General features: G+C 47.8%; 86 protein-coding genes across 86 annotated transcripts in view; 47 read left to right on the top strand and 39 right to left on the bottom strand.

The window, feature by feature from the left end:
• Positions 1 to 195: 195 nt before the first annotated feature.
• On the bottom strand, positions 196 to 1888 carry LY89DRAFT_694671 (MFS general substrate transporter; the record flags this gene model as incomplete). The annotated part of the gene is made up of 5 exons (XM_018216721.1): positions 196 to 522; positions 571 to 1002; positions 1035 to 1378; positions 1429 to 1759; positions 1850 to 1888. The coding sequence occupies 5 exons, from the start codon at positions 1886 to 1888 to the stop codon at positions 196 to 198; spliced, it is 1473 nt and encodes a 490-aa protein (XP_018075373.1).
• Positions 1889 to 2701: 813 nt separating this feature from the next.
• Positions 2702 to 4525, top strand: LY89DRAFT_778647 (uncharacterized protein; the record flags this gene model as incomplete). Its single annotated transcript, XM_018222225.1, has 5 exons — positions 2702 to 2907; positions 2958 to 2997; positions 3053 to 3789; positions 3843 to 3859; positions 3906 to 4525. The coding sequence occupies 5 exons, from the start codon at positions 2702 to 2704 to the stop codon at positions 4238 to 4240; spliced, it is 1335 nt and encodes a 444-aa protein (XP_018075374.1). The 3' UTR covers positions 4241 to 4525.
• A 4999-nt stretch (positions 4526 to 9524) lies between these two features.
• LY89DRAFT_665486 (uncharacterized protein) lies at positions 9525 to 11717 on the top strand (the record flags this gene model as incomplete). The annotated part of the gene is made up of 3 exons (XM_018212847.1): positions 9525 to 9532; positions 9583 to 11469; positions 11519 to 11717. 3 exons carry the CDS (start codon positions 9525 to 9527, stop codon positions 11715 to 11717), a joined length of 2094 nt encoding a protein of 697 aa, XP_018075375.1.
• Positions 11718 to 12152: 435 nt separating this feature from the next.
• Positions 12153 to 13848, top strand: LY89DRAFT_638790 (3-isopropylmalate dehydrogenase). Its single transcript, XM_018211593.1, has 5 exons — positions 12153 to 12415; positions 12476 to 12496; positions 12580 to 12651; positions 12720 to 13443; positions 13492 to 13848. Exons 1-5 carry the CDS (start codon positions 12365 to 12367, stop codon positions 13731 to 13733), a joined length of 1110 nt encoding a protein of 369 aa, XP_018075376.1. The 5' UTR covers positions 12153 to 12364; the 3' UTR covers positions 13734 to 13848.
• A 521-nt stretch (positions 13849 to 14369) lies between these two features.
• On the top strand, positions 14370 to 14777 carry LY89DRAFT_729824 (uncharacterized protein; the record flags this gene model as incomplete). Its single annotated transcript, XM_018219412.1, has 1 exon — positions 14370 to 14777. The coding sequence occupies one exon, from the start codon at positions 14370 to 14372 to the stop codon at positions 14775 to 14777; it is 408 nt and encodes a 135-aa protein (XP_018075377.1).
• A 552-nt stretch (positions 14778 to 15329) lies between these two features.
• LY89DRAFT_577174 (endoribonuclease L-PSP) lies at positions 15330 to 15841 on the top strand (the record flags this gene model as incomplete). Its single annotated transcript, XM_018208875.1, has 3 exons — positions 15330 to 15491; positions 15545 to 15694; positions 15764 to 15841. The coding sequence occupies 3 exons, from the start codon at positions 15330 to 15332 to the stop codon at positions 15839 to 15841; spliced, it is 390 nt and encodes a 129-aa protein (XP_018075378.1).
• Positions 15617 to 16805, bottom strand: LY89DRAFT_638795 (uncharacterized protein). Its single transcript, XM_018211594.1, has 3 exons — positions 16591 to 16805; positions 16438 to 16540; positions 15617 to 16372 (listed from the first exon to the last, which is right to left on the bottom strand). The coding sequence occupies exons 1-3, from the start codon at positions 16628 to 16630 to the stop codon at positions 16036 to 16038; spliced, it is 480 nt and encodes a 159-aa protein (XP_018075379.1). The 5' UTR covers positions 16631 to 16805; the 3' UTR covers positions 15617 to 16035.
• A 1462-nt stretch (positions 16806 to 18267) lies between these two features.
• LY89DRAFT_665492 (uncharacterized protein) lies at positions 18268 to 19296 on the top strand (the record flags this gene model as incomplete). Its single annotated transcript, XM_018212848.1, has 1 exon — positions 18268 to 19296. The coding sequence occupies one exon, from the start codon at positions 18268 to 18270 to the stop codon at positions 19294 to 19296; it is 1029 nt and encodes a 342-aa protein (XP_018075380.1).
• Positions 19297 to 19437: 141 nt separating this feature from the next.
• LY89DRAFT_681653 (MFS transporter-like protein) lies at positions 19438 to 21698 on the bottom strand. The gene is made up of 2 exons (XM_018214344.1): positions 21036 to 21698; positions 19438 to 20984 (listed from the first exon to the last, which is right to left on the bottom strand). The coding sequence occupies exons 1-2, from the start codon at positions 21416 to 21418 to the stop codon at positions 19601 to 19603; spliced, it is 1767 nt and encodes a 588-aa protein (XP_018075381.1). The 5' UTR covers positions 21419 to 21698; the 3' UTR covers positions 19438 to 19600.
• A 319-nt stretch (positions 21699 to 22017) lies between these two features.
• Positions 22018 to 23913, top strand: LY89DRAFT_729830 (tubulin nucleotide-binding domain-like protein; the record flags this gene model as incomplete). Its single annotated transcript, XM_018219413.1, has 5 exons — positions 22018 to 22089; positions 22138 to 22337; positions 22386 to 22827; positions 22878 to 23500; positions 23655 to 23913. 5 exons carry the CDS (start codon positions 22018 to 22020, stop codon positions 23911 to 23913), a joined length of 1596 nt encoding a protein of 531 aa, XP_018075382.1.
• Positions 23914 to 26410: 2497 nt separating this feature from the next.
• Positions 26411 to 27815, top strand: LY89DRAFT_423255 (uncharacterized protein). The gene is made up of 5 exons (XM_018207422.1): positions 26411 to 26814; positions 26887 to 27062; positions 27153 to 27276; positions 27366 to 27493; positions 27540 to 27815. Exons 1-5 carry the CDS (start codon positions 26662 to 26664, stop codon positions 27772 to 27774), a joined length of 816 nt encoding a protein of 271 aa, XP_018075383.1. The 5' UTR covers positions 26411 to 26661; the 3' UTR covers positions 27775 to 27815.
• Positions 27816 to 31638: 3823 nt separating this feature from the next.
• LY89DRAFT_770248 (uncharacterized protein) lies at positions 31639 to 32115 on the top strand (the record flags this gene model as incomplete). The annotated part of the gene is made up of 1 exon (XM_018221841.1): positions 31639 to 32115. The coding sequence occupies one exon, from the start codon at positions 31639 to 31641 to the stop codon at positions 32113 to 32115; it is 477 nt and encodes a 158-aa protein (XP_018075384.1).
• A 1129-nt stretch (positions 32116 to 33244) lies between these two features.
• LY89DRAFT_577492 (actin-like ATPase domain-containing protein) lies at positions 33245 to 35065 on the bottom strand (the record flags this gene model as incomplete). The annotated part of the gene is made up of 3 exons (XM_018208896.1): positions 33245 to 34456; positions 34505 to 34950; positions 35005 to 35065. The coding sequence occupies 3 exons, from the start codon at positions 35063 to 35065 to the stop codon at positions 33245 to 33247; spliced, it is 1719 nt and encodes a 572-aa protein (XP_018075385.1).
• A 125-nt stretch (positions 35066 to 35190) lies between these two features.
• On the bottom strand, positions 35191 to 37227 carry LY89DRAFT_423544 (uncharacterized protein). Its single transcript, XM_018207423.1, has 2 exons — positions 36195 to 37227; positions 35191 to 36142 (listed from the first exon to the last, which is right to left on the bottom strand). The coding sequence occupies exons 1-2, from the start codon at positions 36973 to 36975 to the stop codon at positions 35487 to 35489; spliced, it is 1437 nt and encodes a 478-aa protein (XP_018075386.1). The 5' UTR covers positions 36976 to 37227; the 3' UTR covers positions 35191 to 35486.
• A 47-nt stretch (positions 37228 to 37274) lies between these two features.
• LY89DRAFT_681659 (DHS-like NAD/FAD-binding domain-containing protein) lies at positions 37275 to 38930 on the top strand. Its single transcript, XM_018214345.1, has one exon. It carries the CDS (start codon positions 37480 to 37482, stop codon positions 38707 to 38709), a length of 1230 nt encoding a protein of 409 aa, XP_018075387.1. The 5' UTR covers positions 37275 to 37479; the 3' UTR covers positions 38710 to 38930.
• Positions 38754 to 39439, bottom strand: LY89DRAFT_577543 (uncharacterized protein; the record flags this gene model as incomplete). The annotated part of the gene is made up of 2 exons (XM_018208901.1): positions 38754 to 38941; positions 38992 to 39439. The coding sequence occupies 2 exons, from the start codon at positions 39437 to 39439 to the stop codon at positions 38754 to 38756; spliced, it is 636 nt and encodes a 211-aa protein (XP_018075388.1).
• A 205-nt stretch (positions 39440 to 39644) lies between these two features.
• Positions 39645 to 46279, top strand: LY89DRAFT_778661 (uncharacterized protein). The gene is made up of 3 exons (XM_018222226.1): positions 39645 to 42931; positions 42977 to 44496; positions 44549 to 46279. The coding sequence occupies exons 1-3, from the start codon at positions 39708 to 39710 to the stop codon at positions 46180 to 46182; spliced, it is 6378 nt and encodes a 2125-aa protein (XP_018075389.1). The 5' UTR covers positions 39645 to 39707; the 3' UTR covers positions 46183 to 46279.
• Positions 46280 to 47662: 1383 nt separating this feature from the next.
• Positions 47663 to 49745, top strand: LY89DRAFT_423576 (TPR-like protein). The gene is made up of 2 exons (XM_018207424.1): positions 47663 to 48380; positions 48431 to 49745. Exons 1-2 carry the CDS (start codon positions 47768 to 47770, stop codon positions 49594 to 49596), a joined length of 1779 nt encoding a protein of 592 aa, XP_018075390.1. The 5' UTR covers positions 47663 to 47767; the 3' UTR covers positions 49597 to 49745.
• A 702-nt stretch (positions 49746 to 50447) lies between these two features.
• Positions 50448 to 54356, top strand: LY89DRAFT_638819 (Exportin-T). Its single transcript, XM_018211595.1, has 3 exons — positions 50448 to 50738; positions 50856 to 52407; positions 52455 to 54356. Exons 1-3 carry the CDS (start codon positions 50727 to 50729, stop codon positions 53978 to 53980), a joined length of 3090 nt encoding a protein of 1029 aa, XP_018075391.1. The 5' UTR covers positions 50448 to 50726; the 3' UTR covers positions 53981 to 54356.
• Positions 54357 to 54854: 498 nt separating this feature from the next.
• On the bottom strand, positions 54855 to 58416 carry LY89DRAFT_704976 (uncharacterized protein). Its single transcript, XM_018217417.1, has 3 exons — positions 57649 to 58416; positions 56983 to 57597; positions 54855 to 56925 (listed from the first exon to the last, which is right to left on the bottom strand). The coding sequence occupies exons 1-3, from the start codon at positions 58223 to 58225 to the stop codon at positions 55004 to 55006; spliced, it is 3114 nt and encodes a 1037-aa protein (XP_018075392.1). The 5' UTR covers positions 58226 to 58416; the 3' UTR covers positions 54855 to 55003.
• Positions 58417 to 58569: 153 nt separating this feature from the next.
• Positions 58570 to 59637, top strand: LY89DRAFT_778665 (uncharacterized protein). The gene is made up of 2 exons (XM_018222227.1): positions 58570 to 58935; positions 58986 to 59637. The coding sequence occupies exons 1-2, from the start codon at positions 58602 to 58604 to the stop codon at positions 59522 to 59524; spliced, it is 873 nt and encodes a 290-aa protein (XP_018075393.1). The 5' UTR covers positions 58570 to 58601; the 3' UTR covers positions 59525 to 59637.
• A 104-nt stretch (positions 59638 to 59741) lies between these two features.
• LY89DRAFT_715327 (uncharacterized protein) lies at positions 59742 to 61476 on the top strand. The gene is made up of 3 exons (XM_018218196.1): positions 59742 to 60125; positions 60173 to 60514; positions 60563 to 61476. Exons 1-3 carry the CDS (start codon positions 59837 to 59839, stop codon positions 61234 to 61236), a joined length of 1305 nt encoding a protein of 434 aa, XP_018075394.1. The 5' UTR covers positions 59742 to 59836; the 3' UTR covers positions 61237 to 61476.
• A 72-nt stretch (positions 61477 to 61548) lies between these two features.
• On the bottom strand, positions 61549 to 62511 carry LY89DRAFT_577171 (uncharacterized protein; the record flags this gene model as incomplete). Its single annotated transcript, XM_018208874.1, has 2 exons — positions 61549 to 62283; positions 62401 to 62511. 2 exons carry the CDS (start codon positions 62509 to 62511, stop codon positions 61549 to 61551), a joined length of 846 nt encoding a protein of 281 aa, XP_018075395.1.
• A 412-nt stretch (positions 62512 to 62923) lies between these two features.
• LY89DRAFT_681667 (uncharacterized protein) lies at positions 62924 to 64534 on the top strand. The gene has a single exon (XM_018214346.1). It carries the CDS (start codon positions 62980 to 62982, stop codon positions 64270 to 64272), a length of 1293 nt encoding a protein of 430 aa, XP_018075396.1. The 5' UTR covers positions 62924 to 62979; the 3' UTR covers positions 64273 to 64534.
• An 810-nt stretch (positions 64535 to 65344) lies between these two features.
• LY89DRAFT_729845 (uncharacterized protein) lies at positions 65345 to 68065 on the bottom strand (the record flags this gene model as incomplete). Its single annotated transcript, XM_018219414.1, has 2 exons — positions 65345 to 66997; positions 67175 to 68065. The coding sequence occupies 2 exons, from the start codon at positions 68063 to 68065 to the stop codon at positions 65345 to 65347; spliced, it is 2544 nt and encodes an 847-aa protein (XP_018075397.1).
• A 2239-nt stretch (positions 68066 to 70304) lies between these two features.
• LY89DRAFT_681669 (uncharacterized protein) lies at positions 70305 to 71349 on the bottom strand. Its single transcript, XM_018214347.1, has 2 exons — positions 70986 to 71349; positions 70305 to 70900 (listed from the first exon to the last, which is right to left on the bottom strand). Exons 1-2 carry the CDS (start codon positions 71313 to 71315, stop codon positions 70778 to 70780), a joined length of 453 nt encoding a protein of 150 aa, XP_018075398.1. The 5' UTR covers positions 71316 to 71349; the 3' UTR covers positions 70305 to 70777.
• A 140-nt stretch (positions 71350 to 71489) lies between these two features.
• LY89DRAFT_423912 (uncharacterized protein) lies at positions 71490 to 74386 on the top strand. Its single transcript, XM_018207425.1, has 2 exons — positions 71490 to 71506; positions 71764 to 74386. The coding sequence occupies exon 2, from the start codon at positions 71921 to 71923 to the stop codon at positions 74021 to 74023; it is 2103 nt and encodes a 700-aa protein (XP_018075399.1). The 5' UTR covers positions 71490 to 71506; positions 71764 to 71920; the 3' UTR covers positions 74024 to 74386.
• A 548-nt stretch (positions 74387 to 74934) lies between these two features.
• Positions 74935 to 76624, bottom strand: LY89DRAFT_715332 (UAA-domain-containing protein). The gene is made up of 3 exons (XM_018218197.1): positions 76228 to 76624; positions 75365 to 76173; positions 74935 to 75303 (listed from the first exon to the last, which is right to left on the bottom strand). The coding sequence occupies exons 1-3, from the start codon at positions 76470 to 76472 to the stop codon at positions 75068 to 75070; spliced, it is 1290 nt and encodes a 429-aa protein (XP_018075400.1). The 5' UTR covers positions 76473 to 76624; the 3' UTR covers positions 74935 to 75067.
• Positions 76625 to 76730: 106 nt separating this feature from the next.
• LY89DRAFT_681672 (cofilin/tropomyosin-type actin-binding protein) lies at positions 76731 to 77514 on the top strand. The gene has a single exon (XM_018214348.1). The coding sequence runs from the start codon at positions 76904 to 76906 to the stop codon at positions 77342 to 77344; it is 441 nt and encodes a 146-aa protein (XP_018075401.1). The 5' UTR covers positions 76731 to 76903; the 3' UTR covers positions 77345 to 77514.
• Positions 77515 to 78336: 822 nt separating this feature from the next.
• Positions 78337 to 79514, bottom strand: LY89DRAFT_578196 (putative RNA-binding protein rnc1; the record flags this gene model as incomplete). Its single annotated transcript, XM_018208931.1, has 2 exons — positions 78337 to 79049; positions 79103 to 79514. The coding sequence occupies 2 exons, from the start codon at positions 79512 to 79514 to the stop codon at positions 78337 to 78339; spliced, it is 1125 nt and encodes a 374-aa protein (XP_018075402.1).
• A 1348-nt stretch (positions 79515 to 80862) lies between these two features.
• LY89DRAFT_715335 (RabGAP/TBC) lies at positions 80863 to 83389 on the bottom strand (the record flags this gene model as incomplete). The annotated part of the gene is made up of 6 exons (XM_018218198.1): positions 83308 to 83389; positions 83136 to 83253; positions 82924 to 83082; positions 82348 to 82874; positions 82155 to 82297; positions 80863 to 82115 (listed from the first exon to the last, which is right to left on the bottom strand). The coding sequence occupies exons 1-6, from the start codon at positions 83328 to 83330 to the stop codon at positions 80863 to 80865; spliced, it is 2223 nt and encodes a 740-aa protein (XP_018075403.1). The 5' UTR covers positions 83331 to 83389.
• Positions 83390 to 83527: 138 nt separating this feature from the next.
• On the top strand, positions 83528 to 85694 carry LY89DRAFT_609404 (uncharacterized protein). The gene has a single exon (XM_018210517.1). It carries the CDS (start codon positions 83770 to 83772, stop codon positions 85495 to 85497), a length of 1728 nt encoding a protein of 575 aa, XP_018075404.1. The 5' UTR covers positions 83528 to 83769; the 3' UTR covers positions 85498 to 85694.
• A 2706-nt stretch (positions 85695 to 88400) lies between these two features.
• LY89DRAFT_665514 (uncharacterized protein) lies at positions 88401 to 89382 on the top strand (the record flags this gene model as incomplete). The annotated part of the gene is made up of 2 exons (XM_018212849.1): positions 88401 to 88848; positions 88883 to 89382. 2 exons carry the CDS (start codon positions 88401 to 88403, stop codon positions 89380 to 89382), a joined length of 948 nt encoding a protein of 315 aa, XP_018075405.1.
• Positions 89383 to 92851: 3469 nt separating this feature from the next.
• LY89DRAFT_568306 (ankyrin) lies at positions 92852 to 94975 on the bottom strand (the record flags this gene model as incomplete). Its single annotated transcript, XM_018208566.1, has 2 exons — positions 92852 to 94407; positions 94540 to 94975. Coding segments are annotated over 2 exons (1992 nt in total), but the record flags the coding sequence as incomplete, so codon positions are not given.
• A 944-nt stretch (positions 94976 to 95919) lies between these two features.
• On the top strand, positions 95920 to 96728 carry LY89DRAFT_577470 (calpain; the record flags this gene model as incomplete). The annotated part of the gene is made up of 2 exons (XM_018208894.1): positions 95920 to 96048; positions 96102 to 96728. The coding sequence occupies 2 exons, from the start codon at positions 95920 to 95922 to the stop codon at positions 96726 to 96728; spliced, it is 756 nt and encodes a 251-aa protein (XP_018075407.1).
• Positions 96464 to 97692, bottom strand: LY89DRAFT_424051 (3-oxo-5-alpha-steroid 4-dehydrogenase-like protein). The gene is made up of 2 exons (XM_018207426.1): positions 97169 to 97692; positions 96464 to 97122 (listed from the first exon to the last, which is right to left on the bottom strand). The coding sequence occupies exons 1-2, from the start codon at positions 97683 to 97685 to the stop codon at positions 96734 to 96736; spliced, it is 906 nt and encodes a 301-aa protein (XP_018075408.1). The 5' UTR covers positions 97686 to 97692; the 3' UTR covers positions 96464 to 96733.
• Positions 97693 to 97821: 129 nt separating this feature from the next.
• On the top strand, positions 97822 to 99533 carry LY89DRAFT_424133 (GTP binding protein-like protein). Its single transcript, XM_018207427.1, has 7 exons — positions 97822 to 97923; positions 97979 to 97999; positions 98047 to 98858; positions 99005 to 99113; positions 99185 to 99279; positions 99388 to 99413; positions 99477 to 99533. Exons 1-7 carry the CDS (start codon positions 97903 to 97905, stop codon positions 99494 to 99496), a joined length of 1104 nt encoding a protein of 367 aa, XP_018075409.1. The 5' UTR covers positions 97822 to 97902; the 3' UTR covers positions 99497 to 99533.
• Positions 99534 to 102951: 3418 nt separating this feature from the next.
• On the top strand, positions 102952 to 104968 carry LY89DRAFT_424139 (uncharacterized protein). The gene is made up of 3 exons (XM_018207428.1): positions 102952 to 103558; positions 103609 to 103630; positions 103684 to 104968. The coding sequence occupies exons 1-3, from the start codon at positions 103060 to 103062 to the stop codon at positions 104867 to 104869; spliced, it is 1707 nt and encodes a 568-aa protein (XP_018075410.1). The 5' UTR covers positions 102952 to 103059; the 3' UTR covers positions 104870 to 104968.
• Positions 104969 to 106806: 1838 nt separating this feature from the next.
• On the bottom strand, positions 106807 to 108522 carry LY89DRAFT_424384 (uncharacterized protein). Its single transcript, XM_018207429.1, has 2 exons — positions 107939 to 108522; positions 106807 to 107888 (listed from the first exon to the last, which is right to left on the bottom strand). Exons 1-2 carry the CDS (start codon positions 108417 to 108419, stop codon positions 107038 to 107040), a joined length of 1332 nt encoding a protein of 443 aa, XP_018075411.1. The 5' UTR covers positions 108420 to 108522; the 3' UTR covers positions 106807 to 107037.
• A 2368-nt stretch (positions 108523 to 110890) lies between these two features.
• Positions 110891 to 114383, bottom strand: LY89DRAFT_729859 (Pkinase-domain-containing protein; the record flags this gene model as incomplete). The annotated part of the gene is made up of 2 exons (XM_018219415.1): positions 110891 to 111165; positions 111218 to 114383. The coding sequence occupies 2 exons, from the start codon at positions 114381 to 114383 to the stop codon at positions 110891 to 110893; spliced, it is 3441 nt and encodes a 1146-aa protein (XP_018075412.1).
• A 656-nt stretch (positions 114384 to 115039) lies between these two features.
• Positions 115040 to 116139, bottom strand: LY89DRAFT_424490 (uncharacterized protein). Its single transcript, XM_018207430.1, has one exon. It carries the CDS (start codon positions 115749 to 115751, stop codon positions 115173 to 115175), a length of 579 nt encoding a protein of 192 aa, XP_018075413.1. The 5' UTR covers positions 115752 to 116139; the 3' UTR covers positions 115040 to 115172.
• Positions 116140 to 118596: 2457 nt separating this feature from the next.
• LY89DRAFT_665520 (putative F-box/LRR-repeat protein 2) lies at positions 118597 to 120711 on the top strand (the record flags this gene model as incomplete). Its single annotated transcript, XM_018212850.1, has 1 exon — positions 118597 to 120711. One exon carries the CDS (start codon positions 118597 to 118599, stop codon positions 120709 to 120711), a length of 2115 nt encoding a protein of 704 aa, XP_018075414.1.
• Positions 120712 to 122843: 2132 nt separating this feature from the next.
• On the top strand, positions 122844 to 123349 carry LY89DRAFT_729861 (uncharacterized protein; the record flags this gene model as incomplete). The annotated part of the gene is made up of 2 exons (XM_018219416.1): positions 122844 to 123083; positions 123140 to 123349. The coding sequence occupies 2 exons, from the start codon at positions 122844 to 122846 to the stop codon at positions 123347 to 123349; spliced, it is 450 nt and encodes a 149-aa protein (XP_018075415.1).
• A 593-nt stretch (positions 123350 to 123942) lies between these two features.
• Positions 123943 to 125130, bottom strand: LY89DRAFT_681683 (uncharacterized protein). The gene is made up of 2 exons (XM_018214349.1): positions 124855 to 125130; positions 123943 to 124721 (listed from the first exon to the last, which is right to left on the bottom strand). Exon 2 carries the CDS (start codon positions 124674 to 124676, stop codon positions 124197 to 124199), a length of 480 nt encoding a protein of 159 aa, XP_018075416.1. The 5' UTR covers positions 124677 to 124721; positions 124855 to 125130; the 3' UTR covers positions 123943 to 124196.
• A 165-nt stretch (positions 125131 to 125295) lies between these two features.
• Positions 125296 to 128361, top strand: LY89DRAFT_778685 (uncharacterized protein). The gene is made up of 5 exons (XM_018222228.1): positions 125296 to 125623; positions 125677 to 125906; positions 125961 to 126625; positions 126712 to 127070; positions 127373 to 128361. The coding sequence occupies exons 1-5, from the start codon at positions 125448 to 125450 to the stop codon at positions 127962 to 127964; spliced, it is 2022 nt and encodes a 673-aa protein (XP_018075417.1). The 5' UTR covers positions 125296 to 125447; the 3' UTR covers positions 127965 to 128361.
• A 1340-nt stretch (positions 128362 to 129701) lies between these two features.
• Positions 129702 to 135571, top strand: LY89DRAFT_577797 (acetyl-CoA synthetase-like protein; the record flags this gene model as incomplete). The annotated part of the gene is made up of 4 exons (XM_018208914.1): positions 129702 to 129761; positions 129894 to 129916; positions 129988 to 134655; positions 134704 to 135571. The coding sequence occupies 4 exons, from the start codon at positions 129702 to 129704 to the stop codon at positions 135569 to 135571; spliced, it is 5619 nt and encodes a 1872-aa protein (XP_018075418.1).
• A 613-nt stretch (positions 135572 to 136184) lies between these two features.
• LY89DRAFT_681687 (uncharacterized protein) lies at positions 136185 to 138523 on the top strand. The gene is made up of 2 exons (XM_018214350.1): positions 136185 to 136513; positions 136773 to 138523. Exons 1-2 carry the CDS (start codon positions 136469 to 136471, stop codon positions 138210 to 138212), a joined length of 1485 nt encoding a protein of 494 aa, XP_018075419.1. The 5' UTR covers positions 136185 to 136468; the 3' UTR covers positions 138213 to 138523.
• A 1359-nt stretch (positions 138524 to 139882) lies between these two features.
• Positions 139883 to 142140, top strand: LY89DRAFT_424672 (uncharacterized protein). The gene has a single exon (XM_018207431.1). The coding sequence runs from the start codon at positions 140019 to 140021 to the stop codon at positions 141801 to 141803; it is 1785 nt and encodes a 594-aa protein (XP_018075420.1). The 5' UTR covers positions 139883 to 140018; the 3' UTR covers positions 141804 to 142140.
• Positions 142116 to 144180, bottom strand: LY89DRAFT_638871 (histidine acid phosphatase-like protein). Its single transcript, XM_018211596.1, has 3 exons — positions 143686 to 144180; positions 142415 to 143558; positions 142116 to 142362 (listed from the first exon to the last, which is right to left on the bottom strand). Exons 1-3 carry the CDS (start codon positions 144024 to 144026, stop codon positions 142249 to 142251), a joined length of 1599 nt encoding a protein of 532 aa, XP_018075421.1. The 5' UTR covers positions 144027 to 144180; the 3' UTR covers positions 142116 to 142248.
• Positions 144181 to 144262: 82 nt separating this feature from the next.
• LY89DRAFT_609438 (uncharacterized protein) lies at positions 144263 to 147022 on the top strand. Its single transcript, XM_018210518.1, has one exon. The coding sequence runs from the start codon at positions 144318 to 144320 to the stop codon at positions 146919 to 146921; it is 2604 nt and encodes an 867-aa protein (XP_018075422.1). The 5' UTR covers positions 144263 to 144317; the 3' UTR covers positions 146922 to 147022.
• Positions 147023 to 147128: 106 nt separating this feature from the next.
• Positions 147129 to 148172, bottom strand: LY89DRAFT_577222 (uncharacterized protein; the record flags this gene model as incomplete). The annotated part of the gene is made up of 2 exons (XM_018208878.1): positions 147129 to 148052; positions 148110 to 148172. The coding sequence occupies 2 exons, from the start codon at positions 148170 to 148172 to the stop codon at positions 147129 to 147131; spliced, it is 987 nt and encodes a 328-aa protein (XP_018075423.1).
• Positions 148173 to 150791: 2619 nt separating this feature from the next.
• On the bottom strand, positions 150792 to 151836 carry LY89DRAFT_770268 (uncharacterized protein; the record flags this gene model as incomplete). The annotated part of the gene is made up of 2 exons (XM_018221842.1): positions 150792 to 151569; positions 151626 to 151836. 2 exons carry the CDS (start codon positions 151834 to 151836, stop codon positions 150977 to 150979), a joined length of 804 nt encoding a protein of 267 aa, XP_018075424.1. The 3' UTR covers positions 150792 to 150976.
• Positions 151837 to 153731: 1895 nt separating this feature from the next.
• On the bottom strand, positions 153732 to 156091 carry LY89DRAFT_694704 (uncharacterized protein; the record flags this gene model as incomplete). Its single annotated transcript, XM_018216722.1, has 3 exons — positions 153732 to 155698; positions 155748 to 155915; positions 155965 to 156091. 3 exons carry the CDS (start codon positions 156089 to 156091, stop codon positions 153732 to 153734), a joined length of 2262 nt encoding a protein of 753 aa, XP_018075425.1.
• A 1174-nt stretch (positions 156092 to 157265) lies between these two features.
• On the top strand, positions 157266 to 159633 carry LY89DRAFT_424934 (uncharacterized protein). Its single transcript, XM_018207432.1, has 4 exons — positions 157266 to 157991; positions 158044 to 158343; positions 158397 to 158548; positions 158693 to 159633. Exons 1-4 carry the CDS (start codon positions 157498 to 157500, stop codon positions 159349 to 159351), a joined length of 1605 nt encoding a protein of 534 aa, XP_018075426.1. The 5' UTR covers positions 157266 to 157497; the 3' UTR covers positions 159352 to 159633.
• Positions 159634 to 160113: 480 nt separating this feature from the next.
• On the top strand, positions 160114 to 164182 carry LY89DRAFT_704998 (uncharacterized protein). Its single transcript, XM_018217418.1, has 3 exons — positions 160114 to 160366; positions 160445 to 160863; positions 160912 to 164182. Exons 1-3 carry the CDS (start codon positions 160210 to 160212, stop codon positions 163933 to 163935), a joined length of 3600 nt encoding a protein of 1199 aa, XP_018075427.1. The 5' UTR covers positions 160114 to 160209; the 3' UTR covers positions 163936 to 164182.
• A 73-nt stretch (positions 164183 to 164255) lies between these two features.
• LY89DRAFT_704999 (uncharacterized protein) lies at positions 164256 to 166027 on the top strand. Its single transcript, XM_018217419.1, has 5 exons — positions 164256 to 164617; positions 164680 to 164763; positions 164813 to 165464; positions 165495 to 165680; positions 165720 to 166027. The coding sequence occupies exons 1-5, from the start codon at positions 164277 to 164279 to the stop codon at positions 165957 to 165959; spliced, it is 1503 nt and encodes a 500-aa protein (XP_018075428.1). The 5' UTR covers positions 164256 to 164276; the 3' UTR covers positions 165960 to 166027.
• A 69-nt stretch (positions 166028 to 166096) lies between these two features.
• Positions 166097 to 167082, bottom strand: LY89DRAFT_715356 (uncharacterized protein; the record flags this gene model as incomplete). Its single annotated transcript, XM_018218199.1, has 2 exons — positions 166474 to 167082; positions 166097 to 166319 (listed from the first exon to the last, which is right to left on the bottom strand). The coding sequence occupies exons 1-2, from the start codon at positions 167016 to 167018 to the stop codon at positions 166097 to 166099; spliced, it is 768 nt and encodes a 255-aa protein (XP_018075429.1). The 5' UTR covers positions 167019 to 167082.
• A 258-nt stretch (positions 167083 to 167340) lies between these two features.
• Positions 167341 to 169360, bottom strand: LY89DRAFT_778698 (phosphatidylserine decarboxylase-like protein proenzyme). The gene is made up of 3 exons (XM_018222229.1): positions 168863 to 169360; positions 168682 to 168813; positions 167341 to 168629 (listed from the first exon to the last, which is right to left on the bottom strand). Exons 1-3 carry the CDS (start codon positions 169288 to 169290, stop codon positions 167498 to 167500), a joined length of 1692 nt encoding a protein of 563 aa, XP_018075430.1. The 5' UTR covers positions 169291 to 169360; the 3' UTR covers positions 167341 to 167497.
• Positions 169361 to 169633: 273 nt separating this feature from the next.
• On the top strand, positions 169634 to 171943 carry LY89DRAFT_694708 (uncharacterized protein; the record flags this gene model as incomplete). The annotated part of the gene is made up of 2 exons (XM_018216723.1): positions 169634 to 169909; positions 169964 to 171943. 2 exons carry the CDS (start codon positions 169634 to 169636, stop codon positions 171941 to 171943), a joined length of 2256 nt encoding a protein of 751 aa, XP_018075431.1.
• Positions 171944 to 172632: 689 nt separating this feature from the next.
• LY89DRAFT_609458 (phosphoglycerate mutase-like protein) lies at positions 172633 to 173891 on the bottom strand. Its single transcript, XM_018210519.1, has 3 exons — positions 173840 to 173891; positions 173029 to 173792; positions 172633 to 172978 (listed from the first exon to the last, which is right to left on the bottom strand). Exons 1-3 carry the CDS (start codon positions 173873 to 173875, stop codon positions 172897 to 172899), a joined length of 882 nt encoding a protein of 293 aa, XP_018075432.1. The 5' UTR covers positions 173876 to 173891; the 3' UTR covers positions 172633 to 172896.
• Positions 173892 to 174451: 560 nt separating this feature from the next.
• Positions 174452 to 175766, bottom strand: LY89DRAFT_578129 (L-asparaginase; the record flags this gene model as incomplete). Its single annotated transcript, XM_018208928.1, has 3 exons — positions 174452 to 174721; positions 174849 to 175549; positions 175598 to 175766. 3 exons carry the CDS (start codon positions 175764 to 175766, stop codon positions 174452 to 174454), a joined length of 1140 nt encoding a protein of 379 aa, XP_018075433.1.
• A 778-nt stretch (positions 175767 to 176544) lies between these two features.
• LY89DRAFT_778702 (uncharacterized protein) lies at positions 176545 to 177666 on the top strand (the record flags this gene model as incomplete). The annotated part of the gene is made up of 4 exons (XM_018222231.1): positions 176545 to 176807; positions 176862 to 176886; positions 176935 to 177400; positions 177471 to 177666. Exons 1-4 carry the CDS (start codon positions 176670 to 176672, stop codon positions 177664 to 177666), a joined length of 825 nt encoding a protein of 274 aa, XP_018075434.1. The 5' UTR covers positions 176545 to 176669.
• LY89DRAFT_770286 (uncharacterized protein) lies at positions 177654 to 181851 on the bottom strand (the record flags this gene model as incomplete). Its single annotated transcript, XM_018221843.1, has 3 exons — positions 177654 to 179186; positions 179371 to 181453; positions 181605 to 181851. The coding sequence occupies 3 exons, from the start codon at positions 181849 to 181851 to the stop codon at positions 177776 to 177778; spliced, it is 3741 nt and encodes a 1246-aa protein (XP_018075435.1). The 3' UTR covers positions 177654 to 177775.
• Positions 181852 to 182096: 245 nt separating this feature from the next.
• LY89DRAFT_681694 (uncharacterized protein) lies at positions 182097 to 183913 on the top strand. The gene is made up of 3 exons (XM_018214351.1): positions 182097 to 183026; positions 183073 to 183730; positions 183779 to 183913. The coding sequence occupies exons 1-3, from the start codon at positions 182144 to 182146 to the stop codon at positions 183807 to 183809; spliced, it is 1572 nt and encodes a 523-aa protein (XP_018075436.1). The 5' UTR covers positions 182097 to 182143; the 3' UTR covers positions 183810 to 183913.
• Positions 183914 to 186932: 3019 nt separating this feature from the next.
• LY89DRAFT_665541 (uncharacterized protein) lies at positions 186933 to 188126 on the top strand (the record flags this gene model as incomplete). The annotated part of the gene is made up of 1 exon (XM_018212851.1): positions 186933 to 188126. The coding sequence occupies one exon, from the start codon at positions 186933 to 186935 to the stop codon at positions 188124 to 188126; it is 1194 nt and encodes a 397-aa protein (XP_018075437.1).
• Positions 188127 to 189515: 1389 nt separating this feature from the next.
• LY89DRAFT_577205 (SPRY domain-containing protein) lies at positions 189516 to 191053 on the bottom strand (the record flags this gene model as incomplete). Its single annotated transcript, XM_018208877.1, has 3 exons — positions 189516 to 190384; positions 190435 to 190740; positions 190807 to 191053. 3 exons carry the CDS (start codon positions 191051 to 191053, stop codon positions 189516 to 189518), a joined length of 1422 nt encoding a protein of 473 aa, XP_018075438.1.
• A 1406-nt stretch (positions 191054 to 192459) lies between these two features.
• On the bottom strand, positions 192460 to 196636 carry LY89DRAFT_694715 (putative ubiquitin carboxyl-terminal hydrolase 2; the record flags this gene model as incomplete). Its single annotated transcript, XM_018216724.1, has 9 exons — positions 192460 to 192556; positions 192624 to 193489; positions 194492 to 194689; positions 194917 to 195684; positions 195738 to 195774; positions 195827 to 196054; positions 196120 to 196419; positions 196476 to 196550; positions 196602 to 196636. The coding sequence occupies 9 exons, from the start codon at positions 196634 to 196636 to the stop codon at positions 192460 to 192462; spliced, it is 2604 nt and encodes an 867-aa protein (XP_018075439.1).
• A 5823-nt stretch (positions 196637 to 202459) lies between these two features.
• LY89DRAFT_426166 (uncharacterized protein) lies at positions 202460 to 203504 on the top strand. Its single transcript, XM_018207436.1, has 2 exons — positions 202460 to 202695; positions 202747 to 203504. The coding sequence occupies exons 1-2, from the start codon at positions 202671 to 202673 to the stop codon at positions 203223 to 203225; spliced, it is 504 nt and encodes a 167-aa protein (XP_018075440.1). The 5' UTR covers positions 202460 to 202670; the 3' UTR covers positions 203226 to 203504.
• A 3565-nt stretch (positions 203505 to 207069) lies between these two features.
• Positions 207070 to 210029, bottom strand: LY89DRAFT_694716 (ARM repeat-containing protein; the record flags this gene model as incomplete). Its single annotated transcript, XM_018216725.1, has 3 exons — positions 207070 to 207171; positions 207222 to 209852; positions 209928 to 210029. 3 exons carry the CDS (start codon positions 210027 to 210029, stop codon positions 207070 to 207072), a joined length of 2835 nt encoding a protein of 944 aa, XP_018075441.1.
• Positions 210030 to 211518: 1489 nt separating this feature from the next.
• Positions 211519 to 212155, bottom strand: LY89DRAFT_681702 (uncharacterized protein). Its single transcript, XM_018214352.1, has 2 exons — positions 211946 to 212155; positions 211519 to 211894 (listed from the first exon to the last, which is right to left on the bottom strand). The coding sequence occupies exon 2, from the start codon at positions 211863 to 211865 to the stop codon at positions 211668 to 211670; it is 198 nt and encodes a 65-aa protein (XP_018075442.1). The 5' UTR covers positions 211866 to 211894; positions 211946 to 212155; the 3' UTR covers positions 211519 to 211667.
• Positions 212090 to 213655, bottom strand: LY89DRAFT_681703 (homoserine acetyltransferase family protein-like protein). The gene is made up of 5 exons (XM_018214353.1): positions 213537 to 213655; positions 213258 to 213444; positions 212610 to 213212; positions 212415 to 212562; positions 212090 to 212353 (listed from the first exon to the last, which is right to left on the bottom strand). The coding sequence occupies exons 2-5, from the start codon at positions 213394 to 213396 to the stop codon at positions 212197 to 212199; spliced, it is 1047 nt and encodes a 348-aa protein (XP_018075443.1). The 5' UTR covers positions 213397 to 213444; positions 213537 to 213655; the 3' UTR covers positions 212090 to 212196.
• Positions 213656 to 213835: 180 nt separating this feature from the next.
• On the top strand, positions 213836 to 215124 carry LY89DRAFT_609490 (flavo protein-like protein oxygenase). Its single transcript, XM_018210520.1, has 3 exons — positions 213836 to 213914; positions 213978 to 214794; positions 214843 to 215124. The coding sequence occupies exons 1-3, from the start codon at positions 213877 to 213879 to the stop codon at positions 214987 to 214989; spliced, it is 1002 nt and encodes a 333-aa protein (XP_018075444.1). The 5' UTR covers positions 213836 to 213876; the 3' UTR covers positions 214990 to 215124.
• A 278-nt stretch (positions 215125 to 215402) lies between these two features.
• On the top strand, positions 215403 to 216563 carry LY89DRAFT_705016 (NAD(P)-binding protein; the record flags this gene model as incomplete). Its single annotated transcript, XM_018217420.1, has 3 exons — positions 215403 to 215521; positions 215572 to 215886; positions 216085 to 216563. The coding sequence occupies 3 exons, from the start codon at positions 215403 to 215405 to the stop codon at positions 216536 to 216538; spliced, it is 888 nt and encodes a 295-aa protein (XP_018075445.1). The 3' UTR covers positions 216539 to 216563.
• A 9-nt stretch (positions 216564 to 216572) lies between these two features.
• On the bottom strand, positions 216573 to 218086 carry LY89DRAFT_609495 (N2227-domain-containing protein). The gene is made up of 3 exons (XM_018210521.1): positions 217957 to 218086; positions 216822 to 217747; positions 216573 to 216773 (listed from the first exon to the last, which is right to left on the bottom strand). The coding sequence occupies exons 1-3, from the start codon at positions 218043 to 218045 to the stop codon at positions 216595 to 216597; spliced, it is 1194 nt and encodes a 397-aa protein (XP_018075446.1). The 5' UTR covers positions 218046 to 218086; the 3' UTR covers positions 216573 to 216594.
• A 125-nt stretch (positions 218087 to 218211) lies between these two features.
• LY89DRAFT_681706 (Poly(A) polymerase-like protein) lies at positions 218212 to 220940 on the top strand. Its single transcript, XM_018214354.1, has 6 exons — positions 218212 to 218426; positions 218532 to 219270; positions 219319 to 219898; positions 220004 to 220115; positions 220185 to 220293; positions 220411 to 220940. The coding sequence occupies exons 1-6, from the start codon at positions 218278 to 218280 to the stop codon at positions 220468 to 220470; spliced, it is 1749 nt and encodes a 582-aa protein (XP_018075447.1). The 5' UTR covers positions 218212 to 218277; the 3' UTR covers positions 220471 to 220940.
• Positions 220941 to 221112: 172 nt separating this feature from the next.
• Positions 221113 to 224335, top strand: LY89DRAFT_705019 (actin patch protein 1; the record flags this gene model as incomplete). Its single annotated transcript, XM_018217421.1, has 2 exons — positions 221113 to 221219; positions 221598 to 224335. Exons 1-2 carry the CDS (start codon positions 221159 to 221161, stop codon positions 224333 to 224335), a joined length of 2799 nt encoding a protein of 932 aa, XP_018075448.1. The 5' UTR covers positions 221113 to 221158.
• Positions 224336 to 224909: 574 nt separating this feature from the next.
• On the top strand, positions 224910 to 227455 carry LY89DRAFT_681709 (uncharacterized protein). Its single transcript, XM_018214355.1, has 4 exons — positions 224910 to 225603; positions 225697 to 225719; positions 225767 to 225824; positions 225873 to 227455. The coding sequence occupies exons 1-4, from the start codon at positions 225305 to 225307 to the stop codon at positions 227128 to 227130; spliced, it is 1638 nt and encodes a 545-aa protein (XP_018075449.1). The 5' UTR covers positions 224910 to 225304; the 3' UTR covers positions 227131 to 227455.
• A 2315-nt stretch (positions 227456 to 229770) lies between these two features.
• Positions 229771 to 230800, top strand: LY89DRAFT_770312 (L30e-like protein; the record flags this gene model as incomplete). The annotated part of the gene is made up of 2 exons (XM_018221844.1): positions 229771 to 229793; positions 229958 to 230800. 2 exons carry the CDS (start codon positions 229771 to 229773, stop codon positions 230448 to 230450), a joined length of 516 nt encoding a protein of 171 aa, XP_018075450.1. The 3' UTR covers positions 230451 to 230800.
• Positions 230801 to 233450: 2650 nt separating this feature from the next.
• On the bottom strand, positions 233451 to 234632 carry LY89DRAFT_694732 (uncharacterized protein; the record flags this gene model as incomplete). The annotated part of the gene is made up of 1 exon (XM_018216726.1): positions 233451 to 234632. One exon carries the CDS (start codon positions 234630 to 234632, stop codon positions 233451 to 233453), a length of 1182 nt encoding a protein of 393 aa, XP_018075451.1.
• Positions 234633 to 235872: 1240 nt separating this feature from the next.
• On the bottom strand, positions 235873 to 236739 carry LY89DRAFT_578121 (uncharacterized protein; the record flags this gene model as incomplete). Its single annotated transcript, XM_018208927.1, has 1 exon — positions 235873 to 236739. The coding sequence occupies one exon, from the start codon at positions 236737 to 236739 to the stop codon at positions 235873 to 235875; it is 867 nt and encodes a 288-aa protein (XP_018075452.1).
• A 7624-nt stretch (positions 236740 to 244363) lies between these two features.
• On the top strand, positions 244364 to 246913 carry LY89DRAFT_729900 (1,3-beta glucanase; the record flags this gene model as incomplete). The annotated part of the gene is made up of 4 exons (XM_018219417.1): positions 244364 to 244669; positions 244771 to 244950; positions 245001 to 245159; positions 245228 to 246913. 4 exons carry the CDS (start codon positions 244364 to 244366, stop codon positions 246911 to 246913), a joined length of 2331 nt encoding a protein of 776 aa, XP_018075453.1.
• A 270-nt stretch (positions 246914 to 247183) lies between these two features.
• On the top strand, positions 247184 to 248552 carry LY89DRAFT_638949 (uncharacterized protein). Its single transcript, XM_018211597.1, has 4 exons — positions 247184 to 247419; positions 247488 to 247559; positions 247643 to 247755; positions 247813 to 248552. Exons 1-4 carry the CDS (start codon positions 247406 to 247408, stop codon positions 248343 to 248345), a joined length of 732 nt encoding a protein of 243 aa, XP_018075454.1. The 5' UTR covers positions 247184 to 247405; the 3' UTR covers positions 248346 to 248552.
• A 181-nt stretch (positions 248553 to 248733) lies between these two features.
• LY89DRAFT_681715 (Phox-like protein) lies at positions 248734 to 250290 on the top strand. Its single transcript, XM_018214356.1, has one exon. The coding sequence runs from the start codon at positions 248893 to 248895 to the stop codon at positions 250024 to 250026; it is 1134 nt and encodes a 377-aa protein (XP_018075455.1). The 5' UTR covers positions 248734 to 248892; the 3' UTR covers positions 250027 to 250290.
• A 1954-nt stretch (positions 250291 to 252244) lies between these two features.
• Positions 252245 to 253593, bottom strand: LY89DRAFT_705025 (putative aromatic peroxygenase; the record flags this gene model as incomplete). Its single annotated transcript, XM_018217422.1, has 3 exons — positions 252245 to 252889; positions 252970 to 253223; positions 253272 to 253593. 3 exons carry the CDS (start codon positions 253591 to 253593, stop codon positions 252245 to 252247), a joined length of 1221 nt encoding a protein of 406 aa, XP_018075456.1.
• A 505-nt stretch (positions 253594 to 254098) lies between these two features.
• On the bottom strand, positions 254099 to 254395 carry LY89DRAFT_426736 (uncharacterized protein). Its single transcript, XM_018207437.1, has one exon. The coding sequence runs from the start codon at positions 254346 to 254348 to the stop codon at positions 254151 to 254153; it is 198 nt and encodes a 65-aa protein (XP_018075457.1). The 5' UTR covers positions 254349 to 254395; the 3' UTR covers positions 254099 to 254150.
• Positions 254396 to 257580: 3185 nt separating this feature from the next.
• LY89DRAFT_577963 (uncharacterized protein) overlaps positions 257581 to 258119 on the bottom strand; it is a gene marked incomplete at both ends in the record, with an annotated part of 1134 nt that continues 595 nt past the window's right edge. Inside the window, one exon of the mRNA XM_018208922.1 lies at positions 257581 to 258119. This exon is cut by the window's right edge and continues 145 nt beyond it. Coding sequence (XP_018075458.1) covers positions 257581 to 258119 — 539 coding nt within the window.

Genomic DNA, 258119 nt, shown 5'->3' on the forward strand with positions numbered 1-258119 from the left:
CTAGCTTTGGCCCGCTATAGCAATCGCCGTATTATTCCGAGTATTTGGTCTGTACAAAATTTCCCAACTGACAGAAAGCTGACTTTGCCATGTGAATCTAAACACCCTGCAGTTGATTTTGCGTCAGTCACTCGATGTAGCTCGTCCCCCAGGTACACCATCCCCTTCAGCCTTGATATCGACACCGGCCCGATTTCACAACTTAATCACATACTTCTTTCTTATCGCGCCGCCGAAATTCCAAAAGTAGTAAGGCAATGGGACAATTGCCAAAGCAATGAAACCCAGCAATGAATTCCCCCACCCAAGGCCTAGTGACTTGTACATTTTGGGGGCAGCAAGTGGTAGGAGTGCACCGACCAATGATCGGGAAACAGTAAGAGCTGCCATTGCTGATGCCGCGTGGATTGGGAAGGCATCGATAAGATACATCTGGACCGGATAAAGGATGCCTAGCATACCAAATCCAAAAGGTACAAGGGCGACAATTGGGACGATCCAGTGAACTCCTTTATCAACCGACTAGCTATACCAGAAGAAGGATATTGGGACGAAAATTGCCAGAACGACCATTGGTGGGAGCCGCATTTCAGGTTCATAGATCCCATTGTTCTCTTTGGTCAATTTGATGATCAATCTGTCGCTCGTTGAACCGATCACCACTAAACCAAGGAAAAAACCTAGCCCAATGCCGAGAGACGCAAGACCAGTGAGCTCGGGTGACCAGTGATATGTATTTGCGTATACTGAAGGGATTGTTGTGAGAAGGAGGTAGAGACATCCGTATATCAAAGAAACGTATGCGCAGAATAGCCCGATGATTGGAGAGAGGAAGAGCATTCGAAGTGGACGTGTGAAACCCTGTTGAAGCTTCTTAAATGTGGTATCTGGAGTCTCCTCGTCATCGTAGCAAGATCGGAGGTCTGGGCGAGCAAGCTCCTTCGATAATCTGGCGGTCTTCCTCGTAATCAGAACCGGAGCGTAGCTTTCTTTATTGAAGATCTCGATCAAAACGCTGAGCGTGCCACTCAAACAAGAAAGCACCCAAAGATCCATCTCCAGCCAACCCTTTGGGCAATGAAACCCCCAAGCAGTGGACCAACGATAGGACCAAATATGACGCCAAGAGCGGCCAGAGCATTGGCAGTCCCGCGCTCTTCTGGGATGAACAAGTCTGCTGTTACCCCGCCATTCAAAGTCATGGCCCCAGCACCGCCAATTCCGGCAAGAAATCGAAAGGCTATCAATGATCCAATGTTCGGCGAGACCGCACAGCAGACCTGCCAGATCACAAATGACCAGTTTGCGAGCGAAAGGACGGGCCGGCGACCCCAAAGTTCGCTCGCAGGTGCTAGGAATAAGGGACCGATGACATATCCTAAAATAGATCTCAGCTTTTGCGAACCGACCCAAATCTACGTGATCTACCAAGGATATAGACTGAACTTGTTAAGCTTGACAGAAGGGCGTCGCTATTGTGGAACTCGGTATCCATGAAGGAGGCTCCCGGTGCAAAAACCGTGGTCGCCAGCGGGGAAACAAACGTGATTGCTGAGATTTGAGCAAGGATAGCCCTTTTGCGACCCGGGGAGAAGTTGAAGGGCATCGAAGGGTCATCTTGGCTGTCCCAACCAACGATGCCTCTATCGAGATCCGTTTCGGGGAGAACAGGTCTCCCGATGTTGGTGAGAGGCTCGACGCTGACATTGGTACTCAGCTCTATGTCTTTGTCGTCAACGGTCTTCCGTTCCTGAGAGACCTGTGTAGATGTCGCCAGTATATTTGTATCCTGGGCCGTATAGTTAGCAACCGATAAAAATTTATTCGTCGGCTATCATACTTCACTGACCGTGGTCTCACTCTCTTGCTTGCTGGTTATGGCGCTCATTTCGTCAACTTCTGAAGATCGAAGATCGATTGAGAGAAGCAAGGCAAGGGAGACGGAGGTATGTGAACGGAATCTGGGAAAGGCAACAACCAAGCGCTCGACCGTAAGAGATAACCAGTTTCCGCTCCCTACAGTAGATTACCTTACCTGCCTCCCCAAGTTCAAGTTTTGCTCCGTCTGCGCATTCCGCGGTGGTAGGGCACGTACTGTACTTCGATTGTCTGAACTATGCCTATGCCGGAAGGAGGCACAGCACCTGCCCCGTGTGCCGTGGTGATTTCTGTACTGTACCTGTATTACCGCCGGCAGTAATATTATTATCCCGTACTACGCTTTAATATAAGCTAGTATTATTTTATACGCAGTACAATAAAATAACGATATTATCGTAAATATCGGAGCCGAAGCTTAACCTTAATAATACCCCCGCTCTTCTCGCTTAACCTGACACACCGCACCGCCGTCGGTAGGTAGGCACTGACTGTATCGGCATTCTCACACCTTCTTATAGAATGTCAAAATAGTCATGATCTCTTACGCCTTCCAACTCAGCATGATGGATTTGCTGATTTCTGACAACTCAAGGCTATGTCATTCCAGTGCGTCGGCCGGTCGAGTGCAGAATGCACAGTAAGTACGTCAACCTGAGGTATGGTAACAGGGTCTATTCCCGATCCCAATGACTGATCGAGTTGGTGAAATTTCCGTCTTGGGTAGCGTTCATGATCCCTTACTCCTGGCACTTGGCTTCAAAGTTCGAAGTTACGGTGGCTTCCTTCCAAAGACCCGCTCGAGTGCGCACTCTCGGTCGCAATGGCGGCACTGACATCGTGGAGATATCAACCTATATTGGCGAGAAATAGCTCAGATGGGAGCCCATTCCCTCAAGATAGTGTTTACAACAGCGATGGTGATGATGATGCCCGTGTCATAGTGGTAGAGACGACTGGTGAAAAGTTAGATGAACCGGCGTTGAGGGCGACTTCCTACCTCTTCGTTTTATCATTGAGCTTTGGTGCGTGAGTCCACTCTGTGAAGCTTGCCTTCAGTTACTGATCTAATCTTGTAGATTACAAATCGTCTTTGCAGTCCTATCATCGTACGGTTCTGTGAGTAAATGAAACCCTCTTTCCCAAACAACAAGACTAACATGTGGCATAAAAGTCCCAATTGTTATCAGTTGGCCTCAGTAAGACATCTGTCGGCCTAACATGGCTTGCTGGACCACTCGTAGGGACTTTCGTGCAACCATATATAGGGATTCGTAGTGATAGATGCCGGCTTCGTTGCGGAAAACGAAGGATTTTTGTTGGTATAGGGGTTGGAGGGATCATTTTCTGTCTCCTTGGCCTAGGATGGGCACCAGACTTGATCTCAACCAAGGACGAACAGACGATAGGCAAGACCCAGATGATGGGATATACCCTATTATGCAAGTCAATGACCCTGATTTGTATGGTCGCTTTACAAATTGCTATTCAGCCGGTCCAAGTCGGGCTCAGAGCTCTCATCATCGATACCTGCCCCTCACAGCAACAAAGTAGAGCTTCAGCTTGGGCTGCTGCAGCAATGATTGGCATAGGAAACATCATTGGACAGCTTTCTGGGGCAACCGACCTCCCAAAGCTGTTACCCTTCCTCGCCAACACACAATTCAAAGATCTCTGTCTTGTAACATTATTTGCTTTGTTGTTGAGTTTATCTGGATTGTGGCTGTTCATCAAGGAAAGAGGCCCCGAGAAGAGCGTGAATGAGATGGTTGAGTCAACCTCTTGTCAACCAAGCGATGGGAGGAGAATTGTATCAGCGATGTGGAATTTACCTCAAGATGTTCTAGAAGTGTGGAAAATTCAATTCTTTTCCTGGATGGGCTGGTTTCTGTTCATCTATTACATTACCATGTAGGTCTCTTTCTTCCGAATCATTTGCAAGTTTAGTAACCCGTGAATTTTAGATACATCGACAAGATCAGTAAGAAGATGCGTTCTATCCAAGCCATTGTACTAACTTATTTTAGGTTTAGATCATTTGCTAACAGATGATAGGCAGCTGAATGGCCTTAAAGGGCTGAAGTTCGCCAAGAATGAGTCGCTGCGATCCGGGCCGAGGGTAATGCTTCTTTATTCTTGCATCTCACTTATATCGAGCACGATATTCCCCTATATAATCAGCCCTTCTAGTAGCTTGGTCTGTTCTGGAAAGTTTATGGATCGCATTTGGAAGTCAAAATTAACATTTTCCAATTTATGGACGGGTTCCCAGATCTTGTTTTCAATCTGCATGTTCAGCAGCTGCTTTGTTTCCACAACAGAGGCTGTAACAGCTCTCGTCGCAACGATGGGTGTTAGTTGAACCTGTACGTGTTGGATACCATTTGCTCTAGTCGGTGCGGGGACAGCAGAAAGGATGCTGGAGCTGACTTGGTCTGCTGGTGGAGAACAGACTCTAGGGCTAGGCTTATTGATGAGTTTGCACAATGTTTCCATAGCGGCTCCGCAAATGCTTGCTGCTTTGATATGTAGTTTAGTATTTTTCGTCTCGGGAGATAACGGGACTGGCATCGCTTATGTGTTGGGGCTTGGTGGTCTCTCTGGTCTGGTTGCGGCTTATCTTGCGAGCACCCTGAAAGTATCCGATTAGATAGATATTCTTGCGGAATAACAAAGGTCTTTGGTCACAAAATTCTCATTTCAGGCATTAAATGACAGGAATGACAAGTCATCATTGCATTATTGTAGTATTTTAGTGTTTATTCCTGAGAACTGGAAATTGTCAATGTTCTAGCACGTTAAATAAATCGAGAACTATAGAAATTTGTTTCTATGGGGAGCACGTTTGTCCTTGCTGCTGCCCCTGTGAAGAAGAAGGAAAGGTTTAAAACTGCGTTTGAGACGTTTGTATGTTTCTGGAGTCTGAAGTCCGGATAAGAATATTATACAGGTCGTTGAATACCCCCTAGCTAGGACACTCTATGATTATCGCCACATTGCAATTTGGTCGCCCATGTTGACAGAGTAGTCTCACAATTATATTGTATTACTACTATAGAAAAACTTTGTTCTCGACTTCTTACGCACTCAGGGACCGGGAGGTAGTAGACTCAAAGCAGGGCAACCAGTCATCGAGGGCTTGGGTAAATAATCCAAACCCCGCTTCAAAGGGACTAGGTTCACCGTCAACCGTTGTGTAAAGTGAAGAAAGCAAATCCGAAATATGAACCTAATAAGCATGTTAGATATTGTAATCTTTCCAGCTGAAAAGGAAATTTGTGATGGGCGACTAACCTGTCCTGGATACACTTGTTATAACAGTCGTCACTGCAGGAACGGTCACGGTCTCAGCGTGCTGGTTCAAGTCTGTGAAGTCTGTATTGTTGGTGCGTCTCTGAAGAGCTGAAGTGAGGTTCTGAGGATATAAATATGGAAGGAACCAAGCTAGTACACGTGACCACCCTAACACGCTCGCCAGCTTGCAAACTCTCGCCCACCCTCTCTCACACGCTCGCCCACCCGCTCGCTCCTCTACAAACAAGCAGCCACCCCAGCAATCAAAAGCATAGCCCACGAAGCCTTCCCAACACTCCCCGCACCCGAAGCCGTAACCGCCGTAGGCGACGGAGAAGAAGTAGCTTTCGCGGTACTAATCCCCGCACTCAACGCCGTAGCTTTACGAGAGCATATTATATAGCATTAATCCAGGATTTATATAAAATTCTTGGATTTTCATGTTACGGATCACCTGGCTAGAGATCACGTGAGCACTTAGGTAGCCTCCACGTGATCCTCCCTGGGAACGGATCGGACTGAGAGCTTGAGCATGTTTCACTCTGGCGTATATAAGCTCTGGCTCTCCCACTCCCTTCTTCTTTCTTTACTTTTAGATTCTAAGAGATAGCCGAATCGATTCTTCGTCTACGTACTGTGACGGACCAGATCAGGTTGAGATGCAGAATACTAAGGTGAAGAGCTCGGAAGAGCTCTGAACCGAGCTTATATACAGGAATGGGGTCACGTGCTAACCACGTGACGGTTTCAGACTGGTTTGAAGAACCAGAACTGTGACACGTACTGAGCTTCCAACCGTGCTGTCACAGTAGCGAATTACGTAGAAAATTTAAAGATATTTGCGTTAAAAACGCATATTTAAATAGCTACGTAATTTATAACTAAGTAATTCGTAATAAGTAGCCGATATTTAATGCTAAGGCCTGAGGCTGCGAAAGGATCTGAGTTTTTAAGATAAAATTCGCACGACTAGGCAGACAGATGACGGAGATTTCAGCCCAAGGTCAGAACCGATGCTGTCCGAGTTGTCTAGCACACTACTAGTTTTGTTCTGATATAAGTGTCATCCATATTCTAGTCCGTTTCTTGACCTCCCCTCCCTCGCAACAACTGCTCAACCCGACACGTCGGGAATTGCTTTCAGGATAATTTGACCTTGCCGTCGTTCTCGATTTTTTCTCATCAGCCGTCCTTGACTAGAAACAAAGAGACCCCGACTTCGGCGAGTCGGTATTTGGTTTTGAGTTTTGCATATGAAAGATTTTTATCATCCTTGCTGATAGAAACTTGAGATATATTGTAACACATGACACGGAAGGAAGTTGACAACGGAAAGATATGAATGTAACCCAAATGATGCAACCCTAATATCAAGCTGTTGCTACGTTGTAACGTATAGAGAGCAAATGCGATAATGCTCGTCGTCAGTAAGTGTAGTCACGTGACAGCGGCATGCGATCGTTGCTCTAAATTCCTCTTGACGTTGCGGCTCTCGAGTTGGAATGGTTCTAAGACGACTTGAGAGAAGCGTGCAGCTGTCAAGATGAGAAGTATCCGAGTAAGATTGCACGGTTTTCTGGCTTGAAAGCTGGATCGTCTCCTATCTTTTTTGATTGGGTGAGACGGGCACTGCAAATGACGGTATTATTTCATGCATCACCTCTGACGAGTCGGTTGTTTCTCGTCTGCTTAGCGACCTCCTTTGGCGGGCTGAAGCCTGTACGAGCGAGAAGTTGGTCGTTTCTTCAGGAGACCGACGCTCAGTGAGGGGCAGTTGTGATTCGTTGCTCGCTGGTGGAGGGGAAAAACTGGTTGAATCAATGAATACCGAGTAGCTCTTGTATTTCTTCTGGCTCAGGGGTCGACCTTGGGAAGAATGGGATGGGCTACTTGCGCTTTCACTGCCGACCAGTCAATCGTTGTGTTCTCGAGCCTCCTCTGACGCATAGCTTGCTGTACGCTGTACTTAGGTCTCGGAAAGATGGTTGGGACGATGTCTGGGTGAGAGATAGGATACCGATATCCTTTTATGAGAGGGGTCGTTGTTCCGTGGGGCAAAAAGCCCCTCCATCGAGAGACAGTGATTCGATGACATCTGATCTGGCTCGCGACATCCAGGTCCAACCTTAAATGTAGCTGCTGATCGATTGTTCTGGACAGACAGGAGAGACAACGGACAATGGACAATGGACGATGCTTTTTCGCTGGTGGAAATCAGCAGTATGCGGAGGAGAGGGGCTCTTAGGGCGGTGAGTAATATCCAGTGGCCTTTCTGCGCTCCGAGCTTCCTAAATCAGATGTCTGAACTTTTGAGGGCGTCCACAAGGCGAATCTTGAACACTCAGTCATATGCAGGTCCCGTGGTCAGACCTGTGATGTTGAGTGTGGTTGTGCATGATGCGGTAATGCAGCTGTGAGAGGAAAGAAATTGGACACAAGAGGGTTCTTGACCTTTGCAGAGCAAACGCAGGTACGAAAGACAGAGTGATGCTAACATGATATTGGGGAATGGTCCTCGTGCGCTCGGGACCATGACCAAGAATAAATATACTCCGTACAAATGACGAGCGGGATTGTTGGCGTTGGTAGTCGATCTTGAAGTAGTTAGGATCGCTGGCAGAAAAGATGGCGTTCCTTCCAATGCCATGCATGCCTTGGCCTTGCCTTGCCTTCCCTTCCATGCCATGCCATGCCATGCCACGCCCATGCGAGCTCTGGCCTATTTTGAACGATGCAAACCAGGTCGAACCAACCCACTCTCTCCCACCCGCCGTGCCTCCTTCTTGCCTCAACGCATAGGACAATATCGTACCGTATCATACATACAATACAAGTCTACTCGGCCAAGCTCTCCTCCTCCCCTCCCGCCTCGCTGACCACACATGTCCTCGGATTCCAAGTATCCAAGTCTTTGTAGACGCCGTTGCGTAAATTCCATCTGAGTTTCGGAGTTGCTTCCTCGGTCGGCAAAACCATCTATCACTCGGTCGAACCAGATATCATAAGCGTCCTCTGCTATCATTTTCACATCCGCCTGGCGTGCCCGCTTGTTCAGGCACAATTAAACATTTCCGTACTGATCTGATCTGATCTTCAACCCCTCGCGGACTATTGACTAACTGCTCTGCCGGTCCCATACGAGTGAGAGATACGGGTTTGAGCTCAATTTCGTGGCCCGCAAAAACCCTTTCAGCTCCTCACTCGACCTTGATTATGGATTGCGCCGTCTCCCACTACTTTGTCGAAATGAGCTCCTGCATTCCTCCACAACTACTACGATAAAAAAAAGCGCTTGGGTAACATAATAGTTTCCTCGGACCAGGAGCTTGCGTTTGCTCGGGACCCGCATACGGCATCAATCCTGGTATTTTCTGCGGTAGCACTTCTTCATGTTACCACGAAGAATTCCATTTTACAAAGCATCGTTCCCGAGACGAACTTCAACAGCGTCTTGAATACACGTTGATTATTTTTTCGAATACAGTCGGCTTTCTTGTCTTGCATTATCAGTGCACTGCGGGTAGTCTAGGACAGATCAAGGAACGTCCTCGATTGTCTGAACGTGCAGGTAGACCGGACATTTGCTTACCACCTTTGGCCTGAACCTCCCTAATTTTGAGTCTTTGCTCTGTCTCCGTCACTTCTGGTAGTCCTCCCTTCTCCAATCCTCTTGATTTCAGAGACTGACTTCATGAAGTCGCAGAAAAATTGTGCAGATCCTACGAATTTAAGCTTGGCATGCTGTGAACAATACCTCGCCACCAAATACCAAATTGCTCCCGCAACTCCCTCATTCCTCGACAACGCCAAAGCCTGATATACCGTTGAGAGGCAATTGTTGGACCAGGCTAGACTTTGGAGGAACGAGAAGGCGGTAGTGGATGTTGGCTAGAGCTCCGAGGAAACTTTTCGGAGAACGGTCTTGCATAGGCAACAATCCTGTTTTGGGTTTCTGCTATACAATAGCCAGTCAACTCTGCTATGAGTTGGGACACATACAGGTAGTTATGACTCTTTCTACCGTACAGACATTTCAGGCTAATCAATAATCTTTGAAGCCTTGGGAACCAACCCCCGACTCCCACGAAAACCCCGACGGCCGCTCAATTCTCTAGCCCAACCTTCCAAACACCTAGAAATAATTCGAATTTTGAGGAGCAAGAGCGTGGTGGGTGGACACCTCGGTTTGCCGAAGAATATACTGTATGGCAGATTTTACTTGCTCTCCTCCCTTGGCAGAATTTAGGATTTGTGCGGCTTAATAAGGAACCTCCAGCTTCTGACATGTTCGGCATTGTCCGATTCTGTCATGCACACCCACAAAAGCTCCTGAAAGAATATGGACCTTAGCAATGAAAAAGTATGCTGATTTTGTTAGGTCTTCAACTCTACACCTGGACGCCTAACTAGCTCTCACTTTGGTGAAGCTCCAACGCCCAGACCTACCACCACTTCCACCCAAGACCGGCGACTTTCCACTGTTGGAGATATTACAGCTGAGCTTTCAACGCATGTGCACCATTTCTCACCCCATCCGAGCTTTCAATTACCTCCGGTTGATCCGTCGATCCAACTTCCATCTTCCCCTGGACCATATTCTGCTTCACAAAGTCATTTCGATGACCTATCGCCTACCAAGGTAACTCCTCGGAAGCCCAGAAAACGTTTGGAGGAAGCTTTCAGTGGACAAACGGCAACGCCTCCAGCATCTCAGTCCAAGGGAACGAGGAAATTGGCACCAAAGATCTCAACAGAAACAATGCAGAATGATCCTCGGGATGGCCACTATGGCGCATCGCAGACTCCCACACATACTAACCTTATGCCATTTCCTTCCAACGCCGGGGATTTCTTTAGTTATCCAATGTCGGCTCCGGCCACTGCTCCGGTTTTCAGTAATACCAAACCGTTCTGGGATCCAGATGCAAGCATGAGTGGCATGGATCTTGATTTCAACACTGATGATGCGGGGATGTTCAACATGAGTTCGCATAAAATTAGCAACTCTTTCGATTGGGGAAGAAATAATCAGATGTTCCAAGAAACTGTGAATGCAGCACCGACCCAAACCCAGAATGCACCCACTCAGAAGGAGCCACAGGTCACTTCTAAACGCCAACGACCACTAGCTCCCAAATTACCCATCACAACATCTGGACTTCCCACCTCTTTACCACCGTTCGAATTCAACAATAACTCTGCATCCGATGATCCTTTTTCGGCAGTCTCAATGGGTGGAGTAGATCCAGGTCTGCTTTTTGGGGACACCAACCCTATCCCCATGCCTTCAGAGTTTGCAGACGTGCCTCTACCAGCAACACGTCCAGTAACAAGTTATGCTGAGCTGAAACCATATCAACACCAGCTACGAGAATCAAAGAGGGATTTAGAGGAATTGCAGCGATCTCGTAGTTCGAGGGAAGGTAGCAAGGCCAGACGCATCGATAGAGGGACTGTGAGTTCTCCTGTCAAAGGTTCTGCGCGGCCAGGACTGCAGAGGAGTGTGAGCGACAGTCGTGGCAGAAGGACTCAAGGTAACTCCTTTGGCACTAGCTTTTATCAACCTCGACTGAGCTCAGATACAGACCGTGCTGTCTCCCGCGGTGGTCGAGTATCTCCTGTAAAGCAGCAACGTCCAAGTACGCTGAAGTCGATACCTGAGATGTCAACACCACGAATGCGAACTGAGTTGAAGTTCACTATTGATTCAAATGGAAGGGCAAAAACGGAGAGAGTCATCGTTGGGGAAGAGCCAAGGACGACTAGAGGAGGGCCATCTACGACGCACGAGGACTGGGACTCCTCACACTATGAATCTTCGTCAGATGATGAGCCCATCCTGGTCCCAAGCCGCAACACTTCATTCTCACTACCGCAACCAAGCAAGGCACCAAGGCATAGTAGACTCGAGGCATCCAATCGTGGCTCAGACATAAGACGACACAGTGCCAGTGGTTATAGCCAGTCTGAGTCCTCGAGCCAACATTCATATGGACGAGATAGTGTCGAAAGTGAAGCTGAGACTGTCATGGATGGAGACGATGGAGATGCAACACGAGAACTACGGAAGGTCATGGAAAGCCGGAAGCAGAACCAACTAAAATCACGAAATCCTCGCCACCATCATTATGGATCAGATGCCACTCCTCGAGGCAACTCATATGGAAATTATGGCTCCTCAGCCAATTTATCCCCAACTACGCTTACGGACCCCGCTACTACTCCTTCAAGTACGAGGAGTGGGACAACCCGATGTGTCTGCAATAACCCTGATAGCGAGGGCTTCATGATTCAATGGTATGTATCAAGCAGAGCTTATAGGTAACAAGACTAACGAGCGTGGTAGTGAGGCTTGCGAAAACTGGTTGCATGCCGAATGTGTAGGCATTGATCGTCGAAGTCTTCCACCAGTATACGTTTGTGCCTTCTGTGCTCAGACTCCCAATATGCGAGGAGGTCGAATCCGCGAGACAAACAAAGCAATTACGCATACTCGTATGGGCTCTTCACCTCTCGCACACAAGTCTTTCAAATCGTTCCGATGAAGACTGTTTCATTCTCTCCATCCTTAATCACGTTAATCACGACCAAACCCATACATCCCCACGATCTCGTGCTCGGACGCACTGACTGAATGGACACCACGAATTACCATATATGGCATACACAGGCATTTCTTTTGTTTTTGATACCCTTCTTGTGTAGACATAGTGAACACTGGTGCATAGCGTTGTATCTCGTCAAGCAATAGCAGACGAAACTGAAAAGAGTACTTGTGGGCATAGGTAGCAAGCAAAAAAATAATTACTGATATATCAAAAATTCCAGGTTTCTATCTCATGCTGTGTGACATGTACAGCAGAAGTGGGGTACTACTTTACCCCGCATTCCAAATCTTTGGTCGCACAAAAATAATCAACTGTGATAACTTCTCGACAAGAAAACACCGAAACTCGATGAGGTTTTAGGGGGGTAGATCCTGTTATTCTGAGATATACTTGGTCTAGTGAACGAATCGGCATATCTAAGCACTAAGTAGAAGTAGAAGCCCGATCAGGATGAACTTATGATCCGAGACCACCTCCTCCCGGTATCGGAAGTGCGGGGCAAAAACAAAAACAGCTTCAAGTGAAAGCTCGCGTGCATTTCCACACACAACCTCATTGCAATCTTGACATACGACTCTTTCAAGATGACAACTCACAATATCGTCGTCTTTGGAGGAGACCACTGCGGTCCAGAAGTGAGTCCAATCAACGCCCAATTGGCTAAATACGACAAGCCAGCTGACAAATGAATCTAGGTTGTAGCAGAGGCTGTTAAGGTACCTTCCCCGCCATTTTCCCTCCCATTTTTGCGGAAGAAGCAATTATACTTCGATCGGACAAGCAATTAACAAGGACCTAGATCCTGAAAGTCATCGAGGCAGAGCGACCGAGTACTGGGAAGTTCAACTTCCAAGAACATCTCCTTGGCGGGGTAAGTATCCTCATACCCTTGACTTCCCCACCTTCACACACAACACTGCTAAGAACATCTGCGACCAGTGCTCGATCGACGCAACCGGCGAACCTCTCACAACCAAGGCCCTCGAAGCCGCAAAAGCAGCAGATGCCGTCCTCCTAGGTGCAATCGGTGGTCCAAAATGGGGAACAGGCAAAGTGCGGCCCGAGCAAGGCATCCTCGCTCTCCGCAAACAGATGGGCACATATGGCAACCTGCGACCGTGCAACTTTGCCTCCGAATCCCTGGTCGAGATCTCGCCTCTCAAAGCTGAGGTTTGTCGGGGCACGAATTTCAACATCATCCGTGAGCTGACGGGGGGTATTTATTTTGGGGACCGGAAGGAGGATGATGGGGATGGGATTGCGTGGGATATGGAGCCGTATTCTAGAGCGGAAATTGAGCGGATTACGCGGTTAGCTGCTCATCTTGCGCTGCAAGAGGATCCTCCGGCTCCGGTCTGGAGTTTGGATAAGGCGAACGTGCTGGCTACCAGTAGGTTGTGGAGGAAGACGGTTACGGAGGTCATGGCGAAGGAGTTCCCGCAGTTGAAGATCGGTCATCATTTGATTGACTCGGCGGCTATGCTCATGGTTAAGAACCCGAGGGCGTTGAACGGGATCGTTGTTACGAGTAATCTGTTTGGGGACATTATTAGTGACGAGGCGAGCGTTATTCCTGGTAGTATTGGTTTGCTGCCTTCTGCTAGCTTGAGTGGTGTTCCAGATGGGAAGAGTAGGTGCAATGGTATCTACGAGCCTATTCACGGTATGTTTGACACTTCCGACTTTGTGACCAAGAGCTAACAGTTGTTAGGTTCTGCACCAGATATCTCAGGTCAAGGCATCGTCAATCCAGTTGGCACGATCCTCTCAGTCGCTATGATGCTCCAGTACTCACTTCGTCTCCCTGCCGAATCAAAAGCCGTCGAGGAAGCAGTCCGAAGAGTTATTGAAGCAGGCATCCGAACGAAGGATATCGGAGGAACATCAAGCACCGTCGAAGTCGGAAACGCCGTTGCTGCAGAACTTAAGAAGGTCCTTGCGGAGCTTAAGTAGATATTCTGTTACAGCAGGAAAAGTTAGGAGCGTGGAGTTACATATCCGTGCTAATTACCAGAAATTCTACGGCTCTGGCTGATCACGATGAATATTACGTTTTTTACAAGCTCAGAATTTCTGACTGATGACATCTATCTATTTCTTGTGTCTTCAGTATGCTATCGTCATGAGGAGAGTCCCGGGGTGCATTAGTTCCCGCCTTCCCGTTCTCCAACTTTGGGAATAGGTCGTCATGATTTCTATAAAAAGCAACCGATATCGTCAATCAGCCCTATGCTTTCCCTTTAAGGCTTTAAGGTCGTCCCTTCTAGATTTACTTAGACTGGTTTTGGATCTAGAAGCTGTCAAAAGTTTGGCATGTGCTAAATTGGTGACTCTAGAAAGGGTCATATCATAGGTCACCCCATCAGACGTCATTTCGAAAGGTAGGCAACAATTTTTATTTTTCGTCATGGAGCTTTTTTATTCGAATATATTTCTGTTCTCTGCGAGTTTCTTCACAATCAAGTCATACGTCAGTCACAGAAACCGGGCATCTCAAACAGCAAAAGCAGTAATAAGAGTTCACACGCAGAGCTTTCAATCAAATACACAAACCTTACCCTCAAAAAGTGTACAACCTCTTCGACCACCATGGAACACGATTCCTTCTTCGCCCCCAAAGTCTGGGACTTCGCGTACCCCAATGGCCACGCCCCTCCACCAACCTCCCCCGTCTTGAAAGCCATCGACAAGCCCTGCTTCATGCACTCCGAAACTCCCTCCACAGTTTCTTCTCGACGAGAATCAGATTCCTCTTCTTCTTCGTCTTCCTCTTCCTGTTCCGAGACAAACCCATCAACCGCGAACCAACCACGAGGCCTCACCTCGATGCCAGCATGGGCCCGAAACCTGCCTAAAGAAGTATTCGGCGGCCAGAAAGATGGGTTCGTGTTGTTTCCCACAAGGTCTGTGCCGAGGGTGAATGAGAGGAGGGGTGGGATTAGGAGGCCTGGACATCCGGTTTTGAAGTTGGAGATTGGGGAGAGGGATAGGGTTTAGATAGGAGAGAAAAGGGGGGGTGTGCATAAGGAGTACAAGAAAGGCATAGCGATGGTGGGAGCATTGTTGCTGGCGTGGAGCATTCTGGCGTTTATTTTATGGCGGCATTCATTCTTTCTCGGCGTTAGATAAGGGGAAACGTTTGTGAGTGAGGGAGAAGTACTTACTTCTGAATCACTGGAGATACTTCTGAACGTGATCAGCGAAGAATGGTAAATTTGCAAGCCTAAACAGTACTCATAAACTTTCGCAAATTGACCCAGAAGCGGAAATTCCTCTCACGTCAGCAGCTAATGATTTCTCATCTTCATCTGCTTAGAGTACATACACACGCACATACAAATACATAAACCACAGACTACCCAAGAAGCTTTTCCCGAGCACATATACTAAAATCTACAAATTCGAGAACCACAGGTTACCCGGGAAACGTTCCCCCAGTGCATATTCAACAAATCTACACCACCAAGCACCACAAACTACTCAAGAAACTTTCCCCAAGCACATATATATCAAATCTGCACAATCAAGAATAGTACCAACTACATCAAAATGGCCACCGACATCCAAGAAATACGCACAACCAACGCTCCGGCCCCTCTCCCCGTATTCTCCCAAGCCATCAAAGCCAACGGCATGGTTTTCGTCTCCGGAAACATCGGCTTTAACGTAGAGACGTGGACACTTGTCGAGGGCGGGATTCAGGCTCAAACGGTATTTCCACAATCCCTTTCTCAAATTCCAGGAAAGATTGACTAAGGAAAAAGGACCAAACGTTGAAGAATATCAAAGCCGTACTCGAAGAAGCAGGGTCGAGCTTTGAGAAGATTTTGAAGCTGAATGTTTATATCAAGGATTTTGGGGATTTCAAAGCTATGAATGAGACTTATATTACTCATTTTCCGGGGCGGAAACCGGTATGTTTGTTCTTTTTCTGGTGTGAGGACTTGTGGATTGGAAGGGAGACTGACTAGGATATTGTGTAGGCAAGGACTTGCGTTGCGGTTGCGGACTTGCCGTTCAACGCTATTGTTGAAATGGAATGTACTGCTCTTTGTGATTAGGTGTCTTGATCCGATGGAATGAAATATGACTCTGAAAGTCATTGAAATTGGCCCCGACATTCTGCTTTTGTGAATGTGCATGACGCCATAATCAACGCCGAAAGATGGACCGTGAACTCCAATGTCCCAATCCCACCCAGCCCATAACGCCATTTTGATGTCCTGTCCCGCAAACTTCAATAGCTTGTCCGTCCTCAATTCTCCTTCTTAGCCACCTCCTCTTTCGGAACCGGCAGCTTCGCAACATCGCCTCCGGTAGCCTTAACCACCATCTCAACATCGCTCCTCATCTCGGGAAACACATTACACATCTCCTCAGCGAGCACATCTCTAAAACTCCCAAACGCCTCTTTCTTCCCCTTCATCAACTGATTGCCCTTCCGGCCCAGCTCGACGAATTCTCGCGTGTAGATGTCCGGGTTCCGACCGTTGTCCACGTATTGGATTAGTTCGGGTGGGATGTGCGGGAGGTTGACTGTGGGGTTGTTGGCGGTTTTGTAGATTTTTAGGAGGGAGCTGTGGAGTGTTTTGCTGGGTGGGTGTTAGCTGTGTTCTTGATCGAGGGGGGCGAGGGAGAGGGAGGAGGGGAGACGTACACTGAGTTTTGGAGGACGGTGTTGCTGGAGTGGGTTGCTGTGTCGTAGCTATTCACCTGGACCATAATCTGGAAGAGGTCCTGAATGACATCTCGAAGTTGTTCTGCAGCACGTCAGCATTGCGCGTTGAAAGGCCCAGAGATTGAAGCATACGTTCGACGACCATGTGGTCGGGCTGGCTGACGGGCGCCATTGTGAATATGTTTGCGATGGAGAAGCGCACGGGAATGGAGGATATATCATACAGCCTTGGGATAGTATTACGGTTGGTGGGAACGGCTAGTGCCGCAGGGGCCCAGCCTCGTCTGCAAGGCTATGGTAAACTTTTCGAGTCGTGTACCTACCTAGGTAAGTAGCTTGTTTTGAGGCGAAGAAACAATCGACAGTCTGTGGAATGAACACGATTGTGGCACGTTAGGTATTTGTGAGTGAAGCAGTTTGACAAAGAAAAGTTAGCTAGAGCTTCCTTATCGTTAGCCTCGTCAAACGGTCAAGACGGATATTTGACTGAGACTTGGAACATAAGTAATTTAGAATGAGCAGCTCTCTATGTATTGAAGCACAAATTCAATGTATGGATACTCGTCTGCTAGTCAGAAAGTTGTGCATTGTCGGCTTGTAAAGCAAATTTGTCATAACACTACTTAGCAGATCTCGAATGTCCAGTATTATTATGTCATTGGTTTCATTCATGCTTCAGCGAGGATTAGCCAAGTTGTAAAGCTGAAGTTGTTTATAGCGATGGAGGGAAAATACTTATTTCGGGTAGTTCTAGGAGAATTGCTTTTTGCAAGGATGTTGGCAGGTAACGGTTACATGGTGATATTCCACTTTTCTGCAGTGTTCACCTTCTTGAGAGGATGTATGTATCTCGCTTCCACTCAATACACCAGCAGAGCCTCTATACCTTGTATACTTCAGACTGAGGACAAGGTATTTTGGCTGAATATCCGCTTTCTCCACCACCGTCACAATGGTCATCGATTCTCTCATTCCTTCGACCCAGCTACAACCACAGTCCCTTCTTCAGTACGGTATTTCGTCCATAATTTCTTCCTTGCCTCATTCAAACAATACTCATTGTTCCCCATAGCATCCCTCAAGTGATCCAGTACGCCTTCCAACACACTCTCTTCGAAACTGTCATCAATCTCTGTCAAGAGCGCAGAACTGATTTTGAGATATTGCTTTTGTAGGAGTCCAATGACATTAGAGTATTGGGATATGAGGAAGTCTTCTTTCTGCTGTGTATGTTGGAGGTGGTGTTTATCGAAGTCGATGTGATCCCGAAGGGTGCAGATACAGCTGTCTGCAGCGTGTGCCATCGTTCAACTCGGCTTGCTTATTGGTGCTAGGTAGGTTCAATTGATAATTGAAGCCTTCTTTGCGCACACGGAAAAGCTGGTGAGGTTTAACGGTATGCTCGATTAGCAACCAGAAGGTTGGCAGAGGAAAAAGACTCGAGGACTTGGGCTTGAAGACAAAGGAAATTCCGCATCGGGATTCGCAACTAAGAATGCTAACTAACTTCAGCAGAGTATAAAATACAAAACAAAGAAACAGAACAGAATAGCAGAACAGAGGCTTTCAAATGTTCGTCGATGTCCTTTGTGTGGACAATGTGTTTGTGAGCGTGCAAAATAAAGGCACTACAACGGATGAAAGTGGGCCAAGAAAGCAAGAGCAGCAGGCTAGTTTGTTCTCGGGATAGAACAGTAGCCCCAAATGGCTGAATGCAGGATATAAAAGCACAATGGAATCCCAATCAGAGCAAACATCATACACAAATTACACAAACACTTGCTCAACTCAACAAAACCTACAACAGCCATGTCTACTTTTTCCAACACCGGATGCAGCTTTCGCCCATTCCAACTATCAAGCCACTGCCTCACCTGCAGTGTCATAACCTCGAACGCAGAATACACAACGATGTCAGGTACATCGGACTTCCCAGCTTCTGCGTACCCCGAGATCGATGCAAACACACTGGCTGGACCAACTGCATTCGTCACCACACCAAAGAAAGTGTCTAGATTCCAAGCATTTTTCGAGAAGCCTCGCGCTGTCACAGAGCCAATCATCCTCAATACCTTCACAATCTCAAGAGACTTCCACCCAGGACAATCTCGGGCCGAGGAAGAAAGCGACTATCCCGAGGGGTTCGCCCTAGATGCTGAACCAATTACCCTAAGAACCTTCTACATCTCAAAGGACTTCCACCCCGGACAGTCCGAAGAGAAAGATGTTCCTTACACGGAGCGATTCGCACTAGATACTGAAGACGAAAAGGCGCCAAAGAGAGAGGCAGTCAAACCCCAACGCAAGCTTCGAGCCAGGAGGAACGCCGTCGCTCCTCTGACTGTAGCTTCCAAGCGGGCTACTCGAAACAAGAAGACAGAGGCCAAGGCCCAAGAAGAGTCAGAGGAGTCAGAACTTGAAGGAGACACGATCGTCGTGGACTGCCAATCCGACTCTGAAGACGAATCACCAGATCCCATCCAACAAGCACGAAAGCGACTGCAAGCCGCACAGGACCAACTAGTCCTTGCACTTCTCGCAGAAAAGAGCAAGAAAGGAATACCCGCACGTGCTCAGCAAGCAAGTGCAAGAGCCACGAAGGACATCGACTCAGAGGAAGAGAGTCCTCGCGGCACAAAGCGCTCAAGACCAACGGCTGAATCTTCTGACGAAGAGCCTCTGGCTAAGAAGACCCGCAGCTCCAAGAGAGCCAAGGCGAGCGACAGCTCTAACGAAGAACCTCCTCGCAGGTCTTCTCGATCTCAGACTAAAAAGACAAAGACCAACACCGTAAGACGATCTCTCCGAATTCGCTCCTCGGTAGGTGGTCGAGAATAGAGTATCTAAGGTATGAAAAGAGCAAATCGGCTCTCTAAGTTGATTTGAAACTTTGTACAGAATGAACAATAAAAGGGCTGGTCCCGTAAACCAATAACCATTTCCATCCATGCAACGTGCAAGTGACACATCCATTGAAGACGCGGATTTGAAACTTTTAATTATATGCAAGCATTAGTCTAGAAAGACTACAATGAGGCCAACACGGGCTCTCTATCCTAGCCGCTTGGAGGTATGTATGTATGTACATTCGCAGATATGCAAGACAAATTTATGCTTTTTAGGACTATCCGTAGATACAGGATTATTTCTTTCGTGTCCGGATCTCCCGGTAAACACCAGCACCAATACCAACGACTAACAAAATGGCATTGAAAATCGCCATCATGTAGAAAGGTGCACCTGTTGATAGACTGTCGAATAGAGATCCTCCGAGCTTTGTAAGTAACAGGATAGCTGCACCTCCCGATAGTGAATAAACTCCTGCGATCGACCCTTTGAGATGACTCCTAGACCCAGTCCTTGTCGGCTGAGCAGCGACGAGTGGTGCGGTTTCCACAGCGTCGTTACTTGACAATCCGTTACTGGTTTGAGCATCGTGTAGTTGACCTGACAAATTGTAACCACCTTCGTCTCCTAGTACGCCACGACCAAGAAGCCCCAAGCTACACACAATAGCTCCGATTTGACTTATTCCAATCAGTGATACAATAAGAAACACCGCAGGACTGCCTCCTCTCCCGTTGATATCCTTTGGTTCTGGACTCTGGAGCTGAGCAAAAGCAGTATAACCCGCTATGCCGAAAACGCTCGCAACGAGAAGCGGGATATTAAACCGCCGATAACGATCCGATAGGAACCCGAATAGAGGCGCACAGAGCAGAGCCACCAGTTGTGAGACTCCTGTGAGCTCAGCAGCAAGCACGTATGCTGCCCGGCACTCTTTCTTGAGCTCCGGAGATGGATCATTGGGTGAACCTTGGCAGAACCCATTTCTGATGAAATAGGCATTGATATATAGAGGAATGAAGAGTGAGATACCCACCGAAGATGCTCGAGCAACGAAACCTCCCAGATATCCAAGGCCAATCTGGGCATCTTTGAAGCCCAATATCGTGGAATCAAGCAGCAGACGCCAATATGGTAGGAACGGAGCTCTTGTGGTAGGTGCTTGTTCCTCGTGAGAAGCAATTGGCGAGTATTCGTGTGAGGGAGTCTTGCCCAAAAGCAGACGCCAACCTTTTCCTTCCTCGCCGTGGAGATTTCGAAGCCCAATAAAGCAGGCAACTGCTACACATATTGCCACCGTCCCAACAACGTAGAAGCTATCCGCAACCGCTTGCCCTTGTGTTACTCCTTTCAAGTGTGAAAATTGAGCTGGAAGCGGGAGGAATATAGCCAAAGCTACCAGTGCGCCACATCCAGTGAAGACACCCACTAACCCAGCAAGACGTGGAGGGCTAGATGATGATTTCGTAGTCGACTTGTGCGCAGTTCCGTTCGTTGTGGGAGGCTTCGGTCTTCCATTATATCTCGCGGGTGTAATGGTAGCTTCCGAGTCTAGAGATGCCGCTACACTGCTCCTGAAGCCTGGGTTACCTGGTTCTCCTACCGCTTCGCCGTGTGTAGATTCGTTTTCTCGACTATTTCCTGTCATCGAAGGTAGGATCGCTGTCACCATCGTTGCACTGCCGTCTTTGTTAACTCCGATTCATGATCTGGGGATGAACTAGACTTACGTAGCAGCGCCACCCATACTGAAAAGAATTCTGGCCAGCAGTAATTGTGGATATACATTTCGAGCTTGGACAAAGAGGAATAGGGCCAGCCCGACAATCGTATATCCAGCTACGCAGACAATCCGGACTCCCAGTCTATCTGACAGAATTCCCCAGAGCGGGCAGGCGAATAGAGCCACCAACTCGTCCACGAAGCCCAATGTTCCGACCAAGTCTCCGACTCCTTCTTTGATGCCAATAAGATCTGTAATGACAAAGGATACGCTGCTGTTTAGGAAGACGAGGAATGAGATTGAGAATAAACAAACGGCAAAGAGGTAGGCGCATGCTTGAGTCGCTGTCGTCGACGACGCGAAGGGAAGCCACCTAGAAACCACAGACATGGCTGCTATGGATAGGAATAATGGGCGAACTTAATTGGCATCAACCAGCATAACTGTCGCGCTGCGGGGCGTTTTTTGTGAGTTGCGATGCAAGATGGAGATGCTCTAAATGACACTAGTAACTAGCTGGTGTGGTTCTATCATGAACAGAGAGTATTATCATGGAGTGAGGGGTGGAGATATTAAGATTCTGGTGTGCGTGAATTCAGCCTGCGTCCCTGAAATTCCATGGCACTTCAAATCTCCCGGGGCCCGGTTGTGGGGAAAGCTGTGAAGCTCTCAGCCGTTATCAAAAGCCTCATCCATTGCAAAGTACTCGGAAGAGTAAAGACTTCTTTGAGGTTTGAGCACGTGATTATAAATCCGCTAGAAATTGTCAGGCAAAGACAAGCCGTTTCTAAATGAGCAGGTCTTTGGTTTGTCTCAGATTCACACAACTTAAACCGTCTAAAACGCTTTTTGAAGGTACTGATAAGCTGGTTATCATTCCGACCCCAGCAATCAGCACCATCAGAGTTGCTCAGTTGCGCCAACCAGCAGCTCTTGCCTTATCCATCTCCAAGCGCTTTTGGCAAGAAGACAAATCTTGAAATCTCACCATGCATGAAATAATCACTCTGCAGCTTGGTCAACGGAGCAATTACGTTGCCACGCATTTCTGGAACACTCAAGTAAGGGCATTCTCTGCATTCCTCCGCAATGCTGACATTCTTTCTCAGGAATCATATTTTACCTATTCAGCGGATCAAGAATCTCTAGTTGACCATGACATTCATTTTCGACCCGGTATCGGAGCAGATGGCAGCGAAACGTTCACTCCAAGAACTCTCATCTATGATCTCAAGGGTGGCTTTGGGACTTTGAAGAAGATCAATGCATTGTACGAGATAGATGAGCCTGCTGTATCTCATGGACTATGGTAAGCAAGCTGGATTGTCTCTGTATTGCGGCCGTTAAAGATATCTAGGAATGGACCAGCAGTCGTTCAACGACAGGAAGTCATCCAGCAAAATGCTTACCAGCAAAGTCTTGAGGAGGGACTTGAGCCTCCACCACTCACCACTGAGTCCGTTAGATACTGGTCAGATTTCAACCGGGTCTACTTCCATCCCAGATCTATTGTCCAACTGAACGAATATGAGCTGAACTCATCGCTCATGCCATTCGAGAATTGGTCGCTGGGAGAAGAGCTTTTCAACTCATTAGACAAGGAGCATGACCTTCTGGATCGTGATCTGAGGTCTTTTGCCGAGGAAGCTGATCACATGCAAGGGATTCAAGTAATCTCTGGTGTTGATGATGCTTGGGGAGGCTTTGCTGCCAGATATATGGATCGGATCAGAGATGAATATGGAAAGACAGCAGTTTGTGTTTGGGGCGTCGAAGACAGCATCAAATCTATCCCACGGGTACGTGCTTTCCAAATACAAGGATTGCGATCATCACTCATATGTCATAGGAAAAACGCTTTACCCGGCTTTCGAACACTGCGAGATCAATCTCGGAGATTGCTCCACAGGCATCACTGTTCATCCCAATTACGGTTCCGACGGCCAGAGTACCTTCTTACGTTTCAATGGACACCCGTTCCCAATGGCATGTATCGGCGCTTCTCGCAACCGCCTTGGAATCTATGACGTTGCCATCGAGATTGAAGGCTCAGGGTCGAAGTCGTGAGACGATAGATCAGCTTATCAATGCGCTCAACGTCAACGGAAATCAAAATATAGCTAAACTGCGAATGAGCACAGACCAGAAGGAAGCGCTGAATGGGAATTCTCGACCCGGGAGATTAGATGTGCCTACACAGGATAGAGACACGAGGATGCCTTCTCAGGATAGACACTCCGAAGAAGTTCACGAAGACAAAGAGGATGAAGTAAGCACTTTTGATATGGACTTCTTCCCTCCAGAGAGCCTCGAGCAAAACCGAGGACGGCGCAACATCAAAAAGCCCCACGTGTTCGGACAAGCTGAGAGCCACCGAGTTCCTGAGGATGACACTACGAATGAGACCACCGAACAAGATGAGGGGTTTGAACGGGCGCGGCGACGAGCAGCCGGTCTACCAATCATCCAAAAGTTAGTTCATCCATTTTCTTTCTGGAAGGTTTTGCAGCAAACGTTTAATATCGTGTGCACTATTTCTCGTATTGCTGCAGATCCAGCCAAGTTTTTCACCCGTTCCAAGCCTTTTCGCTGGTCAGAATCTTGCTTACACATTTGGCGCCTGCAGGTCGAGAACACCCCTGCCATTCCCCTTACTTGACAGCTTTCCCCACATCTTCGCCCGCACTAGCTCAGGCTCGTCGCTTGGAGTGAAAACTTCTCTGTCGACTGACACGACAGTTGCCGCGAGAATTAAAGAATTGCAGAACATCGTGAATAGAGCTATTAGTGTAGATGAGCGTGAAGCTCTCAGTAATTCTCTTGGTGAGATTGCCGAGGCATACGAAGAAGGATGGGATAGTGGATCGGATGAAGATGATGACTGAAGCAATATCGAGGCTCCCGTTACGGTGTGAGATTCCTGCCTTACAGATCTGTACGAAGCATATCAGACGATGTTTGCTTCTTACTGCAACGTCCCGAGGCATCTACTAAGGCCCCCAAGAAATAGTATTGGATGACGGTCTGCGAGGTTGGTGGTGCAAGAAGCTGGATCCTTGACATTACGAGAATAATGGCACAACCTCAGTCACGCGATACTCGTGTGAGCGGAACAAGAACCGTAAAGACAGCCCATACTGGCTTAAGTGGGAAACTTAGTTTCCACCAAGTCTGAAATTTATTCGCAAAAGATGCTCTTTTTTTTCTCTTGAGTTCTGCATCACCTGTTGGTTGAATCTCACCACGATCGACGCACAAAGCTCAAGGATAACAGATGTTGCAGGAGAGGCCGCCACAACCTGCACCCAGGGTCTCACGGAATACCCGTACGGTGTATGGTCAGTCAGATGCAGCCGCAAGAAAAAGCGTTGAGCGTTGGCGAAAATCCTCTGAATTCGAAGGCGGCTTGAGTAATTCTAACCTAAAGCTTAGGGCTGACTACGCCACGATTAAGCTTCAATTGTAAGCTTTAAAGTTATATACAGGAGCGCAAAACTCACTTTCGCATTAAAAGAATGACGCATTAGGTTCGGTACTGTCATGAGGCCGCTATCCGTTGTGGTCTTTGGAGGGGAGAGACTAAGCGAGCATACCCCTGACTTCGGCTAGGAATTGCAAAGTGGCGTCTGGGAAGGATTCTATTTTGGTTGTCCACTCGGCAACGATGCACCTTGTCCCCAAGGTTGGGACACAAAATCTGGAGAGGTTGGTTGGTGCCAGAGTTGAGGGTTGAGGGACGCCGAGAAGAATCGTCTGGACTCCCTTCGAAGTTCCGATGGATCAGAGATCTCTCAAGTTAGTCGTCCCACATCGAGCACCCGAGTCCGCACAAAGTTGCAAGCAAACCATCCTTTCGATGTAACGCCGTACCTGATTCGGCCAGCAACCCATCCCAAAATTCCAACTTCTTCTAAGGCCGACCAACTTGACTCAAGCTTCTCACCATTCCTTCTCTTCTTTCCGCTGGCTAAGAGGATCGAAAGAGCTGACTGTACGAAGTCCACCGGATATGCAGCCGACGGACTTCCTCTCGTTCTCGTTCTCGCATGAACAGCTGAAAACCCCTCAATATCGAGCACCGGATGTCGTCTACAGAAAGCCTCAAAAATCCTATGTCTTACTGTTATCATCGGGCAGCTGTCAGACATGAGGATTTTTTTCTCAGTTGTGCCGTGTAATTAATTGCTTCTCATCCGAAGTGGGAGGTCGTGCAGCACAATTCGAGCTCGCACCAACCTCGTCATTCCATGATCCGCCACCGCATGCAGAGCCCGCAAACCTTGAGAGCTGTGCGGGCGTACTGTATCATTATGCACAGACTTTTCAGCGACCGGGGTCGACCCATGCTGATGATGTCGAGCTCTGGTAAACGAGGTTGGGAGCAGGGTGAGGTTCCTGAGGAACCGAGCATGACATGACAAAAGTGTGAGCGACGTGCAGAAAGGCTGTCGCCGCCTTTGCTGACCAGTACTGGCTTCTGCTGCTCCTGTCCTGACTACTGCAAAGAGACTTAGCTGCTTGCCCGAAATCACGAGTGACATCAATACTTCCCGCCAAACGGTACAGAAATAGACAACATCGTGGCCAACACGAGAGAACGCTACTGTAGTGGCCGTTTGCTAGTCAGTCTTTTCCATCAGATTGGGTAACTCGCGCACATCTCATTTTCCATTTCGTCGAGTAGCTGCGGGGGAAACTTGCCTAGCGTGGCAATTCTCCTGGCTACTCGAGCACAAGAGACAGCTAGGCTACTCTGGATGAAGCTTAAAGGCGCCCAAAAACAGGCTTTGGACGGCCTGAAGCTGGGAGGCCAATGATGCAGCGTTCTCCGGATCCGCGAGCTGTTTCAGGGCATCGATTGGATCAGTCGATCGACGGGTCTGACGAAGAAGGCGGGAAAAATTCAGAAAGATGCAGGTCTGTTGAAATGCGCATGCTGGTCGTGCAGAGCAGAGCAGGGAACATCTCCAGTCGACAGGATTTCGCATGCTTGCCCCCCTCGGCTGTGCCCCTGGTCGGATCTGCTAGCGTCGACGCCAATCAACAATCGAAGATGCTTGGGCCACCAGCACGACGTAGCAACCTCATGCAGGGCATTGCCAGAACAACCAGCCATTCATCCTCACCATAGAACCAAAAAAATATTACGACAAGCGATGACAGAGAGAGAGACCGACGTCAGTCCCTTTCCAGCAATAGTTGCTGCTGCTACTGCTGCAGTCCCTTCGCGTGCCCAGCCTTGGAACTACCTCATGCTGATCTGGCCGCCGCCGCCGCATCTCACCGGTACTAACTCTCATGTGAGGATTCCGAGCCAGCGAGCCAGCCTACCAACCATGCGTGATGGAAGTCCATGGCAGCAAGCTGCATGCGGGCATGGGGTTGCTAGGTCGAGGTCGGGGAGGTAGGACCAGTCTCCTCTATTCTGCTGCGTTTTAAGAGTCCCGGTTTCCCATCCTGATTGTGTTTCCTGTTCTTCCAAGCAAACCAGCCTTCTTTAAAAACAGCCTTGCTCTCCAACCTCCAGCAATAGGTAACTCCTTCGCTACGGTTACTTAACACCTTCGTTCTTCGCGCGAACAAGTCTAGCCCAACCAAACAACTTTCGCTATTCTTCATCTCTCTCAATCATCATGAAGACCTCATTCTCCTTGTTGGCATTGGCCGCTTCGGCCTTTGCTTCAGATCTTGCCCCTCGCTGGTACTCAAGCACACCTGTCGAGACAACAACGATGACAACATTCACCACGACAACTTACTGTCCTGTGACCAGCACTTACACTGAGGCAAGTCTGCCAGAAACTGGGGCGAACCTGGCTCTTCTAAGGTCTTGTAGCATCAGCTAACTTATCCTACAGAAGGGTAAGACATCAATCGTTACCACCATCGCTACCTCTACCATTGTGGTCACTTCGTGTGTTGGCGGATGCGGCTCTGGCGGCGTGGTCACTGTTCCAGGCCCAACCGGCGTTGTGTCTACGACCACTGAGGTCGATGTTACATACACCACTACCTGCGCGGTAACGGAGACAGTGTAAGCATCCTCTCGCAAAGCTCTTGAGGGGCCGTTCAACAACATAGGATGGCTTCATCTGCTCTTCGATTGAAACTGACTTTTCTATAGTACTGCCCCCGGCACCACCTACACGAACGTCTACACTACCGTCTCTACTGTTGAGACACTTGTCGAGACTACTTTGTACGCAACTGTTACAAGTCCAGCACAGACTACATACAGCGAGGAAGTGGTAAGAGACCCCTTTCGGTTCTCGCTTAGCCAATGCGCTAGCTCTGAGAATTGTGAAATCTTGAGGAACACAACTAACTGAATTTGCAGATTACATCCACAATTACATCGCTTTGCCCAGTCACCGAGACTTCGACCATTTCTGGAGAAGAGGTTACCTTGACATGGACAAGCACGTCTTTGATCGAGACCATCATCCCCGAAACTATTGAGGCATAGTAAGCCGTTCTATCTCCGTTTGATGTTTCGTACTAACCGAAATAGCACCACACTCGCTGGCGCGACCACCACGATCGAGTCGATTGCTTATTCCACAATCACATCGCTCTGCCCCATCACCACTGTCTCGACTGTCAGCGGGCAAGAAGTCACGGTTGTCTATACGTCGACTTCCCTCATTGTTCAGGAGATTCCTACCACTATTGTCGAGTACTCGACTTATTTCACTACTCTCTACGAGACAACGGAAGTCTACACCACGGAAACGTGCTACACGTGAGTCCTCGAAACTTTTGTCAACGATATTTCGTAAATGCTGACCCGCTGCTTTAGGACTGCTTACACCACCGTCAGCTCAGGAGAAACCATCACAAACTATGAGACAATCACGAACACAGTTGAAATTACCTCAGCATACACCGGTAAGTCCTCGTCTCGCGTCTAATAAAAGAAATGAATGCTGATTGATTCGCAGTGACTTCTACATACGAGCCACCTACCACCAAGGCGACCATCTACGTCCCAATCACTCTTGCGACCAGCGTAGCAGAGACTGAGGTGGTGACCTACCCGTCTGAAAAGACTGCCACATCATCCGGAGGAACCGTCTACAGCACTGTTCCCTACACGGTTGTCTCCACCTATGTACCAACATACACGCCAACAACAGCGACGGTTCCAGGCACTACCGTCATCGTCTCTACCCCAATCCAAGTTTCGACCACCCCAACGCCAACGCCATCCCCATCCTCTACCTCCTCCGCTCCTCTCCAGATCAGCAGCAACGCCGCCGCTACCAACGGCCCCGTTGCCTACGCAGTTGCTGGTGCCATGGCTCTCCTCGCCTTCGCATAAAGCACACACACACACATAATTAATATTCTTCTCACCAACTAGGGACACATGGTTTTGGAACACGCATGATTCAAACAAGGGGAAAATCGGGACCCACGAAAACACGAAACGTTACGAACACATTAACATACACACTCCTTTTTAGCGCTGCATACACAGAAATATCTGGAAACGGGGACAACAAAATTGTCTGGTGTTCTCGGAGGCTAGGAAAGCTTAGCTTTGCTTTTTTGAATGATTAGCATGAGATGGTGCACGGGGTTTGTGCGTAATGGGGATGGAAGGATGGATGGATAGTTAATTATTCGTTGTATATATAGATACCCTGGCCTCCATATAATGAAGAGCTTTATGATAGTACCTACAGTCGAGAAGTTCACGGTGCTTTGAGTGAGTGAGTCTGGTGTTTTGGAATGTTTGTGATATTTTGAGAACGTATGCCTTCATGAAATCATGTTCTTAAGTGAGACAATTTTGGTGTTGTAAGTTCAGTTCACTTTTACAGAACACGTGCTTGCGTTAAGTCTTCTACTCAACCCAGTCATTCTAGCATCATCAGTTTACTTCGCTCCTATAAGACATACGCCTTCTTTCAGGCCCCTTCTCAACCCAATCATTCTGGTATTGCTATTTTGATTCACTTCTTAAGAAATTCACCTGTATAAAAACTCGAACGGTGAAGTGATTCGAAAACTCTATTTCCAGTCAAATCCATTCGCCATCTTTCCGTCCCCGACCTTGTCAAGAATTCAGAAATAGCGTTGAGCAAGAACTACAAAAGAACTGGAGAGCTCCAGAGCTCTCATTATTTCCCAGAAGAATACCAAAATACGAAGGAACCCGGCTTCCATTTGCCGAGCAACTTGATCCGGGGAACCACACAACCGTCACATGTGCTTTTCCCAGATAAGTTCGTCTATCTGAAATTTGATTGCTGTCAACTCCATCCTTTTGTCAAAGATTTTGGCTATGGTTGTCACGCCTTCCCTGCTGTCAACCATCTCCTGTACATAACTGTATTAATCTATGAAATACTAAAAATACTGCACAGAAAGCAGATCACAAACATCTGCATCCCCAACAAAAGCATTGCTTCCAGGCGCCAAGCCCATGCTTGCAAGAAGTAGGTCATGGATTGTTTAGTGGAGGCTGCGAGGCCGCGAAAAGGAAGTATTTATAGACATGGAGAGGGGTTTAGGACCAGTCAATATTAATTTTATGTGTGAATTGACGCTCTAGCGCGGAGGTGCTGGGAGTGCACTTGCATGTGATTCACTATTTACTTGAATTGTCGGATTATCACGCAGAAACTGGAAGTGACTCGGAATTGGACTTAGTGAATCGCATTACGAGTAGCAATTGTCGGTTTATCACGCGGAAACGGGATTCAGGCCAAAGTCGGACCTACAGTCTACAAATATTGCAATTCACTATTCGCTTCAAATTGTACATTTTAATTTCTCGGGTGTTTTACGCGATTCACTGTTCGCTTCAAGTTGCCTATTTAAACTCTATAGCCGTCTGGTCTTGTATGAATACAATCAAGAGATCGAAAGTTCAACGCGCTACCTTTTGGCTGGGGATCTTGGAAGTCAAACTGAGCCACCATGATTAGTAGGGTACGGTGGTGTTTAGATATTGGGTTGCAGACAAAGGATGTAGATGGGAAGCAAGGAAGTGGTGGCGGTGTTGACAACGATAAACAAATGTTGACAGTAATCAAAACAATTGATAAGTGCTACTCTCCCCAACCCTCGCCTCCTAGTAATGAGATAAGTCCTTCCATCTCAAATGAGGAACAAATATAAAATTCCCATTACAAGCGTGTAGTTTAGTGATATCTTTCTTTATGCTGCAGTGCATAGCGACTGCTTTATATCTGTGGTGGTTCCAGGACTTATCCCATCCACGGCAAGTGTGAAGAGGACACCAAAAGTTCGTTTAAACACTTGAAATTTCCCAAACAAGTAATGGTCGTTTAAGTACAATATTAGTAAGTTCGTGAGAGACATATGGGGCCTTTCTAGTAGTGTCTTTATGATAGACTTTGCAAGAGTACTGCAAAAGAATATGTAAATATTTACTTTCACGTGAAATCTGCCCTATTCACACCCGCCTTAGATAAGATAAATGTACAAAGTAATGTGTTTTGTTCATTGGTAGGAACCTTCTCCATAGTTCTGAAAAAGCTACTTCCGATGCTTAGTGCTTTGTGCTTAGGCTATACTTTAGCATAAGCTTAAGATCAGCTCTTGGTTTTTTATCCTTCAGCTCCATAGCTTCAGGATCGTGGTTTTGAGTACCTTTAGCTAACTATGTACTACACCTCAAAAAAAGTAATTCTCCGAAAACAGTTTTCTCTTCGGAAAAGTTTTCTATCCTTATTACGCAAATGCAAAAAAGAGGAATGTTGAATTCCGGAGTACTATACCTTTATTGTAGTTTGCTAGCTTTGAGACTATTTCAAAACTCTCTTCATTTATCTCATGCACTCAATTTATACACACCACTACACAATAATAGTCTACTCTATAAGTGTCCTCACTTTACTACGTAAGGGGCGAATACTTTAGCTCTTCTCTTTAGCTGAACTCTACTCCTTGCAGACCTCTCACAAGAAGCTAAGCTTGAGCAAAAGCTCTGACTTGCAATACAAGACTACTCAAACAATCGTGTTGTAAATCAGATATGAATGAATGACGTTCATGAATCAGTAATGTTACGTGAGAACACGGAGGTATTAGACTCATTCGACAACAATATTTAGCAATCTACTGATTCAAGACGTTTACAATAGCGATAACGGCCGGTATATATGTGTCATGGAAGAAGGAAGGTTGAACATTTCTGGTAAGCCAGCATTTGACGCCGAAGTCCTTTTTACACTTATCGATAACTAGCGGCAACGGGATAACTTCGGCTTAAATTTGATGCCTTTCTCGGCTCGGTCTCTAAAGCCTTTTGCTCGTTCTCGTTTCGGCTTAAAAATATACACACTTTTTCCTACTTCACTAACGACCACACCAACTCTCAGATCGACAGCAAGATGTCGACCACAACAGCATCTCTGGTCGATCCGACCTCCCAGTTCCTTCTGCAACCTCCTTCCGCGAGAATGAGCACAATCGTGTGTACTTGTTGGGGATGTGAAAGCGAAACCTCTGGTTGCGAGAGACAAAAGCGAATCGATCTGCACACCAAAGTAGTGGCTGCTATGTAATTCATCCCGTACCACAACTAAGATAACAAATCTGACCGCATATTTCTTAGTCTCCAAACTCGTCCAGCTATGGCAACCCTTCTCGTTGGCCCCAAGCAAGTCAAAATCGGCTGTCACAAAGCTCTACTTGGCTACTTCTCCAACTTTTTCTACGGAGCCCTATACGGTGGTTTCAAGGAAGCCGTCACTCAAGAGATATCCATGCCCGATTATACTCCCGATCAGATCGGTGTCTTTGTTACTTGGGCTTATTCCGGACGCATCGAGACAACCTTGTGTGCAGAAGAACTCTGGATTCTTGGAGATGCGCTTCAAATTACAGACTTCACCAACGAAGCTATGCACCTCCTGTTCAGCATCTACGGACATCGGGATGGAGAATGGCTCACTGCATCTGCTGCCGATTATGTTTGGGCAAACACTCGATCGGAGTCGACACTTAGAAAGTTCCTCTTGTCGTTGATGATTCATGATGGTCCTCTTTGCAACAGAGCTTTGGGCAGGGTAAAGATCCAGAGTCGAGTAAGAAGGATTGGCATGGTTTAATCAAAAGGGGAGGGGACTTGGTTCTGGATGTCTGCCTTACAGGCACCTCCTTCACGAATGACGATCCTCATTACAGTCCGTATGAGGAGCGTTATCGCCACAAATACCTGCTCCAGGAGGAGGAACCACGTGCTCTAGAGAATCTTTGATCGGGATACTCAAAGTTTTCCTCACTGATGCAGCTGGCTTCAGGGCAGTAGATAATAAATTGGGTGGGTGGCGTTAGATGGGAACTCTGAAGTAGGAGCAAATACAGAACTGGAGACGCTATGCTTTTCTCACATCTCAAAGATTTCTCAACTCTTTTTGCACTGGGAATCCCCTAAATGCTGAAAATTGACTAAATTCTCATCGCTGTCAACCATTATCTAGTTTCGCGGTTCGAACTTAGCTTCCCTTTCTGATCGACTTAAGCTTTCGCTTAGGGTCTCGCTTACTGAAAAGGGGCAGTTGCATCCCTCGAGATGATGAAAATAGAACTCGTTCTTTTGGTCAAGATGCTTCTAACAACTCCAAATCCGTGTACCATCATCGAGTGTTGTCAAGGACTTAACAATGGTGACAATCTCACCACACACATCTTCAAGATGGATCAAACCAACGATGTCCTAGTTCGGATAACCTTAGATAGACTATTGAATATAGGCACAAAATGAACAGTTGCACGCTGAATGAGTGAGCCTTGTTCAAAATATATACAAAAAGAGCTAAAGCAGGAAGAGGAAACAAGAAAGGGAAAGCAAAGGGAAGCAAAAGCTCGGACCTCGCGACCGAAGTGGGGAGGTCGTAGAAAACTTGCTCGGTGTCAATTGCAATTTTGAAGGTCGCGTTTTGTTCGATATGGCGATTTTACAGGGGAACTACCCGGCCATTGTCTATTGTAGCCCGCGATCTGGCCGAACTTTTGGCGAGGGGGAAATGCTATCACAATTTGAAGTTGAGCGAAGACTGAATGCCCCCATCGGCTGCAGAATGCTTCCTTTGGGTACCTATGCGCAACACAAGTTGTATGCAATTGCCGACAGATATCAATTAGCGAAGTGATCGATGTTGGATACTGTAATGGCTAAGAAGTTCACAGGGAGTGCCACAACACTAGTGTAATAATGCAAATATTTACCATACCAGACTACTTCTTATTTCTCTCCTCCCCTGCTAGCACTCGCCACTCCATCTCCTCAAACGTCTTCAACACATTTCCATACCTATGAAAGACATCTTCCCGATAACCATCATCGACTTTCTCCACCGCTTCGCTCTCCCTCCATCTGCCTCCAATCAAGTCCTCAAAACTCTCTCCTTCTTTCCTTTCAATTGCCCATACAGCTTTATACGCACCGCCCAGAGCGCAAGCATTTCCACCTACATCCAATTTCCATACTCCTTCAGCACCGCCCAAGACATCACCAACGATCCTCGCGATCGCAGGATTCAGCGATCCTCCACCAACAAGGTATATCCTACCTGGCTGCGGAGGAAGTCCCTTGGCAGGGCTATGAACAAGTTTTTGAGATCGCAGACGAAGAGAGAGGATTTGAGACTCGACGATCGCTCGTGCATCTGCTTCCTTGCTCCACATCTCGTTCGATTCTTGGAGATTAGAACCATCGCTTGAGCATGTGTAGCGCCACGTTCCGGCTCTGACGTTTGGCACGATTTCGGGAAGCGGGAAGAAGAGACCTAGTTTTGCGGGTTCAGAGCTGGATTTTTGGTCTAGAGGTGGGGTGTCGAGGGCGGCTTTGTTGAAGTTGGACCATGAGTCGGCGGTTTCTGATTTGGGGAGGGCGTCTCGGATCTTCTCGCGTGCAAGACCGCCATTTTTGTAGCAGAGCATGAACATGTATAATCCTGCAGTAGTGGGGTGGTTGAAGAAATGGTATGCTGGATCCGGAACGTATTTGGGTGTTGACATGAGAAAGGTGGTCGAGGTACCTAGCGAAACTATTGTATCGAGTGGCCTTAATGGTAGAGCGAGAATTGTGGATGGATTGTCGCCTGTAAATGGAGCAATGCCACAGTCAGGCGCGAAGTTGTAACGTTTGACGAAATAGGAAGAGATTGGGCCCATGCTGCCGCCACCGTCTTCTCGTACGGAACCAAGCTTCTGCTTGAGAGATTCAAGGCCATCTTCTCCAGCTGCCAAAGTGAGAAGAGGCTCCGACCAGGCTCCGGCATTAATATCCCAAAGGTTCATGCCGCACACGTCGCTGATGTCGAAATCTGCTATCTTGCCTAGGAAGACTGAGGCCAAAAATGAGGACACCAAGGTAATTCTGGATGTAGCACGGTATACTTCGGGATGATTCTTATGCATACGCATGATTTGAGGTCCCGTGAAGCGCTGAGAGTATCGTCAGTAGAATTTATGCCAAGCTTAAACACGACTTACATGATGAGCTTTGCTTCCAGTAATTTGAGCAAGTTGTTCTGCTGAGCCAAGCTCCGCATCGAATTTATCACATTCCTTTTGGGTACTACCATCTTGCCAGTTGGGACTGAAAGGGTGTGCAAAGGCCTTCTTCTCAAGCTGAGAAACTAAAGTCTCTTCCGGATTCAAGCTACCCAATAGCACCTCACCAGTCTTACTCCAGTATACACTTCCATGTTGTTGACCCGCTCCAGAGATACCTTTGATTCTATGAAATGGTGTTCCTTTCTCTTTCAATCTTTGCAAAACTATGTCCACTGCTTCCAGCCACATAGCAACTGGAGCATAGACTTCTCGCTCTGCTTCATTGACATGAACACCCTTTTTGATGCCATATTTTGAGAGATCTGCATCGAAGTCCGTCTTGGCTTCATATAGAACCTTCAATTCGGACGTAATCACAATTGCTGGAAAATCATCAGCGAAGGTTTCAGCAAAAGGAAGTGTTCACGTGGTATCACCTTTTAGCTGCTGGGTTGACAGGTCAAAGCCGAGATAGAGCGGTCTCTCTTGTGACGACATAGCTTTGTCACTTGCTGTCAGGTTGATCTTTGATAACTTCCCTGCAGATTCTATTCCTAGAAGAAGTTGAGATTATACGCAGGAAGAATCTTTCATGGTGGGGGAAGTTCTTGGGGAGATGATTTAGCAGGTAGGGTAGGGGTAGCTCGATTTAGGCTAAATGTCCAAGTGTGGCTTGTGGTGGAACTGGGGCGTTCAACTCAGAGAAGGTTATGCGCACCAATAATGAAGACTGGTTTTGCTCAGAGCGTTTCTATACAGCACATCGTGGTACAGTGTGTCTAAAATGCATCAGCCCACCGGAACGCCATCTTGCTTCGCAAGTCATCCAAAAATCTCAAGAGATTTCCTCCCCCTCCATGTCCAACGCCAGTCCTCGAAGCCAAATGCAAAATCCGCTGTTCTGGTATATACAAGGTGTCTATTGAATCTTTTTACCGTTACCGTTACCATTCCCGTTGGGGTGAGAGTGATCATGTTCGTGCTCGTGATCGTGATCATGGTCATGATCATGGTCCTCAGGCTCTGGACTTTCTCGTGGACTAACATCACCACTGATGAATTCGTTGAAGAGAGACGTCGTCGTGTCATCCTTGGGTACGAATCGAATCTTCACTCGACGAACACCTCGAACCTTGGAACCGATAACCTCTCGAACAGCCTCTTCTACCTCTCGCACTTCTTCCACAGTCCACGATTTTGGAACGGCCAATTGCAAGTCCACCAAGTAGTTTTGCCCCGACTTAACACCCTCTACTTCTCGAAGCTCGACTTGGTTTCCTTCTCTCAAGTTTGCAAAGCTCTTCTTAGCTGCTCGCGTGACCGATGCCTTGATTTCGCTGTCGATACCCTTGTCTGCTAATTCGTATAATGCTGAAACAGTATTTCCCCAGCCCGCCTTAATAACCAACAGCGATATCAGGAATCCTCCAACAGGGTCTAACCACGCAGCTTCGTGTAGGAAATTTGCGCCGAGAATAGCAAATAGGGTCACGATTCCGGTAAGAGAGTCGACACGGTGATGGATGGCATTCGAGGCTAAGACGGACGACTTTCGTTCTTTGGCGACTTTCATAGCTGTGGGCAAAAGTGAGCATGTGGGTAGCATGAAGGTAATATGCTTTCTTACTTGCTTGGTATAACCATTCCTTCAGAAGCACCGTTCCTGCAGCAAGCCAGGCCGCATGGAGACTCGGTGTGATCTCTCCGTGACTATGGCTGTGGCCGTGTGAATGCATTGCCGCTTCCGCAGCTGCATGGGCATCCAAAAAGAAGTGTGCGTATAGTATTTCACAGCTGTTCAAGCACATGAAGCATCCACCGAACAGCAGCATACCGCTAACTCCGAGGGAACCTAAACTCTCAACCTTGCCGAATCCCGTGGGAAACATTGCTGTAGGAGGTTTTAAGCTCCATGATACGGTCGCCAATGTCAGAATATCGCTGGCCAGATCCGTCAGACTGTGCCAGGCGTCTGCGATCATTGACTGCGAGTTGAACATGTAGCCTCCGACCCCTTTTGCAACCGCCATCCCCAGGTTGGAATACAGGCCTATTCGAGTTATCCGCACACCTGCATCGTTCTTATTTGTCGAAGTGAGGTAAGTATTATCATGGTGATGGTGATGCGAATGGCCGCCATGAGAGCGTGTCTGTGTCTGGGTAAGGGCAGCCATTGGACGGTGTCGAGGATTGAAATTGTTGGTAAACGATTGAAGGCTCGGGAATGATCGTAGTGGGATGTAACCCTTTGAAATAGAATTCGGTGCTACAGAATCGAGGGCGGCAGTTTGGAGGACTCTGGATTGTTGTGATTGATGTGTCCTAAAGTTGCTGCTCAGCCTCAAGGACAGTGTGACATTGACAGGCTTTAACGAGCGCGCCCCGTTGGAAAAGCAGCGGAGAGGCATAAATAATGGATGATCGAAGAGTCCTAAAGCCGGGGAAAGACCTCTGACAGGTCACCCTGCGACTCAGGACGCGTGTTTAGAGAAATTTAGCATCAAACGTTCAAGCAGTTCTATAGAATTTGAGGGTCGCCAAGGGACGAGAAACGCAAGCCGAATGACGAAGATTTGACCATTCGCAGCTCTGTCGTCGCCTTTTGTTTTTTGGACAGGGCACAAGGGAACAATCGGCTCTTTTTGGTGCTCCACTCCCACTTTTCGCAGCCTCTCTCGAGTCTCGAAGGGCCCTTGAAGCGGGAACGCTGGAGACAAGACCCTCGATGTCAGCAAATAGGATTCGGTTGCTTCGTCTCAACTCTGGTTGCTTGTTACTAAGCCCCGACGCCCCTGGGGTCTACGAGTAATGACGCGAATATATTCTTGGCTTGACGAGGCTGTTCAAGAGTCAAATCTTTAAGCTTGTCCACCTCGTTTCATACCGCATCCACAGTCAATGCTGGCTCTTCGATGCGAAAAGCTCCCTTCATAAGAATCCCCTATACAGGGCCACTACCAACCCCTGAATTGTATCCACGCAATGCAAATTCCACCCCAGGAGCGATCGCCGCTCTGTCGAAGTTCCTCACAGCCCCGCCATCGCCATCCCTACAGAATGGAGTTGCAGATCCGCAATCTACGGTAGTCCTGTCAGGAGCTGGCATCTCAGTTGCATCCGGCCTGGCAGACTATAGAGGGACGAATGGCACATACAGGCAAAACAAGGCATATCGACCTATATACTATCATGAATTTCTAGCTTCTCATGAGGCGAGAAAGAGGTATTGGGCAAGGAGTTTTCTTGGATGGACGAATCTACACAAGGCGAAACCAAATGCTGCACATTACGCTGTCAAAGATCTGGGAGAGATGGGGATTGTTCGGAGTGTGGTAACGCAGAATGTTGATTCTTTCCATTCAATTGCTCATCCCAACCTTCCCACCCTAGAGCTCCACGGATATCTGCGGGCGTTGGTATGTGTAAGCTGCCACAATGAACTCCCAAGAGGAGTCTTTCAGGACTCGCTTGCAAAATTGAATCCAGCATGGGCAGCTTTCCTCGAGGAGGTGATTCGATCAGGAGCGCTCGATACCGAGAATCCGGATGAGCGAAGGGCAAAAGGCATGAAGACAAATCCAGATGGTGATGTTGATCTTCCAGGCGCACCGTACACGACCTTCCGGTATCCCGCATGCCCACATTGCCTCGCAAATCCACCGATAGCTGGTGACGGTACACAGACAAGAGTCGAGGTTGACGGAGAAGGAGCGTGGAGTGCAACCAGTACGGCTGGCATTTTGAAGCCTGCGGTGATAATGTTCGGAGAGAGCATACCAAGCAAGGTGAAGGACACGGCCGAGCATGCAATTGATGGGTCTGGTAGATTGCTGGTATTAGGAACATCTCTGGCAACCTATTCAGCATGGAGACTGGCGAAGCGAGCACTAGAACGAGGTATGCCAATAGGAATTTTGAATCTAGGAGGTGTGAGAGGAGAAGAGGCTTTCTTCCAGAAACTGCCAATCGGTCAGACTGGAGAAGCTGGTGTTCGAGTCGAGTTTCCAACAGACAAAATCCTGCCCAAGCTTGTTGATCAACTCCGACAGGCTGGTTTTGCCAAAGTAGCTGATGCAGGCATGGCAAACGCGGCGGATGAGCAGCACGCCAATAGTAAAATATTCAAAGATATGCTATCATAGACAGCTGTATATGTTGTACAAAAGTATAGATCCCATAGATGGCATTAGTAGAATCCTACGGGAGCTTTCCTTGTCGAATCTCCTTTGGCTTCTGGGGCTTTAGGTATATCCTTTGCTTCGGGTGTTTGTGTTATTGGTGTGTTGTCCGTCGATTCAAGATTTCGGCCGTGTTTTGGCTTCGTTCTCCGTGATTGCTGCCATTCTTGGTCCTCCCTCTCAATGTCCTGTAGCACTGTACCCGAGTATCAGCATTTTCCTTAGTAGACAGACGAAAAAGCCTACCTTCTTCCCACTCTTTCTCCATCTCCTTGTCTCCAGAGCCCAATAATCCCTCGACGTCGACCTCCTCGCCGTTTTGGATTCTCTCAATGATCTCTTTCAGCAAGCCAATTTTCGCATCTGCCCTTCTGGTGAAGGCGGCAGATTCATTTTTCAGTGCTATCATCTGAATAGACATTGATCCTATCAGCAGGAAAATTATGATGAAAAACGTGGCTGGATTCCATTCTTTCGACTTGGCTTTCTTCTTCAGCGCTGCCCTGGGAGAAGATTTGCGCAGTGGTTTAGGGATCAGACTGAGCCAGAAGGAAGTCTGGGCAACGTTCGGGACAGAAGCGTATTGTCGAGCAGAAATTGAGTTGAAAGAGGTTCGTGAAGCAATTGGGAGGAGCGAGGTTCGGACGGCGGGTGGTGCCAGAAGAATCCGACGTAATATAGCGGATCTGAACATCACTGATGGTAGAGTGCTCAAGAGATTCCCAATCACCCAAAGGAGTACAATTTTCTCGAGGCCTGCGCTCTTGACGCCGATGCGGCAGGAAGTTGCACCCTTGCAACTTTCTGCCGCGGATGAATGTTGCTAGGCCAACCGAACATGGAGCTCTCGAAGCTCGAATTCGCACATTGAAAGAATAGTCATCTTGTAGCGCATGCGGTTTTGTATAATGTTTGATTTTCAATAGCATTGCGCCTCTTGCTAAATACTGTTCAACATCATAATGAGTACGGCACACGCATCTGCCGAATCGATTCGCGCCATTCTGTCGTCTCCATCAACATGCACACCAGCGACATCAACAATACTCAGCGACCTTTTACTCCCCAAGTCCAGCACTCAGAATGCGCCTGCGAACGCGAAATCCAAAAAGACCACAGCTGCTTCGGCCAGAACGAAATCGACAAGACCGCCAGCAGTCAAGGCAAGAGCTAAGAAAGGTGGCGAAGATGGCATATGCGAGAATGAGGTCGGATTGTCGCCCAAAGAGGCTTTCACTCTGGCCACTGAGGTTATCAATGCTACATTGAAATACCTGACCGATGCAATTAAAGCCCCTCTTCAGACCTCAGTCCGACGGCAATCGTCCTCCAAGGACTTGGTAAAAGCTTCAGCTAGGAAAACACTCAGACGGTCGAACTCACTTCCTCAATCTCCATTACAACCTCGGTCATTGAATCGAGTTGCTAGCTCTCCAAATATTAGAGAAAGTAGATCTTCATCGACAGCCTCAACTACCACTTCAACCCATCGACCAATGGCGGAATGTGCTAGAGTAGGATTCGCTTGCTTGAGAACACTACAGGCCTCGAAGTCAGCAGGAACAGAGCTGCCACCACTTCAGCTCGAGAATGGAATGTCTGTGTTGGTCGGGAAGTTGATAGCCTCGGGCTTGGATGACTTGGCTTTGAAGGAGGTCAGAATACTGAAACGACGACTAGAATCCGGGGACATATCAAAAGCGCCTAAGTCAATCGCAGGAAGTAAGACAAGCACCTCAACAGCAGTTCCAAGCTTTGCTAGTCTTCTCGACTTCGGGGATGTTGAGTTCGCAGGTGCTAAACTGGGGCTGGTAATAGCAACTCAGTTGCAAGTCTTACGAATCATGACTTCGTGTCGCAAGCCCAAGCAAGTCGAAGATACTCTTCCGATTTTGAAAATGGACCACCCGTCTTCCCCAGCCAGACTATTGCTCATGGCAGCCAAGGGAAGCCAGTCAGTCAAACAGACCGAAAAGCTTGCGCGACAATTTCAGACTCTCTCAGACCTGTTGTTGTCGTTATGTCCAAGTTTATCCACATCGGATGATTCTCTTGCATTGGAACCCCGCCTCAGCGTCAATCCAGCAATAGCTATTCAATTGCAAGCTCTGGCATTGCATGATCGATTCTTATGGTGGGGTCTCGCAAAGCATCAAGGAGACCTGTCGAAAGAAATTTACGACCCCTTTTTGCGATGCCTCTCTGCCTTTGCACGTCGAAGTCAGTGCGGAGCCCAGGACACCTACGACTTAGCCCTTATGGTTGCAGAGGATCTTTTGGTCTTCCAATCCGACCACACTAAGCATCACCCGCAGCCACTGAAGACGACTTTGAGTGGAATCTATCGATTATTGGGATCTTTGTCAAAGGATGCAGATCGTATCGAGGACGCCATCAAGTGGACCAAAGATGTCCGAGGATTGCTGGATGCAAAACTTGACTCGGATGCTAAACGGTGTTCTGTCATTGCTAGACTTGTAGGACTTACTCTCCGAAGCGATTCAGCACTCGTTGAAAGCGAAGAATTGCTCTTTGCTCTCCTTGAAGAGCTTGAGAGACCATTCACGGGCGAATCTTCCGAGGTAGACGATTTGATGAATGAGATATCTGGTGCTCGAAGATCTTCCATCGGTGTTCTTGCACAATGCAGAACATCTTCCGAAGCAAGCACTGGCAGATGCTTGAGTGATGGGATGCGCCAGATGTGTGAAACTCTTGTGTTTCTGTGCCCACGGTTAGCGTTGAGATATCTCGGAAATTCACCTGATGCAAAGTCTTCAACCAAAGATGTTGTTCGCCATGAACAGCGACGGCAATTTATCACCAGATTAGCATTACTTTCCATCGAATCATCCCTGGTTCTCATCAAAATTCTCGTTGGAGAAGATCAAATATCATGGGATCTGGTAGACTCAAAGCTCCAAGACTGTATTCTGCTTCTCGATCGGCTTGGCTTGAATGGTGCAGATGCCTCAGCAGACAACACTAGCTGTTCAGCGTACTATACTCGAATATCATATCTCTACTTTACTCAATTCCTGAATATGAGGCGAAATCCGGAAGCCAAAGATACCCAGCAGATGCGATCTATTCGACGTTCAATCGATTGTATGCGGAGTCGACCAAAGCATGAAAAACAGTCTGCCCAATTTATCATGAAATTGGAGCGAATGGCAGAGCTCTGCAAAAATATGAACCGCTATGATGAGCTCTACCAGACGCTCTTACTGGTTCGAAACGAGATGATCGAGGATGGTGTGCTCTCTACCATTGTAGATGGTGCCAAGTCGAAAGCACTGAATGTAGTCTGGAACGCAAATGATCAGTCAAGGATGTTTGGACGAAACCTTGAAACCCTGATGAAAGTTGACTTGAAGTACCTCAAACCGGCTGGCCAACGAAATCATGTGGAGGAAACCTGGTCGGAAGATGAGAAGGCAGCTGTCCTCGAGTATCAATTAGAGATACTTTGCAAGAAGCCGATCGACTCTGTGTCCGAGAGCACACTGATTTTTAAGCTTCTTTCGCAGTTGCTCAGCATATATCATCACGACCGGTATCCCTTACGACGCTTGCGGGTGATTGTTAAGCTTCTCAGCCTTGATTTTGATCGTTCAGAGGAAGGGGCTCAGCTTTTGGAGCACGATATGGATTTTGCACGGGTTGAGCAACTCGTTGTTGAAGAGAGTTTCGATGAAGGCTTACGACATTATCATGCTCATTTTAAGACTCTGGCGACTGCTTTGTTGCAGCTTCGAGAGCACCAGCCCAAAGTTGACGTCTTCAGCGACGTGATTTCGTCATGGTCCAAGTGCAGAAGCCGCTGCCAAACTTTGACTGCATTGGAGCAGGAGGTTGAAGATGTGCCTAGACTACTTATTCAACTGCAAACTATTGCAGAGTACTTAAATATGAAAGGCCAGGTTACTTTAGCCCTCGCAGTATTGCGTCTCAAGGTCGATCTCAACGAGCTTTGCGGCAGTCTTCTTCATCCGGATGATCCAGTCGTTGATCTTGTACACCTAGCTGGCCAATGGCTTCAGTTGGGATACACAGGAAAGGCAGGGTTAGCACTAGACAGAGCCGCAACCTACTCAAACCGCAGCGGAGTCACGTCATACACCAAGTTACAATACAAACTCACTTACTGTGACTATTTCCTTGCTCTGGGGAGTTTCGAGAAAGCGTAAGGGCCTTCTCTACAAGCTTTTGCTTTACTAACGCTTTACAGGCAGGAAAATATGAATTCCGCTCAGGAAATATACTCCCTGGAAATCGCAAATATACTGAACTCGCAGTCACAATCAGACCCTCTAGAGCAGACAAGGCTGGATATCTTGTTATCTCATTCTTATATCATTCATGCCATGCTCGCCTACGAACGTGGGGCTGCTCATACGGCCCTGACCCAAGCTAAACAAGGGGTGAGAATTCTTCAAAACACCTGGGCGATCGTTGAAAAGAGAGAACGCAGAAGTCTATCTAGTGCTGGCCTGAAAGCCCAGACCGACGTAGAGAAATTGACAGAAGAGGTCTCGCAACTCAATGTCTCGACAATCTCAATCGCGGTACCCCAACATTCTGAAGAAGTTTCCACCATCTCCGGTCTTTGGCCTCTGGTTCCGTCCTTATTCCAAGGTTTGAGCTATTTGTCTCAACTGTACGCACATAATGGGATGTCCCAGGAGATGATTTACTATGCAGAGCAAGCAAAGAAAGTTGCTGAAATGGCTGGCTCGGAAGCACATATGGCCATTGCGTCGATGAACTTAGGAAGTGCATGGCTAAGATCTGGTGTCTTGGATAAAGGATCCGATTGTTTGATGAAAGCCAACAAAATGTCCTTGCTGAACTCTATGAGCCGAGAGGGTGCCGTTCTCTCTTATCATCTAGGTCTCATGCATGGGCTCCTTGGGGATTCCGAATCAGAAATCGAGGCTTACAACACGGCTGAGAAAATCTTGAAAACTATCGCTACAGCAGATCACATCAAATCGCTCGATAAAGTCACAGAAGACTGCGATATTTTGGAAGGCAACATGTCACGACTGACCATAGCCAAAAAGAAGACGAAGACTGCGGCACCGCGGAAGACGGTTGGTCGTGCAAAGCCCATCTCGAAAGCGAAGGCGATCACCAGAGCAAAGTCACCTGTGGAAGCTGCTCCATCGGTAGCCGAGGAATGCCACCAACTCAACTCGTTCCTGGCCACCGTCCTCAGACAAAAGGCCCAGTCTCTTATGACTGGAAAAACAGACATATCCATTGACATGATTCTGGAGCAAACCGCCAAGTATGCTCATACTCAGATTGAGGTCATTCATCAAGGCCTTGTGACTGCGAAACGATGGGTTCTCGACAGTCTCGAGCAGATGGATGCTGATCCAGTCTATTCTGTATTGCAAGATTCCACTATTTCTTTCCCATCCGTTTTAGGTCAGTTCAAAGCCGATAAACTGGGAGAGAGGCTATCTGTGGGTAAAACTTCACCACCACAGAAAAGTCAGATAGGCAGAGGCAACAAAGATCGCAATATTACCAGGAGTCCTATTCCTGGAAGCTTTTTCGACAAACTCCGCCAAGCCCACGAGCTTCTAACAGACATTCACGCTACAGCCATTCACATTGCACCTTTACCGGTAATCAACAAGACATCAGCATTTCTCAATAGCGTTGCGATCTTGCTGTCTGCGATCAATCAAGCAAAGGGGCGATCACTGTTATCTCCAGGACTCGTAAGTAGTTCAATCGGTAGGCGATCTCTTCCAAGCAATGACTGTGTTCACGGGCTAACATTATCAAGAAACCACGAGAACCCTCGCGCTTCGACGAGAACGAAAAACGATCCTGCTCGACCCATATCTGGCGTTGCGTTCAAAGGATGTGGTCTGGCCACAGACGAGCTTGCGCGAATTAAGACGATCAAGTATTGGACCTTCTTGCGATATGTCTCGCTTCCAGAAGGAATACATAGATATCATCCCAAAATCTTGGACAGTAATCTCGATATCTCTAGGCGACAATCGACAGGAACTTTGCATTTCTAAACTACAGTCTGGCCTTAATCCGTTCATCCTTCGTCTCCCACTAGGACGACATAACTCAATGGATGCAGACGAAGAGGTCTTCGGGTTTGAGCAAGGTCGTGCTGAGCTTATGGAAATCCTTAATCTGGCAAACGAAAGTTCTCACGATGCTGCTACTCGTACAAGTCGAGAAGATAAGACGGCTTGGTGGGAGGAAAGGGAGTCATTAGACGCGAGGCTGCGAGATCTTCTCGAAAACGTCGAGAAGGTCTGGCTAGGTGGCTTCACCGGTATCTTTTCGCAGCATGCTAGACGCCCAGACCTCCTGGCCCGTTTTCAGAAATCATTTTCGAACATACTGGATAGACATTTGCCTTCAAGACGAAAGAAAGGAAAAAGGCAAGCCAGCCCGCGCATTACTTTGGATACCCGAATCTTGGATCTGTTCATAGGTCTAGGAGATGCCTCGGACGAGGACCACGACTTTTCAGAGCCTTTGACCGATCTGCTCTACTTTGTCGTCGATGTGTTGCAATTCCAGGGAGAACTGAACGCATATGCCGAGATCGACTTTGATTCGATAGTGGTGGAGACCCACGATGCTCTCCGCTCGTACCACGCTGCGATTCATTCTGCTGGCCATACCGAAGAGAACAGACACACCATATTGGTGCTGGATAAGGCCTTGCACTCGCTGCCGTGGGAGTCACTGCCCTGTATGGATGGCCTTGCAGTCTCTCGAGTCTCATCGCTTGGATGTTTGCGAGACAGAATTCTTGCTCAACAGAAATCCGGTGCTGTCGACGCAGCGGAAGGTCATTACATTAGCAGAAGTAAAGGGTCGTACATTCTTAATCCTGCAGGAGATCTCAAGAACACGCAGACAACCTTCCAGAAGAGCCTCGAGAGACTTGAGAATTGGCAGGGCATCACCAACCGCGGTCCATCCGAAGAGGAATTCAGAGAACAGCTAGTCACCAAAGATCTGCTGTTGTACTTTGGACATGGCAGTGGAGCACAATACATACGTGCTAAAGAGATCAGAAGACTTGAGACTTGTGCTGTTACCATGCTCATGGGTTGTAGTAGTGGTGCTCTCACAGAAGCAGGAGAGTTCGAGCCTTACGGACCCCCAATTAACTATATGCATGCTGGCTGTCCTGCATTGGTAGCCACGTTATGGGATGTGACTGACAAGGACATTGATCGATTTGCCAAAAGCACATTCGAGCATTGGGGGCTTCTTGAACCAGAGATTCCAGGAAAGGGAAAGGGTAGAAAGAAGGTTGAAGAGACTCAACATCATGTGTCTTTGGCCGAAGCAGTGGCGAAAGGAAGATCGGTTTGTAATTTACGATACTTGAATGGGGCAGCGGTATGCATTTATGGTGTTCCGGTGTACTTGGAATAATCGATTGAGGAGGCGGCGTTGGATGATTAGAAGTGTAGAGTAGCATCAGACAGGAGTTAACAGGTTCTCAATATCAGCAGCAAATTCGAGTCGCATCAAAGACACATTTCTCTCAATTTGTTGCCGGCATGTTTATAAACAACACGTCACTGTCGTACACGATCAGCTCGAACACTTGCTCGTTTTGGAAGGAAAAATCGGCGAGGTGTCATTTGTCGACACAGCGAAGCGTTACATTGACGCGTATCCAATAATCTGCTTTTCTTTGTATCTATGCCAACGGCTTCCAATCAATTGCTTCGTTATTTGGGGTCATTGCCCAATCGCCTAGAATCAGACTTGTTTGATGATCTTGGGATGCTTTCGTTGGTCGACTGGAAAGGAAAGAGGCTGGGACGAAGCATAACATTGCTTCGTGTCAAGGCGAAAAACAGAGAGAGTTTCTGGCTCTCTTGAACATGTGTGGAATCATCGGTTTGTTTGTGCCAGTCTCTCTTTTCTGCAATTATCTAGAAAAGGGGAAAAAGTAAGATCTTACTTTGGAAATAAGCTGCACATCGGGTATATAGGAAGAATAGTACCCCGTTTGATATATCTCATCAACCACAACAATCGAATCTGACATCTTGGACATCACAACTCACCTGTAGCTTTATAATGAGTTAAAAGCTGCCGCGTTTATCGTCATGCATCAGACCACTTCTGCGGTAGCGGATTCTGCACGGTCTATCCTGCTGCAGTGGTTTTAAATGGCAAGGCTGAACGATAGGCTTGCTTTTGTTGATGGCTAGGTAATCAATTGCATCACATGATGTATTACGGAGTGAATATTAGGTTGGTAATGAGAAGGGGATACTTTTTAAAGAAGAGCAGTTGTTATTGGATGGGAGATTGAGAATGCACGCTCTACAATGTCCATGAAATGCTTGATGCACCCAAATGACGTTGTCACCTTTCGTCCACGATGTACTGTACAATGTTCACCGGTGTGTCTCGGATGCTTCTCAAATTTTTATACAACTTTAGAAGCTTCCAGAATCTCGAGAAGGAAAGAAAAGGGTCTGCAACTCCGATAATAATTTTGTGGCCAGCAGCGCACGTCCCCCACCAGCAGCCCATGTCCGGTAGGCCAGGCAGAATCTCCCCAGTGAGCGAGCTCGCTGAAGCAGAAGAAACGATTGGAAAGCTTCGAAATTTATTGACGCCCGCAGCAGCAACGATCCTCTCTGCATCAGGCTCTCTTTCTCTCCTCTCTGCCTCTCTGTCATTCTCACATTTCTCACTCACTCACTTTTCTCCCGCACACAACCTCCCTGCACTTCCCCGTCGGTCTTTGGATTTAAAGTTCGGCTTCTCGCCGTCCACGCATAAATAATACGACTCATCGAAATCTCTTTGTCCTAGGAGATAGAGATAGAGATAGCACAGGCAGTAGGATAGCTCAGTTTCCGGGTGCATGGATTGAGCCAACCATACTTCATCCATCCTCCACTACAGCGGACCGGTTACTTGCCTACTACACACACGACCAAAGCACCGCACCAAGCACCACCACCACTTTTTAGACCTGCGGGAGCTATTTCAAATGCACATCTTCTCCAAGTCACCCAAAAAACCTCCTAAGAAGCCTTCGAACAGCGACGAAGAATCCACCTCCTCACGATCGCGCTCGCCCCCCAAGAAATCCGTCTCCTCGTCCTCCTCGAAATCCGCCAGAGCAGCAGCCAAGGAAGAAAATATTAGGCCTGGGCAAGGATCTGCCGCCAGGAGCAGCCGCAGTTTTCAAAAATCTGTCCCGCACTCACCCCGTCATCCCTACGACCCGAATTCTCACCCTCTCAACCTTCCACCAGACCAGCTGCGGCGGCTCTCTGCGCTCTCCAGCATGTCTGACCCAGACCGTATGGATGTTGATACTGAAGGTCCGGTGGCTGCACCGACCTCACCCCCAACACAGCCAAATCTACCACCAACCTTCGAGACCCCAACACCGAAAACAAACGGCACGAATGGTCCTGCAAATGGGCCAAAGGAGAAGGAACAAGAGGGACCAACGCCCCCACCGCACAAGTCGACCCCTACCAGTCCTACACCGGCACCTGGTCCTGCGGTGGATGAGGCTGAAGCCTTCAAGGCCGCCGGCAATAAGTTTTATAAAGCAAAGGAATACAAGAAGGCAATCGAGGAGTATACAAAAGGCAAGGACACTTCGAAATACTTTGCAAATACTGACTAACTTGATTCATAGCTGTCGAAGCACAACCTACTTCAGCCACATATCTCAGTAATCGAGCAGCAGCTTACATATCCAATGGTCAATATATCAATGCATTAGATGACTGCACTCGAGCAGACGAACTCGATCCTCAGAATCCCAAGATCTTACTCCGACTTGCTCGCATATACACAAGCTTAGGCCGTCCCCAAGATGCCCTGGACACCTATGCTCGTATTCAACCGCCTGCATCTGCGAAGGATATTGCTCCTGCTAAAGCCATGCTGCAACATGTCCAAGTAGCCGAAGATGCTCTGCGGAACGGCACAACTGGATCAATGGCGTTACATGCACTGGACCAGGCCGAGAAATTGCTCGGTCTCGGAGCCCAAAAGCCACGAAAGTGGCAGTTAATGAGAGGAGAGGCCTACCTGAAGATGGGTAATGTTAATGCTTTGGGAGACGCACAGAATATTGCCATGTCTCTGCTACGGAACAACAACCAAGATCCTGAGGCTTTAGTATTACGAGGTAGAGCACTTTACGCGCAAGGAGAAAACGAAAAAGCAATTCAGCATTTTAGACAAGCCCTCAACTGCGACCCGGATTACAAGGATGCCGTCAAGTACTTGAGGATGGTCCAGAAGTTGGATCGAATGAAAGCTGACGGTAATACTGAATACAAGGCTGGACGATTCCAGGCAGCAATCGACAAGTACTCTGAAGCCCTTGAAGTTGATCCTCTGAACAAGGGCACGAACTCAAAGCTGCTGCAGAACCGAGCACTGTGTCGTGTTCAGCTCAAAGATTACAAGGGTGCGGTTTCTGATTGTGAGAAGGCCATATCTCTGGATCCTACCTACACAAAAGCCAAGAAGACCAAAGCTACTGCGTTGGGACAGTCGGGTGATTGGGAGGCAGCAGTTCGTGAGCTGAAGGAGTTGCAAGAGCAAGATCCATCAGATGCTAGCATCGTCAAGGAAGTACGAAAGGCTGAATTGGAGCTGAAGAAAAGCAAACGAAAGGACTATTACAAGATTCTTGGAATCGATAAGGATGCAGATGAGAACGCCATCAAGAAGGCTTACAGAAAGGCAGCTATCATTCACCACCCAGATAAGAATCTGGACAATGAAGATGCAGCCGAGATATTCAAGGACGTTGGTGAGGCTTACGAGACGCTAAGTGATCCCGAGTAAGTTTGAATCTATAAGAACAGTCTCGAATAGTGCTAATGAATTTACAGGAAGCGTGCACGGTATGATAGTGGTGAGGATCTTATGGACCCGATGGAAGGATTTGGCGGAGGTGGAATGGGAGGTGGTATGAGCATTGATCCGGAGATTCTGATGCAGATGTTCGGTGCCCAGATGGGAGGAGGTGGCCGAGGCGGTGGAAACTTCCACAGCTTTGGAGGGGGTATGCCAGGCGGAGCGCGGAGAGGTGCTCCACAAGGGTTTCCTGGAGGTTTCTCCTTTCAATGACAACAATCAGAAGATGAATACGAACCAAACCAGCACAAGGAAAATGGGAACCTCAGCCAGGATGACCGTTCCTCGAAAGCTCATATCTCAGATGCTAACCTACCATGGTTGCGGAGGATGGGAGCAGGGTTCTTACTGGCAGCTGTCTTCGTTCCATTTGACCTTTTGGTGATATTGACCATCATGGGTGTCGGAGTTTTCATGAGCATCAGAGCTTGTCTGTATTTACGTGACAGGTTGGCGCTTCATAGATGGGTGGGATAGATCGATCTCATTGCCGGCGTTCCATGGCTCTTCACCTAGCACTTTTGATTTCCTGCTCATATTCATCACCTTGGTGGAGGGGCTGTATTGAATGAACAATAAAAGTCATGTAGACAGAACTTTGTTCCTCGTGAGATTATACAATGAAGAAATCGTCACATCAAAGCAGGCAATGTGATACATCGAATATCCCAGGTGTCAAGGAAAAGGAGGCTGGCGGCACGCGACAGCGCTAGCGGAAAGGCTGTGAGGTGAGGGGCGTATGTCGAGCGTGCCTGACGAAATTAAAATACAGACTGCAACAGCATCAGAGCCTAAATAAAATTTACAACAGCCGTTCACCTCCAAACTCGCATCAGTCAAGACAACCAGATCCATTCACTGCACTGTGATCCTGAACCCATAGTCCACAAGTACAAAGCCTTCGTTCCCGACCGCCTAAAAAATATGACTCGATAGCGGACCCCTTCAGAGCATGATATATGCAGCAATACCAGTTTCTGCCACTACCATAGCTGCACAACCGCTGTCTGCCGAAGTTGTCAGCACTCTTTGATCTTGTTTCCTGCAAGTGGACCATCATGGACACCCAGGTAAGTTTGTCACGGTGGGATAAATGGCGGGCATGGTGGGGTAGTCTTTTCTGTAGACACATGCCCCACCAGCTCTTGCAATTCAAGCAGACATGCTGACGGTCTGCTACTTGTCAGGTCGAGAATGCAATCGAAATAGCATGGAACCCTGCCTCCGACCAAAGCCTCAAAGCTCAAGCCTTCGAGTTCCTGAACCAGTTACGCTCTGATCCGTCTGGTCAGCAAGCTTGCATTTCCCTCTTTACAAGAAATCCCAAGTGCTCTGATGTCGTTCGACTGGTGTGTTTGGATGTGGTCAACAATGCTATTCAAACGCAGCAACTAGACAACCAAAGCTTGAGCCATGTCAAGGAAACTCTGCTGGAGTATGTTAGGCGGATCTATGGCTCGGGCAGTAGGGATCAGATGGACGCTCCTCACCTCCAGAACAAGCTCACGCAGACTCTCACGTTCCTCTTCATGGCTTCCTATAAGCAGGGTTGGGAGACCTTCATCGACGATTTTCTGGCGCTGACCAGTATTCAGAATAGCGGAGCAAGGGATAATCTTCTGGGCACGGTTCTGTACCTACGGATTCTGTCTTCTATACACGATGAGATTGCCGATGTCCTTGTCAGTCGATCAAATGAAGAGACTAAGCGCAATACGGAGTTGAAGGATCTTCTGAGAGCTCGGGATGTCCAGAAGATAGCTTCGTCTTGGCAGGAAATCTTGACACAGTGGACCGACCGGGACGATATTGCGGTAGCAATGTGCTTGAAGAACGTTGGCAAATGGATCAGCTGGATCGACATCTCCTTAGTTGTGAACCAAGACTTCTTGAACATTTTGTTCCAGCTTGTGGGCAGGTCAAGCACTGTGGACAGACAGGACCGAATCAAAGATGCAGCAATCGACACTTTCACAGAGATTGTGGCCAAGAAGATGAAGGCCTCTGACAAGATCGGCATGATTGTGTTTCTGAACTTAGGAGAAGTCATCACACAGCTTGTTGCCACCCCATCTCTCAACGAACTACGCACCACGTCAGAATATGACACGGATCTTGCTGAGTCTACTGCTAAGTTGATCAACAATGTGATCTTTGCCATCGTCAAAGTCCTTGAGGATAACTCGGTGGATACACAAACTCGAGCACAAGCCGAGCAACTCATTCAATCCTTCTTACCCCTCCTCCTTCGCTTCTTCTCAGATGAGTACGACGAAATTTGCTCTACGGTCATCCCGTCCCTCACCGATCTTCTTACATTCCTACGCAGAGTACAGCCACTTCCACCACAATACTCTGCTATGTTACCACCCATACTCAATGCCATAATTCAGAAGATGAGATATGATGAGACGTCTTCGTGGGGCAACGAGGACGAACAAACTGATGAGGCAGAATTCCAAGAACTACGGAAGAGGTTACAGGTTCTACAGAAGAGTGTAGCTGCTGTGGATGAGAACTTGTACATCGAAACTCTCAGCAATGTTGTGGGAAATACCTTCCAGAGGCTCGATCAGCAGGGTGGGCAGATGGACTGGCGCGATTTGGATTTAGCTTTGCACGAGATGTATTTGTTTGGCGAGCTTACGGTTCCTAATGGTGGTCTTTTTGCCAAGAGCGCACCTTCTAGTGTGGCAGCTGGGCGATTGATCACTATGATGTCGAAGATGGTTGAGTCTGGTAAGAGAACAACGACTTCATGGGGAGCAACTGCTAATTCGTGCAAGGCATTGCATCTTTTGCTCACCCTGCCATTCAACTCCAGTACATGGAAATCTGCGTCCGTTACAACTCCTTCTTCGAGACCGAAACTCGGTATATTCCACAAGTCCTAGAACATTTCGTTCGTCTTGTGCACCACAACCACATCAGAGTGCGAACACGCTCTTGGTATCTGTTCCACCGATTCGCCAAACATCTTCGAGCTCATGTCGGCAATGTTGCTGAGACTGTAATCCGTTCAATCAGTGATCTTCTTTCCATCCAGGCCGAACAACCAGACGCCTATGTCGCAAATGAAGATATGTCTTCTGATGAAAGCGATCACTCTGCGGATGCTACATTCAATGGCCAGTTGTATCTATTTGAAGCTATTGGAAGTATTTCATCAACTTCTACTACTCCTGTCGAGACACAAATCCTCTATGTCCGAACTATCATGGAGCCTCTGTTCTTGGAAATTCAGAAGAGTTTACCGCGAGCTAAGGCTGGTGATGAACAAGCTGTCTTGCAAGTCCATCATGTCATCATGGCTCTTGGCACGTTGGCTCATGGATTCTCGGATTGGACTCCTGGAAATGCCGCAACAGCAGGTAACGCTCCTCGCAAAGAGATCTCCGAAGAATTTAGTCGTGCAGCAGAGGCGATCTTGATTGCTCTTGAAGCTTTGAAGAGCTCTTTCGATGTTCGGACAGCGGCAAGAGCTGCATTCTCTAGAATGATGGGAGTTTTGGGAATAGGCATGCTTCCACTTCTTCCTCAGTGGATTGATGGATTGCTCTCAGAGAGCTCTTCTAAAGACGAGATGGCTATGTTCCTACGTTTATTGGATGCAGTTGTCTTCGGCTTCAAGAAAGAGATCTACGTGGTCTTAGATTCGCTCCTCACACCTCTTTTGCAGAGAGTCTTTGCAGGCTTAGCAGAGCCGATTACTGGGACCGACGACGAGATTCAGCTTGCTGAGCTCCGCCGAGAATATCTTACATTTATTCAGATCATCCTAAACAATGAGCTGGGTGCGGTTCTAGTCAGCGAGGTGAACCAAGGCTTCTTCGAGTCCTTGATAGAGTCGGTAACTGGCCTAGCACGAAATGTCACAAATGGCCACGGAAGTCTCGGTGCTAGCAGACTTGCATTTTCTGTCATCACACGAATGGCAGACCTCTGGGGTGGGCCAAACATTGCAACTCTCGGACCGCAAGCAACTTCCTCTACACTTCCTCCATCACCAGCATTCCCAGGCTTCGACCGTTTCTTAATCGAGAGATTCCACCCAATCTGCTGGGAAGTCCTAAAAGAGCCGAGCTTCCGCCCGGCAACAGACGCCCAAGCAAAGCAAGTCCTCAACGAGATCGCGGGCTTGGAACAAACGATCTACACCAAGACTGGACAAATGTTCCTCCAACATCTGCAGCAAGTGTTCTTCCCCTCGATGGGATTCGATGGCACCGATTTCATCAAATCCATGACGATTTCCACGGATAGGAAAGGGCTCGCGGGGTATCTACAGGGGTTCTTGAAGCAGAGAGGTTGATGGTGATATGGGATGGAAAGTGGTGCATTTGGGAAAGGCGTTTATTCATCATTGGGATTATACCACGATCTTCGTGTCAAACAAGCAAGGCATTGTGAGCCGGTTTGGTGGTGGCTTTAGCGTTTGGGTTGTCATGGCTAGCTGGACGAATGGGTGGATGGGTTGGCGGTTTCTTGCTGCTAGATAGAGAATGAGAGAACGATATCAGTGATAGAAGGAATGAAAAATATTTCGTCACTGCATCTATTTGATTTTCTGGTAGCTCTCTTCCCTACAATGACTTCTCAAAATGATGAAGTTAAGGAGAGGACTTAAGGAAGGCATATGTTGTCTCAATATTACAGCGCTTGTATTTTCCTAGTATAAATAAGCTGAGAAAAAGATTTAACGAAGGCATATGTACTCTGAATATTACAGACAATTTCAATAAAGGTCTTTAAATCAAGGACTTTACAAGAGCAAATGTTCTCCGACCGTGACAGACAACATCCCATAAATTTTTGAATATTTCAAATAATTTCTCATAATGATTGAGTCGAAGAGAGCACTTAACAGAGGCTTATGTTCTTAGTGTATTACAAACAATATGGCTCTTAAATTCTTTGTAGCTTTGTAACTTAGAATAATATCCAGAATAATTGAGTTGAGAAAAGGACATAATAAAAGCAAATTTACTCTACATATCACGGACAATGTACTATATTAAAGAAAGAAATTTAAATTAAGGACTTTAGAAAGGTGGATGTTCTCTGGCTACTACGGACAATACCCCGCAAATTTGATGAAAATACTTTACATAGTTTCCAAGACGATTGTGGGACTTAACGAGCGCGTATGTTCTCTGACTATTATAGACATTTAAGTTGATGAATTGCTTCTGAATTTGGCATTTATTCGTTCTAATCTACAGTACACAAGGGTATCTCCTCCAACGCCTTCAATGCTGCTCATATTGTCCCTCGCTATGCAGGAGATTTGAAAACAACGCCGAAAAAGAAAAACGAGAATACGCCCTCCTCCCCCTCAGTCTCTGATTCTGCTCCCTCCAGCATTGCACTGACACTTACACTCCGGAGTCGGACACTCATTGTGCCTCTCGAACCAAGCAATCGAGTGATCCATGTGGGTCACATGCTTGCACTTCAGACAGAAGCTTGGGAAGTTGGCCATACGACGTACCGCAGGATCCGAGCTCTGCTCCGGACGATCAGAGCGCGGGACGCCCACGATCTCCATGCAGACGGCGCAGCGGGGGAGGTGGGAACCGCACTTTGGGCAGCACAGTCCGGCATTGACTCCTGATGCCGCTAGGGGGTTGCGGATATCTGCTGTTGCTGAGGCAGGGACGGAAGCAGATCCTTGGCCGGCGGCAGAGAGGTCGTTGGCGGCGTTCATGTCACAGTTGAGACAGCGGATGGTGACCTGGCGGGGTGGAGGCTTGATGACATGAGATCCTTCCCGATTACGGCTCTTCTTGGCAGTTTGTTGGTCGTATTTGACTCGGAGAATGAAGAGCTTATGGCGGTTGAGGTAGTCTCGGTACGCGTTTCGCCAGGCCGCGCAGCGGTCATCGTCAATATATCGGGGGTGGCAGAAGGACATGATCAATGTCGGGGTTTGATAGTCCATGAATTTCACGATATACTTCTGGAGAATGTTGGCCATTGGATCGGTAATGCCGGCAAGAACAATGCCTTCAATGTCCCCAAACCGAACGGCCTCTTCCATCTCCCTCGATAGCCAGTACGTAAGTTTGTCGTCGTCAAAGTTGCGCAGAGCAACCCATACTCGATCGCGAAGTGGAAGAGACTTCTCATCTGCAACGGCCTCCCAGCTTCCGGTCGTCATGTAGCGATAGATAGCGCGGAGATAGGGGTCCTCGGCCATCTGTGGGTGGCTTTCCAAAGCTTTCTTCCATCCAGTATTGTCCAGATCGAGCGAAGCATTACTCTTGAGCTTGATATCCAGGGCCATAGCTGCAAACAGAAGATCGGTACCGCCGTTCTTCAAGATTTCAACGGCACGGTTCAAATGCCCCTCGAACAAAGCCCAAGCAGCGGCCTTCGTATACATCCCATCCAGTTGCAATGCCTTTAGGTCATCTGCGAAATCTTCAGAATGCTTCAGTTGACCGCAGATTGCTAGACAAAGCTGTCGATGACGGGGCTTTGCAGTCTTGGTACTTGTGAAATCTGGACGATTTGCGAGTTTGTTGATTGCTCCGATCAGATGCTCCAATTGAGACGAATCCGGGATGACGGTATTATCGATCAGTCGAGAGCTAGATTTCTCACCAAGTGAATTGGTCCATATGGTGAACACGCCCATGTAGCTGAGATCGAGCGGCATTGAGATCATTCCACCGTCCTTAGCGGCGTCTTCGGCTTGTGCGATCCAACCCCAGACATCTTGGAGCCAAGGATCACCCTTAACTATAGCTTGGTTCTTCGCGCAGTCAAACAGATAGCCATCAACGGCCCGTTGCAGCATAACGTGGTCCAGCTTATCATGGGTATCTTTGTCTGCAGGAAGAGGGGCGAGTGTCGCATAGTGGGATTTGTCATGCAACTCTCTGCTAGAATAGGCTTTTGAGATTTTCGAATCATTTGGGATTTCTTGACTTTGTGAAGCCTTCTTGTCAACACCTTTGTCGACGCGCAATTGAGAGAAACTGTCTTCCATCGACTCGATAAGCGGGGCTTGCTGTTCGACGGTCTGATTACTGGACTCCACCGGGGCAAGCTCATCAATCACCGGATCTCCTCCTGACTCCAAGGCTTTTTTGATAGCAGTATTGAGCATGCGTTTGGTTGCTAGAGAACTGTAACCATCGGGTCCAAATACTGGCACCTCAGCCTTGGCAGCAGTGGCATACAGCGGTCCAAGCATCTTTTCGCGTTCCTTCGGGTCCGAGAAGTTTAGAAGAGTCAAGTACGGGTCACCCACTGATAATATATTAGCAGAAGACATCACGAGATGTCGGCAATGACAAAGAAACTTACAGCGGTGAGGAGGTTGCCAAGGAATGAGTTGCGAGAGTTGCATGGCCGTCGTTGCTGGCATTTGCAAGATCTCAAAATCGCCAGTGGCCCTCAGAGCTACCACACGAGGCGGCAGGTCTGTAGTCCCAACATTGAGCCAATCGAAGGAGACAATCCGATGCTCTTGCTTTCTCTTATGATCAGGATCGAAATACGGATATTCCAAAACATACGACTTCCTAACTTCAAGTAACTCGGGGCTTCCAGCTACCTCATCAGGAGAGCCTGGCTCAATGAATTCTTTCTTAGTTTGCAGAACTTGTAGTTGACCGGCTGTGGAAAGAACACCAAGAGCGCCCCGTTGTTCGCGTGAGTATCTAAGCTGTTTGATAAACACGTCTTTGTCGACCTGAATGGCTCGGTCTAGCTTCAGTACAGCACCCCAAGGAATCTCATCTTGATCGAAAGACTCCAGATACATGGGTGATGCACCAGAACGGGTAGACACGCGACGATCCCAGACCATCAATCCGGGTTGGTCTAGACTTGAAGAAGCGAAGTAGTTGGAGTCCATGTAATCGATGGCAATATTGTTGTTACACCTGGTCTGAAAATTGATTACGGTGGAGTTTGGATCTGTACGAAATCAATAAGTGGATTCTTCCAAAGCCTGTGGAGGAAACTCGCCTCTAAGATCATGAACTCGGACGCTTTGGTTCTTCACGCCACATACTAGAGTTTGAGGTTGATCTTCGAAGAATCTAATGCTCGTAATCGACGTGCTTCCTTCCAGCTTCTTTCTCGGCTCGATATTCATGGACGGTACGTTCCAGCCGCTTTGAGTAGAATCCCATTTTGCCAATCTCTCGTTGATGTCCCAGACTTGCAAGCACGAATCATTGCGTACTCGATCAAGACCAACAGCAAGAAGGCCGGTAGTGTTGAAAGCCACAGATTGGCAAGGTCTTTGAAGCTTCAAAGGAAGTTGGATGGTGGCATTTGAGTTGTCATCTACTCTTAGCAAGAAGACGTGTCCTTGGACAGTACCGATTGATACCAATCCCCGAATTGTTGGGGACCAGTCATAAGTATTGATAGCGGGGATCTCTGTGTGCTTCGACGACTTCTTGAAGCTAAATCGGCCAGGTTGAGCATGACCAGTAGCTTCATAGAGATGAGCGACTCGGTTGTTGAGATTGAATACCATGAACTCATCGCGGGATACATTCGGGGACCATCTGACAATTCCCTCATTGCGATCCATGGCTCTTCCAAATTTGGGGACAGTCCTCTTGGAGGTGGATCTAATCAGGTGAATTCGAGATCAGCGCTGTCAGATCTGCATAGACATTCGCGCAAGATAGCTTGAGCATAAAGATCTCATCAGGTTTGATGATTGTATCGCGAAGTACAATCGATCGCCTTCGAGAGTATGGGAGGTTTGCGAGATCGAAAGGTAAAGAAAGAGGGATACTTACTCCTCTGGTTTATCCTCCATCTTGGGTTAGCCGCAAATTGCGAAGCGAGGGCGGTGTGCTGTGCGATTCTGCCAGAGCTAGGAGAAGAACGTATTGTGTGGTGTGAAAAGCTCCAAAGAAATTCTTTGAAGAAACGAACAAAATATTATTCGCAACGACACAATGGGTCCGAAAAGAAAGCACCAAGAGTCAGAAGCGCAAGGTGATGTGCACGAATCTCGTCAAGCGCAGGTCTACGGTAACAAACCTCGCCCCGCCAAAAAACCACGAAATTCCGAACCTGCCAGAAAACAGCTTCATGCTTCGAGTGTCAACGCCATCAAGAAGAAGATCAGAGATGTGAGCAGAAGGCTAGAAAGATCTGAGAATGTCCCTGCAGATGTTAGAGTCCAGGATGAAAGAGCTCTTGCTACATACGAGCAAGAATTAGCAGAGGCGGAAGCAGAGAAGGTCAGACAAAAAATGATCAAGAAGTATCACATGGTACGATTCTTTGGTATGCAATATCTATCTACCTCTATGAAATTTTGTCTAATGGCCATGCAGAGCGTCAAAAGGCTACACGACTGCTCAAAAGGCTTCGAAAGCGACTTATTGAAGCAGATAGTACTGAAGAAGTTGAGACATTGAAGACTCAGATGTACGTGGCAGAAGTAGATCTGAATTATACTCAGTACTGTCCTCTCAGTCTACCCTATGTCTCGCTTTACCCTCCGAAAGGCACAGTTACGAAAGATGAGGACGAACAGGTCGAGGATACAAGACCAAAGCCTGAGATGTGGGCAGAGGTTGAGAAGTGTATGGAACTTGGAACTCTTGACAGGCTTCGGAACAGGCCACCGAATACACCTGCCAATACCTCCAAACGATTGGAAAGAAAAGTTCCTAAACCAAAACGAGTAGAGTTAGTGGATACAACAGGCATGAACCGGAGGGAGAGGAGAAGTCTACGGGGCGTCAACAAGGAAGGTAAAGCCAAGAATAAGTCTACCGGATTTGAAAAGAACAAGGCATTTGGTGCCACTTTAAGTGCAAATTTGGGCGAGACCGAGGAAGATAGTGATGGAGGTTTCTTTGAAGAATGAGTAAGGGATGTTCTCCGGGTGACATCGTCATGGCATTGAATGGAGTCGGTACGAAATGATACCCCTTGTAGCGTAATTTGCCTTCAAAAAACCTCTGAGAGACCTGCAGATTGTGAAATCAGTTCTCATTCAAGATTGTTTGCATATCCACGTGACGGGTCAACCTCGCACCTTCCACTTCTGCATTCTCTCAGCCTTGCCTCTTCCACCCTTTCCTGAAAATCTGGGCACACGGTAGAAGTACCAACACCTGCACAACTACTCGTTCATCATACACCAACGTCCGACAGGGTCTCGATCAAGACAACGAAAATGGAGAACAGCGGGCCAGCCATGGACATGCTCGTAACAGACCTACACCCTCCTCAACCGGCTCAGGTTATCAAAGTTGAGCCCGTCAAATACATATCAATGGACGACTGGATGCAAGACCAGATCGAACGAGATGCACTACAAGCTCAGGAGTCCCGAAAGGAGAGCGGGCCCCCACCAACTAAGAAGCAGAAAAACTCCATCCCCAGCCTGGGCCCAGAGATGTTTGCGGTCGAAGAAGAGGCCAGAAAAGCTTTAGGAGATGAGAATTGGGTTGGCTTATTGCAACGTAATTTCACAGTCTACATGCGAATTCATGATAAGCTAATTCTGTAGGATATTGTGATGTAAATCCTCAACATAAAGTCAAACACGAGGAACACACTATCAGCCAACCATTGCCAAGGTTCCAATGCATTACCACGTTAAAGGGAATTTCAGAAGAATTTGGAGCTGGCGATCCCCAGACAGAATCCCATCTTGTTTCTTTCAGCAACAAAAAGATTGCCAAGCAGTATGCGTCTAAAAAAGCTGTGGACTGGTTGATAGCAAACAAGTATATGCCAGGAGATGGTAATGTGACGTTTGCCATCCCGACACTGCTTCCTTCCGAATTAGTTTCCGAGCAAGAAGCTTTGAAGACTTTGGCTGATGAGAATTGGGTTAACCTTCTGAACCGTGAGTTGCATAGTTCTTTTGGTTGACCGTAGTCACTAATCAGCACAGAATACTGTCAAGCAAATGGGAAAAGGATCCCCAAGTACGAGGAAACAAGTGTTGGCTCAAAACCTACCAGATTCCAATGTACAATCACTATCGAAGGACTTCCAACATCGTTTGGATGCACCAATTCAACAGACCAAGAACTCCTCACCTTCTCTTCCAAGAGACCTTCAAAACAATATGCTGCTAAGCAAGCTGTTGATTGGCTTATTGCAAACAATCATATGCCCGCTGATGGTACTATAAAGTTCCCCAAAGTACCTCAAGTACTCCAACGGACTGCTACTCCTACAGCAACGATATCTACATCTCCCAACCTTCAAGGTACACCATATACTGCACAGGTTCCAGACTTGTGCTACCGCCTCAATATTCCAGCTCCTTCTTATGTGTTGAAACCTGCTGCTGCTGTCCCCAATTGTCCTCTATGGGACGGCTATGCTGATTTCGCTGGCCATCCACGGTTTGGCGATGAAGGCAAAGTCGGGAATGTCGCAAATGTTGTTGGGAAGAAAAATGCTAAAGAGGCGCTCGCAAAACAAGTATTTGTCTTTTTAAAAGGCATTGAGGCGAACCGGCTAAAGCAATATGAGGAAGAGGATAAGAAGAGGAAGCGCTCGCCCGCCAGTTCACAAACTGAGGTATCGAGTGCTTCTGCGGTTGGGGTGCAAGCCTGATGCGTCTGTTATTTACGCCGTCACTTGGTGATTGTGTCTGTGAGAGCGAGTTATGATTTTGGAATTTCATTCGGGGCTTGGGATATCATGATATTCCGGTACAGTAACGAAATTATGAGGTTACGAAGCTATGGGACCATGAGATGGTACGGGAAGTAGGCATAGAAAAGTTGTAGCGGCCACTTGATAGAATTTAGAGCTCATTATAGAGTTATGCTGCGGTTTAAATTCTACTAGGAGGCTTCTTTTCCCTGAGCGTCTTCATATGTTGTGATAGTGAGGAATGGCCTAAGGGTTGGTTCATCTCAACAATTATTCGGTACCTAAACCATCCCCTCCGCCAAGAACATCTAACTCCTTCATGGGCTTGCCTCTTCCCTTGCCGCCGTTTCCTTTAGGTTTCTCATTCTCCCTCCTGCCCCTTGGTCCCTTGCCGTTGGGTGCTTTTCGATTCCTCACACTTTGCGGCAACTCTGCAACTTGCTCTCCATCTTCCCAGAGGACTCCAACATCTTGTCTCCTACCCTCAGCCTTCTTCCAATACTTTGTCAGGACAAGCCCGTTCTCGTCGCCTTCTGTCAGGATAACACCATTGTCACTAATCCACCATAATGTTTTATCTTGTAAGCTTTTTTGAATATCGATATAGATCAAGAGCTCGGCATCTTTCCTCATTCCGCTTATAACTCCTCCTTTATCCTCTGGTAGCCCGGTACTGAAATGTATGTGATTTCTGCTCATCTTTTTCAAGCCTCCGGATGCAAGGATTGGTTGGTAGAATGCGTAGTAAGTACCATGAACAACTATATCTGGGACATTTCCAGCTTCTATAGTGATGGGTATGAGAAGAGCTGCAGAGTCAATGGCTATGCTGTGACCTTGATTGGCGCGGATTACCCAGTCAGAGGGATTTTCAGAAGCTGGATCGGGTGGTGTATTGAGGGATGGGTTTAGTTTCATTGAGAAGCGTTGCTTGGCGTTATCCGTTACTGCAGTGCGGATGTCTTCGAATGTTGGCTGAAGAGACTGTAGACGTTGCCATTTGAGCTAGGAAGGAGTCAGTACCACTCTTCAATTCGTAAATCCCACGTGTGAGACACGTGATGGTATCAAGGGAGGAGTGTTGCGAGTTGTGCAATAGCCATGAGGGGTAGAATGGCTTACCACTTGATCTAGAGGTGTATATCCTTCTGCGTCAAGCTTTAGTCCAGCTTCCTCAGCAGCGTGTCTTAACAATTTCGACAATGCTTTTGATATAGCAACTTCCCTGTTCATCTGGCCGCCGCCTCCTCCACCTCTCCCACCTCCTCTTCCACCCCTACCGCCTCTTCCTCTTGCATTTCTACCTCCTCGACCACCTAGTCCTCCATCTCTGGATCTGAAATCTAGCTCTTCTGCTCTGTCCACAAAGTCGTCATCCATGACGTTCGAGTTTCGAAGGGAAACGGCTTGCTGAGTCTTGCTGGAACTCGCCGGGGAGTTTTGAAAGAGTCGCAACTTTCTCTGTAATTGAGGGACGGTCAATTGAGCTCTTGAGGTGTATATCTTTAGCATAAATATATCGTCGAGTTTGAGGTTGAAGTTAAGATATATATTTTGTTCGGCTAGTGTAGGCAGTTCAACAGGTTCGCTTATTTTTAACGAAGAGTCATGCCGGATCAAGATATTCACTTAGGCATCCTTTCGTCTGACAACTACGCATGAATAATAAGGCTGAAAGACAAGGCTCACTTCAGGATCAACATGGCGAACACTCTTCCCCACGAGATCAAGAGACTTATCTTCGACCATGCAGACCTTGAGACCGCCAAAGCTCTCCGTCTCGTCTCGTCTTCGTGGGCAGTTGTTGGCCTCGACATCCTATTCCTCCATACATTCGTGATCAAGTCCTATCCCACCGATCTCCAACGTCTCATCAACATTGGAAATAACCACAATACAGCTGTACAGGCAGCCAAGATTATAAATACCTTGGAATTCAGAGACAAAGAATACGACCCCACCATGGTACGAACGATCTTCTGCTCTCGCCATGTCCAAGTTGCCAGTTTCCAGAAGACGGATTTCGTCCCAAATCAGTTCGAGAACGCGTCACTAGATGAAATCGATACTGTCATTGCGCAGAGAGATCAAGACGACAGTTTCATGAATGAAAAGGGAGAAACATTCTTGATCGAGGCCTTTCGAAATGTACCTAGGGTCGAGACGATCAAGTTCACCCATCCAAACCCGTTTGAGCAGCCTCTATTGAAGAAAGTCTGGGCCGAGTACGATTTCCAATTATACGATCATAGACCCGTGCCCAAATGTCTACAGCTATCATCTATATTATCGGCACTGAAACACTCTGGAATGAGAATCAAGCATTTTACCCACGGCCGTTACAACTCCAACCTGTTCTCCCCAACTACAGGACTCCGCCTATCCCAATACCTCACCGAGCTCAGAAGTCTAAACCTATCTATCTTCGACCTCAACAACATCCATCCAGACTTAGAAGACCAAGAAACAGGCGTCGGCGCCACCATACAGAATATACTCCTCGTCAATCCAGCCTTAGAAGAACTCCGAATGAGCTTCGACTGCGTCGAGCGACCACACATCAACTCCCTCCCAACCATCTCATCTAGCCACCTCAAGACGCTCGCGCTAAGATCTATCGCCATCCGCGCCACCGACCTGCTCTCCTTCCTCTCCGCCAACGCGGCAACGTTGCAACGCGTCAGCATCTCGCACGCCGAGATGATCGACTCGGATTCCACCTGGAAAGACTTCCTCGAGCAAATGAGAGCAAACAGCGATTTTGCGCTCGAGAAGTTCCAGTTAAGTGGTTTGGTCAGGAGTATGTCTGAGACGTGGCTGCTGTGGCCGATTTACGATGCCGAGTGGAAGGAGTATGAGAATTTGGATTGGGCGAAGGTGAGGGGTGTGGAGGGGACTTCGCACTTGACGAGGGCGCTCGAGGGGTTTGTGATGCGGAGTGGGGAGTGGCCGCGTGAGTCGCTGGAGATTAGCCCGGAGTTGGGACTGACTTGAGGTGGAATGGAGGCTATTCAAATAGAAGGGAACGGTGAGCAGCATCTTGAAGTCTCAAGCGCTATATTCTTATAAAATTCGACTTCAATACATTTAAGCTTGGGGCTGGAAGATATAGCATAGTCAAATCTTTGGGACGCTGGACGTCCCGAATAAGTTGAGGACATGGGTAAAGAACTCGAAACCCGGGCAATGGGATATTCCTGAGAGCGCAAAAGGAAAACATATCAAAGACAAAAAGACAACCCAGAATAGAGCATCAGAAATACATTAAGTGCTATCATATGAAACATCACTCCAAAAACTCACCTTCTTCCCTCAATCACAGCTCCATGTTCCACATACATCTCATGCAAGCCAATCGTAGCAACGATTCGCTACGACTCAGTGAAGTGACTCTCTTAGGAACCTTTTTCAAGAAGTCAAAAATGATGTTTGGACCTGACAACCGAAAGCCGGCCTAGCAAGGAAAGGGGGAAAAGACAACGCTTGACATAGATTGAGGAAAAGTAATTGAGGAAGCACCATGGATTACAGTACGATACCACTTACCAAAGCAAAGCGATCACCGCAAATCAAACACCACAATCAGAACACACACTAAAATATCATACATTTCATCACCCGCACTTTCATCCATCTCCTGGTGCGCACCACAGAACAAGCGAACCTAACTAACGTAACTGCAAAAAACAAGGATATGAAGTTGTGAGTAATTCACAAACCCGCTTGTCGTAGCCATATGTACATTACAGCTTTTCTTTCCAGGCTTCTCTTCCATTTATCATTCCGCAATGCAATGCCTCAAATCAAAATCATTGATCATGCCGTCGTCGTCGTGTTCATGTTTCTGTGTGCGTTCGTGTGTGTGTCTTTCTTTTGGGTATCTCGAAATGCCCCTTTTCCGAAATTCCGGGTCGGCGAAAAAATATGGTATACTTGGTCAAATGGAAAATGGAGAAAACGCTTCCATCCTTCCTGCCAAAAAGACCAAAAAAAACAAATCCGACGAACTCCAAAATGCAATATTTAATACAATGTATGGCGTGGCCTGACGTCGTATTAGTAATCCTTACTGGTAGCCACCAGCCTGGCCAGCAGTAAATTCGCTGCTAGTAGGTTGTCGATTTCTTCTGGTTAGACTGCCAGTTCGTCCAATTGGGAGGCCAGAGCCGATAGATGACTTTCTCTGTGAGCGATCTTCTGCAAGTCGTCCAATGACAGTCGAGGTGTCTCGTTCTGGTGTTGACCTTTCCAGGTATCTCCTGTTGTTAAGGGCTGACACTGGCGGCATTGGTTGTGAATTCGTCAAGCTTGTCGAAGCATAATGTCTTCTGACGGGCAAAGAAGATGTGATAGAAGATGATCGTTCAGGAAGTGGCTGTTGAGATGTGTATTCTCGAGGCGATTGTCTCGGACGACCAACTTCAGTAATGGCTCTGGAAGGGGCACGGAACGTATCGTCCTCCTCTGGCTCTTCTGTTCCTGTACGTCGAGTTCTAAGGAATAGTGACGTTCGCCGTCCCGTTTGTGTTGGTGTTCCAACCTCAGATGGAGCATAGCGAGGACTTGGTAACGCGCTCGTAGCAAGTAAGCTACTTCGTCGTGCTTCTAGTCGACTGAGAGCTCTTGGACTCGACTTGACTCTGTTGAGATCGGTATTAACAATCTGACGAGTATTGTTCGTTTCAATGCTTGGAAGAACCTCAGTGTCACGAGTCCTAGGTCGTTCCAGTGCCTGACTAGTAACAGCTTGTGCAGCCTCGTTCTTGTTTTCGGACAATGCCAAACAAAGTTCAGTCAAACTTCGACACATACTATCAGCTTTGCGGCGGACTTGTCGGTCAGATACGCCAGCATTTGGTCCTCCAACCGTTGATTGAGAGCTTGAAATGGGTCCAGGTTGGCCCGAGGTCCCCATCATTGACGAGATTGCCAGAGCATCTGAAGCAGTAGCTTCTAATGTCTTGTATATCTCGGCGTTAAGAAGTGGCTTAGCTTTCGCTAAAGCAGCATGCAAAAGAGGGTGAGCTTCAGCAGGTGGCTGTTCTACAACGACAGGAGGTTCGACTGGTGATATGCTAATCCCCCGCCCTCGTTTTGGCGAAGAAGATAAGGTGGTTATGGTAGTCGTCGCCGTTGGTGGTCGATCCGCCGATGCCCTTGACATAGCAGCGCCAGATGTAGGTGGTAGCTTCCCCGTCAATTCCAATCTATGTATTCGTGACTTCAGTTCATCGAGCTCGTCCCAGACGGTCGACGGTGCAGTTGTCGATACTGTTGATTCTGTTCCTTCCGCTCCTCGTGGTGTCTCAGGCGTGTCATGCAGGTCGGTTGTGCGGGATACTAGTGGTGATGAATTGTAGATTCGAGGTGTCGAATATGACAGATTTGACTGCCGGTAGGAGGCACGAGGAGGCAAGATGGCTTCTGGTACTGACGGGCGGCGTCCCCCGTATTCTTCAGGAGAACGTTCTCTGCTGTCAGTCGCCCTTGGGGTGGTCGGTGTTGAGCGTGAGTTTTGTCCAGCGTATCGAGTTCTATTAAGATCTTCCAGCGCAGAAGGGCGATCCCTGCCGGCTGGACGGTAGGTCAATGCCTGTGCGATGCTTTCCTGGCCAGCCATAATAGGTAAGCCATTCGAATTATCTTGATCCGATCCTCGACGGCGAGCGAGAGCAGTTGAGTTGAAGAGCAAGCTGGAGGGACGTTGTCCGATTCGGGACTAGGATTTGTGTTAATAAAATGACAAGCCACAAGTCGGACATGGCTTATGAAGTTTAAAACCCCATGTGAAACTGAAATAAGGAAAGTGTGTGATAATGTTGATACCATGGATCTGGAACCTCGGGATGTACACCGCAGAAATATGACGAAGGGATGTAGGACCAGGAAAACTAACCCTTCTGCTGTCCGACCGACTTGGAGAATCTCCATTTGTATTAACATTATTTTGTTGCGCCAACTCCTCCTCGCGCGCAGCTCTCAGGAATAGATCACTTTCATCACTGTTATGCTCATCCTGCTCCGACTGACGGGACCGGCGGTGTAAATTCTCGTGGGGATCGTAGACTCTGACGGTGCTATCCAGCTCCTGCGAGAAACGGCGCGAGGCCATCTCTGCACTCTTTCGCGATGATTTGAATCCGCGGATGGGAGCGACTTTGATGGGAGGTCGTGCGGATGCGCTGTCTGCAATGGATCGTGGTGGTTGTGGTTGAGGTTGAAGTTGCGATTCTGGTTGTGGCGGGCTCGAAGGAGGCTTTTCGTTGTTGCTGGCAGGTTTTGGACTAAGAGCCGATTGTTGTGCGACCCAATTCGTTGTAGACGTTGTAGTCGAGTCTTGTGTATATCCACGTGTGATCATGCTGAGTGGAGGATAACTGGCTCCATTATGATTCTTTCGCGTTACAGGCTGTGCATTCCTTTTGGTCGCGAGTTTCGCGGCGGGTGTGTTGGTCGCAGAGGAAGGCGAAGACGAGTCCGCTAAAAGGTTGACCGGTCGTGGCTGCGAAGAATGATCTGTAGGGAAGCTTAAATGCCGGGATGCCTTCAGCGATGGTCGGATTTCATGAGTCGTGATGATGTTGCTGGTCGAATTGTTTCGCATATGAGGTGGTTTGATATCGTTCCTGGGACCCGCCTGTTCTTTGCTTTCACCGTGCGTTAAGACTTCTGCTCGCTCTGACAACGCTGGGTCACGGTCAAGGTCCAGCTTCTGTAGGTCAACATGACGGTAAGTGGGGAGCCTCGATGCCGTATGCTCTCTGAGGTCCTCAGATGGATACTCCATAGTGCAATTGGGGCGAGGAACCTTGCCTGCGAAGGAGAGAGAGACAGAGAGAGCAGAGGAGAATGGGCTGGTCTTATGAGGCTTGTCAATCATATTAAACTTCTCCATTCATATTGTGCCCAAAGCGTTTTCCCGCATGCAAGTTTCGTCACAATGGACCCGTGAAGAGGAGAGGGGGATGCGAAGTTACAGAGGACATTTACAGTAGTTTGCATTAGAGAAGAGTAAGACTGAGAGCCCATTTTGCTACGTTTTGTCACAATGTTCCGTAGCGTTTACACGGTTTCTTCAAGTCTGAAGATATTCCCCATAAAGGGAGCTTGACATGTGGATATTCTAGCTTCGAGATTACTCCCAGGGTCCCCCGCAAGAATCCCCCCTCGACACAAACATCAACAGTTTCAATGTCCCCCAATGATCTCGCAAGCCCGACCAGACTGGTCAATCAAGAGGCCGTGGACATGGACCAGCAGTTCAACATTTGATAAAGAAAACATGTTCAGGATGCTGCGGGACTCAGGGGAGCGGGACGTGGTTTCTAGGAATCCTCAATTCGTTCCTTCGGTGGACCTGTATTAGGATATGCTGGTCAGTTTGATAGCACTAAGTAGACCGGCCTATGATTGTGGATAGATTCCGATTGAGACATCCCGCAACGTTCGAAAACTAATACGAAATGGCCTCGGACCGGATCCCTTAGCCATAAATGAACCGAGTGCTCAAAGAAGATGGAGAGTCATGATTGAACTTGGAAGAACAGTGCACCAGCGGTGCTTGGTACTACTGTGCGTTCGTGCGTTCTGCAGTGAAGAACTGCACGGGAGTTTCAGCACTCCCGTCGCTCCGATGTCGATTCTCCAAAATGACTTTCCTTTCTTTGCTTTTTGCTACAGTACAGTATTCGTGCCGCAATCCGATAGACTTTGCAGATGACCACATCCATCATCCATGGTCTAGGCAAAAGTCCACGACGATCCGTTCATAGGTATGGAGGACAAGAGAGACATCGACGCATCGTCAACGCATTTCGACGTCTCGTGCAGCCTCGAGGGCTTGGGCGCCTGCAGATGCAGCCAATCTTTGCTCGTGTCATGCAGCTTGGTGGGCGAGGCTGGAACGCAGTGGCGAATCGACATCGCTCGGACGATTGCCAGCCCAAAGTCGCCATACCGTCCCCAATTCCAGTTAGAGCGCAGAACGATGGCAGTTTGCCACCAGATTTGAGACGAAAATGCAGCTGAATGCTGATTGTGGCCGAATTTGTGTTCGAAACCCTCGTTGGAGTGGAGCGGTTGGCATTTTGTGTTTCCTTCACCGCGCGTAAATAAATCTTTTTCAACCGCGCCAACACAGCCAAAGACATAGTTTGGTCTTGGACCAGGCCAATTATTTCATGGCGATGGCGATGGCGAAGCAGAGCGTGGAGCCATCCACAGCCCTCGTTCGACCAATCATGAATATTCAGCCGCACAGATAGACAATTTCAGGGTGCTCCAGCCTCCAGCAACCCAGAAATGCCACACGAGAACCCCTAGCAGCGGCCAGGTCAGGGCATGAAGACGAGAAAGTTTATGCTCCCTCTTTGGTCCAAGACTTCCAAACCCTCAGCCTCATTGTTGACAGAGCATAGGCGTCATTGCTCGAAATATGAGACGAACTCGAGGCACGCATATGATGAATCATGCCCGCCGTACTGAACGGTGGACAGGTGCCATGCTGGCCTCGAATACTTTTCAAAAGAAGAACCGCGTCTATTCTATACATAGGGAGTGGAGATGAGCAGCAGCAGCCAGATTGCCAAGTCCGAGCTACCTAGGTAGAGGTAGATACAATATTGCTATAAATACGCACGTGACGCAGTCAAATGAGGGTCGTAACCTCATCTCCGCGTCTTGTCGTTCTCCCCATGCTTGTGTAGGTAGGTATCGAAATAGATGATGGGCGTGGGCGCGAGTTTGCCATCAAAATTGCTGCTGCAAAGGCAAAGAGCAGAAAAACTAGCGTTTCAGGATGGCCAGGACCCTTGGTCGTCCGTCTGCCAATGGTAGCGAGGTGATCAAGGGAGCCAGGCATCAACATCACGGCAAGGCACGCACATTTCCAAACCCATCAATCACTCAAGTCAACAATCTTTCCACAAGCATTCCAATTCTTTTCTCCTCTTCTAGCCTGCGTTTTAGTTGAGATCCTCGAGAAGGGATGATTCTCTAAGTTCAAAACTCTGCCAAGAGGCTTCCTCTACCACCTGTGCTGCATTCAATTGCTAGCAGACGCACTCCCCTTGAAGTTACCGGTCGCAAAGTACTGCAACAGCATTTCCTTCCCTCGGCCGATCAACCCTCTGGACGAAGTATACTCGAGCGGAGCAGATCGTTGCAACATATTCTGGGACGGGAAAGAACAGCCGCAGATTTGTTTGTCTATTGTTATTTTCATCTGGTCCCGTCAAGCAGGAAAGCGGATTTGGGGCAATCACGACCCGGCCATCTATACATAAACACAACGCGAAACCACAATCCCTCGTCTCCCAACACCTTCGCACACTCCGTAATCGATAATTCCTTCGACCCCTCGAGTCTTTGGCGCTTTTAGCCAGTCGTCTTCCTTGTCATTCATATAAGGTTCTTTGTTGTCCCTGGTGGAATGCGCGCAGGAGAGCAGTTGGACAATTTCAGACCCAGATCACCAACATCCCTAAGCACACGCCCACACCTACACCTTCCACCGACCACACACACGCCAGATCATAACGGCCAGTCGCAGCGGGAGGCGTGTATTGATTCCCGGAATCGAGTGCAGCTGCTGATTTGCTCTCGACCCTTCTTTGGATCGTCGGTTAGTCAATCTTTCTCTTCGCTCCTCATTCGCCCCGGTTTAGGCGCTTTCACCCTTCACCTTTCGGTATTGATACTATATTTAGCATCTTGCGTTTTTGTCCCGCCTTCTGACTGGCTGCATGCAGAGTAAGAGCCAACAACCCTTGGGGAGTCGCCAAACCCCGTCGAGACTCTCTGTCTCTTCGTCTTGAACCTCGATTTTCCATTTCGTCGTCGTCTTCTCGTCGTCTTCTTGCCCTTCGGTGTTTGTCCTCATCCTTTGCGACAACTCGAGGGCTCAGCGGGGCGAAGTCCATCAGCGACAAGGAGATTTCAATCACGGGCACTCCGTACAACGTCAAATTGCGGCAACTTTCGCCTGTGCTGCCCTGCGACACACATTTAGGTTGGCTGTTGAGGCTGGTCTCGAGCATCCTTTGTGGCAGTGATTGCCCACCAATCCTCAAACATACTTCATTGCAGCCTTACTCGAGCATATCCTGGGAATTATCGACCCTGATTTGGCCTTTCAATAAGCCAGGCGCATCGACTCGAACACTGTTGCGGCGCTAAGCTCGAAGTCTGCCATTTGGTCAGCCGGCTCCGAAGCGCCGCAGAGGACCTGGTAATTACTATCCTTTCATTCTATCACTCTTGTCTCTTATTTCTTATACACTGTGTTGCGGATCATCTATCTCTGAATTGAACAAAGTGCATGCAACCCGTTGGTGTCTGGCAACACCCCGGTTGTATTTGGTCCATGTCTGAACAGAGATCATGTCTTCACAGGAACATTCCTTCCATAGTCATTGCAGATCTCAGCGGTCCTGCGATGGCTCCGTTGTCAGATATTTCAAATGCTAATACTCGAACCTTGAAGAGATCTTTCAGCGCAGTCGCGAATACTCCACTATCTCACCGGCAGACAACATTATCGTGTCCGATCGAGCATCGAGCAAGGAAATCCAGACAACGAGCAGACGGGGTTCTGGTGCAGGCAACAGAAAGGAAAGGGTATTCGCAGTGTCAGACTTCCAAGATGCCGTCAGCAGCCGGTCCCAGAATGTATGAGAACCACATACCGTCGTTCATGTCGGTGTATGATATGGAGCCATCATCAGATAGTGTCGCGCTGGATCCTCCCAAACTATCGGGATCATTACATACGATCAAAGAGACACAGTCGAGACAACAGTCAGAAGAGGATACTGAAAACGCCCACACTCAAATACATTCACATCAGCACCGAGAAAGCACGTCGACTCAAGCTTCAGACTCAACCGACTCATCACCTACAACAACAATATCTACCATAGACTCGTCATCATTATCAGATCCATCTCCCAGCTCGTCACCAGAGTCTCCAATAACCCTTGTCCCATTATCTTCCTTCTCTGGAACGACCTTCGGTGGTTTAGATTCCTTCCAAAATCTCAAGATGGTAGACACAAACCCGCTGCGATTACCTCTTAGCGATGAGCGACCCATGACATCGCCTTCACCCCGGAAATCGAAGAATCCCAAAAGTCTTGCCTTGAATCTGAACTCGAGTGTTGATAGCTTAAATCAAGGCTCCGAACCCTCATCGCCATCATTTATAAAGCCACCGACACTGAAGGGAAGACGGAAACCAAGTCTTTTGAGTTTGAACACAGGTGCTGCAAACAACGTCTCGCTGAATTTGGAAGCACCAGGATCACCATCCGTACCAAGCATGATGCAACGACGAGGTCTCAAGCACTCGATTTCGTCTCCACAAATATTGTCGACACCAGGCTTTGGGCCCAGTGGTGGCATGACATTCGGTGAAAGAAAGCCTCCACTAGGCGCTTCGAGATTCAAAGAATCGAACCTTGCCATGAATACATTCACCATCGACGAAGATGTACAAGAAGCCCCTGCTGGTGTTCAAATGGCCACCCGGATACCAGGTGTTGCTGTTGGTGGTGACTCTTTTGATCGGCCACATTCCGGAGAAGACGCAAAATCTCCTTCCTATCCGGAGGGGCCAATCTTGATGCACGAACCCAGTGTTCATCTCTACCTAGAACCGAAACTCGAAGAAGCTATGAAATTCGACGTCATCATAAATGTTGCAAGAGAAGTGAAGAATCCATTCAAGGCTTTAGATGAAGAAAAGACATCGAAAGAATCGGAACCAGCAGCATCAGAACCGTCGAGTAATATTCTAAACACAAGTGACATAGCTCCTGATACAGCCATTTCGATGATGTCGTTCAAGACAGCTTTCGAGGTCCAGCCATCCGGCTCAACAGAATCATCACCTACAACGCCCAAGCCTGCGCCAGACAAAAAGGTGCCCGAGTATATACATGTACCTTGGGATCACAATACTGATGTGAAGGATGAACTGTGGGACCTTTGCCAAACAATCGAATCGAGGACGAAGGAGGGAAAGCGTGTTCTTGTGCATTGTCAACAAGGTGCAAGTCGATCAGCAACTCTGATCATTGCATACCATATGTACATGAACCAAGAGTTGGGGCCCAACGAGGCATATTCGCTTGCACAGTCGAAATCACGCTGGGTGAATCCTAACATGTCCCTCCTTTTCTCTTTGAACGACTTCAAAAAGGTCATCGAGGCAAAGAAATTGGAGAAGAGTAATGCTGCCCGGAAACCCACAGTGAAGCACAGGCCAACATTATCAGCTGATGGCGTAGAACCACCACCAACACCTTCAAGAGCTCGAGGAAACTCAACACCCAGCATCTCGGCTCGCGACAATGCTGTTGCTAAGGCTGACGAAAAGTCAGTACCTCCGACTGATTCAGCCGTCGAGCGGTTGAGTGCGTTCGATTTTGGCTTTGGTGGTATGTCGATTAGCCATCAACCGATTCAGAGGAGTCAGAGGAGCCATGAATGGGAAGACTTACTGTCACCGCGATTGACGGAAATGACTACCAACCCAATGCATGACTTCTCACGCAGCTTTGGTTCCACCCGCGAAGAAGCCCCCACACCCGAACTCTTTTCTCCACGAGCTTTCGAGTTTCCACGATCGTCCTTCTTCCCACCTCCTTCAGTATTCCGAAATTCCCTCGCCGTGGATGACGACCCAAGAAGCCCACCAATGAAAGGTGAGGCTCCCATAACGCGGTCCATCGACAATTTCCTATGAACACGAAGTAAATAGAAGGCATTTGATTTGAAGGAACCACAAATCCAATAATCAGGATGGGTAGGCGATTTGGACTATATGGAGCTGCAAATTTGCATCTATACCGCATCACTTTGATCCGGTTCATGGTTCAGGGGCATTTGAAACTGGGGACAGCAAACTATTCCTTTTTTTTATATCATCGGGCGTTTGCAAGCAATACATGCTGTGGATGTCGATAACGATGAAGGGAACAACTATCCAGGCGTTGCATCGGTTGGCGTTTTTATATTTTCTTTTTATCTGCGCGCGTGGGTGTGGGCTGGTCTTCCATCCATGGACTTCGATCGTGGATTCGGAGTAGATCGCTCTCAAGTGTAAAATGTAATGATTAAGGACCGGATGGATAAGGGAGGGATGAAGAGCGAGAGTGATATAGGCAGAGGATTATCGAAGAGAAGGCTCTAGCGAGAAGAGTGAATGAGAAATGGAAACGATGAATACCCCGTCCGCTATCTATCTTTTGCGTGTTGAAAGTTAAGTGAAGTCAAGTCGGGCGTAAATGTAGGTCTTTGTGAAAGTGACTGCGTTCCAGGTGAGCGGATCGGGAAGGACGTACAAAAAGTTCATCAAAAGTCCTGGAGGATTATCTGCAGGACTGTGGGAAAGCCGGGAGTTGGGTTTCGTGCAACACCAACGAGGGAATTTCCAATCTATGTGATTTTCCCGAACATTGAATCATTAATATGAGGGGAATAAGGATTTTGATATTATGTTGGACGATGATCTGGAGATTTGAGGGATATGTCATGGGAGCGGGAGGGATTAGGCTTACGACGACTGTTGATGTATGTATGCCGACGCATGCGGCTTCGAGGCTAGGTACTAGTACAGGTACCGAATTCGAGTTTCGTTTACGTTCAAATTTAGGGAGCTGTTATTCTAGAATTTCTTATTTGTATCGTAGCCTATCTATCTAGATGATGGAATGGTATGTATCAACGCCCAATGAACGCCTTTTATGCCAATATGCCAATTCTTTTCTCTGTTTTTCTCATATCTTGCTCATAGCTCCTTCTTGCTAGAAGAAGAAGCCAACTTTGCCTTCTCCTTAGCTGCTTTCTCTCTTCGTTGGATGACACCTTCGGCTCCAATTCCGCCAAATACTAGGCCAACGCCCATCCATTGCTTGCCGCCGAGGGTGTGCCCGAACCAGACGACGGAGAGGATCATGGTGAGCATTTTGCGGGTTACGGTTATGGTTACTAGGAGCAGGGAGGAGAAAGTTGAGAGGGTGTAGACTGTGAGGTGAAATGGTTAGGGGTTTTTAGGTAGTTAATGGGAGGAGGAGGGACAACTAACAGATAAACACCTGTCCGACAGCACCACAAGCTGCAAAGCCTAGGACATCGTACCAGACGCCTGGATGCCTCTTCATGAATCCTAATGCGGCGGCGAACTCGCCTCCACCACCAGACGCGAGATCCATGCCTAGATACTCGCCAATGCCTGTATGTACCAGATACGGACTTAATGTCAGGTAAATCAGTGTGAGGATCGTCATCATAATGTTGTTTGCACACATCATCTGTGGTCCCTTATATGGTTGAAAAGTCTGGAAAATGTAATCTTGCGTCGTATTCGTCAAGCCGTCAAACAGCAAGTTGATACCCAGGAGGAGGAGACCCCATGGTACATTCCTATCTGGATTCAGTGTCGCTTTCGAGGGTTTCTTATGTGCCTTTTCAGATCCAGCGTGGAGGGTGAAGACTGCTACACCAGAGGTAACGGCTAGGACGACCAGGTATTTGTACAGCGGGTATCGTTTCTGGAAGAGCGTGATGTGGAGGAACATCACCGGGAGGAGCTTGCATGATTTGGCGAGGATGAAGGTAATGTAGTCGATGTGTGCCAGTGATGCGTAGCCAAACGGGGAGGCGAGCGAGGATGTTATGGCTACGAGGAGGAGAGGGATGAGGATGCGTCGGTTGGGTATTATGGGTGAGGTGGCTTTGCCTCGAGTATCGTATCGTAGGTAGAGATATCCTGTCAAAGCTGCGAAGAGCGATTGTACCGTATTGAGAAAGACGGGAAACTTGAATTTCTCTGGAGATGTTTCGGGGCCGTAGGGCGTGGTAGTGAGTCGTTCTTGTAGAAGTGCCCATGTGAGACTATGGTTGACGATATTAGAAAGTTAATCTGGCGCTATAGGTGGATGTACATACAAGGAACCATAGATTCCACCAACTGCGAACAAGAGCTGCAGAATTCCGGCATCTTTCTTCGTCTCGGGCGGTATAATGGGTCGAACCACATTTCCATTGGCATCCTCCTTCGTAGGAAACAGACTCTTGCTTTCCCTATCCAAATTCCTCGCACTGCGACTCGGTGACCCATAACCATCAGCCTTGCTAGTATACTCACTAGAAGGCTCTCTCCTCAACGGCGTAGCTTGTTTCGTTCTCGCCATATCTACTTCTAAACTCTGTAATGAACGACTGAAGAAATCCGCGAATGTAGATAAGAAAGAAAAGGACTCGCAATAGCAAAATAATGAGGGAGACAAGAAAGCTGGTGATCTAAGGCTGATCTTTCGAGTAACAAGGTGTCCACAAGAAATAGACTCGCGGACCCTGACGCCTTTCCCTTTCCGGTCGCGGATCAGTCGGTGAGGAGCGGCAGGCTATCGGTTCGACTTGCGTCGGAGGCTGATACGCACAGCTTGCGACTTTGAATCCTGAAGTCTGCCCTTCCTTTCAATTGCCTCCATTTTACCTTCAACCTCTTTCTCGGAGTCCAAAAAGCAAACCTCACTTTTGCAACCTATAAGTAAATTCAACACTCAATCTCTATCCGCAACCCCACCACTCCAACCCCGCTACATACAATCCATCCCTCAAAATGTCCGGCGCCGACTCCCCAGAAATCCTCGCCGCCTACGACGCCGTCCGCTCCGACAAAGACGAAACAAACTGGCTCATCATATCCTACGCCTCGGCCGTAGGCGACAAATTAACCCTCTCCTCGACCGGGACTGGCGGGATCTCCGAACTAGCAGAGAAACTGGACCCCTCACAAGCACAATATGCCTACGTGCGGGTAGAATACGCCAATGACACCGAGAGCAAGCGGGTCAAGTTCGTGATGGTGATCTGGATCGGCGAGGGGACCAAGGTGATGCGGAAAGCGAGGGTGAGTATTGAGAGTGGGGCTGTGAAGAGGGTTTTGGGGCATCATAGTATTCAGGTTGATGCGAGGGAGAAGTCGGATTTGAAAGAGGATGATATTGTGGTGCGGTTGCGGAAAGCTGGGGGCGCGGATTATAATGGTGGGAGAGGATAGATGTGTGTTGGGAAAGAGGAATTGGGCGTTATGTTTACATGGAGGAGGGGTGGTTGATTGCAGCATTTGCGGGCGTAGTGGGATCTGTTAGTCAGATACTTCTGGTCTCCATCGAATGTTAGATCATGTTCAAATGATATACCTGGTAGACATTACTTGGCTTAGTGGTATGTCAAAGTCTATTGTCAATTGGTTTTGTGATTGTGCTGGTGGGCTCATGTATAAAGGCTGAAGTCCTGTGTCATCAAATTGTCCAACCAATTGGTTCATTTTGTGAAGGCTATTGGTCACATCGGTCACATCGGTCACTCGAGATCATGATAGAAGGCCAAAAGACTGCATGGTCAGATTTGTTCATTGTTCATGTTGCCAAGTCTAAGTCTAAATCCTTCACCTAAATCTCCTCCGAAGATCGAGACGTGTCGACATGACGACTGTAGACAGGGCAATTGATGAACTGAGTAACGGCTATTTCGGTGTAGTGGGGATCGAGATTTGAGAGAGCGAGGTTGACGAGTGTCGGGGATGTCCAGTAGGTATCTGGTGGTGGAGGCAAAAGAGTTTGATGGGTCGTGATTCGTGACTTTATGAGAATTTTGGTCATAGCCGCATGAATGACGAGATTAGGGCGATTCTCGTGCGTTCGATGAAGGACGTCGGGTTGGCAGAAATGATCGAAACAGGGTGTCGGTGTCTCGAGTTGTTAAGTGTCAAGGCGAATCGTCTGTGTCAATATCGAGGGGGAAAACAGCTGAGAGGCGCTACCTGAAGGTGCTGCTGTGACCGTAAATTCGTTAAAGTCCGTCATAAGAAAGAAATTTCGTAAAAAGAAGCCAACGCTTTTGTGTGAAGGGAAAACGGTCCATTAGAGAATCATTGCAGACTTCCGAAGATTCATCGCAGCATCAGCCTTGCGGCAAGTCAGATCTGGAGAACCTAGAATATTTGCCCGCATATAAAGAAAAAGAGAAGTCCAGAATTAGGATAGCTTCTTATTCCTGGGGATTGCCTTGGCTGCGGCGCATCTTCTCAGCCTCGAGATTCTCGTACAAAAGGTACAAGGCGCTCTCGTTGGCCTTGGCGCTGCCCATGATAGTGAACATACGCTCACCAGTATCATCGTGAGGAGCCTTAGCAATACTGATGCGTGCACCAGAAGTCTTTCGGATTTCACTGATCTTGCTTCCAGCTCGACCAATGATACATCCAACCATATCGGAAGGGATGCTGATGTTTTGGGTTTGCAACTCCTCGCCGTTCTCGTCGTGGGTTGGAGGTCCACGCTGACCGGCATCAGAGTCTGATCGACGGTTGTTATAAGATCTTGGGGCATTTTCGCTGAAGTCGGCTCCGTTGCCAGTGCGGGTGACACGGTTGTTGTTATAACTGCCGCGCTCGTTTCCACCACCAAGACCTTGATTCATTCCGGGACCACCACCTGGTTGGGTTCGTACAACTGGGTTGTAGAGGACGGTTCCGGTGCCTCGTTGCCAGTCATCGATCAAGCATTTGCAGATCTCCCAGACGGCCTTCTGAATACCATCTGGTCCACCTTGAACCTCAACAATTCGTTCGGTTGATTGTGGCAGCATTTCCTTTTGTGCAACCATGCGAACTCCGGAGACATCCTGGATCATCTTGATTTTACCACCTTGTCGGCCAATGATGGTGCCCATTTGGTTATGAGAGATCAAGAGCTTGATGGCTGTTTTAAAGATCAGTGATGTTCTATGCAAACGCGTGCCTGGATATACTCACGATGGGTGCCATTATTCGATACCACTCCTCCCATGCCCATCTGAGGAGCGCCCTCAAGAAGGGCCTTGGCTACGATGGCATAAGCCTTTGAGATGGCCTCACAACCACCAGCGATCGTCAAAACGCGGTCATGAACACCCTGAACGACCTTGCTGACACCTGCCTTGACCCCAGTCTCATCGCGAAGGTCGGCTACATTCTTGCCTCCTTTGCCAATGATGACACCGGCCTCCTTGGAAGATACAATAGCACGAAGAGTCAGTTGAGACTCAGCATACTCCTCATCGGTCTTGGGTAGAGGTTGGCCATCAGGTCCTAGGCGATCCTCGTCGCCAACATGGAGATTGTTCATGCTATCGTTTAGCTCGTCGCCTTGTGCGCCACCGTCTCTGTTGTCTTGCGGTGAAGACATCCTGAGTGTATGGTTGGGAAGAAGAGTATTCTTTGTCTCGGTGCAATTGGGTAGTTGCTTGAGAAGTAGGGTGGTGACAGGAATGGTCACTGGGCCTGCAAGACATGCGCATCAGCATTGAAAATCACAAATCATATGCGAGAGCGGGGCAAAGGCGAACCCCATTCGCGGGGTAGATATCCAGGACACAACAAGAGCAGAAAAGAGCTTGGGACTTACTATTGAAGAAGAACAATCTAGAAGAGCGCAGATGGCGATTGTTCAAAGTCGAAAAGTAAGTGGGGGTGGGTAGAGTCGGAATGTCGGAGCGGATGTAAAAGAAACGCGACAAAGCGCGAGGAGGTCGACGAGATGGAGAGTGGAAGAGGTAGAGGAGGATTGGAAGAGGAGGGAGGTATATGAGGAATGGATGGGAGTCGGAGTGGTGATTGACGAAGAAGAGTACCAGAGGAAGTCGTTGCGTGAGTCGGTAGGAAGAAGGTAAGAGGGACTGTTTTGAAAAGAATGAAAGAGCTTCTTTCTGGGCAGGTGCGATTTGCGCTAGCATGGCGGGGACGGTCGCTCGCTTACCAGGCCGACCGATCCACTATCAGACCCCGGCAGCAAAATTGCATGGCCAGTCGAGACGCAGAAAGTGAAGGGCTCATGCACGAGCATGAAAAGACGCGGCCAGAATGGCCAGCTTGAAGCAATCACGAGTATTTCTCTCCTTCTGCACCGCTGATTCGCGGCAGCCTCCCAATTTTCAGCCAACCAGCATGCGAATCCCTTCCTTTTCAATGTATTGAACGACGGATTTGATCCGGATGAGGGGTATTGCTTTCTCCACGATCGCCTATCAGACGGTCGACTTTACAAGACTGTGGAACATACCACTATTGAAAGAAAAAGGAAATATCTCCATTCACGCTCAGCAAACACAGACACAATTCAAATTTAGATTCACAGCTTGGTCATAATCCTCAACGGATCGTCCGGTCGCTTATCACATCTGAGTGTCCCAGAGGATGTGGTGGATTGATGCAGTAGCTTGCATTTGTCTGCGTGGGATGAGCATGGATTTTCTGCAGTAGCCTCCTCACCTTTCAGCAACACGGCCGCAACCCACATGCTCACACGCCAGCCAGGGCTTGCAGACCTACTCCAGTCTCATCCGTTCACACCATCTTTGTGCTGGATTGCTCCCCATGGCACACGGCGAATCCACTCGGAATCGAAACACATGACTGCTGCACAACATCTCTCGCTCTTCATCCTTCGTGGGGTAAGCTTTGAGCCAGTCAAGATATGGTTGACAAAAAGTTGGGTATCATTTTGCATGGAACCTGCTCCATTACGTCTCCCCCCATCACTCCGTATTGTGGCCTTTAATGGTACCTAAGTTGAAACCCTCCTCCACATTGCCTAAAGGTAGCCTGCCAACGCTCATGTTGGATTCTCCTCCGTCTTCACCAAAAAGGAAAGCGGCCTTTTCTCTGTTCGGCCCCGAAGTCGGTCGTCTACTAGATTTGAGGAATGGAGATCCGGATTTAGGAGGTGAGGACTTATGAGTAGAGCCTAGAGAGACATCTGGTTCCAGCATCCATGAAAAACTTGATTGTGCAATGCTGGATCTGGTTGGCACAGGCGCTTTCGGTCGGATTGCTAAGCCTCCCTCTACTGGTTGAGTTATGTCTTTTAGCACCTCTTCTGGCAGGTCTATTTGGGGAGGCTCGGGCTTGGAAGATTGGTCTGGAATTGGGCTGGGTTGAAGTGGCGTGTCCGCAACAACTGTTGTGTTTTGGGCTGCTGGATTTGAGGATGGTGAGCCCGGCGGCTTAGGCGTTGTGACTTGTAAAGGATCTGGAGGTGGGGGTTGTGGGGTGGTGGTTGGGAGTGGAGGCGATTGAGTGGGATGTGAGGCATCCTCTGGCAGAGGGATGGTTGAGTCCTCCAGGTAAACTTTTACAAATTCAACCTTTGCTATCGCAAGGTCTATCGCTTTCACGTACTTGTCTGTGTTGCCATCTGGTGAAACGGACACCGCTCGAAGATCGATCATGGCCTGCCCAAGCATGACGGCTAACTGTTGGTTTCGTGCATTGATGGCGGCAATGGTGACTCTCGGGGATGGAATTGACTTTCCTTCATCGAGCGACCATCTGTTGGCATCCGAGGGTGCTCGTCGCCCAGAATTGCTTCGTGAAGCCTGCAGACCCTGCATGTTCTTCTTTACTTCTCCCACAGCGTCGCGGACGGCTTGATTAATTCCAAGCCTCTCACCACGATCAAAGACACCTTTGGCGGCTCCTTGAAATAGAGCTTCGACTCCTCCTTGCTGCTGCAAGAATCTGGCAGGGCTGGGTAGCGGGGACCTCGTGCTGCGTTTTGGACTGAGGGCTTGGCCAAGAGGTGTTGAAGGTCTTAATGATGATGAGTTCATGGGTGGTGTTTTCCCACTGTACTTGCTGATTATATTTGCCCCTCCAATGGCACTGAAGTTATCACGAAGATATGTGGCGTCATCCGCGAACGACTTGGGTCCGTTTGGAGCCTCTGGGGAAGGATACTTGAGCAGTAGCATTAGAGCGAATGAATAATTTGACTCGATCACTTTGATGACTGTTAGTGAAATTCGCCACCTTCTAGGTTCTGACTTACATTGCCATCGGATCCTCAGAAGCATGGCCACACAGACCATGTCGATAAGTTCTAGGCCGGGATCTTCTGCGAATAACGTATCCCATAAAGCTAATAATTCATCGAAAGGAAATTCCCGCCCAAACAACAGTCGAATCCACCGTCTAAATCAGATCAGCTACCTGTTTTTGTGGCCTCTAGAAAGAAAACTTACATGAGAAAAATCTGTGGTAGCACTTCAATGTCTGACAGATGTTTCGCAAGCTCAGGATCCAGTCTGGCTAAATAAACCTCATGAATTCGCTTGCTCCTCTCAACAATAGGAGAAGCGCCCTGCTCTGGGCTTTTGCCTCCTCCTAATGGAGTGCTCACTCTTCGATCAGGCTCCGCTAGCTCATAAAATGATTTCGCTGATCGCATAATCAAGGATAGGAGAGTGAATGCATCATGCTCGATATAAGTAGCATCCAAAATCTGCTCCATTACAGAGTTCTGATCCTTTTGGGGAGCGTTTTCAATGGCATCTTGTTCAACAACCCATAGAATAGGTGCTAGGACTTCGTGCATGCCTTGCCGATAACCGACATCTTGGTTGATTTTGCAGAAGATGAATAGAATGTCTAGTAACATTCTTTGCGTTTCTGGACTTCGAAAATAGGGTTCTTCCGGCATACATCGCTCTACATCCTGAAAGATTTCGGCTCGAATCTCTTCGTCCTTCCTCAAAGTATGCCATGGAGACTGAATCTCTCAGTAAATGCAGAATGCAATGGAAAGAAAACAAGCTCACGTTCTGATCATCGTCCAAGGGATCTAGAGCAGAGCCGAGCTCATCTGGATTCTCGATATATCTAAGAAAATGCTCTCGAAGTGAGGCGTATGCACTCCGAGAGTCTATCAAGGCTCGCGACCATCCCGTGACCTCGGTACTTTGGAACAACAAGAAAGCCTGGACGATAGGTATCTGTCAGAGTCTGTGGTGTTACAGTACACGAAACTTGCCTTCCAGCAGACTGAACGGAGGCCTGTTACACACGGGCTCTCATCTCCATCCTTCTTGAGCGATTTCCTCAAGCCATCGAGGCTTACAGCGTGCTTTATTGTAAAGTCCCATCGTTTCCTCGAAACTTTGTTAGCAGTGTGAAGATAACTTCGAGGTATGGTCAAGACGAACCTTGATTCTTCCAACGATCGCATAACTATCGCCGTTTACACAGACCTGGGAAGACTCGAAGGCCCTTGATGTTGAGGCTTCTTCATTCCAGTATCGACTTCCATTTCCAGTCACTGCCTTGGTCCATGCATGCATATTTTAGCGCCATATTTACGAGCCAATCCCAGTTGACATCAGCCTTCTTCTCCTGAAATAGCCTCGCCTGCATCATCGAATGGATGTTGCTTTTTCCTTCCTCCTTTCTGCCACGCTGAAGAGGGACAATCCGCGAAACGCCACTGAGAAATTCAAAACTGCTTCGTAACAGCTGGGAACGACACGTCCGACGATTCTACGATGTTGGACAAAGAAAAAGGTGCTCGGGCAATTGGATAGGAGGTGAACTTGCATCTGCCAGATCATTATTTCAAGCGCTTCCTCTAGGAAGAAACCTCGAGACACACCATCCTCGTACCTGTCACAATGTCGTCCGATCTGCTCGCAGAATTCGACAGCTTCTACAAAGCTCCAGGAACTACGCAGCCAAACTCGACCCCCTCATCGAACGATCTCTTCTCCTTGAGCAGTCCGGATCAAGGTGGAAACACATATCAACAGCCAGCTAGTACATCACAATGGAACACTGCTGCAGTACAACCTGCCGGGGCTATATGGGGGAGTTTTGGAAATGCTCAGCCCGTGAAGCCTCAACAACAACAGCAGCAGAATACATCACAAGATGATATTTGGGGTTCTTTCGAGACAATCACTCCTCAGCAATTGTTGCCCTCTACCACGAGACAAAACCAGAATGCGTTCAGTGCGACAACTTACAATGGATCAAGACCCAGCGGGGTACGTCGATCGACGCTTGATATGTTTGCAAACAACATGAAGGACCCCGACTCGCCTCCGCGCACAAATCTTAAAACGAAGGAAGTTCCTCCTTCGAGGCCAGTTCCGATACGGAAGAGTTCCTCTGGGGGAGATATTCTTTTTGACGCAGCCGACGAACTCTCTGGTGACCCCGAAGACGATGATGAATTTGGAGACTTCGAAACGGTCACAGTTCCTAAACCTCAAGCATATCCACCACCTTCAGAGTCTTTGAACGAGCTGTTCAGAGCTACAACTATTGAACCCAAAACGTCAAAGAGACCTAAAGAATTACTTCCTACTCCTAGCATGCTGAATGCAGGTACTCTTCCATATCCACAGGCTCCAAAATCTCCGTCTTTCAAGGAAAGGAATCCGTTCGGTGATCTAGGTCTAGCTACGAAGCAGATATCCGTAGTGAAGAAAGAGGATAAGCCAAAAAGTGCCTCGCCTGTCACAGCATGGCCCTCATTCGAAGCCCCAAAGCCGGCGCCTTACCAAGATTCTCCTGCAGTACCTGATACATTGGACGAGGAATGGGGTGATTTTGCCGACTTACCTCCCGAAACACCTGCAGTGCCGTCTGCAAGACCAACTTCTGGCATCGAGGCAGATGCTTGGGCTTGGGATTCAGTCGACAAAGTCACAGAAACTGCTCCATCTGTCGATACAGCCGCTCCTCCTCCGTCAAACGTCCCACCGCCTTCCGTGCTACTATCATTATATCCAGGCTTATTTGACTTACCACAATCGACTTTGTTCAAGGCAGTAGCAAACCAGCCTTTCTCACTCAAGAATCGAATCATTTCAGATCCTTCCACCGTTGAGTTCTTGCGAGCATACCTCCTTATTGCTACTGTTGGCGCACACATTCTTGCTGGGAGAAAACTACGTTGGAAACGAGACACTTTACTCTCACAAGCCATGAAGATAGGCCCTGCGGCCGCTGGGGGGAAAGGTGGCATGAAATTGACAGGTGTCGACAAGTCAGAAGTTACCAAGGAAGACCGAGAAGCAGCAGACGTGGTGCGGATATGGAAAGAGCAGTTGGGACGATTACGATCTGCCATTGCTGTTGCAAACCAGAGCATGCGCGAAAGCTCCAAACACTTGGTCATACCCGAGATTAGTGAAGCTATGCATGTCAAGGCTCAAGACGGGGTTTTAACAGCACCTAAGCCCTGCGTCATATGTGGGTTAAAACGAGAAGAGAGAGTTAGTAAAGTTGATCTTCAGATCGAAGATAGCTTTGGCGAGTGGTGGATAGAGCACTGGGGTCATCGAACTTGCAGGAACTTTTGGCAGGAGCATGAGTCGAAGTTGAAGCATCGGTGACAACTTACTTGTAGATCTGGTATATAGGTCACATATGAAGCGCTGGGGTCTTTGATACCTGGGGCATATGAACATAAAGCGAGGAGTTGACTATATACCGCATCCTCGGGCTCTTCAAAACTTCTGGAAATCATCTTTCTCTGTTTCTTTTATAACTTTTGAGTTGTCAAAATATTCAGGCTGTATAAATCTTTGGCCAAATTGCTCCAAATCGTCCAGGACAAAGAAAAATCCGTTTCCAGCTCTACCTATTCAACACTCCCAAAACAGAGTTTCCTTTGTTATATCCCCCATAAAACGACCTCCCACCCCGAATCCTTCAACCCGGAAGTCCGCCACTTCTCATCACATATATACCTAGCCATGTGCGAAAACCACATCATAAGCTTCTCCTGCGGTCACTATCCCCACAGCATCAAACTCAAGTCTTGCACACTCTCTAAGGTGGGCAAGGAATGCGTCGTTACAGTTATCGAGGGAGAGAAGTTGGCTACGCTTTGTATGGCTTGTAAACGGAAGCTTTTGGATGCTGGGGATAGGGTTAGGAGGAAATTTGCTTCATAATTATTGTTGACTTTTTTCCCCGTTGCTGGTGTTTTTGAACTTTGAATTTATGATTTTGTTGAGACGTTTAGTTCGTTCTTTGTCGTCCTTCCCGTATTCTTTTACTCGAACCAAGCATCTTCCTCCCAAAAGTCATTTGTGTAGTAGGATGTTCCGTCTGACAGTCTGCTATGCGTTGATGTCCACTACAATGTCGTTCTTGAACTTTAGCACATGCACTGAAATCGTTACTATTTCCACGCTTTGTTATATTATTCAATTGTATTGCACGTTCCAAACTTGAGATGAATCTTTTTACGTTTGATAGTGTATTATTTTGTTGCTTACAAGCAGTCAGGAGTCAGGACGCCTGGAGCGCGAGTCTCGCTCATCACTCCTGGGAAGGATAATACTTGGTTGACCACCAAGATAAACGCTTCGAGCGCGTACAGCGTGGACAGCGCGGACAGCGCAGGTTGTGCAAATCGCGCAAAAGTTGCATATTGCGCCTCCTCTCTCTTCACCAAAGCGTATGTGAGTCTGCCTCTGTGTCTGCGTGCTTGTCTGAGAAAAACCTTCTTTATGCATTATTCTTCCACTGTTTTACTACTGCGTTTGAATAATTCATGGCAGCTCTCGCATTATTCATTTGAGTTTCATTATTCATTTGAGTTTCATTGTTCGTCTGATTTCTGAAGTTTTCATGCTCGCTTCTCTGGTCCAAAAACCCAAGTTCCATTGCTAGATAAAATCACTTCACGATTGCTACATTACCCTTGGACACGTTCAAGAGCTTAGTTGCTACATGGGATAAAACTTCATTCTTTCTTCTTAACCTCCTCAGCACGACAGCTATACCTCACCAACGCACTTCTCGCCATTGAATCTCTTCATATTGACACCGTTCGATTTCTTCACCTGCCAGTCTTTCTGGCACCCAGATCACGATACGAAATTGAGTAGGCTGAGGTCCATGATGCCGAATCCTGAAGTTGTTGCCAAATTTCCTGAGAAGCATTCTTGTCAATTTCGTCTCGCTGATACAGGGCTGGTTAATGACTTGCGGGAGAAGAGGACGTGTTTTTGAGCTCATGATATCGTTTTCGCTCGAGTTCTTGTATATATAAAAGCCAAATGAAGTTTTGAGGAGAAGAGCTGGAGATGACTGATCTCGACCTTATATTCGTTCTCGCGGATCCTGACAACCAAGGAATCTGAATAGCTTCGGGTTCCACATGAGGTGAACCAAGGATGAAACTCTTCCTCTATCACATATTATGACAAGTGGCATTGTGTGAACAGTGTATCTCGAGGCTCTTTGTCCGTCGTTGTTAGGACGTCTGAAATTGCAGACAAAGCAAGCAAGTGTGTGTGGGGGTGCTCACGATCAAAAGTTCACATAATCTTTTTTGTACAGTTTTAAGGGGTCAATTTCTTTCATTCTAGTGGCCTATGATTCATGATGTCTCTCACACGAGTGGCTTTAAGCCCCTCTCAAGTCTCCATTCCTTACAGAGGCATCTACCAGCCCGTTTGCGTATGCACGGTCCGGACCTAGTCTCGATACCTTTCAGGCTTTCCAGTCACTTGATGGTCAACCCAAGCCCAAGGGTTGGGGCATAGCGAACCTCCACACGGACCCTCTTGAGCTACCCACTTGACACTACTTGGAGGTTGTCTCCATGCCTTTTCCAAGTCCGCAAAGGCATATTGTGCAAGTGTGCATCTGCGCTCACGCAGGACACAGCCACAAGATCTGACGGTGCGTGTTTCCGGATAGTTGGGCCACATCTTGCTTGGCTGTTCTTTTGATACTCTTTCAAGAATTTGCTTTAGATGTTAGCTCTGTGGAGTTTGGTTTTGTTGATGCTGAGTATTTGTTACGAAGTGTTGATGATGGACGAGAAGGATGAGATTTGGCGAGAAAATACTCTGTGAAATGCCCTTGTTCTCTTGTTCAGTGGTTTAAAGTGTCTGTTTGAAGACAATGGCATTGTCCTCAGGTATGGCCTATCGCTTGTTTATCTCGAATATGTTGTCTCTTTGTATAGCATCTAAAATGCTGGCCCATTTGAACAACAGAGCCATTTCATAACGATCAACCATAGTCTCTATATGTCTCCCAACTTGTGGTCGGGCTCCTGAACAAGCTCATTCATTTGGTACACACTGTTCTTGTGTCGAACAGATGATGGTAGAGGTGTATAAGTTCCGAAGGAATTCTGCTCTTCATTCTTCATTACAAACACAAACTCTGATACACCAAAAACTATTCGAAAACCAATCTTCGAACTTCTTTGCACACAAAAAACTTCACAGAACCAACTTTCGAGTAACTTAAGTACCAGAACAACCATCAAATGTCGTCTTTCACCCCCAGAACCCGAATTGAGACTGCTGCTGGTCAGCAATCTCAACATACTTCAACCATTGTCCCAAAAACTGCTACCATCAACCTCCAAGGAGGCCTGGCAGCATCCAAGTGGGCAGAAGATGAAAGCAACTGGAACACCGTGTCCAGAGCGCCAGTCACTCCTCCAAAGCCCGCGGCTAAGTCGAATACATGGCGGGCCCGCTCTAACTGGCGCGGTCCCGAGGTTTCTGCATCTGGCTCAGCAAAGGGTTCTTCCTCTTCCAAGCCAGCATCAGCCTCGGCTGCTGCGACCAAGAAGAAGAAGGCTCGGGCTCCTAAGCCCGAGACTACTCCCGTGCTGGAAGAGTCACTTCCGGTACCGGTATTCGTCCCTGCAAAGGTTCCAGCTACCTCAGCCTGGGACCACACTGGGGCCAGCCCTCACCGGCACCACTGTAACTCCAGTAAAAACTCTAAATAATACTTCAGTCAAGGTTCTAGTCAAGACTCAAGTCAACGCTCAAGTCAGCGCTCAAGTCAAGACTCCAGTACCTGTAGCAGTACCAGCAAAGGCAGAGCTCGTCTCTAGCCCAGCCAGCTTGGCCGCGCTTCTCAAGCCCAGCCCTCGCTTCAACTGGGCCGACGAGGTGGAAGATGAAGAGGAGACCGAGACAGTCGCAACCGTGACCGCACCACTTCAACTAACTCTTCCCAGGGTGGAGAAGCTCGAAGAAGAAGTCAAAACTACTCCTGCACCTGTAACTGCACCACTTCAACTAACTCTTCCCAGGGTGGAGGAGCTCGAAGAAGAAGTCAAAACTCTTGCACCTGTAACTACACAACAACCTCGACCGACTCCTCCTACACAGGAGGAGTTGGTTAACAAAATAGAAGTCTTAATCAAGCAACTTTCCGGGCAAGAAGCTCGCCGAAAGGCGCACCGACGAGCACTGCTCACCAACCTCCCTCCTCTACACCCGGGAAACTGATCCGAATAGATGATCAGTAACATATGAGTCTGGCTAGATCAGACTCCGACCTCCCTATCTACACTCAAGAAACTGATCAGAATAGATGACCAGTAACAAGAGTCTGGCTATGACCAGACTTCAGTAAACATACTATCTATAAGAGCATGTAGACACACTGTAGACCAAATTGAACTAAAAGACTCTTTTTCTCTCCCGAAATCAACCAAATTCCAATAATGCAAGTGATACAAATATCCGATTCAACATGCACCCAAGAACATGATTTCCATTTCGAATAACTCGTAAAACCCTATATACTCGAAGAAGAGTGGGTGCCTTAGAAATCAACAACCTTTACCTACTGCCTGCATCTACCATCAAGAGTGACGCCCAGTCGCTTAATCTTCTTGCCCCTTTTCTGCCTTCCGACGAATGGGCTTTGGAATGTGGATATAAAATTATAGTCAAGTTAGGTAATATTTTAGTACTATTTAAGAGTTCTAGTGCAGATTTGAGGTTGCGTGCTACGGCCCACAATTGTGTATATCGAGTTGGGACTTTATTTTTAGTCGATGCCTCCTTTGAAAACCACCTTCGAAATGGTGGAGAGTAGGGCAGCTTCACAATCCAAACAATTGTCAAGTTGCATGTTCAGACAACCACTGGATTATTATGCCCGAACATTGCAAATATCAGAGTCAGATTTGGTCACAGACAATCAAAGACAAGATCTACGATTCCGTCTGTAAGCAAGCCAATCTTCCATTCGGTCGATTACGGATATACAAGCCCACCCAAGTAACCGTAGACTCCAGCAAGGACCTGTCAGGATATCCTTATTTGCTTTCTGCCTCCCTGTATTGTACATTCACTCAACCCTAAAAGTTTTCCGTGCCAAACAACAGCATGTTTACAACAAAATGTAACAGATGCGCCCAGATTTCCGTTCCGCTAAGCCCCTTTAGCCATGATAGCGCCAGTTGACCCGATTGTGATCATTTCTCATGATAGTAGTGAAAGCTCCCATGTTGGTGTTGATGATCGAAACGCATCAAAACCACAAATCTATGAGTCATTTGAACAGTGAAAAAGAAGTGCCGCTAAGAGATCATAGCAGGACTGGCATCTCCATTACTGATGCCGTTAGTAAGCACTTGAGACGTGACAGATTCTGATAAAGACGTCCGATGTGGACTGCCACCATTAATCGATTTAGACTTGTCGGACATTGGCGGTGTGATCCCATTGACTCGTTCGTTATGTTGATCAAGATCACCCAGGTGTGGGTTGTTGGAAGAGACAGGCGATTGATAACTGGGCAGTCTTTCGTAAAGGCCTTGTTTTCTGCACTGTTCTTCATAATCCGGATCATCTTCGTGGACTCGGGTGATGCCTTCGCGTCTGGGAAACTTATCCAGAGGAGGCGCCTTTGTGAGAATTCTCGATTTTAGCACTTCGCCTTGCCTGACGAATTCTCCATTGAGATAGAATCGGGATGTAGGTGCCCAGGTCTGTCCTGGAACTGTCTCTGGATCACCCTTCCATCTCATCTGGTTGAATAGTTGGCCATGATTCATGTGGGATTGCGGCTCGCGAAGCTCCTGGTACTTGACTTCCATTTCTATGTTGCGCAAATGTGGGAAATTTGGGACAATAAACATGAACTCCGAGACCTGTCACTGTCGTCAGAAAACGAGCGATAAAAGGAATGCGAGGAATCGAACCTTTAGGAAGAATAGATCAAGACCGAGGAAGAGCGATTTATTTTTCTCAATGATTACATGGCCAGGCTCATTGTGAGTGGGAAGTTGCTTGCGCAAGCTAGTCAATGGAGGGCTGTAGAGTGAGTATAAGCCGTCGTTACTATTGTTCATCCAGACACCAATCTTCTGGGGTAGAGACAAGTGGATGCGGTCCCAGGCAGTATCTTTTTACATAGTTAGCGCGTGCTTGAAACTTATTTTGTTGGAAACTTACATCGGGAAAGCTGAAGGTCTTTTTCTCCAAGCAGTAGAGCGGCATGGGTGTTGAGCATCCATTGCTCTCGACCACTTGGATGACCTTGCGCTTCGGGTTTGATAGTGTCGTATCGATAACCAACAATAGTCTTGAAGAGATTTGCAACTTCGGGCGATTTTGGCTCATTGACCATGTCCAACCATTTCAGCAAGAGTGGCAATTTTGACAAGCGTTCCTCTCTCTTCTCCTTCTCGATCCTCGCGCGTTCGGCGCGCTGCTGCTCGGCATGAGCCGCACGTCTTCGTTCGGCTTCTTCACGCTTGAGTCTCTCTTGCTCTTCATAACGCAGCCGCGCCTCCTCCGCAGCTCTGGCCTGAGCTTCGGCATCAGCTATTCTTTGACGCTCTTTCCGATCGTTTTCTTCTTTCTGTTGTCTCTCTTGTTCTTCTTTTTCGGCCTGTTCTCGAGCTAGGCGAGCTTGTTTCGCAAGTTCGATTCTCTCTCTCTCGATTTCCTTTTCCCTTTCCCTCTCCCTTTCCTTTTCCTTCTCCCTTTCCTTTTCTTCCTCCAGTTCCTTCAGGCGAAGGGCCTCTGCTTCTTTCTTTTGGCGTCGTAATTGTGCTTGCCGTTGTGCCTCCTCTTCATCTGAGTTCGCGGACGCCGATCGACCACTGACGGCTTCTTCATTCTGCCGTTCGTGGACCAGCTTTGGCTTCTTGGTTGGAACCTCAGGAGTCGAGTTTGAGGTCTTTACTTTGGCCGGACGGCTGGGTGATGTTTTTTCGAAGGAATCAGAGCTCTTTGCATCGCGTGGTTCAGCGGGCTTCCGAGTGCTCCGTGATTTCTTCGGGTCTAAGGTCGGCTTGTGCTTTTCGTTAGACACAGTAGACTTCGCAACAGAGGTGCGATGCTCCGGTGATGAGCCAGATGTATCTTCGTGCTTCTTGCCATTGGATTCTCCATCTAATTTGCGACGTTTCTTGGGAGCTTCGCCAGAATCGTACGCTGCAGTGACTTCTTGCATGCCTGAGCGTGGAGGAGTTTCGCTTTTCCGAGGTCTCTTCACTGGACTTTCACTGCGAATTGCAGTGAGTCTGTCTTTCGAATCGTCTCTTTTTAGTGAACGTGCCCTGTCTTTGTCGGAAGACTGTTTTTCTGCAGCCAACTCTCGTTCGTTCTGAGATGCACTGGAACCCTTTGGAATTCGAGGCAAATTTGGGCTGGATTTCCCGTCAGACTTATCCGATTTCGCATCGTGTGGTCCGCGGTCGCGCTTGTCCTTTAGAGATGCGGTAGAAGCATTGGAAGCGATGCTAGCGCGTCTTTGCTTCTCAAGCTCCCGTTCATCTCTAAGCTCTCTCCCCGACACAAGTTTCCTTCTTGGCTTCGCAGTGGGCTCATTGTCTGAGGCTTGTGTCAAATCAGATTCTGATTTCTTGGGTTGAGACTTCTGCTTAGGTGGCCCAAGAGGACTCGTTTCGCGGTCAGATAACGCATTGGACGCTGCACCATCGTCTTTTTTGGGCCGACCGGGCCCTCTCTTGCCCGTACCGTGTCCATCTTTAGACTGTCCAACTGATGAATTGCTCCGGTGCAGGTTCTTGGTCAGCTCTGAATCCTTCGTCTTGGGGCTAGATGTACTTCTTTTATGGGTACGAAGGCCTTGAGCATCATCAGAACGGATGGATTTCTTCGTGTCACGGTCTGCTTCTCTCCCATCCCGTCGCATACCGGGAGAGCGGGGCTTGCTTGACGATGGTTTGTGTGTCTTCTGATAAGCCTCGAACGCACTTTTGAGAACTTGCTCTTCTTCCTGCCAATTAGGGCCAGCACGTCTTTTTGCCATCTCAAAATAAGTTTCACCCTTGATGCGGCGAGTTGGGTCGAAATCGGAATTTCCTATAAAGAGTTTAAGGACCTCCAAGTGATCATCCTTGCCAATGGTAGCCAATATCGGAGTAGCTTGTTCGTGAGGTAATCCATCCAAAGGGGCGGGATCTGGGTTGAATTTGCCAAGGGCAAAAAGCAGATTGATGATCGCATCGTGGCCTCCTCTAGCAGCGTTGTATAGCGTTCTTGGATCGTTGACATCAGATTTGACTTGAAGAAATTGGTTGATGAACTCTACATCCCCTTCAGTTGCAGCAGCTCGTAATTCTTCTATTGTATAACCCATCCATAAAGTGCGGTCCTTCGTCTTCATCAGGGAGCGCGCTGTTCTACGATTCGTGGGTCCACTGGCTAGCGATTCATGTGCTGGAGGAGTCTGTCTGGGGCTCTCTTTCGGGTGGGATTCGCGACCTTCGCCATGATCGTGCATCTGGTGGTCTTCCGAGCCACGTCGAGCATCCATGAATTTCCGCTTTGCAGCCAGGATGGCTTTTCGCATCTCAGCAATTTCCAGTTTGGCAGCTTCGCGTTCATTTTCATCTTCGTCGCCGTCTTCTCCGTCATTTTCGTCCAGCATGAGATCTAACAATTCTAGAGGTTCATTCTGGTTTTTGTTCGGTATGCTTGGATTTGCTCCAGCATCGAGGAGTAGCTTGACTACTTCAACGTGTTTGTTATCAACTGCATCGTGAAGAGGAGCATCCCGATCCAAGTTGATCGGATTGAGTTCGCAATGTCCCGTATCAATGAGAAACTTGACAATGTCTGCACAACCAGCCAAGCTCGCAATATGTAGAGGTGTGTTTAAAGCGTGGTCTGGAATATTCAGATCACCAGGACGGTCTTCATATCTCTGCTTGACAGCTTCCAATTTACCACGATTGCAAGCGATTGCTAGTTGCGTCTGACCAGAAGAGTTGACATGCTTCTTGTGCGGAGCCATCTTCGCCGGCGATATGGTTGATTCACCAGTGATCGGAGCGGCGAGGCTGCGTAAACGTGAACTTCGTGGATGGGAGTTACCGCTTGCAGAAGACTCGTCAGAATGATATTCTGTAGACAGCAGCGGTGCTGGAACACGCTTCTTCTTGTGGCTTAATCCATGGGCGGATTTGGCAGGTAGCTGACTGGAGATACTGCGTTTGTGAGCTCGTCCATGAGGGGAAGTTGACCTGGTTCTCTTGCGAGGGGTGGCTTCAGTATGGTTTTTGGTCAAACGACCGTCCCTGTTCGATTTGTGATCTCCGCCTGGATTCCGCTGTTTCCCGAATCCCAATGTCCCAGCTTCGTCTTCGTCTCCTGAGCCAGAAGCGTAGTTCTTGCGACGAGGAAAGGCTCTATCCACAGATTTTGCCTTATCGCGGACGGCAGAACGAGAACGGGAGCGTGGCGAAGGCGATTTTGATATCTCAGAATCCGAGGCTGCTGGTTTCGAGAGAGAAGATCGCGTTGTCGCAACGGGAGAGGTAGGCACTGAGCTGAGTCCGCTGGAGTTCCCCAAGTGTGAATTATCGTCGTTGGCCACTCCATGTTTGGATCGTTTTCTCTTTCCCAACATAGAAGCTGCGGTGGTCGACTCGCTTGGATTGGGCACATCTTCATGGTTAGCATCAACACCATTGTCAACATCAGCATCTCGACTGTCGGGCGCGTCTTTCATTTCGTCGTCCTCACTCCGGTCTTCGTGTTTGATAGATTTGCGAATCTTCGAGGGCGAATGGCCACCTTTTCCAGGAAGGACAATGGTCTCAGCTTCCGAGTCACTCTTGTCTGCCACCTCTCCAGAACCACGAGGAGGATCTATATCCATCGCAACATCTGCTGCTAAGACGGGCGGCGATGATCGAAGGCCATTTGGAGTGCCTGACAATGCGCTTTTCACCCCGTCAGGCTCCGCAACAGATACATCGGGCGAGTCGCTGCGTCTCGAGGCAGCAGCGTCCACAACACCTTTCGCATCCATGTCATTCAGCCCGAGTATCGCTTTATCCTGTACAGCATCGTGGACCGGTTTATTGGGAGACACTTTGATCGTGTCGATGAGAAAGGACAAGGAGGATCATCCGAGTCCTATCGTGATGGGGAGAGAAGGTTACAATGGGGGGAGACGGTACGGTTAGGTGGTCGAAAGTCTAGGATGGCTCTGCACATGCGACACAGCAGAGGACTGGAATATTCGTGGAAATCGTGAATCTTGAGGCGTTTGTCGTGATCTTAATGAAGGAAACCCATCTCTGAGGTCGACAGAAGCCCACTTCATTGGACTCGGCTAGGCGAATGTAGCTCTACGGTCACCAAAACCAAGGCTGAAGATCTTTTCGCCCGACGGAACAACAACAGGAAAAGGGGCGGCGGTCGAAGCTTACCACCATACAAGCACTCCCGGTAACCTACTCGTACAAGGGATCAGAAGACTCAACATACCGGGGCACACGTAATACTCTTATCGAAAGTCGACAATCATTCTTCTGACCTGAAGAAGAGGTTCCTGTCGAGCCAAGTCGCTTCCTCAGTCTGCCTGCGCCTCTGGCTATCCATGTCCAGGAGCACTTGCGGCAGCGAAGACGAGAAGTGAAGTCTGCCTCTCGAAGCGACTCTTACGAAAGATTGATGGGACGACCTTGACATCTTATCGACGTTGCGTTGTGATAATATCACATTCCAGATTACCCAATTCGGCCGGAATTTCCACAATTTGCTACACAAATGGCTTCATCAGAACTAACCACGATTCCAGGGAGTCTAGAACATGTGCGCATCCAGGCTCTTCCTTCGAGTGCTTTCTACATCGCAGAATTCATTACTATTGACGAAGAGCGGATGCTGCTGGAAAAGGTTTGAGTGTTTAATGACTGTCTCGATTCGTGACACTTTATTGACAATAGCAGATAGAAACAGCTCCCAAACCCCGATGGAAGCAGTTGTCCAAAAGGCGTTTACAGACCTGGCCTTCCGATCTTACCAACAATACACTCCTTGACAGCCCTCTCCCAAAATGGCTCACGGAACCAGTCATAACTCGACTCCTGACCTTGCCGATTACTGCATCGAAGCCCGATCATATCTTCTCTGAAAGTCCTCACGGCGCTCCAAACCACGTCTTGATCAACGAGTATCTGCCAGGTCAAGGCATAATGCCACATAAAGATGGTGGAGCGTATTATCCGGTAGTTTGCACAGTCTCTTTGGGGAGCCCACTATGCCTCGATATATATGGCACAAAGGATGACGGTTCTCGGGAGGCTGAACCAAAGTGGAAGATCTTACAGGAACCTCGCAGTCTTCTTATCACAACGGACCAAATATATGCGGACTTTATGCACGGTATTGCAAACGTTACAGATGACGTAGATCTTGGCTCATCTACTGTAGCAAACTGGGATCTCTTGCGGACATCTTCTAACATCCAGAATCATCGATCTGAACGGAGGACCCGGCTTAGTCTCACATACAGGGACGTCCTAAAGGTGTCGAAGCTTGGTGGTACATTGGGCAGCATGTTTGGCAAACGCTGATGCACTCAATAGACATATGGCACCATACGCCATCTTTCAGCAAGATTTTCAGCCCCAAACTTCTCTACATACCACTTCTTTGTCGAGTCTGCTGTTACACCAAGATTCGAAACCACAAATCCAAGACCCGCGAGTACCGTCCTATTCAGGAGATAACCTTTGGGGGCTGCCACGATTGCTATAGCTACATATATCAGGCATTCGCTGGTATAGTGTGGACAAACAACGTATCTAAAGAAACGCTGCTGTGGGAGAGTATATTTCTTGAGACTAGCAAGATGCTTGTGACACTCATGCTGGACCCCAGATGCTAGAAGAAAGAGCGGAGCCGCAAGAAGGGTCTTGACAGATGGTTTCGACAGCTTTACTTCCACGTCGCTCTGATTTAAAATTTCTAGAGGATTAGCTTCAAGAAAGAGCAAATCAAGCGCTGTTCTCACCAATTCCTTCAATCCAGACAGAAATTCCCATGAAAACGTAATATGCAATACCGATCAACCAAAGTCCAACCCACATTTTTGACTTTGAAGGCTTCGTGAGTGTGATAGATTCGTACAGACGCCTAGAGCCTTGAAGAGCCATGAAAAGCCATGCCATGAATATCTGGTTGACGGTCACTCCTTCCGGGTCGTGTTTTGAATGAGAGACGAGATACTCGAAAGCTGGCCCATGTGTATATATCTGGTGAGCCCAGAATATCGAAGAAGCCACGGAGACGATGTAGTAGTGAGTGAACCAGGTATGAGGGACTTGAATAGCGGCAATATATTCGAAGATCCTTTTGAGCCTGGATTTGGAATCGTCAGCATTAGTTGGCCGAGTATTGATCCCGCGAGAACCATAATTCATGATACTCTCCCTGAACGAAGGTATTAAAGTGCCTCCAAGATCGACAGCAGTCCCCAGACCAAAGAACAGCTTGCAAATAGTCGAGGGGTCCATTATGTACAAACTCATGGAAGGCAAGTCTCAGTCACTGAAGAAGCTTCAAATATTGGTTCAACACGTGATTGTGCTAGTGGATGTGGTCTGTGCACATGCGGCGACCAAAATTATTTGAATCTCGAAGTGCGCATTCCCCACATCGAAATTTCTCGGAGCAACCCCGCCACGACCACAACGACCATTGAATATCTATCTGCGTCTGCAGCAGCATAACTAAGAATCCGTAATCATGGCGACCACAGTAGATAAGGTTCAAGAGTATCAGCCTAGCCCACTTGAAAAGCGTTATACTAATGCCCCACTAGATTAAGGACATTGAGGCCGAAGTAAGACACTCAGACGTTTTATCGAACTTCAATATTAACAGAATCAGATGAGTAAAACGCAGCGCAATAAAGCTACTAGTTTTCATTTGGGACAACTGAAAGCGAAACTTGCGAAGTTAAAGCGAGAACTCTTGACTCCTACAACTAGTGGAGGTGGAGGAGGAGCAGGCTTCGATGTTGCGAGAACTGGTGTGGCTAGTGTGGGTTTTATTGGTTTTCCCTCTGTGGGAAAAAGTACGCTCATGAGCAAACTTACTGGACAACACTCGGAGGCCGCAGCATACGAATTCACAACACTGACAACGGTGCCGGGCCAAGTTCAATACAATGGAGCTAAGATTCAGATGTTGGATTTACCAGGTATTATCCAAGGTGCCAAGGACGGAAAGGGCAGAGGTCGACAAGTTATTGCCGTGGCAAAAACCTGCCATTTGATTTTCATCGTCCTAGATGTCAACAAACCCCTCACGGACAAGGCTGTTATCGAGAATGAACTCGAAGGCTTCGGCATTCGAATCAACAAACAGCCGCCGAATATAGTTTTCAGAAAGAAGGATAAGGGAGGAATTAGCATCACCAATACTGTCCCGCTCTCGCATATTGATCACGATGAGATCAAAGCGGTTATGGGCGAGTACAAGATATCATCAGCAGACATCGCAATCCGATGTGACGCCACAATCGACGACCTCATTGACGTTTTGGAGGCCAAGAGCCGAAGCTATATTCCAGTAATATATGCACTGAACAAGATTGATGCTATATCAATAGAGGAGCTAGATTTGTTATATCGGATTCCCAATGCATGCCCGATCTCGTCAGAGCATGGGTGGAATATCGATGAGCTGATGGAGCAAATGTAAGTTGTTGGGACCACGTTCCATTCACATGCTTTTCTTTCGCACCAATTAATCTGGCACTTCTTTTCTTGTAACAGCCTTTTCACATCCTGGTGTTCCAGTTACCAGGCTCTTTCTGATGTTCTCCCTGCTAACGTCCGTGCAGGTGGGATAAGCTGAACCTTGTGAGGGTATACACAAAGCCTAAAGGAAAATTACCCGATTACACGCAACCCGTCGTCCTACGTTCTACAAAGTCAACGGTTGAAGATTTTGTAAGTGGCTGTTCTTGTGCCTCCATCTCATGTCATGTCATATGGCACTACGCCCTGGCTAACGAATACAGTGTAATGCCATCCACAAAACCATTGTCGAGCAATTCCGGGTGGCCATTGTATATGGCAAGTCCGTCAAACACCAACCGCAGCGTGTTGGATTAAGGTTCGTACTATCACACTAACGGTTGGATTCTGCATCTCTTGAGAATATAGGACCTGTTTTATGATTCTCAGTCATCAGATAAGACCAAAATGCTAACACTTCAATCAGTCACATACTAAGTGACGAGGATATCAGTAAGCTACCTAGCCATCTCTTCTCATTTTCTATTGCCTTATCTGTGACTAACTTTTGAACAGTCACCATCATCAAAAAGTGACAACATCAGGCCAGGATGAACTTTGATATTCTACCAAATATCCAGCATGCCAAGACCGCGCAGCTTTAGCTTATCATCCAAATCGCCAGCACCGAACCAGAAATTGGAAGCCAGATTGAGCTCTTTGATGTATATAGCAGGCTTTGCCAGAATTTGACGGCATCATTCTCGGTCCAAAACTCGATGCTTGATCGCTGACGGCCAAGGATCTCGACAATCCACAAATACCAGCAAGCTTGGTGCGGCTCCTCGCCGTGGATTGCGGGAAAGACTTTGTTCTGCCTCGCGGCATCTGGGAAGGAAGGGGTCAAATCAAATCAAGAAATTTATTAAATCAATATCTGGCGACAGAGTTTTGCCGCAACTACCAACTGGACTGTTTAGGATCTGACTTTCTTGACACCTGCCACCCAGAATCTCAACTGATACCCCAGACACTCACCCACGTCCCTTCGGACGAACAAGCCTCAAATGTTAACAGGTGCATTTTTAATTTAAGTTTACAATCTAGAGCTGGGGGTACTGTGCTAAGCGCTGACTCCCGCGAATCTGTGCACCTCCCCCTGATCATAGGGTAGCATGCCACAATTGTGGAGACTCGCTGCTCTAGAGGTTGGCACAGACAGAATCCACCATTTGATCAGGGGGGTGATTTAGCCTCTCAGAGTCCAGCATTTAACGAATTTTCAGACGCTGTCAGCCTGTCGTTCCTCGCAATAAGGATAGACGAAATGGACGAATTCAGAAACATGCTCGAGCAGCCGCTGGAAATCCGGAGAAGATCATTTTCAAAGAAAATCTAATGAGAACTATTCCCCGCCCGTGGTGTAACGCCCATTGGGCATTTCCATGAGCCTGATGTTGCACGAAACGATCGTCCAGGTACGGTGATGATTTCCGCTGACAGTCTAGAACACGAGACGTTGCTCCGTATCTCACTCCCGGAGCAGATAAGATTGACTTGCAAGAGCCGAGGAGCGTTCCACGGTACGAATGGACTTTACCGGGTAACGTTGAGACGGCGGACAAACAAACGATCAGCGCAGATTTCAAGCCACTCTGGAAGAGGCTGATGGTGTTGAGAAAGCAGAATCAGAAGTCTCTCACTCCTGCCGATCCTTTATCTTGAGTCTGCCACGCTTGTGCCACACCAGGCCATACGGCGCAATTTTAATGCTACGATAATGGACACTCGCCAAGAGAAAAAGAAACCAGGGACGTTAATTCCCGAATTGGGCGAAAAGCTTTTCCGACCTTGACTTCTTTCGTCCCGCTAGGAGTTTTTTGAGCATCACTGAATCACTCTTGCTGGAGATCTCCAGCCATGGAAGCCCGTCCCTCAGCAGTCTGCCATAATCAGTAAGCAGTGAGCACATGTACGTAGCTTGTCGTAGACACCGCGGCCACGGTCTGTCTGGCTCAACAGATGGTCTGGCTGGCTGGCTGGCTGGCTCGCCTTCCTTCGACGGGCTTTCTCGCTGCCGTGAGGGATGATGAGAAACGATTATCGTCGAAGAAGATAGTGGTAATAATATAATCTTCGACCACGGCCGGCATCCTCATCAGCCAGAGACGGACCACGGATCTCTTCCGAGACGAGAAGTCGCTTCTGGTGCTTGGACCCTCGACGCTGCGTTCATATCATTTTATCCATTTGGCTTCCCTGAATAAATCCTCCCAACCTCCACGTTTTGAGACGCGACCATTGGATTGCTGACAGAAACGATATCGGCCAAGGAAGGCCGCAAAGTGGCAGTTTATGCCATTTTCCTGGCCTCCGGGCCTGGCATTGGATGGCCAGGATCGGGCTGTGTGGTGTGGTGAGAAAGTGAACAAAGCCTCGTGCCCGGTATGGAAGAGTGCCGTCGAAGGAACGGGCCATAGTCCAAGATGGACCGCGTGCCCAAGTGGACTCTCTCACCGATGAACCCGCGAGACATGGCTAATAACGTGGTTGTGTGAGTGGAACGGAATGGGAGTGGGTGGTTGCCAGCGAATTTCTGATTCGCGGCCGACTCAAAACTGCAAAAGTGAAAGCTGCTGCGTGCAACCTGTAGACGGCTAGCACCACTAGGCCCGCAGGGTAGTAGTTCTGTTTTGCAGGCTCTTCTGCTGTTGCTGCTGCTCCGGATTCGAATAAAGATGGACAAAGAATCGAGATCGCATCGAAAACAGATTTGGCCTTTTGATCTGCCCGCGGCTTGAAGAGGAAATGGAGACGCATAGGGCGGCCCTTAATCTGAGCCCCCAAACCACCCCAAGTCTTCACGATAGGAAAAGCGACTCGGCCACTAACTGGCTCCCGCGCTGGACAGAGAATGGTGCGTTTATGGCGTGGATTGCGGTCGGGAAGCGAGAACATGGTTCGGAAGGGAGGAGGTTAGCCTGGGTGCTAGTAGTAGTAGCTCTGCTCTCTCGTCTCTAGTTGATGGATTGATATTGACCATACTGGCAGAGATGGACTTTGAATGCCGCTCTTGGCTGGTACTGTCCATCCATACCTACTAGAGCTGCTCGTGTCGAGCTGGAACTGCTTGGTGGACCGCCGCCATATTGAACCATATGGACACTAGTCTGGCATGATTTTGTACTATTGTACCGTTTGGGGTGCTTGGAGAAGAAACCAGTTACTGTACTACTGGCATCGGGCTTTTCCCCTGGACACACATACACACGCCGCCGGAGATTTCTGTGGTTGACACTGGTTGTTCGTCTCTCGTTTCCTCTCCTGTCGTCGCTCTCGCTCGTCTCTCCTCTCTCCTCCTCTCCTCTCGTCTCGTCTCGGTCCCTAGGATCAGTAGACGAATGCTGCGCTCACTCCCACGCCCACGCTATCGAAGCTCCCCCTGGCTCGCAACAGGCTGTGGCTGTAGCGACTGGATGCCGAGTCAAGCCCTTTCAAGGTTCGCAGGGTTCAGTGGGAACGGGTACGAGGGTAGCCTGTGTCCTTGGGTCGTCTACAGGGCCTTTCTGGCCGGTTTGGCCTGACTGGGCTGGCTTCGGTTTGGCTCGTCTGGCTTCTCCGCACCGCACATGGGAGCTGGCTGCTGCTGCTGCTACAGTACTGCTGTTGTGCTTCTAACCAAACCCTGCAAAACCTGCCACCACCCCGTCCCAATTCCCAGGCCCAGTCCCCCATCCCCCGTACCTCAGGTCGCACATACATCTCCCACCACCACCACCATCTATCTCTGTGCTCTTCCGGCACTCAGACCGATTGTTGTCTTCTCGACGTGCATGCTCCCTTTCTGCTACTCCTTCTCCGACTACTTGCTTTTATGCTGTTTGCGCGTTTAAGCATCCGTCCGCGCTGTCAACTCGACCGTCTTGCCTCTTCCAACTCCAACGCTGCTGCAGTCAAGAGACAGGGTTCACATATTGACGCCGCAGCCAGGAACCATTGCTTATCATGCATGCAGTCTGCCGTTCTTGAGGGACTGCCTTACAGTAGCCAGGAACACATCACCATCGAGACGCCTTGCGAGGGCACGATCACTCACTCGTCTTGCAATTGCATTGTTTTCGCATAAAACATTACTGGAGCCGAGCATTTATTCAAAAGAATGCACGAGTCCATCATGGCGCAGATTGGGATGGAGCACGAGCACCACTCCTCGCACGACAATACCTATGGGCCCAACGACGGATGGGTAGATATCAGCCATAGCTACAACTCGTCGCAGCATCAATCGCCAATGTACGAACATGGAGGTTTTGCCTTTATGCAACCGCTTCAACAACAGCACAATGGTACTGAGCAGTCGTACAATCCACCGAGAATGCCACAGCCTCCACCGCCGCACACAACCCACCAGCAGCTGCTACCCCTCATTATGCCCAGCAATCCAACATGGCCCAGTCTTCTGACGAACCCAGCAAGTTATTCAGCGCCGCCAGTTGCAATTCCTCCAGTGTCAGCTCCTGTAGTGAAAGGGAACGGTGCCAAACTACCAGCAATCCATGCGACATCAACTCCACGCAAAACCCTGACGGACAGTGACAGAAGACGAATGTGTCAATACCATGAAGAGAATCCGTCTGTGAAACAGACAGAAATTGGAGGTGAGAAATGTGTAATCCTCCGTCTCTGAATTCTACTAACTTGGTTGTAGCTATGTTTGGTGTTGAGCGAAGGTATGGGTCTAAAGTATGTTCGTTCTGTTCGTCTACTAAATATCAATCTACAGCACTGTCTCGAAGGTTCTTCGTCAGAGGGAGAAGTATCTCTTCCCAGAAGACCGGAGCTTGTCTCCAGTCAAACGTGCCAAGGGCAAGTTTCCGGACATCGAAAGAGCATTATCGAACTGGGTCAGAAACATGCAAAAGCAAGGCCACCCAATAACAGACTCTTCAATCAAAGAAAAGGCCAGATTCTTTGCAACTACTGTGGGCAACAACGAAAGCCATCTGAAGACCAACAGCACCAGTTGGTTGGAGAAATTCAAGCAAAAGAACGGCATCGGAGGAGCCAAGTTAATTCGAAGAGCCTCGGAGACAAACATCTCTGACAGTGGATCATTGGCACCAGACTCAGCTGGTGGTTCAGCTTCACAAACACCGAATGGTATCTCTCCAACTTCACCGAGCGGTTTGCCATCTCCTTCACCATTGTCCGCCAGCAAGAGCAATGAAGACCTTAGATCTGACAGTCTGAATGGATACCTTGAATTTGGCCAAGAGAACAGCGAATATCGACATTCGAATTCCCAGAGTACCACTTCTCTGTCAAGTGCGTTTACAGAGAACAATCCTTCTTCGTTCTCAGGGGGTCCTACGAGCCCAAGTGCTCCTTTTGCCTTTTCTCCTGACAGTTCTGGCTGGATGCCTTCACAACAGTCCCGACTACCACCACCAGGGAACAACTTTCAGAGACCACGTAGTCAAACGTTCCCGATGCTTGGAATCGACCCTTCATTCATCTCCTCGCAGTCAACCGAGCCCCTGACACCAAAGTACAGCATGCCGGCGACAGCTCCTTCGTCAGCTCTGGATTCTCCTAATCAGGAGATTGGACCACCGTTTGGAATGGACTCGGCCATCTCTTCTCCTCCACTGCACCACAGCAGTAGCAATGGATCCATGGCGCCACCATCAACAGGTACACCTATCACTGGTTTACAATCACCACCTGGATCCTCAGCACCAAGCTCTCCAACTCAAGATGATGCTCGACGGGCTTTGGACACGTTGCTCATTTTCTTCAACCAAGCCCCCAATGGCTTAGTTGATCAGAACGAGTACATGACTGTTATGAAGCTCACCGAGAGACTACGACTGAATGCACCTCTACCCGGAGGACTTCACCGAATAGCAGAGCAAGACTGCGAGCTCCAAGCCCCTAAAATGGAGCAATCCATGAGCGCAGGCTGTTAATGACCATATCTACGACTTTTCCCCCAACCCCAAATTCTTGTACATTCCGAATCTGTCCTCCTTCAACTCTGTCCTTACCAGCATTCTCGCAACACGAACACATTCCACGGCGTTCCTCTGCTTTCCTCAGCTACTTTGTACATCGGCGTCCGAAGCGCCTCCTGGATCGATCTTATTATTCTCTTCCTCTTCAAACTCATGTCCTTTTCTACTATTCGTACCATTATACTCTCTCCACGCTCTTCTTCTTCTACTCGGTCGGGGTGCAGGCTGGCACCGAACGGATCCGGAAACCAAAATCTCTCTCAATATACCCCAGGATACACTCTCCCGCTCACGCGAACTCGCTATTTTTTCGATTCTCTATTTCTATAGCCAAGCAAGATTTCTTACCTTTCTCGTTATGCGCAATCAGTTGCGTCGTTTGTCATTTTTTGTACGCGGTGTCTTGTTGTTTTTATCTTTGGACTTGGGGAGCATTGCCTCGAGTGGATGTCGTTGGTTCGGGCTTCGGTTTGAGGTGTTTTCATACTTGGATTGGTAGAGGTCTGGAAAGGCTTCATGGATGTATTCATTTGGGTGGGAAGGGGGGAAGGGAACGCGAGACAGAGCAGACATCGCAAGATGCACGCAAGCAAGCGGACGGGACATGGAAACTGGCCAGGACAACGTGCCTTCAGGGAGCAAAGGGGGGCCAGTGGGAAGTGGGAGGGTCATGATCATCATATTTCAGTCAGGCAGTCTAGTACTTTTTTCAAATCTACTTGAGGCGGCCCATCTGAGCTTTTGGGAGGCCCTTTTGACAAAATATCGTCCAGATCATGAATGAGTGAAAGCATTCCATTGTTCTGCTGCTAAGCTAACTAAGCCTTTCCTCAAGCAGTTCTGCAACCCCTTTCTCTGTCAACTCGGGCATCAGGCGTACGATTATCAACTCTACGACCCCGTATAGAAAGTGCTTGTTGCAATAAGGATCACTGAAGGCGTCCAAGCCCTCCTCGACTTCCTTGACTCTCCGCTCTATACCAGCGCCGAAATATACGTCTTGCACCTTGACCGGTATGAGGGACAAGATCGTCTCAGCGCATCGGCGTCGAATAAGGAGTTGCTCGGCCGCAGCGGGCATCGTACGTGGGGGCCCTAAAGCGTTGTTGGGAAACAGAGCAGCGCGTCCAAGGCGTAAGACTAAGGGCAGCAATGCTGGATTCAGCACGTGGGTTTGAATTGCGTGGGAGAGGATCCTGTAAGCACATCGTACGTTAGCCAATGACTTGGTAATTGGAGGTTTGTCCTCAACTAAAGCGCCGCCATAAGCCTGCAGCGGAGAGCGAGGCGTGCATGAAGATTCGATGTTTTGTGTAGACGGAGATGTTGGAGTTGTATGCATCAAACTTGCAGAAAGGGCCCCCAAAGAGCTACTAGGGAAGGCTCCAGATTCCAAGGATGGAGATAGTGATGATGCGCAAGTTAGGTCGCTCTAAGGCCACTGTGGAGGAGGCCATGCGGAGCTAAAGCAAACACAAGGCGACATCAAAAACGAGTGGCTGCGAGTGCCCGCTTGAAGCGGGAGGAAGGTGCGGTACGACGCGAGGTAGCCGGATAAGCAGACCTTGCAACAATAACGCCGGGCGCGTAAAGGATGCGGTTGTAAGGCTCACTCAAGCTCGATTCCCAACACCGCTCGCGAAACGAGGGCATGGGTGTCATTGTCAGGTTATGCGGACAAGGGACTCAAAACGTTTGAATTATGCGGCATGACATCGCCATAGAGCGACTGGGAACGAAATTCGTCGGTCGACCATGATGGGCCGATTTTGCATGACACCATTGAATGAGCAGCGAAAAGCAAATGTAATCGAGAGCAGGGGTGGCAGTTGTACAGCATCAAGACGTCTTCTGCTTAGTGGACGGGATGTCTGGCTTCAATTGCTGGAGAATTCGACAGCCATAACCGCCTTCCCGTTTCAACACCTCGAGACAGGCCTGTTATGCAAAGCGATAACGGAAGATAGGGACGCCTGGACTTCCAGAACGAGGAAATATCGTGTTCTCGACTATGACTGGGACAATCCAGGTCAAGTGACCGTACGCTCATGCGGTGTGACATAGCTGTTAGGCGCCAGGACATGGAATGAAAGGTGTTTGGACGAGTTTCAGAAAGTCATCACTCACTTGTCAACCATCCCGTCCGTGTTCCCGATTTCCCCAGGCCCGGTAATTGCGACCCATTGCAGAAGAGATATTGTGGCGCTCAGCCACGGCATGCGTACGTCTAGATCCAGCAGACTTGAGGCACAGGACCAAATCTTCATCTTCATGATGGGTTGTTTGGACGTCGTGTGTTGACTAGAATTTAATCCAGTCTCAGTGTTTGACATGTCTCCTCCCGCCTCGACTCCATCTTTCGATAGTGCCGCATTAATGGTTTTCGTCGTATTTCCTATACGAGAAGGAAGGGAGGATGCCGTGGCAAAAGTGACAATAAAAAACCGAACCGCTGTGAACGCGAGAAATCCATATTGAAGGATGAGCCAAAACGTCTTTTGAAGTGATCGTTTGATCCGCCATACTCTCGTATTTCCTCCATTCAGACTATTCAGATGAGTTGGGCTCATGCCCATGAGGTTGGAATTGGACCTCTCAACTCGGACTTGAGCCTTTGATTTCGGGAGCTGGGCTTTGATTGCTTCTGCAATTTTTGTGATGCCATCCAACAACATCCATGGCTCGGAAACCTTTCCGCCGATGCTACCTCCTATGATCATGTCTGAAAATACCTGCCCCACAAGGGCTGTCAGACATTCATTTTCTAGATCTTCTGTAGGAAGCAAAACCGCTAAGACTCCTTGCACTAGCAACTGTCTGTATGCGGACTCATTTTCTTGTTGCAGCTTCGTAGCTTGGTCCTCGTTTCCAGGGATCGTGGACAAAGGCGGGAAAGGCCATAGGGAGTGGTAGATTTGCCTGGGATCTTGTTCAAAAGGTGGTGGGTGTAATTTGCTGTGAGAAATGCGATATGCTAGGCAGCATCAGTATTCCAATTCCGCTCCATTATTGATAGTCTCGCACCTTCAACATGTGCTTTTAATAGTTCAGGTACTTCGTCGAATAGCAAGCTCTCGAGATCAACCTTTCTCAATCTCTGCTCCAATGCTCTAGTGCAATGTGCGATGATCCTCAATACCTCTTCCACAAATGTCTGGTCCGGGGTGATCTTTCCGTACCATGTCTGCACGAAGTCTCTGATGATAATTGAAATGTAGGCATATAGCTGCAAATCGACTTCATTGCTACTCGTCAACGGCGGGAGCAGAGCATCGATAGGTGTTGGTGTACTGCGACCCTTCTCACCGAGCTGTGAGCACAGTGTCCGTCGGATAAGAAATAGAGTCGCACGCTCTGACAGCGGATCAGAATTTGGCGGACGGGTACTTCGACGTGTGATGGGAGTTGCAGGTCGCGACTGAGGTTCTCTGCTAATGGCAGACGCGGACTGTGAAGAGACGTTCGAAGTTGCTAACGACTTGGAACGTGGTTGGAGTCGCGACATTGGTCAGGGGAGACTCGACGCTTCTGAAGGCGCTCAGGAGGGAGGGATTCCTAGCCAGATGCCATGAGACAACATGTTATGCTGTTGCTTTCGGTGTTGAAGTCGTCGATGTGTTATGCGGGCTTGAACCATCTTGTTTGCTCAAGGCTGAGGAACAACTCACAGGGCCCCATTTTAAAGTCGCGCTAAGCGTCTTTCAGCCTCGTCTATACCTGCAGGAGAAAGACTTCACCCCTCAGCCTTATTTGACATGTTAGGAGACGATCATTGCTGTGAATATTTTCTTTACTGTAATAGTGAGAGTTGTATGTATTCTTCAACGACGGGTTATGTTGGCCATAAAAACCAAGTCTTGGCTGCCCATTATTCGAGCAAGTGCTGAATGATATCGTTGAGACATTGCCCTTCTCAATTACCCTTCTCAGTTGTTCGTAATCATAAATTGTACTAGTGTTATCTTCTGTTCATCTGCTCGACTCAAGATGAAGGATCGATTGTCCCCTCAGGCTGATTCACGAGAAGGAGCACCGCCGCAACGTTCTCATGAGTCTCGATAAATGATATGTTCAAGACATTACCGCCGTTTTAATCTTAATGTATCTAATTTGGAATTCTTCTCAATATGTTCAAAAAATGTGGAGGATATGCAAGACCTAAGGACCTATCTGACCTGCTACCTACAATCAAGCTGCTTTTCTCTGAGCTCAAGCAACGAGATGACCTCAAAACGATAGATTGATTCGCATACAATTTATTTGCACAGTCAATTGGCACTTTCAGGAGAGTCTGCTTCAGCGATCTTTATCGCTGTGCTATAGGAGTGCCCGCACCACCGTCCTGTACTCTTCTTCTCCACCAAGTGGATTAAGCGAGCTACCCCTTTCCGTCTCCCTGAGTGAAGCTAAGCCACCCCAACACAGCAAGAATTCATTTGAGGGTTTCCCCAGTAAATTTATCTCATGCAATAGAGACATTATATTGAGTATTGTTTGTCTAATAATCACATTAAATCCCTTCTTCGATCTCCTTGACCGTCCAGTGACTTTCGTCCACAATGAAGTCCAACATGTACTTACAGAACTCTACACTCATAATCCTCGGAATCTCCAATACCGAACTATACGATCCATTTTCAATGAAACTGTTCAGGCAATACCCTCGCTATCTATTTTTCCTGACCCACATCGACTCCAACATCAGGCACCCACAAAACCCTCTAGCACTAGTCAAGGCGCCAACATATCACCGTCATAAATACCCCATTCCTCCTTGCACCTCCCACTCCTTGCTCGTCCGCTCCCATCTCATTCTTCATCTTTGAACACAACCATGGATACCACCAAACCACAAAGCAACGGAAACCCAGAAGACAAAACAGCAGATTACTACGCAGACAAAGATCTCGCTTGGTGGTTAGAGCTCGCGAGGACTTATAAAAAGGCTAGGGATGTGCCGTTGCCTGAGGAGGGAGAGGGAGGGCTTTAGTTTAGGAGGATGGGAGGGGAGAAGGGAAATGTTGAGAGAGTGTGCCAGATAAGGACTGGAGGGTGGAGGTTTGGATGTGAAGTCCGGGGCGAGTCGGAGCTGATGGGATTGTGGGTAGGACACGATGAAGAGTGTTTATACTTTAGATCAGAAGCTGCTACAGAAAGAGGCTTTATGGATTGGGAATTGGATTGCGAGGGTATAAGTCACATACACGACAATAGTGGCAAAACGATACTCAAAATCCACTATTCATGTCTTCGCTAGTATGCTTTTCTTATCATTTTCGAAAAATATTTTATTGCGTGTCGCAAGGTGCCAATAACTTCCACTAAACCTGACGATACACAACCGAGAGTCTCTGTCCTCACCTCACGTAATACACAAGCGTCTCACACAAGCAAAGCTCATCTTCAATTCATCTTATTCTTTCTCATCTCACCCTGCCTGCCTGCCAATCTACCATGCCTCTTCACCACCTATACACACAAAAATGCTCGGATCAAAATGCGAGGTAGCCACCCAACCCAACCCAATCCCACCCAACCAACCAGCCAGCCAGCCAGCCATTACAGCCTAACAAGACAATGCACCGTCCAAATCCCAATCCTCTGCAATGCAATTTCACAGCAAAGGTACCTCCCAAATGCTTCTTTCCTTCCTTCTCCTTTCCATCCATCATTTATTTATCCCGGGTATCATCCTTCCTCCAACCCACCCGTCTCAACTCTGATCATAAACTCATGAAATCTATTGTTCTCGTGGATATATCATATCATCTTCGCTCGCTTGCTCGCTGAACGATAACGACGACTCGCTCGCCAAATCAAAGCATCGACAAGAAAAGAAAAAAAAATCTGCGCTTCACACGCGTTTTAAAAGAAATAGCCTGCTCTTTCCCTCTCCTCTTCCTCTTCATTTTCGTTTCCAGAACCAGAGCTGATTGTAGCACAGAAGAACTTCTCCACCGCGCGCCTCAATAACCCTCAATCATCCTCGGGCTGCTGACACCAAGGATGCTCAAGGACTTGCTCGATGGTGATCCGCTTGTCGAGATCACGGTCCAGCATTGCTCGGATGAGATGGATGCTGTCGTCGCTCATCACATACGGAACTCTGAGGTCGCGGTCCATGATCTCGTCGATGCTGTAGAAAGGATTCTCTTTGTAGACGATTGTGTAGAGGAGGATGCCAAGTGCCCAGACATCTTGCTCTTTGCCGCGATAGGGCTTGCCAGCCAGGACTTCTGGTGCTGCGTAATCTGAAAATACTATCAGCAAATTATAGGTTTGGAAATGCAAAAATGAACTTACCAATAGTTCCAACAAAAACATCGAAGGGTCCGTTCTTGATATACGCAGCACTGCCAAAGTCAATGAGCTTGATGTTCCCCTCGCCGTCCAAGATCACATTCTCGTCCTTGATGTCACGATGGACCACAAAGGCCTTGGTGTGAAGATGGTGGATAGCTCTTGCGACTTGAACGAAGATGCTTCTGCACTCGTCCTCCTCCATATTCACCCGAAGCTCAATATAGTCGAAGAGGTCCATTCCTGGTAGGCCATGCGGAATCATCTCAATGTAGTAATTGACATCATCCTCAAAGAAGTCGGCCATTTCGACAATATTGGGGTGCTTCAGCCCGTCCCTTCGAAGGTAATCGAGAACGTGAATTTCCAATGGAACTGTGCCTAATCGTCGGTCCCTAGTCCAGGTATCAACCAGAATACGGCGCTTCGTGACATATTTCAGAACCATTTTCCTATTGCCATTTTTCTTGTATCGTGCAAGTTTGACCTGACCATAAGCACCTTGACCCATCTCCTCGAGAATGACAAAATCATCAATAGTTTTCTTATGAGCTGGCTCAACGATATCTGGTACTGGGTCTGCCTTCTTCTCTTCCACTTTTGCAGGTGGCTCACGACCTGTGAGCTTCGCGGCTGTTTTCTTAGCAGCAGCCTTAAGTTGAGCAGTCAGCAAAGACGCGTGGGATCGCTCCTTCTTGGGCTCTTCATCTGATGACTCCATCTCAATAGGACTAGCGATTTCGGTCTGACCAGGTGATGGTTGGTGCAAAGGCGTAACCGCTCCAGAGAGTAATGGAGAAGCAGCTCCAAGGTTTTGTCTGGAGGCGTGGATGTGTCGTGAATAAGTAATCCATAAGGCATAGACAAGTTCGCTTGAGGGTTCAGGTTTCGGCGGCTTGACGTGATCGTTTTCTTCATCACTTCTCTCTTCAATCACGTTCTCGTCGAAGACTGGGGGAGGATTGCTATCCGACTTCACAACTCTCAGTTGTGCATCTATTTTGATCTCTAAACCATCTCTGTGCTTGGCTGGTAATCCATCTGGTCGAAGGAAATAAGACGCCGCGTCTGCTTTGCCATCTCGTAAAGCTAGGAAAGCTCTTGCACGGCGGAAGCTGTGCTCGGGGATGACAATGCCGTCAACAAGGTGGACACCATCTTCTTCAGTAAGGATTCTCAGCATTCGATCAAAGTCCGGTATCAGGTCAGTGATCGGCCGTCCATCCGGTTTCTCTTGTCCGAAAAGAGCCGCTGAGAATACCGAGTTAGAACTTGTGATTGTGAGCGTCTGAGCGGAGAGCACCATAATTCCAGCTATATGGGGAAAGCTGGACACTCTCAGGTCGGTCCCATCTGGTACCCTATCGATCATACAAGGTATATTGACACGCCCTGAGTTCCGAGCAGTGAAGTATCTTCTTTTCGAGATCTCGGCATAATCAAGCTCTCCGCTCTTGCCATCGATACCCTGCCGTGGTATTCTAGGAATGAGCTTACCGACATCCATGCCCACCCTCGTGATGTTTTCTCCCCAGATTGGACCTGTTGACCCTGTGATCTTGGTCACCATTGCGTCTTCATCGAGACTGAGCACAGCAACATCTTCGTGTATTTCCTCGAGAACCCATATTAGGCCAGCCTTCTTTTCCTTCACCCACAGACTGGCTGAACCGGTAGCACCGTTGCGCTTCTGGATTGGTACAACATCTCCACAAAGTAAGACGCCTCGGGATTTATTGTTCGGGTGATACAAACCGCCTTTGACCACCTTTGTTCGTTGAACCATACTGGATCCAGCACCGTCGTCTGTTTGTGCTCTTCTCGGAGGTTTTTGAGATTGTCGTGAATTTGGTCGACTGAGAAGGGCTGCAGTGACACCACCGGATCTGCCCAGTAGAAAATTACTCGTTGAAGGTGTGGGACTCGGTTGTTGACTTTGAGGTGACCTTGGACTTGATCGCCCGGATTCTGATGCTCCAGTTGGCCCCGGCGCCGCCAACTTCTCTTCTAACCATGCTCTCCTTTCTTCTCGGACAACTTCCATAATACCCATTTTTCGCACTTCCGCCTTAGTAACTCCAAAAACAAGACATGCAAGATCATTTGCAGCCAAAATTGTATATGGCGCGGTGCTTTCCGTGGTGAATATAGCTTGTGCTGCTGGCGACCACCTGCTAGAGTGGCCGTGTACCGCAGGACCTAAAGGATGAGGAGTTGAGACGCCGAACGAAGCTCCAGCAGATTGGGGAACAGTTGGGGAGAGTAGTGGTTCATGCAGAAAATCGCCAGCTATATATGGCTGAGCCAAAGCGTCCATCAACCTATTTTGTAGAGACAAAGGTGCCGTATCTGTGAATGTACGCTTCAAACTTGCACGCCTTGTGACAGGAGGAGACGTTTTGGCAGTTGTTCGACTCTCGTTCGTGGGTGTCCGGGAAGAAGCGCTATCAGAGTCAATTTGAAGGAGTAGATTTGGAACTTCCTTCAGGTTTTCCGTTTCACTTTTCTTCGTTGGGTCTTCATCTGTAGTCGGTAGAGCAGGTCTCTTGGTTGTCAAAGGCGAGGATCGAGGACTTTCGAAGAACTCGTCTGGACTTTCTGACCGTGGGAGGAAACTAGTCTCGAATATGTTCCCGGAATCCTCAGAAATCGCTGGTCCTGTCAAAGGCCCGGCCAAGTGCGATTGCACAAATCCTGGGATATTGTTCGCTCCCACTACTTTAGCCCTCGCCAGGAGCTCCAGCATTCCTTGCATTTCTTGATCCCCACTTACACGGGCTTGAGCACTTGCAATTCCAGCATTTGTGTTGCCCCATCCTAATTTTTGTGACATGAACTCCACAGATCTTTTCAAGACGTTCTGCCGGTTGTGTATGAACTCCTCTGACTGGTGTGCAAAGGAGAAGGAGTGTAAGGATTCGGATGGAAACCGACTGAGGTCTTCTGTAAAATTCAGGACTGGTGAGGAAGGTCCGGAAGGGATAATCATAGAGGTTACTCGAGAGTTTGATAATGTTAAAGACATCGAGCCTGAACGAGGTGCTACGATGGATGCGTTACGAGAGGATGATGTCGATTCCGGGGCAGGTAGGGTAGGAGCTCGAAGAGGAGGTTGTTGCCGAATACGCCTCAAGCCAGAAGCACCGAGGCCATGCTCGTGCTCCGTCATGATGGGAGATCTGAATGAAAGACTCAGTCAGTCATCCGGACTTGATAGTTCAATACACAGGCATCCGAGACACATAGAGCCTTCTGACTGGATTTCATGTATGTTCCTCCGTCAAAAAACCGGACTTCTCACCTTGACATCGAATCATACTCTGCAGCTGCCAGCCCTGCATCGAACGAAAAGCGTATTCTTGCTTTCTCGGTCCCACTATTGAGAGCGAGGAGGTTGCCGGTACTCCTGTTCTTTTGGATGTGTAGTTCGCCTGCTGGACCGGGTGAGAGAGACCGAGAGCTTCCTCGCTCACTCTTTCGCTGTAGTATATCGACGCCTGCAGATCGCAAGAAGATTAGTATTTTGCAGAGTATGTTTTGGCAGATATCCAACATGTAATATTATGAAGAGGGGTACTGGGGAATGAGCTGCCTTTAGTCTCGCGCTTGCTCGGGACAAAGGCGTTGGGCTGTCGTTCCCCAGAAACTCCGAACCGGCGGTAATGATGTTGGAAAATGCCAGGAAAAAATAACAATCACTCACCATGATGGTTTGGTCCATCTGGCTCCAGCATAATTGGACACGAGAGGACGTGGACGAAGACTTCGTGGCTGGAGGCCAGATGTCTAGGGTCGCTCGGGGCTTTGGTTTGACGTGACAACTTCCAAGCCTTCACAGACGCCGGATATGTCAAAACAGAAGCCCAACCGCTGCAAGGCTACCGTGGAGGAGGAATGTGGCACTCGACTGCTGCACGTAACCGTGGCTGTATTTGCGGTCGCCGTGATTTTGTGTTCCTCAGAGAAGGACGCGTTTGGAAAAAGTCCGGATGTCCTGTATCATAAAACCGTGGAAGCTAGACGTGGGATGAAATGTAGAACGTTTGATTTGACTCGGCGCAACAAATTGACCAAGGAGATGAAGGACTCCGCTCCACTTGTTATAGGCAAAACATCGAGTGGCGGAAAACGAGCTGCGTGTCTCAATATGCACAATATAGGGAGGATAGAGATGAGAGGCACAATTCGACCTCTTCGTCACACGTGCAAATCGATGTTTATCGGTACAGACGGAGGGGTAGATAATTGTCTTCTGGATTACGTGGGAGGCGGCAGACTCAAAATCTGGAGTAGAGTCTGAGCTGCGCCACCGAATGAGATGTGTCTTGACAGGCCGGTACAAGTGCGCGATGTCCCAACGACCGAGGACTTCGCCGTGGGAATTGGGTGACTGGCAGCAGCACTGAAGAAATTGAAGCAAATCTTTGCTTGTACAGTGCACGACAGCTGATGAATCACCCAGGAAGCACCAAAGTCCCCAATGTGGGAGCAGAAGTGCAGCGTTACAGGTCATGTGTTGCTTTTCACTACCTACCATCGGATCGTCTATGAGTGAGTGTGTTTTGAGCTGAATCCGGGGACATCGCAGTTTTTCCTCACAGGAGCAACCAATGAAAATGGCTGGGCATGGCCACGATTGACTCAGTGTATGTCAGATGTATGCAAGCAGTTCCTTTTGGCTATGGGGGTCGTTCACGATGAAGAAGTGTTGTTACACCATTCCCTCTCTGTTGCGATGGTCGGAGTTGGGCCCTCCGAATTTGCTTGGCTACGAGTCATTGTCGTCGGTGCTCTTTCTCTAACTTCATCCTAGACTATTGAATGAAGAACTCAAGAAATAATGCTCAAGATGATGACTGAGCTGAGGTGAGAGATAGACACCTTCTCACCAGTCTTTCACATGGCAATTCGGAGACTTACTACAGCACTCACCTGTCCCTAGCTCGATATCGCTTACCCTGAAGATATGTAAAGGTCGATGATGCTGACATCTGAGGCCTCATTTCTATTCGCCGTGATGACATTCCGAATCGTGAGCCGCAGCTCTATTATACAAGGTCGTCAAGCAGTAAGATCTGTGCGGAGTTGGTCTCTGTGTCGGCGGAAGCGAGTCAATGTTGGACTTTCATGTTGACCTTGAATTTTTGAAAGTTCCTAGATGCGCGCATGGTTTAAACCCGGAGCTCTAATCGCTCAAATAGCAATAAAATGGCAGAGGAAGAGATGTCCCATCTGCACTTCGAGATCATTCGACCATTTCATCCCATTGTTTCTTAGTTTGTCTCTAGATTCATCTGAACTCTGAGAAATGTCGAAGTCAGATTAAGGGCAGCAAGGAAATGCTTGGGGCGTGCCACCTTGGAGGAATCATCAGATTGATAAAGATACGTTCGAACCGTAAAGAATTGCCAGGAAGTGCTGTGAAGGCTCAGGTCGGAGAATAGAGTCAAGGTATCGTTTGGGGTCAGGTCGTATGTTCTTCGCATCAAAAATAAGAGACTTCAGAAGTCCAGAGCGGTCAATAATGGCGTGTGAGAGTGGCACACGACCACAGTCATTCATTGGCCTCGTGATGGGGCACTCGCTATCCTGGAACCATCGTGAAGATCGTTGGCAGTGAAGACATTCTGAGACCGTCGTTAAGGCTTGAGGAAGACACTGTTGATGGAACTCTGCTGCCAATTGTTTGTGAGGGGACAAAACAAACCCGCTTTTCCGTGACCGAGCCGTTTGACTAAATTTAGTTGTGGGGAAGCTGAAGTGAATCTATTCTTCAAGAATGGGGTCTGGACGGAGCACATGAGGTGGACTTCTTTGACGTTGTACTCGTTTTATGGTGCAAGTCCTCTCTATTTCTTCTATGCTTGAGAACTTTGTGGCACATGCCAAATATGTCTCAGGACTTAGTAGAATCAAAGGTTGCACTCATCGTCCCTCCATGCACGTAGGGTTCTCTTATCGTCCGTGGGGAAATGGCCGAAGATGCTGATAACGCTTCCCACTTCTGGGCACAGGATGTGGTACCGAAAGATCAGCCCAGACATGGTTTCGATAGCTTCGAGAAGGCCAGAACATCAAGCCGTCCGATAATAGCGCCGGAAGACGCATGTTGTTACTGCTTTTTCCAATAATCCGGGCCCAAGAGGAAGAGGCACGAGTTTTTCCGGCTCCGCCACCGCGACGGCTCGACATCTAGCGGGATACTGTTGGCGAGTAAAAGTCTCTTGGGAACGCAGACTATTTGCTGCTACTGTACGTTGAATCGGACCTCTTAGCCGTAGGTCGAGGAACGGTTGGTAGTGGACGAAAGAAAAGGAAAGAGGAGAAGCTGAGAAGTTGAGAGTTGAGCCCCACACGCGCTCCCCGACGCCAGGTTGCTGTACAGCAGATTCCAATGCCCGTTTCGTGAAAGCGCTCGAGTAAGCTGGAACCGACACTCGGGGTCTGCTTCCTTCTATGCCAATGAGGACGACGCTGTGACACTAAAATATATCGTCTTCGGTCTGTGAAGGGAACTGTCAAGGTGTGCGGTGGGTTTGGGCTTCAACCGCTACCTCTGGATGTCCCTAAAAGTCTTGGGTGCAGATTGGTCTGCGAGGGCTTGCATATTGCCCTGCATAATTCGTGTAGTCCGATAGTCGACGTTACTTCTTTTTCCCGTTCCCAGCAAACACCAACAACGAGACTAGGATCTAGACAGAAGGGTCAGTGTGTTCCATCTGTAACCCTCTTCTTCTTGTTCTCTTCCTCGAATCGCCGTCCTGTGAACCTTTTTCCAGCTTCAGCTTCATGCGTGTGTCGAGCTGACTCTTTATCTTTTGAGAAGAACTTTGGAGGTGTCGCCTGATGGTCGAACTGGGTGTTCATGTGCTCCCGCTATCGATAAGAAGATTTGGCGACAATCGCTGATCTCCCCTCGCACGACCAGACATTCGAAGTGAAAACATTCCCTTCTCTTCAGGTAATGATTCATTCCTGCGTGTCTTCATTCGGAGCGTGGCCAACAACTTCTTCTCTGAGTGCATGAGTGTTGACGCTTTCCATAGTCAGCGCCGATCGTCCAACGTATTAAGTTCTCTTGCGACCCCTCGAACCGAGGAGAGTCAGAAAAACAGCTGCTCTGAGCTCACGACCACTGCAAATGTCCTGACTCTTTCACCACGTTCTTGTTTCGACGAGGTCCCTCTCCATGAATGCTCCCCGAGTCGTTCGTTAAGATCTCATAATACTTGGCAGTAAGAGTTCGTTAAACAGGATATTCCTGGCCCGTCGAAAGTAAGGTTCAGTACGGCGAATAAACCCCGCATATAACATCCAGTGCGACAATAGCATCACCACACTTTTATTTCACCAAACAAACAACGACAGCGAATCTGCCAACAATGGCAAGCGCGGTGCCAGACATGATTCTCGAGGCCGAAGGGTCTGCAGATATGCCAATTGAGCATTCTGAGGCCATTCCTATCGATCCACCGAAGAGACGAACGAAGCTACTTCAAGGGCTGCAGCGTATCTCGTCATCGCCTTCACTCGCACAATTGGGTCGGAAGAGAGCTTCGAGCAATCCATACGGTGGAAGAGGGACATTATCTTGTGTGAGCTTAACTTCTGCCAGCTCTCCACGACAATTTGACAACTCGTACTCTTCGCAATCCTCAGGTGCTGGCTACTCCACTGCACCGACCTCTGTACCGACCACCCCTGGCCTCGACACTCCCTTCTTCGATGGCTCAGACAATCGATTTCCGAATAGACGAGTGGAATTCGGCACATTTACACCTCCTTGTTCTAGCCCAACAAGTGCTCTCCCTGCAGATATGCGACCTCTTTCGAGTCGAGGAATATCACCATTTCCGGCACATTCAGCAATTCCTGAGATAGTAGAAGACTACTTCTCACGTCCAGTTCGACGGGTCAATTTTGATTTCTGGGGCGAAATGCCACATGAGATCAAATTGTCTATTTTCGCACATCTGAAGCCCAAGGAATTGGTTCGAGTCTCTATTGTGAACAAGAGTTTCCACAAGACATGCTTTGATGGCCAGCTTTGGACATGTTTCGACGCATCTGAGTTCTACAAGGACATCCCAGCAGAATCACTTGCCAAGATCATTATTTCAGCAGGTCCGTTCATCAAAGATCTTAATTTGCGGGGCTGCGTCCAAGTTGAGCATTACAAGCGTGCAGAAGTGGTAGTCAAAGCATGCAGGAATCTCATCAATGCAACTCTAGAGGGTTGCAGGAACTTCCAACGCTCAACCTTACACAGTCTGTTGAAGACCAACGAGAGATTGGCTCATCTCAACCTAACTGGCCTGACAGCTGTTACGAATGGCAGTTGTAAGATTATTGCTAGTTCTTGTCCTTCTCTGGAGACGTTCAATGTTTCTTGGTGCACTCACATGGATGCCCGTGGTATTAGAACGGTGATCAATGGTTGCCCAAAGTTGAAGGATTTACGTGCTGGAGAAGTAAGAGGATTCGGAAATATCGAGCTTGCAGAGGATATCTTCGAGACCAACAAGCTGGAGAAATTGGTTCTCAGTGGCTGCATCGACTTGAATGATGAGGCACTTCGAACCATGCTCGCTGGTCGGGAGCCAGAAATCGACATTCTCACAGGTGTCCCAATCGTCCCAGTCCGAAAGCTTCGGCATCTCGACATAAGCCGTTGCACGCATGTCACCAGTATCGGTGTGAAGACGCTGGCTCATCTCGTCCCAGAGCTTGAAGGCCTTCAGTTGAGTGGTTGCACAGCACTCACGGACAATGCTCTCTCAGAAGTTCTAGCCACCACCCCAAGACTTACACATCTCGATCTCGAAGAGCTAACCGAGCTCACTAACAATCTCCTATCCGAACATCTTGCCAAAGCTCCTTGTGCACTAGGTCTCGAGCACCTTTCAATCAGCTACTGCGAGAATCTTGGCGATACAGGCATGCTTCCCGTCATCAAAGCATGCACCAACCTCCGCAGCGTCGACATGGACAACACTAAAATCAGCGATCTCGTCCTCGCAGAAGCAGCATCTATGGTTCGTGCACGCTCTTCACGTACAACCTGTGCTCGCTCCCGTCCTCGCGTTGGTCTCAAGCTCGTGGTCTTTGATGCTCAGAACGTGACCTGGACCGGTATCCGTGAAGTCTTGTCTCGCAATTCCGAGATCAAAAAACCGAGCGGTGCGCAAGCCGGACCTACGTACCCGACGGAGATCATCGAGTTAAAGTGCTTCTATGGATGGCAGCAAACAGTTTTCGAACACACGAAGCGAGTCTTGAGGGGTGATTTGCCGGCTGCGGGAAGACTCGAGAGGAAATGGGCTGAGTATATGATGGCGAATGAAGAAGCCGGAGCCGGAGGTGCTGGTATTAGGAGACGGCGTAGAAGAGCGAGAGAGGCGCAGATGTTGCATGCTGATGAGGAGGAAGGTGGTGTGGGTATGGGTGGTATCGGCCGTAGACGAAGAGCGAGGAGCAATGGGTGCACGATCATGTGAAGGGGACGATGAGATGTGGATCACATCGTAGGGTATGATGAGATGGTATGGCACGAAAGCCGAGCTGGTGTGGACGATATGTCGAGCATGAGATTTTGGTTGCGTTTATTGGTTGCTGGAGCAGATGGGGTGTTAGGAACACGGATTTTTTAGGGTGGAGTATGGATAGCATGGATTCATTAGATAGATTTATCTTCTTTTCTTGGTAGCTTTATTTTGGAGGATAGGCTGTGGAACGAGTAGATAGATGGCAGTGGAAAGTGTGTGTATTTAGCTTGGAGAATACATACAGATTCTATATTTGATCACCAATGTGGTTTGTGCTTTGAGGAGTCGGGAGTATTGGGACAAACATTGATTCGAAGTCGGGGATGCAGTGAGGTAAAGAGAATTTCAGAGTTGTTCAATCGGTTTGTTGCATATCGCACGAGTACTTTTCAAGCACGTGCTTTGCTTTGCATAGTATACAAAGGGGGGAGGAGGTTACCTAGGTAAGCTTTGTTGCACGTCGCAATCCAAAAACGTTTTTAAATCCGAAAGTACTTTTGGATTGCTTCCATTTTTTGGAAGCTGTCTCAGTCAAGGAAAGGGGCACTGAATACTACTTGTTGCGCATCGCACTTTTCTCTAAAGTACTTTCCACTATTCTAGGTCACACCCCAAGAGCAGGGAATATAACTGATCTCAGATCAGTTATATAGGTACGGCATAGACTGTACTTTGAAAGCACTTGCACTTATTGAAAGCAAAGTAGGTTAAATAAGTTTTGTTGCACATCGCACTTTTCAAAGTAGTTCTTAAACACCCTCAAAAGTACTTTTGAAGCATGTACACTTTCTATCCCAAAAGTAAGCTGAGCTGAGGCGGTAAGTTTCGTTGCACAAGGCACGTTCAAAGTGCTTTTCCGCTTTCTATATTGCACCCCAGGGGTAAAGTATATAACTAATCGATATAACTGATCCCAGATCAGTTATATCGGTACGATTTTAGTCATTGACTTGAGCTATTGTGGATGTCATGGTATGTAATGAGGGAAAAGAAAGCGCTAGATGGGTTTTGTTGCATATCGCACCTTGCAAAATAGTCTTCGAGGACTTTCAGAGCACTTATTGATTTGAGCTGAGTTGAGCTGACCTTTTGTTGCACGTCGCAGTCAAAAATATACCGATTCTTCGAAAGTACTTTCCCGACTGCTTCGGGTTTTGAGGAGTTGCCTTATTAGTGAACGAAAAGGAAGCTCGAAATAACATTTGCTGCATATTGCACTTCAACCTTTTGAAAGCAAACGCAAAAGTACTTTCGATACGTTTCGGTTTTCAGAAGCTATTGAAGGAAAAGGGGGGCTGCCTCGCTTAATATCAACCGAAGTGGATTGGATACCTTCGAATCTTGACAGGCGGACCAATGGATCTTACGGTTGTTGAGAGCTTGAATTTATATTGATTCTAAATACTTCCTGTGGTGCAGGCTCGGAACGCATGGAATGATGTAACTGGAGGTGTTACCTTTAGGAAGGTTATCTCTCGGTGTCAAATTCTTGTTTGTTGATATGCTGAGCTGTGGTACTGTGGGAACTTGTGGAATACATCCAGCATTGAATAGATATCTAGGGTAGGTGCTGGGATACTCTGGAACTCGACAGGTAAGCGCAGCGTGGAAGTAATGACTCCTCTGTCCTTATATTTGATATTATCTACTACTGCTTAATTATGTGAGCTTAGGTATGATCTTATCTTCAAACCTTATCTTTATGCCCTTTTCGAAGTCCTGATGTATGGCTGAAGCATGAAAGTTTTTGGATGGTAAAAGCTGGGACTTAGAAGCTGATGGATCCAGTTGACGAGTTGTGAGACTTCTTTGGTGATACAAACATCTTTACCCAATGTGGCATTCCATCTTGCCTCTTTCAGCAATCTTCTTTTGAGTAAATCAACACGGTGGCTGATTTGAAAGACTCTATGAAAGACATTCAAAGACACTTTATTGTCCAGGATGATCTAGATGCGCTTTAAGATACAAGTTTCCCCAGGAGCCAAGACGGGGAGCCACAAGCTTCTACAAGCAAGAAGACAACCGACTACACCCAAGCCAAGAAGGAAACCAAGACTTGGAAGTACAATATACCAGAGCCTATGAGCGTTGTAGGGGTCTTCGGTATCTCCTCTTGTGAGCTCACTAACAGTGTTGAGGATGATGCAAAATGGATCGTCTCGTACTTTGTTGACGTTTACAGCTGGGCTTTGACACTGCCTGAACTTCTGACCTTGATGCAAAACGCTCGTGACTATGTTTTCTCCGATCATGTTGCTGAGAGTCTACAACCAAGCCTGAAGTATGTCAAGGGCTTTTTCGCTATTACGGAGGAGTCTGAGGTTTTGGAGAGAGCAGAAGATGAGAGATATATCAATCTCATATGTTGACAATTCAGTGCGGAGCGAATCCAGTTCAGTGGATGCTAGCAATAGTGAGGAGACGATCAGGCCCAAAGATATCGACACCGAGTTTGGCAACAAGAGCAAAGCCCCAGATTCCGAAACCCCCACTCGACAGACTTGCCATGGATCGTGATCAAGCTTCTTCACCAGCTCCAGGAGCTCAAGAAGAACAGACCCAAAAGTCCTCGGAAGGAAGCGATTAAGGATCCGAGGAATACTGTAACAGTCCCAAGAACATAGCCGGAGACTGGACCAGAGAATATCGTCTCGATTCGTCTCTACTCTCAGGGTTCCTTACTGAGACCTCATCGAGCGTTAAAAGGATCTCATGGAAGGCGTCTGCGAGCTTACTTCCAATCTCAAAATCACCCAACTCATGTCGATTGTCGACTCATTGCGTCACCATATCTCCCGTGAGAACGTGACTGGAGAGTTCTTTCCTCATCGGGAGGGGATGTATTTTGCCCTTTTGCATGCTAAGTACGCTTTGAAGAGAGTTGGTAAGAAACTTGCACTTTCAAAACGGATTGTGAGACTAACTATGGCTGACTGGATATATCTCACGATTTTCAACGATTGGGAGTAGATACTCTCAAGTGAATAAGGTATTCAGCAAGTGACAACGGGAGAGGAAGTGAGATGCTCTAGACGTTCTTTTCCATCCCAATGCTAACTTTCCAAGGCGTGTACTTTGTGTCGAGAAAATTGCGCGACTGAATTAAAGATTTAGGCACGAAAAAGATCTTCTTCATCAGATCCAAGCCAAAGCTTGCTCAATCGCCATTTTTGTCTTGCCCTTTTCCTACCCCTGCGGCTGTCACTTTGGGGAGAACGCTGAGCAATTCTGCTGGTAGTAGAATGGGACTAATGCAAGAAAGGGATGCTAAACTCTTGAGAACAATTGATTATCTCCCAATAGTATAACATAGATGAAGATTGCAATCTGTCGAAACATTCTAGTGTCTTGGTTGGAGCTAACCCAAATCAACCAAGGACCTAGCGAGGGCTTCACCTTTTCTACGACATGACACCAACCTTCCTCAACCTTCCTTAGACATCATCTTTTCCTTTTGGCCACCACGTTCCTGCACGCGTTACATCTTCCTCATCAGCCATCAGAATTCCGCCTGATACAATCCCGTTCACGTTTTCGTCTTGGACAGCTGCAATGTCGTTCCATGGCCCCTGAAGTGAAGTTTCTTGCTCCCAGCGGTCCATAGGCCCCAATCCCATCGTCCAAGATGTTTCATATGCACTCATAGCATGATGAGTGTATGGCAATGTTCCAGAAGGAGGCCAAGTTGGCCATTCGCGAGGGACATCGAGGTGCTTTGTGTGGATTTTGTTCAAGGTTTCGAGTTCAACAGTTTCGAGCCTTTGTGCTCCATTGAGGTCCGTAAATTGCACAACCTCGGTTTTTGCTGTCTGTACTTTGGAAGGACTGCCGTTCTTTGATTTGTGTGCAGAAGTCTTAGTTGTTGCTGGACTTCGTTGTGGCTTCTTAGCCTCGGTGGCAAATGACTTGGGCATTCTGCCAGTATATTGGATGCGAGCTTGTGTGTATTTCCCCTAAGACTTAATAATTAGTATTTGCTTCTTCAAAGTGATGCTGATCAAGAAAGTCCAAACCCCAATACCTACCTAGATAAGTATTGGAGCAACGATCACGTGGAATGTCATAGTAGAACTACCTAGGTAAGGTACCTACCAGCAGGTGATTCGAAGCGTGACCTCGAATTGATACTGGCCGTGGGACGTCCATAGCTTCATATTTAACAATTTTATATGTGAGAACGAAGAAGTCGTAGAATATCCACGGTGTTCATTACTGGCCTGAAGGCCATTTTTGGGCGGTCATTTTGCTAGCGGTCATTTTGCTATGAGGCTAGAATGTCCAAGAATTTCAGGACCAATAAGGTATCATCCACATTCAGTGTCTGAGATATGATCGAGCTGCACAAGTCTGGGCGAATGCACATGCTCCTCTGGGCTTAAGGCTACAGAACCACGTCTTCCGTTGGCAAAGAGCGGGTCTGTCATCCAGAAAGAGCTCGCTGACATGGATTCCGTACCCCGGCGGTCTTTTTGCTAGCGCGATGGCAATGTGCAGCTCGCTTCCTCACCGAATCCCCTCTACATGTTTCACAGCAAGCCACAATCATCAATCGGCCTGCAGCTCAACTTGTTAAGTTTCTACCGCAAGGCTCATAAGATGAGAGAACAACCCAGAAAATTCGTCAAGATTGTCCCCTTCATGGCATCTTGTATTCTTCAACAACGACTATAAACATTACCATCAACATGTCAGCCTCATCAATGATGCTGCCACCTGAGCAGTCAAATTCGACACAAGCAACCAAATACAGCGATGCGGAATGGGCAATGCATCGGGACAGAATTGTTGGGATGTACCCACTGGACGGAATAACGAACAAAAAGATCGTATCAATGCTACACGAGGAAGGGTTCTTCGTCACGTAAAGTCTACCCTCCGCCTTTGTTGTCATGAATGGATTTGATGAGGTTCTAGTGAGAGACAACTCAGACGAAAGCTTGACAGTTGGGATGTCCAGAAGAATGTTAGGGGTGACAAAATGAAAGTTATAGCCAAGAAGCAACATCACAGGAAAGCTGAGGGCAAGAAGACCACCTTCCGTTGCCAAGGAAAAGTTGTGAAAACTTCTGATATAAATCGATGGCAGAAGCGGACAGCAGCAAAATCAAATCTCCTTAATGGACAACGAAATGAAGCAGATTCTCGTGAGTTCATACTTGTGTATCTAGTGGTTGAAGGCTAAATATTGGCTGCTTCAGCTATGCCATCGACTCCTTCAGATGTCAGCTACAGCACAATAGGATCTCCAATGCTTGCCACGAATCAGAAGCCAATGGAGTCTACACTTTCCACGCCATTATTCTTCACCAGCATGCATAAGCCTTCCCAAACTCGATCGACCACTTTCGAGGCCTCTCACTCGGCAGCATCGGGTGGGTTCGATGTCGATGGTGTCCTTGATGCCGCTGCCCAATTCGAAGGTCAAAGCCCAGCACCTTTCACCGTCCCATCATCGCCTGTTGTGACATCAGATATTGCGAAAAGTGCCAGGAATTCATTTTCTGGCACGGTGCTGGACACTCCTCTAATGTCTGGCGAATCACGACATCGTCTCTCTGCGATATCTGACATACCGAATGCCTCTAATTCCACTGTCAATTTTGCACGCATTGAGCCGTGGCAATCTTTCACCCTGGTCCCAGAGAAGGATACGGAGTTCGAACCACCAACAGTTGAATTTCCACAGAAAGCAAGATACAAGCAAAAGGAAGAAGATGAACTTACTCAGAGAGTGAACGACATGCTAGCAAGGCTTGGTGAAGATCACCCCGCTTCTCTGGACACGATGTCTCGATTAGCAGGTGTTTATCTCGAACAAAGCAGATTCAAGACTGCTGGAGATCTATGTCAAAGGATCGCTAAAGTATGGCAAAGGACGCGGGGGAGGACCACCCTCAAACACTGCATGCATTCAGCAGGTTTGCTGAAGTCCTCGTTGACCAAGGCCAGCTGACAGCCGCGGAACGGTTGCAAAGAGTTGTTCTTGCCAAGGCAGTCAAAGTTATGCATCCTACAGATGAAGCTATGCTCAACATTAAATTGTCAATAGGCCGCTGTCTTTTAACATCCGAGCGAGCGAGCAACTTAGCCGAAGCGGAGCAACTATTTCGAGAGGTAATTAGAAATGGTGGGGTAATCTTTGAGCCAGATGCCGTTATACTTCTTTGTGCAATGGAGTACTTGGCATATGCTTTATTTTTGCGTGGTAGTTATAAGGAGAGTATCAAAATTCTGCAGACTGTGTTGGAGTCAGTGAAATCGTCTCAATCTGATCGGACCCGATTATTACTGTGGATGGGCAACATCTAGTAAGTTCATTTCTGTCTTAGAGCGAGAGAATAGTGCAATGCTCTCTCGAGCTCTGTTGGTCTCCGCCTCGATATTCTAAGAAATCCGTACTGAGTATCTGATTGGATGCCATACGAGTGGTAGAGTCTTCATAACAGCCGAACTGTATGTGTCCACTTATACTCAAATGATAACTCGTTTTCTTCTCCCACCCTCTCCTTCTTCCTCTTCCTTCCTCCCCTTTTTCAATGTTTATCTTCTTGCTTAGTTTCTCCTGGACATGCTAAGTACCGGGAGACATCTGATGCTAATAACTTTCTAGCACTGCCACCGGCGAGCTTGATAAGTCAGAAGCAATCATCACCCAAGTCCTGACGGACCGGGAGAAGATACTGGGGCACGAGCATGACAGCACTCTAGCTACTCAACAGAGTCTTGGCTACAACTATATACTCCAAGGACGTGATTCAGAGGCAGAAGATATATATCGGGACTTATTACCAAAGAGTCGCAAGCTTCTCGGTCAACTACACCCTGCTGTTCTCAAGGCTGAATGCCAGCTAGCATCTTGTCTGAACAACCAAGCTCGATATGTCGAGGCAGAAATGCTTGCTATGAGTATTTTATCCAAGACTGAACAACTCTCTACACCAGGGTTCGAACGTAGCATTTGCAATGCGATGTCGCAGGCTGCAAAAGCTTGCCATGGTCAAGGCCGATCTGTTGAAGCTTTGGCATTACTTGAAAGCGCGGTGGAATTGAGCGTTCGTGAAATGGGCGCCGAGCATACTGCCACGAAGCATTACATATATGTACATGCGGAAATCACCCAGCAAATTGCGAAGGCGCAAGAGTTTCAGTTTAACCCCGCGCCTGACCCTTCGTGGTCAAAACACAATCCTGTGTGGTCTTGAGGCCGATCCTTGCTTTGGTCAAAATGGCAACAGGCACGACGACCGCGAAAGCTTAATCAACACTGTGAATGAGATGACAAACTCAACAGTTACTCAGCTGCAGTCGATGTGTCTTTTGGAGACTTTGGTCTTTTCTATCAAACAAATATTCTTAATCGCAAACGGCAACCCGAACGAGTCACTCATTCTCGCAGAATGTATTGATCATTATCGAGAGACGAAAGATGGAATGAGTAGCGGATTGTGGGCCTAGTGCCGTTATCATGAATGGAAAGGCAGGGTTACGGATTTGAGATTTCATTACTCGGAGCATTGGGAATAGGACAAGCATTTTGAACTGGGTAGACATTGTGGACTGGACAGTTATTATCGAACCAGTAGACATTGGGGATTGAACGCAAAATTGAGAATATCGCATTATATTTTCTGTTGCTATGTATCTGTGATGCATTTCCTTCGGTCCCTTGCCATTCTTGCATTGAAAGATCGTGAACAGCAAGCTCACTTGTAAAACCCGAAAGGGCCTCTCTCCTTCAATCCCACACGCAACTGCTCGACTTATATTGATCCCACCAAGAAGGCGAAGCAGTGGAAGAACACTGGGATTTGTTCAAAGCGGTAAAATCCTCCCTGCCAGTTTCATTGAACTTTGTGATTTCAATGTGAAAATGCGTTTCCCATCAAGATCACTCAATCTTAGATCTGGAAATGAGACGGACATTCAGAACCTAGGTGGTTGATGCGAAGCAACTGCTGAGCTCAATATAGGTTGCTAGGGTACTTGATGAAGTGTTCCTTTTGTGGTTACTTTCAACAAGAAGTTTTGTGTTTCTTAAACATGTCTGCTATGGATTGAGCACAAGGATTAGTATTCGAGAGGCAAAAGTTGACGAGGCTGGTATGGGGGCTTCATGACGATAGCAGTTTTGGAGCTGTTATTTCACTGTAAAAAGATCTATAAAATTGTCAGTGACTTTATCATCTAGACATTATCAAATTTCAAGTTGTGAAAAAAGGCAAAAAATTCAGCAGGTCTCCAAGATATAAATCATGTGTATCATAACAGGTCTGTGGTAATCTTTGATGTTGTCATCATAATAGTTGCATAAGCACACCAAAAGGGTGGAGTGAATCAATATAAGAAACCATAATACATACTTGTTCATGTCCTATGATCGAAGTTGAAAATGTATCGGAATTGAAACCGAAATATATGTTTTGAGCTTAGGTGGTGTGAGAACTCAGGCTCTAGATTGAGAGGAGAGCATTTCGGAAGCTGCAGTAATATCATATGAGATGTGAAGCCTGGCAGCGTCGAGATCTCGAGCTTGTTGGGTGATTCTTGAAGAGCTTCGTTGATACAGCCTTGGAGGAGAAAATTGAGACGAAGAAAAAGATTGCAGGTTGCAAATTTAAACTTGGTACCTCCACACGTCTGTGCGCTGTGGCGCGGCTAGCCTTTTTCGGCTGCTCAAGTGGAATCCAGGTTTATCCGTGCGAGTGGAGTGGGAATACGAGACCAGCATCATTTTCAGGAACGAGGTCATTGAGCATTTGCGGTTATGTGTAGATGATGCTGTGCGCCTCCTGTTCCAACGATTAAGTCGAAACTGATCGCCACCTTCAGGCGACCACAACCTATGGTACCAACAACTGGCTACTCCTCAAACTCTTCCAAATCAATACATCGAGGAACTGGCTGCCGGAGCTTGCGTCCGGATTGACAGATTGCCCATCATGGACGCAAACCATCCCGAGTTGCAGGACAAGCTGCAAGAACTTGAGCATGAATTGGAGGTTAGTGACAGTCTTTTCCATCAGAAGACGTTCCGCGTCTTGTCGCGTGCGCCGATGTACCTCTGTTTCGAAGGAGTGGGATATCTGCGAATTCAGTAAACTTAGAATACTCACTGACAAGTGTAATTCTAGGATGGAGACATTACGGAGAAAGGGTACGAGAACTCATAATATCTGCGAAAAGTCTGGGCAACCGCCACAGTACCAGATTCTGACCTCGTTATAGATACCAAAAACGACGAACAATGCTATTATCCCAATACCTTGGTGCTTCAGCTGCTGCAAATGATTTGAAGGGCTTACGAATACATTCTCCTGACAATACCGCTCACCCATCGAACGATGGGTCTCGATCCGCTTCACTTGCTGCACTCAATGCGAATTCCAGGGACTATTCCGAGAACTACGGGCCGAGACCAGAAGTGCCACCTCAATCGCCTGCAAGGACAGGTTCTGCTGGTCGTTTAGATACAATGGGCAGTGAATATCCGAGTTTTGCGAATAATCGAGCGCAAGAAGGAGGGTTTGCATACGCTGGACCACCATCCCAGTTACGATTGGGAGTTCACAACCCAAATGTGAGGCAGTCATCTTACGGCCAAGAAACATTCCTACCAGGTACTCCGGTAAACGGTGGGAACTCTGCAGAACCAAGTATGACGATGGCATCTGTGTCTCGATCGAATTATGCTTTCAATCCTGCCCATCAAGCTGGCTATACTGAGCACCAAGGTGGACCATACGAGAGCCGTTCGGGAACTATGATGGATTCGCATGGAACGATGCTGGGAGAGTCACAACAGGGTTATTTTTCAGACTTTGCGGGTCAGCAAGGGTTTGAGCACGATCCTCATAACTCGTATGGAGGTGGACCACACCGATACTCATCGAGTGATGCCTTCTCTCCAACGGCAGCTATGGCTCCGCCCATGTTGACCACCAGCGACCTTCCCCCACCAGCTGCTCTCGAATATCAGATGCCACTCGAACCCCGAGACGTGCCATTTGCTGTATACGATCCTCATGATGGCAATGTTCCGATGTCCAGATTCGATAATATAGCAGCCGTGCTGAGGCATCGCAGTAAAGCGAATTCCAAAACCACAGCATACTGGGTTCTGGACAGCAAGGGCAAAGAAATCGCTTCCATTACCTGGGATAAGCTTACCAGCAGAGCGGAAAAGGTTGCTCAAGTAATCAGGGACAAAAGTTCATTGTATCGAGGAGATCGAGTTGCTTTGATTTACCGAGATACCGAGATCATCGACTTTGCTATTGCTCTTCTTGGCTGCTTCATCGCTGGGGTGGTTGCGGTTCCGATCAATGATCTTGAAGATTATGCCAAGCTCAACCTAATTTTAACCTCTACACAAGCACATCTTGCATTAACTACGGATAATAATCTTAAAGCATTTCAGCGCGATATAACAACTCAAAAGCTCAATTGGCCTAGAGGGGTAGAATGGTGGAAAACCAACGAGTTCGGAAGTTTTCATCCAAAGAAGAAAGACGAGTCACCAGCTCTCCAAGTACCCGATCTTGCTTACATCGAATTCTCCCGTGCTCCTACTGGAGATTTACGTGGAGTTGTCATGAGCCATAGAACTATCATGCACCAAATGGCTTGCCTGAGCGCCGTTTTCTCTACTGTACCATCAGGCAAAGGCGACACCTTCAGCTCGGCTTTGCGAGACAAGAACGGCAGATTGATGGCAGGGACTGGGAACAATAGCGAAATTCTACTATCCTACCTCGATCCTCGACAGGGTATTGGCATGATCCTAGGAGTGCTTCTGACTGTGTATGGAGGCCATACCACGGTCTGGATGGAGAACAAAGCCGTCGAGACTCCTGGTCTTTACGCACATCTCATTACGAAATATAAAGCTACCTTGATGCTAGCAGATTATCCGGGACTCAAGCGAGCAGCGTACAATTATCAACAGGACCCCATGACTACCAGGAACTTCAAAAAGGGCCAGGAACCGAATTTCCAGCATGTCAAATTGTGTCTCATAGATGCACTCACTGTGGACAGTGAATTCCACGAAGTCCTGGCTGACAGATGGCTTCGTCCGATGCGGAATCCTCGAGCAAGAGAGCTAGTTGCTCCGATGTTATGTCTTCCTGAACATGGAGGTATGGTCATCAGTATGCGTGATTGGCTGGGGGGAGAAGAGCGAATGGGTTGTCCTCTAAAACTTGACATGTCAGATGGAGTACCTGTTGTCGACGAGAAAGAAGACAAGGAGAAAGAGAAAGAACCATCGACAAGCAATGGATTTGCTAGTCTAATCGGTGGTGGAACAACAGCCCCGAGGCAACAAGAAGAAAGGACTGAACTGAGCGAAGTTCTCTTGGACCGGGAAGCGCTCAAGACGAATGAAGTCGTAGTTGTCGCAATAGGAGAAGAAGCTCGTAAAAAGGCTAGCAGTGAACCAGGCACAGTAAGGGTCGGTGCTTTCGGCTTCCCAATACCGGATGCAACTTTGGCTGTTGTTGATCCAGAGACTGGGTTGCTTGCTACACCTCACTCTGTAGGCGAGATCTGGGTCGACTCTCCTTCACTTTCCGGAGGCTTCTGGGCACTGCCAAAACACACAGAACAGATCTTCCATGCTCGGCCGTATAAATTCGCTCCTGGAGATCCTACGCCTATGATGGTAGAGCCTGAGTTTTTACGAACAGGCTTACTGGGTACAATCATCGAGGGCAAGATCTTCGTCCTTGGCCTATACGAGGACCGAATTCGCCAGAAAGTCGAATGGGTCGAGCATGGCCATGAGATTGCGGAGCACCGGTACTTCTTTGTGCAGCACATCATCGTGAGCATCATGAAGAATGTCCCCAAAATCTACGACTGTTCTGCCTTTGATGTCTTTGTAAATGACGAACACTTACCGATCGTTCTGCTGGAATCCCAATCTGCTTCGACAGCTCCAGCTACATCAGGTGGTCCGCCGCGACAGCTCGACACAGCTCTACTCGATTCGTTATCAGAGAGGTGCATGGAAGTCTTGATGCAGGAACACCATCTACGTGTTTATTGCGTGATGATTACAGCTCCGAATACTCTGCCAAAAGTACTGAAGAATGGCCGAAGAGAGATCGGAAACATGCTCTGTCGACGAGAGTTCGATCTTGGGAATCTGCCATGCGTGCACGTCAAATTTGGTGTCGAGAGAGCGGTACTAAACCTCCCGATCGGAGTAGATCCTATTGGTGGTATTTGGTCAACCCTAGCCTCACAAGCACGAGAGGACATTCTGGCACCTGGCGACAAACAATACTCTGGCATCGATCGCCGGGAAGTAGTGATCGATGACCGCACTTCAACCCCTCTTAACAACTTTTCCAGTATTGTCGACCTGCTACAATGGAGAGTTGCACGGCAGGCTGAAGAATTGTCCTACTGCACGATTGACGGCAGAGGCAAGGAAGGCAAAGGTATTACATGGAAGAAGTTCGACACGAAAGTAGCTGCTGTTGCCATGTATCTGAAGAACAAGGTCAAGATACGGGCTGGAGACCATCTCATATTGATGTACACTCACTCGGAGGACTTTGTCTACGCAGTACACGCCTGCTTCTGCCTAGGAGCTACAGCGATTCCAATGGCTCCATTGGACCAGAATCGCCTGAATGAGGACGCGCCAGCTTTCCTTCACATGGTCGCTGATTACGGAGTGCGTGCTGTCCTGGTCAACCAAGATGTAGATCACCTCATGAAGCAGAAAACTGTTTCACAACACGTCAAGCAGTCTGCTCAAGTCTTGAAAGTATCAGTGCCAAGCATTTACAACACCACTAAGCCGCCAAAGCAGAATAATGGGTGCAGAGACCTTGGGCTGACAATGCAACCAACATGGGTTCAACCCGGGTACCCTGTCCTCGTCTGGACCTACTGGACTCCGGATCAGAGACGTATAGCAGTACAGCTAGGTCACGACACAATCATGGGCATGTGCAAAGTGCAAAAGGAGACTTGTCAAATGACTAGCTCGCGGCCAGTACTTGGATGTGTCCGAAGTACCAGCGGTCTGGGCTTCATTCACACTTGTCTTATGGGTGTTTTCGTTGGCGCACCTACTTACCTTGTTTCTCCAGTCGAGTTCGCACAGAATCCAGTATCCCTATTCTTGACACTCTCAAGATACAAAATCAAGGATACATACGCAACACCTCAAATGCTGGACCATGCTATGGCTATCATGCCTGGCAAAGGCTTTCAATTACATGAGCTGAAGAACATGATGATATCTGCGGAGGGTCGTCCTCGTGTAGATGTGTTCCAAAAGGTCCGTCTTCATTTCGCACAGACTGGTCTTGATCGAACTGCCATCAACACAATCTACTCTCACGTTCTCAACCCAATGGTTGCGTCGCGTTCCTACATGTGCATTGAGCCCATTGAGCTTTGGCTTGGAACTCAGGCCCTGCGACGAGGCATGATCTACCCAGTCGACCCGGAAGCAGAGCCTAAGTCTCTTCTGGTTCAAGATTCCGGCATGGTACCTGTGTCAACTCAAATCGCGATTGTCAACCCAGAAAGCCGGACACTCTGTTATGAAGGAGAATATGGCGAGATCTGGGTCGAGTCCGAGGCATGCGTACGAGCATTTTATGGCTCAAAGGATCCTTTCGATGCAGAAAGATTCGACGGTCGCACTCTCGATGGCGATCCAAATATCCAATACATCCGTACTGGAGATCTCGGATTTCTGCACAATGTTAGCAGGCCTATTGGCCCTAATGGTGCTCAAGTTGACATGCAAGTTCTGTTCGTCCTGGGCAACATAGGTGAGACTTTTGAAATCAATGGGCTCAGTCACTTCCCAATGGACATCGAATACTCGGTCGAGAAGTGCCACCGGAATATTGTACCGGGAGGCTGGTGAATGCACCCCAATAATCTGTGGAATTCAAGCTGACTTCTGAATAGTGCTGTCTTTCAGGCAGGTGGCCTTATTGTCGTACTAGTTGAGGTTGGGAGGAAGGCTTACCTAGCATCAATTGTTCCTGTGATCGTCAATGCCATCCTCAATGAGCATCAGATTGTGGTTGACATTGTCGCATTCGTCAACAGAGGAGATTTCCCGCGGTCAAGACTAGGAGAGAAGCAGCGAGGAAAGATCCTGGCCAGTTGGGTCACACGCAAGATGCGCACAATGGCACAATTCGGAATCAGAGATCCTGAATCCGGCCTCTCGGACGTGACCGAGACGATGGAGCCTAGAAGTGGCGTTGCTAGCCTCAGGAATGGCAGCGTGATGGCAAGCAGTCTTCGAAATGTGGAGGCTGCTCCGCAAATAATCGAGGAGCAGCAACGTGAGCTTGAAAGGCAGCAAGTCGGAGCGCAAAATAGCTTTGCTCCCCTGCCCACCGGCATCTCCGAGATGCCAGCGCAGAACTACGACGACTCGGTCCTCGGATCTCCTCGAGGCGAGAACGGAACTTCGATGAAGAGCGATGACACTCCCACGGATACTCGACGGAATCATTTTGAGCTACCAGTAGATGACTACGACCCTGAGAAGAGCGACTTCAATTTTGTGGATAAGGACGACTTTGTAGTTCCCGGATTTGAGACGAACGAACCTCCTCAAGTGCCACCACCCCGAATTGGGCCAAAACCAGGGACCACCCCTCAGATCAACCTACCTGCAGTCGAGGGTCGGGAGGGCGACCTGTGGAGTCTCCCGAGCCAGCAACAGCCTCGTGGTGGCTTAAGGGTGCAGAACGCCTCAAGCGACGATGATGAGGATTGGAAAAGTGATGCGATCATGCATATGAACCTAGCAGGGCGATGAAAAGACAGTGTTGGGACATGAACGGGACTGCGAGCATGATAAATGGGTTAGATGAGGCATGAACTGTGTATAGTTGGAGCATCTTTGGTGAGCATTGCTTGGATTCACTTCAAGGGAGGGAAGGCGTGGGTGTTATTTATGAGAATATTGCTAGAAAAGAAGCATAGGATGCGGGGCTGGACAGGAGGGTAATCTCAGCGCTGCATTATCATTCGAGATTCGAAGCATTTGCAGCTTCCTAACAAATGTATCTCTGTTGTGTATACTCGCAGCAATTGTACCTCGAAAGGGCTCAAAAGAAAGGGCTTGTGAAGAAGATGGACAATAGTCTCAGCCGACGTCTCATGTCGTGTTCAGGCTGTTGAGTCTCTATTGGTGTAGCGTTGGCGCATCGCTGACACAGCCTGGTTTCCCGTCCTGAGTACAAAGGGAAGTCACCGTTGGAGCTAGTCTTCTTGGCGGGAAAGGGAAAGGGAAGGCTGAGCTGGGAGAGCTGCCTTCCATTCTAAACCCAACAACCACCAAAAAAAAAAGACTCTAACTTGACCCTCAACTCCAAACTTCACAAAGCCTTGTCAAACATATAAATATCAATTGATAGCTCTCCCTCCAACGAGCCAACCACGCCATAAAACCGCTCACAAGCAGATCACGTGCACCATTCTCCGGACTTGTTCCTTGTCAGCATTCTTTCAGCAGCAGCTGCTGCATTCCGCATCCAAGGTAACACAACCAACGGAACTCTGCATATAAGCACGAGCCGACTCGAAAGCCCGGATCCGATATTCATTCTAGAAAGCTTGTTTTTTCTTCCTACTGCGCGTTCAACGTCACACTTTTATACCCGCGCAAAAGTAGGAAGGCCAAGGTGTGAAGGTAGGCAGGCGCATGGGTGAAATGGGTGAAGGGGTTGAGCAGCCTGCGCTGCAGGTTATTGTTCTGGTGAGCCCCCCTTGTTAACTTCTTGGTTGAGAGACGAGGCTGGTGTTCTTGCTTGGGTTATGGGATGAGAGTTGCTTCTCGATTCAAGGGTTTGAGCTTCGAGGACAATGCTTTTGTTCATGCGCTGGGGATTTCCCGGACTCGGAGATGGTCACGTGTGCATGGCTTATGGTTGAGCTCTGAGCCCTTTGGACTTTCAAGCTTGGACTGGTCGCTATTAGAATGTGTATCGAATTTCACTGACAATGGTTGCTTATAGGGTGCTGGAGGTGGACCCAAAGAAGATAATGTTACTGCTTTCCTTGTCCGTTCAACCGCTGCCGGATGGAAGAAAGGATCCTTACTTGCGGTTGATGCAGGTGTCCATCTGGCAGCAATTGCTCGGATTCTGGATGGCCATAAGTCGATACGAACAGAAGACAGCAAACCTCCTGCCAAACCTATCACGTTGGTTGATGGCCCATTCGAAGGACTCCAGATAGCGGAAGGCTCGTCGCCTAGTGCAAACGCGGCATTCATCACGAGAGACCTTGTCGAGTGTTTTCTCATCACGCATCCCCATCTAGATCATATTTCTGGTTTCGTTATCAATACAGCTTCTCTTCCAAGTGCTCGTCCAAAACGATTAGCGGGTCTTCCATCAACCATTGAGGCTTTCAAGAACCACATCTTCAATAATATCATCTGGCCGAATTTGACTGATGAGAACAATGGAGCAGGATTGGTTACTTACCTACGATTAGTTGAAGGCGGTACTCCAGCATTAGGAGACGGGTATATTGAAGTGTCAGATGGCCTCAGTATTAAGACTTGGAGTGTAAGTCATGGACACTGCATTGAGCGACACAATCATCGAGGTTCCAATGCCGGCTCTGGCTTTGTAACGAGCCCAGGTGTAGAAGCATCGCCACGACTGAACCCGACTTCAGGCACGATGGTTCGCTCAAGTTCCCAGTCAAGTCGTGTTGCCGATGACAATTTGAGAGCTGACCAATATTCGCAACGCTATTGTGTATACGACAGTTCCGCCTATTTTATCCGGGACATTGCTACCAACAAAGAGATATTGATTTATGGAGATGTCGAACCGGATTCAATCTCTTACTCGCCACGCAATCGACAAGTATGGGCCGATGCTGCACCGAAAGTTGCCAGTGGAATGCTAGGTGCAATATTCATCGAGTGCTCGTACGACGACTCGAGGCAGAAGGAGCTATTGTTCGGCCACTTAACGCCGAAATATCTCGTTGAGGAACTTAGAGTCTTGGGCAATGAAGTCAAACTGTACATCAACATGGCGAAGAATGGACCAAATATCAAAAAGCGCAAGCTTGACGGAGATGGTAATGGTAGTTTCTTGCTTCCATACGCTCGTCGGAGATCCACACGCAATGAAAGTCCCACAAGTCCTACTTCTCGGCGAGAAAACCGGGGATACGTCTCATCAGATGATGGCACGTCTGAACGGCAAGTAAATGCGGAAAGTCATGACCATGGTTCTTCTCCTACACCAGTGTTCCATGTCAGTACGGAAGCTCCACTGGAAGGAGTCAAAATTGTGGTCATCCACATGAAGGAGAAGCTTGACGATGGACCGGATCTCGGAGAATTGATCCTGAAGCAATTGAAAGGTCACGAAAAGGGTCAGTTGGGGTGCGAATTCATTATCTCGTATACGGGACAATCGCTGTATTTCTAGGAATTTTGGGCTGTCACGGAGTTCTTGAACCCGATTCATTGGGTCAATGGCTTGTATGGGCGGCATAAACTTAGCGTGGAGTTGGCGTTCGTTCTTGCTCCCTTTACCACTGGGTTCGCATTCGGACTCATTTGCTGTCTTGGTTGCTTTGTTGGGGCTTTGCTTTGGCTGGGATGGGATGGCATGGGATGGCATGGGATGGCATGAGACATGATTATGGAATTGGAGTGGTGTATATTATACGTTATCGCGGAGGTCGTCCTCCTCTAGCGTCGAGGAACGATCGTCTTCGTTAGGAATGAAGAGAGACTCAACTTTTCGAATAGCTGACCGTAGAGACGCTTGAGTGGTCCAGTTACGATGTGATGTGAAAATATGCAATGCACATATATAGTTTGCCTCGGGTATGTGAAGTGAAACGCTGATATTCGACGACTGAATTGAAATTCCGCTTGAAGTCGAATCAATATCCCAGTCAAACCCCTATGCCTTATAAAGCGTGCAAAAGCCTTATCAGGACTACTACCTTTGCTAAATTCTTTCGTTGCGCATCGCAAGTGTGCAAAAGCCTAATTGGGAATACGTACTAATCCTTATAGATTCTTTGTTGCGTTGATTAGTGCCAAAGTGTGCAAAAGCCTAATTAGGACTATTTGTTCGTGCTTAGTAACTCTTTTATCGCATATCAGAGTGTGAAAAAGCCTAATCGGGACTGCCACCTCTCGAAAACTCTTTGATCCTGAAACGTTTAATAGCCTGATTGGGACTTTAATGGGTTCTTTTGTTGCGTGTCGTGAAGTGTGTAAAAGCCTAATTAGGACTGTTTGTTGGTGCTTAGTAACTCTTTTGTCGCACAACAAAGTGTGCAAAAGCCTAATCGGGACTAACACCTCTCAAGAACTCTTTGATCCTAAAGTGTTAAAGCCTAATTGAGATTAGTACCTCTTGTAGATCTTTTGTTGCATGTCGCGAAGTGTGCAAAGTCTTAATTGGGACTAGTAAAGAGCGCAATTAAATCCAAACCTGGATTCCCCGGCAATATTCAGAATATATTGGCGCTAGATCCCCAAGTACCTTTACTAGCGAGAGCTGTAGCTGATGTGAATAGAGTTCTCGTTCATCCTCTCTTCTGAGCAGACGTTCAAGTCAATACTATCCTCAACATCTATTTCCATGCTTAAGAAGACTTCCTGATGCGAGCATAGCTCCGTCATTGAATTGAAAGTAGCTACTTAGTATACCTCGACGTTTCTTTGTGGTAGCAGGGCAAGCCAAGTGGTAACTTGCTAGACTCGATTGAGACTAGACATCAGGCTTAAGAATGCTGCCTTATACAAAATGGTTTTGCATAGTAAAGAGATAAGAAAAAGTGTCTAGCGCGCGATGTTCAACAAAGGATTTTGATATAAGTGCAAAAGCACACAAAAGACAGAGATATACGATGTCGGCCAATCATATTTAGCAATTCCTTTGACACAAACATATCCATAAGTGATATTAGGTCAATTTATGCAACAATGGATTGCAATTGACTGTCTTTGTGCAAGAACTTATCTGTTTTTTTGTCCAATATCGAATACAGAACAAGAGAAAATCCAAAGAACATAGAGATGAGGAAATGTATAAAAACGGCACAATCCCTATTGTGAAATCGTCATATCATTCTAAAACTTTGCTAACCTCTCACTCTTTTGGAAAAGCACTATTCAAACCTTCACACGACTGGATCGTGCCTTTGTTCCTCTTACCACTCCACTCATTACCACTAGTACAGCTGCGCTGTTACGTCCCATCACTAACACTATCATGGACCAGTTCAACCAATTCCATGCTATTGGCGACAATGCCTCGATGTTACCTTACGGAAACTCGCAGACTCAGGAAGTCCCGAACTCTGCCGAACCGCTCCCTCTGGAAGAAGAGGTTGACTATGATTTCTACCTACAGGAAGAGCCTGCTGATGAGACCGTCGATCGACAAAGCCTCCACCAAGACAAAGCCAGCACAACTCCTGACGCTTTGGGCTACGAAAATCTGATGAACATGGATTTCGGTCCGCAGAATGAATACTTGGGAGATACGGATCTGTTTGCTCTTCCCTACGAAGACGTTGCTGACACCCAAGCTCCTCCGGCTGTAGAACCACAGGCTATGTACCCGGAAGTCGCCTACTACCCTGATACTCCTCCATATATCTCCCCAATTGCAAGTCTGTTTAGCCCTCTAGTCGCTTTACCTACTATAATCACAACCCAGACACCGTCTGGTCCAGAACAAGTAGGTGCATACCGCAACCCCATTCTCAGTCTCTTCACAGATCCAGCTACCCCTCTCTCTGTCATCGACAATCTCATATATCCCTTCGGGCACGAGCTCCAAGTGGCGCTCGAGAAGGCGTTGCAGCTTCAGCAGAACCAGCAGAGCTACCAAGCAGGCTACTTAGCAGCAGCCAACGACCTCAACAGACGCGCTCAAGAAGACCAATCTATGGAGCAAGAGTTACGAAACTACCTCTCACCTCTGCCACCTATGGTAGGCCCGATGTTTGGTCCGAACCCCACACCAATTCCTGAGTTCATAACGGACCCAGATCTCACATCGGTGCCAGTACAGGAAGATGAGGAGGAAGACCAAGACGAAGAGTTGAACGGGAAGAAATATGGCAATAGACGGCCCTTCAATATCAGGAACTTCGACCCAACCAAGTTCTACACACCTATTGCCTCGAAACCCGAGTCCTGGGGATCTATCGACCCCGAGACCGACGAGCCAATCTTCAAGTACACGGCTTTCGGTGAGCTTAACCCCCTCTCTGCCTTCACACCAGCACAGATCGCCGAGTACATCGGCGGCCACCCCCTCAACCAAGCCGCCAACTCGGACAAATTCTCAGGCCTCACCCTCCTCATCCAAACCGTCCCCGCCGACTCCGGCCGTCGCTACCCCAACAAAGCCTCAGACAAGTGCCGCTTCTCCTGCTGCCCGGACCACCTGCGCACGATCCGCAAAGGCGACTTCCGGGTCGCCTTCGACGAGGCGCAGAACGCGACCAGCGACCCGTACCACAACGCGGGCTACGTGCACTTGTCCTGTCTCGAGCGCTTCCTCGACTTCCCGCAGATCTGCAAAGATTTTAACGTCCAGCCCGATACCCGCGTCTTGCCCGAGGGCAAGAACAAGATGGCCATCACGCGCGACCATGCGTCGATGGAGGGGGTTGTGCGGACGTTCATCGAGGAGTCGTTGCCGTGGGGCGAGTTTGGGGATGATGGGATGAGGCCGGAGGAGTTTTATGAGTATACGCTCAACTATATGCTTACGGTGGAGCATTTGGAGAGGCAACCTAAGCACTTGCAACGAATTAGGGAGAGGCGAGGTGGCGTCTCCATTGATCTGCATATGAATAACCTAGAGTTATATGTAGACATGGTGCGGGCACGTAAGGAAGAGCAGTCTGCAAAGACGAAGAGGGGAGGCAAACAAAAGAAGAGACAAAGAGATGAGTCCGATGATGAGGACAGCGGAGAAGAGATTCTCGTACAAAGAGCTCTGGCGCGAGAGAGGCCGAGCAAGAAAATGAGAACACGATGAGCCAGCTGGTCTGGACTCGGGGTCCTCGGTCTACAAAGACCATTAGCATGAAGCATTTTAATTTAGCGCTGCATAGCATTAGCGTATTTTTCGATTCATATAAATATATGGTTCCATGATTAAACATTTGACTTCCAACCTGCTTGAACGTGATAGTGATATAAAAAGTGACGTTTCGCTGCGTACCTAGGTGACGACTGTCTTCAGTAAAACTTTGTACTTAAGGGATGGATGTACCTTTATTGCCTTTGAAGGTTGTACAAGGCCCGAGTTGAATGAAAGAAAGAGCGCGGTAGAGAACATATTGAGTATGCAGCGTACATATGCGAATATGAAAGTTAAGTTCTTGCTTGAAGGTCTATTTTAGGTAAGCTGCTGCAATAGACCACCCATTTCTACAATCTATCCAACGCCATATCGTGGCCAACTTTGTCTATACAATGTTCTAGTATCCTGCTGGCTCTGGCTTCGAAGGGAAAGCCGGTGTTTCCATATTGCTCAAACATGCCTGTTTCCAGTGCAAAGGAGTGTACTTGTCCACGATGCTCTTGAATGCCTCCTATTAACTTGTTAGCATCTAATCATATTGTGCGAGAACAAAGCCATTTTACCAAAGTGCAGAAAGATTCGTCACCATCAAGGTGCTTTCCAGCAGGCTTACAACCAGGAACGCTCATAACTTTGTCGTTATAGCGTATCCTGACAAAATAACCTTCCAGCTTTGCTCGCTCAGACTCCTTGAGCTCTTCAGTCTTCTTTCTGGCAATGCCAAGAGGAGCGTTCTTGTCCCCTTTCTCGTCAACAACAGCACTGTCTCCGAATATCCTGCCGAACCAAGACTTTCTGATTTTGGGATCGCCAGTAGCTGCCACAGGGTTTGTCTCCTCGATTTTGCGTTTTGCGGGGACTTGTACGGGCTGTGCTTCCGATTTCTTGAAGAGCTCGAGAGCGATGTGACTCGTGTAAGGTGGCCATGGCTCTCCCTGGAAAGCTCCCAAACTAGCCAACACGGCCGCTAGAGTTGTGTCGTGACATCCACTCAGCCCAAGCTTGATAGCATTCTCTCCACCTCTTCCAGTGCCGGTAGAGCCATCCTTACCACCGATCTCAGTAAGGCCATCATTACCGTTCTTTTCAACACTTCCAACCATTCTTTCCACGACATCCCCCATCAATCCACCAATTCCGAGAGATCTGTATTCCTGCGATTCTTGATAACCACTGAACCATTCTTCTACACCGATCTTCTCAATGATTTTCCGTCCCTTCTCATCGTAGAATTCCTTGGGAAGTCTTGTTTCTGGCCCATGAGCTAGAGTTGAGTTGATAGTATCCATGATACCCGAAAGTCGGGGATGTGAGTCCACAGCTACTCTCTTACTAGATTCTGGCATCCACTTGCTAATCAACTTGTTCAGATACTCCATCTCGCTCGTACTGTTCCATCTGTCTGCCGTCCTCTGGGCAAAAGCTCTTGATAACTGGGCAAACCGTCTGCAGTTGGAATCGTTTGGGAATAAGGTTTCATCTGCTGGTGCTCGTAATAAGATAGTAGGAGGTGGGAATGAGGCAGATCTTGAATTCGAAGGGTACATGCCCCAAAATGTTTGTTGCAAAGACTCAAGGGCTCTGGGGATTGGAGTGGCTCGGAGGTATATCATATCCGCATCGTGAATCATTGAAGGCATGAAGTGCAATTGATCGACGTACAGCTGTCTTAGCCGTCGTCCGAGTTTCCATGTGGTGATTCGTCCCCTAAAATGCATGACGCGTCAGAATCTTTCACTGCTCTTAAAGATAACTCAATGTACATCATATATGAGATATAGACGATCATAAGAGCTAATTATGAAAGCAGAAGCAAATTCTTAGATATTCGTACTCATCTGTTAATTCCCCCAAATTACAAACATCGTCAACTTCTCCTCTGGGTCCAGAGGCTATGACAGGGCCATCATCTGATCCGAAGGTCTCGAGCCTTCTCCTCCACTGCATAGGAGTCCATTTGCCATCTGAGTCTTCCATAGTTGCAGCGACCATCTGCCTAGCAACCCGACAGTATGGCCAAAAAGCAGCGAGACCTGCATTTTGAAATCGAGCAGAGACTGGGGACCGTTCACCGTGTCTGAGAAGGACTTGAACCAATTGAAGCTCCAAACCTGGAGGATAGAGCTTCCGAAGCTCTTCCTGAGTATAAGGCCCTCTTGGCTGAAGGGTTGTCATGATTGTCTGTCTGAACGGAACATCCGGAGTCTATAGCTGTGTCTAGATGTCGCCCAAAAATTTCGGAATTTTTAACTCTCCCAAGGTGGGAAGTGTTGTGACAATTGCTGTTGACTTGAAGTGTTGTCGAGAGCTTTACGGAAGTGATGTTAAATGGCGGGGAGGCGGCAAGGCTGATTGTGTAGGGATCTTGACTCCAATCAAAATACACGCGGCTGCAACTTTTGTCTCCTTACAAAAATCATCCGCGACAACGTCAATGTCCTAACATCGTGCACATATCGGCAGGGAATGAGTTCTTCTCATATCTGCCAAGCATGTCATCGAAGACTTGCTCAATTGCGACCTCGAAGTCTGTCTCAATGGCAGCAACGAGCGAGTTTTATTTCCTTGGCCAAGAGCACTACTCGAACCACGACAGATAAAGGGAAGGATGGTATACTGAACTTGGGAGATGACGCGAGGAAAAGCAAAGGGAAATATGCAGCTCTACCAGAGAGAAGACAGCGGGTCCCAAGTCGACCAGAACATCCCGGTCCAGCGGACGTCCTCGAATCACTCTTCGAACAGAGCATTACAGAGGCTGCGGCTTCTAGAGATGCAGCTCCACACTCGATATATTCGCTCAGCCCATACAAGAAGGTGGAAGCTCTAAAAGAAATGATCAGGAACTCTAGTCCACCAGCAGATTCCTTCAATTTCTTTGTAGAGCATTTTGGTCCCCAATTGGGCAGAGGGCCTGAAAGCTTGAAATCATCACCCTCATATCTACTCTCTACCGCAAGAGATCTTATTCGACGTATCATCTCCGCCAAGCAAAGAGACCCTTTTTCTACAACTCTGCCTAGCGCCACAGAGGTTTGTAGTGTCTATGCTCGATTGGGTATGCTTCCAAGTACGGATTGGATTGAGATGATGACTGTCCTGATTCATAACATCATTAACGCAACCGAGGGAGCCACTTCTGATATTACACATGTACAGAAGCTTTTTTCAGATCTTCTTGGTGCTTGGAATCTTGTTTGCCGTGCTCCTGGAAACTTCAAGGACATGCCTGAGCACTCGTTATCTCAAATCAACTGGTCACACATCCCAGCTTTCTCTTCGAATGATGCAACTAAGATATACCGGAAGAATGGCCTCAATATTACTTTTGGGATCCTTACTCCTCCATTTTCAACTAAGCGTCTCAGTCGACTGCCACCTATTGTGCTCTCAACTTTCCAGCTCTTGCAATCTAGGTCGGCCATCGTCCAAACTCTCCAAGGGGACTCAGCTCGATTCACCTCGGCCCTGGCCCGCATTATTAGCGTGCCAGGTCTGAACGTCAGCAGTGAAGACGCCATTGGCCAAGACGAGATAATAGCACCATTCATCAGAAGGCACTCGTCTGAAATTAAAAGTCTGGCTGCTGAAATGACGACTTCTGATTCACCTGAATACACGAGTCGGATCTTCACAAATCCACAGCTGGGATTTAACAGAGGCATAAGCTTCGTCAACAAAAGACTCCATGAAGCGCTCAGAACTAAAAATCGCCATCAAGTAGACGAACTATGGTCTGATGTTGTACAATGGCCGGTAGCCGTGAATACGAAAATAGAGAATAACACCACATTACAGTCAGGGACTGTTTCAGCGGCTCTCTGCAACTATTTCATCTTGGTCTTTATGGCACTTCGGCGACCAAATAGTGCTATCGATGTTTGGAACCACATGATTCAAAACCAGATGACACCCACCCTAGAGACCTGGGACTCGATGATGTCTGGTTGCAAGGCTGCTAAAGATCATGCGGCACTGGAAGGAGTATGGCGAAAGATGCAAGCGGCTAGAGTACAGCCAGATAACTACTGTTGGACAACGAGGATAAGCGGACTCATGGCTTGCCATCAGCTAGATGCTGCCATTCGTGCCTTGGATGAGATGGGCCGAATCTGGCTTGACGCTGCCCAGAAACAATACCCGAAAATGTCTATGGACAATTTACAGAAAATCGGAAAAGTAGAAGGTGCCGTGAAGCCTACTATCGAGACAGTCAATGCAGCTATAGTAGGTGCCTTTCGACATCACAAGAAAGAGTATGCGTCTCAAATTCTGGCTTGGGCTGGGAACTATGGAATATCCCCCGATGTCAACACATACAACATACTCCTCTACCCATTACTTCGGACTGGCCAAACGCAGCAAGCAATGGGGCTACTCCAACAAATGCAAAATGCAGGCATTGAAGCAGACGAAACAACATTTACTACCTTACTTGATGAAACATTCCGCTTCGCCGCTGACCTGTCACCCGAGGAGCAAAAAGAAATGGTCTGTAGCGTCTTGGATGAGATGGAAGCAGCCGGCCTCAAGGCGAACCTGCACACTTATGGTAAGATTATCTACGCACTGCTACAAAGCTCGTCTGGGGATATGACCGTGGTCAATATCGTACTGGAACGGATGGCAAAGTCAAACCTCGAGCCATCTACACACATTTATACCAGTTTGGTCCAGTACTACTTTGCTCAAGACCCTCCTCAGTTGGATGCCGTCAGAAGTACGGTTGAGCGAGCGAGTATGGTTCATGGCAGCACAGATCACATTTTCTGGGACAGAGTGGTGGAGGGCTACTCTCAAGCTGGCGAGACAGCTGCAGCATTAAGAATTGTGGCGAAAGCCAAGAGCATGGATAATAGTGTGAGTTGGCTTGCGTTGAAAGACTTGCTATACGCTTTGGCACGGAACGAGGAATGGGAAGTAGCGAAGGCTTTGGTACGAGACCAAATCGTTGAGACCGGTGGACCGTTGTCGCCAGATGAGAAAGGGAAGGAAGGACAACATCGTTTCTGGAAAGTAGCTTACGAGCTGGGAGTTGTCAATGAACAAGGCACAGGTGTATCATTTTGAAAGGCAGTATCACACTCCATATTCGATGTGGTGTTCTCTTTGTGTAGGCTAATATAGCTGTACCATTAAGTTGTAGTTGTAACATTGACAAGAATCATTTCATCATAATTAACACAGTTCTCCATAACCCGATGTGATCCGTTTACAAAACCGTGCCTCCTGGTATATACCCTAAACGCCACCTTAAAACCCACAACAAAAAGGTTCTCACGAATCCTGTTCCATTGGGTCGCCCCCATCACCACCCACCATGCTAACCACCCGTTCTAAATCTTCTACTTCTCCTTTCCCGAGTTTCCTACCCTCTCCTTGCCATTCTCCGTCTCTCACTTCGCCCATCTCTCCTAATTCCAAGCCCCTAACATTCTCCATATGTCTACGCGTTTCTTTCTCTATAAATTCCAGTCTCTCCCTCCGCCAACTCTTCTGATCCTCGCCAACCAGCCCTTCCTCTCCATTTCCGTTGGCCAGCTGCTCTAGTCTGGGTTCCAAGTTGTCCAACAAGCTTTTTAATGACGGGACCTGGCTCAAAGTGAACTCTGCAGTGGTTGTAACCGGTTGTTTGCCATCTCCCATCAGCTCTCCCTTATTCTGCAAGAACGCAAATGCAGGATAAGTTTCCCCGTCAACATCCTCCTTCTTAGTCGCCTGATTCAACACCAATGCTTTCAGCGCGTTGATCGTCGCTTCATTCCTCGCCTTCTCTGCTCTCAGCAAGGCATGCAATTTCTGCGTCTCTCTCAACTTCTTCCTCAGAAGCGTAACACTCTCGGAATTCGGCGCATCTTTATCCTGCGTAAAGGTCAAGCCTTCGTAATGGCTTAATCGCACCCAATCCCTCACTTCCGGTGGCACGCTCAATATATTCCTTAACGCGAAGATTTCTAGCCGATCGAAGTTCCTGTCTATTTTAGTCTCGAGGAGGGTCTCTAGCTGATGCACGCCGTTCTCAATCTCGTGTTTTGCTGCTTCTGCAATTGCTCTGCCGGCTTCTTGCGCTTCGGGGGTGGTAGGAGGGGGGATCTTGAAGCCAAGGTCGCTGGGATTTGCGCCCAGAAGGCCTTTCTCGACGGCTTCTGTCGCTTTGAATGCTAGGACATTGATTGAGTTTACTATGTCGTCAATTAGAGCCTGGGAAGCAAGTCAGTAACGCGCAAACCACAAACAGAGGGGCACTGAGAAACAGACAGTCGGTCGGTATGTGAAATGTTCTGTCAACAATGTGACATCTGATGTAGCGGAGGAACTCATTATTATTTGTGGGATGTGTTCCTTAGCAATGGAATAGCAATAGTTGTTCACAAGAGTCGTGTATTCCCTTATGTCGATTTCGAGTATTGATATTTACTTCGAAGTGACGCGACTGACCAATTATTGCTTAGCGCATCTAGCACGTGACCTTTCCTACTCCAAGAATTTGATATCCTCATCCTTGCCTCCAACATCCCTCGCACCTTGAAGGAATTACATTAGACGCGATAAAACCAACAAGTGTTACCGTCGTCATTACCGTGTGTTCTAGACTAAGAATGCACGAAGAACATTCCCAATTCATCTATCCGCAACCTTCACCCCACGGACACATTCGTTTCATCCCTTCTTGAAACGTCCCAGGAAAGCTTAGGGGGACTTCAGATCCACGAACTCTCTAGGATTCCGCCCATCATAAGATCTCCCTCCCCTGGACATAACACACTTACACACAGACATGTACCTGCATGCTCTCTCGTCTCAGAATTCAAAGCCCTATTATCCGAAAGAGTCGTCAAGAGATAGCGGCGAATTCTTGAAACAGGGACAGAACATTCTCCTGACGAGGCTGACATGCTGTCAGCAAGATGATACTTCGCTTCTCCTTTGATGTCTGCATGTCGCCCCCAAGTGGAATCTTTATGCAGGAGAATCATTCAGTATCTGAGTTTTGGGAGGACAGGAGTTCCCTTCGTGTTGCGAAACCCTGTCCTCGGATGGAAGTTACTCCTACCGTAGATCATACTCTGTATCTTATGTACGCGGTATACAACTTGGGACACGTTACTGTTGGATTGTGATCAGTTTTGGAGTCAGTGCTCTACCATAGTTCTCTAGTGTCAGCTGTAGTGGGCTGTATTGGCACCCTTCAGGATGCAAAGACTGCCACATTCGGTGTGTGTACGGAAGAGTCTGGGGTACGTTGTTGAACGGTGGCGAATGTTATCTGCTTTGGAATACTGCTAGCCGCATTGGAAATCATGTTTGAACCTTTCCAACATTAGTCCTGAGGAACTGGCTCAAACAAAGACAACTCATAGAAGTCTGCCCGAACGTTGAACATGCATGGATTAGGTGGCGAGTTGACATTTCCAACATCTACAGTGCGGCCACACCTCTTTCATCTAACCTCGACAAATGTCCCAGGACATCAGGGCGAATAAGGTACCTCGAAGTACGTCCATGAGACTAATGGAGGAGCACCCTCTATCTTGGATGCTCCACTACGCATCAGGAATTAAGCAAGGACCCTTTCAATATGCTGGTAATACTTCAATTCTTTACCAACACGGAATTCAGGAAGGGTTGACTGCTGAATAATGTTCATTCGAAGCATTCTTTCGCCGCAGATGCACAGTTTGGTTGGCTGCACAACGAATGACTCTCGCCGCTTTCGCCACAGACAAGCAGCAAGCACATCAAATGCAAAATTGGATTTCTCACGGTAGCGAGCCAGGCACCAGATCTTCGCGCACAATAAATCTAGAGGCGGATGCTGGGCGGAGGCACAGGTCAGAATGAAAGATCAGATGGAAAAGTTCCTGATCATGCTAGGCGAACGCTCATTCGTGGGCATTTGCCAACACAACGTCAAAGATTGGCATAATGTATAAAGCATGTATTCCAAGCAAACGGCTCGCATCCTCAAACTTGGGACTGTCACTGACCATCTAAAAGTATCTGTCAGCGCACTAGAAGCCGAATACTTCAGCAGGGAGAAAATTAAGACGAGTTGACAAATCCAGATGGAATCAAATGATATTCTCCACACCCCATGCTGAGCTCCATGCACTGTGCAACCCCTGCATACAAAAAGAAAACTCCACAACCCGCCCCCCTCCAAGAGCAAAAATCCCAAATGTTTCCTTTCCTTTCCCCTCGAAACAAGAACTCCACGTCTCAGCCTTGTTGTGCACGATCCCTAAAAGCGCACCACCACTCGCTTAATCCCTGCCCCGTTCCTGGAGATCAAACGGTGAACCCCGTGCACGCTCACGTTTCAGGATTCCAAAGCTCCGAGGACACGAGAGGGAGTGATGATTATCGCTAGGATCCAACGTTCGCCACTATGAAGCGAGAGTCGAGACTTCGACATGGGATGGGGTTCGAGAAAGGGGGATGGGATGGAATGGAATCAATGGTCGTGCAGCTGATGCCAAGTATCAAGAGATGCAACAACACGACGAAATGAAGAAAGAGAATGACAGCGAGCAAGTTTCGCGCTCTAACACTACTCTCCAACTCCAAGACCAAGCACGACGAGAAGGATTAGAAATAACGCCCTCTTCATTGGTGCATCTCTCCTACCAAACCGTTTCTTGCTTCAAAGAATGTCATTGTAGAATCAGATACCAAGTTCCGACGGCTCGGAAAATGGTTCACCGTGACACGAACCGGGGCGCACAGCCCACTTCTCGGATCCAAAGATACTGAATAGAAGTTATGCATTAATGGTGTCCTGCTATACCTAGGTAGGTGATCCAGTCTCCTCGCCTCCCTTTCGTATCCAATCCCTGCCCATCAAAAATCCTAACCCTCTCACAAAATATATGTCTTGATAACAGATCATTCGTCTGTGTCAAGATAACCTAGTCCCCCAGAAACGCCGTGCCTGCCCGTTGTGGGCTTTTAGGGCGTTGTATGAAGTGAAGTGAAGCTTTTCATCCTTTCATCCTTTCATCCCTGTCCTGTCCTGTCCTGTCCTATCCTTTCTATCTGTCCCTGCTCCGGAAATGCAGACTGTAAATTGCGAACTCGCGGACTTTTCATTTCTGGAAGAACCAATACCTGAAACAAATTGTTAACTACTGTAATAGTTTCAAATGAAAAGGAGGAAAGACATACTCAGCAGCGTATTGGACCTCGAACGTAGTCGGCATCCCGGCGCATGTAGCGGGTTGATTTCCACCTGCGGTATTGACGCGGTAGATTTCTTCGAGACCGCCAGTAGCTCCATCTCTTGTGACCAATTTCAACCAAGCGACGGCTCCGTTTCCTACGCCTCCTTGGCCCTTTGGTGCTCCTGTAGGCGCAGCGACAGTGTTGTTCTTAGAGCAAGGCGCGAATCCCAAGTCCATAGCTGTCGTGTTTAAATTGAAGTCTGGGGTGGTAGTATTGGAGAAGAAGTGGTGGCCTGAGATGGCGAGGTTGGATGGAGAGAGGGAAGCTTGGTCGGGGGAGGTGAGGTTGAATTGTAAAGCGACGTTGGGGAGAATAGAGAGGAGATCGGGGTAAGTGGATGCGATGCAGGTTGCGTTGTAGAGAGTTGCCAAGGCACCGAGAGCTACTGGGGCTGCGGTTTGGTTGCCGGTTGCGCAGGAGTAGTTCTGTGTGCCTCGACCGATGGCGACGTGCTTGAGGCTTAGTCCAGCGGATGGGGGAGGAAGAGGTGTTGGTGCTAAGAAGAAAGTCAATATAGGTTGTACAGATGGTATAGAGGAGGGAGGTCCTCACAGGCAACTGGTAAAACTGCGTTGTTCATATTGCACACAGGTGCTTCTGACATGCTCCTTCCAGCCTGCACCTTATCTCCTAACATCTGAAAATACTCTGACAAGATTTGCATTTCGACAGGTCGTTCAACGGCCCCGGGATTGTAGGTGAGGGTTGGAGCGGACAGGGCGACAGCGCACAGCGCCGACATGACCCACGTTTTGCAGAACATGATGAGAAGTCGGAGTTGAAAAGGAGTATTAAAGGTATTAAGAGGTAGCGGAGGAGGCGTGAGGGCGGAGGAGGAGAAGAGAGGAGGAGGTTGAGGTTGAAGAGTCGGACAAAGAAAACCCAACACGAAAACAGAAAGGATAAGCCCAAGATATATAGATGAGATGGGATGGGATGGGATGGGATGAATCAACTGAAGTACGGAAACGAAGACAGTCGATGACAGGCGAGCGCACAGATAATCAGAGATGGCTTACCGGTGGAACCTCAAACGGTCTTATACAGCTGTCTGTCTGGCGGGAGTGTGGGCAATCTCTCGGCCATCCTTGAATTAGAATATGGAAGGTTGGGTCGGTTTGCAGGCCGCACTGCAAATATCCAGGCCATGGCGGCGCCAACCAAGCGAAGCGCGACCGGGATGTTGCTATTCTGAACGAACCCTTGCGCGCATCCCTGCCGCTGCTGCCAGCCATCCGCTTCCCTGTCCGGCTAATGTGAGCCACTCTCTCTGCGATCAACCGACGCTCGTCTCTTGCCGAGCTCGGTCCCTGGGCAACCCTGCGCGCCCTCGTCGCTCGAATGGTTCAGTGGAGTCCGCGTTACGGCCCTGGACTGGCCACAAGACAATAAACGCCCCATGGGCCGCCCGCTTGGCAGGCGAATCATGAGGGGGAGCGTCGTCGTGGTCAAGGCGCGAGGGGCAGTCGACGGAAAGAAACATGAAATGTCTCGGATGCAGCAGGAGGAGAGACTCCAGACTATCAAACAGTTGATCTCTCCTTATCTGCTGGACACAACAGGTTCAGACGAGAATCGTTCTCGCTCAGAACGCTGTCAAGCCGATCACTTCAGCCTGCTCGTTTTCTTCTGTAAACATTTCCGACGCAGGAGAAAGCGGAGGTTCATGTTGGATTTCTGCTCTCTGACGGGGAAGAGAGAGACTTGCCTTGTGAGGGCAAGGCCATATCAGAGTCAAGATCCACGCATGTACAGTACTGTACCTCCACACTGAGACTTTGTATGACCGAGTACATATCGTGCTGCAGCGCTTTGGTAATGATCTTGAACAAGCTCTCATTGGTTGACCCCCTAATTAAGCGAGACGCTCGCTCTCCTAAAGTTCGCGACACGCGCAAGAGAATCGATGAACTCGCGATATTGCGCGCCTATGGAAGTAGACCTCCCTCTTCTGCAAGTTGGATGGAAGCTCAGATCGATACTTAGACGCTTGCAACAGGTTAATAGACGCGATTGCTCCAGTCGCCGTCGTTGGTCTGCAAATTATTGGGTGAGACTTACTCGGAGTCATCCCGAAATAGATCCTGGAGCTTCAAGCTGCCGGGCGCTTAGATGTGTAAATTTATTAGCACGGGTATATTTTGGGCATTGCGCAATTTGATTTGAGGCTCTTCTGTGACCAATCAGGCGTGCATTTCGTCTTTTACCCTTGGGTAAAGAAGGTGTTCGATACGCATTCTAGATGAACGGCCCGGATGAGCGGTATCGAAGTTCCTGACAGCAGAAAAGAACGCGAGGAAGAATTAACGGAGGCAACAAAGTCGAGAGGCAAGTTATCTCTACGCTGCATCGAGGATGAATTCAATCATTTCCGGACATGAACAATAAGCGCTGGTGCAATACCGGATGTCGTGTTTGACTCAATCGAAACTTCCTGGGTATCACCGACCGCCAAGTCCGATTGTTGAACAACAGCGATCAATCAGGTCGAGGCCGGATGGTGTTTCCTGTGTCTGTCGAAATCAATGCCCTCACTCCAGAACCAGATGTCCAAATGGGCGTCTTGGTCTCCAAGATCGCAGCAGCGGACAGAAGATGAACCAGGAAAATTCGGCTCGAAGGCCTCTATTGTCACACATAATACAAGTCTTTCCACTCTCAAGATCCCTTCTCGCTGAATCCTGCCTGTTTCCAGTCGCCATGTGACGATGAATCTGCTCCCGCTTGTGCAGCCTGCCCCGCAGCAGCGGCTGCCACAGTTTGGCCTAAATTGCTCGCATGTTGCTCCACGTCAGTTGTAGTCAACCAATACAATGAAAAGAAAACCAGGACATGCAATGCCAGGCAGTACCCCGCAAATAGATTTCGACTCGTCCTGGTAGCCAAAACCATCCTCGTGATAGAAAATACTATTCTTTCTGGAAGGCTCATGCGTTTGTATGCTCGAGCCGATTCTCGCCCTCTAAATGCAGCAAATGGCGATATATTCGACTCGTACGCTGATCGATATCGATCCAATGCAAGGCCGGAAGAAGTCGAGTTGGACATCTGAATTGTAGATGGATTTGGATTTGTTGCATATGCGGATGCAGAGGACGATGTCGGTCCTGCCCTGTTGTATGTCGAGACGTACCTCGTTTTTTCGTACAAATTTAGATTGTCCTTTTGTAAAGATGCAATCTCCTGGCGTAACGACGATACCGTTCGATGCGTTTCTGATAGCTCATTTTCAAGCTGAGTGTTTCGTTTCTTGAAGCGATCTCGCTGGGCTATGATCATGGGAAGCATACCCGAACCACCCCCAACTGGTTCTCCAGATCTCAAGGCTTCAAGAGTAGTTCCACCCATGGACGATCGTGGGTCGAAACCCGAAATAATCGAAGAAGTTGGAGAGACTCGTCCTTTCCGAGCTGACGATTGGGGGTAGCGACTGACAAAGGTGCCAGCCACTGACGCTCCAGATGGATAAGCATTAGCTGTGTCATGCACATTGGCCAGATCGTTCTCCAGAGTCGCATTGAGATGCTGCGCTCGTTCAAGTTCCGAGTTACTTTTAGATAATTCTTCCTGCATCGACTGAAGTCGGCTTTGTAGGTCTTGATGAGAAACTCTCAAAATAGTCAACTCGTCACTCAGCTTCTTGTTGCGAGCCAATAAGAGCTGTTCTAAGGTATCACCCTTCCCTTTCGCGGAGGAACCGTTTTCGAGGGCTGTCTGAGTGCTCATTGCAGCGTCTCCTAATTCTGCGTCATCGTCATCACCTGTCGAAAACTCGATACTCTTCAGTACTTCAAGCTCTTGTTTGACATCCTCATAGTCGCTCCAGTTTTGCACTTTCGTTTTAAGAGCATCACGTTCTCCCTTGAGCATGCCTATTTCTCGTTCAAGGGACCGCAGTTTTCCGTCTAATTCGCGCTTTCTTGCATCTCTCTCCACACGAGCTGCGTCTAGCTTCCTCATCAAGGAAGAATTCTCTGATCGCATCCGCATGAAAGATGGGTCGTCCTCGAGGTTCACCACTGCCTGGCTTGGCACTTGAGACGCTGACTGAGCAAGTTCGATTCGTAATTGCTCGTTCCGGGCCTCAACTTCTGCCAATCGCACGCTTGTTCTCTCTAGATCAGAATTGACCATCTCAAGTTCTGCGCTTGTGACATGGCCGCTGCTTCCAGCACTCTCTGATTCTCCGAGCCTCTGCGTAACTTCGTAGCTCGCTTTGATTTCGTTCAACAGGCGATCCTGGCTCTCTACTTTCTCTTCAAGAAGCTTCTCCTTAGCCTCCCAATTATCTTTCTTCTCCTCAACGACAGCAGCCCAAGAACTCTCTACTTCCTTGACCTTGGTCTCTAAGCCCTCTTCCAGGGTCTTTCTGGCCGCCCTTTCGGATTCCAACCTAGATTCCGTCTCTTCAAGCTGGGACGTGAGCTTACTGACGCTCTTCTGGAGATGTTCATTCTCCTGTGTGACCTTCGGCAACGTATCCTCAGACAGCAGAAGGGAGTCAACCGAGGCTTCGAGCAACGGGTATGGGTCTGGTGCTTCAGATAGTGACGAGTAAACTTGTAGGAATGCTGAGTTCGTAGATTTCGAATGGTTCGTGAGGAGGTCAATGAAGGTTTGGTAGGCTGACACATTCGTGAGCTACTGCATGCTGCTGTCCGGAAACCTGCCTACCTTTCAGAAGCCCTTTGATCTCTCCAAGCTTCGCAGAGTCATCGAGTTTGCGGAAGTCCTTCGTCTTCTGTGCCAAATCTTTCCGCTGCACAGTCGAGTCGCGCTGGTATTGTACGATTTCGGAAGCTGTGTTGTCTAGGGATGGGATCATGGAGGTAAGATCAATGTCTGCTCAAATGTCAGCACGACTTCAAGCCCCGAGTGACTTGAAACCCACTTCTCCACGCCGATATTGCTTTCTGAAACTTGTTGTCGCCATCGTGGCCTGAAGCTTCATTGTGCGCCGTGATCGAAGGGGCACTCGCGGCCTCTGCCAATGCTGTTTCTGCTGCGAAGTCCGCCATCGTACCGTGAAATTGTTAGAGTGTATTCATCAGTCGGAGACTTTGTAATCCACGCCCGCTAGGTGACTAGCTCGCAGATAAATTCATGGATCGAACGTCGTTGAAGTAATTTGTTCGTAGCTTTATTAACGTGTCAGGTTCACTCAGGAACAGCTTGGGGTAACGTTAGGCGAATCAGCATCCCTGTCTTTGCGGGAGCTTCATCGCTTTTCGGACTCTGTGGAAAACAAAATGATTCAAACATTTCTGTACATTACATTTCAATTATAGTCAAGGGGTCAGAGTCGAGGATTCCAAGATGGTGAATATTTCTTTTCATTATTGCCGGAAGACCATTGATTTGAGCCATGAGATGTCCTGCAATAAGCCAAGGCTCCCAAGGATAATTTCTAAGTCTAGACTGCTCTCCCTTTTCTTATTACATTCTGACTTTGGTCCTTCCTTTAAGTTTTGGATTTCGAAATCTGTTTCTATACATTTGTCATTTATCCTTTGCAGCATATAACCCTGGCGTAGCTAAATTGGTGCACTGAAAGGAGTCTCATGCGTCTGTACGGACCATCCTCATTGCATCCTTCATTACCAGGACAGCACCCGAAATGATAGCCCACATATTGTCAGATATCTATGGCAGATCACACAAGCCTCTGAAGATGAGCAGAGACTGTGATTGTCTAATACAGCTCTTGTGTTTCGGATATATCGGTGAGACAACTTCTCCCCTTTGGTTCCTACATACAATCATGGTCATACATTCCCGACAACGGTTCCAGAAGCATCCCATCCTTGAGTTCAAAAGATTTCTGGGATCTTCGGTGACTTGTTCTGGTCATCAGAAGCATTTTCTAAAGCTCACGTGGTGCGGCTGTGCCAAGAACATTACAAGCCGTGTCTCGACTAAAATCCCACACCGAGTATCTAGTTGCATCTGCACAACATGAGGAGCCCCCAATAATGAACACTTTTCACGCATTTTGATGCATGTAATACGGCCAATCTGCTTTCGACTGCCGTCTGGATCCCTCAGGCGAACTCTCAGGCGAACTGGCTCATGCATAATGACCGATTTATATCTGGGCTTGAGGCTTAAGAATCATGTCTTGCATGATGGGACACCATCTTCATTGGAGGAACAGTCCGAGAAGCGGCATGATGGAGATAAGGTCTCAAGTACTTGGTTTGCAGAAGTCGGTGCTGATGCCTGCTGGTGCCTTGAAATGGGCTGAGATATTGGTTCAATTCTAGGCTGCATAGCTCTATGACAATGCGGGGCAAAGATATATATCAGTAGCATTAGCAATCCGTTCGAAGTTCTATTCTATTTCACCGGACTCAATTGTACCACTGGAGTAAAACGTCACGAGAAGTACTAGTAAACTTCAAGACAATTGTCATCAATCGGGCTCATGGCTACTCCATTTCAACGTCCAGGCGACTTTGTCCTCGAGGTTGCCAAGACCGGACAGTCTTTGATAACTTCCTTCACCAAGTTCATCACGTATCGAAAGGTGCAGGATCGCAGGCTTGAGAACCTTTACGCCACTTTTTCCCTCACAACAACAACACTTACCGAACTCGGTACTACCATCAATAAGTACGAGCAAGACTTCCGCATCAAAGACGAAGTGTTCCATCCCATCTGCCAGGCCGCAAGATACCACCTCGAGAGATTCCTTGTCTTGATCAACGAGGGAATCTCCTCGGGTGTATGGAAGAATGATGGAAATCTTGGTGGCCAATCTTTTACCGCAGAAGCTGACCCATGGCTTCTGATCACTGTGTCACTTGGAGGTAAAGAACAAGCGAAGGACTTCTGGCAAAGCTTGGACGATACTCGAGATAGCCTGCTTGAGCTTAATGATATCGTCAAGTACATAATCTTGAAGAACATTGGCAGAACGTACGTTCTTGTGCGATGAATTGAAACACAATGGCTCTAACGACCTCAATAGCACGACTCTCAATCAGGAGCAATCGGACGAACTCAAGAACTTGACTGCACTTCTACCCCACATCGTGTATAGCGTCGAAAAGGCCGAGCAAGCAAAACAAGAAGAGCTTGCTTGGGAGAGGGAGAGGCAGGAAAGAGTACATCGAGTGCACATCCCTCAGCCACCCCCATTCAGAGACGCGGATGATGCCAGCGATGTTACTCTCTTCGCGGAACCAAAACCTCGAGGTAGAAATGTTCATGTGGGTAAGGACAATCACACACGCAACCGCAGCTATGATTCTTTCCGCTCATATACTTCGTAAGCCTCTTCTTTATCAGATGCCATGATATTATGTTTAACAGAATCTGCAGATCCGTGGTAGACATCCGTCAAGAGCCATACGAAATCTACGAAGAATGGTTGTTGAGGTGGAATGAGCCAATCAAGAACCCCAACAGCAGCATCAAGTTCCTTGGGATCAAGTTGACTCGCTTTTATGAGGATGCAGGATATTGGGGAACTGGTAAGCTTATTTTCAATTCATGTTGATGTCCCTCCCCGTGCGCTTTCGTGCTAGTTGCGGACAAACTAGCATCTTCATTTGAGCCACTCTCGGCTCTGAAAGCTCCTCATAACCCAGTGTCTCGCGGTGCTAACTCTTGAGCAGATGCCGAGTTCAGGACCCAGGCTGAATTGAAGGAACAGCATCAGTATGCTGCCGGAGATCTGTCGCCCGCCAAACACAAGGAGATGATGAAGAAAATCATCCAAGCCATCCCCAAGAAAGGTGGCGTCGCCGTCGATCAACTCCTCGAAGACCGCATGGATGCCTCGAACCACGAAGATGCCAAGACGATCTGGGAAGTAGTTGCAGTCAGACCAAAAGAGAAACATGCATACAGTTGTTCTAAGAAATGGGGCAAGGATCCCAAGACAACTGATTGGCTTGTGACCCTTCGAGGCGAGAAAGTCAACAACACCGGAGTGAGACGTCAACCATATAGGAGGGCAGATCCTTGGGTGAGAGACTTCGATATGAGAGGACCCCCAAGAAGATATCGGAGCCCACCTCGCAGATACTACGAACGCGAACGCTCATACTCTCCCGATGTGCATGTACGCCGTGGACGAGATCCTATGATCATTCACCCAACACATCGAGTAATGTCCATTTCTCCACGTAGAGCTATGGATGCTATCCCAGATGAGTCTTTCCGCTCAGGTGGATTCGTGATTGGCAAGATTCCAAGCCAGGAGGAAGCTGAGAAGAAGATGGACGAGATCTGGGCGGCAATGACTAACAAAGTCACGGAGAGTGCTGAGTGAATGACGGGACTGTCCTAGAACAGGAACGACTAATGACTGACGAATCTCTTTATTTGAGTTTGGGAAGGTACTTTTTGAGCTATCGGCAAGGGGTGATGCTTTTCTTGAGCTTGTCTAATACTTCGTTGCTACTTGCGCTGTGTGCGCGATTCGCGATTTGTGGGATTTGCGCATTTCGCGTCTGGTTCTTGTTTCTATACGGTGGATTCCTTTATAGCTTCTTCCTGCTTCACATCTCCAAATGACGTTGTAATACAATTGTTCGCCTTAATGGCATGAATCAAATAGAGATTATGATGCAACAGTGATATGAAGGCTTCCCTCCTTTGCTAAGATATCTCATGATAACAAATCAGTTAAGACTCTCGTTAACAGTAAGTCGAGAAATGTCAAAGGAGGAACCGTAGAGCTCATCATACTTTGAGAAGAAAATATATCTGGTGCGTGGTATTAAATTTGAATTGTAATGAGATTCGATGAGTAAATGATAATTCGATCCTTTTGATGTGAGATCTATAACCGTGTTGATACGAGTACTTAATACTTAATGTCTGTTCCAATTTTGGCATAATAAGTAGCCTAGTTTTCTCCCAGATATATTGTGTAGATTTTCCACATACATGAGTGAATTTGAGAGGATATGGATTTCAGATACGACGTTGAACATAATTGTTTTCGAGAGGCTGGTAATAACATATGTTACAGGCCTGTCAATTTAGTCCTAAAATAGCAGCCTTGTGAGTGCCTCATCCCACCACCAACATTGCGAATACGGCGCATCAGAAGCAGCAGCCGCGCGCTCTTGCCCAAATTCCAGTATCTAAGATGATACCCTCATGAATAACAACTTTGCAGACCATGGAGACCCAAGACGTGGAAGATGCAAGCTCCAAGAAGAGAAAGCGCGCGGCAGCAGAGACGGGGCCTTTCGTCCTGCGCAGCCTGCTCCAAGACCTGCCATTATCTGCGGAAGGAGACCGAGACGACATCGAGATCAATTGCGTAGAATTTCTAGGTATGTAACTGAGTGGCATGGGAAGGGGCATTCCTCGGTGCAATGTCCGTCATTGTAATAGCTACTGACACCCTCTAGACCAGAATTTATACGTTGGAACAACAGCCTCGGAGATCCTACACTTCGTACAAATCCCTCCTGATCCTGAAGATGCTTCAGGACAGCCATCCTATATCCTAGCCTCGAGGCTACCCCCAGCCTTCCACGAACCTCAGACCTCAGTACGACCAGGCGTTCAGCAAATACTGCTTCTCCCAAAAATCAATAAAGCCTGCATATTATGCAATTGGACAGTTACATTCTACTCTCTGCCCGAGTTAAGTCCTGTTTTCGGGAGCACTCAGATTCGATCATGCAATTGGATTGGTGGCATTGATCTCAATACAGACATCAAGGATGTGAATAATAATGGAGGCAAGCCTGCGGTTACCGTGCTAGCATCTTTGAATAAGAAGATACGGGTTATCAAGATCAGTGAAGACCCTCGTGGTCTTAGAGTGAAACCCCTTTTATACGATAGCAGTCGAGATGCTAATATTTCTTAGACGATTGACTTTGCTGGCAGTACAACATCGGTTCGCAGAGACTCAATTGCTTGCGTGGCTGATTCACGTTCATACGCCCTGCTCGATGTTGACCGATTAGCAAAGATTCCACTATTTCCAATCTCATCTCTCGATGATTCACAATCAGGAAATGTTGGTGGCAAGTTTGAAGACATATCTGGGAGTAGTGGTGGTGGGATTTCTAGAAGCACGTCATCGGCTCAAGGCTATTCATCTGGGCATCAAGATACCCAGAGTCATACAAGAAGCACCAGTTTGAGTACACTTATCAGCGCCCAATATTCAAGACATGGGCGCGGAACAAGTGGAGATCATTCTGGTAGAGAAACACCCGAAGGATTATTCAGAGAGTCCTCGCCGACACCAACGCGGAGTCCAATGAGGCCATTAGCTCGAGAACCCAGTCCCAGCGGAGACAAGCCACTCCCACCACCACCGGCAACTGAAGCTACAATCGCTGAGCAAACAGCACCTCCGCCCCCTCCGGCTCCAGAACCAATCTACCTCAAGCCGCATATTGTCTCACCATCCCCTCAGGAATTCTTGCTGGTTACTGGAACCGGACTGGGGGATCCTGGTGTTGGCATGTTTGTGAATCTCGAAGGAGATGTCACTCGGTCAACGTTGGAGTTTGACAGATATCCTGAGCAAATTGTTGCAGATGGTCGAGGGTTCGGAATAGATCCGACACCACTGAACATTGAAGATGAAGAAGAAGGCTTCATCCTTGCATCTATGACCCGAGACCAAGGTGAAAGCTTTTGTTACGGTATCGAGATCCAGCGTTGGGATCAGGATCCTGGTGAAGGGGAGACCCAGAAATATTGGCTGGACACGCCAGGAGAGAAAGATCAGACCTCTAAGATAGGGCTACGTTCTGTTGTCGATGCTGGAGATCTCTACTTTCAGGACGTGGTGGACAAGTTACGCTTAAAGCGCTTCCAACCATTTGCCACAAGATCTATGGATGAGTCTATCCTATCCTTGCATAGTGTAGACTCGAGGACTGCAATATCTCTGGAACGCGTCTCTGGTGAGCGAGAGCTCTTCGAAAGTGGCGAGTCACAGCCGGAAGGATGGGAAGAACATCGTAACGAAGAAGAGCTGCAATTTGCTCAGAGATTGGGTCATTCACGCACCCGCATTGTTGCTTGGTCTGGGAAGGACATCTGGTGGACAGTACGAAATCCTTTGGCGTTAAGGTTAGATGCCAGTATATCAGACATGGCAGAGAGCAAGATTCGAGATGATAAAACCTATCCATCTCTTGACCGAATGAAACTTGTTGAATTAATCAATAGCCTTCGAGGTCGAGAGGCGAAAACAGAGACAGAATTTCTGAGTCTGGGATACATCAGGCAACGAGCGGGCTTACTTCTTTTCATGAGTGGACTGGACGTACTTGCAGGGCCACCATCAGAACCAGAGTACCGGATTGCTGAAGACGCTCTACTAGAAGGTGGTCTCGATCCACGTGTAATTCTGGCAATCTTACCATATCTCAGAAACGAGATCATCGAAGGCAAATCAGGCATTTGGGTACATGGTGGCGTCAAGGATGTAGCAGACAGCTTCATCACCAACAGCTCCACGAATAGTGAGAATCCCAGGCAGGATAATGCCATGTCGGACCACATTTTGCAGTTTCTCAAGCGATTCCTGGCCGCATGGCGAAAGAAGAAGGGATTTGGCAGCATAGCCAATGAGAAAGAAGTATTTAAGAGCGTCGATGCAGCACTTCTCATTGTCCTTCTTCAGCTGGACAAATCAAGCCCTGCTGGCGTTCCCAGAGGAAGATCTGTGAGAACGGAACTCTACGACCTAGTTGATCACGGCGTAGATTGTTTCGAGAGAGCTATTTCCTTACTCGAATCCCACAATCGACTATATGTTCTCAGTCGACTTTACCAAAGCCGCAAGATGGCTGCGGAAGTGCTTGCGACTTGGCGCAGGATTGTAGAAGGTAAAGTCGATGAAGGGAGAGAATTCCGTGACGGTGAACAACGGGTCAGAGAATATCTGGCCAAGATTCGAAATGCGGCTTTGGTACAGGAGTACGGGGTCTGGCTAGCTGCACGCAATCCAAAGCTAGGAGTGCAGGTCTTCGCGGAGGACAAGAGTCAAGTCAAATTCGAGCCAACTCAAGTTGTCGAAATTCTTCGAAGCGGCGCCCCAGGTGCGGTCAAGGAATATCTCGAGTATCTAGTGTTCAGCAAGAATCACGCGGAATATATCAACGAACTGATCGCATACTATCTCGATATTGTCACCATGAAGCTGGAGCAATCAAAAGAAGCCAGGGCGATCTTGGCACAGACATATGAATCGTATCGGGCTCTACGTCCACCAAAACCAACGTACAGGCAGTTCATTACGGACAACGCTTTAGATGAAGAGTGGTGGCATAGTCGACTCCGACTGCTTCAGCTTCTCGGAGGTAGTCAAGGCTCTGCATCGCAATACGATGTAGCTGCGATTCTCGAAAGAATAGCTCTGTATACCCAAGAATTAGTTCCTGAGATCATCATTCTTGATGGGAGGCAATCTCATCATGAGGAAGCCCTTCGGCTGTTGACTCACGGTTTAGGGGACTATGACACAGCAATCAACTACTGTCTCCTAGGTGGCTCAAGCATATACCATCCGGTTTCCGGCACAGTGGCAAGGCAGAGCCTCCCTTCACGAGAGCAGCAGGCCGAGCTTTTCGGATACTTATTATCGGAGTTCTTGAAGATTGAAGATATCAGTAACCGCATCGAACAGACCAGTAATTTGCTCGAGCGGTTCGGCGGCTGGTTCGACATCGGTCATGTACTGAGCTTAATTCCTGATAATTGGTCTGTTGAATTAGTATCCGGATTCCTCGTCAGTTCTTTGAGGCGCATTGTTCGAGAACGTAGCGAGACGATGATTGCGAAGGCCTTAAGCGGCGCAGAGAATCTGAAGACTACCGCAGATCTGATTGGGAAGATTGATGCTGCTGGACCTTCTGTGGAGGCCTAGGAAATCGATAATGTATGATTGTAGATAGATAATGAAGTGGCCAAGCTGGCCAGATTACTCAAAGGTACGTACGTCCAAATCGTCAGTGGCAGGTACAAGACGTGAGAGTCAAAGAGCTTCGATTCGAACCATCAAGGTGATGGACATGAAAGCCGCGGTCCACTTTTGCCTTTGAGCATAAGACAAGGAAACTCAAGGCTGCGTGAAGGCTGCGTGAAGGCTTAGCCTGATCAAATAACCATCAAGGTACCATACTCTCCATTGTAAGTCGAGATATATAGAATACCCTATATATTCTTCTCATCTCATTTCCCTGTTCTCTCTGCGTTACTTGCACCAACATGTCAGACGAGGACACAGTTATCCACGACGTCCTCATCATCGGTACTGGGCCTTGTGGTCTCGCCGTTACTGCACGCCTTTGTGAGCCCTTCCCATCAGCACTCTTCACCGAGAACGAGCACAGAAGATTTCATATCCTTCGATCGTCTACTCAACGAAGATCCAAGCCTACTCGCACCAGTCGGCGTTTGGACACTGGTACAGACCGATTCGTGTCCGGACCTTGTATTGCCAATCATGGATTGGATATCAAAGTTCTCGACGCTAATGGAGATTCGTGGATGAGTGCTTGGAATGAGAAATTCAAAGCATTGGATATTAGTCATTTGAGGAGTCCGATGTTCTTTCATCCTGATCCGAGGGATAGGATGGGCTGTTGGCTTTTGCTTATATGAATGGGAGAGAGGATGAGTTGAAGGAGATCCAGGGTGTTGTGGGCAAAGAGCTGAGTAAGCATCACAGGAAGAAGAAGAAGCAAAGAGAAGGGTAAGCTCACAGTCACAAATAACGATACTAGATGTTAAAAGTGTTCTAGGAAACGAACTCAAGAAGCGACTTATATTGACGAGCGGAATCGACAAGACTATTTCCGTCCAAGCCAGGCACTATTTCGAGACTATTGTCAAGAGACTGTCGAGCGATACGGTCTTTCGGGCATTGTCGAGAAGTCTCGAGTTTTATTCATTTCATATGATAGATCCACGACCCTCTTCACTGTCCAGTCCTCCACTGGCAAAAAGGAGGCACGTACTGCCATCCTTGCCATTGGATCTGGTCAGGAACCTCGGATACCCTTCGATTCGCCCTTTCACAATATTCCAAACACTCCAGCCGTGCGACACATCTTTGATTGTTTTCCACCTAACTCTGACTCAATTCTCCCACCTCCAGTTCTTACAGGACTTAGCCATTCTAAGACAATAGCTATCATCGGCGGCGGTCTCACCAGCGCCCAGATTGCCCAGGTTGCCTCATATCAAAATATCTCGAAGATTCATCTCATCCTTCGAGGCCCTCTCAAAACCAAGCATTTTGATGTAGATCTTTGCTGGTTAGCAAAGTACAAGAATGAAAGTATGAGTCGATTCTGGAAAGCGGATGAAGACTACGAACGGTGGGAAATGATGAAAGAGGCCAGGGGAGGAGGAAGCCTTAATCCAGAATACAGAGAAATCGTCAAAAGACTGGTTAAAGAAGAAAAGTTGCGATTGTGGTAGTGGACAACCATCCGAGATGGGAAGTGGGATGAGAAGCAAAGTGGATGGAGTTTGGAGTTATCCGACAGGAATAAAATTGTTCAGGATATCGTTGTTGACCAAGTCATCTACGCCACTGGTGAAGCTGCTAATATTGGATCTGTGGATGCGATTCGACCCATTCTAGAGGAATGTCCAATTGAAGTTGTAGGTAGAATGCCATACTTGACGAACGAATTGATGTAGAACGAGGAAGTGCCTCTATTCGTCACTGGCAGGCTCGGGGGATTGAGACTTGGACCAGCAGCTGGAAATCTCGAAGGTGCCAGACTTGGTGCTGAGTTCATTGCTGGCAAGATAGCGGAAATTTCATCGGCGTGGCGAGATGGAGACGACAGCAACACTGGCTCTGGAGAAGAGATCGATATGGGAAGGCTAGGTCTGGGCAGGTCGAACCAATTTGAATTACTCGAAGGCCATACTTAGGAAGAAGAAAACATTCGCTCAATGCTTTAGTCTCAGCAGGATGAGATAATTGTAAGAGTCCTCGAAAGTAAGACAGTGTTATGATCTCGTCTTTTCTACTTAGCACGTCTCAAGTTCCTCGCCTCAACTGTAATGTATTAGTCATGCGCCTCAAGAAAAGCTTTCAGATGCGGAGGCAGAGGTAGAGTTATCGGATCGTCTGGCTTCACCATCTTATCCCTCAAACCGTAAGTACTTGAGACTTTATGCGTCTCCTGGTAGTCCAGTAAAGCGTCAGAGTTCTTGCAGTTCTTCTCAATATCGAAATCTGGGACTGGAAAGTGCTGAGTCTCTCGCCAGTTATACATGATAAGTTCGGTGCTGCCGATACACATAACATTTTAGTATAATATGTATACGCAGTGCCTGAAGCTGTCAGTCCATTATCCCAGATAGGAACCAAAAGCAAGAGATACGAGGACTTCAAAATCTCCTCCAGCCTTCCCCACCCGTGATCATCTTCTCAGCGATGTACCTATTTTTTTCACTCATGCTGACCCACACCTGACTCGCATCCGACAATTTCTCCGTCCCAAATTTCCCTTCACAAAATCCAATAACAGCCTTCATTTCCCTCAAACTCTCCGCACTTAATTCCTCATCCTCCATCTCATCCCTCTTCCCTCTGTTAACTTTCCTCTCTTCAATTCTCCCCAAGAACTTCACAGCATCATCCAATCCGTTTTTCCCTGGCCAAGCAGCTCTGAACACATCTTGATCCTTGACGTCTGAATACCATGCTCTAGCATTATCAATATCACCTTCCACACGATGGAGGATGCCGTGAAGATACATGGCTTCGAACACGGGATCGGCTTGCATGTGACGCAGCAAGAAATGCGCTGATGGTAAATCCAGATTCAGGATGTGAAGAGCGGATTCGAGAACGGGGTGAATTTCGAGGGACGATATCTGTTGTGATGGTATGAGTGCCTTGTGAGGAGAAATAGGTAGAGAACTGAATATGTGTGGTTGAGATGGAGGCAAGAGTGATGATAGTACAGATTCGTAGCTCGACATTTTGATCTTTAATTAAAGTTGGGTGATGCTTGTTGATTTGGCTTTCGATAGATGTTGATTATCCTCATCCACAAAACTCGAAATCAAATATTCAATGAAACGACGAGAATCATGCTAAGTACATGAAGAAATGATTGGAGTTGTGATTTGAGCTTCGTGGCCCATTCTCCACTAGATGGGAACACTAGTCTCGACGTCACCACTTTCATTTGACTCGGAACTCAACATAGAGAGTATTATCAACAGACTACAGAAGACATCAAATACAGGTTTCTCATTGAAACTCATCGCATGATCAAAATCATGGAGAAATGTGACACTTGTAGATTTATCGACCAAACGCGTTTACATTATTGGCCACCGCAATTGCCGGCATGAAATTCGGAGATAGCTGGGTTAAGTATTCTTACATGTATGTGTAGACGCCTGTTATATATGCAACTTCAGTCATTATCAACACACTCAAGTCTTACATGTTATCATGATTCATCAACCCATCCAATAGCTTGGCCCATCTTGACCTTTTGGCCTTTCTCGATAGCCCAATTCCAGCCTCCTTTCCTCTTGGTCTTCTCTCCCATCCAACCCTCGTCAAGACTAGGCCGTTGTCCTTTAGGTGCTTCGAATACTAGTACAATAGTACTTCCCAACTGAAACCCTCCCATCTCCTCGCCTCTCTTCAATGCATGGCCATGTAAAAGGGGACTTGCACCATCGTAAGTCGCCTCAGCAAAACCACTATAAGGTTCACCTCGTGCAGAGGCTTCTTCTGCAGCTCGATCGGCCGCGGTATCGGTTGTCAGGGAGTTCGTTCTTAGCTCTCTATCGAAGTTGATCTTTATTGAGCCAACGTTGGTTGCGCCGACCGGTGTGTATGAGAAGAAGCCCCATCGCCACCGTCCTAAGAGTACAACTCTTTCGTTAAGAATAAAAAGTCCTGGTAAGGTTCGCTGTAGATATGGCGAGACGCTATAAAGCTCCCCTGCAAAATGTCTTCGCTTCTCAGCAACCCAAGCACATGGAGAGTGAAAGCGGTGATAATCACCAGGAGCTAGATAGATGACAACATAATATAATGCAGTTCGGTTTTCCGATGTAAGTCGAGAATACCATGGTTTGTCACCTAGGGCGAGATCGGCTCGGACTTCAGCTTCTGAAGCTGCCTTGGGAGTGGTGGATGCATCTTCGGCCTTTCTGCGCTGTTTCTGAGGTGGACCTGAGAAGAGATTTGGTAAGGTATATGAAATGCCATTGACCCTCGCGAATTCTTCATCGTGCTTGATAACCTCCTCATCTCCGTCGCCTCCTGGGACCGAGCTCTGTTGAGAAGCATCATTTTTGGAAGCAAAGATTCTTGCTGGATCGGCTGGATTTGGCGAGGTTCCTGGTCGGTCGGTACCAAGTAAGGCATCAAGACTGTATGTCATACCCTTCACTTGCTCGACCTCCCCACTTTCAATGGTTCCAAACTGCAGAACACGGCCGTCTGCTGGGGCGAGAAGCGCATTCTGGTTGGGATCGAGAGGGCGAGCACCTGGCTTTAGAGTTCGATAGAAGAAAGATGCGAGATTGGGGTATACATGAAGATCGGGCTCCGATACTTCTGATAAACTGTAGTACGCTTAGTTGAAGCTGGGAGTGATGTATGCAGGGGAAAGCTTACTTAACGCCGAAAATGAATGAATACAGCTTGAAACCAGGAATGCGCAAATAGTAGGGTATTTCGAGCTCATTGAACTTTCCCCAAAGCCTGGACATGGCTTTGAGCGGTAGAGTCGACATGACTTGGACCTGCCTGATACTTATTAGGACAATTATGAAGGAGTAGGTGACGGAGAACAAACCATGGTCCTGTAGGTCTTATCCGTTCTCTCTTCTTCGGTCGCCCTCCATGCTCTCCATTTCCACCAGATCCGACTGCTCTCAGATACCCATCGTCTTCCAATTCCTCGTCACGTTTCCTTGCTTTCTCCCGTTCGTTGATTCGATAGAACTGCAGCAGGCCCAGAAAGCCAATGCCTAAGCCAACTGGTATTGGGTACCACTTTATCTTCGTCTCGCCCAAAGCCCTCCTTAAACGTGTGCCGAAGGACTCTTTGTATTCGGGTTTCTGTCGATACACCCTTGAGGACGCTGAGAATAGTCGAGAGTTATGACAGCGGCATATGCACGATGATTGTGATTGGGATAGCAGTGTGGGTAGTCGTGGCAAAGCCTGGCATTGCAACAATATACGCGGCCTTGCATATACTGCTACTAGCTGGAAAGCCATAATGAAGGGATTCTGCTTCGACTATTAGTTGAGTGATCGAACATAGAAGCCATGAAGCTGTCGTAGATCCTCCGTCCGATATGACGACTTGTTTTGCTTTTTATAGTGACCCGATGGGTTGGTACTGCCAACCTCCACCGCCTTGGTACATACTGAACACATCGACAGACAGATTTATCTGGGGGCACGATTCTGACATTCTTTTTGCTACCGTGGCTGTCTTCAATCAGCCCTACAAACTTTTGTTTGTGAAATCTCGTCTCTATCATGCTTTCGTGACCGTATCGATAAACTTCCCCTCTCTTCTCGAAGCTCCATAACCCTGCCAACAACAACCTTCAGCATGTCTTCATCACCAGAGCGATCTGCTGAGTCCGATGCTCCAACGAGAGAGGAACAATCAGAGTCTTCGACTTTCACTCTGCAGATAATATCTCCTAATTCCGGGCCTCTCAGTTTTTCCAACCTGCCTGTAACCACTACTGTCAAGCAACTGAAGGCCAAGATTCGAGATGAGCTGCCTTCGAAGCCGGTCGATGAACACCAACGGATCATATACCGCGGTCGTATGTTGGCTATCGAGAACGCAACCATGACGGATGTGTTTGGGAAAGAAGCTGTATGGAACATCCACATTCTGTAAAGTGCGTAGCTTACCATTGATTTTATTCAGCTTGCAACTCGAGAGCCTCAGAATCTGCATCTGGTACTACGTCAAGCAGCTCCAGAAGCTTCAACCTCACATAACCCTCCGCAGCCTGCTGTAGCTGCGACTCAAGCCCCTCCAACGATACCAAACCCACCGCTCGTTCCTCAACTGATCAATCGGCCACAATCAACACCAGCAATTCCAGGTCCAAACTTGCCGGGAATGCAAGGCCAACAACCTCTTCCTGGGTTTCAGCAAATGCAACAAAATCAAGCACTGCATCAGATGGCACAAATGAACCATGTCATGACCCAAAGGCTAGCACAGTTGCAGCAGGAGAGTCAGCGTCTCCACCAGGAAATGAGCATCCTCCAAGCTCGAACCCAACCAGCTTTGTTCAACGGTCAGCAAGCTACATTAGGCCAGAATCCGATGGCCCATCAAGGATTATTTCGAACGTCACTTAATCCTAACATGGCAGCTCAAACCATACCTCAGACTCTCCAGAATCTGATTAATCAGCGGCAGCAAGAACGAGCAGGAGATGGACGTCATGGAGCTCAGGATGGCGGCACACATACTCCTCACATGCCTCCCCAATCGGCTTCAGGAAGAGCTTCGCCAAACATACATCGGCCTGACCATACCACCACATATACTCGTGAAGGTGTTGGGCCTAACGGAGAAAGATTCCATATTACTGTGAACGAGACAACGACTACGCTTCCTTTGCAGCACCCGCATCAGCATCATCACCATGCAGGCCCTCATGCAAATCCGGCTTTAGAAGTTCAAGCCATTATGCGCAATGCTGATAGATTCATGGCAGCTCAAGGTGCACAAAACAACATGCAAAGAAGTGCCTCGAATCCCATTCCGGCCCAGGCAGGAAATCCTTCCTCTACTACTTGGCCGGGGGTTGCTCGACCCGGAACTCCAAGCACGATCCCAACCCCTGCTACGACAAGTAGCTCGCCTTCGGCGTCCACAATTCTCATTCCCAATATAAATGCATCTGCCCAAGCTGGTAATTCGACGTCTACCTCGTCAAATTCCAGTGAACCTACAGTCTACATCCTCTCGTCACCCTACGGGCCACGTGCTCTGTTGGTGAACAATGGAGAAACCTTTTACACACCTCGTCCAAGTAGACGACATTCACCAATTGGTGCTCAAGGTCAAGTCATCAGAGCGCCAGTTGGTTTACCAGAATTTCGCAATCGACCCGCTGGCCGCGAAGGTCGTGAAGGCCGTGCTGCTCGACGGAATCAGCGTCCAAATCCATTACAGCCCGTAAATGCCGCTCATGGGAATCCAGGCGCTGGAGCTCTGGCTGCACAGGTTGGTCCTATGCTTTGGTTGATCGTTCGCCTGGTTGGTTTCGTGTGGTTCTTCACTGCTGGTAATCCCAGTTGGACACGATGGTTGATGGTCAGCGGCCTCGCATTTCTTGTCTTTCTATTTAACACTGGAATCTTCAATGGTGCTGCAGAGCAGTTATGGGGTCCAATCAGAAGACATCTTGAGGGCTTGATTCCTCTTGGAGCTCCAGTAGTACCTCTTGCACCAATTGCTGAAGCAGCACAACCAGGTCAAGATCCCGTGGCAGATGATCCAGCAGCACGTCGTAGACGAACCGAGCCCGATCCTGCCGAGGTCGCTGTAAGACTGCTTCAAGAGAGACGACAAGCTGATAGAGGCTGGCTCATGGCACAATTTCGCAGAGCAGAGCATTCACTATTGTTGTTCCTTGCTAGTTTGGTTCCTGGCGTCGGCGAACGACACATTGCGGCTCGTGAGGCTGAGGCAAATGCGGCAGAAGCGGAGCGACAACGTCTGATCCAAGAAGCTGAGGCTGCCAATGCAGTGGAGAATACCGAAAACACGGAAGGAAATGGAGAGGGTACTACAGCTGGCTCGGAACATACTGGCGAATCTGGAGATAATCAACCAAATCAACAGGAGAATGTTGCAGCACCTGCACAACCTCTGATCGAAGTCTGAAGGAATACACCGGGGGATAATGAATGAAAGATAAGTTCTGGGAGTCTTTTGTAACGAATGCACTAGGACAAATTGACAGTCCGAATCAAGATTTCCAAACCTTTGCTTATTTTCCTCCGTGATCCAATGTGACAGCTACCAAGTTAAGACTGACCAGCACCTTCAGAGAGAATAAATGTGAGATTCTCTACTCTGGCTGGAAGCATTAACATCCACTCAATGAAACAGATAAAGCCAAAGAAACAATCCGAATCCACATCATCACCATTTTCTACAGCCCAAATTAAACCATACCGGATCCAGAATTAGTGATACCATAACAACCCGAAACCCCGGACTGACATTCAGGTTTTCCATCACAGAATCTACGCGGCTCGAAAATTCCGGTGCCGTCTCATTTTTCTTAACAACAAAATACTTCGTGCAGATATCGATGAAATAAGTTACCTGGGCTAGAGCACAGCAATGGGTGAAATTGAGATGGATTACAAACGAAACGCCTCAGAATGAGTCTTGGGCTGAGTGATTGGTCGATGATCGTTGGAAAGGTGTTTGTAGTGGATGTTGAGATTAGTGGAGGGTTGGTGATGCAAGATACAACATAGCGGTTGATATAGCGAGCGGGTGCATCAACGGCAAGATCAATCCACCCCTCGCTCATTTGAAAAGTCACACGACAGCAGAGATGTGTATAAGTCTTCGTTCTTCTCTTAAATGATCGTTCCACTCACTCTACCTTTCCCAAAACACATTCAAGATATGGATTTCTCTCGTCTCCCACGCTATCGACTACCCAAATTGGCTCTGGCTGCTCATAAACCAGCAACAATGACAACCTCATCAATAGCTCTCTCCCACTCTTCACCAAATCAATCATGATATTGCTCATACATATCCAAGATTGAATCTTACTCTATTTGATGGGCACCTTCTCAAAGTCTTCTTCTCATCGGTCATAAGTTAGACTTGATTGGTGGATCATCCATCATATCTGGATCTTCCTCTGGTATGAACGACTCATCACCATTAAAGCTCCTATTCGAATTAGTCAGTTATTCAGCAAAATTAGGGAAAAGAATTCTTACCATCCGCGCTCCGCACCTCCAGACAAAAATGAACAATCTCCATTTCCAACCACATCCCATCCACCACCAATGCCGTTCCCATTCCTCCATCCAAGATTCGGAATACCGCCATCTGACCTTAATTTGGGCACCGCACTACCCATGACTTCCTTCTTCCTCCTCACAAAAGTCGAAAGACTACACGTAAAAGGATGGAAATCTGATTCTGTAATATCCTCAGGCATGACACCTGTCAACACTCTCCCAATGGCAATAACAGCCGCAGCATGCGTGCAAATAACAACTGCTTTTACATCTTCTTTCTCAGAATACTCAATGATCTTAGCCATTGCATAAGCAACTCTTTCATGAAGCTGCTCTATCGACTCTCCTTTCTCATTTGGTTTAATCAAGGGAGTCCAGGGAGCTAATCGCTTAAAATGTCTCTTCAAAATTTCCGGTGAAGCAGGAACGGGATGAAGGAAATCAGCAAGGCCGAAAAACTCTCCTAACCCGGGTTCGGGACGGATTAGAGCTGTAGTTGGGTCCTCGGTGGTGGTGGACAGTTGCTCAGCGAAGGGATCGATGGTTTGGAGACAGCGGTAGTAGGGACTTGAGTAGATACGTTCTATTGGTGGATCAACTGTTTTTAGATGTTCCCCAAGCTCGATGGATTGTTGGACTCCATAGGAGGTCAGGGCTGGGTCATTAGGAATTCCGGTTGGTGATTTGATGCTGGAGGAGTAAATGCCATTCTTGTGGTCGACGGACCAGGTTGATCGGAACTGAGATGAATGTTAAGGCGAGTTTTGCATTTGAAGGGAAGACTTACTCCATGTCGGGTGACATAGATGGTTGTGAGTGACATTACAGGCTCCTTGTTTTTGAGAAGAGTCGAAGGAATTCTGATATTTGTAGCGGTGCTGATAAGCCTGGACCTCGGCTGTCGATAAGAGCGAGGAGGCGTTAGAACCAGAAGCAGTAATCATCACAACTGTTTGTTAAAAACTTACAAGTTTTGACGATTTGACATTTTTGTGAAAGATAGTTTTCTCAAATTATCAAGCAATACTCCATTGTGATAGTAAGTGTATTCGTACCAATTTTGCAAATGGTGTCATGTGTTACAATGAGTTCCATTGAAGTTCGCTACCCCTGAGCCTGCGTTTCTCTAATCGGCTCAATGTATCTTATCTTCACTTCACCACACGGGCACTTATATAAGGAATACGACGAAATTGCAAGAAACTGTCTGGGTCTTTGAAAAACGAATTAAAAAGGATCTGCTTGGTCTTCCGCCTCCCAACGTCTAATTCATTTCTCTCACAGAGTCATGATACCAACTTAAGCAGAATCCTTGTATCATCATGGTACTTTTATTTTCATCTCTTAAGATTACTCATTACTGTTTCGTGATTGATCCCGGATATCCTCCACCAATTGTTTAATCATCAGTCGACCCCAAGAATGCATCCGCAATTTCTGTCATGTTCTTATTGTGCGCCAAAAGCAACCCCAATAAGATCCTCGACTTCATGGGGTTCAAGTACCCACTTGCGATGTGCAAGGCAGTATCACTGGAAACATCACTGATTGGGACCTCTCCACTCATTGCCCTGGTACTTTGAACAATTGGGATGCCGTGGTTGTTGATCACGTCTTCCATTGCATAGTTGAAGGAAGTGCTCACACCGCCTGCTCCTGCGCCCGCAATCTAGAAACAGTCAGCTTTGCTCTAAGTTATACTAAGTATCTAGCAAGAAACCCGACATCTTATGTCGAGAATGTCGGTTTTGGATCTAGCGATCTTGAAGTAGACAGAAGCGGATGGAAGTACTTACGACAATGCCTTTTGCACCACTAGCAACAGCGTTATACAAGGTATCATTTGACATATCCTCATACGCAAACAAGATATCTACTCTTGGGATAGACGTGATATTCATGATTGAATAAGCCCTCTTTCCAGTCGGCTTAACAGGTGGGTAGAAAAAGTATGGAGTATCGGAGATCATTTCTCCCAAATTTCCCATCTCGGGAGCCTTGAAAGTATCCATGGTATTCGCATTGGTCTTGGTGACGTAGTAACTGGAAACAATACGATCATTCATAACAACCATGCTTCCTCGATCACGGGATAGAGGGGAAGCTGCAACGGTAACGGCTTCGAGGAGATTGTACGGTCCGTCTGCAGAGATTGCGGTGGAGGGCCGCATAGCACCGACAACAACTACTGGTTTTCCGCAGTTCACGGTTGCGTCAAGGAAAAAGGCGGTTTCTTCAAGGACATCAGTCCCATGAGTGACCACCGCACCGGCCATGGTTAGGTCCTCGCAGACGAAAGTGTTGATTTGCTTGGACATGCTTAGGAGCAAAGTTGAAGTGACATCCTCGGAACCGACATTGGATACTTGAACTCCGGCAACATTTGAAACGTTGAGAATCTCGGGAACAGCGTCGATTAGAGTCAAGATGCCAACAGCGCCAGCTGTGTATCCCGTTGTTGCAAGAGCGCTTCCGCTTGAGCCAGCAATTGTCCCACCTTTGGAGCGAGGTTAGTAAATTTTCGACAGCAGTAGAATGTTCATACCCGTTGCGAAGATGGTCACATTGGACAACGTGGTGTTCATTTGAGTAAAATTGAGACCATTATAATTGGTGAAGACAAATGGGTTTGTGTCGTTGGTATCCCGAACAAGAATAGGTGAGGCATGGCTCACAGCTGCCAATGCTAAGAGGGAAGCGGGGAGTGAGAACATCTTGAACGAAAGTAACGATGTGTTGGATCTTCTGGGCAATCTGAGAGCAACAATATCGAGGAAGGATACTTCACCTGTTTATATACCTTAGCAGAGCCTTTCCAGAGGAAGATTGGGCTAAGTGAAAGTCCATTCTAGTACAACCCATCGGGTAGATATCATTGTTGAAGTTTTTTACAGTTGTATATAATAGAATACCCCACTCTCAAACCTTCTTGGGTAGATTTTAGACTTGCCCGATAGTCCCGAGTGGCCCGTGGACAACGAAAGATAAGAGAGCCAGACGGGAAGGTCTTTAAAATCGTCTTACAATGACTGGCATCGTCATTGAGTAAGAAGAGTCTATCTTTCCAACTGGATCGTTGGTGATCGAAATGCATCATGAAAGGGGTTTAATTTGTTGCCAAATGTTTGGAAAGCTATCCTTCAGAATCGGAAATGTTGCTATAGCAGAGATTGTATAGCTCCGCTCGAAGGCGCATGCCAAGAGCAAAGTCCAGCCCACTCTCAACATTGTGGATCCACGCCGACTCGATGAGATACACAGACAGACTAGACTCTGTTCTTCGACAAACTAGTATCCCAGCATTCTGAGTTGTCGGATCAGGTACGGATGTTCGACGGCCAATTCCCTCTTGGCATGCATACTGAAGAATGGGATATAAAAAAGTTCGGAGCCGAACGTCGTTCATTGGAAAAGGCGGGGTCATCTTATCGCACGTCACGAGCGATAAGACTCCTGCAAGTCAGGCATCAGCGTCATGCATTCTCGATTGGACACTCCAACAAGTACCTCCTATGTATCTTTGCCATCGTCTTGAAATCATTTATCCACATGCCCTTGACGAAAGATCGTCCCTTCTACAACCTACCGGAATCCCATGAACGTACAATAACCCGAAAATGGAAGAAAGTTGCTGTACATGCGCAAAACTCCTTAAAGACGTGTTGCCTCAATACGATTCAGAGAGTGAGAAGCCTAAAGCCCTCGATCGACGGTTAGATTGTTGCGGAAGAGTTGTATGCGGGAACTGTATAGCAGTGAGGGTTCAAACTAATGACATTTGGAGCCCTGGAATGTTGATGATCGTGTAGGACAATTCCCGGTTTGCTACGTACTGTAAGACATATACTTTGCAATGAAACGTGCCGCCACTGACAACTTTAGGTCCATTTTGTCAAGTTTCTACAACACCTTCTCCTCTGCCACAAGGCCTTCGAGATCCGCCTTCTTATACTCCTCCATCATCGTCTTCGAAACCCTTCCCTTTATCCCAAGCTCCACCTGGGTATTCGGACGAGCTTCCAAGCTATTCCTCACTCACAAATCCACAAACGCCACCAGCAGAGAAGTCTTCCGGTTCGCAAGCGGCTGAAGATGTTCTCCATTTCCTAGATCACAAGCATGACTCTATGACCTCTCTGTCCTTCCGCTACGGCGTTCCAATAGCAGCGCTGAGAAGAGCGAACAATATCACATCCGACCATTTACTGCTGGCCAGACGAACGGTCATAATTCCTGGAGAATATTATAAAGGAGGAGTGAGTTTAAGTCCACGGCCAGTGGAAGGCGAGGAAGAGGAGAGGCGAAAAGGAATCGTGAGAAGGTGGATGGTTGCTTGTAAAGTATCCGAGTACGTTGGCCCAGCATTTCCCAAGAGAAAGTGGAGAATCCACTCCCCTGAACTGTGGCTAACGACATAGCCTTGCTCCGAAATATAGATATGATGTGGCACTGATTTATCTGCAAGAAGTCGATTATGACATTGATGCTGCTATAGAAGCATATAGAGACGACGAAAGATGGGAAAAGGAACACCCTATAGAAGCAACTAAGAATGGAAAGGGGAGGATGAGACATGACGTTGGAAAGAGAAGGTTCACCGGTCAGAGATCATGATGATTGATGTTGTTTGAGAGACAAAAATGGTTTCATGACTTTCATTTTTCTGTATCATAGTCCGAGGACTGATCATGTCCGTCGTGTTGGTGCAAATACGCACCTTTTATTATACACATACACATACTCCAAACCACAAAGCCGCCAACGCCAAACTAGTATGCCGAACGTGTCCGAATATCCTACTGGTTGTTAGCAAAATCTTTATTGGTATCAATGAGGGTTCAAAACGTACAGAAATCTTCCGCTCAATCTCTCTGACGGAGCGGTCTAACTCGCCAGCAATCATTTGTTTCTTGTCTGAGGGCAAGAGGGTATATCTTTCGCACAAATCCCCATCAATGATTCCCTTCACCGGAACATAATAGCTTCGATAGATCAAGTGATCTCTACCAGCTAGAGGCGCATCCTCGGATCTGAGATGTTGCTCCAATGTCTGGAAGAAATCCACATCCTCACGACTGACGAATGGTATTAGTATGCCAAGAGTGCCTTGCAGACCTGCCCATAGCAAGCAATCTCTGCCGCCAGCAACCAGATTTGTCTTTTGGATACTCATAGGGATGTCTTGAGGGAAGAAATGAGCCATCAAATTCAACCGATGTGGTGCACCTTGTAGATATGAACGTTCATGAACCAGATGTTGACCAGAGCCTTCCTCGTCGGCCTCCTCGCTAGCCTTTGGAGGGCATCTAAGAATCCATAAGTTGCCGAATTTGTCACCACCTGCAACTGTCTCGTAGTCTACCATCGTAGTACAACTTGTCCATCGAGCGATAGTGTCGTCGACGAACGGAATGAGCTTATTCTCCTGGAATTTGTAGACAACCATGGTGATGCTTTCTTGCACATCGCTGACTATGATACGGCTTCCCTGAGTTTGGAGACCAACGATCAGATTTGGTACAACTTCTGCTTGGGCCTTCCGAAGCAACTGTCGCATTCCGAGATCATAGATTCGCAAGTCTTTGCCAACGCCAGCTAGTAATCGACCTTGGAAACTGAGAAGAGCCATTGGTGGTTCTTCAACTTTGGTCTTGTGGATAAACTCGATCTCTTTGCCACTTTCGTGGAATCGGTAAACATGAATGAATCCTGCGGTAGATGATCTCGGGCTGACAATCATATCTTTGCCAGTACCAACGATCAGGAAAACTTCGTCGTCTTGGCTGGCGAATGAAACTGCTGCCATACTGACCGCAGCTTCATTATCGTCTAAATCGATTTTTTGAAGGACAGCCTTCTCGGTAACAGGGTCTATAATCGAGATGCAAGATGCCCAATGTCCTCGACCTCGTGGATAACCAAACTCCTCTGCAGGTAAAATGGCCGCGTCTCCATTGACGACTGAAGGATCTTCCAACAATTTGGTCTTGGTTGCGGGGGATAGAATGTTATTGTCAGATTCAATTGTGTAGAACAGGGGAAACTCGGGATGTCGAACAAAGCGACGAGGTGTGTAGGTGAGTGGTATCGACTCTTGAAGTAAGTTGTCGGTCAACTTCTCAATTGAGAAAATCCTGTTCGGTGTTAGTCACAAGCTAAAAGTAATAAACCAAATGGTACGCAAAGAAGGAGATACTTCAGAAGGAACAATTGGAATAATTTATAATCCTCATTGTCACGTTGGACATAAGAAATTTTAACGATAAGAAAATCATCATAGTATCTTTCGTGCTTGGAGAAGAAGATTTTGCAACGTACCTCAGATTTTGTCCTTGGATTCCCACCATTCCTTCCGTGCATTGTTCGCTGCTGAAGTTCCATCCCCATTCAAGACCAGGATAATTGAGAGGGGTGAGCATAAAGCCTTTGGTGACAGGGTCTGAATAGCCAAGCCAAGGTCTTGAGCTAAGTGCTAACACTGAAGTTTGACCTTGGACAGAGACACGGAAGAGTTTTGCGGGTTTGGGTCCAAGAAAGCGTGTGCGTGTGTCAGAAAGTTCTCCTGTGACTTCGTCGAGAACGGTCCTCAGATAAACACCAGAGTAAAGGCCAATGTGAAGATAAAGCGTCGAGCCTCCAGAGGATGAATCCGCCATCGCCATGATCGACAGAGCTGAGGGTGCAGACGTTAGAGCCTGGACAGATTTGTTCTCTAAGCACGAATCTGGGTCAAGACTCAATATGCGAACAGTAGAGTCATCGCATCCGACAGCCAAGAACTGACTTCGCACACGACCTTCAGGCACCTCTCCTAAACTTAGACAGGTTACAGTGCCACTCATCTCTTTCTTCTCGTCATATTCAGCTAAGGATCCATCGGTGTCCATTTCGAAATACACAATTTCACCAGAGCTGAGAGCAACAGCGACTTGTCGTTCATTTGTCGTAGCAGCAACAATAGATCGATGTTGTGGAGCTACCCACTCATTAACCCGGCGATCAGCCCTGATATGTCTGATACCCTTGGGATGAACCTGGACCAAACCGTCTTCACCAAGTTGTTGTACCGCAAGTGTAGGTGCACTAGATAAGAATCCAGTATCGGTGACTTCTTCAACGGTTTCGCCAATGCTGAGCACCAATGTTCCATTTGAGAAGGATAGGACAATATAAGCGTCAAATGTGTCATTGCGAGTGAGCTTTGTGGTCCAGACAGCGGATGGAACACCAGGAAGCTCAGACTCTACAATCTCGCTGACTTCGAGACCATGCTTGAGTGTTCTAAAAGTGCTTCGAGCACCAGTTCCGCATATCGAGTAAATTTGGGGAGCATCGTCCTCAGTCAGATTCGCTACTTTGCAGTCCATCAAAGGGTTCATTGAGTCGATACTCTCAACCAAACTCAAATTCTCTGCCGGTCTCGGATGAAAATACACGGGTGTGTAGTTTTCGGTTGGGTCGGTTGGAAAATCGTCACTGATGAACTCGATCTCGTCGTCATCGTCGCCTAGCTTTTCGAATTGATAAAACTGATGATTGCCGAATTCGCTGGCAACGAACAAGAATCCGCTTTTCAAGATACAAAGGCTGGTGGCGATAGGTACGGTGTCAAAATACTTGATTTTGAGACGCTTGACCTCGCCTGTAGGCTGGCCATTGTCGTCTTCAACCATTTCAATAGTGGTCTTGAATAAATCGCCATCCTCTGTTTGCAAGAGAAAGAAAAAGGCACCGGCTGCACCCTTCAGCTTGTGCATAACTCCGCCGACAATGGTTCGTTTCCTGTCGGGATCCTCGGTGGCACCTCGACGTCGAGGAATTGCGACTCGGAAAGCCTCTTGATTCGAGTGGCGGTATGTGATATTGTCTTCTCCACAAACCAGAACCCCACTTGGGCCATCTGTTCCTCCAGGAACCTGGAAAAGTATTGTTGCAGAGCGATCGACCGGGTCTGCCCACTTTCGCACGACATGATTCAGACCAAGATCCAGTTCATAGTAAACCAAAGTCTTTTCGATGTCCTCATAGGCTTGACCGGTAGGATCTTGGTCTGACTCGCTATAGTCTACCTCGAGCGCTGCAAAAACAGGATTTGCATATCCAACATCCAAAGCGACCAGTGCGAAAGTCAAAGTTTGCGGCTTATGTGCTTCGAGAGGGGAGGAGATGGTGAGCTCTGCCTGCGCATTTCGGTTGAGGACATAGACAAGCTTGTTCTTCTCCACAGAAGCAGTTAAGCAAGCTCTTCCTTTCGGGTCAACAGCCAAGTACTGTCCTGGTATAACTCTTCGGATCCCAGACTTTCCGAATGTCTCTAGATGCAGGCGGTTGAACTTGTTCTGCGCGGGTACAAATTCTACGATCGTTATGCGGCCAGAATCGGATGTGATGATAATATAATCTAACACAATTTTGTTTAGCCATGTTCTTTACACAAGACCCGATGTCCAATACCCCTCGCTGCTGGTGACGATCATGGTGGTATATCTCGCGCTGCCATCCATGCTTCAAATCACTAAGTGAAGCTCAAATTGATAGATCGAAGGACTTACCCTTGTTACTTCCAGCCAACCTAAACGCTGCAATGGCTCTGATAATTCCGAAAACATCGTGGGAGAGGGCGGTGATGATTTTGCCTTGGGATGGATCTGGTCGATGGAGGGTCAGACGCGATCCTGATGCTGTGACAATCTGTTGTTCCTTTGTTCCTGCGAACTGTCCGAGTATAGCTTGAGTGATCGCAGTTGGTGGCTGGACCGTCAAGCTGTACATGAACATGGAAGATGTGACCGTCGCCATGATGCTCGTAGGGCGCGCAAATTCTGCGCAGACTCGACCGTGTTGTTAGACCTTCCCAACCTGTCGCAAAAAGTTTGAGGGGCAATAGCTGACAACGCAGCTTGGTGCAACCCAAATCACATCGAGTCAGTGAAAAATCATAGGCAGCTCTGCGGTTCCAAAAGTTTTGATATAGCTCTACCGTAGTCTAGCTACAATAGGCTAGCGGCTAATTTTTGAGGAACTTCCTGAATCCTCACACCACAAATAGCTCGGAGCTTTCAGATCATCGAAGGATCTCTCAAAGTACGAAATGCACAACTCAGCTTCCTACACGTGCCGGAGATGTCTGACAGCGATCAGAGCTGTGTCTCGCACTCGACAACATCCATCCCAATCGATACGACTGCAGTTAAGCTCGAGGGGCATATCTACAGCACAAAAGCCAGGAACAAAGCTTGATGGAAGTCTGCAAACTAGACAGGCGACGTCTCAGTCACCTCTAGGAACACGAGGAGTATCATCAGTTGGACAAAGGGGGCAGACCGTCAAGAACGAACCTCCAGAATACCGGAGCCCAGGTGGGCTAGAGTCGACTCCAGTTCCTGAGACTGAAGGACGACCTCTTCTTATGCCAAACAACCTATTTCACCCCTTTTCGACATCTCCATCACCAGATATTAGAAAACGAGCCACGTTCATAAAACAGAATGCGTATTGCCCGCACCCAGATCATCACCAGACTCGTTTGCCAATGAATCCAGACGACCCAGAAGCACGAAAGCCTGCTACAGGGGGGATGCCAGCCAAGCATGTAAGCTTTGAATGTCCAGACTGTGGTATACCAGTGGCATGCTGTGAAGAGCATTGGGTGGACGATTACGAAGCACATTTGGAGATATGTGATACATTAAGAGAGATCAATGAGGATGATCACGATTTGCGTTCTGGCCGCTTCTTTCCTGAGTTTGAATACCCAGGTGATCAGATCGAAGAAGCGATGGTTAATATGACCAATTGGGATACATTTTTGTTTTCGAGGGAGTTTAGAGCTATCAATGACGAAAGGAGTTTGAGGCAAGCTACGAGATTATTGACATATCCAATTACAATTGGAAGTGTCTTGCATGAATTGAGCCCATACGACATTAAGAAGGGTGGTCGATTAACTGTAGAGGGACTGAAGAGCTTGAGTGGTATGTATACAACGGAATATGTCAGGACCTCGGCTAACATCGTAAGCCCTTCGGTATACCCTTCATCCTCCACGATCAGGTGGAGGAGCAGATATCAAAGGCCTCCGACCAACCCCGCCACCGGTTCGAATCTTCATTCTTGGAGCCCGTGCTGAATCTTCCCTGCCTAGAGAAGTCTGGGTGCAATTGACGCACTTGTTCCCAAGAGTTGCTTTTCATCTCATATTTATCGGCCCTGAAAGCATGGCAAACAGGGATTCAGAGTTTCCGCTTCCAGAGCGGACTCCAGAGAATCCATATGGCTCGATTGTCGAAGACCGCTTGACGAACTCGCTGAAGATCAGCACCTTTGTTGAGTATTATCACACTCTTCACAAAGCAGGCCACTTTTACCCCTACGATCCGTACTTTGACTGCTTCATGCTTTTCCATCCTGGTCTAGGACATCCTGCTAGCTCACATGAATGGGAAGAAACCATTCCACAATTATTAGAGACCAAGGTACCCATCCTGGTCACAGGATACACGCAATACGACATGGAACGAGACATTGACTGGGTCAAGAAGACTGTTGGTGGAGAGATGGACATGCTTATGGAGCCAGGAGAGAACCGGTTCAGGAGCTTAAGGTGGGACCTCAATGACCTGGACCCTCAAGATATCAGCTGTGGTAATTGGGGAGTCTGGGCCTTCAGAGGAAAGAGGTACGATATGGAAAGCTTCATACAGCAAGATGACTGACCTTTGTCTAGATACGAGACGACAAGAAAGGATGCAGAGTAATCTTTGGGTGATGTGATGAAGAAATACTTGTATATCCGACGACTGTAAATACCATTGTATTTTGTGCTGCTCGGCAGGCGGGATTTGTACAATAGGACCGGGAGTCATCAGACGGGTACAGCTCCTCACTATGCAGAAATTGATCCTGGGCACTAGAGCCTGAATACAGAGCTTGAAACTGGGTCAAAACAGACATTCCAATATTCTGGTGCGAATCAGTATGCTTGCTATGCTGATAAAACGGTATGTGAGAAGACACGATTTCCGCGCCACACGGTGTTATATATTTATTTTAGTATATCCATTGGTCTGAATCAATTCAATACCTGCCCAAACTTTCACCCCGAAAGCCTTCTAGTACTTTCTCAGGGCGGACCTTCTTGAGGTATACGAGCGAGTTTTTGTGGTAGGTGGAAAGATTTCATGGCGAAGTGAGATGGCCTCAAATCATCTCTACAAATGAGCACGTAACCGACACACGTTCCCACAGCTGCGGCTCTGCCATCTAGCGCAAAATGGCCATGAAGATACCTAGTAGCATGTTCGCTTCAGCAAGCAAGAGGCTCAGCCGTTCATGACGGCTCTCTTGATATCAATATCAACACATAAACCTTAAATATTTGAAATCACCTTCAAAGATGTATTATTGTTCAAGTGCCAGCACTTTTATTATTTGCCAAAGCCTAAAGTGTCATATTCCGACCCGACCTCGGACCTTCTCCCCGCGCAAGTCCCGCGGACTACGGAAACTCCATGGTCCTCGTGCGACCTGCAACAAAACACTCTCTTCTTTAACCATTGATCTGGATCTTCAGATCCGGGATTAATAAGAGAAATTAAGGGGATTGGGGAAGTGAATCCGAAACTTGCAGGCATGAAAGGCGTGGTGATGTAGTACGGGGTGGTGAGAAATGAGATGCCAAGGACCTTACTGCGAGATCTGCTGCATGCCAGGGGTTAAGTGGATATAAATCCTTCGGGCATGCCGAAGAAAATTCGATGATTGATATTTTGATGTAGTGCTGGTCTTGGGCGGATTGGGAAGCTGTTCTGGACTGAGCTGCTTTATAATTTAGAGTCACTCTAGAAATGGGCAGGTTGTCCACCGCGGGTCTGCAAATGCAAAGTGTTCGAAGCTTTCTCCGACCACAAGAGAACGAATATTCAGGGCCCCTACTCGTTGGCTGACTTGTTATTATCATTGTCGGCCAAAGCTGGGTTCTTTGCATAGCCGACGAGTAGGCTGTTGTCTTGGTTTCCCTGTAGGATACAAAGAAGTGGATTTTGACATCAAAGCACAATCCCGAGGACCCCGCTGGTTTGACCTGGCTCTGTCTTCACCCTCATTGGATTTCCTTTAATATCCTTGCGTGAATAAGCGTCAGTCTCTTTTTGAATTACATATAGTAAGTGACTTCTCGGCCATCGCCGGAGTGGGAGAATTTCAAGTCATATTATGCTCACGTCTTCGAACTCTTGAGGTTATCTAGGACATCCAAAGTCAGTCTCCTCTCTAGAACATATATCATACCAATGGTCGATCAAAGCAACGCCATCTTTTGATGAAGTTTTTTGTACGACTTTTATTTCCAGCTGAGTGAAAAGGCTCTGAAGTAGAAGAAGTCCTCGAACCATACATCGTTAAATGCAGTTTTACTGATCACTTCAGCAGATCTAGAAATCGAAACGCAAAAAGTAGCCTCCAATTTCCAACCACGAGCCATTACGGGGTTCTAGAGTGTCGATAAGACTTCTCTGTTTTCGAATAGGTAGCCCAACACTGAACCAAGCCCGAGAAAGATCCTGAGCTGGACGAAGAAGGACAATGACACGAACATCAGATAAAACTCTAACGAAGGAGAAATGGAATCAACGACCATCGATTGCCATCTGCCAGAGGACATATCTTGTGGTACAATATTCGTAACCTTAAATGTCTTCAGCATACCCAAAACGAAGCACACCCTCAATCAAGCACATACCATCGACCTCAACAGACAGACGTCTCTCATCACCACGATGATAAATATATCACCTCACAGATTGATTAGATATTGGGAATAAAACAGTGACATCGGGACAGAAACAAACTTCGGGATCATGTGCAATCTCTCCTCCAAAATTGATTCTAGCTACCGGTGGATATCCCGCCAAAAGAGTCTAATACTATGTAGACTATCTAATTCCATCCCAAACCTCTTCGGGGCTCTTGGGGATTTCAACTCCTTCTACAGCATCGCTTTCACGCCTCGAACGAAGCTTCTCTGGCACCAGTCAAAAAATCCTTCATCGCCCAACCCACAGCACAACGCAATCAACACATCAGATATTTCGAAAGCGATTCCCACTTCATTGTGCGATAAAATGAGTAAGTTACACTCAAGAGCAGACTCGCTGCTGTGCGTATAGTTCTGGTGGGACAAGATGGTTGAACGGAAGAATTGCTAAGCGAGCGACCCCTTTTCCTCGGATGTCGAGGAGCAAGTGCTTTGCGAGGATGCGAACGACTCCCACTCAATGAGACTGGATGCGAAAAGAATAATATAGATTAATTTATGGAATGATGACGAACGAATATTCAATACCTATGTTCTGTTTGGTAGCCGTGTTGCGCTGCGAGGTGCGAGACACTGTGCGCAACTTCAGCTACCCGACTAGATTCTGTATATCTCTTTGTCAACCCAATTCCAATGCTCTTTCGCTTTAATAATTCCCTGAGCCTGAGGAACAGCCCTCGCTTCTTGTCGGGGGTCGTATCGAATGTCATTGTGCTTGGCTCAAATTCACCTTCCACCTTCGCTTAACCTTGGTATTGTGAAGGGGATTGTTGTTGGGAGCTATACGCATAATGGCAACTCTGCTACTATTGTGTTTTCGTCTACCAAGGCTACCACACTTGGGGTCAAATCCCACGCCTTTCTTCAGAAACCTTCCTTCCTCAACTTTCAAGATTCTTCTTTTCCAAACAATTTTCTGCGCAGATCACCTCACATCTTCTGGCTGTGTGCGCTCTTGTTCCTGGATCTTGCGTTTCAGTATCCTACTGCCAACTGATTCTTCATTGTACCCACATCCTACTGTCCTCATCCTCTTTGAATACTCTGTTGATCAGAGATATTCAAGATGCCGATGATGAGAGCAACGAGAGCAAGGGAGGACGACGAAGATGAATACGAACGTCCTACCAAGCGTACAAAGCTTTCCGATGCTGCTACCCTCGAATCAGAAGACGAATACCACTGCAACAGCGAACCTTCACCATGTTGCTACGCATTTCCTTGCATCTGCCCCGCAGGCCTCCAGCATCCTTGGGCAGTCGATTCGATGGACAGCGGCTACAACAGCAACGTCTCGTCTCCCTCCGAAACCGATCGAAACACCAGCCGCCGTCTCTCCTCCGACGATTATCCCACCCCACGAGAACTCGAAGCCGATAGAGCCCGCAGAGCCCACAAGAAGAAGAAGGACAGGAAGCACAGGAGAGACAAGAAGGAGAAGAGCAAGACAAGAACCGTCATATACGATAAGGATGGCTTGCAGGTCATGCCTCATGTCAAACTCGAGCGACCGAAGCGCAAGTACAACTGGTCTATCTGGTTCGACGGATACAATGACGAGGCCGACTTCTTGAAGAGGAAAGGAATTGAGATTCGGCAGCAAAATCAAGAAGGAAAGGCGAGCAAGAAGAGACACACCCCAGCACCCGAGCCCACGAAGGCGGACGATCGCGAGACCAAGGACGAGTTCGAGAGATGGCAATATATGACCGAGCATGGCTTCAAGTCCAAACCCTGCCCCAAGATCTACCTACCTGGCTACTGGCGAAGAGTTGCCGACGATAGCAAGGAGCTGGACTTCCTCAAGGACTCTGCGAAGGAACATTATGCAGCACAATCAGGAGACCGATGGTGGCAGATGTTTGATTACGCCGAAGGCTTCATCAACAAGGCCGAGCAGATTGGCTGGGAGAAGCATATACACGATAACAGAGAGAGAGCACGACGATCTGTATGGCACAACAAGAAGTTCTTTCAACACAAAGAGAGTTGCAAGAGTGCGAATCCGTTCCACAAATCACGGCTGCGGGAGATGAAGTCTAACGAAGCTCGAGAATCGACTCAACCGCGGACGAGCCACTTGCGCTGGCAAGTCAAGGATGGGTTCAAGAGTGGATTGGCGGCGGCGGCGGTTTCTGTGGACGACTTTGAAGCTATTGAGAACGAGAGCGAGGCTGAGACTGTCATTGAAGGTGGTGAGGAAGGTGATAGTGACTCGGAGAGTTTGTCTGGTGAGAGTGATAAGGACGCGGATGAATAAGAGCTTCTCGGGAGCGGACTTGGAGTCTGGGAGACGTAATTTGAATGGAAGTCTGTTGTTGATGGAGTTTGATGATAATGCAGAGCTGAGCGAATTGGTTGGAGCATAGATAACGCAGAAATCAACTGGATTTCTGCCTCGGCAAACCACTCGATGCCCTCGAATCGTGTATAATACTGCATTACTCAAATGACTTCATCTCTCTCTCTCACTCCCTAAATAGAAGAAGGATAAACAACAAGGACATAACTAAGCAACAAGTATCTTGAGTTCAAAGCATAAAGGATAAAGCAACTGAAAACACCAACACCGAGACTGGTCTGTTCAAGCGCAGAATCAACGTTCACCAACAACTCTTCCTTCAAGAACAACACACGCACTTCCATTGCAAATAAACAGACGAATAAACAACACCCCTCACCACGCATCATCACAATTTTTGTCATCGACAACTTCAAAAACGTCCAGACGAAAACTGAAGTCCCTACCTTATGACTTCAGAGTCTCATCTCACGCCAAACCACCTCTCAGATCTCGAAGCCCCCATCCCCTCGTTTCCCCGGCACATAGAGGTACCGTCAGTAGTCGACATCCAAAGGAAGTGTCTGAAAACACCTTGGAAAGAGAGAACGCTGCAATTTACCTATGTGTCTCCCAAACATCGTTCTAGCCTAGCCAGGTTGGTTTCGTGATAATTACTTTTGCTCAAGAGACAAGAATACCTATGTTTGTTTAAGTCTTAGGAAAAGTAAAGTACCTTCTACTATGTGAAGTACACCAAGAGACAAGACCACATTTGCTCATGTAAAGTGTTGTGAAAATGCTCTACAATTAACAAATAACAAATAACGTGAATGGTATAGGCAGAGCAATGCGAGAATGCTACATCTGCCCACTCGTCGAAGTCTCGCAACCACGCCGTGCATTCAAACAACACCATACCTACTCCTCTCCATCACAGCACAAAACCTCCGATGCACATAAAAGCACCTACAAAAGAACATAATCTCGTATTCGAGTCTCTGTTGACGCTTTCAGCAGGTATGCTATATAGGTATGTATGCTAGCTGGCTATGCTACACCATCATCGATAATCCTTCGCGTGGTCCCCTTTCATATTCACCCTTCCTTCGCTTCCTCCCTCCATGGTATCCTAAAGACCCATCCACCCCCATTCTTCAAAGCAAAACAAAAGAGAGAGATTGACTGTTGAAAACTCCCAAACGCCATACAAGTGCCATCATATCGTCTCGTGAAGAAGAGGAAATCACGAGGCTCCTCTCCACGCTAAGTCCAGCAAGCAGCACGAGGTTCCCTCCCCCAAACACCGAAGCCCAGAGCCCACGCACGCCATATCGTACCATCAACCCCTCTCTGACATCCAGAATGTCATGAGCGAGCTCTGGGCCGCGATCCAGATCCGTCTTCTTCTCTCGTTCTGTTTGGTCTCTGCGCGTGGCTTTGACTCCTCTCCCTCGCTCTATCTTCCGCAACCGTTTCATTGTAGCTTGGTATAGGCGGAGGTGTGCTCTTCCTTCTAACTAATGGCGCTCTCTCGCTATCAGAGCTGCCTCGTGGACTGCTTGCATTCGATGCCTGCGGACTCGTGTATTCGGGAGGAGGTTGCGTGTGATCATGCAGTCCTAGCCCAACATTTGCAGGCGTCACTGTGCTTATCCCGCTTTCCACCGCTCCGGCAGAAGCACTCGACTCCCCAGGTTCGTCATTAGAAGGGATATGTGTGAGGTGTGCGAGAGAAATATCGGTAGGCGAGCGTACAGGGCCAGGACTCGTTGGTGGCCCATATCTGAAATTCCCACTTCGTGTTCGTCCATGTCGAGGATCTGGGTAATGGCCTTGACTGCTTTGTGACCCCTCTCTACCAGCCTCAAGCAAAATACTGCCCTGCTCACTCCCATATGGCGGAGGTGGAGCCAAACTGCCAGTCATTGGAGCAAGACCCCATTTCTTGACATTTGCCTCGATGAACACAAATCCTGATTGCCCAAAATTTACATGCACTGTGCATGGTCCATTGGCACCGACTGCAGGAAACAAATTCTGCGATTTCAGCCCATGTGCCACATCTTCCAACTTCTTTCCATTTCGCGTGAAGAAGATCGTGCCTGTCCGCGGTCGATATCCAACACCGATAACATCTCCCTGCACAAATTGCGGTCCATAAGTCGGTCCGCTAAATGGTTGATTATATCTTCGATGTCCGGTCGAGGTATAGGCAACCGAATACTTATGCCAACCTAATCACGCATCAGTTTCAAATCCATACCTCACTCCAAGAATAGCATACCAGGTAATCTGAACAGCGGATACGGCTTTGTACACACGCCTATGCTAATCAACGTCGACTCCGGCTTATCATAGATCTTGCTCTCCCAGTAATAAACCTCGTTCTGCTTCGGAATCGGTAAGTTCGTCAGCGTCGAACATTCCGAATCAAAGAACTCGATTTCCGTCCTCCCTTCCACAAAGCAATTCGCAATCTCCAACTCGGGCTCGAACTCCCAAGCCGAGACACCCTTCTCTTGAATCGCCAGATATTGAGAAAGTGAGATATCTGTCGGTAACGAGTCGGGAGGATTGGCTTGGATAAACGCTGTAGTTCCAATACATTAGTATCTTCACTCTCTCTGCAAGTCTAGATAGAATATGTGAAATGTACCTTTCGCACGCAAATACTCCTGCCGCTGGATGTCATCCATAGACTCCAGCGCCTCATTCTCATCTCTCAAGAACGCCTGCTCGTCGTCAAACTCGCCGGGCCTCCCAATCCGATCAAGCAGGATCCTCCCACTGCTGGTATACCGGAAGAAGTAGACGATGAGAAATATAAACGCAATCAAGACAGCTGACCCAAACGAGGACAGCAGTCCGATCATGACTCCATTGATGGTAGAATCATTGCGCATTATCCGCACCTCGCTGTCGATCGGGTTGAAGGACGAGGTATCTTGGCTGGCGAGCAGGGCTTGGATCTTGGCCTGGGCTTCGGAGGTGACGGTCGAGAGGAAGAGAGAAGACGTCGTTGTTGATGGGCTCGCGGGTTTGAGGATCGTAGACAGCGTCGTCGACCCCTGCAGACCGTCCATCTTGGATACTTCTCTCGTCTTGCCAGCAGCAGCGCTCGATCGTGATGTGGTGCCGCCAGCTATCTATCGGTCGTTGTTGTCGTTGTCGTGGTGGTCGTCAGTCCGTCAGTATCTAAGCGGCGGAAATGCGATACGCTCCGACTGTTCCAGCCCAGAGGATTCCAGATATCGTGAAGGAGCCTCGCTCTCGGCCAGCGAGGTAGATGTGGAATGGGTATCGTAGTAGGGGAGGGAAGAGTCGAGGATTTGTTGTGGTCGTGCTACAGTGAGGTCGTGGAGGAGGAGGTGACAGAAGGTATGGCCTAGTCTTCTTGGTGGCGTCGACGTGGTGTGGATAGGCTGACCGCAAACAAGTCAAGTCTCGAGCCACTACGTACCGAGCCCAAAACTCAATGCGATTAACATTCGATGTCTGATCGAATTCTAGAATAACAAGAAAAATCTTCTTTGATCACACAATCAGTCGTTGAATCATCATCAGGACATGGTATTATTCTCTTTCGGTCGAGGAGCATACATATTCTGATGCTCACTTCCGTGTTTGGTTTGAACCATTTCTTGTCTCACAAATGCGAGGCACAGCACAGGACAGCACAGGATAGCACCAGCCTCCCTCTCCAACTGTTAGACAACAACAATACCTTTCTAGTATATTGTATTGAATAAAAAAAAGAAGGCTGGGATCATTCATTCATCTAGCCTTCGTGGTGCTCTTTCGGGGTTCTACATTTACATCATACCCACATTTGTCAGATCTTAAAACCCCACCTAGAATAGGCTTCGGCGTCCGACAAATTTTGGGATCCTAGATAACATGCTTCTTCGGGAGCATTACTGCAGTGTAGATCTTGAGAGGAGAGCAGGGGCTGCCGTGAAATTAATTTCTCCTATGCAAGAAGCTAGGGAGCATGCAGTGGTCCTGAATAAGCAGGTCTTTGAACTTAGCGAAATTCCACTGAAGTACAGTATTCACTTGCTTTTCTTTGTGGCTCTTGCAAGAAATTCTAGCATGCGTATACGTGTATCGCTTCGCAATAGGTGACAACATATTGCTAGGCAGCTATGCAGGAGATAGAAGGAATATGTTTCCTGCCTTCAAGCTAAGATAAGCCGACGTCAATGCAACAACTATTCATCTTGTTGATTCGCAACGTAAATTCATTGCCATGACCCAATCTTCTAGGTCGTCTATTATTCCCACCATCGTACCAAAGCCGTTTCTCTCATCATCTCTCATATCGGCCATGCATTTCAGGTAACACTTCGTCCAGCCATGGCTTGTCATAGCACCGCCCATTATCATTCCCATCCACAACTCCCATCCTATCAACCCTCCATCTCCAAATCTTCATCAGCGGCAGCACCACTTTTCTTCTTCCTCTCCTCCGACCTCTCCTTAGTCTTCTTCTTCGCCTCCTCAATCCACCTCTCATAAGCCCCGTCTCCCTCCTTCAGTTTCTCCCCAATAACACCCTTCAACACCTCCCCCGCAAACCCCACAAAATTATGTCTCCTCAAAGCGTTCTCAAACTGCCACTCATTCCTCTTCTGCTCCTCCCTCATCAACATCTCCACATCCCCCACCTCCCTCGCCCTCGCCCTCAAATCCCTCACCATCGCCAGCAAATTAAACCTAATCTCCGTAGCCGGATACCTCTCAATCCGCCTCTGCAGCACCGGAATAACCTTCTCACAGAACTCCCCCTCCTCACACGCCCCATGAGAGATCGGCGCCGGCTGCAACCCATCCAGCTCATACAACACCCCGTTCACCGGCGTGTACGCGATGAAATGATACACATCATCGTCCTCGGTCGCCGTCCTTTGCGTCTCATCCACAAACGGACTGCTCTTCGCAAAACTATTATGCACATCCCTAATCAGCTCCGAGTTACTGAGCGCCTCGCCGCGAAACTCCGCCGGGAACCCCGCCGTGAACTCCTTGAACTCGCTCAGGTCCCGCCCAACCTCGATCTCGCCGTCCTTGTTCAGCAGCACGGACAGCAGCGCTTGCGTCCCGCACGCATTCTGGATTGTCTGCGCGGCGAACCACAGGTTCTCGGTGGCGGCGTGGTCGTAGCTCCCGTCTTTCGGTGTCCCGTCCGTGTTCGCTTTCTCGCCTGTGGGATATTTGAAGAGGAATATGACGCCGTAGACGGGGGATAATTGTCGGAGGTACGAAGCATCGAGTGCGATCAGTTCTTCGAACTGTACATCCTTGACACCCAAGTTCGTAAGTAGGAACGTAAACACTCCCTAGAAACATCCGCGTTAGCTTCAATCTTCGTTGTGGATATTGAGCAAGGAAGTAAATACTAACAGCATCCGATTCGACTTTTCGAATTTAAAAAATTAGTAAATGAGAACCTCAAGATAATTTGTGCGGGGTGTGGTGGTAAGACTTACTCGTATTCCAACCTCCACTCATCTTGAGCAGCCCAGATCTTGCATGCAAACCTTCTTTCTCGTGGAGTGGGGGTTTGCGGCGGATGTGGGGAAATTTTTTGAGGCTCGTACCTTTTCTTTGGGAGCTGCTCGACGCGATTTCGGCGTAGGTAATCCACGCTAACAATGCGACCACGTGATTGCCGTGCTCAGACAAGGGGAAAAGGCCGCTGATTGAGCCTCAGTTGACGTCGAGTCGTGAGGATCCACTAGGATCGACCTGTCTACGGCAAGTTCCTCCCACACCCTCAAGGTTAAGATCATGACCATGGTTCATGGAAAGTATCGTGAAAGGTTAAACCAACCCCTTGCTCACAAAAGTTCCTGACTCGCACCAAACCATACCTGAGTACTAGAACTGCACTTCACTTGTCGAGGGCAATCAAATTGGAAAATTAAAGCCATGCTTTATTCATACTCTACACATCTTTGTTGCTTGAATGACGCTCTTGAAACCAGCATTACAGATTCCCGCTATGTCTAACGCCTTCCTTCCATTTTCCCTTTCCTTCAAAAACATTAACATGCCTGAGCTCATACAGCAGCTCTTCAAAAACTCCATTTCCATGCAAATGCTGTGGTATCTATAAGGACCGTGGGGTATTGGGTATATAAGGATCGTGGGTACTAGTATTCGTACATGAATATCATAGCAAAACATCGTAAGGGTCGTTAAAGCCGTTAAACAACAGATCTTAAGGAGAGTCGTAAGGTGGTGGTAACAATATTATTAGGTGTATGAGATTCGTATAATCTCAAGGGGCCGCGTAAAAATCTGGTCGTCATCGTGAGGTCTGAGGAATTAATTCTCACGGCCTTTTCCCTTTCCTGAGGGGTCGGCCGGAGAGGGATTGCGAGGAGGATAACTTGGAAGGGACGGAATTTGAGGTAATTGATGCATCGGCTGCATCCGTGGCGAGGGCGTGTGTGGCCCAAACTTGATTTGATCCTCGAAAGGAGATCGTGGCTCGAATTTGAAGACGGGGGTGGTCCTGGGCGAGATGTTAAATCCTTTCGTCCGATAATTATATCCACACGGTGGTCGGGAGCACAAACCCGCCGAAATTCGAGCCTGGGCCCTGTGTATCATAGAGGGCAAAATCATCCCCATGATCACTGTAAACAATCGATCCTTCCCCAAAGTTGGAAGATGCTGGGCTATGGTATCCTCCATATCCACTGGGAGAAGGTATTCCAAGATAGTGCCCAGTGAATGGATCCAAGGTCAAGGGACTAACCGCTGTGGCAGACATAGGGTCGGGAGGCATAGTCATCAAGTGTTCTTGGCTGTATGTGAACGCAGGATTGCCATAGGGTGACAGCGACAAGCTTGTTGGATAGCTCTCGGCCATGGAGAAATCATGGGTGGGAAAGCTTGGGAACGAAGCAGTCCTCTCTGGTTGAACCCATCCCATGCGGCTTCTGAAGCTTGAGACCATATCAATTGGATACTCCATGAGATTGAGTGGAGTCTGCATGTTGGAGTCGAGAGCTTGCGAGACGTTGATCGAGAACAACCTTCGTGCGATTTCTTCAATTGGTCCCAATGACAGACTCCCAAAGTAGGCAGCACCAACTTCAGGAAAGAGAGGCTCCACAACCAATGCCACAGTGTAGTAGTGTGCAAGAATAATCAAAGCGGATGGAGATCCTCGAGTCTGCTGCAGGAACATGACTGGTAGCCAAAACAACCAAGCACGAAGAGGGTTGAGCATCTCGAATCGCTGAGCAGCAGTATGATTTGGCGAGACCTTTCGAACACCCCTGACGAAGCTCATCAACTGTTGGATAGCCTTCACATCTTCATTGTTTGCCTTCAGATGTGTTTCGACTTTCTGAAGCTGGGCATAAGCTCGCTGCAAAGCATCCAAATCTTGCTTTCGTGGATTGCTAAGCTTTCTTGAGCCAGGGGCTGGAGATGGAGGCGCTGTCGGGAAGGTGCTCTGCTCGGCAATGAAATCTCCGAATTGAGATTCGTTTTTCCATGGTTGCATGGCGTCGATGACCTGTGAGACGGTTAGCCACATGTATCTCAATCGTTGGTGGTTCCACAACTTACCGAAGAAGTTCCGTGCATCAATTGAGTCCATCCACGCCTGTGTAGCAGTCAGCATATGTTACTAGGGATTATGTCAGATCTTCACCGACCATTCTGTTGCTTGCCAAGACAAGAGCAAAGAGGCAGCAAGTACAGCATCGGAGTTTTCAGGCGTGAATTGTCCAATTGCCTCATGAAGTCCCTTCAAGGCGACCCCACGGTGCTCATAAGCCATATTAGCTGTCAATGGGCAGTCCGTCAGCCATGCAAGATGAGTTGCAGAAAGCGCTAGCAACGCATGCATGACAAAGGCATAATCACTTCCGATCTTGAGGAAACTAATCATTTGTCAGCCACCATCAGCCTCTGAAATATATTTCCCCATGCAGGCTATGGCACTTACAGCGGGATTTGCCGAGTCCAGATGGTAAAATTGCTCGCATCGTGGAGTCCGAGTTCGCTGGACACGGAAGCAACATGGTGGATGAGGCGAAGGTCTTCGAAAGAGAAGAATTGCGGAGCTGGTGCTGGGTAAATGTAAAGATCTGGAAACGGGAAGTTTCCAGTCTGTTGCCAGCGTTCAATCTCAGCCTCGATTTCCGGAGTCCACAACAGATCTGCTTTCTCTGGAGTTGCGGCTCTCTCTTCTTGAATAGGCATATCCATGTACGGACAACGACAGTTGTGCTTGGTGCAATTTCGACTGTGAGTCTTGTGTTAGTATTGGGTCAGTCGATGATCCAAGGATTGTTGACTTGCCATTGGGGAAAATTCTCATCACAACGGATGTGTCGACGTTTGCACGTCTCACAACCTTTACGAGACTTGGTATGGCTACAATCATGTAAGTGATTAAGGATCATTAAGTGTTCGAGGGCAACTTACCTCCGACGAGGAGGTCCACCACCGGGTCCGGCCATTGCAACGAGGCTGAAGAAGTAGAAGTAAGAAAGAAGACGACGAGGCTTGAACGAGTGAAAGCCGTCGACGAATGTTCGAGTCTTAAATTTGATCGACTATCGAGGTGATGACGAGGTTGATGAAGAAGATGAGTAAGGGGTGGATCAGGTACCAAGAAGTGTTAATGAACTCCGAGGCGGCCGGGTATATGTATAACTGATTCGGTCAAGCGAGTGTGGTGGTAAGGCTGCACGATCTAGGTGGGGATATTTGCTGTTACAACACAGCCAGTCGATATATGAAGGCGCAGCGGCTGGAACGCAACGTAGCTGCTGTTCTGAGAACCGGAGAAGGCTGTCGTGGTAGTGGGAGGTGGAGCCCGGTACAAAGTAGTAAGCAGAAACCGTTGTGCTGTGCTTGTGTACTCAGAGATCCTGAACTAGTGATGAGATGGGGTCACACAAGTTCTTCCAGATGGGTTTGATCAACGAAGGTGAGCCAAGGCTGTGGATGGGGGGGGGGGGGTCGTCTTATCCTCCGAAGGCTTGCTGAAGTCGTGAAGGCTGAGTATTTTTCGTCCTGGGGCTACGCAACGCAAAAGCGAATGACAGGAGCCAACGAGGGCTTCCTAATAGCAGAGTGCACAAAGCGAATGTGGTGGGTTTTGAGCCTGAAGGCTGGAGTTGTCTGGTCTTTTCAATGATCCTGCAAACACATGTTGAACTGGCGATGCTCCCAGCTTAATAGTCGGACGTGGGTGGTGGCAGAATCGCTGGAAGGGGGAAGGCGTGAGGAGGGTGGCTCAAGCAGAGGAAGGCGCTTGCATTGTTAGTGCTGCATACGGGATGGGCCAGGGAAAGGGTGGTGGTAACGTTAGGTGGAGCATCCCAGGGACGCCGGCCTGGTCAGGCGTAGCAGCTGCTCACTGGTAAGGACTAACAAGCACTGGGAGGAGACATCGGTAGGGAATATGTACGAGCATGATGTTTTAGTGGCAGTTGCTATGAACCACCGTGGGTGTGAGCGTGAGCCCTCTGGGTGTGGGAAACACGCCGTACCGTTTCAGCATCTTCTCTGAGGCACGACGACCAGGACGGGGGGAGACCGTGTTTGACGGGCTTGGCATGACGGGCAGACCACGACTGGGACCGCTAGGACATCAACAGCCCAAAAAGGAACATCAGAAAGGCAGGTCCTGACTGGGGGGAGCTTGATGCTGCTGGGGAGGCAAGTCGGGGATTATTCGATGTCATCGTCGTGAATAGTAGCCGGCGCAGAAACAGTAACCACCGTAGCCGGAGCCGTAGTCGAAATGATTGATTCATTATTGGTAGTGGTTGTGGTTGTGGCAGCGCAATTGACGGAAAAATATATTTACCGCATTGGGCCAGCACTGTCGGCGGGTCCAATCAATGCACTGGTGCTTACCACTGTCATTGGTCGTCATCATGGTGTGTGCAATCCACGATCCAGCAGTTGGCTCAATCGGCCGCCGAGGGGCGTTGGTGAGAATGTGAAAATTGGTCAGAAGCCTAAAAGCGTGGTTTTGGTGGTGAGGTGAGTAAAGTGAGCGAGCGAGTGAGTGAGTATTCGGAATAAGCTGTGCTGTGCTGTGTCGAACAGGGCAGGGCAGGGCAGGGGTCAGTGGTGAGCAACTGAGTCTACTAGTAAAAGGTAGCGGCCGAGAAGTGGGTGGAGGTGGATGGTGTGGTGTGGTGTGGTGTGCAATTCCAAAAATAAGTTTGACTTGCCATTGGCAAACCCAACTAACTGGAATCTTCTTCTCTGCTCTTGCGTTCCCTTTCGCACCATTCCTTACAGTACCCACCAGAGTCTACTTACAGTCTTTTGTGATTGTCCGGGGTCCTGTCGGACGATCGAATTAGATCACTCCAGCAGTTCACAGCTATTCAGACCTCATACTGTACAGTAGAAATATAGTTCGCGGACCCGGAGACAGCGGAGACCACACGAGAAGGGACAAGACTCAAGGGTTTGGCACCTGGTGCACCCTGGGCAGACAGGCTGTCACTGCTGCCATTCCGAGTGCATCACGCTGGAGAACCCTGGGGGGGAGGGGTTGCTGTGCTGTTTCTCATGCTCTGTTCATGGTTGCCTAACCTCGCGGGCCGAGGACTGGATACCAAGTCTGGGATGGTACTGTACAGTACAGAGAAATAATGACAGTAAGTAGAGTGGAATGTAAGTACATGGTTGTTTGTCTCTTTGATGGCGCGTGCGCTGCATGGGTGTGGTGCAACATCAGAAAAGTTCGCTTGAGCGCTTGAGGTCAGTTCTCTTTTACTCCGCCTCCCCAGGCTAGACCGCTTTCCATCAAGATCGGTGATGTGCCCCAGGTAACCTGGTCAGGCATGGGCTGCCGAACCAGGAGACACACCACTGCAGGCTGCGAAGCGAGAGAGAAAAGGTGTGTGGAATGCTTTCTCGTCTCTTGATACGTGCGCACTTTCTCGTGTCCATTTTTATCTTTCCCGCCCAAGGAGCAAAGAACGTCATGTGGAATCTCACACTCCCGTGACTGTCTTCATGGTCAAACCTCCTAGTACTTATCTTTAAGCCTCGAAGATCAGGGATCCGAGTCTGATTGGCGGCATGGACGCTCAAACTGAGAAAGCCAAGTCTCGGATGGCGGACCACAGGACAACCCGTCAAGCCGGAAAGGCTCGAAAGGGGCCATAATTGCGAAACGATGATCTACGATGAGGTACAGCAACTCACCGCGAAGACTTAACTCGCTGACTGACAGCGGATGTATGTCTTATCCCTGTCCGACGACCCCTTTTTGTCATTCTCATGCAAAGAGGCGTGAGTTGCCGAGTGGGAGGCCGTTGACGATCTCGGCTCATACCTTGCTCATCCGCTTCATAATGCTTGCGGCACGTTTTGGGTGGCAGCATCACTACGTGAAGAAGAAGCACATGTTTGCTCTTTGCCGGTTGGAACCTGAGCTGTCGAAATAGCCGAAAAGCCTCATAAACTCTAAATGGCCTTCTTAATTCTGCTTCGGAATAGAATACTCGCGGCTCCCAGAATTGTGGACGGCGATAGAAGATTCTCCGTAACCTTCCAAAGCACTCTTGAACATGACTTAAAAACTCTATTAAGCTTTAACCTCCTAGTCATTCGTTCAGTCCGGAGAAAACATGACCTGCCCCATTGGACCTAAACTAACCTCGAGGCTGTTCAGGATGGTACCGCCAAGACTTCAAATTGGTGTCAACGGCCACTCCGGAGTATATCCCGTATACCAGCCCGCTAGAGGACTTGGGTTTAGGATCCAGTACGGCTCAGGGTCTCCTAGCGGATTCACTCGTGAAACGCCGTATTCCACGGTGGAATCCAGCACTTGCTCCGCCGAAGTTGCAGCGGGAGAGCTTGAGCTTAACCAGTTTGTCGGCGCCTCGTCCACATCAAAATTGGCAAGTGGAAGCTGAGTCTACCGATGTCTAACGAGTTACCTAGAGCAGGATAGTGCCGGCAAGTAAGGAGGCTCAGATCTTGGAGATCTCAGGTCCCATCTCACTTCTGAACCCCTAGACGTCATGCGTGCTTAGGAAAATGGCCGGACCATCCCAATTACCGCCTTTGGTACGTAAAAAGGATCCTCGAGAGGCGGCGTGCCGAAGCTGTAACTTGAGCTGACACACGAGCAATGATCAATGGTAATCACGAAACCCATATTTCAAGAATGTTCATGGTTCTTCGCCTCTCAATAATTTTCTGATATTTCATGCATCGTCAGACCGAGGCTCGTTCGCGTGAGCAGTGGTTGGCGATCGGTGCATAATGCCACGGGAGGCTAGTGCAAATGCAGCCAAGTGTGTCTTGGTTCAGCACTGGGAGGTCCCTGCAAGCTATATTTAGTGTGGGCCAGCTCGTCTAATCTTCTAGAAGCTTTGTGAAAATCCCGAAAAAAGCTGTAAATGCGACCACTGCGCAGCACGCGAAGAGTACTACCGATACAACGTAGCATCTTTGGCTGAGCTGCAAATCGCCATTATTTGAACTCTTGCCTCCAGCTTGTGCACGCTGTACGAAGTACCGCCGAGAATGATATATTGGAATTGTCAGATCTGATATCATAGTTGAGCATGCGCTGGTTATTTCTGGCGGGTATGTCGTGCTGTGTCCTGAGTGGCACGCTGTCGCCGTACATCGCGGGGACTGAGTAATCAAAAGAAAAGTCGAAGCTTTGAAGGCATTCGCAATGCCACTTCGACATTGGTAGCCCACTTAGACCAGTCTTGGTATTGCCATGATCATGCTTGAGAGCAAGCGACTTCGAGCTGCGAGTGACGCTTGTCCTTGGCATTGGCATGCGGCAAAGGAAATGCCTCCTCGTATGTACAACCTTGTTTACCAGGAACACCATCTCGGTCTCCGATCCGCGTACAGCGCACGATGAAAACGGTTTGCATGATCTCTTGAGTGTTCAAGCTATCTATGATCCTTTCAGTAATGCTGTGGGATGAAGAGACATGAATTCGCATGCACGCTGTTGTAGCCGATTCCCTGACCAGATCGGGAACATTTGCGTTCTCCTTGAATCAGCCGACAAGAAAGCGGTGAAGACTGGGACTTGATCTTTTTCGTTGTCAGAGACGCGAGGACCCACGGCACGGCCAAGCTTTTGAAGGTGGCATCACACTGCAGAAACGCCATGGTCCAGCGCACACAAGAGGAGAACTTAAGCCCTAGTTGCCGATGAGAAACTGGGGGTTGCCACAAAGCGAGCCAGTCCCAGCCTCGCGATTTATCTGGAAGATCTTGAGATTGAAACGGCCGGAATACATGCCCAAAGGAGAGATGTACCCGCGCAGCTCTAAAACTTCCTTTTAGAGATGTCCTCTCGCAGTCGCAGGGAGGTCCATCAACCCAAACGACAACTCGAGCATCGAGACGGCGGCCAGATGAGGCATCATGTGGACGTATCAATTTTTTTGGGCCAAGCAAGCAAACGAGCAAGCAATTATGAAGACCAAGAATTCGGTTCGAACAGACCAGTCACGCGGCTTCGCGGCATTCTTGGCTGATACTATATTGGTGCCTGATGTCTGATGTTTCCGGTGCGTCTTAGACAATGATCGTGGGATAGCTTCGTTTGGACCGTACAAGAATGCTGCTCTTCCCTCTGGGTCTTGGGGGTGTATCTGCTGGTCGTTGACTCGCTGCGGTTGGGAGCGAGCCGGGCGGTGAGGGGCAAGGCGAGCAGTCTGCATGCATGCATGCATCAACATATGGCCTTACAGCTGGGAGATGGATCTCGTGGCCATTCTTGAGCGACGGCTCGTTTGGTGTTGTGCATATTGGGGTGCGGAAGAAGAGATCCTGAAGCTTCAGAAGGCGTTGTGGTGGTACATCGTCTCCAGCCAGAAGGGAGCAGATGTCGAATCAGAGAAAGGTGTTGACAGTGGAGGCTGGTGGAAGGGACGCGCACACAACCTTTCCTCATCCTTCTTTTCATTTTCATCCATTCATTCTTCTCTTGCGGTCGCCGTCTCTGGATTTCCTCCGATTCTTGACCCGGAACGGCAAACGACAAGGAGTGGAAGAGCAAGGGAAGAGCGCCAAGCAAAAAGGCCAAGCTTTTGGAAGCGTGACAAAGAATGAGGTAGCGTGAGTTTAAATGAGCTATAATTAGCAGCGTCGACGGGCAAATGCTGCTTTCCCATCTGCCCACCGCTTCCCGTCCAAGAACATACTGTACTGTACTTACACCTGCCTTCAATATTCTCTATCTCCGCTGGTGCCGTGCTCTCCTGCCCTATCATCATACTCTATCCTCTCGTTTTTCTCTCCAAGCCTTTGCTGTCTTCGGTACGGAATGACAGTGCGCTTCCTCCATAACCCTCCTCATGTCTCTCGCTTCTCAGTTCATCATCAGGTCATGTCATGGCACACATCATATGGCCTGCTTTACCATCTGTAATAACGCCGAGCACATGAAAAAAAGGAACGACGAGCATAGGACGTAGTAATCCTCACAACGCCCATCGCTGCGGCTACTCCGAATGGCTTCTTACATTTGTGTTCATGAATCCTCCATTACTTGATAATGGCAAGTGAGAAATGTCCGCGTAACACATGACGATCTCTGACACCGAAGGAGCCGATGAGCCGATGCTATCGGAGAAGCATCCGAAGGCTTTGCAAGACTTGGAGGAGAGAAGAAGATCTTCGCTCGACACTCCTGGATCAATCTGGCTGTTCGGCGCTCGCATTGAGGTATTCTCACCTAAGTGGATAAGTCGAGGTACAGTTCAATGCAGTCCCTGCCACTTCTTACCCCTACAAGCCGGGTACGAAAGTCGTTGTGGCTGCATTCGCACCAACGACTCTTTCTCTCTCGCGCACTATTCTCCTTGCTCTACGCCCATAACCCATCAAGCAAGGGTTCATCGTGGTCATCGAAGAAGCATCGAAGCAGCCTCAACGGCTTTAAATAGCAACGGAACATCACAAATCACTGTCATGCATATGACGCCCGGGGAAAACAATATATGCAACAACAAACACCTCTCTCACATATCAATGACTCCACTTCACGGCCCGCAAGAACCATATCTGGAGTCTTGGCACGACACTTGAGAAGTCACACCTCCACTCATACATGCAGAGACAGAGGCAGACTGCTCACTCATCATTCGCAGGCCTGTGAGTAAGGTTCCAGCAGAGCAAAGCCAAAGTCAAGACGTGGTGTCATCAAATGAGAGTCTCGGGAATTGATTTCACCGCGCCAAGCCTTCCTCACGGAACAGTTCCCTTCGCTGCAGCTCGTCTCCAAATGCGGTTCCCAGCAAAGAGGAGTTCGACATGACATCCCGACGGCCAACCTCCCAATTGCCTTGCTGCACCAATATTCCCTTCAGGTTACACTAAATATTATCTTTCGAACACAATTCTTCGTTTTCATACTACCGTAGCATATTGCAGTGCCTGCATGCAGAGGTGCAGTTCTAGAACCTCTTTGCATCTGCGAATCTGCGGGGTAATTGTACCACCAACATACCCAGCATTCTAACGGATTACTCCTAATGAATATCTCAATCTCCTGTGCGACTGTTCTGCTTGATCATGCAGAGATATTTTCATCTGAAGACCCTGACATGTAAGACTTCAGATGAATAACATTCCCTGTCGTTTAGTCATCCTTTCTTTTGGCGCGAGTTATAGATTACTGAGGCTATGCTTCCCCCACGAACCACCTCACTATGATTTGTTCTCGAACAGAGTTGTTCACACAGGCCATTCCACTCTTCAGCCAGCCAGGCAGCAGTAATTGTACCTTCGCGTTTTACTAGAATCCTCTTCACATCCTGAACGAGCTGCCCAATACAATCTTGGACGCCGTGGCGGGGACAGTGCAGCTTCCTCGCCTTCCCCCTTTTCCTCTCCCCAATCACTCGCTTCCATATGGCCCGAACAGCACAGCCAGACACAGAGCCAGCAGATTCAATACCGCCGAGATGCACCACATCGCCCATCAACGAGGCTGAGTTCTTTCCATTACTCTTTCTCGCCCAATTAAAACCCCCAATCCGTGTTATATCATTTAGACATTATTGCCATCGTCCTAATCCTTCGTCTCTCGATGCTTCGTTTCAGCCTGCCAAGCTTTTGCGGCGTTTGAGTTTACTGTTACGTTGTTTCTCAGTAGGGGGAAAGGCGTGGCCGAAGCATTGATCAGCCGGTGAGAAACAAGCACGGCGTGACGCTACGCAAGAATGCACAGCGCAACAAAAGCATATCGCGTCGTCAGCAGTTTCACGATTTGAGAGTAATGAATGGAGATCAAATAGATGAAGGCAGACTTGAAAGGACCACCCATGGAAAGCGGTGAGGAATAGGACGTTAAAGCGTCAAGAGATGATGCAGTACGGTGATGGGTTGGGATGAAGACGGGAGATCGAATCATATCTCCTGATGCAGTCGTTGTGATCTTCGTCAGAGATACGAACCAGTACGCCGGGGAACGCATGATGAAGAGGCAGAAATAACAACAACCCAATACTCTTACTTCAGGATAGAGAATATTGACCGAATGTCAGATACGAGCAAGACATCCTCTGCACTGTCTATTCAGTTGCTATTCGGAGCCACCGCCTTCTCTGTCGATTCATTGTGACTCTTCGAAGCATCAAGACTTGGACAGACAATCCACTTCGAAAGAGGCCCGATTGAGACCCTGAAAGTTTTCAGTATGCCATGTCAAGCTTCCAGCAGAAGCACTTAATCTTCACCTTGGACAGGCGCCTTTTTCTTCCTGAAGCTAAGCTCAGCCACAAGATCATCAAGTCTTCAATGTGGACCACCTCCAAACGCTCCCAAGTCTTTTCAAAATCACTAGACCATTCAAGCTGAGTTTTGTGAACAAACCAGCATCTCAGTCTTTGATCTACACAATACGAGAAACTCTTTCCTTCGCGCTGACCACTGCCACAACCTCCTGCACTACATCATCAGTAGCATCATCCCAAAGACCCTCTTTCCCGAAGATCTGTAGATCATTGACGCTCGATCATGGCAGTACTCAGACCCTGAACTTCCTACCAAGAAAGCACATCATATTCCATCCAGCAACTTCTCGCGAGCCACAAGTGTGAAACAACGGATACTACCAGCATCCACATCTACAGACCCTCTTTGTCGAGGATTTGAAGATCATCAAGGCTCATTCATGGCAGTACCGAAATCCTCAACTTCCTTCTAACTTCGTACATTGACAACTCAGCAACTTCTGACGAGCCTGACGTTAGCAGACCAAGATCCGCAACTACACTGCCGGTAGCAACGTCCCATCAGGAAAACCCTCTTTTCCGCGGATCACTGAGGCTCATTCACGAACTCTAAATCTCGCTCAAGAAAGCCTCCTCTTTCGCTTCTCCTTCTCTATCTAGCAACGTCTGGCGAGCCACAAGTCTAGCACACCAAGCAGCCTCCACTTCCGAAAGACGTTCTTTCCTAATTCTGCAGTTCATTGAGGCTCATCTAAAACACTACACCAACTCTAAATCTTCTCCAAGAGGAATAGGACCCTCTTTCTCTTCTCTACCAAGGAACTTCTCGCGAGCCACATGTCTAAAACAATGGATACCAAGTCCGTCACTACCCTATACTATGAGCAAAGTTGCCACTGGTAACAGACTAGCTAACAAGTGCAAGTGCCAGAATTCACCTTACCCGCTGGTAAACGTCTCTATCCTCTGCTTTCTCTCGCTCGCACTCTCTCCACTCTTTCTAGTTCAGACGACTACCCACATCATCAACCGCCACTACGCCAAATACCGAGCCGCCGTCACCAAACCGACCGAATCTTGTCCCATCATTGAGGTAAATCCCTCAGTTTCCTTATTAGCTTACCCGCCAACTCCCTCCGTCCGTCCACCCTTTAAGTTTCTCCAGGAGCGAGTACCGAGCTCGTTTTCGCATTCGAGGTTTATAGCGAACGTGGAGCTTAGTTCACGAACAGATCAAATTTTTTGACCCTATTTCTTCAAGCTACCGGCCGGTGTCCCGGTCCAAAACTAAACTCTAATTTAGAGAGAACGAAAGGGATTTGACGGATCGGAGAGTGAGGCTGAAGAAGTACCGCAGAGAAGGATGTGGGTTGATTGGTGCGCGTGTGGAGGCGATTGACTTCATGGACGGCAGTGAGTGTTTTTCGTGCCAAGGCTGAAGGCGGAAGGCGGTGGGTGAGGATAGAGATTGTTGGTGATAGGTGAGGATACAAAAGAGAGAGAAGTAGAGGTACCTAGGTAGATTCGGACATTCAACTTCGGATGTTGAACAAGACCCGCGGTTGTTGGGAACGAGAAAAGGATGTACAGAAGAAGATAGATACGGCGCGGCGAGAACATTTTTTAAATGTACTAGAATGAATCAATAATTGAGAAAACGCCGTATGCAATTCTCCAATCCCAAGGGTATTGCTTAACTAAACCTATCTAACTAGCTGTGTGTTATCTACCTACTTGCGCTGCACGAATATCAGTATCCTTCCTTTCCATAACCCATTGAGCAGATCGCCATCATGTAGCAAGATCCTAGGTTTCTCTTTCTTTCCTGGTGACAGTAGATCTCAAGCATGTCTTTCTCAAACCCTGCTCTCCATCCCGAAGCAAAATATCTACCATCTAATGCCCTGCCTGAAGGTAAGACAAGATAGTGCAAAGATTCTCCCGCCCAGATCCATGCTCAGTGCAAGTCGAATGCCAGATAGATCCAATCAGCACCCAGCTAAAACGCAACGCAACCACAATGCTATTTTTCTCTTGCTTGCTCGCCGTGCCGTATCGTCCAGATCATGATAAGATGAAGGACAGTAAACCATGTCGCTGAAACCAAAGCCCGAAGTAAAGCAAGATCCCATCCGTTGCGCCTTATCCTTGCTGCTAGAAAAACTTCAATTGGCGGTACGTTCGATATACCCTATCTACAAAGTGAAATTCGTGCGGAGGAGGCTGACATCAGTTGGTGAAACTGAAGAGGCGAGGAAGGCGTTGATGTCTGTCATCGACTTGTAAACGTCGAGGGTCTGTATTGTGTCAGTAGCTGCTGGTGTTGCGCGTAGAATCGATAACTTACATGCTGGAAGAGTTTCTGCAGATCCGCCGTCAGAGGCGTCTTGTAGCTCTCTTCCATCTTGTACCTCGCAATCGCCGTGAACAATCTCGCCAGATCTTTCTCCATTGCTGAAGGATTATCTAGCACGACAAGACAGAAGCCTTTGAAAGCAGATGCTTTCTCGATCGTATAGTCAACCGTGCTGATGGACTTCAGAAACGGCTCCGAGAATGTGAGTATGTGTGGTGCCATAACCGCATGATTCTCGAGACATAGTCGGCCCAGAGCTATGGCTACATTTTCGTTGACAGATTTTGGTACCTCGGGGTTACTCAATATCTCCAAGTACCGGGAAAGCAACTGAGGAACGTATGGCTCCATGCCCTTGCCATACTGGATTGAGGTCTCACCTGCAGACCAGCATGCATTATTGACCACGCTGAAGTTCTCCTCAATCTGCTCATCTAGGATGGCATCCAAGTCAAGTTGCTTAATGAGGACGGGCAGCAAGGCAGGCAAGAACGGCTTTAATTGCGGGAAGACGTATTTTGCACAGTCTCCGAGCAGAGCATAGGATGATTGGCGCACCTCGTTTTCTGGGTCCTCCATACAGAACTGAAGTAGCTCAAAAAGGCTAGGATGCGAGCCGGATACGAGAGCTGCGGACTGTTTCTCGTCGACCGCCTGAATGATAGCGCTAAGGAGGTCCAAGCTTGTGATGAGAAAATCCTTGTCAGGAGTATCTAAAATTGGATTGTTAACTGCTGCAATGTACTCTTCCAAGTTCTGGTGGATGATCCTAATGCATCTCACGAAAACGGGTTGAGCGAATGGAGCGAATGATTCCGACAAAGCGGTGGCAACGTAAGACAGACACTCCAGGAGAGGGAACAACTCTCGCGACTGGTCAGAGACCCTGTGCCATCGATTGATGAGTGCTGGCATCAATGTGTCGATGAGCTCTTGTTGAGCTAACCCATGTCCGACATGTTCTGCTAGTGTTTGGACACAGTCGTACAGAATGAACATATTCCTGTCTTTGTACTTCTCGAAACACTGGACAAATTGGCGTATGATTGGCGCACAATATGGGGTAATAGAAGCTCCAGCTTTCTCTTCCAGGTGAGCAAACGCGGACGCGCCTGCCTCTTGTACCCTTTTATTGGAGTCCAGCATCTTCATGAGAATGCCTTCCATCATAGGTTCGAAGAACTGAGCTCGAAGAGCAGGAGTGTTCAGACTCGCGCCCCAGGCGGAATATCTGCCCAACGTCCAACAAGTAATTTGACGAACAAGAGGCTCAGGATCGGAGAGCAATGAAATCAGATACGGTACCAGCTCTGGCAGATGTGGTGTTACAACAGCCATACAACCTTCTGCAACAGCTCCCAAGGCGAGTACAGCAGCTTCTCGGTAAGGCCATTCCTCATGCTTCAAATTCGTCATCAAGTATGGCAGGATAGTCTCAAAGACAGGATTCTTGAAGTCGGTGGCGAAGACATCCAGTGCAGCTGCAGAGCATTTTCGCAAGTTCCATCTGTCCTCGGGATTTGCATCGTCGTCATCATCATCGAATTCCTCAATCTCTCCTTCATCTAAATCATCCTCTTCAGGGCCGCCTACTTTCACATAGCCGCCATTTGGGCTGCTTTCTGTGGCATCCTCGCCATTTGTGAGTCGAGCAGTCTTGCTCGTAGCAAACTTTGGCTTGATGTCTTGAATACGATCATCCTCTTCTGCATCGTCTGCACCGCCTTCGAGCATGGCAATATCTTCTTCGCTATATACCATACTCTCCAAGAGAACGGGGATGATCTTGTTAAGGTACGGCCCTAAAGATTGCCATAGTTCGCTGTGCTCTCCGACCGTTAACCAGAACTCAGCTGCGTCGCAAGCCAATTCTTCGTCCTCAATTTTTCGTTGTTGGGCAATCATGTAGTCCACCAAGCCTTCGATGTGCGGCAGAATCTTGTCTGGCCGAATCTCAACTATCTGCACGAAAGCTCTGCATACTTGACGTCGCACATCTGAGGATGGGTCGTTGGCAAGCTGGAAAAGACAATTGAGAAGCGTGTCCAAATTGCCGAGGAGGGCTTGTGGCTTTTGAGGGATGAACACATTGATGCTGCCGAGGGCTAAGGAGCGGATTTTAGGTTTGTCGCTGGCGGTGAATTCGATAAGTTTGGGTATGATGAAGCTGAGAGGTCGTTGTCCACCATAGTCCTTGTCCAGTGCTTTCTTGTTGTCTTCACAGACTTTGGCCAAGGCTGCCATGGCACCTTCTTGGGCTTCTGGGGTGACTGTACCTGCATCGTTTGCAACAAATGCCAGTAACTGGGGCAATATTTCCGGCCAGCCAAGAATCCCACCCCGACTGACAATTTCTGTAATAACATTGCCCGCGTAGCTGCGTATCGAAGCATTTTTGTCTTGTAATGCGAGTGGTACGGATGATCGGACAAGAGCAAGGCTGGCTGGTGGGATCGTCTTGTAACCTGTTCTGATGTTGTTCTTCAGCATCACAGCCGCCGCAGACCTGACAGCATGGTACTCCTCGGGGCTGTAACTCAATTCTGGTGGAACTTGAGAACTCGAGAAAAGGTATGTGAGGTAATTATTGATGTCTGGTGATTTCTTGGCTTCGTGGAGCATCTGAGGCGAAGGTGTACACATCAGTATATATTCAAAACCAAGGTTCTGGAAGCGCATGGCGCCGTATCAACTCACTTCCTCAGCATGCTTTTGCGCCGTCTTATTGTGCCCACTTAAAGAGTCCTTCAGAAACCCAGAGAGTTGCCTCAATGGTGCTGGGTCGGGTTGCCATGCCATGGCGAGAACCTGCCTCTGAGGGCCCTGTAGGTCGATTCTTACGGTGTCTGCAGGTACGCAGGGCAGAGATCAATTCGTCGCACAGAATACCTCGTACTTCAACATCTGTAGAAAGCCGGTCAGCGATGCTGAATCTCGTAGCAACACATGATTGCGAAAAATTGATTGGAAGAGGCAGGTACTGTACTTACGAATTAAAAGAACGAGTAACGTGTGGTAGGGATGTAGAACGACCTTTTTGTATGTGGACGGCAGTGTTTGCGAGCGCGTGGTTCGCCGCACCAAGAAAGGCTAAGGCTGCGGGTACTGGCGATTTCGCACGTCTCTCCTCAGCTTCAGATCGAAATTGAATGAGGAGAAGTTGAAGTTGAAGAGGAGAAAGGTGTTGGAAGGAGATCTCTCGCACCCCACCTCAAGGCTCAAGCAAGAAATTCGCGTAGCGAGATTTTCATGCCTCCGAAAAGTTTATTGGCCTATTGCCTAGGTAAGGTATATTTAAAAACGATGACCACTTCGGGTATGTATCATTAAGCACACGAACAAGATCTCTTTGACGATAGCTCCATATCATGATAAATTTCTGAGACATATTTGAGCAACCTGGCTCCCGAACGGTAGTGTTATTGAAGTATGCATTTCTACATCAAATTCGAGGAGGCTGGTTCACCTGTAATAACACCCAGTGTCACTTCATTCCCCATCCTTATCCCGAAAATACCTCTGAATTCAAGACTGGCGTGCTCAATCGGACAATTAGAAAGTGCTCACATGAACTCGGATCAGTTATGGGTTACACTCATCTCCTGCCGGCTACTAGAATTCCGCTAGGATGTCTGCTCTGCTGAGATTTAGACCCTCCGCATACATGTTTGTTAATGCGATATGTATTCACATGCATTGAGCGTGACCAGCACTATACCAATTGCCTGTGTACCTTGTAACCGTTGGTATAGTTTGGTGAAGCTATGAAGAGGTATATCTTTGAATAGCTTGCAGCTCCTTCACCGAATACCAACCATAGTAATGACGCCGGTTGAAGGTGTCACAATCCTCGATATGAGCCACCACCTCAAGCCTTTATGCAGCCAGCCTTCCAATCTTGAGCTGCAAGTCATAACGGATGTTGTACATCCAAAAGGAGTTCGTCGAGCCGACCCGGCGTGAAGATCTTCTAAATCCGGCCTGCTTCACAATGGACGGTTGCACGAAGAGCTGAACAATCTTCAGCGCCTGGCCCAAGTGGTGTGAGAAATTAGTCGTCGGGGCTCGTCCGCTGTCATGCATTTCAGAGCCTTGCTCTGGTTATACCCTATCTTTCTGATCCTAGTCGCCGTGCCACCTCAGCTACCCTTGGTTCCATTCACAAGCTGAGGCCCATCGTGCTTCCGAACCTCTTCCATCACAACTTCGACTACTTTCTTGAATCCTTCCATCTCTTCCTCCACTGTGCCACCCATTCCAGCACTAGCAAAGCTTATAGAATTTCCAACGTATACAGGCTTTCCGGTCTTACGTGCCAGCAACTTGGCAAGACGAGTGGAGAATTCCAATGAGGATTCGTATGTATATAGCGGGGTGGAAATGGTTTGGCCAGGATTCATTCTCTGCAAGATCTGTTAGTCCTGTACAACGGTGTCTCTAGAATAAATGACACACATCTGGGAGCGCATAAACGAATGAGCCCAGAGGAGGGACTGTCGATGTATCGTTGTTGATCACGGTAGTGAGGAAGAGAAGTAACGATGTCGTTTGAATCGTCAGACGAAGGTGAATCTTGGTATCTGGGGCCTTTGGGAGTGGGAAGGAGACTTCGATGGGCTCCTTTGGCTGCGGCATGTTTGTGGCATTCATTGCAATTCTGCTGTGTTTGTTTTATGATATTCCAAGACTTGAAGGCTGTGGTTGACGAAGTTTAGACTGGTCCTATCCTTAGCGCGGGGTACCCCTGTCCTGAAATCCAGGTGGCTTAATGAAGCTCTCAGCCTTATCACAACATTCAACTCTTTACATCCTAGTTGAGATCTGAGAGTAAAACACATTCACACATGTAAGTTCTCTATGTTCGGAAATTCAGAGTTTAATTATTGATGTGCATTATTTGCTTCTCGACGGAGCTCTGAAGCCACATGATCCGGACTGCTGAAGGACAGCGGAGAGCTTCCATTCATCAGAGGCCTATCTCACGGAGCTTCTCGTCCAGCCATTTCACATCGTCCTTGCTATCGCCTGGTCCGCCAGCCCAGTGGCCCCAGATGCTTGGGAAAACATCTAGGTTTCCTACACCTTCCTTCATATTTGCAACTTCAATTTCCGAATCTTCTGGTCTGTCGAGGTTATTCTCAGCAGAGTTTTTAAGAGAACGATGTACCTAGGTAGTTGACTCACGGAAAATAAAGATCTGTTTTTCCTGGCAGAACAAGCGTTTTCGCCTTGATTCCTTGCATCGCAGCTTTGAAGTCTCCATTATACGGCTCCTGCTGCGAGCAGTCTCCCGCTTGCCATGTATATAACATAACCAACATATTTTCAGGATCTGTTTTTTGTCAGGGTTGTTAATCTACTTTCATAATTACAACTGACCTTTGCTCAATGCCCAGGACTCCCAAAAGTTGACCATGAAATCTTCGAGTCCCTTAAATCCAAGCACTTTTTCGTACAACTTTTCTCGGTAGAAGGCTTGGGAAAACCCCCAGCCTGCATATACTCTTCCAAGAGCTTTCAAACCAACTTCTTTCTCCTCAGAACTCCACATTCTATACTCTTCGCCTTTAGGAAGAGCTCCATCAGCGCATACTCCAGCAGATGGATGCCTCTTTGCAGAGAGCAGAGCGGATTTAACACCTTCGAGAAAGACTTGGTTATGTAAAGATGTTTTAGCAGCTCCACAGAAAGGGACACAAATATCCATGAAGTCCGGGTACATGGTAGCCCATTGAAATGTTTGTCCAGCTCCCATGCTCCAGCCCAGTACTGCACGTGCATGTTGAATCTTCAAGTGCTCGGTTACAAGAATATGTTGAGCTCGAACATTGTCATAGAAAGTGACTTTTGGGAAGGGCTTAATGTCAGAGTTCGAGGGTGAGGTGGATTGACCGTTGCCAAAAAGTGCTGTGATGATGATAAAGTACTTCTTAGGATTCAAGGTATGATCTTCTCCGATGAGCCACTCATTATCGGCGATTGCTAGTATATTCAGCTATATCCAAAACAATAAAAGAGGATTCTTACATCCTGAGTACCAGGACGGATAAATGATTGCTGGAGATTTTGGATCTCCAAAAGTCTTGTATGCAATAGTGGCGTCCGTAATGGTTTGTCCAGATTGTAGCTTCCAGTCTCCGAGGTTGTATGTTTGAACTCCGGCCATGATTAGAGGAGATCTTGGGTGACGTTGTACTTTGATGATTGAATCGACCTTTTTATACCATCAACTTGATTTCAAACGTACTTCCAAAACTGCTCTTATGGTGGATCCTGTGACCAATTTCTCAAGCATGAATCACTTACTACGACTCCCACTTATGGCAAGAAGTATTTTCGAGAATAAACTGCCAAATTATTGAGTTTCAGGATTCCCAAAAGATGTCCAAGATTCGTTAGTTTATCTAAACATTTGAATTGTCCCTTCTTCCCCAAGTGATAGTCAGGTTCAACACAAAGGTCGTCTGATCATGATACCCCTCACTTGGTGTCCCTTATCGGCGGCTCGATTCGGTCGATAGGCTGATAAGAAGCCCCTGGATGGCGGGGTCAAGGGCCTGTAAAATGATGACGTTGATTCGACCGAGAAGAAAAACTACTCCCCGACCATACAACAAAATGAAGGAAGCTGCATTATCATAAACCAATGCCATTGACAAATCGAACTTCACTCCTGCAAGTTTTGTGAGTAACCGTTCCGTTCTGTGATACCATCCGGCAATTCGGATTTGCTAAACAATTACCCAGCCATCGACCCGCTCAAAAATATAAACCCCTCCATCCGCACCTAACCTTACTCCAACTTCGCAACTTCACACCAACATTCAAGATGGGACAACGAGAGGACGCCGAGAAGCAAATTAAGCGCAATCCGCATCCGGATTTCAAGAAAGTCGAAGGGAGTCGGCAACCATGGGACAAGAGCCTTGAATGGAACATGAAGCAGACCGTGAAACCCGATTGGAAATACGGCGACGGAGCGAATGACGGTGGTGCATCTCTAAAGATTCCTCACGTCGAGATTGACCCATACGAAGAAGGACGACCAGCAGTATCGAACTACAAACTGTTGATTTCTGGCATAATTCCTCGACCCATCGGCTTTCTCAGCACTCGCTCGAAGGATGGAACCAGTACGAATCTTGCACCATTCAGCTATTTCCAAGTCATTAACCATGATCCGCCACTCTTCACTGTTGGGTATGCAGGCGGATTCGATAACGCGAAGGACTCCTTGAAGAATCTGGTAGAGAGCGGGGAATGTGTGATCAATATCATTTCCGAGCATTTCATCGAAGCGGCGAACTCGACATCCGTCAACGCACCCTATGGAGAAAGTGAATGGACGTTGAGTGGACTGACACCTGCGCCATCCAAAACTGTCAAGGCGAGCAGGGTCAAGGAAGCTGTGTTCTCAATTGAGGGGAAGTTGGACTTCACGAAGGAGTATGAAAGTAAGGCTACCCCTGGAAAGAAGACGGGCGTGTTGGCTGTCATTGAAGGAACGAGATTCTGGGTTAGAGAGGACGCTCTGAATGAGGAGAAGAATTTGATTGATCCAGCAGTGAGTTGCGTTGCTGGACAACCACAGTGTCATGCTAATTCTGGACAGGTCCTTAGAGCTATGAGCAGATTAGGTGGTATTACTTATGCAAGAGTTCTTGAAGGGATGGAACTTCTAAGACCGGATTGGCAAGAATCGGTGGTAAACAATGAGGAAGCAAAGAAAATTGTGAAGCCGAAGGCAGATGGACAATAGAGGTTTAGACCTTAGACAATGAGCTATGAATAGACATTGACGTTTTCATATGTTCGAAGATATTACGGGACTTTAAGATCTTGTGAATTCTTGACTAAGTTTCGAGTCACCTTGGAGAGTAATTGTCCGTTCAATATCAGAAATAAATAATACTTAAGCATCTTAAAAACCAATATCCATGCCAAGCATTGCAAGGTCTCAGAAGGAGCTCAACCCCTGCCGCGAGTCTCGACCTCGGCATCCGGCTGGGAGCTTATTGTGGGGTATTCTGCGCCTCCACGATCAGTAAACCATCACACTATTTTCTTTTCCAACCTTCAGTTGCCATTCAATTTGAACTCATTTGCGAGACATTCCAATCAATTTGTATTTTCTCGAAATTCATTCAAGATTATTCTTTATAAACTCTCAATATGTCCAACATAAAATACGAGACCGAGCTCCACGACTTCCCCAACATCTTCTCCCTGAAAGGCAAAGTTGTCGTCGTAACAGGTGGAAGTCGAGGCCTAGGACTACACGCTGCATCAGGGTATCTTCCCCTCCACCAAACACCCCATTGATCCCGCTAACATTCCTCAGATTTCTCCAAGCAGGAGCCTCCAAGGTTTACATCACATCTCGAAAAGCCTCGGCATGCCAACAAGCCTGCGATACCCTGAATGCTCTTCCGAACCTCTCTCCTAGCGCTCGTGCGATTCCTGTTCCAGCAGATAGTTCTAAGATTGAGGGAATTGAGTATTTGGTGAAGGAGGTGGGGAAGACGACGGATCATGTTGATGTCTTGTTTGCGAATGCCGGTGCTACTTGGGGAGAGAGCTTTGATACGCACCCGGATAGTGCGTTTGCCAAAGTGATGGACTTAAATGTCAAGAGTGTTTTCAATACTATTAGATTGTAAGTTTTGACTTCCCTTCTTCTTTTTCAAATTGGAGAGGGCTGCTTTGTCCACCTTCACGGTGTCGACTTTTAGCGAAGGAATGTGGTTCGGGTGGATGGGTATTCGAGTTCTAGAGGATTGCTTGAAAGGGTCTCACTCAACGCACTGTAGCAGCCAAGGGAAATGAATAGCTGCTAACGGATTTGGCGAGGTAGATTTGCCCCATTACTACAGAAGAATGGGACAATTCAAGATCCATCAAGAGTAATCATCACTGCATCCGTAGCAGGTATCGGTATCGGAACCCTCGGAAAACAAGCAACCTTCGGCTATTCAGCGTCGAAAGCAGCTGTCATTCATCTTGCAAAGAATTTGGCTGTGGAACTAGGACCAAGACATGTTCTCGTCAATGCTATTGCACCTGGCTTCTTTCCGAGTAAGATGGCAAGTGGGCTAATGGAGATAAGTGGTGGAGTTGAGAGTCTATCAAAGAAGAACCCAAGTCAGAGGCTGGGACGTCCCGAGGATATTGCTGGTCTCGTAGTATTTTTAAGTAGCAGGGCAAGCGCACACATCAATGGTGCAACAATCACAGTTGATGGTGGTGAGGTTTGGGCTAGAGGTGGTATGGCTGAGTTGAAGGAGGAGCCAGAGAAGGCAAAACTATAGAAATTGTAGAGTAAAGGAGTGTCACAATAAATATCTTGTGCAAAATCTTGATCCTGTTATCGTTTTCTTGCTACCCAGTGACTAGCTTTGTACGTATTCTGGAGCATACTTTCAGGATCTTGAATGTATGGAGCAGCTATACCAGACTCTCTCTTCTCAAGAGTGAACCCTAACTTCTCAAGCAGAGCAACAACTTCGTCATCTGTCAACTCAACTGCACCGGGATCTGCAATACCTGGGAGTAACGTTAGTAGATGGTCTTTATCACTGAACGAGAGCCTACCTTCGCCGCCTTTACGAGCTGAAGAGTCTTTCCCATGGTTACCTGGAGCATTGTTCTCGAAATGCCATAGAAGTGGGCCCATGTTGATCAACAGTCCACCGGTTTGTAGACAGTTTCTGATAGCCTCAAGGTATCGGATGATATTAGGAGCGGTATCAAGGAAGAAGACCGTTGCGACAGCATCAAACGTGTCCTTATGTGACTCGTCCCCGTACAGGAGCAGGAAATCCGAAGCGCTCATACTCATTTCGCCAGCAGTCTCAACAGCTCCCAATGTCATTCCAGGATGTATATCAGGTATCTGTACCGATCTCAAGTGGTTCGCACGGTTTCTGTGATTGGAGAATGAATGGACCCAAGGATGAAGTGTATAAGCACGGGACTCAGGACAATGATTTAAGATGTATGAGCTGGCGAGCAATTGATGATAAGAGATTTCATTGCCTTCTGTGTCGAAGCCGGCGCAGCAAAGATCAAATACAAGACGGCCTAAACCTGCTCCAGGGACTAGAACTCGCATGGTTGAGGCATCATGCAGAGAAGCTTCGGATTTCAGGGCATTGATCACTGGACCGTAGCATGCCTCTCTTTCTGAAGCTCCTTCCTCAGACCAGTCACGGTAAAATTGACGAAGAGTGCTTCTTGCCTTCTCTAGGTCATTGGGCGTTGCTTTGCCTTGCCATTCTTTCGACTCTTTCCGATCATGGTTAGTCGATGGTAGTCCGATACCAAACGATTCCAGGCCCGAGTGCAGAATGGCAAGTGAGAGCTCGGCATTCTTATCAATGGCATCGTCGACAGCATTGAGTGTGTCTAGATACGAGAACGGTGGCTCAGCAAGGAGTTCCCAGTGAGCTCTAGGTAATGCGTAGAACGCTTGCCTTCGGAGATGGGTTGTATTGAAGTGCGCAGTTTTTGAGTATTGGCTGTAAGTGAAAGTCAGCTGGTTTGTTCTCTTGCTTGTAGAATTTTAAGATTGAATCTTTGCTTCTGAAATTAAAGGAATTGTAGCTTCTGATACGAGTTTATTTTAGGGCGATTTGGTGAATTAAGAAGATTCGCAGAAATTTTGAAAGCTGCAGACAAGATTGCTCTTACGAGGTACCGTACGAGAAACAACAGGACAGGAGCTTACTAAAAGGAATCCAAAGCGGCAAAGAGGACTCTTTGCTCGTCTGGATCTTCATAAGTTTCTTCATTGCCTTCCCACTCGATATTCGACATTTTCGCAGAACTTCAAACCACAAAAGTCAAATCTTCCACGGAGACTTGGAGGAGGTGAATGTATCTCGGTTCAACCTTCCGAACTGAGGCCATCGCACTAGCCAGACTACGCTAGCCCGAATCGTCAGCCTTACCTTACTTGAAGCTTTCCGTCCTGCGACAAACGCTTTCAACAACTTCCTCGACAATCGCGACACAGTTGCTCGACAACTCTGTTGGCTGTATTACTGTCATGGCGGCCCAAGTTCAAGTGGCACTGGGGGTCACTGCTCCTCTCTCGACAACAGCTCCTACTTCCTCTGACCTCAAAGCCAATGTTGAACTCATCGAGGAGTTGAAGCGCCAGAACAATTACGAGGGCCCTGAAGAAACATCAAAGAGGTATGTTCATAATTGTTGCGCTGCATATCATGCGCATAGGCCTTTGCTATGTGGTCATTGCCATCGAATTAAGATAGATTCACTAACTTTCGAACTCGCTCGCAGATCCGCCGTCCTCCAGTCACTTCAAACCATTATCGACGAGTTCGTCAAGGAAGTCAGCAGAGCTCAAGGTTTATCAGACAGCATCGTCAAGAATGCATGCGGTAAGCTTTTGACCTTTGGAAGCTTCAAACTTGGAGTCATTGGCCCGGGATCTGATATCGATTCACTCATTATCGCCCCCAAGAACGTCACTACCAAAGACTTCTTCGAAACCTTTACAGACATTCTCTACAAACATGCGCCACCAGGTGCAATCACGGAGCTTGTTCCAAAACCCGATGCTCATGCGCCCTGTATGACATTGAAGTATAATGGCATAGATCTTGATCTACTCTTCGGTCGCATCGCAAACCTGACCCAGATACCCAAAACCCTATCCAAGGTAGACGAGAAGATGTTGCAGGGCCTGGCTGAACCTGAAGTCCGTTGTCTGAACGGTGTTAGAGTGGCAGACGAGATGCTTAGTCTAGTACCCGAGCAAGCTGTTTTCAGGACTGCACTTCGAACCATCAAGCTCTGGAGCGCTCGGCGTGCGATTGCTGGCAACATGTATGGATTCCCAGGTGGCGTAGCTTGGGCCATTCTTGTCGCTCGTGTCTGCCAGCTGTATCCAAGAGCCACTGGCTCAACGATCGTTATGAAATTCTTCAAGATCATGGAAAAGTGGCAATGGCCGATGCCGGTTTTGTTGAAGAACATTGAAGATCTACAAATGGGGATTAGAGTCTGGAATCCTAAAGTATGTCTCTTATCTCTTGTCCATGTGATAATTTCTGATCAAATCTAGAACTACCCTCAAGACCGACGACATATAATGCCGATTATCACACCCGCATATCCTTCAATGTGCACGACACATAATGTGACCTTATCCACCATGGCTGTAATACAACGAGAGCTCCGCCGTGGAGGAATGATTGCAGACAGGATCATGGACGGCAAAGCTGAGTGGAAGGAGCTGTTCGCCAAGCATACTTTCTTCACTTCGGGCTACAAGTATTATTTGTATGTACTGACAGCTAGTACAACTAAGAAAGCTCAGCAACTATGGTCTGGCTTTGTCGAATCTAAGGTCCGGATTCTCGTTGGCAAGCTTACTGATGGCACATCGATTGCTATAGCTCACCCTTTCAATAAAGGGTTCAATCGGGTACACCGGTGCCGTACAGAAGAAGAGATCGAGGCTGTGAAGAGCGGCTCCCTCGATTATTATGCCAAAGATATCGGCACCGAAACTACTGGTCATGGTCTGGCTGTCGGAGCTACCAAAGATGGTGCCGTTAATGGGGAGGACAAATCTGCAGACGAAGAAAATGTCACAATGGTCTACACCACAACCGACTATATCGGTTTGGAATTGCGTGATGGTAAGTTATTGGATCCTTGACGTTCTCGGTGACGTGCTGGACTTCCGGCAGAATAATCTTTGACGCAGAACCTTCTATGTACCGCCCATCTGCTAATGACTTTAGGTGCCAAATCCCTTGATCTTGCTTGGCAGGTCGACGAGTTCAAGAATTTATGCGGCAGCTGGGACGGATATGATGACAACACTAGTGCCCTACATGTTGGCCACGTGAGAAGGTAACAAACGAAGAAGCACATTGTTGAACTCCGAACTTGTTGGAATCACTTGCTAAGACTTATGGACAGCTACGATCTACCTACCGATCTATTTGGTGAGGGAGAGGTGAAACCCACCAAACCACAAAAGAAGAAGGCCGCCACGAATGGTAGCACTAAGAAGAGACCTGCAGCAGATGTATGTTACTCTCCACAAGCGACCAAGAAGCTGATCACAGTTTGATGTCAAAATACGTCTGTTGAAAAACAGATAGCATCTGGTCTCAATCCGGATGGCAACGCTGACTCGATCCAGGACACAACGTCAGGACCGGCAAAGAGACAGCAGCAGACTTCGATTGCTGCAGTTGGATAGATTCTGTGCGGAACATTCCAAACCTTGACTGTGCTTTCTCGCATTGACGGATCCCTAATAGCAGGATGCAGCGTCTCCTCACACATTTACCGTATCGATCCCCAAATCTCGTCGACTTTACGCCGCCCTGGACACCTTGTGTTCTACATCACCCTTTCGACCAAAAAAACTAACATAACAGGCCCTTTGCACCATCCCATGAGAGTTTGGTCAAGTAAGCGTTTTCCAGTCTCAGCACCCTTGATTCTATAGCAGCGGACTCTTGTGACACAGAAAGATTTGATAAACACGTGCTGGCGTTCGGTGTCATTTGCATAGTCTCCTGGCATCGGCGTTCTCAGGAATCTCAGATGAGCATTTTGCTGCGACAAATGGGGTTGGCGAATGAGAGGCATTTAGATGGCTCTGAAGCCTTGTATGTAGCATCTCCACGAATAAAATCTCTTTCCGAGACCACGGGTCTCATACGATTTGATTTGCTCGTTCTATTGCCTGTATATATTTGTAAGTCTCAGTGCTCTCAATGTCAGCCGACAAAGTACCTTGCCAAGTCTAGTCTCTTCCCATGATCGGAAAAGCATGCCTTGTCTACAGCTGCCGGCAGCAGACAGTATCTGTCGAAAAGTGAAGACGTGCCAGCATGTGTAAATAGCGAACACTGAAAGTATGAATATCGAGTTGGCTTGCAATGGGTGGTGACATTCAATTTAATCGCGACTACGTCACAGGAGCGCAACATTCGCCGTGCAGTATTTCTTGGCAACAGGCCCGCCGTCGTACCTGAATTATCTGGAACATTATTTATTTACTTCACTGTAGCCTCTCCAATTTTCAAACTTACACGTCTCCGGAATAACATTGCATTCGCTGCATCTGATCATACTATGAAACTCGTCAATAAGCGCTAATACCCAGTACAAGCAGGCTCTCTCTCTCTAGCTCCTCAGTCAACCTACAGCCTCGTCACTCACCGAAAGTGGCGCCTCTACCTTTTCGCGCGAGACCTGCTGGACATCCTCATCATCGCCAGAGCCTCTTCCGCTACCTGTTCCCTCATCTTCGTGTCAGTGCTCGCAATAAGCTTACGAATTTCCGTTTCGAGACCCTTCCATATTTTAAGCACCGAGCTCAATCACGGATCTACAACTATATTGTCAAACGGCACAAGCGACATCAGGAACGTAAGGCTGCGGGGAAGAGCATACTCGAGATAGTACGCAAGCGTGCACACAGGGTATTCGGTGGTTTACACAAAAACAATGAAACAGCCAGAAAGCCCAAGGTGACCATGTCTGGTTCTATGCCTGGCTTTGGTGGAGATGTGTCTGGTGCTGGAGAGAGTCGAGAACGGGGCTCTCGACGGAAGAAGATCGCGGGGTACCTGAAAGCAGCGAACGAGATCAGACAGTCGTACCAACAATCATACTCGGAGAAATGGGGCAATGGCGGAAATGAATGGGACGACGATGAGAAGGGAATACCAGGAGCATTTCCAGATGTGGCTATAGTTTCACATGGCGACGAACAGCTGGTGCTTTTTCCCTCTTATGCAATAAGACATCACAAGGAGCCCCCGAATCCGGATTTTTCGAACAGTCCTGGGCGGAGTCAAAGGAATAGCTGGTCGAACGAGGATGGACCCATGGACGCAGAATACTGGGCTAGGGAATGGCAGAAGTTCGAGGATGATCGGGCTATTGTGGACGTTGACGTTCGAGGCTGGCTCTATTCTCCTCACAGAGGTCCAATGACTCGGAAGAATAGGTTGTTAATTGGATTAGCACGACAATTGAGTGGAGTACCTGCTCCTCCTAAAGAAGCTAGCAGAGACCACAGTCCGGAACATACGCTCGTAGCCAGGCACAAAGAGCATGAGGCTCAGCGAGAACAGGAAAAGATAGCCGAAGAAGCAGAACAGATTCTTCGAAAAGGCCGTGGGGAGGAGCAAGTCGCCGCTCAAGGAGGCTACAGTGAGAGGCCAAAGTACGATTCAGATTCAGAAAGTATATATGGAGAAGGGAGAAGGTCGGGACTCAACACACCAGGCACACCAGATGATGCCCCTGGACCTGGACATCTTCCCAAGAGGACCTCATGGAATCAGCCTTCCGAGATGACACATGCTGAGTTGATGACAGCGAACTCGCATTTGATGGCTCGACTAAGGCCTTTCTTAACCAACCCCTTGGTTTCAACACCCATCACTTTGTTCTTTTATGATGAAAAGACTTCTGTTTCCAGGACGGTCCAAACGAATGAAGCTGGTCATTTCTCTATTCGTGCGCCCCTGGAATTTGTCCCTACGCATGTCAGAGTCTTGGCTTCAGAATATCTCTCGTGTACCGAGGCAGTTAAAATCTCTGAGCCTAAAGGCGTTAGTCTCATCAGTGATGTGGACGATACCATCAAACATTCCTCTATTGGAGGTGGTGCCCGAGAAATCTTCAGAAACGCCTTTATTCGAGATCTAAGCGACTTGACTATTGATGGTGTCAAAGAATGGTACAATACGATGTTTGACATGGGAGTTGGGGTCCATTACGTCTCGAATTCACCATGGCAATTGTTTCCTGTCTTGGTGAGCTTCTTTCAAAAAGCTGGGCTGCCTCCAGGATCATATCACCTAAAACAATACAGTGGTATGTTGCAAGGTATTTTTGAGCCAGTTGCCGAGAGAAAGAAAGGGACACTCGAGAAGATCATGCGAGACTTTCCAGAACGAAAGTTTATACTCATTGGAGACAGTGGGGAAGCAGATCTAGAAGTTTATACCGATGTCGTCTTGGCTAATCCAGGCAAGGTTCTTGCTATCTTCATTCGAGACGTCACCACTCCGGAAACCCAAGGATTCTTTGATTCGGCCATGGGTCCGTTGAGTGGTGATCGTCGTATGGGTGGAAGAGACACACCTTCCCGCACCAATTCTTGGGATAGCCGAAAGACGCAAAAATCGCATAGGTCCAGCATAGCTGATGTGCTTGAGAACCGACCTGCTCTTCCTCAAAGACCTGCTTCGGAAGTAAAAACACAAACCAGTGATGGTCCAACGATGGGCAAACTCATCGACTTTGATGATGAGCCAGCACAACAAGACGTACACGAATCACACAGGCAGGTCATGCCTAGGTCCGCTTCCTTTGCAAATGATACAGGAGTGCCCAGACGGAAGTCTGCTCCCGATTCTGGCAAGAAGCCTCCTCCACCTCCAACCAAACCCATAGCTCTACGTGGAGTGGCTTCCAAGAGCAGTCTGTCCGAAGCTCCCGCCGCAATTATTCGCGGAATTCCTCCCCCACCTCCCAAGTCACGACGTCCTCTCGCCCAGCCTGATGCTCCCCATCCTCTTGCCCAAATTCAAAGCTCGGCAGACCTCAAGGCGCCAGAAGAGACTTACATGGCAAGTGCTCGACATAAGGTTTCGGCAGCATATAATGCACTCCCAGAAGTCAGATCATATATGCCTGGACGGGGCTATTCTCAACAACCTGCGCAATCAGAGAGTTCGGGCAACTCATCTTCAGAGAGACCGGCTCTACCTCCTCGAAGACAAACTGGTGGCTCCATAACTAAACGCCTATCATGGAATAGCACAGATACATCCGAGGACGAATCCTATCGCCCAAATGACGTGCCTGTAAATAAGAAGCTGGACCTGTGGAAACGGAGATGGAAGAGAGCGAAGGATATCCTCGATGGCCAGGGCGTGGCGTTACGCAGCTGGAGAGTGGGTGGTGATGCATGTATAGAAGCTATACAGATGGTGGAGAAAGCTATGAGAGAAATGAACGTAGAGGGTTATGGGAATAGCAAAGGGAAAACAGGACACGGCGGTGGCGAGGCAAAGGTTAAGGATTTGAAAAGATGATGAATGATTTGGCAACAAGGGACACGATCAATCCATACATGAGTACATCTTCACGATCCTACGCCGATACGAGGTTGAGAAGAACACGTGATACATAGTTTTGTTCAATTATCTACGCATCTCCATTCCCGATAGGCAACTCTCTCCTCCATTGATCTACAAGACCAGATGCTTCGAATTTCGTGTCAGAACTCTAGATCTTCCATCGCTCCAGGGTTCGTCCTTAAAATAGCATGCCTTGCGGAGTTAAGCTTCGCTATGAGTGACAGATTCGGGCAGTTACAGAGGGCCGCGGGAAAAAGCAACCCTTTCCTCTCTTCGAATCTCCTTTTCCCCTGCACGTCGACCCACGATATTGGAAATACAAAAGCCTCACCGTGAACCTTTTTCCTTGGCACCAATCATGTTCCATCACCGAGTACCTGAACCCCTGCATGATTGGTCACCTCCTTTTCAGCTGGCGAGCCCCTTGTCCGCTTTGGTTGCACACGGGACATCGTGGCGTCCGACACATTGCATCTCGCAGGACAGATCGAGTAAGGATACACAGGGCCCGCCTTCGGTGAACACTCTCTTCTTTTCCTTCTCCCTCGCTCTAGCCTCTCTCCCATTTATTGCTTGCCGCAGCCCAAGGTTTAAGGTTATTTTAACCTTCCATAGGTTCGCTTGTTTAGAATCGATCCTTCGTCTCTCCTGATTTCCCAATCACATCAGATTTGAGAACGGCAGAGCCGCAGGTCCCGTATCCACATCTCGCTTTGGGATGAAAGATGGCGTTCACAGAAGGCAGACTCGCATTTTAACAGAATGCGAGCTGAACAGAGGGGGCGTTCGTTGGCGAGACATCCTGCCGATACCCTACAGATGGCTTTTATTGCTCATCCCATTCATATATATGAATGCCCCGCATACGCATTGTTGTAAGGCTTTTTTGCTTGTCGTGGTTCTGCTTGTCGACTCTTTGAAAATATGCCTTCCATCTTCAGATATACTGCAGGGGCTGCCCTCCTCTCTTCAGCCACCGCCTCGGTAATCGGTGCCATCCCTTCGCAGACAGTCGGAGGTTTTGGACAGCCATTCTTTGTGGAACCGACACCAGCACCAGAGTATGAGCTGGTGAAGGTCAAGTTGGCAAAGAAAGATGTAACAAACATTTGTACAGAATGGACAATTCCTGGTGGCTTTGGACAACCAGAATGTGCAAATTCGGAAACATGTTTGTTCACAAGTGCGGGTGGTTACTGGTATGAAGGTTGTGGTGAAACGAGGTGAGCAAACTAACAATTCTCTTCAACTATGCACAACATTTTTCATTCCTCTGACTCCAATGTGATATAACTATAACTAACACTGTTTTTCAGTATCCGTTACAATTGGATTACCGGTATGCTCCGAAAAGATGGAGAATCGGGCACTGCTAACCTCGAGAAGCCTGTTACAACTGGCCGAAGGCGTCAACCTTATCCGCTCCTGTGTCGAATACATACTGGTAAAGTATCTGGATACTCAATCAGTTCTCTCGTGCTGACGTCGACAGCCCTTCTGCTTCCCCATACTGTGGCTTCTACGCATTCGTCTTCGCGGAGGATTATACGGCCTATAATTTTGGATGCTCAGATCTTCCATACTCACTCTATGTGGACCTTCTCCCTACTACTACGGATGGCTCGACCTCGACCGACATTGTCCTCAATGGCGGCAATGGCTCCTCTATCACTGAATCGGCAGCAACCACAAATCTGATCCTCTCCCAGAGTTCAACGACAAGCCAGACGACCACTGCGTCGGTCTTCGTGGCACCAGGAGCAAGTCTTGGCTCAAGTACAGCTGCCAGCGCCAGTTCAACTTCCACTTCCACCTCAGTACCCAACATCGGCTCTCACTCTTCATCCAGCACACCTACAGGAGCAATTGTAGGCGGTGTAGTAGGAGGTATTGCAGTCATCGGTTTCCTAGCCTTCCTCATCTGGTTCTTCCTTCGAAAACGCCGACAAGACAAGGCATCCGCTCAAGCTCATGAAGCGCAAATCCAAGCCGATCAAGCAGCAGCAGCCTCCTCCACAGCGTACAACAACAACAATCGCATCTCTGAGATTGCTGGAACGATGAAACCTCCTGCTCCTCCAGCAAATACATACGTCCCTCCTCCAGGCATTGCAGGTGTATACGGAGAGAAGCCAGCTGCAAATGCCAATACCCAAGAAGTGTACCGACCACCGGGACAAGAACAGAATAACGGCGCCTACGCAGAAAATGTGCAACCACACTCTCCCCCTCCCGTGTACGCTCACCCTACCAGTCCGCCCAGCCACTACAACGAGCTGGACCACCAAAATGCAGCAATAGCAAGACCAACAAGCGTTCCTCCCGTGAGCCCCATGGCAACAGGAACAAGCCAAGGTGTTAGCCCAGTCGGCACCCCAACCCCACAACAACAATACCAACACATGAGCATGGTCTCCAACGCGACGGAACTCTCGGGCAACCATAACATGCCACCACAACAACAGAGCTACTCTCCTCGACCAGGCTTCCAGGAGATGAGCAGCAGCAACGCAGCCGTCCCGATGAGACCAGCTGGTCCTCCACCGGGAGTCCAGGAAATGCACGCAAACCCACACGCAGCGGTACCGATGCGACCAGCGGGTCCACCGCCAGGAATGCAAGAGATGAGCGGAAATTCGCAGGCTGCGAGTGGGGGTGTGAATAGACCTGCCGGACCACCTCCGGGTGTGCAGAGGTTCGATATGAATGGGAATCCTATGACTGAGTATCATGGTGCGGAGCTAGAGTAGATGGTAGAGCTTATTATGACTTGTATGTATTTATTGCGTGTTACTTAATGTGAGAAAGGAGTTTGCACATATGGGAAGGTAAATATCATCTTCCGGCAAGGTAATCAGTATTGGTATCGGTAGTAATGCAGATTATATACTTAATTCTGCCAGTCTTTGCTAAGGTGTGTTGGGAGGCTAGAGGCTGCTTTTGCTTGTTTTTGGTCCCAAATGGGAGGTGCTGTTAGTGGGGAATAGGTGTTGTTGCTCTTGTGAATGAAAACTTGAATAATCGAACCAGGCAAGTGCCTTTCACTTTGTTTCCAGATAGAATTAAAGATTATTGGAGTTAAAAAAATCTCATCTCACTAAGCATTGTAGTGATACTAGTGAGCAATGACCCTCGACTCGCTTTTCTTTCTTTCTCTCTTTCAAGCGTTTACTGTCTTACACCTGAAGAAAAAGACGGGACCGTGTCATGTCACCTCACCTCTAACTTGGGCATCGTTTTACTCTGTGCAATGAGCAATCTGATGCTCAAGATAATTCAATCGAGGGCGGGCGAAGTTCTGAAGTTTGATACAAAGACTATCACCATTTAGCGGTGGCTAAAGTGATTAATCAGTGACTATAGCCACAACTTTAAACTTCCAGCATCTCATAGCATTTTCTTTTTCAACTCCCTCGTAGACAAGTCTAGAAGAGAGCTGGTGCTATCTCAAATTCTGCCAAGGCACGTCACGAAGTCCGGTCATTTCTGTTTATTATACTAGAACTGCGAACTTTTTATAATTCACAGTTTCCCAGCGAGATGACTCGTACTAATACCATTCTTCTAAATCTGCACTCATTCATGTCTTTCTCAATCAAAGCCTATGTAGGTCAAAGGCAGTCAAAGCAAGACGCATCTCAAACGCACTCCTTCACGTCTTTCTCAACCAGTGCCGATATCGGTCTTTCAATCACAGTAAAACACAGCTCGAATTCACTTATTCACGTTATTCTCAATCAGCGCCGATATCGGCCAAAAGCAATCACAGCGAAAGGCACTCATTCACTCCCCCGTCGAAACTGATTCGAGTCAAGAATGGAATCGAGCAGACAGAATCCATCACGTGACGCGAAGTATATATCGCGCAGAAATTCCAGCTTTATTTTCTTTCCTTTGCTTACAACAAGGAAATTGATCTCAAAGCTCCATGGGGGAGTTTGCTCGGACCCTGTCGATTGATTTTTTAGGTCGTTCGCAACTGACAGATGACGAAAATGCGTGGCCCGCGACCAGTGCTTCTAAAAGAGTATTGTACTAGCACTTAGGAATATGAGATTTGACAATAGTGTTGAGTGTTAACACCAGACATACAGTGTACTCCTAATCGGATCATATGTTTGTTTCTTGCCATAGATAATTCTACTTTCGTTTCAAGAGTAGAGAACTTATGCTACTTTGAAGTGCTCGATTACTAACGGACTTCGAATTTTCAGAAGATTGTTTTACTCTAAATATAAAGAAAGTATTCACGTTCTAGGCCCCGAAGGGTAGGAATCTGTTAGTAGGAATCAAGACTTTAAGTTTAAGTCCACCTACTATTTCGTTAAATAATAAGTTACTATACTTTTCATAACAATATACTCAAAACCACATCTTGCAATAGTTGAGATATGTCCGAACTATAAATATGTTTGTTTTTATTGTTATTTATTCTAAGCCTAGGACATTCCCCCTTAAATTCTCAATTTAAGGCCAAACTGGAGTGATTTGACCTGAACATAAACACAAATCGGCTCTTGTAAACACACATTGCTAGAGATACTACTTTGCAATTTTGTATTATCACTCAGTCCTGATACATAGTCACCGCTGACGGACTAGTGACTGTGTTGTAGGTTTGACCAAGTGTGCTGTAGGAATTGCAGTAGAGTGGCAACAGAGTGGGATTTTATATTTGCCCTTCGGCTTCTTGAGTTTTAGAAACCGTCGTTCAGCATGCATACTATGGGTTCTTGTCCGTCATTACATTTCTCTGACTGGAACGTATTGAACTTGGCGTTACACGAATACACGATACCAGTAAGAGATAGCCGTGACACTAAATAACACCTCCAAGTAAGAGTCCATGCATAAGAAGAATGTTTGATGATTATTTAGAGGTGTGCAACTGCGTTCACAAACTTACTAATTACCATATTGGATTGGCAAGTGAATTATTGTTCGTCGTGGCACTCAACTTGGTGAATTTCAAGTAATGATTCAACATAAAAATTCAATTCAAGCTTACATCCAGGTCACTTAGCGAGGAGGAAAAGGCGCCAGTGAGGATACAAACGCGGTTCTGCTCTTCATTGAGAGATCAAACAAACAGGATACTGTATGCCGAACAGTATAGGTGCTGCTTGAGGGCCGGGAGGGATGATGCGTGCAACATAGGTTCTGTCCTTTGATCACAAGGATAGAGAGCATGGATGTCAGTTGACAACAGAACTGAGTTTGACAACAATGGTAGAAAGATCACAAGCAAAAGGGACTGGAAACCGATCAAAATGAAGCAATGGGACTGAGTCTAGAGCAGGGTTTCGAATTGTCACGGATACGTCCGAGATCGATATTTCTTCAAGTGAGGTGGATTTCTTGCACAACACATCTGAGAGCTTGTCTCCAGCATGAAGTTTTGCAAAGAAGAAAGGTAGGCAGTGGATGAGTGTATATAGCTTTCAGGTTTTGAGTATGAGTCGTGTGAAACACCTGTGTTTTTTGCACTGTTAAATTCACATCATAATTGAAGCTAGGGTGAGTCAAATATGAGTGCATTTTGAGAGTTTCGAGTGAATCCAAACCTTTGTCTCCCAGATTACATCATTTCCGTCCGGATGACCGTAGTTTCCAAAAGCCGTCTTTTCGGTCCGAGTACAAGGAGGGCAAGAAGAAGGAGGATGTCAGCAAGAAGCCATACGCCGCCAAGTATGGTCTCAACCACGTTGTCGGACTCATTGAGAACAAGAAGGCCGCTTTGGTTCTCATCCCCAACGATGTTGACCCAATTGAGTTGGTTATCTTCCTCCCAGCTCTCTGCCGAAAGATGGGTGTCCCCTACGCCATCATCAAGGGTAAGGCCAGACTCGGCACGGTAGTCCACAAGAAGACCGCTGCTGTTCTTGCTTTGACCGATGTCCGATCCGAGGACAAGACTGAGCTGTCAAAGCTGGTCCAGGCCATCAAGGAGGGCTACGCTGAGAAGTATGAGGAAGCCAAGAGACACTGGGGTGGTGGTATCATGGGTGCAAAGGCTGTTGCTCGTACCGAGAAGAAGCGCAAGGTTCTTGAAAGTGCTATCAAGATCTAGATGTTTTCTGGACTGGTTCGTGGCGTTTTTCATGATATTATGGCTGGGCATGGATCGTAGCTAGGCATGACACGAAAATTCCAGCTGGATGATACCATATGTGTTGTGCTTCCATTCCTGTGACTTCACATATTGTTTTTGACCAGATGCGCTTGCGAGTGCTTGTCCTTGCGAGTGCTTGCGCTTGTGTAGGCCGGGAGCCTTGGTGACTGAGTAGTGATACAAGTCTAAGGTCTTGGTACAGAGTACAAGAAATCCACCGAGCTCCCATCCGTCATCCCGATATATATATAAAGATGGAGCTCCCCATATTCTTCCATCAGCGAAAAAGTATTAAGACAAGCTTCCAAATGGTGGAGCCATGTGCGCCTCTGCACCACACTGGTGACTGATGAGTTATTCCAGCACTTCAGCCTTTCGCGACAAAAATATATTGCATAACCAAATACATAAGACGGGGAGCTCAGGGTTATATTCCAGAACTTGACAACAAAAGTAATCATGACAGTGGTAATGAGCCCTAGCTTACATGAAGGCTGCTGAGACTCAATAAAGGCAACAATATCCATGACCATAATGACCTGAAGGCACCCCTGGCAAGTCCTTCCAACGTATGAGCTCAGGATCCGGCACCCGTGTGCGCAGGAATCATGAATCAATCGAGGTCTCGATCTTTGCAAGACTTTTACTTGGACCCTTTATATAGCAAACGAGGAGCGTCACAATTAGTCATTGCAAGACCTAGACGCAAGATTCTCCACAAATAACTCTCCATCAAGCTCAACATTTCAATCATTCACTGACTTTGCGTTGCCACAGTCAAGCTGCGAGATTCACTCACGATGTGCAGGATTTAGCAAATATCCAGACCTCTCCTCTGTTTATAAATACATGCGGCCGCCCCCTCCGGTTCTTCTTACTTCGCCAATCCAAGCCACTCACCACAGAGCGAGTTACGGATAGTGACGGCGAGGTTAGGCCTACTCCTAAGACTACCTAAGCCAAGCCAGAACCATTCAAGCCAATCAGCGCAGATAATGACAACAAAGTTAGTCATGGTCCGAGAACATTCTTCTTAACAAATGGTTGCTTCGGTTGAGGCAAGAATATCTTATGTTGTGTTTGGGGTCGATTATCAACGGCTCCTCCGGCAATCTATGTATAGCGAGTTTTTATTAAGATTTATATGTTTTAATAAAAAAATAAAAAAAATAAAAAAATAAAAAAATAAAAATAAATAGTTTGATAACGATACAGAATTTTAACAGCAAAACTATTCTTTTGGTTTTTTTTTGGAAAAAAACTTAAATATGAAATTCATAATAATAATTTTCAATTAGGCTTTAGATTTGATTCACTAACTTCGCTTCGCCCACGATCAAGCTGCAAGATTCACCATGTGCAAAACTCAGCAAATACCTAGCTAGATCTCTCCTCTCCTCCGTCTATAAATACACGCGGCCGCCCCCTCCGCTTCTTCTTCTTTTCTTAACAAAGATAGATGCTATGACTGAGCAAGAACGTCTCATGTTGTGCTTTGGGTCGATCATTAACGGCTAGTCCAGAAATATGTGTAGTTTCAATTAAGATCTATCTGTTCTAACAAAAGCTTTGGGAGTGAGCGATGAAAATAAATAGCTTGACAACGATGCGGAATCTTGATAGCAAAACCTTTCTTCTAGTATTTTTATAAAACTTAAATATAACAGTCACCGCAAACAATCTTCCGTTAAGCTCAAACTCTATCCTCTTTATCTATAAATACAGGCGGCCGTCCCACCCGCTTCTTCTTTTCTTTTCAACACAGAGTTTTTTCTTTTCTCGACCAAAATGATGCTTGTGCTTGGGGTCAGTGAGATTATCAACGGCCCCGAAAATCTGTCTACAGCCAAGACTGTGCTCTAGTAAATAAGAACTTTGCAAGCGAGAGATGCAAATGAATCGGTTGACAGCGATACGGAATTTGACAACAAGACCTTCCTTCCAGTATCTTTACAAGACCCAGATGCCATATTCACCGTGAATGATTGTCAATTAGGCTTAAGATTCTATTCACTAACTTTCCGTTGCCGCAGTCAAGCTGCAAGATTCATCTCCTCTCTGTCTATAAATACAAGCGGCCGCCCCACCCGCTTTTTCTTCTCTTCTCAACCAAGAGCGTTTCTCTTTTCCCTCAACAAAAATGATTGCTGAGGCTGAGACAAGAATGTCCTGTGTTGTGCTTGGGGTGCGATCAACGGCTCCGACATTTTGTGTACTGTGCTGCAGCAAGAGCTATAAAAGCAAGAGATGGCAATGAATAGGTTGACAGCGATGCGGAATTTGACAGCAAGACTTTCTAGTATCTTTAAAGGGAGAAAGCATACAGGGAAGTACTTTGAAATTCACGGTTTCGCAGTATTCGCTTCTAATAAGTTATGAGCAACGAACCAACAGAGCGATATAGACCAGACCAGAAGCATTTACACGAAAGAAAAAAAAAATGATAACACGCGGAGATTTATTGGTTCATGGCGATTGGGCCACCACCGTACTATCTCAGAAGTGTTCATATTCAATAAATTAACACCAACTTGTCAAAATTTCAAGACTCAGAACCAGCTCCGAAAGAAAGAAGATTACTGATAAAAAAAATGAACATTTTGAGCGACCTACAACAGCACTCATGCCAGTGTGAAAAGCCCAAGTACAGATAACCTTCTCACTAGAGAAGTGAATAAAATTCTCTCGAAGAAGTCCGATCTTGCGTCGAAGACTTGTTAGACCTAGGAATCTGCTGTTCTTTGACTACGATCTGACTGCTCGAAGGTGGTGTACCAAAGCATGATTAAGACGAAACAGCAATGGGATGGCTTGATAACTAAAGGATTCACTCTCGAGTCAAATATAACAAGGTATACAAGACCAACTAAAAGCCAAGTTATTTTGTATTCATCTATCATCTATGTCGCTATGCGCCCAACCCATCTACCCATCTATTGTATACAACAACTACACCACTTAACGCATATTTCTAGCATGCTTAAGATACGACTTGATGAAAAATCTAACAAACAAGAACGTGAGCGGCGCTAGATATAGTACATTCAACCAAATGGCAAAGGTTTGACCAGAGGTATCAATGCAAGAGACATCTTTCTGCACTATCTGCCACCTGGTTACGGTGTTGGATTCGTGTTCTGGAGTGCGAAGAACATCTAGACCTAGGACTTTGTTGAATAAACCACCTAGACCAGCGGCAGTTGCGAAAGCAGCGAGGGAGGAAGAGACGCCGGTAGCGGCAGGCACGACGGTACTCGTGACAACCTCAGTGATGGGAACAGAGACGGGGATCGTGTATCCGACGAAGGAATGGAGGGCAGCGTAGCTGGAGCCAACGAGGAACTGGATGATCTGGATGGTAGTGAGACTCCGCTTGATAGCCATCGGGACCGGGACGGCGAAGGCTGTCAACGTATAGTACGTATACATGAGAGTGTGGATGAAGGAGTTGACGAAGACGAACATCCAGATGGGAGGGGACATGTAGCGGATTCCGGCCCACATGCATAGCATTGCTCCCGCGTGGTGGTAAGTTTGGAGTGTCGAGGATCGCTTGCCTTTTGCGAGGATGATGAGAGTGTCCAGGACTTCGTAGAACTTGGAGAGGTAAAAGAACCAGCCATAGAATGCAAGCCCCTCGTTCCAGAAACGTCCTATGTCAGTGAAGGATGGTGTATGAATGTCCGTAATATTGGGTGAGGTGGAGGTCCATTGCGAGAGAGTTGAGTTGTAGGTGATAGCATTGGACATGCCAGCTGTGCCATGGATTTTGCAGAGACTATCGACTGTTCCCGAAAGGCCGGAGGGGCCAAAAGGATTGGAGAAGATGTTGAGCAAAGCTCGAAGCATTCCGATAAATGTCCAGCCTGAATAGAGGGCAAGCAAGACATTGTGTAGGACAACGAAAGCAAAGAACGTTTTTGTTTGTGATATTGGCCATGCTTTGAAGTTATTGGATCTGTTGTAGGAATTGAGGAAGGTGACCGTAATTGCGTATATGATGGCAATTGTGACAGGAACGCGAATGTCTAGAGCGGACTGGTACGTCGAGGTAGGAATTGAAGGAGGTGCAAGTGTCATCGGATCGTTGGAGGGAGGGAACTTGAAGAGGTCGGCAGCAGGTAGCTCAAAGTGCGGCATTGTGAATGACATTTTTGCGGGTGTTGGACTTGGCCGTTCGTAGAGGTATTCGGGGATCGTGGGAGTTTCGAGACTCGTGGGACGAAAATGGTATCTGGGCACGAGACGTTCAGAGTAAGTGGAAGAAAATGTTTCTGCAAGATAGAGATCGGCAGGAAACAAAATAGATAGAACGTGTCCTAGCAGGCGAGTGTGCCGAAGGGAGAAGAATCTTTGCACAAGGTCAAAAAATGAAGCTGTTGACAATGGTCGCTGCTGTCTCGAAAAAAGTTCCAATCGTGCTGTCCTAGCATATTTAGCGGACAGAGCGGAAGCCCTTCTAAAACGGGCGGCAGCGACTTGGTACCAAGAACACAAGAATGTCAAATGCTACCGAGGTAAATGGACTCGCTTGACGTGTGAGCAAATGTAGCCAAAAATTGGATCATGAAGGGCCATGTTTTCCCTCGACATGCCCAGCTTTTCCCAGCAAAATTTGTTGGAGTCGGTAGTTTCGTGAGCCGGGTATGACGATGGTTGGGACAGACAAGCACTAGGTATCGCTCGTTTATGGTGCCTGCATAAACGGCTGACTAATGATTTTGAGCCTCCACCAGCTCCTTTCCCAGCGGCGACGGTTCGAGTAAACTTATCTAAGCTGGAAGTCTAGAGACTCGGAATACATCATGAGAATTGCAAGTACATCTCCAGGGCGTCCATATATGTCTACAAAATCCTCACGTTTGGAGGTCGATGGCTCCTGAAGCACCTTTACGGCCTCACCATGAATTGTTGCTTCGGCTTGCATGGCGGGGTCCTCAACAAAAATGGTTGCCCATACCAGTTCGAGACATTTCCGCCGCAACGCCCCTCCAGAAGCGAAAGCATTATCGTCAACCCCTGGTCGCACACACTTGTACCGAGGCAGCGAAAAGGGGGAAATGCACGTGATGAGGTACCTTTCGAAATTCATGTCAACCTTCCAGCTCCGATCAAATGAATTCAATAGAAACTATTCAAAAAAGAAGATAAGGGCCAGAATTGGTGAAATTTGATTCTGGCTGTGCTAATAAGTATGTATACATTTTGAAAGGCCCCTGGTAGTGCTTCTTGATGTCCTCCGTAAGAATAATTATGATGATATCTGACGAAATGTGCAGAAGTGAAAACGCTTTTGGGGTATCGCGAGAAAGAGAACGAGGTTCGCCAATATCTTGCTGAGCTGTTGGTAAGTACCTAGATAGTGACGATGGCGAAGTCATCAAGCATGATCTAAGCCAAGTGTCTCAAGCTGAGCCCACTCGTGATCCTTCACCTCTACGCAGGTGAAGTGTCCAATACCTTCTGCATCGACATCCAGCATGCTATTGTTGATGCAGAGTGGCTTGACGATCTGCGACGCGAAGACTTTCATACGTCTCAGATCCATTGCGACTTCTCGAACGTCGAAATTCGTGTCGTGATCTTTCGTGTGACGGAATGCCGCCAGCAAGTCAAGGACTTCCTCCAACGGCAAGTACGTATCACCGCCTTTGGCAATGCTACGATAAATTTTTGCCATGCTTTGCGATTTATTCGTGGAGTGTGCAGCTTGGCTAAGAGATCGAGAATACCAATCACGCCAAATCTGGACGACGAACCAGGTATTGCGCGTGCTCTCGTTGTCTTTGTCAAGGTGAACTTCCTTTCCATTGATGCGAATGGAAGTTAAGAACAGGGTCCTCTCCATGCCTTTCCTGAGAGCCTCAAGCTCGTCGGCCTTCTTGTCGAGGAAGTTTTCTACCTTCGCACCAAGCTCTTCACGCTTAGTGGAAGACCATGGCCAAGAGGGAGCTTTGCCCACAATGTGTACCACTCCTTCTGTGAATATTGTCGGTGAGGCAATTAAGATCGCAACTTTGACCCAGCGCGGCGGGTCACGAGCAATTGCTCGAGAAAGCTCTCGACCAAAGGAGAAGAGGCAGCTGATTATGTATGGACGAGTCACCACAATTGAGCTGTAGAGACCAGCGACAGTAATAAGTAGCTCAACTTGTTCAAGTGCAATTTCAATATCGCAAGTGTTGAAGTTTGGTTCTTCGGAGTAGTAGATGAGAAACAGGTTATGGTAAGCTTCTAATAGGTCCATGCTCGGTCCGACTGGCTTCAATGGTGCTAGACTCGTCGCGTTGGAGCTTCCCTCCGCAGTATTGCTGGCTTTCTTTACTGCAGCCGGCTTTTCAGAGTCGGAAACAGTCGCAATCTTGTAGCCCTCCTCTGTGACTTGTGTAGAGGTCTTGGCGTGATCTTCGTTATTAACGATGACTTCTTGCTTCTCTATTGATTGGTTTAGCTCGGGAGCAGCGAGCTGCATCGGAGAGACATCGTCGGTCATATCGGCGACTGTTTGTGTAGTGCTAACTTCTGCCCCACTAGTTGAGTTGCTGAGATATCCGCAAGGCTCATCAACTCGTTGCAAAATTGATGTTGTTTGGTTATCGTCGGTTTCACTGGAGTTTTTCTCTTTCGCACCGAGCCCGAACGGAGATGTGTTAGTTCCGGTAAAGCTCTCGAGAAGGGTTGCGCTATCATTGAGACTTTCTTCTTTGGTGCCTTCTTCAGTCATAGATAGATCTTCGGTGGTGGTGACACTAGCCTTGCTCTCAGGAGAAGAATCGCCAGCTTTGGAGACTCCTGTATCAATATCTGCCTGTTGGAGTACAGGGTCGCTAGTACGATGAATGATAGCAGCTTGTGTCTCGGAGGCTGTACCAACTTCCTCGGGTACTGCTTTCTCGGGGCCTTCCTGTTTTATAGTTGACTCGTCTGAAGTGGTGATGCCAAGCAGTTTCGGCGAAGGGTTTGGGGACTCCTGGCTGGCCTTTACTTCCAACACATCTGCTTCCTTTTTGATTGCAATACTAGGAGCAGTATCTGATTTAGGTTGGCTCTCCAAGGTAAGCTCACTAGATTCGATCTTGACTTCTGCGTCTTGTTTGACCGACTCAGGAATCAGTGGAGCCGCTGGGAATGGTGGCTCAGAGACCGCAGCAACTTCCATAAGATCTACTTTCATAGCATCCTCCTCCTTCATAGTCGTCTTCGCTGCAATGATGTTTATATCATCATAGGCTTGGGAAAGTGTAGCGGAAGATGTAGCGGTCTCGCGTATGATAGTATCTTGTGTCTGAGTTGCTGATACGATATCGGGCTTTTCATCCTTAATATCTTCAGCTGTACCATCAAATTGCCCAGAAATGGATTCGGATTTTGTTCTTCGATGAATGGAGGACGGCTTTTGTTCGGTCGTCGTGCCTCCAAGTCCATCGCGTGCGGACCTTGGCACAGGTGCTGGTAGAACCACTTCTTGACCTTTGATTGCTGTTAAAGGCTAACGAAAAAGTGTTAGGAAGCTCTGGCAAAGGATTCGAGCTAGATTTATACTGGCTACATCGAGAGGAAGAGAAGTGCTTACTGTCCGGATAAGATAGCCCATATTGCAATTTTCGGCGAGGCTTAGTTCAAAACGAACAGATATACCTGTCGCTGCGATGAATTTCCTTACTAGGGCATCATCGAATTCTTTTGGTGTCTCAGCTAACATCTTTTTGAAGCATGAAGACGACCGTCCCAGTACTTCTGAATGAAGCCGGTATTTGTGACAGATGTGCTCACTGAGTTTGATGAATACATCCCCAGTCTCGAATTTCGGGAAGCATTCCCTACCCTTGACAACGGTTTTGGTGACAAATTCAGGTTCGAGATCAATAACTTCTGGAGGTGGAGTATCACCGGAAGCAGATTTTGTGATTGCCGACTTGACTCTCTTCCCTCCTGTACCGTTCTCCAAGTCTTCTGGTTTCACAGATCGTTGCTTCTTGGTTGGCTCAGGCTTGGCAAGCTCCTCACCGGTTCGCTTGCTAGTTTTGGTTTCCCTGGCCATCATGGACGCTGCAAGTTTCTGTAGATTTTGGTACCTCTACTCAATGCATGGCGGAGAAAGTGGCGAGTGAGTAAGAAGTTGAAAGTGACGAAGAATTGGCTCAATCAAATTTCTCGCCCTCTCCTAAAGATCGAGCGAAAACGAGCGCGACAACTTGAGGACTCTGTTGCTCTGCTCGACTTGACTCTGGACGAGTATGGGGTTGGGATTGTGAAGGAGAAAGTCGAACTTGATCTCCGAAGTGCTGAGCTGCTAACACTCTTTAGGTAGCGCGCCTAAAGATGGTGTGAGTATGAAGCTCTCGAAGGAGATAGATACCGATTTACAATGATGTGAATATCGCTCTTCTTGGAAGTTGCAGACGTCTGAGAAGATGTGAATATCGGAACGAAGAACAAAGCTCAGTCAAGGGCGTGGGGCATAGGGAGGTGGAAGTGGTTGAAGATGGGAGAGATTGAGTGAAAGTTTGTTGTGAAAGATGGGAGAGGGGAAGGGAAGGGAAGCAAACCTTACTTTTGAAGAGAACTAGCGTAGACCAAGCGAGGGCCAAAGAGGAAGGAGACGTCTCTACTTTGGGAAGGATACTTAGCGTGGAGAAATGAGGCAGAATGCCACGGTGCGGAAGGGGAAATGCGCAATTGTGGACGAAGTCGAGAGCCTTGATAGCACCAAGATATGCAAGTGGGAGATTTGAATGAAAGTAGTTTATGGAGAAAGGCGAGCAGCGAGCGCGATCTTGAATATGTAAAGAGCAGACTAGAAGCAAGGTGAAGAACCTTGGAAGGGTTGAGGAAAGAGCTGTTGAAAGTGTAGAAGGCGGTCCTGCGAAATGGGAAGGGACGATTTGGATCCTAAGCGAGCCGAAGCGAGTTCGCAGAGCAGCAGCAAAAAGAAAGAGTCCAAAAAATATTCCTGACTTCAAGATGGCAAAACTTCAGGGGCGGCCTCCGCTATGGGGCCCCTTAGCAAACCCCCCTCGGTGTCGAGGTGGGGGGTTTATTCGCGATCGTTCGTTCGTTCGAAATGGCGTGTGCAGGAACGCTGCTCGGGCCAGGCGTGTACCACTGAACCACCCCAGCCCGTTAATGACCTGAACTACCTGCCTAATTAGCCGCTGTTAACGAGCTGGTGACAGGAAAATGATTATTTAACTCTATATGTGTGCAAAGGACAAGGCTGAGCTAGCTTATCCTGGCGCTAAGGGATCGAAGAAGGATAAGCGAGGCAGAGGTATAGCGAGAATTTTTTCGAGGAAATTAAAAGCGGTGATTTTGCATTATGGATGAAAACCTGCTTTGAAGGTGTCATAAGGCGATTGACCTCTTTCTGAGAATCCATACGAGAACGCGTTCAGGAATTAGCCTCTCAAGGAAACTAAAGTTGAGGTACAAGACAAGATACAAGATCGACTTTGATAAGTGTAAAAATGATGTTTGTCACAAACACGTCCTCTCTGGAAGAAAATTGAGTTGAGAAGGTGTGATCTAAAACGAAACATATGTTCTCGTCTGCAAGGGAGTATTGGAGTATTGGAGTATCGAAGAGCATCAGAATATGAAAGGGTGATCTAAAGACGGTTTTCTAAAGACCATCAGGGCAACGAGAGTTCAGTCAACGCGAACATTATCCCTACAGCTATGCATATCGAGCGAAGCAAGTATTCTTTAGGCATCAAGTACACGTAACTAGTAGGTCAAGCCTCGAAACACAGATGGCTGCATGATGAAAGACGATAACCTGTGAAGGAGTATTCTGTTGGCATTACACGCAAGCAAATCGATCTCTTTATTCATTGCTCTTCAACACATCATGGAACAGAAGCTGCCTGACTGTTTCACCTACCTAAGTCTCTGATAAGGATCTTCACAACAGAGATAGCTCTCACCTTCTGCCTTCCTGATACCAAACATCCAAAATCCCTTACCGTGTGGTCTGGTATTTGTTCCCATATAGCTCAGTACTCGTTTCCTGGCTTCGTCTGCATCAGTAAGCAGCCGATTCTTCGTTCTCGTAGGCCACTATGCACCATCGCTAACATTCTATCCTCATCAAGTCTTCTATGCCACACATGCCGTTGTGTAGCGCTCGACACTCACGAAGTTTTCCTGCCAGGCAACATGGATCTGTGGAACCACCTGGGACTCTTAAATCACTGTGCAGGTGATTATAGGCTCGTGAGCAGAGTCCGGCATCACCGATCTTCGGAGGAAGTGGTCTTTCGAGAAGTGATATTTCTGAGAGAGGTGCAAACTCCCAGATGATAGCAAGGAAAGTGGTGAAGTACATCAGCGCGTACGCAGCTGAGGGGAAACACAACTAACACAAGAATCGTGGGACACGCGTCAGTACCCAAACACAAAGCAATAGACAGCTGCAACTAAGTGACGGAAGTCGAATGCGCGGAAGAATTTCCCCGCACTTCATTCTCATGACCACGATCTTGGTGGCTAGATAGTTGCTGAAAAGGCTGCACTTGGTGGTACGGACCGAATACTAAAGTCTAAGAACTCTGTGTAGCTGTCCTCGGTCCTACTCCAAGTATCAAATCTTTAGCTCAGGACTTGCAACGCTCTAAAATAGTCTACCAGAAAATTCTCAAAAATCAAAATGACAGGAAGAACTTCCACATCTCATCAACATTTTGGTTCTGACAACCCCGGAATGCTCGTAACGCCACATCTATTATTTCCAAATGCCTAGTCGAGTTGATGCCGGTTCACAGTCATCAAACATGCTCGCTGAACAAGAAGCGTTTCGCAAGCGAAGAGCCTCAAGGACAAAGTCTTGGCACCGTTTCCAATATCACTTGCCACCGGATGAACGAAAACTGACACAATTAGTCTTATACTGTAAGAACAATGTTTCGGAGATAAACAGGCAAAGCCGACACGAGACACGGTTTGTTCGGCACAAAGTGTCGAGGGTTCACATACGGAACTCGGCTGAAATAGATTCCTATGCTCCTCGGCTCTAGATCCCCTCCTGCTCTTGGATATTAAATCTCCTGCACGAAGAGTTTGGGGATCGCAGATGCAAGGTACGTGATATTGGACTCGGTTACACAGAGAAGATTCTTGGGATTGTTGCTTTCGAGGAGAATTTCAGGAATCAAATGACCGCTGGTCCGAGGCAGGCTCGAAATAGGAAAGTGACTTCTAAGATGTACTGTATATACATTGCGGACCGATTTCGGTGCCTTTTCCAGATCTAGCAAGATACAATAAATGACAAAGAATGCCGGGAGGTGGAACAAGATGAGGCTTCGGCATCCTTCAAAGGAATGCATTAGACCCTAGGTCAGTAGACATGTTAGTGTTGGAACTGGGTATCGAAGATCTTCATTTAGACTTCTAGTTCTTGATGCTAGCAGTGCTAGTAATTCGAAGTAGAAGGTAGGATGGACTATTCTTTTAGGCTGAATTTAGACCAAAGGCAAAGCAATGCGCGTGATGGAGGCGAGGTTCTCGTTACAGCTTGAATGTCTCCCTAGCCACTCCTCCACGTCCAGTCGCCACGTGATGGTGAACACATTTCATCTCGGGCGGTCCCTTAAAGCTCAGATACATTGCCGCCAGGACTTGAAGCGGATATGAGATGATAGGTTTCGGTAGGGTGCGAAGAGAGGAACAAGCCATGCGAACAACAAAAAGGTGACAAGACTCGATCTGAACATCAGATGAAAATTTGTGATTCCTTTTTCAGAAAAGGAGAAAACTCCGTGAAGACAACCAATATGCTTGCTGGCGCAGGAACAGGTGGTCCATCTTGCCACGAATCGGGGGCGAAAAGCGCAGACTTGTGCTTTTTCCGTCCGAAGTCTATCTGTCTGATACTCTTGGTGTATCAACCCCCTGCGCATGTTTCGAAACAACACACACTGCTTCAACCAACCAACCAACGCGCGAGCATCCATATTGCTCGAAACGTAGCAGACAAAACCCCCAGGCCTGTGCAACTTTTCTTTCTTCTTCAGTGGCCTCGGCTTGGGAAAAGTAGGTATTCGATGCCCGACGCCAACACAGCGTGGGTGACAGCAGAGAAGAGTCCACGATGATGCAGTTGGGATGTGTTCAGTCACACTGTCACTCAACCCCGCATTCTCCAGCATCGTGACACTGACTCGATGCTGGAGAAGGCCCGAAAGAAGGTGTAGATGATAAATAGAAATGAGAAAAGGATTCAGGACAAGTGATACGTTGCACTGTGGGGTGCAGATGATCGGTGGTGGTGGGAGTGCCGAGATGATCTCCTGATCTGCCCTGCCCTGCCCTGCCCTGCCCTGATGGCTCCAGATTGTCGAAAGCTTAAGCTCTGGGGTCGGCAGCGGAAAAACCTCCCAAGACGAAACGATGCTTCCCGAACAGGGGTTCTTGGCCTCCTTTTTGGGGGAGTGAAGGGGTCGTTCGCTTGTGACTTGGGGGCTGCCTTGGCATCTGATCGTGTGGCTGGCTTTTCAGGCTTCTCCACTAAAATGCAGCGCCTGGACTGGTAATCCTGCGGCAGCTTTGCTCCAAGGAGACAAGCGTTTGCGCCACCCAAGCGCTGCGAAATCTCCGACCACGCCTGTGGCATTGCACGACATCCAACCACCCGCCGTCGACTCGTCCCGACAAGGCTAGAAGTTTCATCGTGCCTCCGTTACAGTACAAGCAGAATTGAACTTAACTTTCATCCACAACGTACTAAAACCTCCTTCTAGACTCTAGCCACTACCACATCCAGCTCGTAGTTCCGGCATCAGCGACCGGTCCCTCTCCTGGCCTCTCCTCTCCTCCGTCGACACTTACCCTGCTTGGCCCTGTCCATGCGAGAGTTATTCCCAGGCTCAACCTTCCCCCGTCAGCCACTGACAGCTCGCCCCTGAAGAAGGTTTTGATGATCAGGGGAGCATCAATGCTGCATCGTGGGTCCCGGACAAACGACAGCGAGGTACACCAATAGTACAGTATCGAATCACCCATCCCCAAGTCCCGGTACGTGCCAGGCCGTCGTTTCGATTCGGGCAGACTCTCTGCAGGAACACGCATGATACTGGTCAGGTTGGCTGTTCGCTTGGAGACCTCCCATTTGGGCCAGTTCTAGCATTCCTCGCGCAGGAATGACTCTCGTTGGATGTGACACCCTGGCCCGCGACTATCCTCATCATGAGTTGAATTTGACTATGCTTGGGCCACATGGCACTCGAGAGCACAAGGTCGACGCTTCGACCGAAGCTGGTCGGTTTGAACCATGGAAAGGCACGGAGACGAAACGGGAGGACAGCGGCGGGCCCAATATAAGTATGAACGGAGAGACCACCCACAAAAAATTTATACATCACATAGCAGCAGACTTCTGCACTTCTCGCACTCCTTTCATTCAGCCGCGCCGTCGAGGTTCTTCCGCTTTCGAGTCAATAATTCTTGTAAGTTATTCCGTTCCCTCATGTTGTGTTGTACCTATGTATTGTTGTCCTTTGGCGCTAGCATTGACTCGCACTTGCTATTGCTTTCAGCCTCGCTTGACGACTGGCATTCACAATAGAGGCTGGAGTCAATGACAGCTTGTCCCCAGCACTTTCTCGGACCTTCAACTCCATAAAAAAACACTCTATCTTCTTTCCTGTATTCCTTCTTTCGTTCAACCACAATCAAATTACTTTTTTGCCCCTTCCAAGAAAACACAAAGTTGGTGTCTGGAACCCCAGCGAAATATTTCTCGGATACACGACCACCCCTTCTATTTACGACGTCACGAATAAACAAACCCCAAGACAACAACTAACAAAATCAAACAGCCTTCTTCACATTCCTTTACAACAACATCCTACAGCAGCTGGTACTACTTTACGATGGCTTCATTCTCGATCATCGCCCTTTTTGTGGCTCTGCGTTTTTTCGCTCTCGTGACTGGTGTCCCTACTCCAGCACCTTCCACCGCCGCTACGGCTTCGACCTCTAGCTACTGGGTTGCCAACATTGCCCGTCAAGGTACTGTTGCTTATGGAACTGCCGGCTACCAAGTTTTCCGCAATGTCATGGATTTCGGCGCCAAGGGTGACGGTTCAACTGATGACACCGCCGCCATCAACGCTGCTATCACCTCCGGTACTCGCTGTGGTCAAGGCTGCGATTCCTCTACAACAGAGCCTGCCTTGGTAAGTTTCCCATTCACAGAAGCTTGGTTCTGAATAATTTCGGTCCCATGACTCCTGGAAAATTCTGGAATTGATGAAATACTGACTCGGTTCTTGCATAGGTCTACTTTCCCCCTGGCACTTACATGATCAGCGCTCCCCTTGTTCAACTCTACTACACCCAATTTGTGGGTGATGCTGTCACTATTCCAACTATCAAAGCTACAGCTGGCTTTACCGGCATTGCCTTGATCGACTCGGACCCATATGCTTCTGGAGGCGTCAACTGGTATACCAACCAAGTGAGTTTCAAAGCCCAATGCTCGGCCGGACAATACTTATCATTCCCTAGAACAACTTTTACCGCCAGATTCGCAACTTCGTCCTCGATACTACCTTGATGCCTGTTTCAGCAGGTACTGGTATCCACTGGCAAGTGGCACAAGCCACTAGTTTGCAAAACATCGTCTTCAACATGCGCACTGATGGTGGAACTGCGAATGCTCAACAGGTAAGAGACAGTCCGACAAAGATAGTAATTTCATACTCCTCAACAACCAAGCTGACTATTTCTCTTAGGGTATCTTCATGGACAACGGATCCGGTGGATTCATGACTGATCTTATCTTCAATGGTGGAAAATACGGTGCCTTCTTTGGTAACCAGCAATTCACTACCAGAAATATGACATTCAATGGATGCCAAACCGCCGTCTTTATGAACTGGAATTGGGTCTGGACCTTGTCAGGACTTACCATCAACAACTGCCAGATTGGTGTCGATATGCATAATGGCGGTACTTCAAGTCAAACAGTCGGCTCTGTCCTGCTCACTGACAGCACGATCTCCAACACTCCCATCGGTGTCTCAACTGCCTACCAGAGCAACGAAGGAGCAACAAATGGCACTCTTATCATTGACAACGTGGATTTCTCCTCGAATGTCCCAGTTGCTGTCTCGAGCTCTGGTTCCGGAACTATCCTTGCCGGTAATACCAAGATCTCATCATGGATGCAAGGACGAGCATACAATGGAGCCAACACTGGCGCACTTACTCAAGGAACCCAAACAGCTGTAACGAAGCCTGCATCCCTCTTAGCTTCCAACGGCAAAGTCTTCGCAAGATCCAAGCCGCAATATGAGACCCTCCCTGCCTCTTCATTCCTGAGCGTCAAGGCTGCCGGTGCCAAGGGTGATGGTGTGACTGATGACACTGCTGCGATTCAAGCACTTTTCAACTCAGCTGCTGCTACAGATGTCGTCTACTTCGACCACGGCGCCTATGTTATCACTAGCACAGTCAAGGTCCCCAAAAACATTCGTATCACTGGCGAGATCTGGCCATTAATCATGGCTGGTGGTTCTACCTCTTTCCAGTCTCAGGCAAACCCTCAACCAGTCTTCCAAGTTGGTCAACCAGGTGACACTGGATCCGTAGAGATTTCCGATCTTATTTTTGAGACTCTTGGCCCCCAACCTGGCGCCATCATGGTTGAATGGAACGTTGCTGAGACTTCTCAAGGCTCTTCTGGTATGTGGGATGTCCACATGCGCATTGGAGGATCCGCCGGAACCAATCTTCAATCAAACACTTGCGCCAAGAATCCAACCGTTACTGCTCCAGCCAATGCTGCTTGCGAGGGTGCATTCTTACTCCTCCATGTCACCGCTCAGGCTACCATCTACTTGGAGAACAACTGGTTCTGGGTTGCGGATCACGAGCTTGATCTCAGCGACCACGGCCAGGTCAACATCTTCAATGGTCGTGGTGTGCTTGTTGCTTCTCAGCAAGGCCCTGTCTGGATGTATGGTACCAGCTCTGAACACAGCGTTCTGTACAACTACCAACTCGCTAATGCATCGAACGTCTGGATGGGCGCGATTCAGTCTGAGACACCATACTTCCAGTCTAATCCTGACGCCACTACTCCATTCACTGCCAATGCAGCTTACTCAGACCCCACATTTAGCGGCTCATCTTCTGTAAATAAGGCATGGGGTCTTCGTGTTGTAGACTCTAAGGACGTCATCGTCGCCGGTGCCGGATTGTACAGCTTCTTCGACAACTATGCGCAGACCTGTTTGGACACCGAGTCTTGCCAGAGCAACATGGTTTCTTTGGAGAGCTCAGACTCAATCTACCTGTATGGATTGTCTACCAAGGCTTCTACCAACATGGTTACTGTCAACGGTGCTAGTGCCGCTTTGGACAGTGACAACCGAAACAACTTCTGCGCAACTGTCGCTCTATTTGCACAATCTTAAGTCGCGAAGAGGCGAGGGAGAGTGGTCAGAGGAGGAACACCAGTCGTTGATTTTCTTGATACCCACCTTCTTGTACATACTTTTTGCCACTGAACATTTGATTGCATTGCTCGGCGTCGATCGGGGGAAAGCATACGAGAGGTCTCCATAAAGTATCGAAATTTGCACATCAAGTTGCACAGCATAGTTTGTCTTCAAAATACAAGACAACATTGTCCATAACATAAAAACTTTTCGCATGCATGCTGTGATTCGCAAAACAGGAATAAAATTATAGTTTGCACGTGATGACCAGTTGCCTAGGCGATATTCGGCCCTTGCGATTGGCAATCGAGGAGATCCAAGGATTTCTATCGCGGCTTCCCAAAAGAATCGTGTTTGCGACCAACACCACGCACGTCTGCGAGCTCAGCAATCTCTTCAACGTACACATCATTCTAGGATACGCTATACATAATCTCCGTTTCTGCTTGTTCCTTCCGACAATTCAAGATGGGAGAATCAAGGTCAGTCGCGGCGCATGATCAACATTGGGTCAAAGTACTGGAGCCTGACAAACGCGTTTTTACCTCAGACAAGAGCTTGTACAATGGTTGAACCAACTGCTACAGTTGAACATCACCAAGGTCGAGCAATGTGGAACTGGGTATGCTTGACCCCTCCCTCTCCCCTCCCTGGATCTCTCCTCCTGTTACCCCTGACCAGAGTGGCTAACATCTTCCAATTCAGTGCCGCCCTCTGCCAAGTCTTTGACAGTATCTATCTCGATGTCCCGATGTCTCGAGTCAAATTCAATGTCAATACCGAATACGCATATCTGCAGAACTTCAAGATCCTTCAGAGTACGATACCCCACATTCTATGACGAACCAGAAAAAGAAACTAATGTCAACACACAGACTGCTTTACACGACATGGTATCGACCGACCCGTCAATGTCGAACAGCTCATCAAATGTAAGATGCAAGACAACCTCGAGTTTCTGCAGTGGTCGAAGCGGTATTGGGATCAATACTTCCCCGGAGGCGACTACGATGCGGTAGCTCGACGACGAGGATCCGGCGCACCGCCCCCAGCTACTGCTCCTGCTCCCCGCACATCTGCTGGTACTGCGAGAAGAGGAACCACACCCACTACAGGCCCTCGAGTTCCAAAGGCTGGTGGAGTTGGAGGTGCTTCGAGTCAGGCCTTGATACAAGAGAACAATACCTTGAAGGAGACGGTTACTGGCCTCGAACGTGAGAGAGACTTCTACTTCAGCAAGCTTCGCGACATCGAATTACTGGTTCAACAGGCTTGCGAGGAGGATCCGGAAATCGAGAAGCAAGAAGATGGGTTGATCAAGCATATCCAAACAATCTTGTATTCAACGGAGGATGGGTTTGAGATTCCAGCGGAGGCCGAGGGTGTTGATGACCAGGAAACCTTTTAGATACCTCATGATTACGACTTGATGGCAGATGGGTAATGCAGAGGCTGCCTGCAAAATTGATTGCTTTGGTCTGTTGGAGTTATACAAGAGCATACGCCTGGAATGCATGAATTACGGGCTTCGATGAATTCTCATGGCCTATCCGCTACATTCGTGGCACATCTGGATGAGATAGAGAATTCAGATATGGACTTCATGAACATGATTCAACGTTCCTTTTAACTTTTTTTCCGTGAATAATTAGCTACAGCTAGTCTCCGTGATGCAATCTGAGGGTCAAAGCAACCCCCACAGAATAGTTATCGATGCCGTCGCTGCACGTACCTTATCGCCAAGAGCTCGTTCCGAATCCCTGTCACGAGGTAGCAGCTCAACGCAAAAGCAACCTCAAGAACGTCAACACACAGCTCTTCCCCTCAATCCACGACAACCATCCATTTTCACCACTCTTGAATCTGCCCACGACTATACACGATATACAGCTCCACAGAGGAACAATCCACTGAATCATAACCTCCTTATATCACCACGTCACATCCCCAAGATCATGGCACCACCACTCGAGCTCTCCATCCCCAGCACAATCCTCTCCAACACCCCGAACGAAAAGCCCTACACCCTCTACAACATCACCCTCCGCCTCCCCCTCCGCACCTTCGTCGTCCAAAAACGCTACTCCGACTTCGCCACCCTCCACAAAGAACTCACCTCCCTCATCTCCCAACCGCCGCCCTCCGCCCTCCCCTCAAAATCCTGGTTCAAATCCACCGCCTCCTCGCCCGAGCTCACCGAGTCCCGTCGCCAGGGCCTAGAAACCTATCTCCGGTCCATCGCCGAGGGTCCCGATCGCAGATGGCGCGAGACGAGCGTCTGGAGGAGTTTCCTGAATCTGCCGAGTACCGGGTCCGGCAGTGCCAGCTCGGCGAGGAATGAGCTGATAGCGCAGAATCAGAGGGGGAGTGCGGCGCAGGCGGGCCAGTTCGCGGCCGATCCGCAGGTGTGGTTGGATTTGTTGAGGGAGTTGAAGGGGCAGTTGCATGATGCGAGGCTGTTCTTGGGGAGGAGGGATGGGGCTACGACGGCGCAGGGGCAGTATGAGGCGGGGGCTAATGCGAAGAGGTGTTTGGTTAAGGCTGGGGGATTGATTGGGAATCTGGAGGAAGGGTTGCAGATCATTGGGGATAGGGAGAAAGCGGGACGGGGAGAGGGGAGGGTTGGTGCGGGAGAGTTGAGGAGGAGGAGGGATTTATTAGGGTCAGCGAAGGTAGAGAGGGAGGGGTTGGAGAAGTTGGCTGTTAGTCTTGCGGTGAAGAGTCAGAATAAGGGGAGTGGGAGTGCGTTGGCTGGAGCGGTGGCTACGCAGCAGGATAAGAGTGCGTTGTTTGGACCGAATGTTACGAAATTCAGTGGGCGAGTACTGGGAGCACCGGTTCCAGAGACGGATAAAACGAGAGAGCTGGACAACGACGGTGTTTTGCAGCTCCAAAAGCAACTGATGGAAGACCAGGACTTGGATGTGGAAGAGCTGGGCAAGATCGTGAAGAGGCAAAAAGAAATGGGACTGGCAATCAATTCCGAGCTGGAATTGCAGAACGCCATGCTGAAGAGAGTGGATGAAGATGCCGACAGGGTCAACAGGAAGATCGAGGTCGCGAAGAAGAGAATGCAGAAGATCTCATGACTTCTGTGCTTGGTGGCGGTTCTGCTATTTGGGCTTCAGCATTAGCGTGGAGTCTTCTTTTCGTTTCCCGAATGTCCATGGCGATTCTTGTGTATGATAATGTTGATGTAGGATGAAGATGAAGTTATGTTTGATACCTTTGTTTTGTTGTGCCTGGGGCTTTACAAGATTGATATTGTCTCTTTTTTGTTTATACCATGGCTTAATGGGTCCGATTAGATGATTGTATATGAAAATAAATGATTCAGTGGCTATGATATATCATCCTCTTCCGGCCTGCTGTTTTAATATCAGTGCTGGCAGATGACTGAATCACAACAATATTGACTAATGGTCCTTGAATGCAACATATCAACTATGCCCAATCCCATAGCCATAGAAAAGACTCCTCTATCAGGCTTACAACCAAGAAAGCAGGAAAGAAACATAGAACTTCAATACCGATACGTACGTATGAAAGACATAAAAACATTTCAACCACGATAGGTAGGGACTCACGCAATTCACTGCAACCGCAAAAAGCGAAGTCTGGGCATCTACCGACCTCATTTAGAAAAGACTTCAATTGCCAAAAATAAAGAGCCCCAAAAAAAAAGAATTCAAAAGCAAAAACTCAACCACCCGAAGGTGGTATCCAACACCATAGCTAGTATGGGGTTTAAAGGGGAAAGTCTTGAGTCATTCGTATTTCAAGCACTCACGAGAATATAAGAGAGGCACGATCACCGTCGCAAGCGTCTATATCCTGGAGGCCGCTATCTCAGAGGACGATGGGAGAAGATCTGCTTATTTAACTTTATGTAGGGTTAAAGAGGTTGAGGACTGTGATTGGTGGAGAGTTTTAGCGTGGTTTAAAAGAGTAGCTTCGGTATTTGGTGTTTTGCTTGTTATTATATGTGTGGTTAGCGAGGTGGTACGAAAGAGGATCAGGCTACGCTAGGAGAATCGATAAGAGGGAGGCTGAGGTCTAGCTGTTTGTTGACTTGGGCGAGTATTGGAATAACTAAGTGAAATTCTTGTTTCAAGTTTGCTTATGCCGCCTGAGATATGGCATATTTTCGAGAATGAGAGGTTGCTTGCTTGGTTATAAAAGTCGCGTTAGGCAGAGGAGGGCTTACTTTGGCAGAGCTGTTATTACAATGATTTAACTCACATGTCCAAGTCTTGGTCAGACATGAGGAGCGTTTTAATAATAGTTACAGCTAGACTGGTCGTGAGTGTTGAGCTTTTGCAGCTTGCGCAATTCGTCAATTGACTGAGATTCGTGAGGGACAGAATGCTGTGATCACGAGGTGTGGACTGTTCGCAAAAGAATGCTCCTCTGAGCTTCGAATTCCAAATTCTACAACCAATCTCCCCTTGCTTTTCTCTAGAGGTTTCATTTGTTCAAGCTTCCGCCTCGAGCTTCGCCCCTTTACCGTGCATAAGCGAGTTTGGAACCAAGATCCTCGCGATGATCGAGTAAAGCGGGGCGGAAACTCAGAGATGGGTAGGAATCGGGTCCAAAATATGGTAGCACATATCTGAATATGTCCACTTCTAGCTCTTCTTCTGAGCCTAATGAATATAGATGAGTGGAAGATTACTCAAATTGAAAAATTACAGTCACCCACGAATCTAATATCAATTCGATCCAGTCCTCAAAGACCTTCAATGTGATGCATGTATGGGTATGATAAGGTAATTATGCGTAGATAGTACTTGAAGAAGAGGTAGTACCTGTGTTTTGGGTTCAGAGCTTTTGAAGTGTTGCTGAAGCCTAGTGAAGATCATCATGCTTAAATATCTCTTTGGTTGTCTACCATGCCTTGCTCACATCGTCTCAGCTCATAACCTTCATGGATCTGATTTGCAAGTCTCGGCATTCCGAATGCCTTCACCTTGCGAAAACAAGAAACGAGATGAGAGAAAGTAGTGCAAGAACGGCAGCAGGAAAGTCCAGCACGTACGGAACGAACGAGTGTGATTATTTGTCCGAAATTATTTGCTGGGTGAACGACGAAAAGTCAAAAGATATCAATTACATACAGAGAAAGCCGAGCAAAGTGTTGGTATGCTCCTAACTGTCTGTTTTGGATTTAGAAATGCTCGTTTTTTGCTGCATGGGACAACGGCCGTCCAAGCTACCCTGGAAACAGTCTGAATTAGATATAAGTTGTATGTACGCCACGTGGATTGTATTACTATGTACATGGGATTGTTTGCATCCCCTTTATTTCTACAAGATACCACCACCAGTAGAGGTCGTCTGCGCACCAGGATAATCTGCGAACTGTCCCTCATTCAACGACTCAATTGTCGGGCAAGCATAATTCCCAATCAGTGTGTTGACATTATCAAGAAGTGTGCTCATTGGCCCGCTTGGATCACTATAGCCACCCTTCAACACATCTGGTGCAGCGGCTAGTAGACTCTCGAAAACAAAACAGGCAAGATTATTGCCCTCCAGCAGAGTCGTGGCCTCATAAACTCCCCCTGTAAGATTACCAAGATCAATAGCAGCGTAAGAATCAACAGTGCCTGTGTTGCCGCCAATACTGATCATTTCGGGGAAATAGCTGGCAAACATGGCAGTGTCTTCGAGAAATTCGGCAAAGATGTACTCGTTGCCGATGGCGCGTCGATAGAAATTTGCCGGAATCTGTTCATGTCCATAGGTGTAGGTCAGGTCGTCATCAGGCCCTGAAATGCTGAAGAAGGACTTGAGGACCTCCTTGTCAAGAATACCATTGTCGGGGTATTCGGCGCTCTTGTTGGACATCATTCGTGGTGGAAAGCTGAAACCGCCTGTCGAAGCGATTACACCTGCGAAGGGTGCGTAGAAGAACTGCGGGTTCTCGTTCACAGATTTCAAGAACATGTTCTTGCGATGAACAGTCCAGACTGATAGATCGTAGGATGGAGACTTCTCGTTAGCTTGGAGAGCATACAGGGCTTCGAAACGAGAGATATCAACTTGTAGTCATTTCCTCCAGTGTATAAATCGTAACGGCACGAGGAGGCATCCGATTCGTATTTGTTGTGGGAACCAGAGAGACCTTGAGGAGTACCGAGTATACCAAGGCCCTCGAGAATATTCTCGTCCAACGATGTTGGACCTCCGATTGAGTACCCTGGGTCCAGAGAAACAATGCTTCCATCGAATATTGCACCGTAAACTGCGAGAAAGGCCGCAATATCTTCGCCCAAGCCGTACACTATGATCTGTTAGACCTCTGCTGTCTTTAACCAAACACCTCACAAACCTGACACTGTTTGATTGAAAATATCGATCCACGCAGCCACACCATCATGAGGCAGGTAATTATGATTTGCCAGCGCATTCAGTCCTGGACATGGTCCTCTCTGATCTCCAGCATCAAAATCAGGTGGTGTGAACGCATGCGCTCCAGTGACATCCACCAACTGAGCAGCAGGGTCGAACATTACTGCTCGCTTCCCGTTGCTTCTAGGTACTGCACCCACTGAGCGTGACAATTGAAGGGCAGCTTCCTGAGCAACCCGTGGAAATCCAGAGACAGTCAATGGAAATGCTGCTAGTGCTGTGTATAGAAGAAAAGATTTCATATTGTACGTGTAAGGAAAACGATAGGCTGTAGATTATGAAATTGGGAGTATATCCGCTTGGCAACTACGCAGATGCAACGACAAGGGCAACGAAATAAATACCACTTTTCAGTAACGCCATCGACAGAAATTGACGACACAGATGAGAGCCGTTTGTACTAGAGTAAATAGGACGAACTCAATCTTGATCGATCTGCAATTGTGGGTCTTTTACCGAGGTATATTTTAGGTTAGAGCAAGACTAATTTGAGGCTTATTGTAGATCTTCGGAACATATTCTCTGTGGCGATTGGCGGGAACGCAGAAGCGTCCAACGAACAAGAGACCATCGATTTAGAAGGGATGGACATTTCCCGAACTGTGCCTTCATGACGAAGTGCAAATTAGATTTCATAGTCTGTTCGGAAGGAACTCTCCTCCTCGACTGGTTCCTTCCAGAGTAAGGGATCGACAAATCCTTTTAAGCTTAAGCTTGGTCGGATCTTTCAGACACCTCAGTGCTCCGGAGGTATACTCCTGAGTTATATCTGAAGCTTGTTCCAAACTCTGTCGTTGTGTTATGTTAGGTTATTGTTGATGTACTTGCTGACTGAGAGGTTGAGAACACAATTTGCAAAAGAGCAAACAAAATAACCAAAGACGCTCAGACCGACACAGAATGCACTCCGTGAAACAATAAAGCCTAAGAGCAATCGATCTATTTTCAAACAGGGAATCCTGCGAGTTTTCCCCTTGTGGTGATTTGGGTGGCTCATTGGGTCCGTGAGACCTGCCAAGTGCTTATCGACCTGGTTCTTGAAATGTTATATAGAGTTTTTGGGTTACGAGCTCATATATCTGGTCATTATATCCTGTTTCAAGACTGAAACGCTGAATGCTGTGCTAAAATTGATTTAAATGTCGGACAGACGTTAAAAGTCTTCATATCACACTCCCAAATCTTGGTGATTGTAATCTTTAGTAACAACCACTGAGGCAGATCCAAAACGAGCGATCAAGACTTCGATTGGCAGATGCAGATGTGATTTCCATTCTCAGGAGAGAAACAAATTAACACAATTACCAAGATCTACGGATCTGTGAGTGGTTGAGGAGGGAAGAGTTTGAAAGTGGGCTTGTGTTGATGGAAAACGGAAAGAGTGAACGTCACACTCACGTTATTTGACGACCGCGACTTCTCAGATTCTGAGAAGCTCCAACAAAGGGTAGCATTAGACAAGAACTATGGTTTGCCACAATGGCTCTTCGCCGCACAACATTTGCATGCTTGATCCAGGTCATCCAAGATCATCTTGCCCAAGACTGACTTGATTATTGAGAAACAGCTACCACTGGTCGGGTTCAGACCATGAGTTTCTGCTTCGATACACCGTCAGGTCATTTGAAGATTGACAAGAGGCCAAAATTCTCACACCGGCAGGAATGCCACTCTTCAGAAGTATGGAATGCGAGCTAAAGTGGTGCTAATACTACTTGGTGTATGTGCTGATCCATAGTACTCCAATGTCACTCACTCCTGCACTTGAAATTCATACTAGACTTTTAATGGAAGAGAACTGCAAGTTCGAGCAGAGAGAGAGAGATTGCCAAGAGTAAGAAACTCGTATTTTACATAAATTCTTAAGTTACCCGAGTACTCAACCATTAGACTTCATAGCATCGGTATGTTCTCCATCTGTATTCATGGCATCATGATGGCACAGCCCTTAACCTTACCTGAAACTTATTGAAGTCTACATTTACCTTAAAACAACCGCAATTGTGACTTCCATAAATCTCTTTCTTAAAATAATTGGGTACTTATGCGCTATAATTCATTATAAAGGCATGTTCTTTATTCACATCCAAAGCATCATGATAGCGTAGTCCATACTGCTGCTACTGACGGCTCGTTCATCATGCTGGTTGAAATTTAGGATACTACTCGCAATTCTTCGCTCATGATTTTCGGAATAAACACGAGGTTGCAGGATCTCAGGAACAAGAAGAACAGGACTCTCTGCAACTCGAAAAGGGTTCTTAATCTTGCCTAAATCTTACGGAAATCTACATTTACTTTATCACGACCACGACCGTCCTTTTGAAGTCTATAAGTTCTCAAGATGATTAAGTACTTATCTATTATTAGCTTATTGTAACAGTATGTATTTCATATCTGCACTTAAGGGAATTTAAGGGATAGTCATGTCGTCAATAATCTTGACCTGGATTTCGCATGTGAGTTACTGTTTCTGCCAAACTCCGAACTTGTATACATACTCTGTACGTTTTGAAATGATTTGCATGTTTCTCTCTCACATTCCTCCGAGCTCACGTGGAGATATGGCTCTTACCTCCAGATCTAGGGGTTAGCGAGATTAAGCGACTTACGTTCAGATTATCACATAGAATACAAGATTGCTGCAGCACAGTATCTACAAAGCTTTATAGTCTCAGTCACGTCTATCGAACTTTTGAGACCATAGAACGACGAAGATAGGGTAACTGCATTATAGACAGACACGAAAGACTCCTTAATGGCTCTCAATCTGGATTCAATTCGGAAATGGGAGTGGATTTGGAGATCGACGAAAATAACGACACAGCGACGAAGAATAACTGCATCTGCGAGACAGAAATAAAAACTTGATTTCAGCATCTCTGATTGTTCCATGTGATTGATGTGCATTGAAGTGATGACTCTTGTGATGTCTTAGTTTAGCGAAGAAGAAATTAAGAGATGTGAGAGCTGAGTAGGATAATGTCTTAGGCTCTTCAAAAAAATACAGAAGCCTCTCATGATGAAGCGCCAAACTTGTAGTACCAAAAGCGGCAGATCCAGATATTGAAGCAGCTCAAAGCCCACACGCTTGCTGTACATCCCCAAAAACTCATCTATCGAAACCTAGGTATCTGCGCTCGAGTTTCCAAGCTCACGACGTAGATACAGCAAGAAGCATGCATAAAAATGGCCTAGCACCTTGAGTGCATCCTAAAGTGCATATACAATCGGATAATAGAGCCAAGAACTCAACAGCAAAGCGACGGCAAGTTGAGCTAGAAACTATCCCAGTGCCTCTAGTAGATTTTGAACTCAGAATCAAAGCACTAAGAAGCGCAAGCGATCAAGTAGACGCTAATACTAGCAAAGCCAACATATCGAGGTACAAAGTAACGAGCTCAAGAAGAATATTGTTCATACGTGAAGAAACATGCAACAGAGCTTCTTGACGGCATTCTTTGTTGAGAACTCGGATGTGCCCGGCCTTCCCTTCCTCTATCTAAGCTCCTTGAATTAAACAACCTAAGACCGGCAATTTGACATCTGCCCATATGTCTTCATTGTCCTCTGCCGAGACATCCATAAGCTCATTGAACGCTCGGTATATTCTTAGCCCAAGTAGTCTCATACACCGAGTCCGGCATAGCCCTGAGACCAATGAACGCGAGAAGAATAAGCAGGAAGCGAAAAACAACATATAGAGACCCAGCCACCAAATAAGTTGTTCCCGCAAAGTTTCGCTTTTCAACATAGGCCGCGATTTTCTCCGACATGGTCAAAGATTCGTGATGTCGTTGTTGCCTGAGCCATTGAACCAAGTCCCACTTCTTTTGAGTATACTTCTTGTGGTCAAAAGGACTGACGCCAAGAACATCGGCCTTTCTGTACTTTGGAAGCTGAGTCAGGAAGAATTCGAAGTTCCTAACGCGGGTTTGGCCCTCGGTGTCTTGAGACTGATCCGCGATGTAAGTCCTGAGGAGTGGAAAGTTTCTGTTCTCATCTGTCCAACGAGATAGATATTGTTCTATTTCATAGAATGCCACTGGTTTACGATCTGCAAGTCGGTGTGGGACAGGAAGTTCCCACTCAGGGCAGCCATCGGCGCGGCGTGCAGCAATATAATCCTCCCAGAGCGACACGATGCTAGTCTGATAATCTTCTATTTCTTCTTCCACTTGATGCAACACGCTTGAAATAAACATGTTGAACATGAAGAATACTGGGAGAGCGGTGATGACAACGCTTGCTGTTCTCCACAAAACTCTTTCAGTGGGCGTAGGAAACGTGTAATTCCAAGCACTTAGATGGATGGCACCAAACAACATGATCGACACTGTCAGCCAGAGAGAAACAGGCTGGGTATACGAGTTCGATAGCTCGATGGTATCATTGTGGATCCGCTCAAACTGTGGCCCTTCTCGTATGTCCGTCGCGCCGAAAAGTAATATGTTTAACGCCTTTGGCTGAAGCTGGGCGATCCTGTTTGTATCCACGATATTCAATGGTGCTGTTGCGTGAACCTTCGTCCCAGTATTCACACCTTGTGGTTTATCCCAGGCAAAGAAGTACGTAACAGCAGCGCAAGCTGCAAATGCAACTGTGAGGATCTCCAATTGAGAGACGGCTAGATGCCGTGAGGCTCTTCCACATAGCGATAGTATCAGCCAGAAGATCTGGACTATGGCAATTCCTTTCGTGAAGTAGTCGGTCTTAGCCTTGTCTTCTATTTCTCCTTCCAAGATGTTTGGAGTTGACGTTATGACCC

This window comes from Mollisia scopiformis, assembly GCF_001500285.1.
Source record: "Mollisia scopiformis unplaced genomic scaffold LY89scaffold_5, whole genome shotgun sequence".
Lineage (NCBI taxonomy): Eukaryota > Fungi > Ascomycota > Leotiomycetes > Helotiales > Mollisiaceae > Mollisia > Mollisia scopiformis.

Bases quoted from the DNA above. Each gene is read 5' to 3' on its own strand.
- LY89DRAFT_609495 (XM_018210521.1), bottom strand. From the start codon at position 218,045: ATGTCGAATATCGAGTGGGAAGGCAATGAAGAAACTTATGAAGATCCA. The intron at 217,748-217,956 runs GTAAGCTCCTGT...TTTCACTTACAG, and splicing joins GCCGCTTTGGATTCCTTTTA to CCAATACTCAAAAACTGCGC. The intron at 216,774-216,821 runs GTAGGCTCTCGT...CGTTACTCCCAG, and splicing joins AGCTCGTAAAGGCGGCGAAG to GTATTGCAGATCCCGGTGCA.
- LY89DRAFT_778665 (XM_018222227.1), top strand. From the start codon at position 58,602: ATGGGTCCGAAAAGAAAGCACCAAGAGTCAGAAGCGCAAGGTGATGTG. The intron at 58,936-58,985 runs GTATGCAATATC...ATGGCCATGCAG, and splicing joins TCACATGGTACGATTCTTTG to AGCGTCAAAAGGCTACACGA.
- LY89DRAFT_426166 (XM_018207436.1), top strand. From the start codon at position 202,671: ATGAATCCTCCATTACTTGATAATG. The intron at 202,696-202,746 runs GCAAGTGAGAAA...ACACCGAAGGAG, and splicing joins TCCTCCATTACTTGATAATG to CCGATGAGCCGATGCTATCG.
- LY89DRAFT_424133 (XM_018207427.1), top strand. From the start codon at position 97,903: ATGGCGACCACAGTAGATAAG. The intron at 98,000-98,046 runs GTAAGACACTCA...TAACAGAATCAG, and splicing joins TTAAGGACATTGAGGCCGAA to ATGAGTAAAACGCAGCGCAA. The intron at 99,114-99,184 runs GTAAGTGGCTGT...TAACGAATACAG, and splicing joins AGTCAACGGTTGAAGATTTT to TGTAATGCCATCCACAAAAC.
- LY89DRAFT_609438 (XM_018210518.1), top strand. From the start codon at position 144,318: ATGAGTTCTTCTCATATCTGCCAAGCATGTCATCGAAGACTTGCTCAA.
- LY89DRAFT_424051 (XM_018207426.1), bottom strand. From the start codon at position 97,685: ATGAGTTTGTACATAATGGACCCCTCGACTATTTGCAAGCTGTTCTTT. The intron at 97,123-97,168 runs GTGAGAACAGCG...CTAATCCTCTAG, and splicing joins TGTCTGGATTGAAGGAATTG to AAATTTTAAATCAGAGCGAC.
- LY89DRAFT_681694 (XM_018214351.1), top strand. From the start codon at position 182,144: ATGCACAACTCAGCTTCCTACACGTGCCGGAGATGTCTGACAGCGATC. The intron at 183,027-183,072 runs GTATGTATACAA...TAACATCGTAAG, and splicing joins GGGACTGAAGAGCTTGAGTG to CCCTTCGGTATACCCTTCAT. The intron at 183,731-183,778 runs GTACGATATGGA...ACCTTTGTCTAG, and splicing joins TGGGCCTTCAGAGGAAAGAG to ATACGAGACGACAAGAAAGG.
- LY89DRAFT_609404 (XM_018210517.1), top strand. From the start codon at position 83,770: ATGTCGTCCGATCTGCTCGCAGAATTCGACAGCTTCTACAAAGCTCCA.
- LY89DRAFT_426736 (XM_018207437.1), bottom strand. From the start codon at position 254,348: ATGAGCCACCCAAATCACCACAAGGGGAAAACTCGCAGGATTCCCTGT.
- LY89DRAFT_638871 (XM_018211596.1), bottom strand. From the start codon at position 144,026: ATGACAACCCTTCAGCCAAGAGGGCCTTATACTCAGGAAGAGCTTCGG. The intron at 143,559-143,685 runs GTACGAATATCT...CATGCATTTTAG, and splicing joins TTGGGGGAATTAACAGATGA to GGGACGAATCACCACATGGA. The intron at 142,363-142,414 runs GTAAAATGGCTT...ACAAGTTAATAG, and splicing joins ACGAATCTTTCTGCACTTTG to GAGGCATTCAAGAGCATCGT.
- LY89DRAFT_638949 (XM_018211597.1), top strand. The intron at 247,560-247,642 runs GTATGCTTGACC...CTTCCAATTCAG, and splicing joins GTCGAGCAATGTGGAACTGG to TGCCGCCCTCTGCCAAGTCT. The intron at 247,756-247,812 runs GTACGATACCCC...GTCAACACACAG, and splicing joins GAACTTCAAGATCCTTCAGA to ACTGCTTTACACGACATGGT.
- LY89DRAFT_681687 (XM_018214350.1), top strand. From the start codon at position 136,469: ATGGGTGAAGGGGTTGAGCAGCCTGCGCTGCAGGTTATTGTTCTG. The intron at 136,514-136,772 runs GTGAGCCCCCCT...GGTTGCTTATAG, and splicing joins CGCTGCAGGTTATTGTTCTG to GGTGCTGGAGGTGGACCCAA.
- LY89DRAFT_704999 (XM_018217419.1), top strand. From the start codon at position 164,277: ATGTCAGACGAGGACACAGTTATCCACGACGTCCTCATCATCGGTACT. The intron at 164,764-164,812 runs GTAAGCTCACAG...AAAGTGTTCTAG, and splicing joins AAGAAGAAGCAAAGAGAAGG to GAAACGAACTCAAGAAGCGA. The intron at 165,681-165,719 runs GTAGGTAGAATG...GAATTGATGTAG, and splicing joins AGGAATGTCCAATTGAAGTT to AACGAGGAAGTGCCTCTATT.
- LY89DRAFT_609458 (XM_018210519.1), bottom strand. From the start codon at position 173,875: ATGTCACTCACAACCATCTATGTCACCCGACATGGA. The intron at 173,793-173,839 runs GTAAGTCTTCCC...CATTCATCTCAG, and splicing joins TCTATGTCACCCGACATGGA to TTCCGATCAACCTGGTCCGT. The intron at 172,979-173,028 runs GTAAGAATTCTT...TAATTCGAATAG, and splicing joins GGAGGTGCGGAGCGCGGATG to GAGCTTTAATGGTGATGAGT.
- LY89DRAFT_778685 (XM_018222228.1), top strand. From the start codon at position 125,448: ATGTCAGCCTCATCAATGATGCTGCCACCTGAGCAGTCAAATTCGACA. The intron at 125,624-125,676 runs GTAAAGTCTACC...ATGAGGTTCTAG, and splicing joins GAGGAAGGGTTCTTCGTCAC to TGAGAGACAACTCAGACGAA. The intron at 127,071-127,372 runs GTAAGTTCATTT...ATAACTTTCTAG, and splicing joins CTGTGGATGGGCAACATCTA to CACTGCCACCGGCGAGCTTG.
- LY89DRAFT_778698 (XM_018222229.1), bottom strand. From the start codon at position 169,290: ATGGCTTTCCAGCTAGTAGCAGTATATGCAAGGCCGCGTATATTGTTG. The intron at 168,814-168,862 runs GTTTGTTCTCCG...AATAAGTATCAG, and splicing joins ATAAGACCTACAGGACCATG to GCAGGTCCAAGTCATGTCGA. The intron at 168,630-168,681 runs GTAAGCTTTCCC...AGCGTACTACAG, and splicing joins TCATTCATTTTCGGCGTTAA to TTTATCAGAAGTATCGGAGC.
- LY89DRAFT_681702 (XM_018214352.1), bottom strand. From the start codon at position 211,865: ATGCCGCAGCCAAAGGAGCCCATCGAAGTCTCCTTCCCACTCCCAAAG.
- LY89DRAFT_704976 (XM_018217417.1), bottom strand. From the start codon at position 58,225: ATGGATCGCAATGAGGGAATTGTCAGATGGTCCCCGAATGTATCCCGC. The intron at 57,598-57,648 runs GCGAGTTTCCTC...GATTTCGTACAG, and splicing joins CCGAGTTCATGATCTTAGAG to ATCCAAACTCCACCGTAATC. The intron at 56,926-56,982 runs GTAAGTTTCTTT...ATATATTATCAG, and splicing joins TTGGCAACCTCCTCACCGCT to TGGGTGACCCGTACTTGACT.
- LY89DRAFT_424934 (XM_018207432.1), top strand. From the start codon at position 157,498: ATGGCTACTCCATTTCAACGTCCAGGCGACTTTGTCCTCGAGGTTGCC. The intron at 157,992-158,043 runs GTACGTTCTTGT...CGACCTCAATAG, and splicing joins TTGAAGAACATTGGCAGAAC to CACGACTCTCAATCAGGAGC. The intron at 158,549-158,692 runs GTAAGCTTATTT...ACTCTTGAGCAG, and splicing joins TGCAGGATATTGGGGAACTG to ATGCCGAGTTCAGGACCCAG.
- LY89DRAFT_638795 (XM_018211594.1), bottom strand. From the start codon at position 16,630: ATGGCGCCCGTCAGCCAGCCCGACCACATGGTCGTCGAAC. The intron at 16,541-16,590 runs GTATGCTTCAAT...GACGTGCTGCAG, and splicing joins CGACCACATGGTCGTCGAAC to AACAACTTCGAGATGTCATT. The intron at 16,373-16,437 runs GTACGTCTCCCC...ACACCCACCCAG, and splicing joins ACCGTCCTCCAAAACTCAGT to CAAAACACTCCACAGCTCCC.
- LY89DRAFT_423544 (XM_018207423.1), bottom strand. From the start codon at position 36,975: ATGCCTCTCCGCTGCTTTTCCAACGGGGCGCGCTCGTTAAAGCCTGTC. The intron at 36,143-36,194 runs GTAAGAAAGCAT...TTTTGCCCACAG, and splicing joins GGAATGGTTATACCAAGCAA to CTATGAAAGTCGCCAAAGAA.
- LY89DRAFT_609490 (XM_018210520.1), top strand. From the start codon at position 213,877: ATGCCATTGACAAATCGAACTTCACTCCTGCAAGTTTT. The intron at 213,915-213,977 runs GTGAGTAACCGT...ACAATTACCCAG, and splicing joins ACTTCACTCCTGCAAGTTTT to CCATCGACCCGCTCAAAAAT. The intron at 214,795-214,842 runs GTGAGTTGCGTT...AATTCTGGACAG, and splicing joins AGAATTTGATTGATCCAGCA to GTCCTTAGAGCTATGAGCAG.
- LY89DRAFT_715332 (XM_018218197.1), bottom strand. From the start codon at position 76,472: ATGGCGAGAACGAAACAAGCTACGCCGTTGAGGAGAGAGCCTTCTAGT. The intron at 76,174-76,227 runs GTATGTACATCC...CGTCAACCATAG, and splicing joins GGTGGAATCTATGGTTCCTT to TCTCACATGGGCACTTCTAC. The intron at 75,304-75,364 runs GTTAGTTGTCCC...TTCACCTCACAG, and splicing joins TGTCGGACAGGTGTTTATCT to TCTACACCCTCTCAACTTTC.
- LY89DRAFT_424672 (XM_018207431.1), top strand. From the start codon at position 140,019: ATGGACCAGTTCAACCAATTCCATGCTATTGGCGACAATGCCTCGATG.
- LY89DRAFT_424490 (XM_018207430.1), bottom strand. From the start codon at position 115,751: ATGGTAGGTAGTGAAAAGCAACACATGACCTGTAACGCTGCACTTCTG.
- LY89DRAFT_681669 (XM_018214347.1), bottom strand. From the start codon at position 71,315: ATGCTCGAGACCAGCCTCAACAGCCAACCTAAATGTGTGTCGCAGGGC. The intron at 70,901-70,985 runs CTAAATATAGTA...AGATTGACTAAC, and splicing joins CGGGACAAAAACGCAAGATG to CGACGATCCAAAGAAGGGTC.
- LY89DRAFT_423576 (XM_018207424.1), top strand. From the start codon at position 47,768: ATGCACATCTTCTCCAAGTCACCCAAAAAACCTCCTAAGAAGCCTTCG. The intron at 48,381-48,430 runs GCAAGGACACTT...CTTGATTCATAG, and splicing joins AATCGAGGAGTATACAAAAG to CTGTCGAAGCACAACCTACT.
- LY89DRAFT_681683 (XM_018214349.1), bottom strand. From the start codon at position 124,676: ATGCCCAAGTCATTTGCCACCGAGGCTAAGAAGCCACAACGAAGTCCA.
- LY89DRAFT_638819 (XM_018211595.1), top strand. The intron at 52,408-52,454 runs GTAAGAGAACAA...AATTCGTGCAAG, and splicing joins GTCGAAGATGGTTGAGTCTG to GCATTGCATCTTTTGCTCAC.
- LY89DRAFT_681667 (XM_018214346.1), top strand. From the start codon at position 62,980: ATGGCGAACACTCTTCCCCACGAGATCAAGAGACTTATCTTCGACCAT.
- LY89DRAFT_424139 (XM_018207428.1), top strand. From the start codon at position 103,060: ATGCACGAGTCCATCATGGCGCAGATTGGGATGGAGCACGAGCACCAC. The intron at 103,559-103,608 runs GTGAGAAATGTG...ACTTGGTTGTAG, and splicing joins GAAACAGACAGAAATTGGAG to CTATGTTTGGTGTTGAGCGA. The intron at 103,631-103,683 runs GTATGGGTCTAA...ATCAATCTACAG, and splicing joins ATGTTTGGTGTTGAGCGAAG to CACTGTCTCGAAGGTTCTTC.
- LY89DRAFT_681672 (XM_018214348.1), top strand. From the start codon at position 76,904: ATGTCCGGCGCCGACTCCCCAGAAATCCTCGCCGCCTACGACGCCGTC.
- LY89DRAFT_423912 (XM_018207425.1), top strand. From the start codon at position 71,921: ATGCCGTCAGCAGCCGGTCCCAGAATGTATGAGAACCACATACCGTCG.
- LY89DRAFT_704998 (XM_018217418.1), top strand. From the start codon at position 160,210: ATGGAGACCCAAGACGTGGAAGATGCAAGCTCCAAGAAGAGAAAGCGC. The intron at 160,367-160,444 runs GTATGTAACTGA...GACACCCTCTAG, and splicing joins CAATTGCGTAGAATTTCTAG to ACCAGAATTTATACGTTGGA. The intron at 160,864-160,911 runs GTGAAACCCCTT...AATATTTCTTAG, and splicing joins AAGACCCTCGTGGTCTTAGA to ACGATTGACTTTGCTGGCAG.
- LY89DRAFT_681715 (XM_018214356.1), top strand. From the start codon at position 248,893: ATGGCACCACCACTCGAGCTCTCCATCCCCAGCACAATCCTCTCCAAC.
- LY89DRAFT_424384 (XM_018207429.1), bottom strand. From the start codon at position 108,419: ATGTCGCGACTCCAACCACGTTCCAAGTCGTTAGCAACTTCGAACGTC. The intron at 107,889-107,938 runs GTGCGAGACTAT...GATGCTGCCTAG, and splicing joins ATTAAAAGCACATGTTGAAG to CATATCGCATTTCTCACAGC.
- LY89DRAFT_638790 (XM_018211593.1), top strand. From the start codon at position 12,365: ATGACAACTCACAATATCGTCGTCTTTGGAGGAGACCACTGCGGTCCA. The intron at 12,416-12,475 runs GTGAGTCCAATC...AAATGAATCTAG, and splicing joins GAGACCACTGCGGTCCAGAA to GTTGTAGCAGAGGCTGTTAA. The intron at 12,652-12,719 runs GTAAGTATCCTC...ATCTGCGACCAG, and splicing joins AAGAACATCTCCTTGGCGGG to TGCTCGATCGACGCAACCGG.
- LY89DRAFT_778661 (XM_018222226.1), top strand. From the start codon at position 39,708: ATGAGTACGGCACACGCATCTGCCGAATCGATTCGCGCCATTCTGTCG. The intron at 42,932-42,976 runs GTAAGGGCCTTC...AACGCTTTACAG, and splicing joins CTGGGGAGTTTCGAGAAAGC to GCAGGAAAATATGAATTCCG. The intron at 44,497-44,548 runs GTAGGCGATCTC...AACATTATCAAG, and splicing joins ACTCGTAAGTAGTTCAATCG to AAACCACGAGAACCCTCGCG.
- LY89DRAFT_681703 (XM_018214353.1), bottom strand. From the start codon at position 213,396: ATGGCCGGAGTTCAAACATACAACCTCGGAGACTGGAAGCTACAATCT. The intron at 213,213-213,257 runs GTAAGAATCCTC...TGAATATACTAG, and splicing joins TCCGTCCTGGTACTCAGGAT to CAATCGCCGATAATGAGTGG. The intron at 212,354-212,414 runs GTGAGTCAACTA...TAACCTCGACAG, and splicing joins AAAACAGATCTTTATTTTCC to ACCAGAAGATTCGGAAATTG.
- LY89DRAFT_681706 (XM_018214354.1), top strand. From the start codon at position 218,278: ATGGCGGCCCAAGTTCAAGTGGCACTGGGGGTCACTGCTCCTCTCTCG. The intron at 219,271-219,318 runs GTATGTCTCTTA...GATCAAATCTAG, and splicing joins TTAGAGTCTGGAATCCTAAA to AACTACCCTCAAGACCGACG. The intron at 220,116-220,184 runs GTAACAAACGAA...ACTTATGGACAG, and splicing joins CATGTTGGCCACGTGAGAAG to CTACGATCTACCTACCGATC.
- LY89DRAFT_681659 (XM_018214345.1), top strand. From the start codon at position 37,480: ATGCGAAAAGCTCCCTTCATAAGAATCCCCTATACAGGGCCACTACCA.
- LY89DRAFT_715327 (XM_018218196.1), top strand. From the start codon at position 59,837: ATGGAGAACAGCGGGCCAGCCATGGACATGCTCGTAACAGACCTACAC. The intron at 60,126-60,172 runs GTAATTTCACAG...CTAATTCTGTAG, and splicing joins TTGGGTTGGCTTATTGCAAC to GATATTGTGATGTAAATCCT. The intron at 60,515-60,562 runs GTGAGTTGCATA...TAATCAGCACAG, and splicing joins TTGGGTTAACCTTCTGAACC to AATACTGTCAAGCAAATGGG.
- LY89DRAFT_423255 (XM_018207422.1), top strand. From the start codon at position 26,662: ATGAAGACCTCATTCTCCTTGTTGGCATTGGCCGCTTCGGCCTTTGCT. The intron at 26,815-26,886 runs GCAAGTCTGCCA...CTTATCCTACAG, and splicing joins TGACCAGCACTTACACTGAG to AAGGGTAAGACATCAATCGT. The intron at 27,494-27,539 runs GTAAGCCGTTCT...TAACCGAAATAG, and splicing joins CCCGAAACTATTGAGGCATA to CACCACACTCGCTGGCGCGA.
- LY89DRAFT_681653 (XM_018214344.1), bottom strand. From the start codon at position 21,418: ATGTCTGTGGTTTCTAGGTGGCTTCCCTTCGCGTCGTCGACGACAGCG. The intron at 20,985-21,035 runs GTAAGTCTAGTT...CAAAGACGGCAG, and splicing joins AGTATGGGTGGCGCTGCTAC to TGCAACGATGGTGACAGCGA.
- LY89DRAFT_681709 (XM_018214355.1), top strand. From the start codon at position 225,305: ATGCCTTCCATCTTCAGATATACTGCAGGGGCTGCCCTCCTCTCTTCA. The intron at 225,720-225,766 runs GTATGCTCCGAA...AACCTCGAGAAG, and splicing joins CCGTTACAATTGGATTACCG to CCTGTTACAACTGGCCGAAG. The intron at 225,825-225,872 runs GTAAAGTATCTG...TGACGTCGACAG, and splicing joins CCTGTGTCGAATACATACTG to CCCTTCTGCTTCCCCATACT.